The sequence below is a fragment of the Tenebrio molitor genome, chromosome 3 (assembly GCF_963966145.1).
Source record: "Tenebrio molitor chromosome 3, icTenMoli1.1, whole genome shotgun sequence".
In the NCBI taxonomy this organism is placed as follows: domain Eukaryota; kingdom Metazoa; phylum Arthropoda; class Insecta; order Coleoptera; family Tenebrionidae; genus Tenebrio; species Tenebrio molitor.
In genome coordinates this window covers 28,770,882-28,993,968 of record NC_091048.1, presented here as the reverse complement: position 1 = coordinate 28,993,968, position 223,087 = coordinate 28,770,882, and the positions used below count along the sequence as shown (strand labels likewise).

The 223,087-nt window shown below is 38.8% G+C and overlaps 14 protein-coding genes and 3 long non-coding RNA genes across 32 annotated transcripts; 5 read left to right on the top strand and 12 right to left on the bottom strand.

Moving 5' to 3' along the window:
* Positions 1–1,025: 1,025 nt before the first annotated feature.
* On the bottom strand, positions 1,026–6,696 carry LOC138125939 (protein peste-like). Of its 2 annotated transcripts, none has more exons than XM_069041509.1 (7): positions 6,539–6,696; positions 5,531–5,969; positions 2,309–2,506; positions 1,937–2,228; positions 1,685–1,884; positions 1,442–1,515; positions 1,026–1,391 (listed from the first exon to the last, which is right to left on the bottom strand). In XM_069041509.1, exons 1-7 carry the CDS (start codon positions 6,577–6,579, stop codon positions 1,121–1,123), a joined length of 1,515 nt encoding a protein of 504 aa, XP_068897610.1. In that variant the 5' UTR covers positions 6,580–6,696; the 3' UTR covers positions 1,026–1,120. The 2 variants fall into 2 exon arrangements, with proteins under 2 accessions (XP_068897610.1, XP_068897611.1); XM_069041510.1 differs by lacking the exon at positions 6,539–6,696 and adding an exon at positions 6,031–6,170.
* A 7,967-nt stretch (positions 6,697–14,663) lies between these two features.
* Positions 14,664–17,645, bottom strand: LOC138126402 (protein peste-like). 2 transcript variants are annotated; one of them, XM_069042183.1, is made up of 6 exons: positions 17,113–17,645; positions 15,817–16,032; positions 15,465–15,759; positions 15,211–15,413; positions 15,087–15,160; positions 14,664–14,941 (listed from the first exon to the last, which is right to left on the bottom strand). In XM_069042183.1, the coding sequence occupies exons 1-6, from the start codon at positions 17,530–17,532 to the stop codon at positions 14,686–14,688; spliced, it is 1,464 nt and encodes a 487-aa protein (XP_068898284.1). In that variant the 5' UTR covers positions 17,533–17,645; the 3' UTR covers positions 14,664–14,685. The 2 variants fall into 2 exon arrangements, with proteins under 2 accessions (XP_068898284.1, XP_068898285.1); XM_069042184.1 differs by having other exon boundaries at positions 14,835–15,038; positions 17,113–17,643.
* Positions 17,646–19,586: 1,941 nt separating this feature from the next.
* Positions 19,587–26,631, bottom strand: LOC138126400 (protein peste-like). The gene is made up of 6 exons (XM_069042181.1): positions 26,157–26,631; positions 20,680–20,895; positions 20,328–20,622; positions 20,071–20,273; positions 19,947–20,020; positions 19,587–19,892 (listed from the first exon to the last, which is right to left on the bottom strand). The coding sequence occupies exons 1-6, from the start codon at positions 26,574–26,576 to the stop codon at positions 19,631–19,633; spliced, it is 1,470 nt and encodes a 489-aa protein (XP_068898282.1). The 5' UTR covers positions 26,577–26,631; the 3' UTR covers positions 19,587–19,630.
* A 3,252-nt stretch (positions 26,632–29,883) lies between these two features.
* On the bottom strand, positions 29,884–33,839 carry LOC138126967 (protein peste-like). The gene is made up of 6 exons (XM_069042811.1): positions 33,379–33,839; positions 31,059–31,274; positions 30,702–30,996; positions 30,447–30,649; positions 30,322–30,395; positions 29,884–30,212 (listed from the first exon to the last, which is right to left on the bottom strand). The coding sequence occupies exons 1-6, from the start codon at positions 33,796–33,798 to the stop codon at positions 29,954–29,956; spliced, it is 1,467 nt and encodes a 488-aa protein (XP_068898912.1). The 5' UTR covers positions 33,799–33,839; the 3' UTR covers positions 29,884–29,953.
* A 2,770-nt stretch (positions 33,840–36,609) lies between these two features.
* Positions 36,610–37,411, bottom strand: LOC138126621 (uncharacterized). Its single transcript, XR_011157878.1, has 2 exons — positions 36,854–37,411; positions 36,610–36,795 (listed from the first exon to the last, which is right to left on the bottom strand). It is a non-coding gene; the product is annotated as an uncharacterized lncRNA (long non-coding RNA).
* Positions 37,412–38,420: 1,009 nt separating this feature from the next.
* LOC138126859 (protein peste-like) lies at positions 38,421–40,289 on the bottom strand. The gene is made up of 6 exons (XM_069042658.1): positions 39,844–40,289; positions 39,571–39,786; positions 39,230–39,524; positions 38,979–39,181; positions 38,855–38,928; positions 38,421–38,807 (listed from the first exon to the last, which is right to left on the bottom strand). Exons 1-6 carry the CDS (start codon positions 40,249–40,251, stop codon positions 38,525–38,527), a joined length of 1,479 nt encoding a protein of 492 aa, XP_068898759.1. The 5' UTR covers positions 40,252–40,289; the 3' UTR covers positions 38,421–38,524.
* A 3,730-nt stretch (positions 40,290–44,019) lies between these two features.
* LOC138127215 (uncharacterized) lies at positions 44,020–45,228 on the top strand. Its single transcript, XR_011158147.1, has 2 exons — positions 44,020–44,437; positions 44,508–45,228. It is a non-coding gene; the product is annotated as an uncharacterized lncRNA (long non-coding RNA).
* Positions 45,229–48,004: 2,776 nt separating this feature from the next.
* Positions 48,005–60,607, bottom strand: LOC138125762 (protein peste-like). Of its 2 annotated transcripts, XM_069041242.1 has the most exons (9): positions 60,461–60,607; positions 59,430–59,503; positions 58,911–59,354; positions 58,344–58,792; positions 49,367–49,579; positions 49,020–49,311; positions 48,574–48,776; positions 48,447–48,520; positions 48,005–48,384 (listed from the first exon to the last, which is right to left on the bottom strand). In XM_069041242.1, exons 4-9 carry the CDS (start codon positions 58,770–58,772, stop codon positions 48,096–48,098), a joined length of 1,500 nt encoding a protein of 499 aa, XP_068897343.1. In that variant the 5' UTR covers positions 58,773–58,792; positions 58,911–59,354; positions 59,430–59,503; positions 60,461–60,607; the 3' UTR covers positions 48,005–48,095. The 2 variants fall into 2 exon arrangements, with proteins under 2 accessions (XP_068897343.1, XP_068897344.1); XM_069041243.1 differs by lacking the exon at positions 58,911–59,354.
* Positions 60,608–62,578: 1,971 nt separating this feature from the next.
* LOC138125763 (uncharacterized) lies at positions 62,579–85,674 on the bottom strand. 7 transcript variants are annotated; one of them, XM_069041246.1, is made up of 6 exons: positions 85,513–85,671; positions 75,853–75,978; positions 71,353–71,484; positions 67,788–68,029; positions 64,911–65,133; positions 62,579–64,769 (listed from the first exon to the last, which is right to left on the bottom strand). In XM_069041246.1, exons 3-6 carry the CDS (start codon positions 71,447–71,449, stop codon positions 64,258–64,260), a joined length of 1,074 nt encoding a protein of 357 aa, XP_068897347.1. In that variant the 5' UTR covers positions 71,450–71,484; positions 75,853–75,978; positions 85,513–85,671; the 3' UTR covers positions 62,579–64,257. The 7 variants fall into 7 exon arrangements, with proteins under 7 accessions (XP_068897347.1, XP_068897352.1, XP_068897349.1 ...); XM_069041251.1 differs by lacking the exon at positions 71,353–71,484 and having other exon boundaries at positions 75,840–75,978; positions 85,513–85,674; XM_069041248.1 differs by lacking the exon at positions 75,853–75,978 and having other exon boundaries at positions 85,513–85,672.
* Positions 85,675–89,556: 3,882 nt separating this feature from the next.
* Positions 89,557–143,851, top strand: Frl (formin-like protein). Of its 3 annotated transcripts, XM_069041231.1 has the most exons (19): positions 89,557–89,858; positions 104,746–104,916; positions 107,832–107,970; positions 109,756–109,910; positions 110,201–110,343; positions 110,489–110,710; positions 130,348–130,431; positions 138,922–139,008; positions 139,384–139,463; positions 139,514–139,844; positions 139,899–140,147; positions 140,199–140,459; positions 140,510–140,762; positions 140,815–141,590; positions 141,651–141,930; positions 142,438–142,712; positions 142,765–142,881; positions 143,062–143,119; positions 143,241–143,382. In XM_069041231.1, exons 2-18 carry the CDS (start codon positions 104,868–104,870, stop codon positions 143,104–143,106), a joined length of 3,546 nt encoding a protein of 1,181 aa, XP_068897332.1. In that variant the 5' UTR covers positions 89,557–89,858; positions 104,746–104,867; the 3' UTR covers positions 143,107–143,119; positions 143,241–143,382. The 3 variants fall into 3 exon arrangements, with proteins under 3 accessions (XP_068897332.1, XP_068897331.1, XP_068897333.1); XM_069041230.1 differs by lacking the exon at positions 143,062–143,119 and having other exon boundaries at positions 89,559–89,858; positions 143,241–143,851; XM_069041232.1 differs by lacking the exons at positions 89,557–89,858; positions 104,746–104,916; positions 107,832–107,970; ... (2 more) ...; positions 110,489–110,710; positions 143,062–143,119 and adding an exon at positions 120,699–121,044 and having other exon boundaries at positions 143,241–143,851.
* A 251-nt stretch (positions 143,852–144,102) lies between these two features.
* Cdk12 (Cyclin-dependent kinase 12) lies at positions 144,103–151,003 on the top strand. 2 transcript variants are annotated; one of them, XM_069041234.1, is made up of 10 exons: positions 144,103–144,416; positions 144,778–145,161; positions 145,941–146,934; positions 146,990–147,657; positions 148,069–148,699; positions 148,760–148,964; positions 149,014–149,282; positions 149,332–149,499; positions 150,266–150,560; positions 150,608–151,003. In XM_069041234.1, the coding sequence occupies exons 2-10, from the start codon at positions 144,846–144,848 to the stop codon at positions 150,836–150,838; spliced, it is 3,777 nt and encodes a 1,258-aa protein (XP_068897335.1). In that variant the 5' UTR covers positions 144,103–144,416; positions 144,778–144,845; the 3' UTR covers positions 150,839–151,003. The 2 variants fall into 2 exon arrangements, with proteins under 2 accessions (XP_068897335.1, XP_068897334.1); XM_069041233.1 differs by lacking the exons at positions 150,266–150,560; positions 150,608–151,003 and having other exon boundaries at positions 144,108–144,416; positions 144,778–145,017; positions 149,332–150,176.
* Positions 150,028–151,247, bottom strand: LOC138125767 (uncharacterized). The gene is made up of 3 exons (XR_011157522.1): positions 151,129–151,247; positions 151,005–151,074; positions 150,028–150,475 (listed from the first exon to the last, which is right to left on the bottom strand). It is a non-coding gene; the product is annotated as an uncharacterized lncRNA (long non-coding RNA).
* On the top strand, positions 151,107–152,930 carry Tfb4 (transcription factor B4). Its single transcript, XM_069041253.1, has 7 exons — positions 151,107–151,495; positions 151,541–151,763; positions 151,808–152,023; positions 152,071–152,206; positions 152,309–152,345; positions 152,398–152,476; positions 152,542–152,930. Exons 1-6 carry the CDS (start codon positions 151,269–151,271, stop codon positions 152,459–152,461), a joined length of 903 nt encoding a protein of 300 aa, XP_068897354.1. The 5' UTR covers positions 151,107–151,268; the 3' UTR covers positions 152,462–152,476; positions 152,542–152,930.
* FipoQ (F-box/LRR-repeat protein FipoQ) lies at positions 152,411–162,915 on the top strand. Of its 3 annotated transcripts, none has more exons than XM_069041240.1 (7): positions 152,411–152,476; positions 160,741–160,876; positions 161,195–161,830; positions 161,881–161,986; positions 162,034–162,403; positions 162,451–162,654; positions 162,709–162,915. In XM_069041240.1, exons 2-7 carry the CDS (start codon positions 160,793–160,795, stop codon positions 162,842–162,844), a joined length of 1,536 nt encoding a protein of 511 aa, XP_068897341.1. In that variant the 5' UTR covers positions 152,411–152,476; positions 160,741–160,792; the 3' UTR covers positions 162,845–162,915. The 3 variants fall into 3 exon arrangements, with proteins under 3 accessions (XP_068897341.1, XP_068897340.1, XP_068897339.1); XM_069041239.1 differs by lacking the exon at positions 152,411–152,476 and adding an exon at positions 160,056–160,202; XM_069041238.1 differs by lacking the exons at positions 152,411–152,476; positions 160,741–160,876 and adding an exon at positions 160,938–161,143.
* On the bottom strand, positions 152,676–156,381 carry Zip99C (Zinc transporter Zip99C). Its single transcript, XM_069041252.1, has 5 exons — positions 155,948–156,381; positions 154,131–154,241; positions 153,566–153,747; positions 153,236–153,512; positions 152,676–153,183 (listed from the first exon to the last, which is right to left on the bottom strand). The coding sequence occupies exons 1-5, from the start codon at positions 156,159–156,161 to the stop codon at positions 153,008–153,010; spliced, it is 960 nt and encodes a 319-aa protein (XP_068897353.1). The 5' UTR covers positions 156,162–156,381; the 3' UTR covers positions 152,676–153,007.
* Trc8 (TRC8 ring finger protein) lies at positions 162,867–167,836 on the bottom strand. 2 transcript variants are annotated; one of them, XM_069041236.1, is made up of 2 exons: positions 167,259–167,836; positions 162,867–165,147 (listed from the first exon to the last, which is right to left on the bottom strand). In XM_069041236.1, the coding sequence occupies exons 1-2, from the start codon at positions 167,509–167,511 to the stop codon at positions 163,454–163,456; spliced, it is 1,947 nt and encodes a 648-aa protein (XP_068897337.1). In that variant the 5' UTR covers positions 167,512–167,836; the 3' UTR covers positions 162,867–163,453. The 2 variants fall into 2 exon arrangements, with proteins under 2 accessions (XP_068897337.1, XP_068897338.1); XM_069041237.1 differs by lacking the exon at positions 167,259–167,836 and adding an exon at positions 165,894–166,344.
* Positions 167,837–195,440: 27,604 nt separating this feature from the next.
* On the bottom strand, positions 195,441–197,922 carry LOC138126639 (homeobox protein MSH-D-like). Its single transcript, XM_069042423.1, has 2 exons — positions 197,442–197,922; positions 195,441–196,116 (listed from the first exon to the last, which is right to left on the bottom strand). The coding sequence occupies exons 1-2, from the start codon at positions 197,725–197,727 to the stop codon at positions 195,695–195,697; spliced, it is 708 nt and encodes a 235-aa protein (XP_068898524.1). The 5' UTR covers positions 197,728–197,922; the 3' UTR covers positions 195,441–195,694.
* Positions 197,923–223,087: the final 25,165 nt, after the last annotated feature.

Sequence of the window (223,087 nt, the reverse complement as noted above, 5' to 3'; positions counted from 1 at the left end):
ATTGCTATTTTTCGAATTTGAGAGAAACCAAAATTGGACACGTATATGTTGACAAATAAATGTGACGTTGCCGTTTATGTTTTGTTGCGGAAGCGGCATCTGTTGACAATTTCGGTTTCGAAAAATTAGTGTAAAGTTTACTTTAGTTGGTCTATTCGCGTTATTAAAGAGTGGTCGAAACGAATCGATTAAAAAAAAACAATGAAAAAGAGGAGGAAGAGATTCAATTAAGATTCCATACAAAGTGGATTACGACGATACAAAGGTAATGCTGAGAATGTAATTTATTAGGTGTTGATGCAATTTGTCCCTTTATTAAAGGGGTTGATTCTGGGATTATTTTAGGCACACCACTCGGCAGGAAAAGAGAGTAGGTTCATTAGCAATAATTGTTTGGGTTTTTTAATTAAATCTCTAACTAGTTTGTGATTCTAATTAATACTCTGCAACAGCGGTACTTTGTTTTGAGATATTAAGTGTGATATTTATTGGACAGAATATTAAAATTTCATTGGGAAATAGATAATGGCGTTTTTGTGTAACCGCAACCAATAATACACATTTAATGGAAAACTATTTGTTACGCCACGATTAGAATCAGACGCCAATCAATTTTTACGTTGTCGTGTTTAATCGATCCATCGGGTTAAAACTGTGATTTAAAAGGGGCACAACTGCATCGCAGGCTTTCGTTCAAGGTGGACAAGGGCTGTAAATGTTTACTTTAATTCGACGGTAATCACTGTCAACAAGCCCAGTGACGAATTTGACGTTGTCAGCTGTCAAATGCACGGAAGAGTAACGTCAAGTGTGTCAGGGACGTCGACGACAGTAATGTGGAACAGTAGTATCGGGGGGGCGCATCGAGATCCATCCCTGGAGGGTTGAGAATCGCGTTGCAGTTCATTTAAAGTGCCAATAACTCCCGACCGTAGAGTTTAACGATTACATTCTGAATGTTTTACGCAACGTTGTAATAATCGTTCGGTTTTCAGCGTTTAGCGTCGTAATAAATTTAACGTCAATTTGTTTTTAACGTCTTTAATATAAATAAAATTACAATAACAGTAATAATTATCGTGATGCACCGTAAAAGTGCACTAAACATAAAGGTCAGGTTTCAACAATGAAGCGGAATTTCTTCGACAATATTACTGTTCTGAGGTATTTTACATTCGGTTTGAATCCCCCTCCTCGACCAACAGTACATGTTGACGAAAATCCAGACGAATGAGGCTAACCCCAAAGTGACTAATATCAGCACGGCAATGTTGCTAACTTCGGGAAGACTTTGTATTCTAACTAGGAGCGATGCCAGCTCGTCGGTGGCGGGAAGATTTTGGTCGAAGTAAAACAGAGGGAAGAAAATTTTGGGGACGTCTTCGTACATCCTGAAACGTGTCCTTGTAAAATCGAGGGGAACGCTTTTCCGTGAACTTACGTAATGTATTCGATGGGCTGGAGCAGGACGTTGACTTGCATCTTGGCCCCGATGTCGATGACTATCCCCGATTTCTGCAAAATTAACCGACATTTCACAGCTGATGGAGTCGGAGCCGGGAGCACGGTGTCTCCCCGAATAAATTACGTTCGAGAACTTTCCAGATTAAAGAACTTGGAGCTTTTGTCCGAAAGTTTCTCGATCGTCGAAGTGAAAGTTGTCTGAATATTTTTGGCCACTCACCGGTTCCAGCGTGATGTAAAATTCGTGCTTGTCCTGGGGCGAGACCCCTTCGATCGCGTCGATATAATAAGGGTCGGCGTTGTAAAAATGAGGCATCGAGAGGAACGTCGGCGAGTCCAGCCTGCACGAGGACACGTTGAACACCCCCGACGGGTGACACTCGCCCACGCAGTAGCATTTGTTTTCGGGTCGGAGGGTTCCTGGTTAAATATGATAAGAGATTTGTCGCGTGCGTAGGCGGGGGGAGCTTACCGTTGTCGAAGATGTTTTTCCCGGTGTATTTGTAGCCGAGCACCCCTTTAATTTCCACGTCTTTTTCGTATTCGAGTTTGGCGAATTTGCACAATTCGGATGAGAAGAATTCGATGTGGTCGCGTTTCCGGTTGATGGGGTAGAATTCTCCGGCGGAACCCCGGACGGCGTTGCACTCGCCCTCGTAGTAGCTGGATTCGTTCTTGTAATTCCAAGTGATTATCTTGCCGAATTTGTCGTCGACGAGGGTCCACATGCTGAAGGTGCCGTCGGTACCTACGGAACCGTTTTTCTGAAAAGTTGCCAAAAAATTAGTTTTGTTTTCGGGCGGACTGGGTCGGTGAAGTTTCGCAACTTACTTTATCAACTCACCCCGTAAAAGAGTCCGAATTTGTCGGTGACTCCGGTCAGCGGGACGCTGCTCAGTATGCTCAGGATGCTCTCCTCGTAACCGTCGAAGAGGATCTGTCCGGCAGTTTTTGTCACGTATAAACTGGATAAAGTGGATAAAGAGTAAGATATTGTCCGTTTTGAGATGTAACCGAAATGGCGAGCTTTGTAAGCTATTGTCTGAAAAAGAAACGAGACTTTATTTTCTAACATCGTATCTTTTCAAATACGCGAAGGCAAAACCGATAAAGTTTCATCGTAGCACAATATTTTTTTCAAGAAGTTTACGTTAATTGTCACGTCGATTCTAAACAGGTTTGATATTGTTTTCAATCGAATCGAACGTGAAAGTTTTAAATTAGTTTAGCAAATTAAATGCAGAGTTAACCCCAAAGCAACAGGGTTGCACGTTAAGTTATTTCAAAATTTATTAGTCCCCTGGCAAAAATCAATCTTTGCCCTGTCTGAACAGAAGTTCGCCAAGTAGTTTGTGGCGGTTTTCGACCAAAGAATCTTAAATAAATTACTTCCGGTCGTTCGAAAATTGAAACGCTGTGCTGAACTTGACTGGCATTATTAAACTTTCGACTAATAGTTTTTCAGCTTGTCTGGTGCAAGTACAGGGTCATTATAAATGGTTGTCCCATCGCAGTAGGCGTTGGTGACGTAGTTGAATGTGCCGCAAGCCTCATAACATGAGTGAGACTAGTATTGCGGATAGGTGACGCTACCGGCGGTAGTGGAAATCTGTCTACTAAAGTGTGGTCAGTGAACAGATGGAGTAATAAAAAAAAGGGATGTGGCGTTAGTTGCGGAGAACGATATACGCCGAAGTCTGTTTCACATGAGGCAGGTTCTTTGCCATTTGTCATTCTCATGAGAATAGGATATAGTTGATAGATTGAGAAAAATGTTGCATTCATTGACATGCACATCTTCTCCAAACATGAATATGTGGTGAAACTGCCAAAGCGAGGTTAAAATTAATGAAATGCCGTCAAGTAATTTTTGTGGATGTACATCAGGTTTTCAAAAATATGCGCACGTTTTGAATAAGCCAATTGGAAGCTGCTGTTTAAAATACGCGGGCACTAGGGGGCGGTTTTATTACTCCATCTGTTCAGCGGCCACACTTTAGTTTGTGTAACGTTGCGAGGCGGGCGGCACATTCAAAATTTGTGTGGGTTTTCAACGCCAACTGCAATGGGACAATCATTTATTATTTTCGCCATTCTTTTATGGCTCGTCGCCACCAACAATAAAACTGAATGAGAAATTTAGAGAATCAAGTCGTCACTTGGCAGTGATTTTGATTATTATTGTTAATAGCGTTTTGTTGTTAAAATTAATAATTTTCGGATGTAGAGATGTTCGAGAAGAACGCCGTTTGTCTGTCAAATGACCGGAAAAGATCATCGCGTTGATGGTTGTGTCGTCGAGCGATAAAAATGGGAAAGAAAGATGAAATTTGCGGTGCTGAGTGTTAAATTATGATAAACCATCATCCGTTTCAATCGATTTTAATGTAATTAGGTCAGACCTTGTCCTCGCAAATTGTTAGGAACGACGAAGAATCAAGAAACATCTAGATAACGAGGATAAATTCTCCGGGAAGTAAATTAAGTTGGAGAGAGTTGAATTCCGCCGACTTTAACCAGAATTATCAATGGAACAGAATTGGGGTTGAAGTTTAATATTTTAATGGATTCGTTATCGGCTTACTCGCCATTGATGTTGTTCGCCGAGTTGTTCAATTCCAGATGAGTCCTTCAAAAGTGACCAGTGATGATTAAATCAGTCGCCCATAAGTAGGCTCTCTAATTCCGCCATCTAATTAGTTACAGATTTAACGTGGTTGTTTGATTAAAAAAAAAAGACGGAAAGCCGAGTAAAATCGGGAGAAACGATAAATAACCTCACGAGTCTGACAATTGTAAATCGCAATTCCTGTTGGAGGTTTTCGGCTTCGGGGGAATCGCGTCGGTTGATCGGATGATCTCGCAGCATCCGAATTGTGGCGTGGTAATTTTCTACATTTTATCCCGTCCGGAAAACGTAAACCGGAGCATTTTTTATTCCACCCCTAATTTATATGGTTCGATGTTATTTTTTATCGTCGAAACTTCCCCCCGAGCATCGATTTCTCTTGGTCGTTTAGTCCATCACGGTAAAGTTGTCAAACTTTATTTCCCATAACCATAATTACGGTTCCAGGTATATGGACGAGACGGTGACGTGAAAATAAATTACACTTTTTGAGGACACGATGAAACTTTGTAAATATGAAAATGGGGATGGAAGCGGTTTGAGTTCGTCTGGTTTTTGATTAAATTATTAAAAATTAAAATTAATAAGGCTGCATTAAGGAATGATGGTGATGGAGATGGTCTGGTTCATTTCTTCGCTGTCCTAGTTCTTAATTCGCGAGCGTTTATACACCCACGTTTAATTTGTTTCAAGTGTGCGAGATTTTCTTTTTTTTTTAGTCTAATGGAAAACATTTTTATGACGGAATTAGATCTGATTTGATCGATTAAATTTCGTAATCGTGTTGTTTATCCTCTCCATCAGCTCGTATGATTTTTGGGTGTCAATCAATGTGATACATACTGTAATTTTTAACAATTATAATCCCTGCCAGATTGAAAACTTTAATTATCCACATTGTTGTAATTGTGATTTTTTTTCGAGGCTTGAAATGCAGTTGTCGTTACGGACCATAAATTACGTCGGGATGCGCGCATCGTTAATTTAATGACATTAATCCTGATCTTGTTAATTTTGCAACTCGAACGCATAGAGACATCCGAAGCGGGCGACAAATCACCCTGGCAATTAGATTTCCACGAGAATAGACTGCAGTAATGGAAATGTCACATGTCTAAGAAAAACAAACGTGGAACTGTTTTCTGCATAAATGGATCCGTCAATATGGACACGGTTCCTAAATACACACCGGTCCAATCGGTCCAAACTGAAATATTTGTCTTTGTGTGGCGAACAAAATGAAAACGTGGAAGACGCCGAACTGTTGTTTTTCAGACAAAACAAATAGCAATTGAGTGGTGATTAATTTTAGAACTAATCAAAATTATGAGCCTTGATTTTTTTATCGTGTGCGGAAGGCCGAAACGGAACAACTGAAGATAACGGTCTTGAAAATAGAAGGTGTGAAGTGAGAAGGGACCAAAATTTTTGACTCACCAACGGCACCACGTTGATTGTCGTGATGACATCGCTCAGATTTCTAACACTATTTTCCGCATCGAAATAGTAGGATTTCTTGTGTCTGTAGCTGATGGTGTGGTTGTTGTCGTGCCACGTGATGTTGACCTTCTCTTTGACTTCCTTGAATTTGTAAGGGCCAATCTCTTCGAATCGCGGTTTGACCCCTTTAACCAGCAAGTCTTGAGGGTTCGTCCAGTTGAACAGGTATATGTCCATGACGAGGGGCGGATCGTTCACCCTCCACACTCTGAAGGGTTCCGTTTTGGGGGTGAACGTCATGGCACTGCTTATCACATAGTCGTAGAGAGCTTCGAAGTATACGAATATCGTCAGACCTAGACTGATTAGTGCTATTCCCAAAAGCAGGAGGCAGACGTTGCAGCAGGATCGACATCTCCTCTTCATTTTTTCATTCCTGCGGGTGAAAATCTGCTGTCAGTTTTCGAGCGTGGTGCATGAGTAAGGAACGTGAAGACCTTGTGCAATCGATCGATCGGGAAAGTTACTGGTTTTGCGAAACACGACCGACCTCATGAACCGTCATGGTTATTCGAACAACGAAAAACTCTTTATCAATGACTGGTTGTCAACAGATGTGAAATAGTGGAAGTTTACGTCGAGCTGTTTTACTCGCAGCGAGAGGGTTAAATGTCAGAAATTTTGATTCGGCGACAATTTTTTATCACGGGTCAGATAAAATTTCCGATTTGGATGTCGCAACAAAGTGTCAAATTTTTATTTAATCTTGGTCGTCTAGCCAAGCACCTGTCCGTACTTACGATTTTCTGAAGACGAGATAAAACAACCACGTGTCGCGCACATTCATATTGTTTTTTTTTCGAATCCGGTATGACAAATATAAAACGGCGCAGTCCGAATGTGTACGGGAAAAAACCAGGTTGACTTTTGACACGATTTGACGACCCCGAATAGCGTTTTTGTTTTGATAAATAATTAATAGAATGTGACAATAGGTGTACTTACTTGTGTATCACAGCATTGTTGTCCGTGCAGTCGAACGTCATGGACAGGACTCGTTGCTTTCATTAAGGAGCACAAAAGGTCTGCACACAGGAAATAGCACTAATAGTAGAATAATTTCATACAGTTATGTTTGAATAAGAGAATTTATCTATTGGACGAATAGACTTTAAGAGCCTTATCATTTATCGTATGACCTTTAGTGACTGCCTTGTACATATATACATAAGCAGCAATGTACGCGTAACATCTTAATTAAATGTTTGGCCACTTTAGAACTGCCATTGTGAAGAGGTGGCAACGATAATTTGCCGACTACAAAAAAAAAAACAAGTAGATGCTCTGTGCAGAAACTTATAATTTCACCACCAGTCAAAGGTGGTGTCAAAAAACGAGCTATTAGTAGAAATAGTTTTAGCAATCGCAAACAAAAAAATATAAACCTGAAGGAATTCGAAAAGTGACGATTTCGAGTCATTTTGTTATTGAAATTAAATTTTCATGAGCGACTGACAAGGAAAAAGCAGGTTTTTAAAGATTTCTTCGGTGCGATCGTTGCGGCGATTTGTAAAAGAAATACGATAAATAGGAAAGCTTTTAACATATTAAAAATGTAAGAGTAAATTTTACGACATTTTGTTATTTGATGTCGTACTTAAGCGACCTAAGAGTAGATAAAACACATCGACGTTGGTAAGAGCAAACAGGTGTTCTAATAAAAATTTCACGTTTCGGGAATTCGGCAAAAATATCCTGCAAGTAATATATTCAACACGGGTTGTAAATTTTTTAGCGCGCAAAGTCGACCCAGTTTGAATTTTTTTAAAAAATTCACGATGACTTTACATTATGTATGTGTTTTTGTTTTTTTGACGTAAAAATATTTGTTTCGAGCATATCATTTTATTAATATTTACAAATGGTTTATCATTCCGACTACTCGTAATCGTTGTATAAACAAAAATGTTTCGCCTCAGGTGGCTGATTGCAATTTAACGGCCATAAACAAAGAGAACAAACCGTAATCATTATTATAACGATTTCTTTATTCATTGCGTTGTTGACAAAAGTTGTCGACGAAATTCATCGACAGGGCTGCAAGCTGCGTGCACGCGTCATCTTTGAGATAAGGTAGTGCAAAATTTTCGTTTTCTGTCTATGGATCAGAAATTGTTGCTGAATGAGGCCTGGATGGAAAAAGAAAGTGAACTTCTTTTTTTGGTTTAGGTCAAAGTACTGTTCGTGAATCGACAGAAATTTCGTAATTCAGGAGTCAAAAGTTATCAGTGTCGTGACGTCAAATAAAAATTAAATTGTGCAAAAGCCACGAAATTTTCACAATAAAAATGAAAATTCATTCCGAGCGGTTCAACTGATATAGTAATTAACGTTATAAGTCCGGGAACTCATAGTTTACAGTACGAGTTAGACGTTTAAGGACGAGGCGACGAAGGAGCCGAGTCTTGAAACTCGAAACGAGTACTGTAAAAAGAGTTCACGGACGAATGTCGTTATGTATTTTATTTCATCCTGCCTCAAATTTCGTTTGAAAGAAACATTGAAAATTAATTTCAAAATAATTCAACAAAAGCTCCAAATCTAGTCACATTTTTGGAACATGATTAGCAACGGCTGTTTGGCAATTGTTTATTTTGTTGAAATAATTTTGTGCGTCAAAATGACTTCTAAAACAAATCCTCCAGAAATTGTAAGAAAATCTGCAGAAGCCTGTGCTGAATTAATACCTAGCCAGTCTGATGAAAGGTATGAAAAACAATTCAGCCATTTTTGTAAATGGAAATCAGAAAATAATGTGAAGAAAATTACGGAAGTGGTTATGCTGGCTGGCCTATTTTTTAGATTTGGTTTAAATGGTTGTATTATTTTATTTGTGAACTAACGTTTTTAGTCTGAGAAAGTAAGTGCATCTTCTTTGTGGCCCAAATACCTAGTTAAATTGTTAATTTGCATTTAGATGTAGTTTTGAATAAAACATTTCTTAAACCTGAATAATTGTTATTGCGATTGTTACTTTTGTGTTTCCAATAGCAACACTTAACCGGCGTCCGGCCGTTTTTTGCGTTTTCCCGGATTCAAACTGATGACGTAAAGTATTGAAATTTGACACAGGATGAAATAAAAAATTAAAAAAAAACAACGTGACTGATGGTTTTAAATCTTTACTTGTGACAGTCTTTCAAAACCGAAGTATGTAAGTCTTTATTGTGCAGATCGAACAGAAATAAATCAAGTTGAAAGCAAAGTCGGATGTTGACGGAGAATTTTCACTTGCAACTGAAAATTCGACGGAGTAATTTTTGTTATGGAAAGTTATGGAAATTATGAAAAAGTTCAATCTGCACGGACTCGGAGACGAGTTTTTGGGGTTAGCAAACTGAATCTCAACAAAGGCATTTCATCTGTGCCAAATGGGTGATGTCTTGCGATGAGACATAATAATGGGATTCTTCTTGCATCAGCAATTGACAATAAAGTTGGAATGAAAGTTCAAAAGGGACGAAAGCGGAAGATTCTTAACCAATTCCAAATGATTATTCGGTTTGTTTCGTTTAGGGCTTCAAAGCGAGTGTGTCGTGCTTATGCAGATCAGCAGCGTGTGCAGTGGTGCAGGATCAGATTTCCATCGAACAAAAGATGGGAATCATCGATGCAGTTTTGTTGATCGGTGGGAAGGTCATATTTTAACAACATCTGTCAAATGTAATTTGTCTGTAGCAGAGTGGGCTACAGTATTTTCTGTACGACACAGGAGAGGTGTGCTTGTTTTAATGATCTTATTTGCTGCTAACTTCATCTCTCATATTCTCTTAGATGTTCAATATTCTTAATGAAATTCCTTCTAACTTGATCTGCTTTGAGATGGCCTCATAACCGGCATTTACGTCGGAAAATAATATTATCCCGTCAAAATAAAGGACAAGAACAATCTTGATAGTAAATAACTTGATTTAAATTTGATAATTTAATTCATGTATAAAAAATCCCATAAGCCGCGATGCATTTGTCACTTTGACATCGGATAAAGTTAGCCCTAACTTTGCATCTGGATAAAATGTGCTTAAACTTCCATGGCAAACTTTTTCGAACCTGATTATTGTTTGTTGTTATGATAACGAACCAACAATCATAAAACATTGACACAGCTTGTAATAAATTGACGTGCAAAATGGCGAATTCAATTTTTCATAATTACCTACCTATCATTATTCATTAAATTATCTCATCGAATTACGCTCGAGGTTTTTTTCGTCCAGGATAAAATTTCATTTTTTAAACTCTAATTTGGTTTCTTTTTGGTAAATTGACTCCACAAACCACCAGATAAAAAAACTCGTCCTTCGGACTCGTTTTTTTATCGGGTGGTTTGTGTCGTCAATTTACCAAGCAACCAAATTATCGTAAAAAAATTCAATTTTATCCGGACAAAAAAAGACCTCTCGTGTAATTACAGTCGAAAAATGAAGTGTGGCATTTTTTTTTTCAATTATGAAGTTTGATTACTATTTATTTTTGTAATGTGGAATATTGACAATTAAAATATATGTCGGTTGTTCTTCAGGGAACATTTATCCAATACCATAAGCAACGTGTCCTGATCCTTTCATGCCATTAACTCTCCATAATTGAAATGGATATGCTGTCCTGCACATTATATCGATGTGTCACAACAAGGAATCGATCACGTTTTGCTTTCGTAATGAATATTGGTTATGTAAAATATTCAGTGGATGTTGAAAAAAACACATCAACTTGTCGTATATCGAACCTCCTTCGAGTTCTCGTCCCAAACAAGATTATTTTCTGTGAAGAAGGCTACTTTCGTCAGCCTTCACCGTCGAGTGTAACTATCAAAAGGATTTTGTACTAGTATCGGATGAACTCTCACCGAAGATTTGTGTATTTACTGCATTTATTACGTTTTTATCAATACAGACGTACGTGCGCGTGATAGTGATTTCTGATTTATGATGACAACCGTTATTGAGAAAGAGTTTTTGTGTTCTATAAATTTTTGATTTAAATCGGTAGAAATAACTTACGTCGTGTAAAAAATAATGGGGAACCGAGAGAGAGCGGATCTCCGCTTAATACCGCTAAAACTAGTACAATTGCGCTGATAAGACGAGAAGTAATTATTTTCGTAAGAATTAGTTTTGAGCGGTTTCTTGGAACAAACGTAACTAAATTTACAGTTTGCTTGGTACATCTGATAACCCTTCGCTTAACATTTGATAATAAAGGAGGAGTCAACAACCCGCCGGTTTCACGGACACAAATGGCAGAAAATCAAACGCCACTTATTTGTTGCTCATTTCATTTCGAAGATCTTGCCTCAACTTCATCTTTATTTTTGCCACAATTAATTGTGTAGCTTTTCCTGAAAGCAGCAAAGAAAAACGTATCTAAATCTACAAAAGTATACCGTACAGTTGGCTTCAAAAAAAAACGGGAAATGAAATTTGACCTAATGTGATGTGAAAATTTAATTTGTCAATTTATGTCAATTTGTGTCTGTTTGACAGTAGTATTTCTGACCCATAAGTGCAGTTTTTTAACCTAAATTCTAAAAGGCCGTTTCAAACTATAAAAATTTAATAAAATCTGACAGAACTTTTTCTGACAGTTCCCGTTTTTTTTGAAGCCAACCGTACAACCAACAACTATTTAGATCAAAGAAGGAACAACTATTAGATCAAAGAAGGCGTTGAAATCTTGGCTGGAACTCTGCGCGAACAAAATATTCCAGTGGCGTGGCAAAACCGGTCACAGCAGAGAACACTGTAACGGTTGTTTTTTTTTAATTTGGCGTCGAAGTAGGCGTTGAACTGTCGATTGTGAACGCACTATACAGGTTACTGATCACGGATTAGCTGTTTAAATCTTACGCTTTTACACGAGTGGTGCGATCTCAATCGACTCTCCAATACCTACTTCGACGCCAAATTTAAAAAAACACCCTTTATATACCGTTCATTATTGTTTCAAATTCGGACTATCTATGAAAATCTGACATTTTAGTTGGCAGTATTGTGATTTGTCATAATAAATCTATTTTAGGTTATAATTGAACCGAACATTGCTGCCAGTTTGCTACATTTTTTTAAATAAGTGAACGTATTAAGAACAATATTGTTAAACTTTCATTGAAATGAAACATCCATACATATTTGTAGCGCAGTTCTCGTTTAAGAACACCTAGGGTCAGTTTATAGAAGCGAAATTAAGTTGATCTTAATCAAATGCGCGATTAACTGAACACGTGATTAGATTGAACCAATCGAAGTTTCGGATTCATGGGTTAATCGCACATTAAAATTTAATTCGAATTAAATATTTAATTCTCTTTCTATAAACTGGCCCATAATGTATTAAAATGGGTAAATTATTAGGTACTACTAACTAAATTAATGACGGAATTGACAACAAGGCGAATATTTAAAAACGAAACGTCATATGACAGGACATGACGCCAATCCAACAAAAAAATATCTTGGCCTTCTGCGTGTTTAAAACAATCGTGAACGGCTAATATAAGTTGAAATTCCAATGATGGTAATTTATTTCAAACTATACGGAACAACGAAACTGGTTTAAAAAATATGAAAAAAAAAAGTTACCATCGGTAATATACTTTTGGCATACTTTTTTTGTCATTCAATAAAAACCTGTAAACTCCGTTTCTGTACCTATCTTTATCTAGTGAAAGGTAAATATTTTTTTTCATTGTTTGTCACTGGCGAATATATAAATAATTTTTTTCAAAATCTTGCGTCGGTTTTAAAACAAACAATCTTTGTAACACGATTTAATATGATGGAGATATTGTAATTAAGTAGTGCTATTTTGCGCATTAAAAATGATGTTTAAATCAATTAATTTAATTGAAAGAACTTATGTTTAAAGATAGATTTTTCGCGGAATAATAAATGACAGCATCTGTAAATGTCAATTCTACATTTTACAATTCTTCTGAATATAAAAATACAAGATGCTAAAAATGCAAAAACTTAGGGTTGGCTATGGATCATTCTTTGTTTTCCGTTGCACCTTAGACACTGACAAGTTTGACATTTCAATAAATGTTTTTCTCTTAATTTGGTTATGTTTCAATTGTACTGACTGACATTTGTCGTTCGTTCTTGCGTGTGTCTAAAGTAACAGAAAAAATAAAAACTCGTTCAAAGTCAACTCCAAGTGAAAATTTTAATAGTCACCCGTTATATTCACCACGGTGCCCTGGGGATTCAATCGTGGTGTTCGAACTGTAAAAATAATCTTCTCAACCTTGGTTAATAATACATTATTATTTAACAACCAGAAAGTTGTTTAGAAAATGACAATTACAAATTATATTTTGATCGCACAGTTTTAACTGACATTCACATTCAGCATAACAGACCAGACATTATTATTTTAAATAAACAACAAAAGCAAGCATATCTTTTAGATATAGCTGTTCCAAATTCACACAATATAACACAGACATATAATAATATTATTATTATTATTATTTGGTATGTTGGTTAACAGGTTGTACACCCAAACAAAAACCAACAGTAAACAGCGTTATACAATACAACAGCTCAAAAAGCGACTGTGTACCCGTTACGGGAAACGCTCAATTAAACCTCTGAAATGCAGGTAATCAATCTCTTAAATTGTCCAAGACTATAAAGAGGGGAACGATGCAGTATATTAGTAATTGCTCGCGGAACATAAAAAAAACGACCAGATCTAAGATTTGCCTGAGGCACATTGAAATAAATTTGGGATAACAAGAAGGGAGAATTAATAATGCCGTGTATGATCTTATATAGAAATATCAGAAAACTATCATTACGTCTCATATTGAGAGAACGCAGATTTGCCATATCATAAAGAACAGAATTAGGAGTACCTCTTGGAGGAAATTCAGCAATTAACTTGAACAGAAGATACTTGGCAAACTTCCTCTGAACCGACTCCAAAGCATCAACACCTCTTCGATAGATCGGTGACCATACAATTGAACAGTACTCCAATTTAGATCTGACCAAGGTAAAATAAAGTGCCCTTAAGCAACTCTTAGACCTGAATCGTTTGCACGATCGAAAGATGAAACCTAAAGTTTTGACTGATGATGCCACAATAATATCAACATGTTCGTTGAAGGTGAATTGAGCGTCAAATGTAACGCCTAAATCCTTGAAAGTGAAACACCTAGTCAATGAAGCATTCCCAATTCTATAATCGAACATAAGCGGCTTGGTCTTACGAGAGAACGAGAGAATGTAAGCATTTGTCACGATTCAAGGGGAGACCATTACTGCGACACCAACCATAAAGCACATCAACATTTGATTGCAAACGCATACAGTCAGAAATATCTCTAATAGTAGAATACAGCTTAACATCATCAGCAAGCAAAAGCACATTTAAACTAAATATTTCAACGATATCGTTAATAAACAAAAGGAAAAGCAAGGGACCTAAATTAGACCCTTGGGGAACACCTGAATTTACAACTAGCCGAGCAGAATAGAAACCTAAAACATTTACGTAACAAAAACGATCCGATAAATAAGACTCGAATAGATTTAAAAGAGAGTCACTGAACCCGAAGTGTCTGAGTTTATTTAATAAGATATTATGATCGATGCGATCAAATGCTTTTGAAAAGTCGGTGTAGATGACATCAACCTGAGTATTTTTATCCAACGCAGCTGAAATGAAATGCGTAATACAAAAATTAATAAATATTTAGAACTCTCCGTTGCTATGAGAAATCTTTGGTGTTTAGAAAAAATTTCGATTTTACCATTTATAATTTCAGCAACAGGAATAGTACCGCAAACTCTTTTTAAAAATTTAAAAATTTTGGACTTAGAGAACACATTGGTGGTTGAAATTCAAAAAGGTATATTATTATACTCATGTCACATCGTGAGGAAATTCCTTAACATTGACACAGAACATAAAACACAAAAAAGTCAAAATGTGGAGGCGAGACGCCGGTAATTATGTTGATAAGCACTGCACTATTACTTGATAGTATTATCCGTAATAGTGTATGTACTCCGGCAAAATTGCCGTGCCGCCGGGTGGAGGTGGGATACGAAAAATTTAACACAATGTGTGTTTATTAATTTTTATGATACAATTTTATTTTGATGAACAGTGTTCAAAGGAACATTTTCTTGGTGTAAATACTTATTCTTCTTGGATTTAACGATATAATAAATCGATGAAATTAGACCTACAATAATCATTAAAATTCCAATTGATGTGCACACGACTGGCACATTTAACAGCAGTTTCAGTTTTGAAACTTCGCTGTCCGGAATTTTGAAACGCTGATCAATCCACAGTGCTGGAACTAAAACCTCAGGGATATTTTCAAACAAACTGAAAAGTTGAAAATTAGTTTGTCGTTTGAATGCAACCTACAATGCAGCAGTATGTTGACACCAAAATGTCATTAGATCAGATCAATTGTGCATTACTGGAAAAAGCTATATAAAATTATAGATGAAAAATTTCCATTACTTACGATATATCCGGAATTGAATGCAGGTAGACATTGATTTGAGTGTTGATTCTTACTTCTAACGGTACGCCAGTGTTCTGTCGAAATATGGTTCAACATTTTGAGAAAATTTGATGTGCGAACTTACAGGTTCAAGAACAGCGTAAAATTCGTGCTTTTCCTTCTTCGGTTGCATACCCTCGATTGAATTAGTATAGTGAGGATCCGCTTTGTAAAAATGTGGTAATGAACCGAAACCTGGAATACCATATCGACAACTGGAAACATTAAAAACTCCACTTGGAAAACAGTCACCGTTACAGAAGCATTTATTTTCTGGATATTTCGTTCCTGGAAACATATCATATTTAAATAAGATTCTAAAATTTGTAAAAAAAGTACCATTGTCGATCATGTAATCGTCAAAGGAGTATTTATGTCCTATAATACCCTTCACTTTTTTCTTCCCTTCGTACTGAAGATATACCGGTCGACACATTTCTGGTGAAAACACTTTAATAGTCTTCTCAATCAGGTCTGGATCGAAAGCATCACCAACGAAGCCGTCGATTTTTCCACATTGTCCACTAAAATAGGGCGTTTGGGTCCAGTAATTCCAGGTGTTAAGTCTTCCAAATTCCGAATCGATTCCGGTTTTTATGTTGTACACACCATCAAAATCGGTGGAGCCGTTTCTCTGTACAGAGAAACCGAATGGGAAATGTGTCAAACATTTATTTATTTTTGAATATACCATGTAGAGCCAACCGAATCGATCCCATTGTGGAATATCGACGTTGACGAAAAAAGGGAAAGTTTTCGCTATCTTCATCAAAGTGTCTGGGTAACCTTTGAAGAGCAGTTCTTCAACGGTATGGGTAAAATGGACTGTGGAGGTGATGCCTCGCAGAGAAAGCGAGACGCCTTTGCGTACCATGTAGTTCCACGTGCGGGACACGTGAGATACTCCCTGAAATGGTAAAAGTCCAAGTGAACTTAAATTACTAGCGGGATACGAACTGATTTTTTTTTGTGTGAGAACAATCAAGAGAAGCTTTTTACATATTGTTGTTAAATGTTGTTGAAGGCCGTCTAGGACTTTCAGATGTTTTTAGAAGTGAGTTAACAAAATCCCAATAACCTGTATCAAATTCTAGTATTCTAGTAGTATCTAGGAATAATTATTAGTTTTACATTTTTAAAAAACATGCCCTTGAATTTAATTTATCAGATGACGCTGGAGAACTCAAACATTTTTTGTTTATACATACTGACAAGTTTGATTTGATGTGAAGTAAAATCATAAGAATAATAGTACTGAACTACTTTATTGAATTTTATTATGAGAGGATTGTTTGTTTAAACGGCGATAACAATTACTTAGGTAAGGGGTGGCTATGACTTTTAGTACTTTTACAGTGTGAGATTTTTCATATCTTTGCTAACTTCAGCTAAGAAACGTCAAACAACTGTCACTATTAACAAAATTTTAACGCAAAAATGCTTTTTACTTCAGAACATAAAAGATTCATTAATGAATCTTACTTTCGTAATGGTGTTTTCAGTAACGGAGAATGGACATGTCTGTTTGGCAGAGTTTCGGCAAAAATTTCCAAATTTAAATTGAAGCAGGTATATGCAACCAAAAATACGTCCATGCATTCCAGAGCATCTGAATATCTGAACCTCAGAAGATTTGGAGATACGTCCAAAATCTCAAGGCTTCTTTGATCTAAATAATTGTTGAGCGCACGGTTTTAATCTTAATTAACTGTTAAAATTAAACATCAGCAACGATACATAAACACCGTTCACGTTGTTTTGGTACAGTGGGAGGCCATGATTTATTTATTTTTAACACAGGACACACACTATTTGATTTCCGTCACAAAAGTATTCTTCTATTGCCAAAAATGCACTAGACATTGACGTTATTTATAACTTCAAATTGTATTGCTTTTAAAGATCAAAAAATGTAATTTTTATAGCCGGCGGAACAAGGTTTCAAATTTTTTTGAACCGATGATAATTTTTGAAAGTTGGAGCTCACCAAGGCGGTCAGATGCAAAGTAGTAACTTTATCATGCAAATCCCCTCCGGAATCTTCCCTGTTGTAGTACCAATATTTGAGCTGTCTAAACGTCACTGTACCATTGTCGTTCCACGTGATGTTACTTTTCCTCACGTCCATCGTAAATCGATAAGGTCCGACTTGTTGAAATCTGGGTTTGACACTCTTGTTGCGAATTTCTTCTGGATTCGTCCAATTAAACAAATACATGTCAGTGGGCACAGGGTCGGGAAAGTGTTCCCACACGTCGCACATATGGGTTCCAGGTTTCAGAACCAACATACTTCGAATAATGAATTTTAATAAGACAGGTGCCGAGAAAATTAATAGCGTCCCAGTAATAATCATTAACAACGATGCACTCAACACGCACAATCTTTTTTGTTTCACGTCAGACATGTCCACTTCGATTGGTGTTGTTTCTGGTAGGTCCTGAAATTTATACAATAAGAAACTGGTAACGGTCACGTGACAGTCGGGTTTTGTGTAAATCAACTTGCTATGAAATAAATCGAAACTTTTACACTTTGAAACACAGTCAGTATAAAACTCAAACGGGTTTCAGGAACATTTACTTAAATTTTTAATGTTGGCAGTGACTCACAGTGAGTAGTTGCTACTGCACTTCCCAAAACTTTAAATTCAAAACTTGCAATTGTTTGTCTAGTTACCGGCGTTATCAACCCTTATATTTGCCAAATATAATTTTCCTAGCATTATGTTTAGAACTTTTTTAAAATTAAAATTTAAAATAGGGGAAAATAGAAAAAATATTGTATTACACTCGTTTTATAAGCCATTTTTTCGCACTTGTTTGTTTATAGCATTATAGCCCATCTATAAAGATCTCGGAACTCTTGCTCCATTCTGTTATAATATAATTCACTTACTAACCTTATATCCCAACATATTATACTGGCAGTGAAATTCAAAATGGTTCGAGTTTTTCTTTTTCTTTATTGGATTTTCTTAGAAAAAAATGCATTATAAAAATGCACTATTCTGAAGAATACACAGTAACGCCATTAAGAATGTTATAATTACACGCATTAAAGACAAAAGTATTTGAAATTCGTGTAGTAAACATGAATATAGGTAGACAATACAAATGATACCTAGAGTTGTACTTTGCACTTGTTGGAACGTATTTTGTTCTTTGCTAACATTTTTTTAGCACTGTAAGAATTTACATACTCATTTATTTGGCAAAAATTTTGTAGTGATTGAGTGGTATGAATAAAAAAAAGCATTTGCTCTTACTTCGAGCAAAAGCTTCGAGAGTGGAGCAAGAGCAAATGCTTTTTTTATTCGTACCACCCATTGTATCCAGAGTTCAACTTAATAAAATATAATATATATTTTTTTATGTCGCCAACATTGTTAATCGATGCCAAGTAGTAAATGTGATTTAAATAACGAGATAAAACGAAAGGGTTTTTCTAAGTGCTATTGAAAACAAGTATTGGATATTTTTGAAATTGTATTCTTCAAAAATTTATAGTTTAATGAAACGTCAGGTTTCATCCAGCAATTTAAAAAATAAGAAACGTTCAGTACAAAGTCACATACACTTGCATTCGATCAACAACAATGAAGATATAATCACTGACACGTGAAATTACTGTTCATTGTTGTGGTTGTTATTTTCATTAAAACTACATAGTAACGACTACTAATGTTCAGTGTTCGTTTGATCCAGAACAGAGTAGTCCATCATGACGCCCATAGGAATCAGAGAGAGGTGCATTTATTGTTAAATCAAGTTGATTTAAATCATCCCTTTTTTTAGAAACTGCGCCACATTTGGTCCTTCGAGCCGGATACCAAATTGATTAGCGTTTTAACCCCACATTGACAATCAGATGTAGAAAGAACAGCAGCGAGTCTTCTCGATTGATGTGTTTAATAGTGGCATCTAAAGTTACGTAACTTGAATATTTTAATACAATTAATTTTCGTTGCCAAAAATTTGTTTTTGGGCAGTCGTTTACGCAGTACATATTTTTAAAATGTAATTAAACAAAGAAATTCCCTTTTGAGAGGATTTCCCTTGCCATTCAACGTGGAAACGCTGCAAGCATTCGGGGCACTTTTCCAGATTCCGCATTATTATCGGAAATTTTTGCATTGTAAATTTAAAATGTTATGTAATTATGTTATCAATACATTTAATTGATTCTTCTTTAATTACATTCTATTTTTTTTTTAAATCCACTTAAGTAATTTAAATATTATCACTACGGCAATTTTTTTTCTTTTTCAGTTCAATCACGACATAACTCGATTATAATTGTTCTTGATTAGACGATCGACAAATAAATCACTCAACAACGGTATAAATGTGACTGGTGATATTACTTAGAGAGCTGTGATCGATAGTTTAAGCACAATTCTAGTTGTTAAATTATGGTCGATTTATTTAAATGGTAAAAGAAAAAGACGACAACTTTCTTAAAATATTTTATTCGCTATTAATAATTAAATTATTCGTTAACATTCATTTTTTTAGTATAATTATATTTTGGTAATCAATATTGAGAGGCTCGTTTTCTTGGTGCAAATACTTGTTCTTCTTGAATTTAAGGAAATGATAAATTAATGAAGCTAAACCTGCGATAATCATTAAAATACCAATCGATGTGCATACAACTGGCACATTTAAAAGTAGTTTCAGTTTTGAAACTTCGCTGTCCGGAATTTTGATTTGCTGATCGACCCACAGTATTGGAAATAATACCTCAGGGATGTTTTCGTACAACCTAAAAAGTTAAAGTTGACGGTAAAGTTATGAATGAAAAGTTTACATGACTTACGATATATCCGGAATTGAATGCAGATACATGTTGAGCTGGGTACTAACTTTTACCTCCAAGGGTATGGCAGTGTTCTGTTGCAAGGTGTATAAAAATTTTGTGAAAATTGTATTTGGGTACTTACAGGTTCAAGAACAGCGTAAAATTCGTGTTTTTCCTTCGTTGGTCGCATACCCTCGATTAAGTTAATATAGTAAGGATCTGCTTTGTGAAAATGTGGCAAAGAACTGAAACCTGGCATTCCATATCGGCAACTGGAAACATTGAAAACTCCTCGTGGAAAACAGTCACCGTTACAGAAACATTTGTTTTGTGGATATTTTGTTCCTGGAAATTTTATCGTATTTAAATTCAGATTTTGATATGTAGCAAAAGTGGTACCGTTGTCGAGCATGTAATCGTCAAAAGAGTATTTATTTCCCATAATACCCTTCACTTTTTTCTTCCCATTGAACTGAAGAATTACCGGTCGACACATTTCTGGTGAAAACACTTTGACAATCTCCTCAATAGAGTCCGCATCTAGAGCGTCACCAAGGAAGCCGTCGATTTTTCCACAATTACCACTAAAGTATGGGGTTTGCGTGAAGTAGTTCCAGGTGTTGAGTTTTCCAAATCCCGAATTGATTCCAGTCTGTACGTTGTACACACCCTCAAAATCCGTAGAGCCGTTTCTCTGTAAATGCAAAGGGGAATGGTAAACGTGACAATATATATTTATTTTTGGGCTTACCATGTAAAACCAACCGAATCGTTCCCATGGCGGAATGTCGGCATCGACGAAGAAAGGAAAAGTTTTCGCTAACTTCATCAGAGTGTCTGGGAAACCTTTGAAGAGGAGTTCTTCAACGGTGCGGGTAACGTGGACAGTGGGGGTGATGCCCCTCAGGGAAAACGAAACGCCTTTGCGTACCATGTAGTTCCACGTTCGGGACACGTGAGATACTCCCTGAAACGTAAAATTTAAAAACGTTAATTTATTTTTTTAGAATAATTAGATTATTTGTCATTTTGTTATATTCTCGATATTGGTAATTTATGTACATATTTTGTTTCAGTTAACTAAGTATGTATGTAAATAGTAAAATTTCTAAATTCCCAAGAATTTAATTTTATGTTCACTTTCACTTTTTACGAGCATGTGTAAAAGATGAGATCAAAACAAATTAAATAAACTCGATTGCATGTCCTTTCTTAATTTTAATTTTGTTCTCTGTTATGAACAACTTCAGGAACATTTTTTCATTTGTTGAATGAATTAATTACGTGTTTCGTGATTCGGTTTTAATGGTCTGCCGGAAATCTGTGACGCAAACGTCGAACATTATTATTATTACTATTTATATTAAAAATGTCGCTGGTGTTGCCAGTCAGTTTGCAATCACATCAGAAAAAAATCATTGAGATATGTATGAACTAGTTTCTTATAAAAACATAAGAAATAGGAATACGTCAGAACTACGTAGGTACTACAAGAAATGAATAATGATGTCATTAAAATTACAATCGTTATTTAATCGACCTTCATATGCAGTAGCGGACAATTAATTGGTGCGAAAATGTTAAAAATAACCAAATAATTGTTAATGTTGACTTTGTCTAGTTGAAGTAAAAAGAATAAAATACCTTGAAAAGTATCAGGCTTCTTAAAGTAAAGTAACTATTTATTTATAACACGTGATAAAATATAATTCGCAGTGACATCAAACATTTTAAATTTGTTAGTCTTGGTCGGACAATTGATTTGCTCCAATACAATACACGTAGTCTCAGCAAGGGAGTAATTGAGTTAAATTTTGCGACTTATATTTTTTATCAACTGAGCATGTTGGTTGTAGGTATAACCATGATTACCATGATTACCATGATTACTACTTGTTTGAAGCTAACTATAATCGCACAAACATGAGTAGGTACAGAAACTGAACCTTTAATTCTACGCTTGTGTGTCGAAGAAGAGTGGATCGTGGAAAAAATCGTCCAACATGATTGTGTAAATGCATCGTCGTACTGTGTCAAAGATTATTCGGCGTTTATGAAATCCGCGAATTCTTAAAACGGGCGGTAAACCACAAGCAACTGAGAAATAGTTATTTACGAACCGAGTGCGAGAAGACATTTTTTTAGAATTTGCGTCTCTAATAGGTCTATTATTGTATTCAATTTGGACTCGTTTATGGCTATCTATTAAAGTACTCGTGGTTTAATAGATCTCTAAGAAAATGTTTATCAATATTTCAGTGTATTATTGTCATTTACACCAAAAAACTTCCAATATGAATGTTCAAACTCTATTTTTTAACATCCGTTACCTTGAATTACCAATTAATACAAAATTCCCTAGAATTTGAAAATTTAATTTTTTTATTTAAACATTAAAACAAGGGTGCAAATTCAAAATAACATAAAAAAAATCATTTTATAAGGGCATTGGCGCACTCGTCCCATAGAAAACTCCCCTACGGCTCGTTTTCTACACTTGGGACTCGTGCGCCAAATCAACCCTTATAACTCGTTCTTTAATATACTATTTCGCACATGAGCGCATTATTTGAGGCATAAGCGACGAAGGAGCGAGTGCTTCATTTGCGCGAATGTGCCGAATACGTCTTCGCGTATCAAGGTTTGGACAATATTTTCTGAAACAAACATTAGCATTTTAAAATTATTTCCAATAGTTTCCAATTTAGTAAATAGAAGGCGCTTGCCCAAGTGTCAATCGAATTAATAGCGACTTATTTTCATTCTTTCGAAATTTTCAACATCCAAATTGACGTTTTGTAAAACAGATTTTGTTATTATCAAGTCAAAAAGCACTAATGCGCGAAATCTACGTTCGCGGTTAACTGTTGCGTTTGCGAAATGTCATTTTGAAGTTAGTGAGTTCAAAAAGATAATTTTTGTAATTATTTACTTTGCGGTGGTTTCCGAACTGATAAACAAATGGTAAAGCCATCAAAAAAGAACTGTCGTGCTACAGTTCCTAAAATCTGCCAAAAACTAAACCTCCTTGACATTAGTTGTCGGACTATCGAGCGTTGCCTTACTAAAGCTGGCCTTCACGGAAGAAGACAAGTAAAAAAGCCCTTTACGTCTAAAAAACTCGTCTTTTGCGACTCCACTTTGCAAGAGAGCACCTTGCATGAACACTTGAAGAATGGAAAAGAATACTCTGATGAGAGTAAGTTCAACCTGTACTCTGATGACGGTAAAGGGTACAAAAAAAAAAATACGTACGGCGTTACAACAAACGGTACACAACAGCATCAGTCAAGTTTGAGAGTGACAATATTGTTGTGTGGGGGTGTTTTTCTTGGCATGGACTAGGTCCTTTACATCGTATTACATACTGATAAAATGGACCAGTTTAGAAATTTTAGAAACAGTAACATGGGCAAGAGAATCTTCCCGAAAAATGGCACCTATGGGGTAAAATTGAACGTGCTTTAAAAGGAAAAAAAATAAAAACTTTTTGAGGCCGTCCAAGAATTATGGGGTAACTTACCGAGGACTAAGATTGAAAATTTAATTAAATCAATGTCAAAGCGTTGTCAAACCGCATTAAATCCCAAAGGTTTGCTATAAAGTATTGAAAGTCTGTTTGGGGCCAATCAATTGTCCGGTAAAAATACGACCAAAAAATTTAAAACTTTTTTTGTCAATATGAATTATTATTTATGACATGTTGTAAATAGTTACTTTACAATAAAAAGCCTTCGTTTTTAGTCCAACTAGACGAAGTCAACATGAACAATTATTTACCCATTTTTAACATTTTGGGGCCAATCAATTGTCCGTAGGTGTATTTATGTACTTCATTATTTTGAAGTACATAGTTAGATTTGAACATGGTGTGAATTAAAATCAAAACAATGGTACTGAAATTTTTCATTAGAATTTGTTACTGTTTACTTAAAACTGCTTAAATTTAATGTAATTTTCTTTTAACCTGTTTTAGAACGAGAACGCAAAAAAATTGTCCTCTATTTACATATTTTGAATGATTTCAGCAACTACTACATCAAGAATTTTAATTGTTTATAATGAATTATGTACCAAAATACATTTTATTCGGAATCGTATTGTAATATGCACAGTCCTAACCTTATACGAGGGCGGAAAGTTAACCATTCCTTTTTATCTTTACTTCCCTCTCTTGGTCAGTAATAGGCCACTTTCCGCCCTGTTTTTCCAGTGGCGTACTTACTGAAAGTCGAAAAACAGTAAAAATGAAACTGCATCAAATTAATTGTTTATTTGCTAAAAATGTAATGATTCCGATGCCATTGGCATCTAGAACACCAGGCCAGACAGCGTGTGACGTCACGAGGAAGGCCAAACGTCAAAATTTGTTTAGATTTTCAGAAAGTATCAAATACGGTGTTTTAATCATTCTTTTGGAAGATTGAAAACTCTGAGATAAGCAAAAGCTTGGTGGCAAGTGTATATAATAATCTTAGTTGATACCAGGGAATTTACTGTTCATCGAACGTCGCAAAAGACGTTGAAACCTGGGAAGTATATACACATATAATTAAGGTTTAAGAAGCATTAATGTCATTTTACTCCACGTGGCAGTAATTGTAAAGCCTAAACACATCGTTCTACTAAAAAAAAGAGTGCTAACCAAAAATTTACTGTTTTTATTAAATTCTGGAGGTTTCGATGAAGGCTTTACTATGACGTCAGTGACGTCACGATCAAAATCAATTGCTGCCTTAAGGCTTTGTGTTCTAGATGGCAATGTGCATGCATGTTGTTGTCATGGACAACTGGTAAAAAAAGAAAATCATAATCCAATGAATAATTTTCGCAAACAATTCAGGATTTTATTTAGTGCTATTAAACAGCAAATCTTAGAATTGTCAGAACAGTCAACGGATAATTTATATTCGTTTTTTTTTTTTAATTTGAGAGCCGATAGTAGAATAGTTATTTTCATATGAGTAGCGCTGTCAGATTACTTTTCAGGTATAAGGCCGAAATTTGAAGCACGGGGCGGCAGCCGAGTGTTGCAAAACAGGCCGAATACGTGAAAAATAACAGCGCACGAATATTGAATAACATTTGTCGTGTTCGCTTGAGCAAAGTAATTGTAAATTTTAAGGTTATCTTGACAGATGTCAAGTTAGGTATATAAACTGAAAAGTTTACATATTTAGTTATATACCACTTTTCACGTTTATGTATCTCGAGAAACGAACACGAAATAGTATATTATACACCAAGGTGAAGAAGTTCATGATTATAGCCAGAGCGCCAAGATTAGAGCCCGAGGCGTGCCGAGGGTTCTAAGGCGCGAAGGCTATAAGGGACTTCTTCACCGTGGTTTATATACTATTTTTTCCACTACTAGATTAGATACGTTAAAACCCTTTCGGATAAAAATAATTATTAATAAAATTATTTTATCCGATGCGACGACCCGAGTTCTCATTTTTCAACGGTTGCTATGAAAATCGTCTACGTTAACCAATGAAATCAACGAAAATCTTTCGTTGCTAGGTGACGGCTGTTCATTATTCACTTAGGTTAATAATGAAAATTATTATTAACCTTAGGAGAGAAATTCTACTTCTGGGGTCGGTTCGAGAGTCAATAATGAAGCCTTCTGAGACTAGTAGTGGAAAAAATTATTGTATGCACTTCAGGACGTAGTGTTTTTTTTTACCTCGAATTGTTTTGTATGCTCCGTCTGCTGCTCGGTATACAAATACCATTTGCAGTACAAAAAATACATTGAGGTTCCTTCATGCATAATTGTTATTTAAGCCACAAGTCCTTTATAAGTTTTACCCCCAACGTTGAAGGAAGATTTTTAATAGGTTTAGGTGGAACCGATGCTTATCATTTCTTCTGAAATTGTTGAACAAAAAAGTAAACCTGAATTTGAAATTTGTAGCAAGTTGTGTCGGTTGCCAGGTCGGTTGTTACAACTTCTACGTGCTTACATTCCTAAGAAAATGATAATGATAATTTTCCTAGGAATGTAAGTATTAAGTTCCGTCGTCGAGGAAAATTTAATATACCTACAAATATTATAGGGAATTACGTTACACGTTGGATGTAAGTTTAATTTATGTATATTTTTTAACGAATTGATTACTCATTTTGAAAAATAAATAAAATCGCAAGCGTGCCTTTCGAGCATCCAAAAATTGACTTTTTCCAACTAATGATATTAAGTAGTTTCCGAAATTTGAGGCTCACCAAAGCGGTCGGATGCAATGTGGTAACCATATCTTGCAGATCTCCCTTGGAACCTTCTCTGGTGTAGTACCAATATTTCAGCTGTCTAAACGTTACAGTACCGTTGTCGTTCCATGTAATGTTGCTTTTCCCCATATCCATCATAAACCGATAAGGTCCGACCTGTTCAAATCTGGGTTTGACTCTTTTGTTGTGAATTTCTTCCGGATTCGTCCAATTGAATAAATAAATGTCCATGGGTACGAGTTCGGGAAAATGTTTCCATAAATTGTAGACGTGCGTTCCAGGTTCCAAAACTAACATTCTTCGAATAACAAATTTTAATAAAATGGATGAAGAGAAAATTAAAACTGTTCCACTAATAATGACCAGCAAAGACACACCGAACACGCACAAATTTGTTCGTTTTATCGTAGTCATGTTGGCTGCTATTTGTGTTGTTTCTGGTAACTCTTGAAATTTTGCAATGTAACAACTCTACAAATAGGTGAGTAGGTGCCAGTAATTGTCACGTGATAATCGAGTTTTAGAAATTACCTTTTTACTGAGTTAATCGTTCGAAACTAATATCTTTGGAAAAAAAAAAAGTCGATTCAATTTTATTAGCTAAACATTATTGCAGTACACTTAAACATTAGGAAGAAAGATAAGGCATAGAAATGACATAAAAAACACATATCTAATTAACAATAATTATTTTAAACCTTGTCTTTGTGCAACACTGGATAATTTATTTTGAGTGTTCTGCGTAATCACTTGAATTTTTTAAGCGAACCCGGTCTAGTACGTGGACAGACAGAATTTTTTTGCCTCCTAATTTGGACAATTATACAATCTTTTTTTTTAATTGACGTCAACGGTTTCAAATTATTAATAAATGAAAAGAGATCAAGGATATTATTTTATTAATTATAGTATAATTAATCAACTCAAGTACATAACATTTTTGGTTTACATTACAAAAATTTCCGATAATAATGCGGAATCTGGAAAATTGCCCCGAATGCTTGCAGCGTTTCCGCGTTGAATAGCAAGGGAAATCCTCTCGAAAAGGAATTTCTTTGATTTTGAATCGCCTGATTCTGCAATAAGTCGGTCTCCGATGACATTAATGAAATCTATAGCTTCTTTGCACCAAGGGCCTAAGGTTTCAAAAGCTAAACCTTTAAATATGTAATTTGACGAAATAATTTTAGTAATAACATGTAATTCCTTTCGTTGAAAATTTGTGACATGTACATACTTTGTTTCAATTTAAACATAATTATCTTGGATGAAATAGAATTTATTGTTTAAAAATCCTCGACCACTAATTTAGTAGAGTATTTTATTAGGAGTACTTATTAATTTATTAATGGTCGGAAGTTAAAACTATACTTTTTGAAAATTCATATACCTATGAAATTACAATTTCTTCTAACGTGTGCTCATCAGAAATATCTGTGGTCAAAGCGACTGCTGTTTGTTAGAACTAAGTAACAAAAGTTCTCCCGAGAGAGAGAAAGAAACGCACGGTCTGCTTGATCAGAAATTTTTTTGGACGCTCGTTATGTACAGGCAGGAACAAAACTGATGTCGCATTTAACGCAAAGTTGACATAAGCCAATTATCCGAATTTGAGGAGGTTGGAAGAGTAGGAGGAGAACCGAAAGCAGTTTACTGGGTGCCCCAAAATTCGCGGAGCAACTCAGTGAAAAATAATAAATAAATTCTATGGGCCGTATCGCGACACCCTTATTAAATTTAAAAATAAATAGTGACGAATTCATCTCTTTCTGGCAGGTTATAATTGCATAAATCTATATCGTTTTATGTTTACTTTAATCACGATATTAGTTAACTGCAAGTTTAATAACGGTGTCGTGTTACGGCCTTCTATCTTTTAGGTTTGAAGATATGGGGACTCAAAAGGTGCAGCTTTGATCTCGTTTATTTTAAATACATATTAAAAAGGATTTTGACTATTTGTTTTTTACTAACGAATGCAAGCTCGTCGTGCCCTAAACCCGTGCGTGCTATAGTAGACCCAGAAATATAGTGATTTTATGAGGGATAGAGTACATTAACTTGAGGTGGTCAGTTATGGTAGGGCAATAAGCTTTTGGCACCCGTCGCGCGACTGGGCTCTACCTACCTTTGTCTCCGATGGTCCATTTTCAGACGGCTCAAAAACATCTGTCATAGAAGATTTATAACTCTCTTCAAGTTGGTAAGAAAAGTCACCCCAAAATTCTAAAAGAAATTATCGGCCTAAGTCCATAAAATCACTATATTTCTGGGCCTACTATACAAAATGCTTCTTAATAAGTCTCATATCATAATATACTATTATGTATTTTGTTTGAACCAAACTCCAACCAAAACAGTTTGTTTTTGTTAAATAACATTATGTGAAGTGTGTTCGATCGCTTCATTTATATTATATAACTCTTACTGCGATGCGTCTCTCGGATAACTTGAACAAGCACAACGATTTTTTGTCACAAATGTTTGTTTTTTCCTGCAAACAATAATCTACGTGGGGAAAACGAGTGATCCCAATTTCCTAAACATATGGTAAAATGTTAATTTGGTAGACTACTGATTTTTTTTTAATGGCGAATGGCCAAACACGTGCATGCAGTAGCCATCAACTCGGTTTCACATGCCTCTCCCTACTCTCTTTTTCCCTCCTTGCCTGGATTGCTGCAACCAGAAGTACCCACATTTTGGCGGAAGAAATTCTCTGCAGTTATTACAAACAGCACATCACACATACGAGTACATTTGGTTGCAGCCTTCGGGCGGATCTTTCGAGAGGACAATAGACTCAACCCTGACTGTAGTAATTAATTTTGGGTTGCCTAATCGTTAGTTATGTTTAACTAAAGGTAAACTAAACTGTTATCTAAATGGTAAGACGTTTATTAACATTTTTATACTACGAGTATATCAATTGGGTAACTGTGAATTGTGTTTATAATTTGCTGATGATGGCAAGACACTTTCAACCTAGTGTCTGTACAGTGTACAGTCAACGTCGTAATGTATTAAACCTCGTTATTGGTCTTACGTTCCAAGGAGATAGAAGTAAGTAGGTATAATAGTGATGGGGTTGAAAAGTTACGTCCGCATTTTTATATCGGGCCTTCAAATAAATATATATTTAAAGTTGGCGTAGGCTACATTCTAATTCTGTTAACAGTGTAAAGTAATTTTTGTAGGTAACCAATTATTCTCTAGAGTTACACAGGTTACATAGTGAGCTTTTCCCAATTTCATATTGTCATATTCCGTGGAGGGGGAATAGGGAGAATGCACTAGAAAAATTAAAAATATTTTCTAACCTAATTTTATTTCGTTAAAATGTCAGACGTTTCTTGTGTCATTTTCTACGCTGAAAAAATGTTGCAAAGAATTGAATTTCCATAGGTTGCTATAAATATAAATTTATTTGAAGGCCCGTTAGTTATAATGTTTGTTATAAAGAGAATACGGTACCTAGGCCGGATTTATTTATCATTATGGAGATTTCTATCAAGTAGTGATTTAAAAGCACTAATTATTTAATTTTGTAGTATAGTGATCCCAGAACTCTAACGTTTTATGACAGGCAATACTAATAACGAGGAGATTAGTATTTGACACCTCTTAGTGAGAAGAGGAGAGGAGGAGTTAGATTATAAAATCGCGCTCAATTTATTTAAACGATGACGAAAGAGGAGGAATATTAGATAAGTAAATAATACACATTAATAATTATATTTATTAAAATTTACTATTTGTGGAATGTTTTCTATATTTTTATTTACCTAGAGTTATGTACTTACAATATTATTTTGGTGGTTACTATTTAAAGGAATATCTTCTTGATGTGAACACTTATCTTTTTTGGATTTAATGAAGTGATAAATTAATGAAGTTGAACCTGCAACAAGCATCAAAACGCCAATTGATATAAACATCATTGGTATATTTAAGAACAGTTTCAATTTTGAAATTTCGCTGTCAGGAATTTTGACTTGCTGTTGGGACCATACTGTTGGAAACAAAACGTCCGGGACGTTTTCAAATAATCTAAAAAGTTAAAAATAAAAGTTTAAGTAATCGTTTGTCGCACAATCACGATGAGGACTTGTGGAATACGATTACAAAAAAAATGAACTTGAAAAGTTGTATAACTTACGATATATCCGGAATTGAATGCAGGTGCATACTGAACTGAATGCTAATTTGTACCTCCAATACTATGCCAGTGTTCTATTGTATAGTAGTATAAAAATTTTGTGAAAACGTTATATTGAAACTTACGGGTTCGAGGACTATGTAAAATTCGTGTTTTTCCTTGGTCGGTCGCATACCCTCGATTGAGTTAGTATAGAGTGGATCAGCTTTGTAAAAGTGTGGCAAGGAGCTGAATCCTGGCATACCATATCGACAACTGGAAACGTTGAAAATTCCACTTGGAAAACAGTCACCGTTACAATAGCATTTATTTTCTGGATACTTTGTCCCTGAAAAGTTTTTATTATTAATTCAGTTTTTGGAATTTGAAAAAAGTAGTACCATTGTCGAGCATGTAATCGTCAAAAGAGTATTTGTTTCCCATAATACCCTTCACTTTTTTCTCTCCATCGTACTGAAGAATTATCGGTCTACACAGGTCCGGTGAAAACATTATAATAGTATCTCCAATCGAATCCGGATCAAAAAGATCACCAACGAAGCCGTCGACTTTTCTACAGTCTCCGCCAAAATAGGGAGTTTGGGTCCAGTAGTTCCAGGTGTTAATTCTTCCAAATTCTGAATTGATTCCAGTTTTAATGTTGAACACACCCTCAAAATCGGTGGAGCCGTTTCTCTGTACAGAATTGAATGAAGGAAATGGTATACCTCCTTGTCAACATTCATTTTTGGATTTACCATGTAAAACCAACCGAATCGTTCCCATTGTGGAATATCGGCATTAGCAAAGAAAGGAAAAGTTTTCGCTAACTTCATTAGCGTGTCAGGGTAACCTTTGAAGAGTAGATCTTCGGCTTTACGACTGATGTGGATAGTGGGGGTGATGCTTCGGAGGGAAATCGAGACCCCTTTTCGTATCACGTAGTTCCAAGTCCGGGACACGTGAGATACTCCCTGAAATGTGGGTGGTGTTGAAGTAAAGGCGAAGAATTAGTTTACAATAGATATTAAAACACAAATTTCATAAAATTTAAAATTAAGATACGAGTCAGATTTGCACCAGAACTGCCGCAGACCTGATTGCCTGTAAATGAAGAATGCTCTTAAGTTTTATAAAACGAATTTTTATGCTATTTTTTCTAATTTTCATGTTAAGTTCATGCTCATGACATTTGCACTGAATTGGTATCTAAGGTGATTTATTAACAACAGTTTTGCTCTAGTGCGAATTACACGAGAGGTCTTTTTTGTCCGGATAAAATTGAATTTATTTTACGATAATATACCAAAAAGAAACCAAATTAGAGTTTAAAAAATGAAATTTTATTCTGGACGAAAAAACCTGGAGCGTAATTCGATGAGATAATTTAATGAATAATAATAGGTAGGTAATTATGAAAAATTGAATTGGCCATTTTGCACTTCAATTTATTATACAAGCTGTGTCAATGTTTAAGATTGTTGGTTCGTTATCATAACAACAAACAATAATCAGGTTAGAAAAAGTTTGCTATGGAAGTTTAAGCGCATTTTATCCAGATGCAAAGTTAGGGGGCTAACTTTATCCGATGTCAAAGTGACAAATGCATCGCGGCTTGTGGGTTTTTTTATACATGAATTAAATTATCGAAGGTAAAATAACAATACCTAATTTCTGTATCGGATAAATTTTTCAATTTTACGAAAACTTTTTGCTTTGACAATTTTACGAGTTGAATTTGGGCATTTTTGTTCTGGGTAGACCCGAGAGCTTCAGCTCGAGGGTTTAACCTTTCAATAAAAATGTCCAAATTCAACGAGTAAAATTGTCTAAAGCAAAAATGTTTGAGTGAAAATTGGGAAATTTATCGACTGTAATTACACGAGAGGTTTTTTTTTGTCCGGATAAAATTGAATTTTTTTACGATAATTTGGTTGCTTGGTAAATTGACGACACAAACCACCCGATAAAAAAAACGAGTCCGAAGGACGAGTTTTTTTATTTGGTGGTTTGTGGAGTCAATTTACCAAAAAGAAACCAAATTAGAGCTTAAAAAATGAAATTTTATCCTGGACGAAAACAACCTCGAGCGTAATTCGATGAGATAATTTAATGAATAATAATAGGTAGGTAATTATGAAAAATTGAATTGGCCATTTTGCACTTCAATTTATTACAAACTGTGTCAATGTTTAAGATTGTTGGTTCGTTATCATAAGAACAAACAATAATCAGGTTCGAAAAAGTTTGCCATGGAAGTTTAAGCACATTTTATCCAGATGCAAAGTGACAAATGCATCGCGGCTTATGGGATTTTTTATACATGAATTATTTTTGGCAAGATTAATTCCATAATACAAACTTTAACGTTAATTATTTATTTATAATACTTACAGTTATTAAAAACACAATTATTAAAAACAATTTGAGAATCTGACAGGAGTAACATGAAATTTTATCCGCTTTTGACAAAAGACAGACTAGGAGGATGATTTATCCGCGATAATTTAATTCATACACTAAAAATCCCATAAGCAGCGATGTTTTTGTCACTATGACAGCGAAAAAAGTTTGCCCTAACTTTTCCAGTGACAAAACGGAACCTAACTTTTGAAAGCGTCTGATTCTAGTAGGTCTGCATCATCGTACTTTTCCGTATTCATTAAATTGTGTTACCGAATTACACTCAAGCTTTTTTTTTTGGGTCGAAGTAAACTTGACATTTATAATTCGAGTTTTGTTGCCTGCAATTAAACTCAAAAAACTGCCAGAAAAAATTACTCGTCCTACGGCAGTTTTTTTCGTTAAATTGCCAGGCAACAAAATTGTCATTGAAATGTCAAGTTTACTTCGACAAAAAAAAGCTCTCGTGTAATTATAAGTGATAAACATTTTTGATTGGATGAAAGCAACCACTCTGATTGTCTGAACACGCACGTTTGATGTATGTGGGAATTAATCGATTGGTAAAAAGTAAAATATTACAGCTTTTTGATTAGCTTAAATTTTTCGAAGGAAATAGTCACTATAATTTCTGGACTAACTTTCGTACTTCGTTTTTTAAAAATTGGAGCTTACCAAAGCGGTCGGATGTAAATTAGTAACCATATCTTGTAAATCCCCTTTAGAGTCGTCTCTGTTGTAGTACCAATATTTCAGGTGTTTGAACGTAACAGTGCCATTCTCGTTCCACGTGATGTTGCTTTTCCTCGCCTCCATCATAAATCGATAAGGTCCAACTTGTTGAAATTTCGGTTTGACACTCTTGTTGCGAATTTCTTCTGGATTTGTCCAATTAAACAGATAAACGTCCATAGGCACAAGTTCGGGAACATGTTTCCACACGTCGTACATGCGGGTTCCAGGTTTCAGAACCAATATTTTTCGAATGATGATCTTGAATAAGTCGGCTGATGTGAAAATTAACGCTAATCCAGCAAAAATGGTCAGCAGAGACAAACCAAGAACGCACACTCTTTTTTGGTTCCCGCTCGACATCTTTGTTTCGATTAGTGATCGTTCTGTTGGCTGTTATGTAGAATACTGTGTTAAACATTACAATTTGACCTCCATGTGATACGTCATTCAAAAACCGGTCAACGATCATGACAAAAAATATAAAAATTATTAAATTTTCACAAAATTTCCAAAATTGGCAATATCGGTATATTTTTTTAAAAATCAGTTTGGATTTTTTTTTCTGCGATTGGCGTCCATAACGAAGTACATATTTAGTTTTATTTTTTTTACAATTTGTAAAAATCTTTTACAGGTCATGCATTTCACGATTTATCTAGTACATACTAATTATTGAAAATGATATTTTTAATTGTAAATAATGATTAATAAATGATTATTTAGTTTCTCTCTCTTACGTAACCAGTTCGACGACAGTGCACTGAAAATTTATTAATGATAAAGTGGAATGTAGTCGCCAACATGAAAAGGGAACTTTCCTTTTCAGGCTTTAATTGATTTATGCTGTTGGTCGAAAATTGATGTTCCTCGAATTTTTTTTTGAGCAGTGTATTTTATTTTTGTTTACATTAGATTATTTCAATCACAATACGTACTTAAGGAATAGTACTTAAAAAAAACGGGTGATGAAGATCCATAACTTACGATATGTCCAAAACTGAATGCAGGTACATGCTGAACTGGACACTAGCTTTTACCTCCAGAGTACGCCAGTGTTCTGTTTTAATATGTTTAACAATTTTGTCATAATTTTATATTGGAACTTACAGGTTCAAGGATTAGAGGGAGTAACGTTGACATTAATTTTTTAATTTACCTCATAAAACCAACCCAATCTTTCCCATCGTGAAACTTTGACTTAGAATTATATGAAACAGGAATCTCAGATGAAATCATTTGTTGAGGCTTACGTTAACATTTATATTAAAAGATAAAATGCATTTTTGGGTTTTGATGGTGTTTTTACTGTTAACTGTTACAGTAGTGCCTTAACAGCAAATAAGTCACTCAAGAAAAATTAGCCCACTCGAGCAAGCTCTCGTGGATAATCATTTCTTTCGTGACTTATTTGCCTTATAAGACACTTGTATAATAAATAGCTATTATTTATCAAAATTAAAAAATCAAACAAAAAAAGTTTTAAAAACACATCACTGCTTATTTTTTCATTCTTGACCTCAAAAGCTTACCAAAGCGGTCGGATGTAAAGTAGTAACCACATCTTGTAAATCCCCTTTAGAGTCTTCCTTGTTGTAGTACCAATATTTTAGCAGTCTAAACAGTCACAGTACCGTTGTCGTTCCATGTAATGTTGCTTTTTATCATGTCCATCATAAACCGGTAAGGTCCGACCTGTTAAAATTTGGGTTTGACACTCTTGTAAATTTCTTTCGGATTTATCCAATTGAACAAATATATGTCCGCGGGCACGAGTTCGGGAATATGTTTCCACACGTCGGATATATAGGTTTCAGGACTAACGTTTTTCGAATGATGAATTTGAATAAATCGGCTGATGTGAAAATTAACACCAATCAAACAAAAATAATCAACAGAGACAAACCAAGAACACGCACTTTTTTTTGTTTCTCCTTCGACATATTTATTTATATTGATAATAATCGTTCTATTGACCGCTACGCAGAATAGCAAAATCTGACCTTCGTATAATTACACTGGTCTACAGTGAAAAAATATTCTGAATAATTTTAACTAATTTTTGCTTGTCTACCCATGCTGAATACGAGTTGATAAGTAAAAGTCATTTATTAGTTTAAGTTTTCACGATACCTGATACAAATGATATCTTCCAAATTTAACGATCCTAACTTCCTTGAGCTTGATAATACTGATATTTACTAGCTAGTTGGCATCAAATTTTGAAAATATTGTGTTTTAGTGCTCTGTTCTGTATTACTAAGTGATAAAAGTGTTAAAAGTAAATAAAAGAATCATATTTTATAGCAAAATGTCTCTTTTAACACTCTTATCACTTAGTAATACAGAACAGAGCACCAAAACGCAATATTTTCGACATTTGATGTCAACTAACTAAGTAAATATCAATATTATCAAGTTTAAGAAGGTTAGGATCGTTAAATTTGGAAGATATCAGGTATCGTGAAAACTTAAACTAATAAATGACTTTTACTTATCAACTCGTATTCAGCATGGGTAGACAAGCAAAAGTTAGTTAAAATTATTCCGAATATTTTTCCACTGTAGACGAGTATTATTGCTGGACTGTTTGTAGAGATGTTACAGAAGCAGAATACAATATATACAGAATAATGTATAGAAGAACAGTATGATTTCTGTTAATTTTTGCAAAAATCGTGTAATTTTTTTTTTCTAGAAAACGGAAACTAATTTTACGTATATATTATAAATTTTGTATTCAGCATATGAAGATTAATAAAAAAAGTACTTTACGCGAAGAATACTTTTTTAAAGTCAAAATTTGTAGACTAGTGTTATTAGACTCTGGTCAACGATCTCAAAAAAAAAAAAATAAAAATTAGCAATTTGTCATCTGACGAAAATTGAAAACAGTAAACAGAATTATTTAAAATGTTTGTTAAAACAATAATAAAAAACATTTATTTACAGAACCAGTTTGGATATTATTACATATTTTGTTTTGTGCGATTGGTGTTCATGTCTGAAAGTGAAAGACGTTTTTCTACTTTATTTTTCTAACACTAATATCTTATACTGTTTCCATGGTACATTTGAGCTCACACCTTATGTTTCCCATAAAATACGCTTTTCTCTATAAGACACGTCGTCAATAGCAACGTATCTTATAGAGTCATAAAATACGCTCATACATATTATTCAAGTAACATTTTATTCATCATTTTTACAGTAATTATCACAAAAGTGAAAAGTACAATTATTGAATTGGAACTGCCACATTAGCTTCGTGCTCTTGTTCCTAACATCTTCTTCTTTAACTTCTGCTGTTTCATCCAATGCAAGTGCCCGGCCATCGAAAACTGGCAATCTTTACATTTTCTTCAAATGATTCTTGCCGTAGTGTGAATTAACTTTTAATGAAGTTCTACACGCTTACCCCATATCAAGAAAAGCCAAAATGACATCTTCCGTTACCTCCGTGTTGCTTTTTTTTGTTCCGGCCTTGAAACGAAACATACACCTTTTCGTATGCACTTTTAGACTTCATTGGTAACAAATTGCCCCTTTTTTCTTATTTCTTCTGGAACGTTTTGGCACATTTCAACGATGAAAATTGTTTTTTTCCAAGTTTGTTGATATTATTACCATAGTACCCACGGCAACCTCCGCATTTTGTGTATTGTGACGCGCCTCGAATAATTTCTGAATTTATTAAAATTTCTGATAAGATGTTAGTGTTAGAAAAAATCTTGAAGACAACGCGTGTTTTATAGTTTAAAAATCTCGATCTATTAAATCCTCGCTCCCTGCGGTCGCTCTGATTTAAACTACGATCTCGATTTTTAAATCGTCTATAAAACACTTGTTGTCTTAATAGCTATATTGTAACTGTAGCACCGCCACATGTGAACTGAATTGCCTTGATTCCTTTAGGGAAGTAGTTTTATTTTTACATTTTCTGAAATTTTATAGTTTACCATTCATATACCGTGTTTCAAAAAATGTATGGTCAAAGAGGTATGTGAAAAACAAAAAATGTGAAATTTTGACTTAACTTGCATCATCCAGCATGAAATGTCATAAAGTAACTAATAGAGATTTTCACGTGTTGCAATATTTTCAGCAACACCAAAATTGATTTTAGTTAAGAAACGGTTCCTATATGAGTGAGTCACCGTTACTAATTTTTTTTCACCGTGTCGCTGTCTCGTAGCTTCTGTCGTCTATGCTTATGTTAATTATATTATAAATTTAATTATAATCACATATTTATTTTACCTCTTACGCAACCAATTCGACGAATATGAAATGAAAATTTTTCATACAACCGATACGAAAATTGAGCCTGCATTTTGAAAATATACTTCTACTACTTATCATGGAAAACACCCAGAAATAGCATACTTATTTTGATGAAACTTTGTACACTTCTGTTCACGGAAAAAGCATACACGTCTTGAGAGAGATTTTTGCAATTTTTTGCTGTGTAAATTTACTTGATATTTGTTTCCATGTTTACCCATAATAAGTTATCAGGTAAGAATTTACAAACGAATTTTGATTATACCAGACTTAAAAGAACCCACAATAAACCCTGAAAATAAAGAATAATACTTAATTGAGGAGGCATTACGTACACTTTTACTTCACCTGGAATCGAATTATTTCAATTATCTGCCACTGTTAATGACAGTGACACAAGTAAAATGTACGTGTATCCTTTTTCAGTGAACTGAAGTGTACAATAATTGGGCCATAACTAAGAAAAACGGTGAAAGTTTCAGTGACACTGGTCTTCAAACCAGGCACGACAACACCGTAACACAGTGGCCACATTTCGTCCCACACGATGAGCGATTGCCCTATAGGCCTATAGGAAAGACCTGCTTCTCGCATTCCGATAATGCGGCTTATTTCTGGGTGTTGCATTTTCCATGATAAGTAGTTAGTATACATCGTTTAATTAATTTCTGCTATTAGTCGAAAATTAAAATGCCTCTAATTTTTTTTTGAACAGTGTATTTTATTTATTTTATATACATAATTATATTTTACATTAATAATACCCTGGTAGCGCTCTTAGATTTTGTTTGCACATTTAACATCGTCATGTTACTTCGTTATTTAATTGGCGTTCTTTTAACGGAGCAAGCTGTTCCAAAGACAAGGAATCATTCGCTTTTTTACATTGTTTTTTATTCCAACATTTTTTGGAAATTATATAAAATGTCAAAGCAAAACTAGTCGCCACCATTAAACTTCCGATCGAAATACAAATGGTCGGTATGGCTAGGACAAGTTTCAACAAGAACGCTGTCGTCCCGGAGAGTTTGAAAGACTGCTGGACCCAAAGAATGGGCATAAATATTCTAGGGACTTGTTCGTATAGGCTGAAAAACTTACATTACACGAAAGCAAAACATAAAATAAAAGTTACCTTAAATAGCGAATCGGTTGCAGCAACAGGTTAGCCTGGACCCTGGCATTAACTTCCAACGGTATGCCAGTGCTCTAGACATGTTCACATTAGTCTGTATCGACGGTTATCGACAAATACTCACAGGTTCTATCGTGAAAGAAAATTCGTGTTTAGTGCCGTCCGGTTGTAGGCCCTCAACTGAATTAACGTAGTACGGATCTGCCCTGTAGAAATGGGGTAGCGAACCGAAAAGTGGTATCCCGAATTTCGTTAGCGACAAGTTTGCCACACCAGATGGAACACATTCTCCATTGCAGAAGCATTTGTTCTCGGGGTGGATGGTTCCTACAAGTTACGATCAGCGTTGCTAAACACTAAAATTTTAGTCGTTACCATTGTCGAGCATGTGATCTTCGCCGATGTACTTGTAACCGAAAATACCATTCACTGTTTCGTTTCCTGCATATTTGAGAAGTACCAGTCGGCGAGTTTCCACTGCGAACATTGTAATTGTGTCGCGTCCGAGATTTCGAGAGAAAAATTCTCCAAGAGATCCCTCGACCTTTCCGCATTCACCCTCGAAATAATCTGTAGTGTTGGCGTAATTCCAATTGTATATATTTCCAAAGAGGGAATTGGTGCCGGTGCCCATGTTGAAGACACCATCGAAATCTGAGGAACCGTTTCTCTAAAAGACAAATGATGTGATGATGTGCCAGATGGAAAAAACTCACTTGGTAAAACCATCCGAATCTGCCCCAGTCGGGAAAACCGAAACTGGCAAATAAAGGTGTGGAACGTGCTATCCTGATCAAGGGTTCCTTGTAACCGTCGAAGAGTAAGTCACCGACTGTGTGCGTGGCGTAGATATGCGAGGTCAGACCTGACACAGTGAAAGAGACTGCTTTGCGGTATAGGTAGTTCCAAGATCGTGACAGATACGCAGCCGTCTGGAAAAGATATTTTCCGTTGTGGGTTTTGGAGGGTGGTTCCAGAGGGAAACCTACCAGGGGTATGGTGTTCACTGTGGTGATGCTGTCTAGAAGACCGTTCTTTCTCACTGTCTCGTCGTAATACCAAAATCTCCTTTGAAGGAACGTGATCGTTCCGTTGTCGTTCCACGTGATGTTCTGTTTGTCTTCTTTCTGCCAAAACCGATACGGTCCAACTTCACGGAATTTGGGTTTCACTGATGTGTTGTAAATGTCTTGGGGGTTGGTCCAGTTGAAAAAAAACATGTCGACGGCTATGTCAAACGGGACGTCTTTCCATAATTTGTACACGATTGAATTTGGTGTCATGGATAGGGCAATTTTGAAAACGGTGGGATGTACAACGATGAGGATCGGTCCACACAGGAATAATGTCGCAGCAATTACGCAAGCACATCTTGACACTGAACGTTTGAGTACCATGCTTACACTAACTTTACATGAATATTGTCTTTACGATTTATATTTATGTAAATAACGGTGTGACGTCAGTTGAGAAGAGAATATGTATATGGTTTGGAAATGTTACCTGTGAGGTTGTCGGTAAAATAACGATTTCTTGAAAACGACTTCATCAAGGTAATTTGAATCACAAATGTCTTTTTTCAGTAATTTTCATTCGATTTCGATGTAACTTCTTCTCAAAAAGGTCTTGTTAACGTCAAACAAAATAGTGAAAAACTGGTCAGGTTATTATTAGAACGACACGATGCCATTCATCATATTCAGATGAGAATCGTAGGTGATTTATGGTGACCTCACTGTTGGTTTAGGTATATAAAAAGCAGAGAAAACAATGTTAGCATTGTTGTCGCTTCTAATCTCAGCTAATTTACAAAAATTCTAAAACTATTTGACGATATGAAATCAGACCAGTTGCTATAGTAAATCAATAGGATCAAGCTCTGCTAAAATATGGTCACGTATTTAATGGATATGGTAAAAATACGTATTTTCAGGATTGTATCCATAAGGAATTTCAACGAAAAAGGCATATCTGCAAAATTCCCTCACCGGCAGAAAAAGCGGAACACCATTATTATTTAAAAATCTATCGTCCCGGCGTGTGGTTGCTCTTTTTCGACCAGATTCAGGTCTTCTTGTGTACTGACCAGTCTCTTGAAACCTCTAACAGCTCTGTGACTACTAGCAAGAGGAGCCTCAATAGCATTAGCTGCATAATGGAAACAACAACAGTCTTCAACGAAAGCCAGTGCTCGGGCAATATTTACACCAGCTAGAGACATTTTTTTACGTTCTGCACTTAAATTAGAAGTTAACAACAATAAAAAATTACAAAAGTTATAAAAATCTAACCAGGTTGCTCGATTATTATAAAATTGGTAAATTTAAGAAAAGAAGATTTTTAAGCAAAAAATGTGTTTTTATGCGAAATTGCTAATAAAATAGCCTATGCTAATGCTCAAGGTTATCGCCTCCTGGTCAAAATACATCAAAATAGGTATAATGGGAATAAATTTGTTGTTGACTAATTAGTGTTCCGTTTTTTTGCCGGTGAGTGTAATAAAACAAAATTATAACTAAAAAAAAATAAGAAATTAGTTATTTGTATCACAAGGCTAGAAAATGCGATTTTGCAAGTGCAAGCACGGTTTGTGGGGCAGAGGGGCCAGCCGAGGCTCACAAGTGCGAGCACTTGCAAAACATTTTCTAGCCGTGTAATACAGGAAATTTTTTCGGCCGACAATTTATTTATTACAAAATATAATAATTTTTGTTAAAAAATTACCAAATAGGGAATTTATTTTTCTTCCATTGACAACATAAAGGATTCAAGAAGCGACTGTCACGACAAAAATCAACTAATTCCTCAAATATTCAAAACCGTCGTCGTCGTTTCTGTTATTCCTAACCCATCGCTTGATACCCCCCTCGGCTATACACAATGTACAGCTTGCGATAAAGAATACAAATTTGCCCGACATCAATATTTTACACTTAAAAAATTGTACAAAAATGCCACATGACACTGACATTTTGTGCTGCCAACCTAAACTCTTTCATTAAAAATTCTTGTGTCGATTTTCTTGCCTAGGCAGGGAAATGCTAGTTTCCAGAAAAAAATAATAATCAATGTAGTATGTATCGCGCGTTCAAATGAAATCCTGGGCTGGGAAAGCGTTGGAAACAGTCAATTGTTGTGCTTTTTTAAAGCGTAGATTAATTGAAGCATGTTGACAGCTAACCTAAAATTTAGAACCAAAAAAAAATATTTCCTTTTTTCTTTCTTTGCAATGTTTTACATTAAAAATAGAATATCTTAACGATTCCTATTCTCGAAGCAAATATCTAAGGGCACCCTTTGCTGAAAACAAACATGTTCAATTACTTCAATTATGTCCCGATTAAATATTAACAAATGTCATTAGTGTCAAACGGCGAGAAATTCAAACTTTACACTGTTCTAAACGGTTTAATTTTTCCAACGCCTACTCAGTCCAGGATTTCATTTGAACGCCCGATATATCAATAGTGCTTTTAGAAGAGCATAATGAATCATTATTTGATAGAAGGGCATAAGTGAAAAACAAAAAATGTGAAATTTTGACTTAACTTGGATCATCCAGCGTGAATACATTTTCGTACATAGTTGCCATACTTATCCACAATCATTTTGAATCACCCAATACTTTTTCTACGTAGAATTTAGTGATTTTTATGTCAACCAATTTCTCGCTGGACAAACTATACCTACCTGAACTCATTTCTTGTTTTTGATGTTTGTTGACGGCGTTTTGACCTCGTCATATTTTATAATCGTAATTTGCTTTTTATTACTATTTTATGTTTTATCTGTGATCATACATTGAAATAAGATATTGAACTGAACCTTCGCGAAGACTACTTGTGTCATGTGTCATGGACGATTTTGCGTGGTCTGTGGCGTAGTGAATAACCGTGATCATCTGTTTTATTAACTTGCTCTACGAGGAAAAACTGAAAAGAAACCTCTGCACAAAAGTGTTAGAAAACGCATTATTTGTAATCTTTGTAAATAATTTAAGATCAACGGTAGCGCTGCCTCTGTCCAGGTATATTCTGTGTATCTATCTATAAAAAAATACGTCATTTTTAACCTTTACTGTTCAGCGAAATCCATCTGCGTGAATCCCAGCTACATACTAATAAATAAATGTAGCTTGGATGCCGTGCCCCTCCTTGTTTTATAATAAATGTTAATTGTCTATACTGAAAAGTTTCAACAAAGGATAAGGAAAAAAATGGGAAATGATAAATAATTGTTGTATTTATTTTAGCACGAAACCTGATCAACAGGTTAAGACAGTTATACTATGAATATGTTATGTGATGTTATAAAATAAACTAATTAATAGTCATATTATGTGGACTTCTATAAATGGTACAAATTGTCCCTAATTCAGAGACAACTTTTTAAAAAATTTTGTTTCAAATAAGTTGAAGGGATTGGATATTTTCAAAATGGAATTGTTTTAGAGAAAATTGATTTGTTTCTTACTATATGAGCAGTGAGCTTTAAGATCTATTACCTTGTTTTTGTTGTTTAGCATTATCTAGAATGTAATTTTTTTTAAATCAAATTTTTTTATATTGTAGTTCAGAGAAAAGTTATATAAACAGAAACATTCAACGTGATTTTTTTTTTGTGATTAAGATTCCGATTGCTTAGTACGAAATTCCCACCAAAGCAAAAGTATTCACGAAATATTCAACAAGTGGAGACACCTTGCACACCACTGCAGAACATACAACGGTAACAAATACACCACAGGTGGACAATAGTTTTTTGATCATTGTTAAATGTCAGTTTCAATCGTTTTCATTCAAAATCAAAGCAACAAGATTGAAACAATTTGCTCAATACCAGGACAACCAGCTAATTCTGTTTGTAAACAACTGTTTTTAATTTTTCATAACTGACTGTTTATGTCTTATTGCGGCTCTCGGAAGTGAAGTGACTTCGAAAAATGTACATTGGGGTTACCCCGACGTCAAGTGAGAAAAGTACCATGACCTGGAACGGAAACGTGTGTGACTTTGTTTCGAGGAGGACCTGGAGTGCAACAGACGAGCGCCTCTGGAGACGTCACTGCAGTTTGTGTCGTTTTTCTAGTATGACGTGTATTACGAAGTGCCCAAAAGTGGTCTCTTGTGCGAGCAACAAAGAAGAGAATAGTAGGTGATATTATACAGAGTGATCAACAAGAATCCAAATCAGAGCAAGCGTTGCAAATTATCGGTCACGTCGTAGCAAAATCATATGCACATAATCGGTGAAAACATGGGCGTAGACAATTTATGGTCTCAAACGCTATTTAATAAAAAATGATACCTTATGAATTTTAGACGTTGGAATTATAATTGTGCATTTTATTATTATTATAAGATAAGGGAAACAATTTATAAGATTAACAAGAGCAACATTTTACATTTGTAAGAGTAAGTAAATTATCATCTTTATTGCCAAACGCGACGCCACTGGTACGGAGATGCTTCGTTGAAATGTCACATTTCAAAATTCAAGGTTGTTGTTGTTGACAATTTAAGTGATTTAACCTAGAAAACAAATCTTCGATTTCGGCAAAGTTTACAGACGTTTATTGAAGTTGTAAGCAATAATTATCCCAGAATAAGTTGTAAAATGGGTTTTACCATTAAAGAGAAGGCATTTTTATTAGATTATTTTCGAAAGAGGGTGAAACAAGAAAATGAAAACTGGCTTTACTTTGTACCCCCTTACACCGAAGAATTTCAAGCCAGATGTCTGAACCTGATGGTATTGGTTATCAACAAGTTTATCAATGTCTTAAAATTATAGTGCCTAATTTTAACACATCATAATCCATCATTAAGAAGAAGTCAGGTCAGTCCTTAGTTCAAATTTTAGAAACGGTGCAAAATGTTCGACAAATTATCAAGGAACATCCCTCAACTTTCGTAAGGCGTTTAAGACAGCAAGTTAAATTGTGTTATGGCACTTATCAGAAAATTTTTAAGAAGGATATTAATTTGTTTCCCTTTGTGTGTTGCAAGAAATAAAACCCACACATTACCTTAAACAAATTGACAGCTTCATAAGGGTTTTTGAAATTATGAGAGGCAAGTTTGATTCTGTCTGGACCACAATGGAGAACATTTTGAGCAGTTTTTGTGAAAACTTATTTTTTGACCTTGGAGTAATTTAAATGTTTTAAACACTGCTAGAAAAATACGAGTAAGTTCTCAATTACCCAAAAATTAGAGAATAATAACTTTTACACTTACAGAAAACAACAAAACAAAGAATTGTGAATAATAATTATTTTTAAAATTTTGTAACTCAAGATTGTGCCTTATGAAGGAATTTTGTGTAACTGTGTGTTTTTTCCTTAATCAATAATAAATAATAATTAATTATAACTTGCTTTTAAATCTATTATTCATGAATTACAAAAAATTTATAAAGGCAATTAATAATAGCTTTTTGAGAGGTAGGCAACCAACAAAACGAGTTGCACAGCAAGTAAATAAAAGCGGCTGATTCATGATGGAAATACGTTTCGATAAAACAAAAGATGAGGTAGCACTCTTGATTTGGTTTCTTGTTGATCACTCTGTATAGATCATTAAGAGTAGAAGTGAGTTTTTTTGTGCTAAGCCCAGAGATTGAAGACCGAGACGAATTCGATGTAGGCAACTGGGCGAACAAAATGCCAGAATTGTGTGATTAATATGTCTCTAGTCTAGTTCGCCCAGCGGTCTAAATTCGACCGTTATTCACGAAATTTTTAAGTTTCAACGTTACTGAGGTTTTTTTTAAATAAAAGAGTATTACGTCAGCTGCGAGCGTGTACAAATATGTCATTATGCGTTAATTTTCGAGTTATTTGGCTAAGCCAAGCCATATTTAAAAAACGATAACGCTTTTTTTTACATTTCCTTGGGTTTTTTATTGTTATACTGGCCAGGTTTTGTCAAGGCTACACAGTTGATTTGCCTCTCTTTTTCAAATTATATAAAATTTAAATAAAAAAATAATAGAATACGTGCTACGTATTTTTTATTGAAACAAAAAAACCGGACGGTTAAAAAAATAAATGTCCATTGAACTTAAAATATGTAGTTTGAAATATGTAGTATTTTACAGTAGATGTCCGTTAGGATAGCCTTTACGGCCGAGCCAGAGATTTTGTGAGACGAGCTCGCAGAGCGAGTCGAATAATACTGGCGAGTTAACTGACAGACAGACCTATCAAAATGATGACGAATAAATATAGGTTGCTATTTAAAAAAATTTAGAAAAATAGAGAAATTAAAAATCAACCTATTTTTGTTCTTTTTTCAAAACTCAACAGTTTATGATTTATCGAATTGTTGCGTTACTTTTGCCTCTCACTGTATAGATTTATAATACGTAGCTTTTCTTTTGTATTGTTCTTCAATTCCCTTTCAATAAATTCTGTCTGTTTGCTTGTAAATAAAAATGCGTTACGTAATGAAACTAGTGTGGTAATAATGAACTACAGGTCGACCAGAACAGCTTGGCCAGTGACGCAGTGGACTGAAATCCCTCCCACTAGCGGAGCGCACTTGTCTGTTGGGTCTGGAAATGTTTAGATCGTGTAGAAACGGGCGAAAATCAGCGCTTCAAGCTTCAAGTGAACAGCATGTCCGGGCTGTTTTGAGCAGATTTGCTTCATTGAGTGTACCGTACCTACAACCATAGCCATATCCTTGTCTTACAGAGACTCGATCGTTCCCTCTTGTGCGCATCTCATACGCCAAGCTATTCTGGTCAAGCTGTACATTACGTAACTCAAATTAGTGTAAATGAATATGGTTATAAGGTCTTATCCAAGCAGCCGTAGATAAAGCATTTAATTTAACATTTTATATACTAACGTGACATCAAACATTATTCTTCGAATAATTCCTGCTAGAAGGTAATATGTTAAATTTAAACCACAAAACAAATACAAATTTCCCATAAATATTATCAATTCTAATGATGTAAATACATATTGTAAAATTGTGGCCAAATAATCGCGCAGTACTTTAAAATACAAATATGTAGGTACAAATAAATATGTAGATCGAACTAATGAATTTTAACAAAATATCTTCTGTTTGGAACATTTTAAAACTTTCTTTGCGGCGAAACTTGAAAAGAATTTTTCCAGCAGGAGCATATGACAGACAGTCATAAACAAAGAGCAGTCTTGATATTTAATTTTCGAGAAAAGGTTACTTATATGGTTGATAACAATTTACGAAGACCTTGCTAAGTAGCATCCAGTTCAAGTGATCAAGTAATTCCAATTACTTCATAAAAAATAGATCAGGTGAGAGAGGACAACGCAACATGTCCAATTAAAAAACTCGTATTATTATAAAGTTGATTTTTTTTTTCTTTTCTGTCAAGGTTAGATATAATCAGCCGTATGTTGGAATGTGTGGTAAATACTTTTTTGGCCTCCTACGATGGAAACTTTGCAAATACACACTGTTCACGTCACATGAAACTTTGTTTTTACGGCGACTATGTGACGGTGAATTTTTCCCGCATAGTATGCGGCAAAGTAAAGAATCCTTGTTTTTAAACTTTAGAAACGTAGAAGAAGTACATAATTTTAAATTAATGAAGCTAAGTTTCAAGAGAACAATATGTATACCGTTTGAATTCAATTAGTTTTAGAAAATAAAACCTAAAAGAAATCAAAATGGCAGAGCCGTCTGTCGCCTCTACTTTACATTTGACAATTCTAGGGTGCCTTCCATTAAAATTCGCAAAATAGAAATTGTTTTTAACATTTTAAATTAAAAAAACGTCGGCCAAAAACCATTATACATAGCTTGTGTGTGAAACATTTTGCAACGCTCAGTTTATGAAACACTCCGCTGTCAAACTAAACTTCGCGCTGCAAAATGTAACTTCCCACACTCGATTGTAAATAGCTAATTTGATATGTATTATGAAAGATATCCGACCGTTTTTGCGACACTTTCGTGTAGCCAGATAAAAAATGAAATGTCTCGCGATGAAATTTTAAGTGTATTCATCATGCTGTGATCGATATTGATGGATACAATTTTACTATTTCTCAACGATCACATTTTTATCGAATTTTTTTGATAGAATTGATTTGGAACATTCTTGGTTGCATAATTTAAAAATAATATTTTAGGTAACAAAAACAAAGTTTAATATTATTTTATTAAAACAACAAATTACATAATAACTTCCTTACTATAAATAACAATTAAATTAATTTAGGCAATCTAAGGCTTTAAATTCGTTTCACTATTTCTACTGAACGTTCCCCCTTCAGCGGTATGTTTTGTTCGGGGTACAGATATTTATTTTCCTTCTTTCCGCATATATTCGTCGTACATATTTTATAAACGAGGCATGACGACACAATCAAGCCGATAAACATCAACAAAATTCCCAACGAGGTGCATATGATGCTTAAATTTAAAAGCATTTTTAATTTGAAAACCTCAGAATCTGGTATTTGGACTCTTTGTTCGAACCACAACATCGGAACAAAAACCCTGGGCACGTTTTCGTACAATCTGTAACAATTACGCAATTAAGTATATCGAGATCGATCAGGTCTGTCGGGGATTTTGATTACGTTATGCCGGCGATCGGTTGCATTAGCATATTGATCTGCAGTCTAGCCCCGACCTCCAGAGGTATACCGGTGGTCTGAAAAATTCGAACTCGTTTTAGTCTGCAACTCACACAGTAAGTCAACTAACTGGCTCCAAGGTCAGGAAAAATTGATGTTTTCGCTTGTCCGGTTTGAGACCCTCAACGGAGTCAAGGTAGTACGGATCTGCACTGTAAAAGTGAGGTAGAGAAGCGAAGGACGGAGACCCAAAACGGCAGCTGGAGACGTTGACGAGACCCGAAGGAACGCACTCGCCGTTGCAGAAGCATTTGTTTTCGGGATAAAGAGTGCCTGGAAATGGTCTGAAATTAAAAAAAATCCGAAAAGGCTAAAAGTGAGAATGGTTGCCAGTTTCATTTTCTTTAGAATTTCTGAGAGGTTTCAACGAATGTTCAGTTGAACGATCGATGAGCAAGGTCGGTGGTTGACCCGACGATAATTCGTGTTTGTTTTAATTTGGACTATGTATTTGTTATCGTGACCGAAGTGATTTCATCAACACCAATAAAATAACAAATCTAGCGGGGCTTGTACCATTGTCTAGCATGTGTTCGTCGATGACATATTTGTTCCCGAGTATGTTCTTGACGGTACTGGGTCCTGCATATTTCAGGGTTAACGTCCTGCACAAATCCGGCGAGAAAAAACTGATCGAGTCGTGATCAGGAGGTAAGAAGAATTCCCCGGCTGAACCGTTCACTTTTGCACAATTGCCCTCGTAGTAGGGGGTTTGCGTCCAGTGGTTCCAGCTGTACAGTCTGCCGAAAGTCGAATTTATTCCGGTGCCCATGTTGAAGATGCCCTCGTATGTGGTTGAGCCGTTTCTCTAAGTACAGAAGAAGGCTAAGAGACAAAGTCCATGTTGTTGAGGAGATTTGTACCGTATAGAACCATCCGAATCTATCCCAACCGGGTACGGAATTGCCCAGGAACGGTAGAGACCTTGCCATGTTGATCAGGGGGTCCTCGTAGCCTTCGAAGAGCATTTGGCTGACCGTGCGAGTGAGGTAAACGTTGGGTGCCATACTGGAGAGGGACACGGAAAGACCCTTGCGGAGAAAGTAGTTCCAGCTTCTGGTCGCATATACTGACGACTGCCAAACGATTTCAAAATAAGGTTTTTAGAATTTGCGTCTCTAATAGGTCTATTATTGTATTCAATTTGGAGTCGTTTATGGCATCTATTAAAGCACTTGTGGTTTAATAGATCTCTAAGAAAATTTTTATCAATATTTCAGTGTATTATTGTCATTTACACCAAAAAACTTCCAATATTAATGTTCAAACTGTACTTTTTAACATATGTTGCAGATGTAGTTGCATCCGTTACCTTGAATTACCAATTAATACAAAATTCCCTAGAATTTGAAAATTTAATTTTTTTTTTATTTAAAAATTAAAACAAGGGTGCAAATTCGAAAAAATAACATAAAAAACTCGTTTTATAAGGGCATTGGAACACTCGTCCCATACAAAACTCCCCTACGGCTCGTTTTCTACACTTGGGACTCGTGCCCCAAATCAACCCTTATAAAACTCGTTCTTTAATATACTATTTGAGTTTTTAACCGCACGTTTGAAATTTGGCTTAAAGTGTGATCGTTCGATGTGATTTGCAGTTTCAATTTAATTAACCAGGTGACTCGCGTCAATATAATTTGACGGGTTTCTAATTTAACGGCAACAACATAACAGGATTAGTCAGTTGCCTATCTAGTAGCACAAGTTTGTCCACAGAGTTTTATTTTATTTACTTCAATAATATTTTGATTGTACATATTTGCATCAGCTAGATCAAGAGTGAACGCTTCTTTAATATTTTAATTTAATTTAAAAAAATGTGGTAAATATTTATGTTTATTTAGCCGTTGGGTCGATATTATTGTGTGTTATTATCGAGGGTATTATTAATGCATCAACACCACAGGGCATTAAATTATAATGCAAAACTTGAAGACTGGAGTTTGTAGGTACAACATCTAAAACTAACTTGCTGATGTGCAGTTTAACAAAGACCCACGTAAACTTCCTAAGAATTGCTCATTGCTGATAAAGTTCATTTTCAACACGGTAATTTTCAAATGTGAAAGACTAACGAATTTTTTTCGTGTAACAAGAATAATTATTATAAAAAATTGAACGTATCGTAACTAATACGGAGTGCCCCAAAACTCGCGGAACAACTCAGTGGGGCAATGTTAGCAAATTATGAGAAAAATAATAAAAACATTCTATGTATATCTTTCAGATTTAAAAATATGGGGGCTCTAAAGGTGCAGCTTTGATCTCGTTTATTTTAAATATTAAAAAAGATTCTTTCTATTTTGGTATCATAATAAGTAGGTAAGTCTTTGTGAAACTAAAATTAATGTCACAAAGGAACTTTTTGTGAAACTGGTTTTGGTTTTTTTTATACGTATTACGTTGGTATTGCTGTAATAGCAGGCTGGCCGACGTCTGGCATCTCCAGCGAGCTCCTATTAACAATTAAAACATTATTTTCAGCATTTCCAAGAAATGATTTTATGTCGGTTTTACCTCAAATATCGTATAAATCTACTTAATCACTTAACGCTTGCATGTTAACACGATGTATGAAACAAGTTTAAATTTGAAAGAATAAACATTAGTTATTATTCGTGAATTAAAAGAAACAAAACAACCACTACGACTGAAAAACCCAAGGCTGTAGATTTTTAGTTCAATTCAAAATTTCAATTTCATTATAATTTGCTCAAATTTAATTAAATATATATAGGTGTCCCAAAATTGGCGTACAAACTACTTACTACCTTATCGAGGATGCTTAAATGTACATAAAAAAATGTTTCTGACAAAAAAATTAATCTGAACCCTCCACCATCCGGCGGCACGGCAATTTTGCCGGAGTTCATACACTATTACGGACTTAACCCTCCACCACCCGGTGGCACGGCAATTTTGCCGGAGTACATACACTCTTACGGATAATACTATCAAGTAATAGTGCAGTGCTTATCAACATAATTACCGGCGTCTCGCCTTCACATTTTGACTTTTTTGTGTTTTATGTTCTGTGTCAATGTTAAGGAATTTCCTCACGATATGACATGAGTATTCTTTAATAAATTGAATTTAACAGCTAAATTTATGTGTATAATTTTAGCGAACATATCATGACGTTTCTTATATTCGCTTTGAGCCAAAACGGTGCAAGAAGAAATGATGTGTTCAATTGTTTCCCTTCAGTTTCGCAAATCCTCCATTTATCAATTATCGATTGCAAACCGCATTATTATTATTATTATTAACGGTAATACAATGTAAACAAAGATATATTCGTACATCATTAGAGAGTTTTCGCGTTACGTTTTTCAGATAACCGTGTACGCTAACGCCGGTGTTGCTAGGCAATAGCGCAACCGATTCAATATTACAATAAGCGATTGCGGTAATTGCTCGCGAATAGCGTACCAGTTATTTTAACGGAACGTAACGCGAAAACTCTCTAATACCTTGCAATATTACCGTAGTGGATTTAAAATATTTTTTTCGATTTCCAAAGCTTCTAAATTCTCTATTATGCAGGACTAGATATTGGTAGCGAGTGATCTTGTACTTTGTGATAATATGTACGATTAGACGTAGCTGTCATGACAATTTCATACATATATTTCAAAATAATTGACCTGTTAAGTGCCACTTTCAAAGACCGCCAAATCAACAAATAAGTCCAATAGAATTTTTTAAACATTTTTTTGACGTTTACGGTAATCTCTTCTACACCGTAGTGCACCGTTAGTACGCCATTTTTGGGACATCTTGTATTTTTAATAGGTAATAAATAATAATTAACGTCATATAATATTAACCAATTACATTAACGAAACAACACGATGTACTCGTACATACATCAATATAAAAGTACAAACCATGTCTTACCAATCACCATTACACTGAAAAGGAAATCGCGAAACTTTTCTTACCGCAACGTGATTGTTTTTTTGTTACCAGTGAATAAAGTATTTTTTTCTACAACTGTCAAAAAAACGTGACATTTATGCATCGTTATCAAGTCGCAAAGTATGTCATTTTTGATAGTGAAAAAATATTTGTCAAAAAGTTTCCTTGGATGCTAAAATAGTTATATTTTAGCACCCAAGGAAACTTTTTGACGAATATTTTAGCATCCAAGGAAAATTTTACAAAAATTAAAAAATTCAAAAATTTTAAAATGCTGTTGTAGAAAAAATAGTGTTTGTATTTCGTGCGCAAGATGATTGTTTTGTTGGCGCATTCGAATGAGTTTGAAGTCTCGACCTGACGGTCTCGACCAAAAACTCATTCTCATGCCCCAACAAAAAACAATCACTTTGCGCACTTAATACAAAAATAACTATTTTTTATTGGTAACCAATTTTGCTCATTTAAAACACGCCTGAGCGTGTTTAAATCGAACTTTAAAAAACACTCTTTTCCATGGCAACATCGCGCGTTTTCTATGGAAACATCACCAAACCCGAGAGGACCGGAGAAACGTGAAGTCTAAATGTTAACTCATTTAACATTTAAAAAAAAATATCGTAAAGTATTCGTGGATAACTAACACGCAAGTGTTTTAAAGACCTTTTTCTAACACTAATATCTTATACTGTTTCCATGGTGCATTTGAGCTCACACCTTATGTTTCCCATAAAATACGCTTGTCTCTATAAGACACGTCGTCAATAGCAACGTATCTTATAGAGTCATAAAATACGCTCACACACATCATTCAAGTAACATTTTATTCATCATTTTTACAGTAATTATCACAAAAGTGAAAAGTACAATTATTGAATTGGAATTGCCATACTAGCTTCGTGCTCTTGTTCATAACATCTTCTTTAACTTCTGCTGTTTCATCCAATGCAAGTGCCCGGCCATCGAAAATGGCAATCTTTACATTTTCTTCAAATGATTGTTGCCGTAGTGTGAATTAACTTTTAATGAAGTTCTATACGCTTACCCCATATCAAGAAAAGCCAAAATGACATCTTCCGATACCTCCGTGATGCTTTTTTTTATTGTTCCGGCCTTGAAACGAAACATACACCTTTTCGTATGCACTTTTAGACTTCATTGGTAACAAATTGCCCCTTTTTTCTTATTTCTTCTGGAACGTTTTGGCACATTTCAACGATGAAAATTGTTTTTTTCCAAATTTGTTGATATTATTACCATAGTACCCACGGCAACCTCCGCATTTTGTGTATTGTGACGCGCCTCGAATAATTTCTGAATTTATTAAAATTTCTGATAAGATGTTAGTGTTAGAAAAAATCTTGAAGACAACGCGTGTTTTATAGTTTAAAAATCTCGATCTATTAAATCCTCGCTCCCTGCGGTCGCTCTGATTTAAACTACGATCTCGATTTTTAAATCGTCTATAAAACCCTTGTTGTCTTAATAGCTATAATATCCACTTATACTTTAATATACTATATACCGGGTGTAGAATTGGTTTACGAGACATAGGATTTTACATGTAAAAATAAGGAGATCCAATTATTGGCTCCCCTAATAGTTTTATGGCAAAATGGTTAAAATGAAAGTTAGAGAGAATTAAAACTACTGTCTAATTCCACTCTTTGTTTTTTTCTAATATCTTGTGGTACTGAAAGAAAAGCAAAAAAGGAGTTAAGACAAAAATACTAAAAAGCAGTACTAGCAATGAAATTTGACTTCTAAAATTATTTTTCTACTAGAGTTTGGAAAACTTCAACATTGTAATACTAATTTGAGTTAGGAAAAGTGAAAAATTTCCTACTATGGGCGGAAATAATATTTCAACACTAAAAGTTCAATTTTGGTCGTCTCCTGGGATACGTAACGTAAAAACTGGTATTTAATTGAGACAAAAGCTTAAACGCCTTCACAATTTTTCATTAATAAATTGTTTCTCTATGGTAACGAAAGCAGAACAATTTTGATTTCGCTTTTTAATTTAGAAATAATTAATAGTATATTAAAAATATCCAAATTTTATGTATTTTCCAAACTCCAGTAGAAAAAATCATGTGTGCAATTCGTAGGAAAAGTGTTTTTTCCGTACTCGACGCGTTTTTAATCTCGACTTCGTCTCGATTAAAAATCCCGCATCTCGTAAGGAAAAAAATCACTTTTCCTAACTTATTGCACAAATAGCTATTGTCGGGTGGTTTCACTATTATTTAATTTTCTTTTGATCTGCCCTTCAAATGAACTCGTACAGGACTACAGGACGAATCAAAAGGTATCTTCAATTAAATATTCAAACTTCTCTCTAATTCTTCGAATTGCTTCTATGGCTGAAATTGGTCGGTCTGGGAAATCTGAAGCAAATGTTGCTTGGAAGTTTCTTAAAGAAGATCCTCCATAATACGATTTAAAGAAAGAAATAAAATTTCATGCCTAGTAGTACTTTTTAGTATTTTTATGTTAACTCTTTTCTTGCCTTTCTTTCAGTACCACAAGATGTTAGAATAAAACTAAGATTGAAATTAGACAGTAATTTTAATTCTCTTTAACTTTCATTTTAACTATTTTGCCATAAAATTGTTAGGGGAGCCAATAATTGAAACTCTTTATTTTTACATGTAAAATCCTATGTCTCGTAAACCAATTCTACACCCGGTATATATAATAAATATTCGTTTAATTCTCCAAGGTAAGATTACTCAAGTTCAACTCTTGTCTGGCAAGATACAATTTTTTTATACTCTCATTAATTGTTGGAAGGCAGACTCGAACAAATTAAAAAAAAAAGTCATTCTTGTCGATTTGTTCTCGTTTTATTGTCAACCAATTAATGCCCGTATGTTTAAATTAAAATCTTCCCGACAAGAGTCGAGCCGTCGTGATCTTACTGTTGATTATTGTATTAATTTCACTTGAACCAATAATAATGTCTAAGCATTTTTTGATCAGCTTCTAATTACTCCGTCCTTTAAAGAAACATCGTAAATATTGTTTCGCCGCCGCATTCAAGGAAAAAAATTTAGAAAGATGAAAGAATTTATTGGATACATTTTATTTTGCTTTATGTGTGCAATAATTTTACCGAATCTATTTCGTGCTTTTATAACTATCGACCAATTTGACCTTGTTGCCTAATTCAATATGTATTTTGTTGTCTCGAAGTAAATATTCCAGTGACAGTGATTATTTTGAAGAAAAATCCTAGTTTCAGTGGGTTTTTTTCAAGTTGTTTCTGTCAGTTGCATCGTTACTAGACAACAAAACGTACCTACTTTACCAACATCGTCCAGTTGTTACCGATAATCACCAACACACTTAATACATATATTGTAAGTGATAGTTTCACTTCTACTAATGTCAACAAATAAAATAACACGATTTTGTCAATCGCATCATGATTTCAGTAGATAAAAAGGAATAAAACTTTTATGCAACCGGATCAATACCCGCTAATGTCTGTTACTTTTCTACGACGACTGTCAAATGATAGTAAACAAAGTAGCGAGATTCACTAAATAATTGTTTTTTGTTCGACACTATCAGAATTTGAGAATTTTCTGTGTGAACGGATTTTGATAAATGTCACAACTTGTCAAAACGAAACGTCAAGTAAATTTTAAAGATTTTAAGCGATTTGGAACCTTTAAGAAGGGGCTCGTCGAACAATAAAACGTTGTTTATTAAGTTTGTAAAAATAATTTTAATTCCCAAAGGAATAGTCAAATTTGCCAAAATAATTTTGTTACGACAAAAAATTTCCATTAAACGATGCTTCCAGTTTAAAAAGGACAGACCAGATTTAAGAGATCCGGCAACAATATACCTATTCAAAAAATATAACCTTAATCTGAAAACAACCTAACCATTGACAAAAAGTGTCAATTTCCTTTAGGGAATTTAGTTATCACCGAGGTACTGCCAACAAAATCACTAGATGGTCTCGGTTCCAAAAATGGGCGCACTCGAATTCCCGTCTGACTTATTTCTTGTCATAAAGTAATGCAAGAATTCCCGTCAGGTAATTATCAACTGATATAATCCATAACTCGAGTCCCCGTCAAGGGTAAAAGAGCGCTTCAATCCCTTACTTACCTACCTCTCTAGCCGTTGCCAGGTACCATTGTTGTTTACCATTACGTGGACCAAAAAAAATTTCTTTTTTAATTTTAAAAAGTTACAAATACCCTGTGATCAACAATGATTTACTTAGATAAGGGGCGGCTGTGACTTTGACAGTGTCAGATTTTTCGTATCTGTGCTAAGTCAGCTAATAAACATCAAACAACTGTCACTATTAACCAAATTTTAACGCAAAAATGGTTTTTACTTCAGAACATAGAAGATTCATCATTGAATCTTACTTTCGTAACAGTGCTTTCAATAACCAAGATTTTTTTCTGACGGGAATTCGAGTCTAGAATTTGTGGTGCATTTTTGCCTTGACGGGAATTCGTGTGCAGGATTAAAAGGCCTATGTCCAAGCCCAGGTATAAAATATTATGCTGACGGGAACTCGTGTGCACCGCCAAAAATATCGTGAATGCCTAATAGCTTAGATTTCGACATATCAACCGCAAAAGACATACGGATTCAAATCCATGGATGACAGATCGACATCGATTACAAATTAATTTGATCGCTCGATATTTTAATATAGTTGGTATGATTCTGTTTAAAATTTACCAATATTGCTATGTAACAATGTTGCACTTGCTATGATATGAAGCTGTTGATTGGTTTGATGTATGCAAAATCAATGCTGTTCAATAACAATATTGCTAAATTTTGAAACAGAATCGCACGAAATGTATTCATTTTCTAAACGCATGAGGGTTGGGCATGATTTTTGGCACATTTCACACAGTATAGTAAACTTGACAATATAAACTGTCATTAACTGTCAGGTGTCAAGTAAACATTTCTTCAACACGATGCCGAAAGATGTCTCAAGAACTACAAGAAACTAATTTGTGGCACAGTGGCGGCCATTAATTTGGAAACACCAAGATTTTTCTATTGTAAATTGTTTGTCCTTTTGATAATGTTATTAACATTTAATTTAATTTTTCTCTATTATATTATTTTCTAGGTTGTTTTTTTTTACCTTTTCTTTTCTCTTTTATTGTTATTTATGTATATGCCTATGAATATACATATACATTATTTATTATTTGTTGCCCTTTGTGGACAGTTTTGTTCTTGGGTTAATAAAAGCTATTATTATTATTATTATTATTATTATTATAACATATCAATTTCGGCTGCGACAGTCTGTTGAATGTGCTCAACGATGACATGAGTTCATGACATAACCCTTACACTATCAAATATGTATTAGAAATATCCAGTAAACTAGATTAGGCTGGTGTTTCCAAATTAATGGCCCCCAGTGTACGTTGTTTATTACAATTTTCTCACTAAATTGTACTAAAAATATTTTTATGTCGATTATTGTTTGCAATTTGAGTCACGTTTTTATCAGACAGTTCGTTTAGTCTAATTGCCAAATATATAATTAGGTTTTTGTGTAGAAAATGCAAAATATGACAGACCGGTCAGTTTCAAGGCTGACGGATTTTTTGATCGGACAATATTTAGGAACAGAAAAAAACTTGTTTTTGCAAACGCAAATATCGAGCTATCAGATTAATTTGTAATCGAATCATCTATGGATTTGAATCCGTATGTCTTTTGCGGTTGATATGTCGAGATCTAACCTGTGTTTCAAGCTGTGTTTATTGGAGTGTGGAGTTCAAGTAACGACATACGATTTCGGATTCATGGATAACCCGATTACAAATTAATTTGATCGCTCTTTACAACTAACTAACAGCTAACTAATCATTTTGGTGTTGTTTTCACTAGTCAACCGAAACTTACCAGAGCAACTGGATTTACGGTAGTAATCCTGTCTTGTATATCATTGATTCCTTTGTTTTCGTCAAAATACCAAAATTTGCGGTGTCTGAACGTCACTGTCCCGTTGCTGTTCCAAATGATATTGGCTTTTTCCTTCGTTTCGAAAAACCGATAGGGTCCCATCTCTTGGAACTTGGGTTTGACCGTCGCGTTGGTCACACTTTCGGGATTAGTCCAGTTGAAGAAATAGAAATCTATCGGGAAGGGTTCGGGAAATTTTTTCCACAGGTCGAAAGCGTACGATTTCGTGGTTAACACCATGAGGTTGTCGAGGATGAATTTCAACAGGACGGGCCATATTAGCGAAAGTACCAAACCGATTGCTATCAGGAACACAGAGGTGGCGAAAGTACACAAATACACTTGCAGGCTTCGTCTGGACGACTTCATGTCGCAAGTTCTCTTCTCCTCTGGAAATTAAGTAAGTTCTCGCTCGTAGTTTTAAACTTTGAATGGTGATAAAACTTGTCTGAATGTCCGGTAACCGTGCACACACCGTTCGACGGGAGGTGGTGGAAGGACACTTACCATACCATCGACACTGATCCAGTCTAGACGACGGAAGGGTAATTTATGAGGCGAACGTTGCCGTTCTTCATCGTCGAAGACAACAACTTAATTGATACACAAGCGACCGCTTATTGTTATTAACGCGGAGGTGAAGCACCATTTGACCCCTCATTATTAATTCACTTTACCCGCCCCGTTCGAAATCACGAACTAGCTTCATTTAGCGAACTTGACTTGATCACGAGTTAATTGGACGTCCGTCCATTTTTCTGGTACTTACGGGAATGCGTCGTCGTCAACAGTGAAGGTTGATGTAATCAAGTTACGGCGATGTTTACCTTATGTACCGGCTTAAATTGGATTAAATCTTGTAAGTTATCGGTGATCGGAGACGCGTCTTTTGCGGTTTAGTGGAGGAAATAAAGTAAAACGTGGCCGCACGACGTCGCACAACCCACCAACCTAGATTAATATTATAATAAGGGGATGACGTTACGTGGGCGTGCTCGTAGTTGATTGCAAAATTCGACTGCTTACCTCTGACTGTCTGCTTATACTACTTGAGAAACTAGTTCTTGTCGATGCGGAAGAACGGAAAGTTGTACCTACTGCTGCAAAACCAGAAAGAAATTATCATTTGTACTTTTTTCTAACGTATTATCTCCTTTTTAGTTTATTTTTGTCGTCGAAAATAATTCTGCCAAATTAAGATTTTATCGGTTAAAAATTATTATATTAGTGTCAAGGAAATTATTTATTCCATTGATACGCAAAGGTCAGGCCTATCTAAATTCAATTTGTATTTTTTTCCCACCCAGTTGTTGCTGTTTTTGTAGAACAACAAGCTGATGGCGAGTGCAGACGTTGATAAAACGTTAAAAGAGATGTTTTGCATCGAAAGGTTGTTGACTTATTATTGTTTTTTGTTTACTTGGTTGTTATCAAATTCTGCAACGTTAATTGAAATCAAATTTTTAATTAACTCAACTGATGTGCAATTAACTACGTCTTATACAATTATCGTTCTACTTTACATTGTATCTAGTAAGTAATATATTTTTTTTTAATTAGAATGTGTAAGTGCTATAAATTGGCACCTTAAAATGTTTTTATAATTCAGTACAGCATAATTATTGAAAAAAATCATAATTGCAAACACTTGACGCAAGTAGTTGCAACATTATGACTAATAAATGTGTAAACAGAGCAAATATCGGGTGTTCATTTCCTCAAAGCTGGGGTCGAAAAGTCGATTGTGAACGCACCACTCGTCAGTCAGCAGAGTAAAAACACAAACAGCGCAAAAAGTGAGGTTAGATTTAAACAGTTGATCTGCAATCCGGTGCGATCAGAACATCAACTCTTCAACGCCTACTTTGAGAATAAATGTAAATGAACACCTGATACAATAGATAATATCTGTTCACGTTGGAATGAACCTCAGTGGTGCAAATGACTGACCTGTTACTATGGAAAGTTAATGCCAAATGTGTGCGATTTGCACCACTGATGTTCATTCCAACGTGAACAGATTATACTCTTTTAATTAATATGTAATTATTAATTACCAAACGTTAGCGTAGTTTTCGTGAGTTGCTATATCGGTTCCTGCACAACACGAATTTGACACGTCGGAATCGAAATCAACAATGATTTGATCGATCATGCAGTGATGATAGACTAGTGACGTTAACAGAGATGAATTAAAAGCAGACTTAAGCACGTGCCAATGATGTTACAACTTTGTTTCGGAAATATCACGTGAGCTATATTTACGAGAGTGTATCTATTATTGTCGAATCGAAGAAGGCGTTCGGTTCGTGTGTTAACTTGGGAAGATTCTTTTTTTAATTAAAATTGACAGTAAAATAGTTATTTCTTTTTACTGCTCATTGTGTTTTAACGAGTGCATAAATCTCATTTATTGTAAATTAAAACTGCGACCTTCAGATTTGCGTTCACTATTTAAGTACCTACGTACTTAAATTATTATTTCTACAAAAAAAAATCAAACTGGTATTGTTATGTTAAATGTGTACATGAATTTTCCATAATGATCTATTAGACATGACATCAAAATACGAGTATGTCTTGTACGAATCTACGATATTTGAGCGCGCGATAAATGAGAGCCGCAATATGAGCGCGGCGACAAAAAAACGCGGCGACAAAAGAGCGCCACGACACAACAGCGTGAGACAAATAAACACTGTGACGAAACAGGCTTTCAAAAAGTTTTAGGACCTTATCGGTACCTACATCATGCGAGTAGACATAGGGCCAGTTTGCAGAAGCGAATCTAAGTTAATCGTAATCAAATCAGATTGACTGAACACGTGATCAGATTGAACCAATCGAAGATTCGGATTCATGGGTTAATCGCGCATTAAAATTTAATTCGAATTAAATATTTTTCCGGAAATAGTCTTGGAAACAACATTTATTCGGAATCGTATTGTAATATGCACATTCCTAACCTTACACGAGGGCGGAAAGTTAACCATTCCTTTTTATCTTTACTTCCCTCTCTTGGTCAGTAATAGGCCACTTTCCGCCCTGTTATGACGTTTTCCCAGTGGTGTACACGAATTGTCGAAAAACGGTAGAAATGAAATTGCATCAAATTAATTGTTTATTTGCTAAAAATGTAATGATTCCGAATAAAATAGTATACAAACCTCGGTGGGAAGGTGTTTCCTTCCTGTCTCGAGCATTAGTTCACCTCGGCTACGCCTTGGTAAACTATCTTTAGCTCTCGACAGGAATGAAACACTTTCCACCTCGGTATGTAATCTACTATTTCCTGCTTATTTACGGGCAGGAAAATTGAATTTTCCGGACTAGTACTGTAAAGACTTTACAAGAACCAAAATAAATTTTTTCGATGTTTTTTACTTTGTAACTATAGTTGCCAACAAAACTGACAAACTTGATTTTTGTGGAATTTGTAAAAAAAAATTCTAAAACTTGTAAATTTCGTCTTTTTACGATTTCCGGAAAAATTTAATACAAAATACGTCAGTAAAATCTCTTACTTGACTCGGAGCTTTAAAATGCTTTAAAGTGCCTCGTATTTCAATTTAGCTCCTCTTCAGTAATGTGAGATTTTCCTGACTTTAATGTAAATAACTTGTAATTTTCTTTCTATAAACTGGAGTTTTAACCTTATTTGCAAAATTATCTGATTTTGAATTATAGCATTTATTTTATTACTTACGTCACAGTAATAAATGCTGTATTAATCTTCGATAAAAATTTGTATTTTTCATTTCTTTAGAGATTAGAAAAAATATTAACAGATTTCCCTTATAATGCAATCGTTACGTTTTCACGCACGTATTGAGTTGAGGTTTTCCGAATATTTGACAAACAAAATAAAACGTTTTTTGGAAAATGAGATTTGGTGTTTAACTGGAATGAAGAAATTTTCTGGGGATCATACATAATTTTACACTGTGTTTTGACCGCAGCTGTTAAAATACGAATATATTACTGCACATTCGTGCGGTTGTGTTATGGTTATAATTAATCTTGTACTATTCTGTAACATTACAGACATCGGCCATTTGGCTTAATAATTCCGGTCCAAATTACTTGGGGTTTAATTCGGTCGGCGCGGCGTCTTCGACGCAATCAAGATTTATGATTTTAGGGGTGTTTGGGTCAGGTGGAAGAATCGAATCGTGTTTTTGTCAGCAGTTTATTAAGACGGTCGTAACTAATTTATTATAACAATGTAGTTCAGTACATTAATATAATAATGTTTATTAGTACATACAATATATAATCATGATGATAATAATAATTCAAATACGCACCTTAACGTCTCTACAATATTTTTGTAATAGTATTAATGTACAGAATATGTATCAGTTTGGTCTAAAATGTTAAAAAATCGCGACATTTCGTCGCAAGTTCCGGCGTTGTCTGTCGTTTGAATATTCATCACTTCTCGACAGTTCGTACGGCATCAAGATACCTCTCTCTCCGTTATTTCTGATAGGCATCAATATGTTTATTTACACATTTGTAATATCGAAATCGAACACTATCTAAAAATACAATCTACACTTAGGTCCCAGAATAAGTAGAGCTTTATGAAATTTTGATTATACGATCAATATTTCATTTCTAGTGCTTTTGTTAAAAACGGCCGCTTTGTCCCACGTCACAAAATGTGTACGTTCGCGTCGTCGGCATGCATCAGATTGTTGAAACGAGACTTAAAATTTTTCGATAGGTTGGGGATTTTTTTAATATCGCCGACGTTATGATAAATTTCGAAACGATTTCGCTTCTAAAATGAAAGCTCGAACAATGTCGGTACCGTGGCGCATTCCCGAGCCGACGCTGGAGGATTCAAATGCTCGTCGGCGGCACATGTTTGTCTTCTTAATCTTAATTGCGACTACTTCATTCGACCCTGTCGTGCAGATATGTCAAGTATTACGCCGAGCAAATGCGTAGATTCGATAAAAGGATAAATCAAAATGCCGTAAACAATGGTTGTCATATGAATAAATGGTCGCGGTTGTCGATAATTGCGGTAATTTTCAACATTTTTTTCTTTCTGCAAAGTACATGAAATGGGACAAAGCGACTTTGGTCCTACAAGCAATGTATAAATGTATCACAATATATAATAAAATACAATACACCCTAACACATCCCTATACATTGTGTTATTGTTGTACGAATCGGATGGAATTGTGCCAAAAATTATTTGCTTTGTCTCCAAACCACCGCGTTACAGTCGCGAAAACATGATATAATAATATTACATTACGATAAATATCTGAATGGAATAAGAGGATAAGTATCGTCAAAGAAATGATTATGTGTACAAGTATTTCGTAGAGATAGAGGTGTGAACATTTTGAAGAATAATGGCGTACGTTGTACAGTTTTAAAGCTTCGACGTTTATAATTGATCGAATAGTTTTAAGTAGAAAGGCATGCCTCTGTAAACGTTTAGCGTTCCATGGGTTTTGAGCAATTTTGTGTAGGCGCATCGAGCGGGCTAGGCTTTGCAAATGTTTGTCCTGCGAACGATTTCGTCCCAGTTTCCCATGTGTTGGTGTTTCGATTATTTTCCAAAACGTAGGACTGGAAACGTGACGTTTTTCAGTAGGACAAACACTTCTTCGCGAGTCCAGCCCACCTGGAGGTCCACTTTGTGCATAACAACAAACCAGTTTCCAAAATTGTTTCGATCGTTTTCTTCGTTTAAAAAATCCAAACCCATCGATCTCTTTTACATATAGAAAATATAATCTCTGAAGCACCAACTGAGTTAAAGCTACGTCGTCGATACAAAAATACATTTTGTGGTGTGTTCGGGTCCTTGTCGGTGTTTCCTCGACGATCAAACGTCCGAACTCTTGAGTCCCTCGAGCAGCGGAGCCGTTATCTTGGATTCGTCGAGACAGATGAAGACCGGCGACGATCTGTCCTCTTCGGGGATGCTGTAGCGTCTGTCGAAGCTGACCGAGCTGACGTCCAAGCTGGTGGCCATCCTCTCCGGCTTGGACCGTTCTCTCGGCGGCTGTTCGAAGCTGCGCGACACCTTGGGCAGTTTGGACGCTGTCATGTCCACCTTGACGGAGGCGGGTTCGACGTGGGCTTCGAAACTGATGATGGGCTGATGGTGGCTGCACGAAGGCTTCTCGATGCTTATCGACGTCTTGCGATCGCTGAAGGGGTGGTCGAAACTGATGAAGTTGCGGTGCTGGCGAGAAGGTCTCTCGACGAAGCAGGAGGAGCGGCGGTAACGTTGGGATGGGGGCCGTTCGACGACGGCGATGGACGGCCGATGGCGGGGGCGGTCTATCGTTATCGAGGGACGGCGGTCGCGGTTCAGGATGGGAATGACCGAGCCTGAAAGGGGCGAATTTGCGTCAGATTAATACGAACCGAGGCGTGCGGGACGAGAATGCGAACGTTTTTCGTTTGGGATAGTACGAATTCTCGCCCCTCGTCGTGAAGGGGGTGCGGTAATTGTGCCAGTGCGATATGTACCTTTTCTATTACCTGTGAGTGATGTGGGACTGTGCTCGTTCACCACCAAGTGTTGGATGTCGATGGCGGATTTGACGCGGCGCGGGGGTGGGTTCAGGATGGCCATCGTCGAGCTTCCTACGAACACCGAGTTTTGTCTCGGCCGTCGGATTATGGGCGACGGAAGGGCTGACAAAGGGTCAGTCATGGCGTTGACGTTGTATTTCGAAAAGGACATCCTTTGCTGCAAGTGAATCTCATACGGTGTAAATGAACGTTTCGGTGGAAAGTTGGTCCGCACAGTTTGCAAAAAAAAGATGGAAAATATTCACAACGTGCATTCATTATTTAATGATTTTTTGCTTGGTTCCTGTTAGCGCGGAAATTGAATCTTCAAAGGTAATCATTGTACAAACATTAATTAGTTTTGTCATTACCGGATAATGGAGTTGTTACGGTTTTTCCCCAATTCTGATGTAGGGAATGCCTGCTTAATTGTTTACTTTGTAGGATTATTAATATTAATAAATACGACCTTGAATTCAGAATGGTATTTTAGCAAATAATTATTTTTCGCTTCACCTTAATTATTAAACGTTGTTATGTTATAATATGTTATGCAAATGTAGGCCACCTAATAATTGTTTGATAAGTTTCCACTGCTGAAGCAACGGTATTGCAACATTAAGAACGATAATTGGTACGATTCTGATTCTGTTTTATAATTTACCAATATTGCTATAGAACAAGGTTGTAGTTGCTATGATATGAAGCTGTTGATTGGTTTGATCTATGCAAAATCAATGTTTTTACAATATTGCTAAATTTTGAAACAGAATCGCACTAATTGACATTGATTTTGAAATTCTTCCGTTTACGGTCTGGAGACCGGAATACATGAAATGTACAGGAGCACAGAAAGTTTGGAAGAATGGAGATATTTTCTTTCCCGCTGAGCTTTTCGAAAACTCATTTTTTTTTAAACAAACATTTTCCGATAGTTTTTATTTTTCTGCTCCGATCTGTCTCCGCGCAATTGTCGTTTTTTTAAATGCTCATGTGTCATGAATGACCTCTGGAGAAATTTCCTGAAAAATCGGTTTTTAAATATAAAAGGCTGAATTTCTACCAACAAAGTAATCCTAAATCAGTTAAGGATTAAGATAGATCAGATTTTTTTGGGTTTTTTTCCAAAAACAAAGAGTTTACTTCGACCGGTCAGCGACAATTAAACCAAAACAATTAGCGAGCTGCCAAGGAAAAAATGACAATCAGAAGAAGATTTTTTGTTGTTTTACTTTTTTCGTATCAAAATTCATTTGCTGACATTGAAATATCGAAATTCAGCCTTGTGAATACGTTTTTTTTTAAATGAAAGCAATTAATCTTGGTAAAAAAAATTGCAAAATTAAGAAAAAAATTTAAAACAAGCTCAATAAAGTTTTAAGTTATTTGATTATACCAACTCACGCATGCATGCAGTGTTGTTTCAAGATCGCTCGGTCTGAATGAATGCGTAAAGAATAAATTAAACCTGAAATAATCTATGATTAATAAGTTATTGGAATCAAGGTCGCGACCTTTTTGGGTAATTTCACCCATACCACGATGTTGAAGGTGTTCGCATTAAATTTGCATTGACGTCGCAAAAAAGATAAATCTTTACCCCCCGCAACGAAAAAAGAAGTCGTTAAAATGTTCTTTATGGCAACACCTTATGGTCGCCCATTTAGTTTGACGAAATTAAACCGAAAACAGCGAAGAGGCGTACATATTGGCTCTGTCGCTCTCCTTTCTCTCCGCTCGTTTATCTTTTCATCATAAAAGCAGAAAATACACTTTTACTTGGGCAAAGATTTCTGGGAAATCCATTTTGTCGACGGCATTATTGAATATAGGAGGCGGCGAGGTGACGGTTTTAAAAATGAAAAACCTGGAGTAAAAACTACAAAGGGTTTTGCTTTGTCCTTTTTCGTAGCGCTAATCCGTTGCAGTTGCATTTTTTTCTTCTCCGAACAGTCACATTCTCTCCCCGAACGTGGGAGGAGGACGTCGCGAAATAAAACAGGAGGATTAAAGAGGGCAACGTCGAGCTCCCGCCCCGACAGTTTTATGTCGGGATCTCGTTCCGAAATCCCGTTCGCATAAAACCAAAAATCGGATATATTCTAATCACATTTCGATCGGAAAATAAACACGATAAGCGGACGCTGTACTGGCTGGCTCGCTTGCAATTATGGTAAATTAAACGTGGTGCAGCTTATGCAAAAATGTCGACGCTAATGCGATTAAATCGCCTCGTGGGGGGTGGTCGGTTTAAAGGGAGCGTCGCGTTGTGGATATTTTCCATTTAAAGTGTGACGAGGGCGAGATAATCAGGACGAGGAATTGTTACAAACTAGGATGTTGTGCCAGTGGACGAGAAACGTACCGTTCTACACTTCTAGCGTGCGTTTTTAATTAAATCGGCTCGGTGTTCACGTTTATTTAATTAGAACGAGTGATGGCTTAAAGAAATGAAGGAAACATGAACTGAGTCGTTTACGTGACTATTATCAAAACGGCGAATTTGGCTAATCGGGGGATCGTATACGGTCGTTTGACCAGAATTTTTTCAAAAAAAAAAAACCTCTAAAAATACAACGGGTGCAGCTGAATACTTTATTGGTTGTTTTTTTTTTTTTTGTTTTGCCGGAACGAACACGCACAAAGGGCTTATTTGTGCGAAACCCGTTGGCAGGATGTAAACTGGTGTATCCTCGTGTAACACGTTACGTCGATTAAGCTGTCAATTTTCTGTAAGCCATCGAACGCTCCACCGGTTCCGATTTATCTATCTAACAAAACACTGTGGAGGTGCTCTAGTAATTAATTAATCTACGCATGACTAGAACGTACAGTTGTCGGTTTCTGCGCCCTGGGCAATGTGTTGCTCACTTGAGGGGCGATTCCGGGTGGACTAAGCGGGGCCAGCGGACAAGACGGTCGATGGGGTTGCTGGTGGAACTTGGGCTGGTAAGGTTCCAGCATGCGGATCTTGCCCCAGCGATTGAAGAAGAGCGCTATGGCCGCCACCCAGATCATCAGGACGAGGACCACGAGCAGCACCTCTTCGACACGGACTATCACCACTGGTCCGTCTAAAAGAAAAAGGATTTTCAAAAATTCGCTCTACGTCAGTGGTATTTTTTTCGTTTCTGGTAAATTAAATTTTAATTCACGGTGTTTAAACATTTGCGATCGATCGTTTCTCGAATGACGTGGTCCCACCATTCAAACAAACATCAATTATCAAAGGGACCGGCTAGGAATTTTTAAAACAAGAATCGTCTGAAAAATTCACGAAACGTTATGGCATTTTAGTTGTAATTTTGAATAATTCGTGACACGCGACTGCATGCCTCCCCACCATAAAATATTAAACGGTCGGGGTCGAAGTATGGGTTGAATAATTGAAGACATCGTCTTTTAACGTGATGGAAATAGAAGTGGTGGCAATGTTTGCAAGAGTGGCACACCAGATGCCGGAGAGGATGAACGGTTGCGTTTACCGCTACATTACGCTAAAAGCTTAAATGAAAACAAAATCTCCTCGAGAAGGACATTTTCCTTTAGCTCGAGTGGTAGACGGGACGCCTCGTCTGGAATCGTCCCGATTCGTTCGCGTCCAATCTGGGTAGTTTGTTGTTGATGGAAGCGGTGGGAAATTGCCCCTCGTTGGACTTTGACGGTGATTATTGGCGATGTGATAAGTTGAAGCTTGGGGAGCGACATCGACCAAAGACGGATTCATACTATGAGGGCTGACATTTTGTAACAGCCGGAGGAACGTCGGACGTCAGATTTGAAGAATGTCAAAAGGTGGAGCCTTTAGCTTAATTTTAATGTTTGATTTTATTGCTCGCATGAGGATTTTAAATACATGTCAACACAAAATATTGTGTTCCCACCGTTAAATGTATACATTAGGTTCTCATTAATTTTATGAAATGTGCAATTGACGTCAGAGGATACGTGCAATCTAACAATCTACGTAAATCGTAAAAAATCAAATTGTTTTGATAACAACTCCTAACGATGCACCCGTCATCATTGTGAAAATTCTTGAATTTATTAGGTATATCTGCAGAGATCTCTGATGAGTTTGGATAAAATGTTCGCTGTCACCGGCTGGCTGTCTGCAGCTTTTTTATTTTTATCCCTTTTTTTGGAAAGGGGGAAGGTTAGGTTTGTTATCTTAACTGTTCTCTTTGTTTCGAAATATTCTTCAAGACGCCGTTCCATGTTGGGTGATAATTCGGATACGTAATTATGTTAGATGAGAAAGCAGACAAGAGGAACGCCCTGGACCATAAGGTATTGTCTCTCGGGCCCTTCCCTACATGAAATGCGGAACAATTCGACGTATCTCTGGACAATCTTCGTCTCGACTTTCCTTTGATTTAAAACTATTCCAATAAAAGAATAAATCAGACTCAATTGTCCCGAGCTTTGTAATCCTGGAAGTAAACGTGATATTCGTGTCGGGGAGCGACGTTCTGCGCACCGGAGACGAGAAGTTTTTCAATTATTTGCCGGGACCTCAAAATGAGCAATAGTGAAGTATCGCTGTTTACTAGAGCCGTCAATCATTTTTAATGAATTTGCGCCGAATTTAATGACCGACGACAGAGACGGGGAGAATGATGAAAATCTAATAAGCTCGACGACTCCTGGGACTCGCGAAGGACGACAATGTGCCAGTAATAAGCTCAATAATTATTATGAGCTTTAAACTTTGCGCCATATTGCGTTGCTTACAATACGGGGATACATTTATGAAGTGCTTTTATCTTTGTTTTACGTTAACAGATAGGGCTCTTCCTGGGAGTTGCGTCGTTATTTATAGTGGAACTTCACCCGGAGCGTTGTAAATCGCGGCGTACGAACGAGGGGCAATTATACGAATGTTTTTTATGTTGACGGGAAGCAAATGTTTGTTCACAAAAAAAAAATAATTGGGACTAATTTCATATCTGTATCGATGCGACTAACATATGTCAACATTATATCGGTTTGATGAGTCGTCCTGCAGTTTCCGGCTCGGGAATGTGTCGTGGTACCCAGGACAAACGGAAAAGTTAACGCGGGAACAAAGTACTGCGGGACGGCTATTTAATTCCGATCCAATTAAATAAATTGTCAAAATGGCTAAATTGCCCGCAGCAACAATAAGAGTTTCTGGAGCGGAAACATTCAAAAAGCCTGTAATTTCTGTTTTTAATTGTGTTGTCATGATTTCGCATAAAATTCGTTTTGTTGAAATGCGTCGGATTAAACGCAATTTCGTCGCAGATCAATTCGATACGTCAGCTTGAACAAAATCTCCAAATCTCCCATCTGTGTATCAGTGTCAAGGTTAAGATTTAGCTGCAGGTGCATCTCCGATCTACGAGACACGCTAGATGTAATATGGACGCAAATGTGCAAACATTGCATTCTGGTGTTTTCAGCGGGGGGCGGCGGCAACGCGAGGGGATATTTGAGAAAGGGGTGAGCTAATACGAAATCGATTTTCGTGTTTGATTTACCGCACTATTATTACTAAGAAGGTCTTTGTGACTTCGTAATCTTGAGAAACGGTGGCTGGTTCGTTGTTGAATTTGAAACAAAAAGCTTTCCCGTGGTCAGAAATAGGTGCTTACTGCGTCGAATGTTGGGGAAACTCGATCGTGGACCCATTAGGGATTCTCAAAAAGCCACACTCTGAATGTTACAGGTCTGTGCTGTTCTCCCGGCTTGGTTATTGATTTATTGTAATAGCATTATTATACCTACGTGTCTTTGATTAATGGTTATTGCCGGTGGTGAATTTGTCGTTGCGAACTTGAAAAACCAGTCGGTGCCAAAGACACCGTTGTTTTTCGTTTTTGAATTGTTATTTCGTTTGTTTTTTTTTGGGATCGTTTGTATTCACAAATTAAAACTCCTTTGGGGCTTCACGTGCGAAGTTTATTTTACGAACACTCGCTGGGAATATTACAGTTTCAGAGAATTATGTACACTTTGCCCTTTGTTCAGACCAATTTTAAAAGATTATTCTGTAGCTACATAATATAGGTATACTTCATAAGTTGGCGCAAGTACTTAACGTCAGACTGAAACAGTGGGGATTTTTTTTTCTTAACGTTGCACAATTTCAGCGTTAAGACCGCTGCTTAAAATCGTGGTGCGAACTAAGCTCGAACTAATTAAACATTTTTCTCTATTTTCCGCTCGGGTGGTTGCAGAATCCGCGTCAGAGTGAACCCAATTTGTTAAAACGACCGGCAGCGGACAAACATTTACAATTCACCGATATTGACCCTTCCCGTTAGTAAAGGTTATTTTTAAGGCTCGCTTTGTCATCTGCAAATTGCCTTGTTTTTGTCTGCACCCACTTACGCGTCGGTTCAAGGTTAATAATTGCAAGATTTTTTTTTACCTGCCACGGGATAAGCAGGCGTGTTGTTGACCAGCAGCGCGGTGGAGTCTCCCGACCTGGTTCCAGGCGATGCCTCTTCGCGAACCTCCACCTCCATGTTCTGTGAGATGCCACCGTGGCCCACGTCCCACTCTGCAAAATCACACTCGATCATGAACAGTAATTAGACGACAGGGCACTTGGAAACGCTCCGTTTACGCGTGTCGCGTCCTCCCGATCAAAGGGTGTGCAGGATTTGCAAGGACGAACTCTCGGGATGGAGAGATAATCGAGAGACGTCAACGTCACGTCCCCTTTGTCGAGGTTCATTAGAGGAAATCGAGGACCATTTCTCTCGACTAAAACAAGTACACTTGCAAAAACTATCTGCTAAGCAGTAATTTGCGGTGAGTGATGAAGGTGCGAGATCGGAGACTAGTAAAAACGCCCCGCGATCGTAAAATATCGACGGCACGTTTTCGTGGGTTGGTTCCATTGTGAGTGAAGTTGTTATACGCACCGGTCGTTGGAAGTGATATATGGGGGTTTCATGGAAATTTCTGAGGGGGTGTGTGCGCGATGTGCAGATAGTGGTCTCGGTTCGCCAGCGGTCTGTCGCGGGGTGGATTCTGCATTTTGTACATTTTCTCGATTTAAATTAAAATGGAAATTGGACACATCCGACAAGTCTAATTTGAGAAAGGTTGCAACGAGTGGACTTGAAGGAAGAGAATTTCTTTCAAAGATTAACACAAATTTAACAATTTCTCCCTTAAATAGTTCTTTTGTCGAATTAGAATATTAGCCAGAACTTGATCGTCTCGAACATCGTATTTGTATTTAAATATCTGGACTGTACAAATGATCAAAAAGAAAACAAAGCACGAGTGCTACCTCATCTTTTGTTTTATCGAAACGTCTGTCTCAGATTTATCGTACGCATAATTATACTTGGTATGCACGGTTTCTTCAGTGGTATAAATATATAATATATTAAACCCATCTTACCACTTATCCTGGGATAATTGTGGGTTTGCTTATAATTACAGTAAACGTCTGTAAACTTGACCGAAAAGTTATTTTCTAGGTTAAAAACAGCACATCGTTGACGTTTCTTTGACATTTCAGCGAAAAATCTGCTTAGAGTGGCGTCGCGTTTGGCAAATTTGGTAAATTACACATTCTTACGAATGTAAAATGTTGCTCTTGTTTATTTTATAAATGTTCTTCATTATCAGATAATATTTAATAATAAAATGCGCCATAATAATTCCATCGTCTAAAATTCATGAGGTATAGTTTATTCTAAAGTAGCGTTTGAGACCACAAATTGTCTGCGCCCATGCATTGAAAGCTAATTGCATAGAATTCTGCTACGACATGACCGATAATTTGCAACTTCTGTTCTGATTTATTTTCTTTTTGAGCACTTTGTACAGTTATAAATATATAAATTAATTCATTCATACGGAAAAAGTGGAAACATTAAACTAACAATTAATAACTTTGACGTGTAATTATTAATTATAATTTTTAATCTACTGCTGATTTTTCTTGAAAAAAAAAATTAAAAAAAAAATTAATTTATCTCAAAATTTGACACTTTTTGTATTAAAAAGAAAATCTATACTCAATAGCGAGATAAATTTTTGTTGTTCTTAATGTTCTGGTACAAGACATCCTTTTTCATGAATATGTGTATCCCTTCATTTAATTATGCAATTTAATTAATTGGTAAGCGGGAGAGGCATCGGTTACGCGCAATTAAATAAAATTGTCGAAATTTTTCACTCTTACCTGGGTATTGGTAAGGTACATTTCATAATTTTTTGTTAATTTTTCACTTACAAAGCCAAAAAACAAGAAAAGCAAATTTCAACCAAAAAGTCAAATTCTGATTTTTACTCTGACTTACCTAGATTCACCTCCTATAATTATTTACGAAATCAGCGGAAAAAAAACACCAATTAGATTTTGAATTAAACGCAAATTTACATTTTAACTTTTTATTTATGACCTGCTACTTGTGGTGTCAATTTTATAGCAAAGCTGTAAATAAGAGGCTACAAAACTGGCGGCTACTAGTGAATGATCCTTTTGTTGGCAAATTATACCATTTTGCCATAAATCACGCGTCTGGTTTGCGTTTAAATAAAAAGCGAATTATTTAGCCAAGCAAGTCAAAATTTGTAATTGTGACACCAGGGTTTGATGCGCTAGCAGGTACAGATTCATTTAGTGTAAAATCTTTATAGGTAAATTAACAATATCAGAAAACTAACAAAACTGTTACGGCCTTATTTATTAACAAAAATGTTTTTAAAAATTCTAAAATATACCTTATCAATAATTAGTTAGGTATTTATATAAAATATCGCTAATTTTAATTAATTAAAAGTTGCGATTTCTTGCCTGCACGTAACCGATGCCCCACCCGGTATGTACCAAGTTTTTCCTTTAGAAACCGGTTAGCTAACAGTTTTGTTACATTTTGATTAATTACTGTTGCATAATGTTAAGTTCAATAATTCTTCATTTTAAATGAAAAAAAAAAAACACTAACTTGTTTCTCATTCCAATGTTTCGTAATATTGTCCAAATATTTCCGATTGTTTCTGTCTTTTTTGCGACGCGCCGTTGAAATAGCTTCTCCTATCCCACCTCCACCCGGCGGCACGGCAATTTTGCCGGAGTACATACACTATTACGGATAATACTATCAAGTAATAGTGCAGTGCTTATCAACATAATTACCGGCGTCTCGCCTCCGCATTTTGACTTTTTTGTGTTTTATGTTCTGTGTCAATGTTAAGGAATTTCCTCACGATGTGACATGAGTATAATAATATACCTTTTTGAATTTCAACCACCAATGTGTTCTCTAAGTCCAAAATTTTTAAATTTTTAAAAAGAGATTGGGGTACTATTCCTGTTGCTGAAATTATAAATGGTAAAATCGAAATTTTTTCTAAACACCAAAGATTTCTCATAGCAACGGAGAGTTCTAAATATTTATTAATTTTTGTATTATATGTCTGTGTTATATTGTGTGAATTTGGAACAGCTATTTCTAAAAGATATGCTTGCTTTTGTTGTTTATTTAAAATAATAATGTCTGGTCTGTTATGCTTAATGTGAATGTCAGTTAAAACTGTCCGATCAAAATATAATTTGTAATTGTCATTTTCTAAACAACTTTCTGGTTTATAAATGTAATGTGGTTGTGTATCCTTTAATAAATTGAATTTAACAGCTAAATTCATGTGTATAATTTTTGCGAATATATCATGACGTTTTTTATATTCGCTTTGAGCCAAAACGGTGCAAGAAGAAATGATATGTTCAATGGTTTCCCCTTCAGTTCCGCAAATCCTACATTTATCAATGATCGATTGTAAACCGCATATGTGTTTTTTATAATTTCTTGTATTTATAACACGATCTTGTATTGCAAATATAAAACCCTCAGTCTCAGGATGAATATTTGATTTTTTAAGCCATGCATGAGAAGCTTGAATATTAATTTCTGGCTGTTCTAGCTCTTTAAAATATCTCCCATGTAAAGACTTTTGTTTTATATTTGCTATAGTGTCAGGTATATTTGGCTCAACAATATCTGAAATTATATTATCACTTAAATTTAAAGGTGTGTAGCCTTTATCCGCTGAAACCAAAGCATTAAAAAAAGTATTATCACGAGCTCTATTAAGAAAATAATTTTTTAGTGAAGCAATTTGATTATGTTGTAGAATTTCTAGATTTGAAAAACCCCTGCCACCATTTTCGCGTGGTAAATTAAATCTTTCAATAGCAGATTTGGGGTGATGTTTACAAAACTTTGTATTGGTTATTATTTTCAATATACCTACAAATTATTTTTCATAAAATCGAATTTCAATTGTGCGTGAGCGAAAGAGAATGAGCGAAAGTGAAAACTTCACCTACTGGTAACCATGTATACAGATTCACTGTCTAGGGAGGTATCGAACAAAAAAAATTTTCATCGCAAGAGCACAGCACTTATTATTCAACTTGCACTGATTTTCTTGTACATACTATAAATTTTATCTTTTTCCGACCAGTTGCGGATCACATTCGAGCAACACTTTATTTTGATCTCTTTTCGGTTTGCTCGTTCGTTCAACAAATGATGAACCGAGCGCCTCTGGTTATCGCCTTTTTGACTCGCTCAGCGTTTGCGGCGTCATTTTTGTTCAACGATGAAATATTAAGCAGAGCCAACAGAACTGGCGCACATGCATAAAAAAGACGAACCTCACCCAAGTTTATTACCGAGGTAATGGCGATACTCTCGGCCGTATTAAAACCTTTATGAAAATCGTTCGCACCTACGCTGTCGGCTGAAATTGATATGTATGTGAGATTCCCGTGAAAATTTCAGCGTGGGGCTGAGTGCCCTCGATTTCGCACCCATCCATGGACAAATATGGGGATGAATGATTTCAGGCAAGCGGTCGTGTTATTATACAGTAATGTGCTTGATTTACATGAGCGGTATACCGGCGTGCACATGGCCGTCTGGTGTGGTGTCCAGGGACGGACGTTTGCTGGGCCTCGGGCGGCCCCGTCCGTCGGGTTTGCGTCGTCGAGAGGGCTCACCAACTTGTGGAACCCCCAGGGTGTGATCTGCAAAAGAAATATTCACATAAATCAACACACTACTTCCAGATCTCTTCCAGCTTTTCCCCTTTCATATGTTTAAATTACGGTTATTTTCGTTTAGGACAAGAATTGTGACGCAAGAAACTTAAAAATAAAAAAGACTTTATCGTTTTATTTTAAACGTGGAAGAAATTTGATCTCAAAATTCCGGTCGTTGAGTGAGTTTTTTTTATTGCTCCTCCGCTCGGTTCCTTGGTGCGCTGCATCTTCTAGTTTTATATAAATCACGCTTTTCGCATTTCGAGATGTCCGTCGGAAAATGCCCCAACATCTGTACGAGTAATTCAGAAGAATAAGTGCCGACGATACTGCACCGAGCGCAATCGACTTGGCATTTGCGCTTTTCTTCGTCGACGACACGCCCGTACGGGGATGACCGTCAAAGCACGAATTTCCGTTAGGTTTTTCACGAGCGACGTTAAACTTTTCCCCTTTACGAGGGAATCCCACGGGCAATTTCGTAAATGATGGTGTGCAAAAAGTGTCACCTTCATGACAATGACCCGCTCTGACCCGACAAATTCGTTTATGGGTCCCGCGAGTGACGTAGTTTAAGCATTTAACACGAAACTACGCGCTTTTCATGGTGATAAAAAGTTTTTGCCGGTCCCACATTCGTCATTAAGCAAGTGTCACCGTGGCGTTCTTTTTTCCCCGTTGTGGCGTCCTTCTTGTAAGCACGTTCGGTAAATGTCTTATTAGAGTAATTAAGTGTTCAGTAATGGGTTTGTGGTGTCAGGAGAACTTTTAAAGAGACTCGCCTGAAATCCGAAACGTCTTCGGAAAACAACCTTGAAAGTTAAATGGATCAAGTCGTTCGCTTTCACGTGGAAGCTTAATAATAATAATCGAGCTTAGTTTTGACATTTCAGGAATCAGTAAAAAATCTCGTAAGGCGACTTTGCGTTGTCCCACTAAATAAAGCGGCTCCGGGCGACATAAATCGGTTTAGCTGAAACGGAGGCTTTCGTCTGAAAACTGGAGCTTTACGAAAACTACCTAGTTATTAATATTAAATAAGTTGGAAATAACGTTTCACTTTTGAGCGTAATTAAAATTTCAAGTGTCTTTTGTAAGATTAAATGCCTAATGGCTTCCAGTTTGAAAGCCCTCATGAATTAATTTTTGCAGCGTTAATCGGGAATCGGTTGAGGGAAAACAAGTTTTTCGGGCACTTTTTGGGGAACTTGATTTATCGTTTTTCTCAAAAAAAAAAGTTTCGCTTCGTTTATGAAAAACGGACAAATAATTAAATACTTTCGTGGGGCGAAATGATTTTCGCAACCTTACAAAAAAGCGCCAGACAGATGAGCAGACGAGATTCAGGTCATGTGGAATAACAAATTATATTTTTACAGGCAAATTTATTTAAATTATGTTTAATCATGATTTCTACCTGACCTAGCACGGTCAACTAAGTAAAAACGGGTTTGTTTCTTGAAAGAAACACAAACATTTTTTTGGCGCATACATACAGTGTGCATCGTGTTTTTTTAAATTTCACCTCAAAGTGAAGAGGCGATTGTGAACGCACCACGGATTAGAGATCACGGATCAGCTGTTTAAAGCTAACTTTACTTTTTGCGTTTTTGTATTTTTACTGTGCAGATTGACGACGGGTGGTGCGTTCACAATCGACTCGTCCAAAAATGCGCTCATGCGGGAACATCGTCTTCCCGCACTTGGTTTGTTAATAACTATTTCCATTTCAGAATTCTAGTGTATTAATTTAAGTCTTCGTTTTGTCAAAATTATATCTGATTTTGATCGATTAAATCGAAAATTGATTTCTTTTAGAGATAAAACGTAAAGACGTAAATGATCAAAAATAATTGTTGCGTCTAACAGAATTGTGTATAAATGTCGTTCATACTTTACGAAACAAAATGATTATTATTAGTCATTACGGTGAATTACCGCATCATCAATAAATCGATAGAGAATGTTATAAAATATTTTGAAGCAGGCCAGGTGCATTACCTGGAACAGTAGCGAAAATTCCTCAGTACGAAATTATCACCTGCATCCATAAAAATAAAATACGATCGTTCCTCGGGGATTAATAAGTTGTCCCCAGGATCGGTATTTAATCTTGCAAATCGCGTCCGCAATTCCCTCTTTAATTAATCGCCCTCCCCACATGTATTTGAAAATTCTACGACCGGTTAAGGATTTAACATCGACAATCCGTAACGTTTAATTCGATATTTATGACATTCAAACGAAGATAAACGTTCCGCTGCCGCAAACATATTCCGGCACGGTCGCTTTCATTTTATTATCAACTCTTCTCCATTCCCCTGGCTTTCCGTCGGCTTGAAAAGCACAAAAATAACACACATCTGGTCGAGACTTCAACCCTTTTTCGACCGTTTTTCAAACCGGGGCAGTTCTGACAGGAATCCGACAGGCGAGAAGATTTCCCGCCTTTTATGTGCCAATCCGGTGGGAAAAAAATATTTGCATATCGACCGGATTATAAATCCATCGAACGTTAAATTTCCTTTGATGCGACTTTTTAGTGTCGCGTGCGTTTGCAACATTGTGTGCATTATTGCTCCGTAAAGTACCCGGAACGGCCAGTAAAGCGCCGGATGGCCTAAATTTAGTAAGCTGGTCTTTGCGACGGTTAAAAAGCTCGACGGCGGGTGCGGCGAGTCGAGACTCGAGAGTTGCTAGATGTCGCAAGACTAATCTCGGACTCTCGCATCTCGCAGAATCACCAAGAATAATAGAAAAACGTGAATCGGGTTGATATAGTGTGTCAGGGAAGGTTTAAGTGGATTGTCTTGCTCTAAAGCTCATTTTTTGTCGGGACAAGTAAAGCTCAGGTCTTACGCTGTTTCGTTTTTGGGGAAATGGAAGTGAAACGTTGCCAAATGTTTAATAACACGCGCAAAATGTTCTTGGCGTTGTTGTTTCTTTCGCGAGGAAAGTTTCTAGGACAGAAATAAATTACTTTTCCCCGTCCGCCAGTTAATTAATTGTATTATGAAGAGGAACCTAACGAAGGGGTTTCAGACATTTGCCTTTATCAAGATGTCTGCGAACGATTAATCAGTCGAGGAATTCAATGGAAAAGACTTGTAGCTACTCAGAGTCGGAAGGAAAAAAATTAAATGGGGGTTATCGTTTAAAGATGGAAGCTCATATAGTCGAGATAACGTTTCGGTTGGGTGAGTCAATAAGGTGCGGGACTTAGTTAAGCAGACTATCTACAAGATGGGGGTTTATTGATTCGGTAGTGTTTGTCGGCAATTATTTGTCTTCGAACGAGACAAATAAAATTTTTGTAGTGGAAAAATCGCCGAGAGAAGTCCTCTTTACTTTTCACTGCAAACAGCATATCTTACCGGGTCTCTGTGCACACAATCGGAGAAAAAGAATTTTCATCCTTGACACCAAGAGCTAAATTAGAAATCGGACCAATCGAAATATTTCACTTCGACTCGATCGATAAAATGTTACAGCCGTTGAAGTTTTAAATCATTCATATCAAACAAACCATAACTTGCGATGAATGGTTTATTGATTTATTTAAGTATTGGCGTACCGTTCGAAGACCAAGACCTGTTTCACGGCGCGTTATTAAGTTAAATATTATTATTTTCTATTATTGTTTTATGGTTTGGACAAGTTCCAGCTGTTCAATAATAATTGTCGTATTGATGCATTTCGCTCGGAGAACAGATTGGTTCAAAATGAAAACAATTCTCAGTTAGAATTCAATTGAAACGTTCCTGCTATTTTCGAACGAATTAATGAATAAACAGTTGGCCGAGAAACTAGATCGACAATAAAATCTTACAACTTTTAAATAGATTTTAAAAAAATATGTACTTGATAATCATTGCCACTTGGCAAACGATTCGAACAATGCGCTCGGTTGCGATTCATTCCGGTGGGTTTATTTTGATAGTTCTCATTAATCTTGCATGTTTATTAATTATTTAAAATCGTTTGTTTCAACGGAAACGACAAAGGCGAAATGTCAAAAAATATTGATAAACATGAAAGATTCAAAATGCAAAGACAAACGCATTATAAATAGAATCCGCTAAAATATTTATGCGATTGTTCGAGACCGAACATAAACAACCCTTGATCTTCTCTCCAACGCAAAACGCAACCGCTAAATTTCAACTTCATTTACTCCCGTGTGCGTTCGCTGAAAAATTGGATTGACGCAATTTCGGAAAAAAAGTTATCCGAATTTATTCGCGGCAACAACGGCAACGATTGATTGATCAAAAAACTTGTTCTCTTCGGTGAGAAACCGAAAGTGAAAACCTTGAATTTCAAATTAATTATTATTAAAATCTGCAAATTTAAAAAATTGTTTCGAATTTTTTTCTGAATGACACAAATAGCATCAGGTGATTCCGGGTGGGGCGTAGCCGGACATTGTACAAAACAAACTGTGTAAAAGGGGGGTGTCGTTTAGATCGCATGTGGATAAGTTATTAATGACGGAATTAATGTCGGCCCAAATTAGCTACCTGTACCTGTGACAATAATTCCACGAAGTAAATGAAATAGAATTGGTGCACGAGAGTGAATTATTTACGGCAGAAACGTCCCAACCGTAATGAGTTGATTAGGATCGTGTTTTTCACCTAAATCGAACTGATATTTTTCCATTGTCCTGGACGGAAAGCAATTATAAACGTCGTTCGTGGCGCGCTTTTCTCACAATTGCGCCATCTGCCAGAGATTTTTTTCCGGATCGGGTTTCCCCCGTTTCTCGATAATTTTCGACCCACTTTTCGATGTGGCAGTTTCGATGCGGTCGCATTTCCGCTGGCGTGCCACCGTCTTCCGTCGTGTACCGGTGCACTATTACTTCTTAAATAAATCAAACATTTTGCGGTAAGACTCAAATAACTTTGGAAAAGCGAAGTTTCACGTGCACTCGAATCGATAAGCTGCAACGAACGGCGTGACCGGTGGAATGTGTGTCATTAACCTGAACAGTCGTTATCAACGCACGGGGGTGGTGGTTGTTGAACTGATAAATCGAATATATTCCTTGGAATACGCGGAGGGGTCGGCGTGATCAATGCGACGATAAAATGGAAACGTCCAGTCCATTTTGTGGATCCGGAAATTCTCGAAACTGGACCATTGACGTTTCGATGAGTTTCGATTAATCAAAATGAAAGGCTCGATGCGATCGTTTCGATTTTGAAGGGGTGCGAACGAAGGGGGAAGATGTCGAGTTTTGGGTAATTTTCGACTCGTCGGTGAATTGATTGAAAAGAGAGTTGCGTGGAGTGTCTGTCGGTGTTTTGAAATGCGTCGGCGAGATTAGAATTGGGAGAGTGAGACCAGACAAAGTGGTAAAAATAACGTAAGAGTTTTACGGACGGAAATAACCACGAAAATAGCTGAATTAGTTTGATTGGGCTTTGTGATCGAAAAGTAGAGATGAGATCATTTTAAAATGAAAAGACATTATTTTAATGCTGGGGTAGAGTGGGGTCAGTTGTCACAAGGGGCAGTTGTAACGGGGTGAATGAATCGAAAAAATATTTTAATGTTATGGTAGAGTGGGGCCAATTGCACAAGGGGCAGTTGTAACGCGGTGAATTAATCGAAGATTATTGGCGGTAGTTCATTCGAATCGCCTTGCTACCCCCTTGATGGACGCCTGTGAGAGGTGCTATTGTGTTTCGTAAAGCAAAATCAATTAATTTTGACAATTCTCAAATATTTTTCTTTCTGTATACGATGTATGTAGACAATTGCTTGTAAACGTATTTAAGGTTAAATTTAAGTATTATTCGTTTAGTATTTACGTAACCCATTTTTGTCGTTGCATGCCATGGCATTCTAAAAAACAGTTTGGGGACAGGAACTATTTTCCTTGGGTTCATTTGTAACGCTACGACTGACCCCCCATGTATTATTTTTGAGATGATAAATTATGATTTTCTGTTGCCAGATGGCAACCATTCTCACAAAAAGCATTTTGTTTCTTTCTCCTTCTTGTTTACTTTATCTTCTGCGATTTTACAGCCGAAATATTGTTCCTTAAAGATTGTCAGCTGTAATAGTGGTTGCTTTTTTTTTGCGTTTTTTATTCAACAAATATATTAAAAGTACAAACTAATCCCACCCACTGTTATAATAACTGATCCGAGCCTGGAGCAAGCTGTAATATATTTCTGAACTTTTTCAATCGTTCCGTGCTAGATTCCCTTAGTACTTGGAATAATTCTGAAGATAAATAAGTAAATTTTGGGCTGTCCCCGATTTTCCTTACACAATTCCGTTCTGAATTAGTCAAAAATATTAAGCTTCCCTATCTGTTTCGGGAAAATTTTGTTGCAATAGAAGAATATATGAGGCTCATTCGAAAAATACCCCAACTACGTAATCATGACTTTACTTTAAATTACTTTTATTTTTCAACGTAATCTTTTTGGATTTGAAAACACTCTATCCCTCTCTAATAATGCTCCTCAAAATCGTCGTCAACTGCGAGCTTTAGCTCGTAATCCGAGGAAAATTGCTTGACATTTGGGGGAACAGATGGAAGTCAGACAACTAAATTAGGCGAATAAGGCGGATGTGAGAGCAAATCATGCCGTAAAATTCAGAGATTTTTGCCGTATGGGCACGTACATTATTCAAAGTTATTATTATGTCTTAATTCTTTGTTAAGTTCAATCTTTCGCCCTTTGGAAGGTCTTGCGTCAACAGCATCCCCTTTGCATCCAAGAATACCTACAAGTCGCAAAACGTAGCTAACTAACGATTCCTATTCTCGAAGCAAATATCTAAGGGCACCCTTTGCTAAAAACAAACATGTTCAATCATGTGGCGATTAAACGTAAACAAATGTCATTCGTGTCAAGCGGCGGGAAATTCAAACTTTACACTGTTCCAAATGGTTTACTTTTTTCAACGCCTACTCAGTCCAGGTTTTCATTTGAACGCGTGATACCTACAAGTTAAGCCACACTTTTATTCTTCACAGCCGTTCTTAATCATATATTTTTTTAAACATATACCTAGTACTACTGGTAAGTGGGTGTTAGTAAATGGATGGGAATAAATTTCGGGGTGAATTCCTTATGAAAAATGTGGCTTAAAACCTAAATAAAGTTTTTCGTTAAAATGAGTATTTTCTCAAAAAAATAAAAAAATAAAAATAAATGTATTCTGGCATATCCGTATTTTTTTTGAAATACTGCGAAATAATAATGGTTTAAAGAAAACAATTCAAAGTTTAAACTTTAATTTAAAAAAATATATATATTCAAAACTAATGCGATTTTAGGCAGACAAATGACCTAATTAGAGAAATTCTCCAACAGTGGACTACATTTTTTTTTTTTTGAGAAAACTACATACTCATTTTTACGAAAAATTATATTTAGGTTTTAAGCCACATTTTTCGTAAGGAATTCACCCTAAAATTTATAACCAATTAACACCCTGTATATTTGTTCCTACATTTTTCTTTTTCGTAAAAAGTATCTAACAATGTCTAGTTATAACTGCTACGTTAACAATGAAACGGGATTTTATTTGTAAGCGAAAAGCGAATCGGATAATACTCGTATTTACTGAGAATATATCAGACAATGTAAATTCTAATTTTAGTCGGGTATTTTGAATTTTGAAGACTTGTTGTTGGTTTAACACTGACACAACTCGATTAATTTCCGAATCGATGTAGCACTGTTATTATAGGTTATTGTTGTTTAATTCGAAGTTGGAAATGTCCGTAAGTACATGAATAACTGACAAAGTACTCGGTGAACTTTATTGTCCTATATTTTATTAGTAATGAAGTCTTTTAAGAAATGTTAAAATTTTATGGCATTTCATAAAAAAGTTTTCTTTTATTTCTTTTCCTCCTGAAATATCATTTGTTCATTTCTCTTGTGCCGTGGGATTTTACCAGTCTTACCGGTGTTAAAAATTACTCCGAAAGTAGTAAACCACCAGATGTCTGGGTAATATTCTGAAAAATGACTCCCCAGAACATTAATAAAACGTTTGACATGTACGGACCCCAAATGACCATGCATTAAAATCAAATTTGTACATAATTCGTCTAATCTACTCCCATCGTGTATTACCTTAATTCCGTGAAGGAGAACCGTCAAAAGTAAACGCAAACGAAATAACGATCGAATTCACACACGTGATTGTGATCAACTTACCACATTTCATTTGTGTCGTTTTCGTCGAGTTCGATACAAATAAGTGAATATGTAATTGGAAGTTTTCTGCACAGCGTTCGGCGAATCATCGGGAACTGAACGACGTCGATAAACTGACGGTTATCATAAATTACCGCTTCTGATTAATTTTTATCGATCGGCGGCGCTCGTAAAAAAATCATAAGTATACAAGAGTAAATGGCGAACAGATTGGAAGTGTCGCAGTGGACAAAAGGCAGGAGACATTTTCATTATTCTCGTAGTGCGACTTAGGAATTTGAGACTCACATTTTTACGTGAACGAGTCAAGTCTACTGAAGAAAATTTTCTCTCAAGAAAGAAATTATAATTAAGCTGGGCTCGCAACAGATATTTGGATGCAGTAGAAGCAAAAATTGCTTAAAATTAATACATTTATATTTTAGACATGGGTAGACAGTAAAAACTTTTGTTTTACTGGTATTATAAACAGCAGACTGCTACGCTGTTCCATTATTTCTTTTTTAATACAAATTTTTTATTACAAATTCATTCGCTTGCATTATCACGAGTACACGATTGAAAATTAGCTTTAATTAAGGATATTAATTAAGCAAAATGTTTGAGTGTTTAATTTGTCGCTTTGGTAATTGATTTTTTATTTTTATAAAATTTACCTAGTTTAATTAAACTAATGACGGTTTTTGACTCAATTAATGTAACGTTAATTAAGATACAGTAAAGTTAATTAAGCCGTGTAACAGTAAACCAACACTTCGGTGATATCATTGACATGTACACCGCAGTTTGTTTCTTTGTTGAACAAACCCAAAACACAGATTTAATTATAACGTTAAACAAACCAGAACTTTGATTTTACGAATGTTACAAAAAGAAACACATAAAATTTCCGAAGCGCTCTCTCTCTTCTTCGTGATAGCATTGTGGACCGTTTGTTTATTTATTTTTTTTCGAATTTACGAGTAGCTTCCATTTGAAAATGATTGGAGCGGGGCGAGGACGCGCCTTCAGGACTGGTGACAAGTCGACCTAAACTTTTGCGGCTGAAAACCGACCGGTCCGGGATCACCCGGAATTAAACCGGATCAAGTGCGGTTTAGCGTCCCCGACAATATAAACAACAAAAAATTGTTGTGTGTCAATCATTATGCATAATGGAATGGAATCGATAGAATGGAAATGCCACACCGGATATAGATAACCATCCGGTGGAAGCTAAAATAAAAATAAAATGTATCAAAAGTCGCCTAATTAATTGATTCCGGTAGGGTAAAAAAAAAGGATTTTTTTTCCCAGAAACGGGGCACTACTCGTGGCTCACCTTAATTCGTCCGGAACTTCAATAAAATCCGGCTGATGTGGTCATTGTGAATTTTTTATCACGAGTTCGAGTGGGAACGCGCGAAACACGTGACCGGTCCGGTCGGGCGTCGTATTTGGCGTCGCGACGCGTCACACACTGACTTGGAACTCGCGAGCAACTTTCCCTCCGAGAGTCGGCGTCTCGCGCAAACTCGGACACTTCTTCAGATTCGACACCCGTTCGAAAAGGGGGTGGGACGGAATCGCGCCCCTAATAAACGGACGGACCGCGGCGGCGGCGAGCGGATGTTGTTGTTATTTTGAATTTTTCAACCGGCCGAGATGATTCGAAACAGGCCAGCGGTCAAGTTTTCGAATTTATGAATTCAATTTTCTGGGAGCGGGTCGTTGCGGCGAGCCGTGTCTTTCGTGATAACGGAGGGCTTAAAGGCGGTATCGATTGTACGGTGCCGCAAAGATGATTGAATAATTGATGGTGATGTGACTGATCCGAGGCAATCACTTTACGGGCGATGCAAAAATAATTGGCGAGGATTGAAATTTTATAGGGGTTTTTTCGTCCCTGAATCCCCGAATTCATCAACGAAATGAATCGATGCAAATGCAACTTGCGGATCTCGGATTCGAAAGGGGTTGTTAGTCTCGTGCAGTTTGTCTTGATCTGGGATGTTTTTCTTCGACAGTTTCGGTAAAGTGTCGCAAAGATTCAAAATGTGAAAATGGGACCACCGCCGCTCCTGTCAATATTAGAGATTTGTATCTGCACAGAGTAAGTATAAAATCTGGGTTACGCGCTGAAAGCTGCCGACTTTTATTATATCCAGTTTCATAAAGGTTCGCTATCTACGGTCCGAACGTAATTTCCACATCGTAAAGAAATCGACGGCAATCGTGATGTCACATTAAGAGGAAAACACGACGATCTCTTCCGGCGAGGGTTCCAAATAAGCTCCAGTTTTTCACCCGTAACAAGCTTTCGTTTGTCCCTTCTCCACATAAATTAATAAAATCCGACGTCTCAAAGCTTAATCTTCCGACCTAAGACCATACGTCAAGCGTTAATTATTTGAATGCGCACGAGAATTTATGGTGGTATAAAGCGCGACCAACGATCATCAATTTTCATTTTTGTTTATTGGGAGAGGCTCGAGTAAGATGGAGGATTTTCGATGATTCGAAAACAACGAAAGACGTGTCCTTGTACGGAACATATCGATTCGATATATAAATTAGTAACGCGAGGTATACTCTCTGATCAATACTCGATGAATACACTTGCCACTTGGTTGTGGTGGTTCGGGAAAAAATCGTCAATATTTCAACGGGGTTTTGAGTGGCGACGGTCCCTTTGCGAAAGTCGGTAGGTCGGTCTAATATTTCAATTAATCCGAAACTCGACACAAATTGAGAATTTAGTTTAGGGGTGGGATTTTGCGGTGCGCCGCTTTATCGCGAAGTCGGCAGAACTGAAATTCAGCAGTTCTGCGGCCTTCGTAGTTTGTACAAACAATAGATGTCACGTGGAAGGTTAAAATTGTACAATAAATTCACAGCCGCCCCCGAAGGAAGCGCTTTGTTGTGATAAATCACGTGCTCGAGGGTGGCGGGAAGCGGCGCATGATTTTTACCTAATTACTGAATTGCCGATTTTTTAAAGTAGGAAGAATTGCGCTTTTTCAGGATTTTCTTTCGGCGCGCTTAAATTCTTACGCTTTGTCGTAAAACTGGTCTGATTTACTTTTTGGTTCCTGTTTATTGCGGAATTCTTCACATTTCTAAAGCTCCTACGATCTCCGTTTCTTTATAAACCTAGCCATACCGCGGTGGAGGTTTGGGATCGAATTTTTTTCCATTTTTATTGTTTCTCGTATGAAACGGGACGACTTTCGTCGTATTCTTGTCAAATTATAATTCCTCCACATCTGTCACCTTATCTGACTAACAAAAGATGCCCGAAATGTATGGTAATTCGTCTCTTCAGGATTAGTTTTCGAAACTTCACGGTATTATTAGAAATGTAAAGCGGCGGGCGGTGTCAGGACCGTAACGTCAAATTTAATGCAAACGAGCGTTTCCGTTTAGGAACGGTGGCGGTAATAGTCGACGATTGTTGGAGCGACGTATCGTAAATCAATCGGACGTTTTCCTCGAGAATAAACAGGAAGGACTGGAAAAAATCGCGCCAGATCACTTGGAATTGTTTTATCGATGTCTGTATTAGCGTTGGCATTAAAATGTCGTATTATTTAATTGCCGACGAGATCGATGGTTCCAGTCATAACTTGAGAGTTTGCTTTCACCGGGAGATTAACGAGAACTTTTACAATCAATTATGGCGGCGGTGACGGCGTCGTTGGAAAAATCGTCGACTTTACAGTTTACTCCGCCAGACGGGAAGGGTTGTTAGTTTGTCGGTGGCGGGAATGGGGGGAGAGAACTCGTAAAAAATAAGAAAGCCGGAGCGATATGTCGACGTAACTGCGGAATTTTCCCGTCGCGTAATCAACTTCGTCCTTTTATGGTGCCATTACGCGCAAATTCCACGTCTTCTCGTAGGTTTAGTTGTTAATTTTAACGGGAGCACGAGAGTTTAACCGTTATTCTAGTAGTAACGTTCAATTCTCCGCCGATTCGTTTGTTGTAAGTGCTGGATAATTAGAGGGAGAAAAATCGGAAGGACAAATTGGCGGGTCTGGATAAGGGTCCCAATTGTTTCGTACGGGAGCGTGTGTTGAATTAATTCGACGTTAAGGACAATTGAATGGGGGTGCTCGGGACCGGGACTCCACCTTTACGACGACGAGAAAGGAAACGGCAAATCTACAGTTTGTTTTGTAGAGAGGGACGAAACGGAGCTGATACGTTCTCCTCGAAAAGTTTAGGGTAATCGGGAAATTTTTATTGTTCCGGCGGAACGATGCGAGTTGTGATAATTCGCGAGGTTTTTTATGTTTTCCTTATTAAGCGAGTTTTCAAGAAAGTTAAACTCGGAGCCGGTTTATTTCGCTTTATTTTTAACTTTAAGTGAGTAGGTATCGACTCGGTACGACTTCATAAACTTTTTGTTTGTTTACGAGATGTTACTTTGCGTTGAAAGAATTGAGAAAATATGTATTTTCAAATTAAATTTTTATGTTGCAAAAAGTATCGAAAGCTTTTAAATATGTAATTCTCCGAGAGTAGATGGGATATTTTTTGAGTGGTGCGAAAATGGCTACGTTGAATCATTCAGTATAAAATCGTGATTACATAATTAAAATCTTTGTGGCATGTCCGCTAAAATTACATGTCATTACGGTGAGTTAATAGCTCCGAACAGGCTCATTACTTTTTCAAGCGCGTCCACCCACCACCACGAAAAATCTTTTGTTTTTCCGGACTCGAGAATCAACCCCGAGCTGTCGAACCGTTCATCCAGACGATCATTTATTTTGAAACGAACCGAACAACAAGTCCGAAGGAGACTTTGTAAAGTTGCGGCTTCCTGTAATATAATGTGCTATTGCGGCGAAAAACCGTCGGTTTCAGGGCGTCAACCTTTTGGCGCCTCCTGAAACCGTCAGATGGCTCCACCGTGAGCGCACCGGATTTCGCGTATGTTGACCCGAACTTTTTCGAGGTTCGCGGTCTGAACCCTGACCTAGAGCAAGTTTGTCCAGATGAAAATTTAATATTTCGATAAAGGAGGTGATTTCCCTCACGATTATTATTAGGCAAAGGCGCAGGCAGAGAGGGAGAGAGAGAGAGAAAAAATGTAACCGTGAGGGAATAATTGATGAGGCGCGTGTCGCTCACGGGGAAAAAATAACGGGGTGAAGTTTCGTCGAATTACTACCTTCGCCTTCGTCAATAATTCAGCCCGAATCGATTGCAATTGCCCCGACGGGGGGAGAGAAAATAAGTGACGGACGACGGTGCGGTGTGTTTGTCGCAGGGATTATTTTATTGATGCAGCCGGGGGGTTGGTACGCACGCACCGTGCGCCCACGACACCACCACCAAATAATAAGTACGTGGCAGGAGCGACCAAGTGCACAGAATTGGCTGCACGCGAGAGCAATAATGAAGAGTCGAGAGAGCAACGATGCATCCCCGTTTCGGCGTCGACGCCGTTGCTCCACGTACCTGTACGGGAGACCAGTTCCATCGCGACGCTCGCCATGAAGAGGTCATGTGACCCCCCGGAGCCGTCGATATCACAAATCAAATGGTGATGGATGTGTTGTGAGCGCCGATTGGAAAACTTTTTGCCGTCCGACGAGTACCGAAAGCTCGCCAAAAAGCTCGGACACGGTTTTTGTGTATCGGTGTGAAGTGATGGGACAGTGATCGTTGGTTTCGGTGGTGAGTCCGGGGTTGATTACGTTGGTGTCGTCATTTTTTTAATGTTTGTTTGATAACGCCGTATTGTGGGCGCCGTATTTTTACTCGACGAACACAATTACAATCGACTGGCTTATCTATTGATTTCTTTCGTCGGAATTCCGCTCGCAATCGATATTTTAATTTCGCTTAATTGACGTTAATCGTTGTCCGAAAGTTGACAATTTTTTTATCGTGGAGATTGTTTCGACGGGGAAGCCAAACCTGCACGGAAAGCCAACAAGCACGGCAATCGAGCGACTGTTAATTAAATTTTGCCGGAGTTTGTCCCGAGTACGAATCTAATTACGATATCGGGATGCGTTCGCGAGACGGGATAAGTACATATTATCCACAATGTCGGTATCGATCGGCATCCCGATAACAATAGGTGATTTATTAGGAATTAATAGTGAGGCTTACAATGGGAAAGTACGAATGTGGTGTGCACTGAAAATAAGTCGGACCTCCACCATTTATTGATCAAAAGTTCGGTTGGGAAAACTTCTTATTAAAGTTTTATAAATATTAACACGAACGACGAGGACGACTAATTACGGTGCAATCAGCTGATCTAATAAAAGAAGGAATTAATTAATCGCGTGTCAGCCAATTTCTGCTAGTTATTTGTATTTTTACAAAAACTTCAATCCATCTCCCGTCGGTAAATATTTGGCCGAACCCTCAATTAAACCGGTTCCATTAGACATTGTTAGCGATCTGTCCGTCAATCAGAGCTGGCAGCTTTTAAGAAAATATTTTGGAACAGTTCGTGCGAGAAAGATAAGGGAAAATTTTTTATCCTCCGGGCTCGCGTGCATTCAGCGGAACTTTCTAACTTTGTTTGCTCCGGGGAAGTTTCCACAATTTCTCAGAGACCGAGATATAATGAAGAAGACTGAGAAGTTTGTTGTGTTTTTTCTCTCGCGTCTGAATCTGTTAATAGTTGGTAAGGGATGACGACCGACCTACCTACCAGGGGGCGGATTTGAAACGTCCGTTTTCCCTTAAAAAACAAATTAATAAGAAATGGTGCAAGTTTCGCAAACTGAATTTCGTTAATTAAAATTACATTTTTCTACAGATTGGAATCCCTTTTTTTGGCATGCTCGCTGTCGGTTGATAATTATGGCTCATTTTCAGGAAATTATTTTGCAATTAGGCGAGTCTCCGCAAAATGTAGTTTCATTGACGACCACAAATGGAAACGTGAGGTCGCCATCTGTGGTCCCTTCAATTCCCAAATTTATCATTTAGTCAAAAACTGTTTTTTCTTCAAACGTTTGTAAAATATGACATTGCACTGCTGCATTGATAATGCTAAAGTGTCACTTCATTGTCATGGCATCTAACGAGCTGACCAGCGTCCGTGAAGTTATTATCTCCGCTGAGGGCGTCCGTGAAGTTATTATCTCCGCTGATGAGCGGCTGTAAAGTAAACTAGCTAAATCATTTGAAATTCCTACCTGGCTTCTTAACATGTCTTAAATAATTTGTTATGAAGGTTTGAAGAAAAAATAGTATGTTATTACTTTTGCAAATTTTGTGGTTTTCCCTAACATGGAACAGTAGGTACTCGGTTAATAAATACATTGGAGAAGGTGTGGATAAATTCTCAGCTTGATACAGAAAAAGTTGTTGTATTTCACGTCAAATTTTTATTTCATACTTTTTACGCTCATCAACTCACTTTTTGTCTATAAGAAACGTTCTAGGTCAAGTATGTAGATAGATATTCACACCTCCTCGTGGTATTGTCCCAGAGTAACAGAATTAGAATTGCTCTAAATTCAAAATTTAATAAATCCTAGAGAATTTTTGCGATAAAAAACTACGGCCCAGTCTTTGTGTTCTCCCATGATCATCTCCTCGTCTGCTTGAAAATAACTTGATCGAGTTTAAATTAAAAATCGAATCGTGGGTGTTGATCCTCATGAATGAATGACAGTTTCGTATTGATTGACGTATATGTATTTGTTTTCATTCGTGTGCATTTAATTTTCCGTTATTTAAATGTGCATCGAATACGTGTCGTTATTAAAAACGGACGATCGAACGAAAATATTTCCACCCCAACCGTGGTCGTACTCATGAGAGATCCACATTCGCATATGCATGAGTGTTTCCCTTCAATTTTCAAGTTACTCGTTTGGTCCGGACGCGATAGAGCTTTCGTTTGTTATCGTACGAAATACGGAGAGCTTTGTTTGGGAAATGATGAAACATAAAAAAGATGATTTCTCGTAGTTAACAGCAGCAGAAATGGAGCTTTGGAATTTATTTACTTTAATCAACGTCAACCCTGTTTGGTATTTTATGTTTGAGATAAAAGACTTTGTCTTGAATTACCGACACAAAGCGGGCCTAGGATTACAAAGTTTCCGAGAATCAAACCGGCGGTGAGATTCGGTTTCCGCGGTCGTTCTTCAACACCGAACGAGCAACATGATAAGTTATCGACTGTACATGTTTCGAGTAAACGCCGGAGAAAAATACACAAATGAAAAGCTATTTTCAGGAGTGATTGTAGGAAGCTTGTTGATTTTAGTGGAAAACGAGAAAACGAAGTTTGCACGAACCGCTGTATCGTGTTGTTCGTTTGAAATTTTGATGATCACCGTCGTGTTATTTTTAGAGGGATTGTTGTTATCCTTATGCTAACGGCTTTGCAGCAGTTTTAAGTAAAAAACGTTGGAAAATTCTGAAAATGCATGGATTATTTATCTGCGAAAGTCGTCGATCTGGCGGGGCTTACGCCCAAAATTGTCATGCAAATTGGCAGCATTCATCCTGTTGTTCTGCACCACCGTTTCGAAAATGAATTGTCTTTTCCGTTCGATATGAACCTCCACCGCGTCCACGTCGAGGGTGCGAATTTATTTCGCCCGCTTCTCCACTTAAAAATGTTAATGCGAGTTGGGCAAACTCCGTCGAGAGTACTTGCCAATTTAAAAATCTTTTGGCGGTCGTCGACTCTTCGGCATGAACAGCTGGACGTCCTTATTTATTCCGTCTCGGTGGAGTTGCTCCCCCGAACAAATGCCGATTTGATTAGATAAATCCGGAGGAGGTCCCCAAATTGGCAATTCAATTAGGAGGAACGCGAAAAGACGACCACTTAACGACACGGAAAGAAACCCTCGAATCGAACAAACCGAAACCGGAAAGTCAAATTCGCGGTGTAACGTCGGCTTTTCCTTCCTGCGGTAATAGCTCGAAGGGTAGGGAACGTCCCATCGCGTGCCGGAGGGTGCGTTTGTTTTCAACGAAAAAGCTCTGCGCGAGCTGACGAAGGAAATGCGAAGAAAACGGGACAAATGGAAACTTGTTTTTCATAATTAATTTACGAGGACTCTAAAACGGTCGGGGTAATTCGATTCGCTTTTTGCTTTATACGTTGCGTTTTGTTTATTTATCGCTTTAACGAATGCAAAGTGGAGTTTTCAGGGGACACCACCACCCAGGGCTGGGAAAATGTTCAAATCGGATTAGCAATCCGTCCCCGCAACGAATCCAGATAAGTTTTGTTGTTTTGTGGCTGCGAAAATAAATTCGTTATTATTTGCCAGTTTGCGGTCGTGAAAAGTGCGTGTCACGGGGGGAATGCTAATTTCTCCACCGGCAACACGCGATCATTTTGTATTTTTAATGGGCGTTTCGCATTTTACGCCTATTTCCGCGGGGTCGGTGTCGCAATGTTTCAATTGTTTACGTTGTGGAGCGGTTTATTATTAAATTTTGATCCGCCAGTTCCGGCTGAACCAACGCAACGTAATTAAATTAATGGTGACGTTTTGTAATGCGTCAATTAATGATGAACTCGATTGTGGCGTCGATTTTAATTTTATATCCTTTGTGAAATTGTCATTAATTTACGAATGCCGAAATCGGAGAAAAAAAAATGAACACGAAATGACAAATTCCGTTATCGAGCAAATATTTATGATGACCGGAGGGCGAGATTAATTATTAACGATCCGATCGTGTCGGCAACTTGTTAAATTAGAAATAAATCGGGTAGGGTGGATATCTGAAGTTGTCCAACAATACCCCAACATAATTGTTTGGAGTCCGGAACGATGCTCGGCAAGCGTTGTCCTGCTGAAGCGAATGATGATGAAAAAATACCAAAATGTAGCAGAGGGGGTGGATTGGAGTCGTGGAGCATTTAAAATTACGATGCTCTTCACGTAGACGCCTCACCCTCCCGTTGCCCTCAATACTGTACCGACAAAAATCATTATTTCCTTTGGTTTGTTCTCGTTATTAAAATGTCAAAAACAGTTAAATTAACCATGTTAGACAACTTCAACAAATAGCGTATCATCAAACGATGAAGCAAATAAAATAAATAAATACTTATTTATTAAATTGTATCCCATGAAAATGTTTCAACAAACTGTTCTAAAAAGAAATACATACGAAATGCCAGATGTATCGTACGTTCAAATAAAATCCTGGACTGGAAACCGTCAATTGTTGTGCTTTTTTAAAGCGTAGATTAATTGGAGCATGTTGACAGCTATAACCTAAAATTTAGCGCAAAGAATCTTTCTTTTTTTTTCTTTCTTTGCAAAGTTTTCCATTAAAAATAGAATAAGTTAACGATTCCTATTCTCGAAGCAAATATCTAAGAGCACCCTTTGCTGAAAACGAACTTGTTCAATTATGCCCCGATTAAACATAAACAAATGTCATTCGTGTCAAACGGTGGGAAATTCAAACTTTACACTGTTCTAAACGGTTTAATTTTTCCAATGCCTACTCAGCCCAGAATTTTATTTGAACGCGCGATACTAAACGCTGTTGAAAAATCAAAAAACCATTGTGGTGCAAGTGACTTATCTGTCACAGTGATACGTAATAGGAAATGTCATGAAAAATGTGTTATTTGCACCACAATGGATTTTTGATTTTTGAACAGCGTTTGGTCTTTGGATCTCGATAGCCATGGAATGTAAAACCCATCTATAAAATTATTTACTTCTAGTGCCCGTAGTTTTTAAAGTAGCGCTAATCTCTCAGGGAACTCATTTAAACATAAACGAAGCGAATAAACACAACTACCATTTTCACCACGATTTCCATTACTGTAGTATGATTTAATACATAATACAGGGTCATTATAAATGACTGTCCCATCGCAGTTGGCGTTGAAAACCCACACAAATTTGGGATGTGCCGCTAGCTTCGCAACGTTAGACAAACTAGTAGACAAATTTACACTACCGCCAGTAGCGCTACCTATCGGCGATGCTAGTCTCACTCATGTTATAAAGCTTGCGGCACATTCAACTACGTCACCAATGCCTACTGCGATGACACAATCATTTATAATGACCCCGTACAAATTTTATGTTCTCTTTGAAACATTTTGAGTTATAATAACCTGCTAACTTGAAAGTTGTAAAGAAATGTCAAAAACAATAGAAGTAAATCATTTCATAAATGGCTTGTTAATTCCACGGCAACCCTGATTCAAAGACTTTTTGATCATACGATAGATTCAATAGTGGCTCTGCCATGTATGGAAAATGTTAAGAACTACTGTTCTAGATGATATTAGAGCATTTGCGGGCAACATTCATTCAACTCTAGCACTACTGTCACATGTCGAGTAAGAAAGATAAATGACGTACAAAATGGTGAAAGAAAAATGTAAAAAAAAAATTTTTCAAAATTTTATTTCAGAATGTAAAGAAAGACTTTGTAATCCACGATTAGAATGTAGGTTTCGTGAACTTTAATTGTTCATCGTTATTTTTTGCTGAAATATTTTCCTTTAACTTCAACACCCTTATACAGTCGAAGCAACAACAGCAGTGGGTAATTTGGGGCGATTCAGGTCTCCGAGTGCAATCGGCAATTTCAAAAAATTATCGGGGACCTGCCATTGTCCAAGTTAGATTGGTTTTCGGGCGCACCGGAGCGTTCAAATTCGTGGGGAAACTTCCAACCAGAAGAGCCGATGAATCTAAATCGAGGAAGTCGGCGTTCCTGGTGCGGACCTCATTTATAAGGGCGGAAGCGAAGCCCGTCTTGCACGGAACGGCCAACACGTGGAACGTAATAATGCGTATTGTGTGGGGGGAAGTTATCAAATATTTAATTTGAACTGTTGTTTCTCGTTAGTATCGATCGACGTGGCACTTTTAACGGCATATTCCGTGTCGGACGACATCGATTGGGAACGGCCCGAACCCGGACTGAAAAAGACCGGAAACGGGGTGCGAAAGTCTTGGGTCGAAATTTGCGCAAAGTCGGTGAGGTTTTAAGGTCGACGGAAGGTTTGGCGGCACGACAACAGTACAAATCACGTCGTAAATAGGCAAGAACGTTGCGGTGTTGCGTGCCGAATGGCACTTTGTGCGCGCTGAAATCTGAAACAGCTGACCTAGCTGGGGGTTGGGGTCGTTGGCGAGACGCTCGTGAAACTTCCGACCTAAAAATGAAAGAAAAGCATTCGAGAAGATCCGGAGTTATTGGGGTCGGTGATGTGTGTTTCTCGAAATAGTCGAGTGAAAATCTCGGCCTCTTCAGATTTGTTCCAGAGTGGAACAACGTTCGTCGTGAACTTCGACCCGCCAAGGAAAGTCGCCGAATGTCGACCGGGGGTTTATAAACCTGTTCGGATTGTCGACTTCGATCATCTACTCCCGCGTCACTTCGTACAGCTCAATCTTTCAAATTGCTTTTGGGACGACGTGCACGAGCCCGGAATTATTTATTCGCGGATGCGTCGTTATCTCCGACAAAAGCGTTCTCGAACGTAACGTGCGAGAAAGTGCCGCCAGGATGTCGTCCCGATTGCGGAAACAGTTGGGGGCCTGAAAGCTTTTTGCGATTTCGAAAGGCTCCCACATCCCTTTATCCTCGATTTTTTTTTATTATTGTTATTTTGCCGCACGGCTAATTAAGAGCAAGCCCAACAAACACGGCTTAAATTTAGCACGCCCCAACTGCCATAAAGTAAACTTGTGCCGGCTTGATTATCTGCTACTTGATGGACTAAAGCGTCGTTCTATTAGTGCCCGTGATCTATCTTTAGATTTCTCGCATTCCGATTTTAATAACGAAAGTGGAAAGTGCAACGAATCCTCGATCCCGGTGAACAACCCCCCCGGAGGAAAAAAAAACGTATCGAGACGTAAATCTCGTTGTTGGGATGAATCAGCACGAGTCTATTTTTAGCCGGTCGGGTTTTGTCTTGGAAAAAGATCTGGATGCAGCTATGTCCAGGGGGAAGGATTTTCCAGGATTTGCGCGCTTGTTTGTTTCCGGTGCAGCAAGGGTCTCGCATTTCTTTGTTTCCTTTTGAAACGTACTTTCCTCCTGGAAAATGGAACGAAAGCTCGAGTTTAATTGGATAATTTCATGGAATTACATTTTCTACAAGATTTGTCGTCGTTGAATTTGATTAAAACTCTAATGATATTCAAAAAAATTAAAATAAAAAATTAGGTACGGTACAGTGGACTTCGATCTAGCATGGTTTTGATAATAATTATTTCCCTGAACTTGACATACATACGGTGAAGAATCGATACAAATAATGTTTATTGTGAAATGTTCTTCATTCAGGATTTACATTGTGATAACCCGTTGTGTAAGAACTGATTCAAAGGTGACGTCGGAGAACAAAGTACTGTCGAACAATTAATGAGCTTTCGAAGTAAATACACCCAACGCGAGACAATAATAATGTCTTTGTGAAAACCACTAAATATTTATAAGTAGACAATTACATTAATGTTGGTCATAATCACAATCAATTCTGATTCATTGTCAGATACACAAATCTTTACGTAGGTAGGTATTTCTGATTTCAGCGGTCCTCAAAATCTGATTCGAAGGAGACCTCAACATTTTTCAGCGCTTCCCGAAAGCTTTGTTCGAACAATTTTAACAGCGTACAGTTGCGGCCAAATAAAACTGGGCAGCAATTTTTTCTATTGTAAATCGGAATTAAATATTAAATCACCTGAAAAATCATCTCCTAGAGGATAACATAAAAATTTATTTTTCAAATTGACATCATCCGTCACTGTTATGTTGTGCCACAGGTATGGGTATCTGGTTACCAGAGAAACTTTCATTTTAAAAGCCTGTATTACCAAAATTTATAAAGATGACATAAAATGTCAATTTAGTGGTCGCTTTTATTTGGCCGCAACTGTACAAGTGTACATTTAGATTTATACAGGGTGTATCTAAAATGCCTGTGTTAATTTTAACAGGTAGCAGGGCTTGTTAAATGAAACGGTTTTTCTATTTGAATTTTTTTACGAAAAACAGTTACAAATTGATTTAAAATGTGGAATAAATTAATCATCAACATGTATACCCGCCTATGAGTAAGGGCGAAAATTGTCTGTTGTGATGGAAACGGAGCATTGTCAAAGAAGTTACGGTAATTGTTCACTTTAACTACTTCTGGAATTTTCGCGTTTTTTCTGGCTAGACACCCTCAGGGCGTCCTTCTAGATCATTTCCCACCATTCAAACCTTGTGCAAATGCTTTTTTTTCTCTCTTGTTGTCATTCAAGGTCGCGCCAATGCCTTAGTATAACTAAAGGGTAAGGAAAATTCATTTGCACAAGGTTTGAATGGTGGGAAACGATCTAGGAGGACGCCCTGAGGCTGTCTAGCCAGAAAAAACGCGAAAATTCCAGAAGTAGTTAAAGTGAACAATTACCGAAGTTACATTGTTATAGAAAAAATAAATTAAAATTAAAATTCTCATGGTTACAAAAAAATAAAAACTAGTCACACGAAACGACTCGTTTGGTAAAACTTGGGGGGCCAAAAAAAACTTGGAAAATGTATGCAATTTTGCAAAATGTTATAGAGAAAAGTTTCATGAATTGGCGAGTTCTTCCACTGGTTAAAATTGACACACGTATTTCAGATACACCCTGTATAGTCGGTAACAATGCAAAAATGTTAGTGACATTTGTCGCGCCAATTTGGGGATGCGTTTTTGACAAGGCAAAAATCTCGATATTTGGAGAAGTTCCCAGATCGACGCGGAAAATCGTACTATGTTTTATTGTCTTTCTCAATGGTGATGGTTTTTTAACGTCTGCAGAAAATTACAGTCAACAATGAACCACCGAGACAGCGCCACTCAGAAACGGACGTAAAATTAATGGCTATAACGAGTACAAGTGTCAGAAAACGGCGCTGTCGTAAATTACATCGCCTGACTTCCACACAAAGAAAATAACAGACACTTACCTAGTCAGTGGAATTATTAATTTAATAACGGCGTCATCATCGCGGAGCGATATTCGGACGCCGGAATCGATAACAACGGCGGACGTCGTTTCCACGAGGAAATGTTTCCGTTCGCGATCACAAGAAGTGGGAAAGTAAGAATGCCGAAACGGACAAAAAAAAAGCTTCGGCAAAACTTACTGACCTTCCCCTGCATGACGCCCCAGATCCGCCGGCTGCACACGATGCGGCGATGACGCTGCAAACACACAAAGAACGTGAGCTTCGCACGTGCACCCTCCCACGGAGAAAAACGTCCGACTGGACGGGCACAACCGCACCCCCCTAGACTTTTTACAGCCGGAGAAAAAAAATTAATTTACAACATTAAAGCCGAGCAATTTAATTTGAATTTACGACGTGTGTGCGTTTCGCGATTACAACTGCAAAGGGCAAACGGTCGTGTCGGATAAGGTGGGAGTCATTTGTCACCAGCGATAACGAAACGGTTTTAGTTTTAGTTGGAGGAATCTTATCGGTGATCGGGAGACGCGCTTCGAGGCGGCACGTTATTTTGACGGGAGGGATCGACCGACGACCTCGTTTGGGGGTGGTGAAAAATGGATTTGCGGCTCCGACGGCTCGCGACGAACGCGTTTCAATTTTCCGTCCTGCCACGCGATCCTTGCTTTTGATAATTCAATGATGGCGTAGGGGTTGGCAACCTGGAGCGCTGAAGGTGGCGGTTTGGCGGATCTTGCCAATCGAGCCCGGGCGATTTACGTATTTGCCGAAGGATCGTGGAGAATGCGCGTCTACGATTGGGTTTTTGTAGGTTTATTATGTCGACGCAAATCGCTAGTCCTGATTGCTGTCAGGATACGCGAACAAGAGGCAAGATGTTTACGAAGAACGAGGCTAAAATGCGAACCGATTCGGGGCAAAGGATCGTCATTAAATTACGAGTTGTCTCGCTATATCGGCATTAACCTGATTTTAGGACCCCTTTCCTTTCGGCTCGTTCTGATATTTGCATAATTCCCAGGAAAACAACGTCAATCTTAATTTATCAACTGAAAAGCCATCCCTTCTGCTGCTCTTCCAGTCTATAAATAGCGAGATGATTGATTTTTTTTGTCGGTTTGAATAAGCCCTGCAAATAATAATATACTCGAGAAAATTCAGTCGGGCGGTGAAAATTCCCAACAATAAAGATTACATCAGAAACCGTAAACTTACGTGAGATTAAAGAGAATTACCCGATTGTAAATCCCAGATTAGATCGATACGATTTAACACTGGTGTCGGAACGCAATCTGCATGCTAATGTAATAACGGAAGTTATTTTTGAAAAACTAATCATCGATTTTTAAGCGACTAAATTGATTTAAAAGCTCCGATCGCAATCGACGTGGAATTTTATCGAGGTGTTTGTTGGAATAAAATCAAAAAATTATCGAACAAAATCGGATTTTCAACGTTGACAATGTTCGAGAATACTCGCTTCATTTAACTGCATCCCTTAAGAGACAAAAATGTTCAATTACGGAACAAGAAAAAATGTAACAATTTAACAAGAAAAAAACATTTAAGCAATTTCGGTATTTAATCGCAAAGCCAGATGCATCGATGATACGATTTTTTACGGTATTTCGTGAGTATACACCAGCCGTTTTCGATAGGATTCAAATCGGGGTTTTGGTGCAAAGTTATATATTATAACATACAATGTGGAAACTACTTATGGAATAAATTCAGTAATTTCAAAACTAGTGACATTTGTGAAAAATTACATTAAATTTTTGAAATAAAATTTGTCATTTTCTCAAAAAAATTGTTATGTAAGGTACCATTTTTTTTCATTCGTTGTTTAGCTAGTAAGAAGGGCTATCAGAAAGGGAAGAAAAAAGTGGGGGTTGTCATTTCAAAAAATTGATGACGACGTTATAGCTCAAAAATGAATGACGTTATGAACAAATGAAGCAACTTAAAATGCACTATAAGAAATAAAAATTGACCTGTTTCAGCGTTTTCAACAAGTGTCATAGTTTCCACACTGTATACGCACATAGTTAGAATTTTTCTCTTCGATCTAAAAGAGAATTTACTTGAAAAATTTAATGAACGGGAGAAATGTGACCGATACGTTGATTCATATAATCCAATAATAGGTGCAATTACGGCAAATGACACGATTAAAATAAGTACATGGTCGACTGCAGAACGGGTTGTTTTAAGAATTATTGCAAAGTGGACGTCATTAACGAATCAGGACAAAAAAGAAAAATAACAAAGTATTTTAAATCTCGACCAATCAGGACCGAACAATGATCGATCGATCTATTTTGCACCGATACTTTTATTTATACCCCGCAACAGTTAACCTTTTGGTTAATCCATCTAATTTTAGCTTCCGCAGCGTCAGACTCGCGCCGAACCAAAACAACTGTAAAATTTATTGTTATTACCGGCTTAGCGCTAATTGAATTGCATAAAACCGAAAGCCGGCGGTAATATCTGAACCGGTCTGCGCGTGCCACTTGCAATAAAATTAACGCAAGAAATTGGAGAAAATCACAAATTTCGAACAAAAAGAAAGACACTCACGTTTGCACCTGCGGCGGTTTCCTTCGTCGGACGGGGATGCAAAGAGCCGATCGAGCAACGACGCTGATCATTAAAAAAGTGAAAAATCAAGCGGCGAAACTCGATCAGTTCATCGCACCCTCCAGACGTCGACGTCGAACGGCACTCGGGGGACGGTCTTGGTTACCGGAAAAGGGAGCGGAAAGAATGCCTGAACAGTTAAAATCGCATGTTCAGGCAGACTAACACTCCACCTTCTGGGCAATCAAAAATGAGATGCACACATTTTTCAAAAACTCCGACCACCACGGTCGTCTTGACCTAACTGAACGGCTACCGAAAGAAACGGCGGCGGCCGCTGACGTCGTCCTATTTCACGTGTGCCCTCCACTTTGCGATTCCCGGAAGGTCTCCATGCATTGGACAAAAAAAGAAAACAATAGCGATAAAGAATTAACGCTTGTGTCGGAACCGGGAGGAAGGAGGTGGTGAATCGATGTCGTTGGTCGATTTGAAGAGAGCGCTGTCGAGCCGACCGAGTGGTTCCCCGAAACGAGGCGGCATTGTGCGCTTTTTGACATAAACCGAACCCAAAATTATTCATCTCGATTAATTTGTTTGTTATGGTGTTGGAACTTTATGTTTCCTCTTCTCGTAAATCCGAGCCGATTTTGTTTGAAATTATGGTTCACGAAAAATCTTTGGAAATCGACGAAAAAAAGTGCCAATAAGAAGTAATCGACGAGATCGGCTCGGACGTCGTTGGAACACGAGAAGCACTTAAATCCGTAAAGTGCGAAAATCTTGCTTGATCGCCTTAAAATCGGAATTCATGATGATAACGGAGGACATTACGAGTCATAAAAATTTGATCGATTTCAATCAAACGACCGTCATTTTGAATGCCAGATTACTGTGCATTCGCCCTTTTAATTTAGAGAATGCAACCGAACGCAAACGTAAAACTACGTGCAGCGGTGCTTTTGATGTATTTCGAATTCCGTGCTGCGACATCGATTTGAAAGACGTTAAAGCAGTCTTTGAATAAAATATTTTCCGACGTATAAATTTTTAATGGATGCGTTTCAAATGTGTCTTGATGAAACACGACCACGACGCTTCGTGGTCGAGTGCAAGTTTTTTTTCGGCGTTGCGTAGGTGCTCCTCCGCATCAATCGGAAAACACAACGGGTCCTTCGTGAATGATTGATCCTGCGAGAAGGACCGTTAACTAGGACGCGCAACCCAAAATATTACACCGAACCGGTGTCGGGAATATCGGATAAAAATAAACGCGGGCCTTGAATTTCAAGTTTATTCATTATTAATCTTATTGACGTATCATTCAAGTGGAGAATTGGGTAAATACCACCTTTGTTTTTCTGTCACTCCGAAACAACAAAATCATCCCGATACGAGGAACAAAGAAAATGCTTGATTATTTTTTTATCTGTTCAGTGATTCACTTCGTGGAACATGCGGCCTATCGATAATGCGCGTGTTACGTTACGAATATTTCAGCCGGCAGGAATTGCATAATTATCATTACGGTGCCAACATTAATGAATCACCCGATAAGCCGGTACGTCTGACATTTAATCGCCGATTTAATTAACGACTCGTCAATGGAACTTCTCATCCGGATCGGGCCAACATCGCCAACCCATCTTTTCCGCGTTATCGGGAAAATTCAGTCGACCTCGGAAGATTCCCTCTCGAAAGGGAACAACATCAAAGGGCAAAACGAAAAAAAAAGACGAAACGAATTCGTCCGGGTCGCTTTAATTAGTTCTCCGATATTCCCGCTTTTCATTTTTGATATCTTTATGTCGTCGTTTTTGTGATTACGCCGTCCGTCGTACTCGTACATTTTTATTGCGCCTCAACTCAGTTTCAATTTTCAATCAGCCAGACACGGATCCGGACTGTTTGTTATTTACGAAAGCGTACGCCATTTCCAGGACTTTATTATTTCTGGGACGCGTTTCGCCAAATAAACAGATTTTTTTTTATTAAATGAAGGTCCGTTTTTACGATGTATCAACAAAAAGTGGACGGTAATTCGTGTTTCGACGGAGGGATTGAAAGTTGCCGGGGGCGCCATTTTCCTAATGAATCGGATCGCCGCCGGGGGGCCCCCGCGTTCGGCGGCAGCAGACGGATCGTCGGCTTCGATTAATGTTCCTTCGGAGGTTCGGGGGCAGCTTTTCAATCGATCAAATCGCCTTCCACGAAGGGCGCCTACGAAATGTTTCGCCTTTAAATATCACCAACCCTTTTCGAACGTGGGTCGGTGTTCAACGCTCGCCGAGCTGCAGCTTTACGAGTCGTGGGTGGGAAAATGTCGAGTTGTCTTTTAGCGTTTGTTTGTGGCAACAATGCTGACAACTGTATCGAATGGGTAATTAACGGAGTCGGTTTCGGATGGAAAATCAATTGGGGTCGGGGAAAAAGGTCGAGTAGGTAAACAAGTTGGTTCGCGTAGGTACGTACGCCGCGGCGGTTTCTTCTAAATGTTAATTCCGGGAGGGAAAGTTCAACCGGAATGACCCGTGAAGTTTCAGTGGAAAGCTCTGGAAACGATTCGCCCCGAAAGTGTGTCGTTCGGTCAGCGACTGGTCTAATAAAAAAAGAGATAGTGCAAAATCTCCAGCTATTAATTATCGTGTTGCTACCGAAAGGGAATTAATTGGTGGGAAAAATGCGAAACACGGACGACCTTGGTCCGCCCCTCGTCGGGCCCCGGAGCAGCTTTTAAGACGATCAAAAGCGTTTCAATTTCGCACTTGGCCAGGGGCTTGCGGTTCTAACTTACTCGTCGAGTACCTACATTGTCTGTCTTTCGGCTGTTTGTTGTTGCTAGCTTCGGCAGATGAAATTATCTAACCGTGCGTTAATTTGGCTACGTAATCCTTACACAAAATCAAATTATGCCGTAAGCTCGTTCGTCGATGGCGCGCCGTGCGGAATTACGCGAGGATGATCAGATTCTGATGGACGTTAATAGAGCGCGTCGCTCCGGATTGTTCCGGTTGACACTGACTGGTTTTCTCTTGTGCGATTCCAGGTCCGACGACAGGGGACGATGCGAAGACGGAAGAGTTGCAGTTTAGGATTCCTGAAGTGACCGACTCCGGGTAGCCAACGCCGCCATGTTAGGGGCAACACCGGATCCCACGTGCAGCTAATATGTTCTTATTGGCTGCCGTCTTACTGCTACTAAGTGCCGGATTAGCAGGTGAGTACTTCGACAACTGAGCTTCGTGTCGAAAAATTACTCGCCGGGGCAACAAAATCGTCGATCGATTTATCATTGTAGACAGGAGCGGCCGGCAAAGTAGATTTTTAAAATAAATTCCCTTCGGAACGCGAGGCTCGAGGGTGGATCGAGGAAAAATAGCCAAAGCGTCTTGGTAAATTTAGAACATTTTAATTAAACAGTGGAGAATTAAGTTTGCGCTTTCGTCCTAAATAATTCCGTGTTGAGCGGCCGAAGCGAGACTCGCAAAACAATGACGCATGAAAATTTTACGTTAAACCAAGGCTGCATAATGTGAAATACACATTAAACAAATTGGGCGCAATTAACGTCGCGTTCGCGCCGTCATCAAGGAAAACAGAAACGCCAACAAACGAGGCGAGTCTCTGCATTCGTAATTGTACAGCGATGGATTTAAATGAGGAGAAAAAAAACCTCTTGCCGGTTAATGTTGGAACAACCTCTGAACGAGCCACCGCCTCCGAATTTATCCGTTATGATCTGGATACAATTTTTCTTTCATCTGGGCCGGTGGCCGCACGATCAAAGAGATTCTCCCCTCATTTCGTAAATAATAAATCGAATTTCTCAACTTCCATTCTACGTTTTGCGTCCGATCCCTTGGAGAATCACGGTACGTATTTTTTCGAAGCTCGGCGAAACTAAGAAAAGCGACATTCCCAATTTGAATTAAATATGAACGGAAAAATGGATGCGAGAAATCTCATTTCGTCAATTTGAAGTCGCTTCGAAAGAAATTTACAGGTCGGTCGTAAAGTGTCAGCCTGGAAGCTCCCATGTTGTGCTTTCGCAGTAACGACTTGATAAGGAGAGGCGTTTTTTTTCGGCTTTTATTTTTTATCACGTCTGGGGTAAAATAAAGGATGAAATGGACGTGTTCTTTTATCGAAACGGAATAGATTCACGTGTGCGGTATATAACGAAAAGAACCGATAAATCAACCAATTTCCAGTTTAGGAAAGAAACGGTAAAGTTTGAATGGAGCCGAACGTTTCAGGAAACTACCCAGTTAAAGACGGTTCTAAAGTATTTCTCTTCCCCTGAAGATATTTCAGTCTCAATTGAAGGACTGAAATTTAGTAGTTGCGGGGAAATTGTTTGTTTATCGTTATTCTTTCTCTCGTCTTCAAAATATGTAAATAAATTACTCATCACAACTGAAGTAACCGTACGCATTGTGGATGCATTTTAGAAATGAAATTAGGTAACTCTGTTTCCACTCTCGTCTCAAAGTAGATATGTACAAGTATACAAGGTGATCAACAAGAAAATAAATCAAGAGTGCTACTTCATTTTTCGTTTTATCCAAACGTCTGTCTTAGCTTGATCGTACACGTATGTATATCTACTTGCTATACACAGTCATCTTATTGGTTGCCTACCTCACGAAAAATGTATTATCAGTATTAATTAATTAATTGTTAATAATAATTAATGCTTTATATTCAATGGTAAATTCCATGTTACCACTTATTCTGGGATAATTGTTGCTTACAAATACACGAAACGTCCGTAAAGATTGCCGAAATCGAAAACTTTTCAAGGTTAACGACAACACCGGTGCTTTAAAATTGACGTTTGTTTGACATTTCACCGAAAAATCTGCTTACCAGTGATATCCGTTTGGCAATAAAGTTGGTAAATTATCCATTCTTACGAATGTAAAATGTTGGTCTTGTTTGTTTTACAAATTTTCTCCATTATCAGATAATAATAATAAAATGCACAATTATAATCCCAACGTTTAATATTCATGAAGTATGATTTATTATAAAGTATCGTTTGAGACCATAAATTGTCTACGCCCATTGAACGTTTATTTGTATAGAATTCCGCTACGACATGACCGATACTAACTTGCAACGCCTACTCTGATTTATTTTCTTTTTGATCAGTTTGTTCTTTGTATGTATGTATTGCAGGAATACGGATAATTTAAAATTTTGAAACGTCCCAATTATTAGAAAAGCTGGTAAACTTATGAAAACATACTCGTACATATTTATTATGTGGACGATACCAGGTAGTTAAAAATTTCCTATATTATATATTTTTTGATTTGTTTATCTTAGCGTAATCTATCACACGGGAAAATTTAGGTCACGTCATAATATAGGAAAGCTCCGGGTTCAGGAGATTTAGAACAGTCTGGCGTCCGTCCGATTTATTATGTACAGCATTTTCTTTAAAAACGTATCGATTCACCGAGAGAGCTCATTCACTAAAATTGATTTGACATTTGGCTAATGACCACCTTCGAATAAGTCATCAAAAAAACAGCCTTTGTGATAAATAGATTCGTCACAAGTCACAAAACGGTGACGAAGAAAAGACGATCGAAATTAAATTGCTTTGTCGCTTTGTCTTGATTTTTTTCTTAATAATTCATAATTCACCCACATAAAACGTTTAAATAAAGCCACGAAGCGAAGCTAATGACTAAATTTAGTTTAACGCCGTCAATACCATCAATTGTTGTCACGAACACTAAATGTCACTTCTAGATCAGCGATAACAATCGCTGAATGTCATCTACGTGGCATTCAAGATGGACACAATGGAGTGAAGAAAATAAAACGAACTAGTTCGTACATGTGTGTACGTATTTTGTGTTCGGTGAGACTTGCAAAAGTAAATGTACAAAAGGAAAGACGGTCAAATTGCGCTTCGAGAATGTCAACGACGTTGCACAAATTGTGGTTCACGTCCTTTTCAGTTAGTCGAATCCCGCGAAGCTCGTGCCGTTGGACGGATCCTGCAGGATGGCGCTCGTCACGTTCCCAGGACGTTTTGCAGCCAAGAATCGAGTTTCCGTCCCGGACGAACTCGCCAATTGATTTATTCCCGTCACCGAATTGAATTGTCCGTTCCAGGTTCGATGCCCGGTGGTCCCGGGGTCCCAGAGAACATCACAGTGACTTTCCTCAATCCCACTTCCGTCAAAGTGTCGTGGTCCACCTCCGTCGAAAATGTGGACAAATACGACGTCACGTACAAACCGACCGACGCCAGGTATGGGTTGATCTGCCGAATTGACTTGTCCGTGGGGGCGAACGGTGGCGGTTAAAATTGGCTTCTTATCGGACGCGCGCCGCCGCCGCCGCCGGGTCGCCCGTCACACGTACACGTTAATTCGAACGATGTAAACAAACACCTCTGCTTAATTATCCGCTGGTAGCTTTGCATCTTTAAAGGATCAATCGATCGCTCGTCACACGCAACTTCCATTATTGAGGGGGCGATTTGCCAGTCGATAAGGGTGCAACGTGTGAGAGTTTCGTTCAGTTCGGATTGTCACTCGAGTGAGCGTGGAGCACGGCGATCGATCCCCGGAAAGAGTGTTCTTTTTTGTTAACAGTGCGTACCTATGCAGTCATCTTGTAAGTCCCTATAGAGTTGTGCAAATTTTGTCGTTAAATATTCATCTGTCCGTCGACTTTTGTGTGTACTTGGCTTATGAAAAATGTAACGATCAGTGTGGCCGTGTTATACGTTCCGCCGCTTTAATCCGTGGCAATACGACGAGGATTACCGTCGTGGAAATGTGTAATCCGGGTGTGCCCGAGGGGCCGATGGATTTAACGTAAACAATTTCGACGTTCCTCCTAACAAGCGGGATGCTGCTCGCGGGAAGGTAATGAGACCTCTCGGCACGACTCCCGCAGGAAAAAAATTCTTTTCAGTTGTCTCCCTAACAAAGGACGAGTGGCACTCGTCGGTCGTGAGGACGTCTTTGGAGTTGTTCGTGGTGGATTCACAAAAGCAATTGTTGGTTACATTTTGTTTGCCACGGACGAAGTTTATTTATTAAACACAATGCGAGCGGGAATCGGGACTTTATTAATCACGTTATAACTTTCGGGATGAATTACGACCGACAAAATTCCCTTAAAATCTCTTGGTTTATCATATTTTCGGGATTCGTCCGGGTAATTTCGGTCCTGACGGAGTTATGGAGATTAGATTTTGCATCTTGCTCCTCTCCGATTCTGTTCGTCGATTTTCAGCGTCGATTCTTTTGGAATATAATTTTTAACATTCTCGAGTCTCTTGATGAGGTGAAGTCTCTTGTCCGAGAATCGTTCGTTACGGAAACGCCACCGTAAGTAAACTCTTCTGTCGTCGTAAAAAATCGAAGAATTCCCAAGGACGGGATCTCGTATAAACTTAAACGAAGGCCAATACTCACGAGTGTCATTATTTATCTCACCTCACTTGCAGGTGTGTTATTTCGAAACTTTTTATCAAAACGGTACCTGGTGTTTTTTACTGAATTTTTCGTGCTTCGATAAATCTCTCGTGATTTCCGAAACGTGTTAACTACCCGCATTATATATACATATATATCTGTCCTTCGCGTACCGCAGTGAAGAAGCGGGAAAGCCTCTCGAGAACTTGCTCCCCCTAAATCTTATAAACTCATCTCGGAGCTTTAATACCCTTGACGCACTTCTTCTTCCTTTCTGCGCTTTCTCGTCTGGAGCTTTAGCGGCCGGCGTCTGCTCTTCGCAACAACGTCGACGGTTCGAGATTACTCAAAAATAGCTTTTCCGCGATTCATTTTAACCCGCGCGTACGTCGCAGCGGGTCTCGTTGCCTTCGCGCCGAGGAAAACCGGCGGCGGCGGCGGCGGCGGGGTCGTCCTCGTCGTCGGCGGTGGACGACAAACGGTAACGAAACGCTTTAATTTAAATTCCATTCCCGGAGGCACGTCGAGCGAGAGACGTTTTCTTCGTTGTCGCTTCTTGTTTAGAGCCGCCAGTGCCGCAGGTATAATTTCAATAAACAGGTTGTTAGTTACAGAGTGGTGGCGGTGGTTGCGGGAAATTCGGACGCCGTCACCTTGAGCGGCCTAAAAGCGGACACTCAGTACCAGCTGACGGTCGCCGCCGTTTGGGGCGGCAAGAAGTACAGAAGCAGGCCAATCGTCTTCCGCACACTGGGTAAGACAAGTAGGTATAGATTGGTAACGAAAAAAAAAATTCGAAAGAGAGAGGGAGAGTGAGAGAGGTGAGACAGAAGGGGGGAGGCGGCGGTTCGCTTCGTGTAATTCGCAAGTTCGGGAGTTGAGAAGTTGGAGATGGAAATGCGGCCATTAGCATAGTTTAGATTGGAATTAATCTGGAGGATGTCGAAAAATGAGAGATTCGCAGCCATCGGCGTCCTCCCCCTTTCCGTCCTTCGATGTTGGTTGTCGATGTAGACCGACGGGAGAGAAAGCACATTTGTGAACTGTGCGTAGAGCTTATGTGTGTTCCAGAGCCACCGAGGTCGTCCCCCCAGCAGGACCCCATGGCGACGCTTCCGACGGACTCCCCGGCGACGAGGGATGATTCAGAGTCCGTCGACCTACCGGATTACACTTATCCCCAAACGAGTTCCACAGTACGTGATCGTATATGCAGTGGCCGGCGGGGGGCGGCGGCGCCGCAATCGTGACGAATTTCGAAATTCGACGGTGATTCCGGCGCCCCGCTCCTCCCCTCGGACCCTCCGATTCGGCTCTCTCCTAATTCCGTCCGATCGTCAGGTGAGAGGGGTCGAGATAGGCATAGTGCTGCTGGTCCTCCTGGTCTGGGTGGCGGCGATAGTGCTGTTCTTCAACCGGTGGGGCAAAATCAGGATGCTGCTTCCGTATCAGCCGGACTACAAGCAGGAACAGCTCAAGGTGCCGGGGACGGCCGCCTGCGCGGCGGCGGTGGCGTCGGGCAACACCTGCACCCACCACTCCGGGGATCACCTCTGTCAGCAGGTGATTATCGCATCTCGCGTGCACAAGTTGTGGATTTTAGACGGACGATCGAGGCTCGATAGCAGAACGTCGCCGCCTCCGTCGGTTCGCGTTACGCAAATCGCAGGGGACGAGGGTGGAGCGAGAGTGGTCATCTCTCGTGAATTGACACGTCCAACGAAACTTTTGATCGAATTTGTAGGAATTTGGACGAAACGAATCAATGGCAAAGTGGAGATGATGATGCATCAATCATGAACTCGAGGACCCGTATATCTGTCCGATCAATAAATTAACGAAAGGCCGGTTCGATCGTGAACCGCAAATGAGGGTCCCGACGACGGTGACGAATCGATACGACGTTCTGTTATCGAAAATACCCGTTCTCTCGGACATTCATTCCTGGATCGGGGGCGGCGCGTCCGAGGGGATTCGCGGTAGCGAAGCGCGCGTCTGATCGCTCATCTAAATTCTGAATGCATAAGCGATGGTGTTACGAACGAAAGCACCCCCGACCTGACCGATTTGGGTTTTTTTCTTCGGCGCTGGATTAAAAAGCTTCCGACGTTGACTCGTCCGATCGATGCAAAAAAAAAATATCCCGTTGAGAAATCCATAACTTCGGCACAAGTCTTACTCGTAGTATCTACATGTGAAGACAATTTATACACCATTGGGGAATTTGACGAAATGATTGTCGTTACCGCGCGCCATCGCTCGACGATAAACCGGAAAATGTGCGTGTTGTGCACGTTTTCTTTTATTTTATCGTTCTCTCGGTGGGTCATGTTGCCGCATTTCGCACGACGTAAACTTTTTGATTTGCAATCATCGGAGGCGCAGTTGCTCTCCTTCACTCGATGATATCGAACAGATCAGATCCGAGCGGAGAGTTCGTCGACTTGCCAAATTAATAACTGACAGAATAACAAACAAGCACTGTTCCGACATCACGGATCGTGCAAGTTTCACCACGTTCGACTTGGCAACCGGAAAGTTTACGTAAATTGATAAATGCGGCGGCAACTTGACGCGTCGATCGTGAGCGATTTAAACCGGAGCCGATTACCGTCACCAGTGCAAGAAGAAGAGAAACCGCCAGAGGCTATTCTCTCGTCCGATTCGGCCAGTTTGCACCTGCGGAGCCATGGAAATGGGTTATCTGACCGACGTCGAATCGGACTGACGACGTCGACGGCGACCCAACGGAAATTCGCTTACGTAATTATCGAAAACAGCATTCAAGGCACATTCATTTTGGTCCAGTGACGTGTGCTTTACGTGACATCCAACAAACTTATCGTCTTTTATTGGATGTTTGTTTTGATTATTTTTTCCTTCCTGACTGTTGTACCATGTGTCGATTAAAAATCGGATGGTGGATGCACATTAGCAATTATGACTGTCGACAATTATTCACACACAGATGTAATTGATACACAGGAACGAACACACGAATCCATTATATAAAATATGTTGTACACGAGACGACAGTCGCCCGAGGACATTTGTTGAATGGAGTTTTGAGTTTTTGTTTTTGCAGTGCGAAGAAACGGAAGAGGCCGAAATGGCTTCGCTTCCTATTAACGACATCATTAACAATAACAAAGTAAGTGGAGTAGTTTCAGGAAAATGTGTGGACTGATTGCTTCATGATATTCGCTTCTATACAATGCAAATTGCTCGACATTTATAATTGCTAAGTTTGGTTCGTCGTAGTTTTAGACGATAGAAGACATCGACGGATTCAATTGTTCGAGTGTCAAGTACGGGTCGAAAACCAATTTGCAGAATGTTGATTTTAAACACACCACCTGTTTTACGACGTCGTCGTCGTCGTCGTTCTCTTCGGGTGAATTATGCAGAGTGAGGTTCTGTTGTCGGACGACGACGAGGGAGGAAGATCTTTACTTTAATTTGATCGCGTTTCCGACAACTCGATCGTTTATCGGAATAAAGTCGGAAAGTTTACGATTTGGTTTTTTTTGCACAAAATTAAATTTTCAAAATTGAGAACGGTTCCGGCACGGCAACAGTATTATTGATTCTGATCGAAAACGATTTTAGTGTGTTGCATTGCATGACGCTGTTCCAAATGAATGCTTAATTATTAGGATCGATGAGGCGATGGAACGGTGCGAAAAAGAAAATGACGTGATCGACACATAGTAAGAGCGGATCAGTTTGGTCACTTAGGTAGTGGCTCCAAAGTATTTGAAAAAAAAAAAGAGATGGTATTTCTCGTTGGAATTATTTTTCCGGTTGGCAACGTCGTCAACAAAAAAACAAGTAAAAATTCTATTCCTGAACTTGCTTAGTGGTGATGACTCGCCCGCGCCTACATGCTTTGACCGAAATGACTACAATAGTTATTTATGCAACAAGTGAGTAAAGTAATATTTTTTTTTACGAGAAGGAAAATTTGCCGCTCGAGCAAGCGAGTGCGCAAATCCGCCGAGTAAAAAAAAGATACTTTACTAACGAGTTGCATACAAAAATTTTTTGGCGCTCGTAAGTTTAGATAACAATTTTTTCGACATTCAAAATTTGAAAGTTTTGTCCTGTGGGAACCCGTGGACTTTTAAAACGCTCGTTTTACTCCGATTTAAATTGGCCCACTCATGCCAAAAAAAACCCAATTTACATACGAACTCGTTAAAAAAAGTACTAATTATGCATGAAAAATTTTATAATTGCGTTAAAAAATGACACGCTACGGCACTTTTTTTAACGCAAAATGCGTGCAAAAATGAACCGCTATGGCACTTTTTTTAACGCTTGACCGATTCAAAAATCACATATTTTATGAACGCAAACGAATGAAAAACTTGCACTTTTTTTGACGGACGTAAAAAAGTTAATATTTAAATTTTTATTTCAAGATTGAGGTATTTTTCGATAGAAGATACCTAGAAGAAGTGAGAAAAGTGCTCGTCTTCCGTGCTCGTGTAAAATTAATCCGCTCGCTCGGGTATGAAACATTTACGCTCGCTTCTTCTTTACTTCTTTAATCTACTATGTATTATCTTGTAGTCACTTTGGAGGAAGAAAAGATTCTTCTGTGGTAATTTGATGATGATACAGGGCGTAACAAAAAAAGTGCACTTATTTTAACTGGTAGTAGTACTCATCAATTACAACTTTTCTAAATAAAGTTTCTTGGAATTTGCAAAATTGAATTGCCATTTGTCCTCCCTTTATTTTGACGTGCCGTTCACGTTGAATGTAATTTTATGAATCTGAAAACTTTTTTAAACAGGAATCGTAAAAACTGTGTTTTTATTCCCGTCGTATTGCATTTAATGAATAAAATGGTTTCACTTTCGTTTGTTTTTTTTATTACTGCTTTGTTTTATTTCTTGATTAAATGTAGTTATAGTATTGCCGTCATAACTTTTTATCTGCTCCGCCCACATAAATTGACCAATGAGAATCAAAGCCAGATTCAATCTGTATAATTTTTTATCACATTTGCCACGTAAAAAACGTAAGGTTAGAATTTTGCTGTCAAGTCCACAATTATTGTTTTAGGTTTTAAAAAATAAAATGTTATTAAGACAATTCGAAGGTCAGAATTTTTTTTCTGTGTAAATCAGATCGTCTTAACAACCTATTTGATTGGTAACTAAGAAAATGTAATGGGCGGGGCAGATAAAATATTACGTTGTCCGGAGTATAGATTAAAATCATTCCATAGGCGGGTAAGCAAATATTTTGTAAATTTAGATTAAGTAATTTTTAAAAACCTTCAGAATTTGTTTTCGAAAAAAAAAAATTATTTAGAAAAGTTGTAATAACTGAGTTCTATTATCAGTTAAAATAAATGCACTTTTTTCTGTTACACCCTGTATACGTTTTATTAAAATTTAAAACGCCGTCCTTGCTTTCCGAAAGTACTAGGTACGTTACGTCTGTTTTGATAATATTTCGGTCGACTTTTTTTTATTAATAACAATGTCGTTCGTTTTGGACCGAGAAGAGTAAATTAGTTAACAGACGATTATTATTTGCGATCTTCTTGTTTTCCTGGCAGCACCAAATTTATTTTAAGACGGGAAATTAACTAGTTCAGTACCTAGTCTCGCGTGTTATTCGGCTTGAAGGAGCAGACCCAGCTCGGATAAATATTTAAATTTGGTTTTGTTATGCGAGAAAAACATAACTTGAAAAATAAAGTGAGCCAAACCATTAAATAGAAAATTGAATAAAACGTAAAAATGGGACGCCGCAATTTTTTCAGATACTTTAAGCCCACGGTGTAATTTAGGAAATGAGTTATTCGGATGTTTATCAAATATCCGACACGAGATGAAAAGTGGAATCACGCATGACGTGGAGAAATTGGGACACCACGGTCAATCCAAATAACTCCATCAGATTACTGTTTTGTTTTTTTGTCGATTAAATATGTATACAAAGTTGACACGTTTACTTTTTCGCATCGTTTTTAAAGTGCATCGCGATTCGTCAGTAACGATGGTGTGACATCTAAAATGCGCAACGCGTCGACGGCACGTTAAAAAGAAACAATTTAATCTTCCGGTGGTCCACTTCATCTTGGAGCACAATTAAAAACTTGCAGCACTTTAGATGGGGCACCCCGATCCCCACCCCGACCCCGACCCCGTCATGCATCCGCAACTTTACGCTTTGAAATAATTAAGTTTCTGGCGGGCAGGGCGGACGGACGAAGAGAGGAGCAAAAAAGAATTGTTAATTAAGACGGAGCGACGGAAATTTCTGTCGGATTATTTTTGTTTTTTCCACGCGAGAAAGGTAAGTGTCGCGGTGGTAGTGGTGGTTGTCGCGACGGTTCCCGTGGTGCTGTCTCGATATGAATTTTGATCCAGTGTGTTGGTATAGGGGTGCTGCATGTGGGATCAGTGTTTCGGCTACCCAAGACGAACGCGAGATTCGCGCGATTGTGGGTGCCAATTCGCACTCCTCCACCGCGTCGAGGGCACCTAGCAGCCAGTCGAACCCTCATCGTCGCTCCCGTCCGTAAGTCTGGCGAGCATCTCGCCCGGCGCCTCCACCATCGTTTACATCCGCGCGGACGCTCCCGGATCGCACCCGGTCCGGGGGTCGACGCGTTTGCATGGTTAGTCGCTGCTTTCTCTCACCTTACAGTCTCCCAATGTACAGGGTGGTGGAGATGATGGCAACAGACGCTTGTTGTAGGAATTGCAGCACCCTGTGCCACACCGCCGGTCGGAGGACCAGCCCACCACCGGCTGGTCCTTCGCGCTCGACACTTTTACTTTGGCACCGCTTTCTCCAGAACAAGCAGACACTATTTTTAATTGACACATGTAGAGAAGAGAGGTCCGTTAATAGACGATGGGGCGTCGCAAGTCAGCCGGTGGTTAGCGCGTGTTGTGGTGTTGTTTTTTCTCAATGTTAATGTTTTTGTTGCACCGTGTATATTTTTCTTTGTGGCAACACCAAAAACTTTTGTGCGTCTTCAAACACACTGTGACATTTTTTTCCACTACGTGTAATTAAATTGTGTACGTCGAAGCTCTCTGGTCCGTCCAGTACACTGCTATTGCATTAAGTTGATCATTTCGAATCGTTCGACGCTTTTTTCGGCTGTTGACGAAATTACCCAAGCGGAAAAAACGTTTTTAATTCGATCTCACCGACGCGAGTGGCCGGCACGAGTCAAAACGAATAACATCACTTGGCGAAGGAATAAGGTAGAGTAAAAAGGACACTGAAAAATATTTGGAAATAATTGGATAAGAGTGAAAACATAAGATGTCGTTCCTACTGTACCGAGCAACAAGTAATTGCTCTAAATAGGAAAAAATGTGTTGTATTAGTTTTCGTTTGATTGGTTTGAATTTGAAGAAATAAATGAAAATTTTATTTATCCGGCTCGAAGGACCAGACCGTTTGTTGCCAGTTTTTTACATTTTCCCGCACGTCGTGCGAATTTTTAACTCGTTCCGGCCGTTCGGTGATCAACCGACTTTATCGAACAGGTGTTTTGCCAACAGCCCGAAAAGCGTCACCGACAACCGAACGCGGTCGCGTTGCGACGTGTGCGGTTCTTAATTGCGACACCGGTATCGATTTTGGTTCGTTTTGGCGAACATCAAAAGCCGGATTTGAACGCGTGCAGTGTTTCACCCTTGGCAGTTTCCACTCTTTCCTTCAATTGAACGGAAACAGATGCCGGAAGAGGAGAGAAGCTGTAAATAAGTGGAAGCTGTCGAGGTAGGTGAGGCCGCAAACCGCGAACGTCGCAACTCGATCCCACTCCGTTGTAATTTTTGACGAGTTTCACGTTTTTCCCCTGCAGCCGTGCCCTCCGCAGCCGCCGCGCAAGCACCGTCCCCGCATAAATTCGGCGATATTCGTGTCGAACAGCGGCCCAGGTCTGGATCCGAAGGAGTTTTTCAGGCGTCACGGATCGGTGTCGCGTCTGTGCAGGAAGGCGCGGAGCGTCGATAACATCTCCCTGGAGGAGAACCACTTCGGGCTGCCGACGTTGTCGGTGTCGGGACCGTCCCCGCCGGAAGACGAGGACAGGGACGACATCGAGGAGGAGACCCAGAGGTTCCTGGAGTAACGCGGGGACGCGAGGACGACGAACGGCACTAAGACGGATTCTAGCACAAAGGGGGCCACAAAAAACCATCATCTTATTATGTTCATCACGACTCCATAGAGGATCATCGACGACGGGTGAAGAGCGAGGACTTTTCCGGTGTACATAACGGTCACGTTTTGGACGGCGATAAAAGGAAGGAGGCGGCGGCAGACAGAGACTTATTTTTTTGTAGACGTTCTCCGGACCGCCTCGCCACAGCATCTCATCATCAGTAACTTGTGTAACCAGAGTCTGTCTAACTTAGAACTTTGCCATAGTATAGGCGTCGATACTGTACTGACAACTGCGAGCTTTGTACGAACATTGGCCTTCGAACGGCGACTTAAATTACATATCGGAAACTAACCAACACAAAACAGATTTCGTTTCACAAAATAACAGGATGTTGTTTGTTGCTTTTGAATTTTTAACGAAACGGGACCAAAGTCGATAAACACGAGCTTTAACGATAACATACCCTACGATATTTAGAACGGAAGAGGTGGACGACGGATGTTGGAGGGGTGTTCGTACAACTTTTACATTTTTTCTATAGCTTTAACTATACTACTTATTCTAGGGGTTAGTCGAGAGGTCCAACTTGTTATCGTAGACACCGCTATTTTCAAGCCCTGACGATGTTCGGTAATTCGATGGATCAAACGACGTTCGATCGATCAATTACATAATTAAAAAAAACACACACACGTACACACACCAGAGAAAGAGAGTCAATATAAAACGAAACGTAACGAAACGGTCATCGAATTACCCTGCCTCCGACGTGAAAGTTTTTCTAAATTTACATAAATGGATGGCTTCATCGTGTAACTTTGAATTCTAACTGACTAACAACTGGCCACGATCAAATTGAATTTTTACCACTTGCCTGTATCAACGATCACTTGCTCAAAAGTCTAAATGTCACCACTAGAGGAATAACTATTTATTTTGACGATGATGATGATACGATGTAATTATCAAATTAAACTTTTATACGTAGGGTGTACTACTACTTCCTGGGCGACCATTTTAAATGTCAAATGTTTATTTGTTTCTCATCTGTTTACCGTCTAGTTTATAGTTTGTCAGTCGTTTCCATTGTTAGTCTATCTTTTCTACGAATTGTGTAAAAAAAATATTTCATCGTGTCGTATGTACTAACCAAAAAGTGTCATTTGTGTATATATATCAGTCATCCCTTAATTATTAATCGACAAAGGAATATCGATTGGCTTTGTAACGACGGGTCCAAACCGACCAAACCGTACCCAAACCTGTCTATTATTATTATTATTTGTTTCTATCATCACTGTGATTTTAATAATGCCTTCTACTTGTATGCGCGCCATCTGATTGGTTTATATTACTACACTATCGAGGTATAAAGGGTCTTGTAAAGTGCTGTATATAAATTTATCACTGATTTCTTTGTGTAACGCAATAAATTACTACATACCTATACATCCGGTGGTCCATTTATTTCCACCTTTTACGTTCGTTGCAAAAACGAACGACGAGACCGAGTGTCTATGTTTGCGAAAAAAAAACACCTTCAAGTTTTAATAAAGTCGCCTCCCCTTTATTAAATTTAAGAAATTCCACACGAAAAGTCGTCGGTTACGATATCCAGAGGAAATGACAAAGGGGTGGGTCTCGAGACTCCACCTGCAGCAGCCACTCCAACTCCGTAACGAGAAGTTTAATGGAATATTAAATTGCGGCCTCTTTTATCATTCTTGCGTTGTGTGTACATTTTCCAACTTCTTCGGGTTCGTATCGTAACCGCTCTCGTTGTTGTAATTGATGTGTCATCCATGTTTTACGGTTATCGCAGCATTTTTTGTGTCGAAGTTGGCCGGATGAAAAATGTTTTGTTGCGTTTCTCTCGGAAGTAACGGTGAGAGCAGGGCCGCGCAAAAAAATACTTTGCTGACAGACGACAAGAAAAAAAGCCAATTTTCGTTTATGGACGTGCAGTAAATAGAGACATGGTTAACTTTTAATTTCACTTTGAAGTTTGTTTTTGCCGCAAAAAGTTGAAAACGTTCAGCTCAAAAACCGGAAAATTATTTAGCTTTTGCCAGTGTAAATGTCAATTAACTGATGACACAATTTTACTTCGTAGCTTCGCAGTTTGTAGCGTGGGGAATTTAAGTGTTAAAAGGGTCTCATCAAATCATTCATTAATCATTTATCGTTGCCTCATTCCAATTTCATAAAAAATTGTTTTCTCTTATTAAATTCTGTTAGACAGGCCACACTCCAAACACGACTGTATAGTAGGTAGTCTACATACTGGCGCATTCACTATAATGATCAAGTCAACTTTTGTAACTAAATTTGTCGAGAGAGATCATGTTTTAAAGTTAATGACCGAGTGATTTTGAACATAATTTTTCGTGATAAATAGTTTTTCGGAAAAAAAACCTTTTATGTCTAATGGGAATTAGGTCTGACGAGAGTAGAACGAAATTTTATGACGCGCATGCGCGTACGAACCTAACCTCATCATATGTTTATAAACAGAACGTAATAAATAAAGAAATCGGGGGAAAACGCACGAAAAGTGTCTTTCTTCAGCAATAACGACAACAGTTGACGAAGCTCACGAACGACAAGATGGACAGATCGTGCCAGAACACCTCCAACAACTCGCCAGGTTTCGTTTATTTCAACACAAGTTTGAACCAAGAATGTCAGAACAAATCCGACACGGCCGATTTTCTCGCGTTCGGCGATTCACCGCAGGCATCCCCGCAGACGCAGAGGTTCAAACCGACGTATTACAGCAGTCCCCAGTCGAAATTTCACAGAGGAAGCCCCAGAAACTATCCGCAGAACAACAGAAGATACCACAGGTGGTCAGGGGGCAACCGCTCTGTAAATAGTTCGAATAATTCGTCTTTCAGCCAAAATTCATCTTATTGGGTATGGTGGGATCATGGAATTGTGACAGTCTGGAAATTTCAATTGTTTTAGGAAAATGACCACCAGCCTGACATATCAAAATTTGTGCATCCCTCATTTTTGGAAGACCCCTGGGCACAGTTGGAAGCCAGACTGAAAGAGAAGACAAAAAACAGGAGCACATTAGAAGAGTCAGGTCAAAAAGATGTGCACACGGACACTTGATGGAAGTTTAGTCTTAGAGTTTTGAGAAAATGTTCAAATCATAGTACAAATCGTACAAATTCGATTGGTTCTTCTTGTTTCGGATGATTTCGCCGTTTTGCTGTAGATTTAACGAAATTAAATATTTTAATAGCAGGTGTCGAGTTCAGTTGCGTCGCAGATCCCCACGTTACCGAGCGCTCTCGTCTCGCTATCGACTCCGAGATGGCGCCAGCTTCGGCGGTCGTAAAAAATTCCGGTACATGCGCACTCGCCGCCACCAAAACTCGCGTAAATAAAACTTTGTTTAGTTTTGCGAGTTTCGAGTTTGGTGCACGTTGTACGGTCGCGTCGCGTCAAACCTGTTGCGTTCATGCGAACCGAAATCGTGCGTGATGCGTGACCGGTGCCCCAGGAGAAAAAAGTGATAGTTCTTCGGCCGTCGTCTTTGCGTTCGTCGTCCACCATGGGCCTGGGAGTGTCGAAAGAGGGCCCCTGCCAGGAGCCCGAGCGGCCCGAGAGCGTGATCTCGTCGAAGCTGCACGGGAGGCAGGCCAGCATCAGGCAGAGCACCATCAGGGCCAAGTCGAAGCAGCCCATGCCCGACCCCAACGAGCTCGAGAGGAGATTCACCAAAGTGCTGGTGAGACCGGACTCGGCCTTCGATACCGATCACGTTTTACGGCCGCGCTTTATCAGTGTTTGTGTCGTTCGCATCTTGTTTTCGTACCAAAACAATGCAGGAATGTCGCACGCACCGGCGACTCGGTCTTCTGCTGCTTTTTGTCGCCCGGCTGCAGAAAACGCGAATTGCCAAACATCCCACTGTTAAAATTTAATTGGCCGCTCGCGTTATTACTCAATTTGCGTTCCAGCAGCGATTTACGATCGTAAACAACAGACGAGAGGTACCACCGGTCGCGGTGCTAAAAAATTTACGATAACCGCTTGGACTTTCGATTTTCGACATTTCTGCAATGATTCACGCGAAAGTTGCAGCTTTGGGACCGAATTAACATAAATATAGGTTAGGTGCCGTGATGCAAGCGCTGACTAACCGAAGGACCACATGCGTTAATTAATTCGAACGTTGGCACCCATGCCAACGGGTCAATTGGACGAAATCGGGCGGTCACGGCGCCGTCGTCGTCGAAATTTTTTGTTTCGTCGTTGCCCACCGGAGCGTCGACACCAGAATTGTTTGTTTGTTTTCGTTTTTGTACGAGCGTGCAGATTTTGTGGCGACCACCAGCAGCGCGAAGAATCCGAATCTCGAGTCGGAGAAGGAGTTTCCGACCGGACGACGATCAAGATCGTAATGCAAATTTTCGACCATCCTTGAGGAGGTAATAAGGACGAGACGGCTTTACCGTTCTCCGGTCGGAGGCATTTCATGAATTCCAAATAAAAAAGTCGTTGCTTGAGATCATCACTACATGCCGGTTGGTTCGCACATTCCTCCCCTTTCACGTCGATGCAGTCACCCGAAAGGGATGTCGTAAATTATTCCGACCGCACGTTACGAACTGGATCTACACGGTGTTCAGAAAAGAATGTGGGACCCCCTCGGGAGGGGCGAATTCCGATACGTTGACTCGCAACGAATATCGATTAGTATTGAAGGCTTTGACAGTTGTCATGTGAGCGAAGCGATCACGGCACCGTACTCTCAGATTCCGGTGTCACCCTTGTGGAATTCCACGAGTCACTTGAATCAGTGTTGTTCGAGTCGGCATCAAGTAAACAAAAATGACTTGGTGTTGTGGTTTGTTATTCTTAAAAAAAAAAAGTTTCACTTTTGTTGGTGTTTCACTGCGTGAGCAACGTAACTGTTTCAGTTGGCAATAAAAAATTTTACTTGAAATTGGAAAGACTTGTATAGTTATTTCTGTTTGTTTTATTGTCATTATTGACAGCTGACATACATTTCAAATTTAGACGTCTTGCTTTTTGTAATCTTTTTTTGATAAAACGATTTTCTCGTTGGGACATGACATAAAAGTCACCAGTTTTTTTGTCAACTCAAACGGTGTATTATAATTATAATTCAAAATGGTTGTCGATGCAGCAGGCCATGAGGATGGACACCGCCATTTTGATTCAGATACAAAAAAGTAACTAAGTATCAATTTCGATAGTTTGAGATTATGATCTAAAAGAAATGACAAGCAAAGTACATATAAAAGTGATTATTTCATTCAGCATCGTTTTCGACCAATCGTAAGGCTTTATTTTTTGGATTACAGCGATAATTTTGTTGTCCTTTTTCAAGTGTTTTTATTTTTAATTTTCAAGGCAACGGTGAATACTAGCGTCACATTTTTTATTTTTATATCAAATGTCAACACGAATCGTCAACTTCTGACGAGCAACTTGCAACCATTTTAAAGGACTTTAATTAAACAACTTTATTCATAAAATAATCTTACCGAATTACATTCGTGCTTCTGAAATTATCTGTTGTAGTACTCAAGTTGATTAAAACACTCGTGTCATTTTTTGACAAATTTTGACAAATTGAAACGTCAAAAAATGACAGTTCTTGGTTGCTAATTAACTTTCGTATTACAAATTGATAATTTCGAAGCACTCATGTACTGTCGCGAGCAAAAAAAACTGGTCGTCAAAATCATGTTTTGACGCAATAGAAAATACTCCATTGTAAAACGATCGTAAAATCATAACCTATCATCATGCTGTATGACATTAATTGACATTAACTAGTTAATTTTTTGACACTTTGTTGACGTGGGCATAATCAGGCAGGGAAAAAATTAAGAATTTTAGTTTGTCACTAACCAAATTTTGAAATGACATTGACGACCAGAATTTTTTGCTCGCGACAGTAATTACAAGTGAATAAATTTTAGTTTAAATTCTCATCAACGACAGACTGCCTCACGTTCTCCAACACTTAAAAACGACATTGTTCTTATTTTAAAACTTGAAAAATTTGAAAAAAGCCCGAAAATAGCAAACGATGACGATAACACTTGACGACCTTGTCTTTTTTTTTGACAATTGAAATGTAAACCAAGGAACTCTAAAATTACTATAAATGGCCGTACTGCCAACTTAAATTTGAATTTTCAGGGCCAACTGCTTTCGAAAACTAATATGTATATTTAATTTCAGTTTTTACACTTTTTTGTCCATTATCATGGACTCGATCGAACTTACGATATCAATTTATTATGAGATGTAAATAAATTAGGAAAAGTTTAAAATCTCTCGTTCTAAACAATAGGACGGCCAAGCTGTTAAAAAATTAATCGACCTATGAAACGATATTGCGGGATATTGATCTTGTGCCACTCGATAATGTTATTTATATGAAACTGATTGTCCTATCTAGATCAGAACCATAAAACAGTCAAAACCAAATAAACTGCGAGGACTCATCTATGGATGAGTCAGGATAATTAAAACTTATCTTTGCGAGGACAATCGTAAATACTGTTACAGATTAATTAGACATAAGTTCCTTTTTTTGTTTTGTTAGGACCGTGGTAGTTTTCACTTATGCGAAACGAGGGCAAATGTCCATTAGTCACACTTGTCGACAGATCTGAGACAGCCCTCTGCGTTTCCCATGGGTGTTAGAAACAGTTGACATGTTTTATGGTTAGTGTGTAAATTTGCTGGGACTGATATGACCGTTGTGGTCTTTTGCGGGTGCATGTGGTTTGTGTATTTGGTGTGGGCGTTGGGTGAGTGAGGTGATAGATGGATGCCAGATGTAAGAAAGGGGATGTATAAATGCGATTTTAGTTAGTTTTTAGACACTCTTGTTTTGACCTAAGATCTGGTAACTTGTACTGATTTGCAAGAGTCCTTAATATAGTGAATTATTAAGAGGTCTGAGTTTGTTTTTTGAATCCTGACAAATTGAGTGTTGATTATAACAATACATACATACTACATTTGATACAAGATTTTAAAAATGATACGGAGAGAAATTTAAACGATAAGAGATAGTCCTGCTGGCTCCTGCAGTTGTCTCTTGAACACAAATAAAATTATCAGTGTTGTCGGCCTTTTTATTTATTTATACATCTTATCTTCCCTATGTATTTTATGATAATTCCTCTGCGCGCAGCGTATATGTATTGCAGAACCCGAGACAGGTGCAACGCAATATTTTTCTCCAACCTTGAAGGAGATGCTTATTAATTTATTATTACTTGTTGCGGAAATTTTTTATCATATTTCAATCATTCCACTTATCTCGATAATAGAAACTTTACGATAGACAATTAAGCCCCGAGACTGATTTTTCGTCCAAAATGGCCCCCTCTCCCGTCTCCAAATCTTCCCATCTACCCCCCATCAATTTTTTTCTGGCGGTTCCGAACCCCCGTGAGCATTTGCTGTTCCTCCAAATGATTTTGCTCCTATCCGGAGCCTTCGCTAGTTTTCCTGCAGTTTCCCAACAGATAATCCAACACCCCGTGCAACATGTGTTACTACGTCCTGTCGCGTCCATTAAAGATGCAGAGTCCCACGCCAGAAGTTGCGGTTCGTGTGGGCAGCCCCGCAACGTTTGCGATCCGGTCGCCCCGGAAAAAAATCCAAATCGAAAGCGATCAAAGAGACGTTCACACCTGTTTCCATTCGGTCGTTTCCAGATGTTCCAAAATAAACTTTACTATCAGCGTAAAAAGCGATCGGTCTTTCCTGCAACAACGAGAGCATCTGTGCGTGCACGAGAGCCATTAGACGGGGGCGGGCGACGGCACGAACGGCGAGACAGGGTGGGGCACCGGGAGGAGGGTTTTTACCGACGAAATGGGTTGCGGCCGGTTATTGCCGCGGTGGTGGTGGTTGCGACAATGGTTTAATCGATAGCGTAAATTCAATTGATCCATCTCGTCGGGTGAAAGTGAGATACCTTTATTGGTGTGGGAAAGCTGCAGAAGAGGATGGGTTAACATCCATATGGGGTCGATTTGTTTTTGGCAAAACCAGGAGGTTTTGTTTTGGGTGGTTTGGAGGTTGAAGAGAACAAAAAGAGGATAAAAGAAGACAAGTAAAAGGGATTGTTATGTACGTTGAAACAGTTTTGGAAATTGTACGGTTGCACAAAAAGTTCTAAAATTTGAAAATTTCAAAATGAAAATACAAGAACAAGGAACAAGAATCCTATTAGAAAATAAAATTTGAGAGGGAACACATTTTTCAAATAGAAAGTTTCAAAATCGTAATTAAAAATTAAAAATCTGGTACATATGTAGGTATGTATATGCACAAGGTGTCCCTGAAATGCACGGTAAAATTTTAACCACGAGCTACTGGCTTCATGTACAACTCGGAAAAAATATTCAAAAAATGCTATGTTAAAAAATAAAATGACATTAAATTTTTAAGGTATAATTTTTTAAATTGTTTTTACATTACCCACATTACTACATTATCCCACAACCCCGTAGGTAAAATTTCGGCACATTTTAAAAATACACCCTTGTACATATATCATATTTTATAAAATGTACACCAATGCGGTTTCCTTGTTATACAAGATATACAAGAGTATATGTATTTTTAAAATGTGCCAAAATTTTACCTACGAGGTTGTGGGACAACGTAGAAGACTAAAGGCAATTTAAAAAAAAAAATGTACATACCTCAAAAATTAAATGTCATTTTATTTTTTGACATACAATTTTTTAAATATTTTTTCCGAGTTCTACATTAAGCCAGTAGATTGTGGTTAAAATTTTGGCGTGCATTTCAGAGACACCCTGTATATACATAATTATGACGATTTTGGAAAGATGGATGAGTTTCTGAATAGGCACGCAAAGAAAAGTGCCTCAGGCTTTAAAACACGAAAAAATATCGTAAATATGTATTGTAAATGGGGCCACTTTAGCCCCCGGAAGCCACTATCCCCTATCACGCCGCCCCTGACCGGAGACGCCGCCGAAATTCAATTTCCGAAAATAATCACTCCCTATTTATAACTCGGATATTACGTGTTTATTTTCGTTGTTGCGGCCAAACCTTCCTCAACGCATCTCGTCACGAGCCGTGTCAACGACTGAACGCTTTCAGGGTGTTCCCTCGGGCAAACAAAACCCACCCCTTCCGATAAAATTACTCTCGCTTCGCGAGCTGTCGACAAAACGACCCGTCCAGCTGCCACCGAGCAGGTGTAATCGCACGGAGGAATGCCGAAGTCCCCCGGGAGCGGTAATCCCGTCGCCATCGCGGTCCCCCGACCGGAACGCTTCACGCCGCGTGAAGACGGAAGGCCAAACTGACGCTGGCGGAGGGATCCTGCGACAACAATTAAGCCATTTGGGGTTGTAGCACGTAAACACCCCGCGAAGCGTGCCAACCCCCATCCTTCAATTGTTTCCAACCTTGTTGGTTTTCGTCGTGATTCATCTTAAATCGCGTGAAATTTTTTTTCAAGGGACTTTCACGGTTTCGCTCGTCGAGCGGAAGTGGCGGTGACTGTCGCAGGAAATGGGCTTGATAGATTAGTGAAGTGGCGAACCAGCGGCCAACTTCGACCATCGCGCACTTCAAATCTATTTTCGACGGCGAAGCCTTGGCGATAAAAGCAATTTTCCGATAGGCGAAAAAGCGAACCGCGATTAAAAATGTGCACGACGAGGAAGGCCGAATGAATATTTTACGATTTTTCCGCCGACGTCGGATGATTCACGGCTTGCGATCGATTTTTTCCTCGGTTTGTTTTCGGAACGGTGGCAAATTGGATTGATTGATTGATTGGTTGATTGGCGGGGATTGTCAAAGTTTTGTGTCGACCGGACGCGGTTGAGGACCCCGCACGAGAGACAAATCATATTTTACGCAGTAAAACAATAATCGCAGGAGGGCTTTGGCAAAGTGCTGGGTCGTGGCAAATTTGGGGAAATAAAATTATGCGGATACAATCATGGGGAAAATGCATTTTCTGTTTGTTAGCGTAAATACACCGAAAGATATTTTTGCGCAGTGAATAAATGAAGGCGTGATGTTGCTTTTGCGGGAAAGGCAATACAAATAGATAAAATAGAAGATGAAAGAACTTCACCCGGAAATTTCTGTGGAATCTCAGAAAACGAAATTAGGTTGTGATAAGGACTGATTTTCTTTGGAAAAATGTAATCATAGCGCGATATCAATTTTTTGGAGATTACATTTCCGAGTGACAAACGTAGATTTGCTTTTTCACTGGAACTCACATTATAAAAATTAAAAACAGTTGCTGGTTCGTCACTTTTAGTTATTTGGATCACTAGTCCAGAAAATGATATTTTGCGAGTGTGAGTGGTATTGCGTAGCCAAGGCGCCTAGCCGAGGTGGAACAACACGAGCACTCGCAAAACATTTTCTGGACGTGTAATCCACAAAAATTTTCATGTCGACAAATTTAAATCATTTTTAAAAAGTAAAAAATGATTATTAATTAATTCAACCAAAGTAACTTCTATGTCAATTGACATTTAAGAATCAATGCTGCCAACCCATTCTCTAGCAAATTTTTAACCAAGGTCACTTTTGTAAGTAGTAGGCCGGGAATTTAACGTTCCCGGTGGATTTTAAATGAAAAAGTTATTTGGAGGCAGTTTTATTTGGAGCTTCCTTTTAATTGTCAACGTAAATTTGAACTTTTGCAAATTATTTACTCGAATTAAAAAGTATACGTTTTGACAGTAATCGCTTATTTAATACTTGTGTGGCAAAAAATATCTTTTTGAAAAACTTTTGATTTAGTCCACACCCCGATAGAGGTCACGGAACACGCAAATGTGTTACGATAACCTAAATAATTTTATAACAGCTGCGAAAAACAAAAAGCTTCCCCGTTTCTCTAATTAAACTTAATGGACAATTAAACTAATTCCGTTGTATTTATTTAATGTATTTTGTATTGTGATTATTTTTGTTTGTTTTTTACTACCTCAGTCCCACGATACGTTGTATTGGATGTTTTATTCATACGGACGATTGTATGATTATACCGGGACCAAAAAATTTAATTGGAATGAATAAAAACAATGGGTAAACAGAAATTTTACGATAAAATTAATGGAACTGCTCGTACGAGAGTGATTGGGCATCTATTGTCCTTGACATAGAAGCAGAGACCGGGGAAATTTGAACAATTTTCGTTGCAGAATCTCCGAACCGGCGGTTCTCAAACTTTTTACAACAAGGGAGTCCTCGCACCGGAAAAGTACACGCTCGAGCCCTAATAATAGTGAGGAGGCAAAGCTTTCGTTCACGCGAACTGCATGCAATTCAAGTGAACGAAAGCGGCCTTACTCTCGAGTGCTGTATTTGGTTTCGTTCGATACCTCCTTAGAAATTGTATTCAACATTTTAAATAAAAAGAAATCACATTTTTTGACGGGTCTGTTGCTATGGAAAAAAATAAAATAGAAAATAAACAAAGTGCTGTAACGTCAATAAAGTGGTTGTGTGCACGTTGTGGAAATGGATGATGAAGAGTTAAATGTTCCTGATGATGTCCCGGAAGAGGCAAGTGCCACGAGGTACCAAATGTTGCCTAAAAAATCAAAATTATGTTATCAAAAAGAATCGCAAAAATATACGAGGGAATGAAAACCAGTGAGTGAAAGAGAGTGAGCGAAAGTGAATCCAACAGACTCCCTTTCTAGGGATGTATCGAACAAAAAATTTTACACCGATGTTATGAACGTTCAAGGATAGTTGAATTTTACGCAACATCTCTTGATTCATTCGTTTTCTGCAATTGGCAAAAAATCTGTTACGGCGCTCAAAACTCCTGAAATTTTGGAAATAAACAACAATCACTGGGAGTTAGGTCTGGCGATTAAGAAGGACGCTCCAATATTTTTTTGAATCGGTTTTGCACAGGCAACTACTAAAATGCAGCTAGAACTTAGAGCATTGTCCTGATGGACCAATGCACTCGGTATCAATTGTCCTTCTTTTTTCATCCATTGGAATACTTTGGAATTAATTTATGAATGTTATGTAGTTGATCAAAGGCGGCCCACGAAAAAAAAATGTAATAAAATGACAGATTAGAATAGGAAGATCCAACAATACGTGAATAAAATTGAACTTTTGTAAAGTTTCTCAAACGGAATGTGAAAATCAATAAGCTTATTATAAGAGCACAAACTTATTTAACTTCTATTATCGTTCGTTGGTCCGTCTAGTCATTCATCGATAATTGACTGCGCCTAATAGACTTAATCTTTCACTTAAATCTTTTACAAACAGTTTTGTAGAAAAAACGACTTAGCCAAATTAAAAAGGTACACTTTCACTTTGTGATTGCTTCATTTTAAACGTAAGTAAATCTGCATGCCCAGTTATGGAAGAACTACCGATTTGTCGAGTTTCAATTCTAATAAAACACATGACCGGTCGTCAATGAGTCAGATTAAAATGTCACGATGTCACCAGATTCAAGTACACTTGTTATCATTTTCTTACACCGCTGATGAAAATAAAATTTATAGTACGCTCATTCATTGTAGATTCTGAATTTCTTCGTGTCGAGCACCATGAAGTTTTCTCCAGAGGTTACAAACCCATCGCGACTGATTTTTCTGCAGTAACGCTGAAACTAGACAAAGACGACCGGTTTGTGACTTCATGGAAGATCAGAATAATTAACAAGCCGAATCGACTCGATCTGCTTCTTTGCTTTGTTGGTAAAACATCCAGACGGACAGTCACAAACTCGCCGATCACATTCTCGTCCGACCATCACCGACGCCACAACTTTCCGTTTCCGCAGTTCACAATTTCGTTTTTTATGAAAATGAAACGAACGCCTCGTTATCGTGTCATACCGACTCTTTCATGTCGGACGTTCTGCGCTCGCGTGCGTAATTTATGAAAATGTATTCCCACCTCGGTGATGATGGCGAAACCGGAAGTTAACGTCGATCTCGCGGATGCGACAAATAATATTGGTGTGTTTGTTTTGCAGGCGTCCATGGACTTGCCCCCCGACAAGGCGAAACTGCTCAAGAACTACGACTCGGAGAAGAAATGGGACATCATCTGCGATCAGGTAAGCGAACCGAGGAAGAAAAAGAAAGCGAGAACGTTGCGTAAGGTGGCGCGGTGACGCGAAGAAACGCTTTCTTCACGGGCCACCGTGATCAGTTGCATCAATGGGTTTATTGTCGACGTCCACCAATCAACGGCGATTACGCTAATCATTCAATCATAAGATCTTCCTTTCGACGGACCCGCACAACGTAGATACAAAGTGCTAACGGTTGTACTCTTGAAAGAAAAAAAATTAAAAAAGAAAATTGTTTTCAGCAGAAGAATTCGTTGTGTTGTTGAGAACGTAATGTCGTTGTTTGAGATGCGAATTTTTATTATACAGCGTGTTTCAAATCAGAAATCTAAGCTGTTGAAGGGTCCGAAAAGAGGTTCAGCAATTTTTAAACCTTTTTGCATACAATAATTATTATTGTTGCTAGGCAACTAACTTGTGTTATTAAAAATAGCTATTTTCAATACAAGTGAGCAAAGTAGTGCATTTAATCACGAGTACGGAACTTGGGCGTCTGAGCCGAAGGCGACGACCCAAACGTACAAGTGATTAAATGCACATTTGCTCCCGCGTGTTGAATCTGATTTTTTCCATGATCATAAAAAAGAGTCATGGAATTGAAATTTCGGGTATTTTTTTTTGTCACTTTTTTAATTTTGAGTTAATTGCAGTGAGTGTAATTAAATCATCGGTTTCACCTGTTGCCTACCCCTTATTATGAAGCAAATTACTGTTTTTTAATGTAAATAAATCAAAATTACAAAAACATGACAAGTGTAAAAAATGAGGTTATACAGGATGTCCCCAAAAAAGAAGACGACTCCATAGCTCCCTTATTTACCGGAGGATTTTAATTATCTATACACAAAATGAATAGGCTACAAGATGGCCTACTAAAAAACAGATTAAAAAAACTTTGAGTACAACCTATTTGGCGCCCTCTATCCACAAACTTTCAAAACATTCAATTTGCTCACTAGTGAGAAAATATTATTTCTTCACTAGTGATTCAATTGCCATCTTTGCTAACTATTTTCAGTGAGCAAAAACCACTAAAATCCAATGAAAATGTAAAAAAAAATTGTTGATGGCTTCTACTGTTTACCAGTTACTAATTTTTTGTACGTGTATTTCAAAAACGTCTTGTACGATTTTTTCAAATTATTCTGCGATCTCCAAGATTCGCTTGTGTTGAAAATGAACCAAGAAATTTTGTCTCCGAATGGGGTGAGCCAAAGATGAGAAAAGATGGGACAATTTTGCATGGTGGTAAAAATGGAAACAAGTCTTGTTGTGGCCATTCCAGCATGACGGTGACACCGTCAAACTCGCGAAAGAATTTTTTACGGACAAAGAAAGTAGAGACGTTAGATGGCTATCGTAGAATCCTGATCTCAATCCAATTGAGAGTTTATGGGACATGACAAAAAAAGACAAAAGTCCAAGTTGTGATTTAAAAAAAGAAGAAAAAAAAAAAGAAATTGCTACCAAGTATAAATGAAATTAGTTTGTCTGTGGTCGCTTTAGATTTTTTTAAAACTGTGTTCAATACATTGCAAAAATTATTTGCGTTTTTATCTGAACGTGCTGAATTATTCAAGTTGTTGCATCAACATGGAAGTAAAATGGGACACAAGGAAATACATATTATGAAAAATCGTTTTTTTCCTGGTCAGATTATACAACATTAAAATGTTTGAATAGATTTCATTTGAGACATTTTTTTCCTCGTAGAATCAGGTATAAGTCATTTTCTTGGTACGATTCCAATCTTTATGGTAGTGCCATATATGGACTTGCAAGGCAACTCCGTTTATAAATAATAAAAACAAAACAATACTCAATACATATGAGGTGGAAGATCGGTCTAGTGTAAAGAAAAGTTGTTTTTCTTCGTCGCCGTAATCGTAATCTCTAGCTTGCTCATCTTAAAAGCGGTGCTAAGGTAGAGTTAAATTTTAAATTTAATTTAAATAATAATAAGCTCAATAACAATGAAGAAGCTTAAGTTCTTAAGTACTCATTCTGTTTCAGTCACGTTCAAATTCAATTTAAAAACGTGGAGACCATTATACAGTGTGTCCAAAAAGTATGGAAACACTCAAATGAAAACGTAACGCATAATTAAAAAAAAAAATCTAAAGACAGGTCAATTAGTGTTTTGAAAAAGGTTTTTGCTGATAGTGTCTGTTCGGTCTTTTCGATGACCTTGAAAAAGTTTTTGCTGTAAAAAAAAATGCTGAAATAATAGAAAACGGCAAAAACGAATTTTATTATCGGTTAGGATAATGTCAAGATGTTCAAGGACAACATTTTGAACATTTGTTGTAAGAATTATAGTTGCCTTTCAAAATTCAAGTTTTCTTTATTTTCTAACCAATTAGGTTTTTTCAGGAAATTTCTTATGTAAATTGAAAATTTTTTGACCGTCGGGTAGACAATTAAAAGATCTATTAAAAACGGTAGTAAAAATGCGACGTTGCCATTTAAAAAAAACCTCTGATGACTAACTCTTTCAAGGTCATCAAAAACAGCAAACAGATACCATCAACAGAAAGCTTTTTGAAAACGCTAGTTCACCTGTTTTTGCGTTTTTCTCGTAAATCATTCGTTTCTATTTTGTTGAGGTGTTTCCAGACTTTTTGGACACGCTGTATGTATGTTGATGATCTGCTCAAAATTGACGGAAGCGCTGAAGCATTACAATAATTGCCAAACAATGGGACTGTACTTTTTTCTGGCACCCCATGAACTATACAAAAGTTATTCTGAAACTTAATACAGTTGAGTTTGAAATGGTGTAATAAACAAACTTCTTGTGCAAAAAAATTCAAAAAGTTTGTTCATAAAACTTGGGAACAGTGTCTTTCTAATTCGTACTGAAGTGTCAGTTTGCAAAGTTTGATAAGACATTTTATTTGATGCAACATTTGCATCCAAAGACAAATAATGCATACGATTTAAAAAAGTCACATGTTGATATTCTGTTTTTAAGGGTTAAAGTGTAACACTGTTTGATCGATTTAAAAGAATACAAAAATAGAATATGTACTAAGGTTCTATCTTCGTTCAGCTCAAAAAAATGAAATTTAAATTGAATATTATTATTTACATTAGAGTACTGTAGGATTATTTTACGAGGCGAAGCCGAGTGCTTGAGCAGTTGGAGCGCTGGAAAATACCTACCGTACGACATTTTGTATTAGACTTTTCGGCTTTTGCAGTTTTTTATGAAATGACAAATGTCAAACTGTTTGACATGCAGAGCCGCCAATCCGATAGGTGGTATTTTCCCTATTATGATTATTTATTAGTCAAAAAAAAAAAAACATTTATCGGAAAAATATGTAATTGTAAATATTTTAATCATAGCAAATTCTCAAGATTTCTATTTTTTTTTAAGTAAATTTACACGATTCTCTTGCACTTCCAAACATGTTTTTTTTTTATTATTTATTTAAACTTTGTGGTACACCAAAAATGTTTTTTTTCGCAAGTAAATTGTTTATCTCTGCACGGTGATAATTATAGTACCAAGAAAATAACAAAACGACCCACCAAAAATTATAACACACGTGAAAAGTTGTTGACCGATGATTTTTAAGGAAGTTCAGGGCCTTCTGGTTTCCAATAAAAGCCTGCAGGTTCACAGAATTAGTGGCCATCAAAATTTAATTATCTACGCAGTTTCAGATGTAAAAAAATGTCATATCGTTATTAAAAATTTGCCGAGACTAAACTGGAAATGTACAAATTGTTGCAAATGTCCCAGAAATAATTCTCGACGAAATATTTTCAAAAAAATTAAAATGTACTTTCGATATCGATACCGAGACCGGAGAAGGATCAAACGTTTATTTGAATCATTTTGTACGATCTTATCTTTTGATAAGTTAATTAACTAAATATCGAGTGTTTTTATAAATTTCACCTGGTAGTAGGCGTTGGAGAGTCGACTGTGAACGCACCACTCGTTTAAAACGTAAGATTTAAACAGCTGATCCGTGATCCGTAACCTGTATAGTGCGTTCACAATCGACTCTTCAACGCCTACTTTGAGGTGAAATTTTAAAAAAACACCCGATATTATCCACTACTCATTATCTACTTTTTTTTTTCTTTTTTTTACACAACTCATACGATTTCTCAAGAAGAAGAACATACTCGTTCAACAGTCACAGGCACAAACTGTTCCCCACTCTCCACACATCCATAAAATGTATTTCCTGTACGCACGGGTTGTTGGTACCCAAGTGGTTGGGGAGAATACTTCTTTATTCTGCCAGTGGCGTCCAAACCATCACAACCCTACCGCACCTTCCGTCACTCGTCCGAGATGAGCTCCTCATTTTTGCCAAATCAAAAACAGTTTTTCACGTTTTGCTCTCGATCCCCTCGACCGGTTCTCGCATTTTTCCAGTCACCGTGACTCACAATTACGTAAGTGGTGATGTCGTGGGTGGCCGGAATCGCACAACCGCGTACAAAGCAAATCCGAGAATATCGACGGCAACCCCGCACCCGACCGAAGAATACATATTTATTTGTCCGTGCTTCCTGCATATCGCGTTACTCCACTGGAAGAAACATTTTCGTCGACTTTCTTTCGGCGGCGAGCGCACCGGTCTGCATACAAAGAGCTCCATCATGACTAATAATTTGAACGGCAGAACCGCATTTGCTCCGTTCCTGCGAGTCCTTTGGAACGTTCCGGGCCAGTGTCCTCTCCTCCGGCCACCAATAAAAAACGGAGTCGCGACGCATATGGTAAACATTTGTGTTTGTTTGGTCTGAACGAGATAAGGGATCGACTATGGTTACACTTGCTTAATTATTTAGCTAATTTACTGTATTTTTCTTATTCTATTGATTCGTCGAGGCTTGTGTGCTGCCGCGGCCAACATCCGGTCGCCTCAGATAAGATTCTTATCTGCATTCTTGTTAGAAGCGAGTCCATTCATGAGGAGTCATAAATCCGAAGAATTATTACGAAAGCCGTTCCGCCGTAAAAACTCGTTGTGGTTTGATCGAGTGGTGTCAAAACAAACACCTTCCGAATCCACAGAACCAACTTGTCTGGCCGTTGTTACCCTAAAAAATAATATTTGTGTGTCGAGGCCTAAAAGTACACAAAACCGTGTCGGATCGAGAAAAGATTTCTCCGAACAGAAAAGTACAATTTGGAGACGATTGAACTGCGAAAGTCGACAAAAGGCTTCCGATGTTGCTTTCGAGAGGGATTCTGTTGCTTAATCATGATAATTTAGGGTCAAGTGTCATCTGATAGTGAGATTGCGACTGAAAGGAATCGAATGTGGAACAAAACCTTATGAAATGTAGATCGAACGGTTACAAATAGGTTTTTTCGCATTTTGTGTAGTAATGCGTAATGAACTATATTACAGTACTCAAAATCGTACAGTAATAAGTCACTTTACAGCATAGCAACCATTACGGTACGATTTTGAGTAATATTCAACTTTTTTACGAACAAATTTTAATATGTATTCTTAAAATGCGAAAGAATAAATAGTATACCTCGTCAGAAAAGTGATTTTACTGAACTCGTATGTCATTAAAATACTCGCTAACGCTCGTACGCCATACTCGTCTAGTAAACTTTCACTTTTCTGAACTCGTAACGTAATCTACTATGTATTTCCAAATTACAAAAAAAAAAACAATTCGAAATAAAATTTGAAGAATAGATCTCTGTGTAAACAATCCTGTTGAAAAAATGGACTGAATAAAAGACTGAACGCTTGAATAAGACATTTTCATTTCTTTGCGTAACGCGAATAGCATTTGCGATTTTGTCGTGTTCAATTTCATTATTGCTTTCGTCCCACAAAACGATTTTGATAAAAATCGATCACCGGCACCTTTTTATGGAGTTTTCTAACGAAACCTGTCATAAAAAAACAAGTGAACCTTTTTTTAAAGTGGAATTTTATTGTTCGGGTTGGTACTATTACGGACACGGAATCTTAGACGATTTGTCATTCGATTGCAACTAACCTCACTTTCGATTTTTGTAATTTTTATCATACTGACATGCCAAAAATAAACTTTCAAATGTCAAATAGTTTCAAACGTCAATCATAATGACAATAAAGCGTGACATGTTTTGAATTGACATAAATTTGACGTCAAAAATTCCGTGTCCGCAACTGTACAAATGAAAAAGCAGTTTATCGGATAATTTAGGTGTGAAAGTTGTGGGTGGCAAATGTGGGTTCGATTTTTGAGCGAATTCTACACCTGAAGAATTACCATTACGATATGTAACGGGCGATCGGATAAAAAGTGTGATACGACTACGAGGGTCATCCGGAACTTCCCGAGCCAATAAATTCGATGCTGCATTTTGCTTGTCGAAATTAATTTATTATATGGTCCAATACTCTTATCCCAGTCATTTTCTAACATTTTTTTTTTAATTTGGAAAAGTCAAATGTGGCTAAATCAGGCGAATAGGGAGATTATGGTAACAAATATGCTTCAATTCATCGATATTGCTTTGGAACGGATATTATCCTCGAGAAAAAAAATTCGCTAAATATGATTTTCCAAGTGAACAAACGGTTATTATACAGGGTGTATCCGAATTCGACCGATAAACTTTCAGGGCCGATTCTACGATCAAAAATAAGCATAAAACTCTTAATACATATGTGGTCAAAAATGCTTAGTTTGCGAGATAATCGACTAAAAAGTTCTACCAGCAACAAAAGGAATCGGGTGGAATTTTTTGATGAAACGTACAAAAATAAAAAGGAGCTATGTACAATTTACAAAAATTGTCAAAATTTCGCCCCCCTGTTCAATGCACAGATAACCCCATAAAATTCAAGGAATCAGATCGTAATTGTTTTTACGTTTTTGTTGATTATCTCGCAAACTACGCGTTTTTGACCCCATATGTATTAAGAGTTTTATGCTTATTTTTGATCGTAGAATCTGCTCTGAAAGTTTGTCGGTCGAATTCGGATACACCCTGTATAATATTTTTCCATAATGACAGAGTACTGTATAAAGGATTAAAATTTTGCAAATAACCCGCGTACATTGGAATCGCTGTTTGGATTGTTACTTATGTCTTTGATAGATTCAACCTAATATCTATTTTTTTTTTATCATTATTAGAAAAATGAATTTGTTATCGCGTTAACAGCATCATTAACTCCCATAAAAAATATATATTTCTTTATTTTGAAAGTTTACAACCGCAATAAGTATTTACAATTGGTTGACAACTCAGAAAAACTTTTTATGTTAGTTATAATGATCAAAAAGGGGTCAACAATTCAAAATCTTCTTTCCACCATAATTACTCTGTTGGATTAAGATCCGGAAAACTTCGAGCGTTTCTTGTACACTTTTTTCCACTTTATTTTTAGTGTACGTATTTTAACGAGAAATTAAATGAAACCGATTTTGACGCATTCCGGACGAAGTAAGAAACGACACACGTCCAACGCAACTCGCGGCCTACCGTACAACATTGCAATCAACACTCCGAACCCATCAAATTTCATTACTCCAACACCTAAAAATGATTACTTTTTTAACTGCGTCCGTACATTTTTCGGCGTAACAGCCTGGGCGTGAAAATTGCCAACGATAACCATTTGAAACATTTCCTCGACAAACACCCGTGGCGTCATACCTCGACCGAGTTATTGTCAAAATTCAATGAATCGTTAAGTCACATCCACACAAAGTAAATAATGGAATCCTCGGAACCGTCGGTTTTTCCACGATGTAAGAAGGACTGACACGACGTTTTGCGTGGAAAAAAAATTATCCACCCAAATTATGGAGCGCGCGACCCACGCTGCTCGCAATTAAAGATGATCCTCTTGATAGCCTCTCGTTACGATTAGTCATTCCGAATCGTGATTACGCAACGCCGAAAAACAACAAGACGTGACCGTTCACCACTTCACCGTCGTGGTAAAGTGGGCCTCACAGACGTCTGGCGTCGGATGTGAAGCGCGCTTCAGAAAAAATCACGAAAACCGTGAGCTATTATTAACGTCGCGTCATCGCGCACATGCAGTTGTTTTTGTAATTGTGTGTGCACAGAAATGTAGCCGCGAACTTCCGTTTCCGGCCGGTTCGACCTAGTCGGCACGACGTGAAACCCGAATCTGGAAATTTTTTCCAATTTTCGCGCACGTCCGCACAAATCGCGCGAACTCCTTCTTTCTTCCTTCGATCCGACGGTCGCGGTCGTGCGTGCAACAGCAGGATTTTTTTTGGGGCTCGGCCCCACCGATCACGTCGTCCTTCCCAGGTTATTAATTAAATCGAGAAAGGCCACGCGAACATTTCGACTAATCAAGTCGGGGTCAGAGTGCACGGTTCTGTTCAAAGAATTCCGAAGCTATCTGCATTAGTCATTAGCGATGAGGTCAGCGGTGACCTTCTCCTCGATTCTCTGTTTACCGACGATAACCGATCATTACTATTATTGTTATTATTATGTTTCAGGAAATGGTCCACGCGAAGGATCCACCCTCTTTCTATTTGAACAAACTGCGGACGTATCTCGACCCGAAGGCGTCGAGAAGCCACAGGGTGAGTTTTTACAGCCACCCTCCACGATCGAATCAAAGGGTTGTTACTTTCACCGCCAACAACGACCCCCCCCCATCAATTAAATTGTTTACCGAACTGTTGCACGATCAAACGTGTCACAAAGTGCACTTAATAACCCGGTGCCGGGATTGTGTACATCACACCCCAGTCAAATTTAAAATGTCACTGGTTATGCAACTTTTAATACACGCAAGAGTCTCCCTTATGCAACAACACATTATACAGTGTTGCAAAAAGGCAAATAAGAAAAATGTTTTTAATTGTATTGCCACATCAAACAGGTCTTCTTGATCACCTTGTATAAAAAAACAAAAGAAAAATCAATCTCAGACGAATCGTGCGCGTTTGTTCCAGAAGAGAAAAATGGTGGGCGAATCGACGTCGACGCAAGTCCTCCGAGACCTGGAGATCTCCCTGCGGACCAATCACATCGAGTCTGTATAAATGTTTCGTTGTCGTTTCGTCGACTGACGCCGCTTTTCAGATGGGTGAGGGAGTTCTTGAACGAGGACAACAGCGGCCTCGACGTGCTGATCGACTACCTGAGCTTCAGGCTGGGCATGATGAGGCACGAGCAGAGGATAGCCGAGTCGCGGACCGCCTCGGAGGAGCGCCTCGGCCCCGGCCAGACCACCCCGAGTCCGATCGCGATCACCGTGGACAAACAGAACGGATGCGTCAGGTCCCCCCTGGACATCCCCGACAGCCCCAGCATAAAGCGGCGGTCGAAGCACGTCGCCAAGCTGAACATGGGGGAGTCGAAGGACGACATCCACGTGTGCATCATGTGCATGAGGGCGATCATGAACAACAAGGTGAGGAGTTGTGTCGCGCCGACACCCCCAAACTAAAAGTATTCTTTCTTCCAGTACGGTTTCAACATGGTGATTCAGCACAGAGAAGCCATCAACTGCATCTCGTTGAGTCTCATCCACAAGAGCTTGCGGACCAAAGCTCTGGTGCTGGAGTTGTTGGCGGCGATCTGTTTGGTCAAAGGCGGCCACGAGATCATCCTCTCCGCGTTCGACAACTTCAAGGAGGTGTGCCCCGAGCCCCGCAGGTTTCAGACCCTGATGGACTACTTTCTCAACTACGAGGTCTTCCACATAGAGTTCATGGTGAGACGTCGATGTGGGGTCCGCCACGTGGAAAAACGATTTTTGTTGCAGGTGGCGTGCATGCAATTCGTCAACATCATAGTGCACTCCGTCGAAGACATGAACTTCAGGGTGCACCTCCAGTACGAGTTCACCGCTCTGGGCCTCGACAACTACCTGGAGAAGCTGAGGTTTACGGAGAGCGAGGAGCTGCAAGTCCAGATCTCCGCCTATCTGGACAACGTCTTCGACGTGGCGGCCCTCATGGAAGACAGCGAGACCAAAACGGCGGCGCTGGAGAAGGTCGGCGAGCTGGAGGACGAACTCGCACAAGTAGGTGGTCAGCGCAGTGGAGTCGAGGGTGATCGAATCGTTTGTTGCAGATGCACGAACGCATCCAAGACGTGGAGCACCAGGCCTTGGAGAAGATCGCCTTCCTCGAGACCGAGCTGGTCCAGCTGCGGCAAGAACGAGACGAGCTGGCCGAATTCAAGCGCCACGCCGACGAAGAAGTGAGCACTTTGAGACGCGTCGTCCAGCACCACGAGCAAGAATCGAAAAACAGACAGTCGATGTTCGAATCGAAAATCGCCGAATTGGAGAACGTCACCAAGAGCTTGCCGAAAGGCGCGTCGAGTACCGACTCCGCTCCGATCGTCGAATTCTTTCTAATCGCGATCGGTTTCAGCGCCTGCCTTGGCCGAGATCCTGACGAGCACCCCGCCGGACTCGACCGCCTCGAACCCCCCCACGTCGCCTGTGATACAGCCGCCGGCGCCGGCCGCCCCGCCGCCGCCCCCGTGCCCGCCCCCTCCACCGTCCAGAGTGCCTTCGGCGCCGGTGCCGCCTCCCCCCGCCGGCTTCATGCAAGCCCCCGACGGGGCCATGACAATCAAGCGTAAAGTGCAAACCAAGTACAAACTGCCGACGATCAACTGGATCGCCCTGAAGCCGAACCAGGTGCGCGGGACCATCTTCAACGAGTTGGACGACGACAAGCTGCACCGCCACATCGACTTCAACGACTTCGAGGAGCGGTTCAAGATCGGGAGCGCGGGAACGTTGGCCAACGGCAACAGCGAGATCGACGGGCTGTCCACGTTCCCGAGCAAGAGGTTCAAGAAGTCGGAGAACGTGACGCTGCTCGAGCACACCAGGTTGAGGAACATCGCCATTTCCAGGAGGAAATTGGAGATGTCCCCCGAGAAGGTGATCAACGCGATCAACATGCTCGACTTGAAGCAGCTGCCGCTGGAGAACGTCGAGCTGCTGCAGAGGATGGTGCCCACGGAGCAGGAGACCAAGGCGTACAAGGAGTACGTCGGCGAGAAGAAGAACGTCAACTTGCTCACCGAAGAAGACAAGTTTTTGCTTCAGCTGACCAAAGTCGAGAGGATATCGGCGAAGCTGTCGATAATGAGCTACATCGGCAACTTCTACGACAATCTGCACCTGATAGCGCCGGTAACAAAACGATCCGAATCTCGACGGTTCTTCGTCTAACGTGGTGGTGTCTTCTTTCAGCAAACTCACGCCATCATCTCCGGGTCCACCTCGGTGAAGAACTCGAAGAAGCTGCGATCGGTCCTCGAAATAATCCTGGCGTTCGGGAACTATCTCAACAGCAGCAAACGGGGCCCGGCATACGGGTTCAAGCTCCAGTCGTTGGACACCCTCCTCGACACCAAATCCACCGACAAGCGGATGTGCCTTCTTCACTACATCGTCGCCACGATCCGGCAGAAGTTCCCCGAACTCCTCAGCTTCGATTCGGACCTCCACTACATAGAGAAAGCCGCAGTTGGTGAGTGTTTTGCGTCGTTGCCGAACAAACGAAATCCACGGTCCCGGTGCAGTGCAACAAAACTCCGAAATCCCAAGATTTTTCTGCACGACGAAAGTGAGGTTATGTCGACTGTTCGCTTCCGTCCTCGGTTTTTTCTCGAACGATCGCGTCACCTCACCCCCATTTACGACCAGAGCCCCTCTCAGGGGTGATGCCGATGCGTAGCGCGATCTTTATCTCCTAAAAACTTCGAAAAACGCAAAAGATGATCATCAAAAAAACTTTATGGAAATTTCCAGAAGAGTCATTTCAGTCTGCACAAAAAGTGCTATTTCGTGACGTCGCAACATTCAAAAACGTTCGTGCAGCGCGTTTTATTCCCTTTTTCGATTTTATTGCCGATTTTTTGATTTTCAGGACGATAGAGGTTTGTTGCCAACTGTTAACTTAAAAAAGCACCAAGTCACATTGTAAAAAATAATTCGAAAAAAATTAATTACGTGCAATGATTATTATTGCTTGCAGTTTCTCTTGAAAACATCACCACCGATGTTCACGAATTAGAGAAAGGGATGGAAGCGGTCCGGAAGGAAGCCGAGATCCGGGGCAAGGGCGCCCACAGCCTCGTCGTGCGCGACTTCCTCGCCAACGCCGAAGAGAAACTGAGACGGCTGAAGAACGACGCCAAAGCGGCACAGGAAGCCTTCAGGGAGTGCGTCGAGTACTTCGCCGAGTCGCCGAGGACGACGGACGCCAACAACTTTTTCTCGCTCCTGGTCAGATTCGTGAAGGCCTTCAAGGTAAGAAAGTTCTTGGCGACGAGCACGAATTACGGTGCGACTTGTCCGACAGCAAACGGACCAGGAGAACGAGCAGAGGAGGCGGTTGGAGATCGCCGCCCAGAACGCCAACAACAAGACCAACGAGGACGTCGCCAAGAGGAACAAGATCAACCAGAAGAAGCAGCAGGTAATAGATTAGACTGACGCTCCCGCAGAGGGGTACGTAGCGTAGATGGGTAGTGTGTCAGTAGTGCATCACGTGACTTAACACTCACTAGCTTCTAGTTTTTTTTCTCTAACCGTATCTGTGCAAGTAGACGTGGCATGCGATTTTTTTCGATCGGCTCTCACCATCTCGTATTTTCAGCCACCGAAATTACCACATTTTCTGGTTAAAATACTGGAAGAATAATATTTCTAATTATGTAAGTCTTTGCACACTTCATCTACTAAATTGCAAGTGCGGGTGGACGCTCACCGACCGAATGATGCTTTATCGCAATTAATTCCATTGTTGTCGCCTTAAACGATCTCTGTTGCGGACAGGATGCCGTGATAAACGAGTTGAAACACAAAACGAGACTGGTGCAAGAGAAGAAACTCCTGCAGCAGGACGAAGTCTACAACGGCGCCCTGGAGGACATCCTTTTGGGACTCAAGAGCGAACCTTACCGGCGAGCAGACGCCGTCAGGCGGAGCCAGCGCCGGAGGATCGACAACAACAGGCTGTCCAAGACGATGGAAGAACTGGAAGTCTGAGCAAGTGCTCCGGCGACGGCGGTGACGACACGGTCGTCTGGATTTTACAAAACGTGACTCTTCTCGAATCGAATGTGCTCCAAAACATGATATTTTTTGTAAATATTTATTCTGTAAATTTCGATCGCTCTCTGCATTTTGTACGATATTAAATTTATTGTGATTGTTGATGTATTTAAATATTTTTGTAAATATTGGCAATTTTATAAAAAGTGCTACTAGTTTTAGAATATTTTTATAATGGTGTACACAAAAAACAAAAAAAAATAGGATCGATCACCGAGGCACACATTCCTTTTTATCGTTCTAGCAGATGGGGTGTTTTTTTAATCGATTTGTGATTGTACAGCAGCGTGTATCAAGAGCAAGCAATAAAGATGCATTATTATTGAATTGAACATGGCGCTTTTTATTTCGTCGAGGTAGGGGGCGCTGCGATCGTAGCGTCCTCTGTCGGTCGACTGGTCGAAATTCGATTGATATCGAATTTAATTTAGCATTGCATATTTTGTTGAATTTATCGGTACCGCTGGTCGCGGGTACGATATCGCACTTGTTTCCGATCGCGTTACTGCTGACGTGCATTTTTAATCGGTGCATGTTTACGAAACGGACACGTTTTCGCGTTAATTGTTGACAGTAGGAGTGGGGATTTTGACGCATGTCAGAACCATATTGCAATGAAAATGGCGTCCTGTTGTCAGGATCGGTTTCGACAAAATTTTAACTCTTGAAAAACTTTCATGACCTATGCCTCATCAAGTAATATGAATTAAAAAGAACCAATCTAAACAGTCTGTAGTATTAAAGATACCGAATATTTTCGCTGGAGGCCAGCCGAGGGCCGTAGAAAACCCGAGATAAAAAAGGGCTTCGAGGATGACCCGAAAATCTGTTTGGTGCTAGTGGTGTGCGAGTGTTTGTTCGTCAGCATCGTCCGAAATCGACCGCCGACAGTTTGGGGTGAGTGAATCGGCGCTTTTGTCCGTCTTTTGTTGGCTTCTTTGCCCGATTTACCGCGAGTGATCACTTTCCGACCCACCCAAAAACACACGGATCGCCATCATCACGTTCGCATTTCCCAAGGTCACGTACGTCATCGTCGTCGTCGTCGTGGTGTTTTCTCGGCGACTTTCCGCGACGAAGGGCGCTTTTCCGGCCCAATTTCCATTTGGAAATCTGGCCCCTCGGCCGTGGTAAAACGGGCGTCGAAGCGGCGGCCGTGACTCACGGATCCACGCATGCCAACATGTCAGTGGCGGCCAGTGTCAACATAACCAACAAAAGTCTCCGATGAATTTTTGAGTATGTGGTATTTTTGCAGAGGAAGATTGCCCGGAGGCACGACAGCACCATATAATATGTGCTGGACCGCAACCGTTGGTTCGTAAAATGGAAAAAAACCGGCATGGGCGACATAGCAGAGATAAATCGAAAAAATCGAAAAAACGCAAAAACAGAGAAGCAAACGGTTCGTCCTCGTCCGGCGGTCTGCTAACGTGTTCCAAGCCGTTGGTCGAGTACTCTGATGTTAGTTCCGAGGACCTGTCAGGACCAGAGGCCGGTGAGATACAGAGCGGCGAAGAGAGTCTCAGCTTGAGTGATGACGGCGAGATAATGCACAGGAGCGGCCGTCACAGATACGCGCGACTCGAAGAGGAATACTATCTCGCCCGATCCACACAGCTGGTCATCGGGCACTCTCCAGGTACCCCGAACCCCAAACACGCCCCCCCACGAAAAACACGATCCCACCACGTCATTCTCCCAACAAAAAACCGAAACCGTCCCCGAAATCCCAAGATTTTTCTGCACGACGAAAGTGAGGTTATGTCGACTATTCGCTTCCGTCCTCGGTTTTTTCTCGAACGATCGCGTCACCTCACCCCCATTTACGACCCGAACCCCTCTCAGGGGTGATATCGATGCGTAACGCGATCTTTATCTCCTAAAAAAACTTCGAAAAACACAAAAGATGATCATCAAAAAGACTTGATGGAAATTTCCAGAAGAGTCATTTCAGTTTGCACAAAAAGTGTTATTTCGTGACGTCGCAACATTCAAAAACGTTCGTGCAGCGCTTTTTATTCCCTTTTTCGAATTTATTGCCGATTTTTTTATTTTAGCACGATAGAAGTTTGTTGCCAACCGTTAAATTAAAAAAACACCAAGTGGTCACATCACATTGTAAAAAATAATTCGAAAAAAATAATTACGTGCAATGATTATTGCTTTTCTTGTTGAAATTACACAAAGACGACATCGCACATCAGATGCAACTGTTGGTGCACTGGAAATACGCGGAAATGAAAAACCACCAAGAATTAACTTTTTCTGTCAACATGTCGTCTGATTACAAACTATTTGCATTTGCACCTCCATGTTCTTTTTTTTTTGTTGCAAAACCACCGAAAACCACTTGTGTTCGACACGTTTCTCTTGAAACTGGTCCGATCGTCGACATTCTGACTTTACTTCTTGTTGTAGGGCGTCGACACCGGTTGGATCCGTCTATGATTCCTCGTTCCCCCTCTCCGACGCTGATGGTATCGCACCGCGAAAGAAAACCATCAGTATCGTCGAGATCATCCAGATCTAGCGAAGTGAGACACCGGAGGAAAACCGAAGGTTCCCCCTCAGACTACCGACCGGTGGTAGCTTCTCCCACATACACGGACGATTATGATTCACTAGATCGTAAAAAACGGAAAAAGAAGGAGAAGAAACACAAAAAAGAGAAGAAGAACAAGAAGAAGAAGAAGCGTTCGAAGCACCACTCGCGCAGCACCAGCCTCGACAGTCTAGAAAGCGAGTCGGAGGAGACGCCGCCCAAGCCCAAGAACGAAAGCGAGAGGGAGGTCCTGTCGGACTGGGAGGAAACCTCTTCGGTGAAGAATCCGGCGCCGATCGCCGACAAGATCGACACGAGCGCCTGCTCGCCGGTGTCGAACGACAGCCACATAGCCTCCCCCGAACCGCCGGAGGTGGAGCGTTCGCCGAGTCCGGTGGCGGTAACTCCCCCGCTGAGAAGCCACAAGGAGTATCTGCCCCCGAGGGAGTCGCCGCACACGCCTCCGCTAGCTCCGGCGAGGATAAACAATTCGGTCGACGACTACGACAGACACAAACCGTACAGCTGTTCGCCCATAGTGATCGATGATTACAACCAAAGTCATTCTGCGGTGAAGTCGCCTTATCGCAACCCGAGTCCCGACCTGGTCATGCACCATTCGCACAGTTCTTCGGTATCGACGAAAAGGAGACGGATGGAGAGGAGTTCGAGCCACAGGAAACACCGGAGAGAGAAGGAAAAGCTGAGGGACAAGAGACGCCTGTCGAGGAGCAGGAGTCCGCTGAGCCGGCGGAGGTCCAGGTCGCCCAGTTGGAGCAGGCGACATCACAGTCCTTCGCCCGGTCGCGGTAAACTCAAGAAGTACAAGTCGAGGAGTCCACGCAGAGAGCGGGAGAGGACGCCCTCCAGGTGAGATGTCGTGAAGATTTGAAATATTGAAGAGTTGTCGTTTTGTGTGTTGCAGAAACCGCGACAGGAACAGGAGTCCCAGTCCTCACTCGATCAAGTCGTCCCAGCTGAAGAACAAAATAACCGACACCAGCCTGTTCGCCGAGCTGGTCAAGGACAGGCACAAGCGCGAACTGGAACTGAAGAAATTGGAGAACTTCCTGGAACACAAGAACGACAAGGCGGAGGCCGAGAACGAAGCGAAGAAGGCGGCGGAAATGACGATGACGGCCTCGTCGACGGCGACCGACCAGGTGGACAGCACCGACAAGAACAACTCGAACGTCCCCGTGCCGATGGACATCGACGACATACCGATACCGTCGGACCAGAACCAGATCATGCTGAACGACATTGCGCTGCCGGACGCGGCACCCCTCCCCAACGACAAACCGGAACGACCGCCGACACCGCCGCTTCCAAACAGTCTGCCGCCGAAGGCAAACGCGGTCGATCACAAGGCGGTGCCGCCTCCACCACCCGCCGCACCGCCAAAAAAGAATTCGAACGAAGCGGTCAAGAAGCAGAAGATCACCAAGCTGCCGATGCCACCGGGGATCAACCAGAGCGAGCTGGAGATGATCGAGTCGCCGCCGAGCAGGTCGCCGACTCCGCCGCCGCCTCCGATCGCCAAGCCGAAGACGCCGCCCAAGAAGGGGATCATGAATCTGCCCATGCCGCCAGGTGAGCCCGTTCGCTCGCGCTTAAAATGTAGTCCAGTCAATGCAACAGATATTTTTTAACAGAAATTTGGAAGCCAATTTGGCCGTAAACAAACAAAATTGACTCGTAGCTTGATCCGTAAGAAATTCTACCAAACCTGTTACTGTCTAACAAAATTTGTTTGTTTTGGGGGGAAATCCAGTGGTTTCCAGTGCTTTTCGTTTGTTTTGATTTTGATAAGAATTTGGGTTGACTCAAACAACACATTAGATAATGGTGGAGTCGTTTTTATTGACGAGTTAATTACGACGGCACTTTTGTTTGTTTGTTTTTTTTTTGCAGACATCGGTGTTGTTCACTTTTTATTTTTTTAAGCAAATTGGCCGTCAGTCGTGTTGCGTCCGATCGGCATATTTTTAATTTCGCTTTCAGTGATTCCCGGAACGGAAGAACTGAGCGGCGACGACGACGTCACCAACACTCCGCCGCGCATCATCAACAACAAAGTCGGGGAAAAGTCGAAAGCGACGCCGAAGCCGCGCCTCAAGCGCCCCAAGATACTGAAACGTCGAGGTTCGCGCAACTTCCAAGCGGTCAGCGGCAAAGACTGGGGCGAGAGGTGCGTGGACATGTTCGAGGTGATTGCGCAGATCGGCGAAGGTACCTACGGTCAAGTGTACAAAGCCAAAGACGTCGATGCCGGCGAGCTGGTGGCCCTGAAGAAGGTGAGACTCGAGAACGAGAAAGAGGGCTTCCCCATCACCGCCGTCAGAGAGATAAAGATCCTGAGACAGCTCAACCACAAGAACATCGTCAACTTGAGGGAGATAGTGACGGACAAGCAAGACGCCGTCGATTTTCGAAAGGACAAGGGATCTTTCTATCTGGTGTTCGAGTACATGGACCACGACCTGATGGGACTGTTGGAGTCCGGAATGGTGGACTTCAACGAGGTGAACAACGCGTGCATCATGAAACAGCTCCTGGACGGGTTGAATTATTGTCACAAGAAGAATTTCTTGCACAGGGACATCAAGTGCAGCAACATCTTGATGAACAACAGGTGAGTCGCGAGAGGGTCGAATCGTGAATTTGTAATCATGCTTTTTGGGGGTGGGTGCAGAGGCGAGGTGAAGCTGGCTGACTTCGGTCTGGCCCGCTTGTACAACGCCGAAGACAGACAGAGGCCTTACACGAACAAAGTCATCACGCTGTGGTACCGCCCCCCGGAGCTGTTGCTAGGCGAAGAACGCTACGGTCCCGCGATTGACGTGTGGAGCTGCGGTTGCATCTTGGGCGAGCTCTTCCTCAAGAAACCGCTATTCCAGGTAAAACAAACACATTGTAAAACGCACCAATCACGATGAAACCACACAGGCGAACGCCGAAATGATGCAACTGGAGATGATCTCGAGGGTGTGCGGCACTCCGACCCCCGCGGTTTGGCCGTCGGTCATCAAGCTGCCCCTCTTCCACACTCTCAAGCCGAAGAAGCTGCACAGGAGGCGCCTCCGCGAAGACTTCATGTTCATGCCGAACTCGGCGCTCGACCTGTTGGACAAGATGCTGGATCTGGACCCGGAGAAGAGAATATCGGCGGAGGACGCGTTGAAGTCGCCCTGGTTGAAGAACATCAATCCGGAACAGTAAGTATGACAGCGTCGAGGTGTGACGTTTCGCTAAAGGTGTGTTCAGGATTTGCGCCCCGGAGCTGCCCACTTGGCAGGACTGTCACGAGTTGTGGAGCAAAAAGCGCAAGCGGCAGATGCGGGAGCAGCAAGAGTCGATGCAGAATCTGCCGCCCGGCAAGCCGCTGGTGATGGGTAGGGACAAAAAACCGGAAGACACGTCAGAAGTAGGGGGGTGAGTGGATGACGATAAGTGGTACTGTGTTCCCTTCTGAGTTGTTAGTATCAAAGACGGCAAAATTGATCCGAGTGTCGAGTGTTGGGACTTGCTAACAGCTCAGACGAATTTGTGCATCTTGGACTGAAAATATTTTATTAGATCGATTTCGTTAATAAACTTAGTCAATTTTTCGTTTGAATGTTAATTATAAATTATTTCCTGTAAGGGTTTTGTATGATAATTTTACATGGTACATATTATAATTTTTATCGATCTTGTCCCTTCCTCTTTGTGTTGCCAAAAATCCTCCTCCTCGCTACCCTTTTAATTTATTTTATTGTGATAAACATAATCATTTTAAAGGTGCTCCGACGGTCAGATACGATTTTGGGCAATACAAATAAACACATTATGTTCGCAGTATGTCTAGGTAACGAGTAAATTTCCTTATGTTTATGTTGTGTAGACAGATCATTTCGCTGTACATTAGTTATTTGGTTGCCTTTTAAAGTGCCTTCGTCTATAACTACCAATATCGAAATACATGTAAATTTCGTAAAGATGTACGAAATCAATCAATTCCTGTACATATAAGTTTAAGCTCTAATAGGTAGCAAACCAACTTGTTAATTATTATATTTGTACATATGTTTTATTTTTATTTCATTTAAAAATAAACGGGATTAATTTATTTTTCGTTTTTTTATTTGGTCATCCCGCATGCACACCCACCCCCACCCTTCGATCTATCTGCGCCGCCCTCTCACTCTTCTACTTCCAGTTCCTCCAAAGTGCTGAAAATGGAGGCGTACGACGCGGCCGTCCTCTCCTACGCCCTGGCGACGGCCGCCACCAAAATCAAACCCGGCTTGCTGGGCATTGCCCCCATCCTGCCCCCGAGAATACCCGAAGGCGAGTCGCTCACGCCCCCCGCCAGACGCGACGAACCCCCGGAAACGGACGAGAACAGGAGCTACCTGCACCAGCTGCTCTGCAACGTGGAACAACAGGTCGTCAACAAGACGGCGGTGCAGCTGCCGCAACTGATGGAGATCTGCGCGACCAAACAGGCTCAGGTTGCTAGCGCCGCCGCCGCCATCACGTTCTAACCGGCATTTTGCAGGCGGATCAGCAGATCATCGCGCACCTGGAGAGTCTCCAGACCGAGCTCAGGCAAATATGCAAGACCAATCCGACCGTGACGCACTTGCTACAGTTCAAAATCGACGACGACGATGAGGGTCAAGGAGTGTCCTTAAATACCGAAATTGTCTGCAAAAGCTTGACCGAGTTGATGAAACATTTCGGACTAGTTTTAGGCGCGAACGTTTTGAGGAAACTTTTAGCAAGCTAATTTGTGAGCCTTAATTTTGTATAAAATTTATATTTTGCGACGCGTTAATCTTGGGTTGACCGATTCATTTCTACTAAACCTCCAAATGTATGTGGCAAAGATATTACATATTTTAGCAGAATATTATCAAATTGTACATCTATTATTAAGTAAATACGAATATTACCTGGGGTTTTCTTCCAACGATGATTAGAATTTACCGGGTGACATAACCTCAAACACCACAACTGGACCCCCTGAAACAAAACAAAACGATCAGATTCACGTCGATATCGCCCAAATGTACAAACGTTTGTGCGAATGTAAAGCGAAAACAGTAAATTTGCAATTTATTTCTATTCAAAAATCAGAAGTTGTGAAATTACGTCCGCGGAAGTGGCTCCAGCCACGCGCGTACCCCATAACCTCACTTATCACCGCAACGTAAACAATGAATAATTTAGAAATTCCAACGGAGGCGAGCCCCGAATTCACCTCGACCAACGAGACAAGCCTGTTGGTGATGATCGTGGACAGCAACCCCAGCCAGAAGATGCTCAGGGACAACCCCCACGTCTTGACGCACTGCGTGGACTCCGTAATCGCCTTTGCGAACTCGCACTTGATGCAAAAGGCCCAGAATAAACTGGCAGTGATGGCTTGCCACTCCAAGACAAGGTACGAATCGGTCGCGTTCGATTTTTCCTAACCTGGCACTCGTAGCGAGTTCATTTACCCCGGCCCCAACAAACCCCTCGACATACGACAGATCGACGGTCAATACGAAGTGTTCACGGCCGTCGAAAAAACCATAAAACAAAACCTGGCCAAGTTGCTATCCGCCGAGAAATCGACGCTCGTGACGGAATCGTTGCTAGCTGGGGCGATCGCGATGGCGTTGTGCTACATCGCGCGAATCCAAAGGACCAAACCGGCAGGATGCAAGGTAATCCCCCCGACTGGTTGTCACTTGTGACCGGTGATTTTCAGCTGAACAATCGCATTTTGGTGGTGACAGGAAGCGGCGACTCAGCTTCCCAGTACATGAATTACATGAACGTATTTTTCACCGCCCAGAAACAGGGAATCGTCATAGATGTGTGCGCGCTCGATCAACATTTGAGCTTGCTGCAGCAAGGCTGTGATATCACGGGGGGACTCTACTTGAAGGTCCCCCAGTTGCAAGGGTTGCTACAGTACCTTCTGGTAAGTTTATGAAACGCGACAGGTCGCATTTGAAACGTGCGTTTCAGTGGGTCTTCCTCCCGGAGCCCCCAATAAGACAAAAATTAGTGTTACCCCCGCCAGTCAAGGTGGACTACCGGGCGGCTTGCTTCTGCCATCGAGAACTCATAGACATAGGTTATGTCTGCTCGGTTTGTCTGTCAAGTGAGTAAAGTTAGCCGCGTGTTGCTGGTGATGAACCAATCACAAGCCGGCACGCATGCGTCATTTGCACCTGACTTCGTTGATTTTGAATTTGTTTTTCAGTATTTTGCAAATTCAGTCCGATTTGCACGACTTGTCAGTAAGTTTTTTGAGGAATCGTGTTGTAAAATGTGTAATAATTTGTGTTTCAGTACCGTCTTCAAGATTCCAGGTCCTTTGGCCGTCAAGTCTAAGAAAAAGAAAATCAAGTTGTAATATTTATTTCACAAGGTAAACGCGTTTTTGATTGTGTTACATAAACTGTCGAAAATACATGAATATTTTAATTACGCAAGAGTTTTCACCCAAATGTGCCGTCCTTGATCGTCGTAGGTATGCGACAACGACGCACTGTTGTGTCGCTCACGAGGAGCTGTTTTGTTGTAGCATTGATTAAAGGTTAGGAAGGTCTGGTATAAATAGATTCTAGGTCGTTTCTTGCTCTTTATTTACAATATATCATCGTAGTCGTGTTTAGTTTGATATAAAATATATTAGAGCACTTTAAGTACTACGTAATAAAATATATTGTGTTGAAAAACGTTAATAATATCACAAAAATAGTTATTTATGTGTGACGAATGTCGTTCTAGAGTTAGTCAACACGAAACTGTTTAAGGCGGCGCCTCATCACAATCTGAAAATATTTTAATCTGCACTAAGGAACTAAAAAGAAAAAAACAAATTATAACTAATACTGTAAATATTATAATCTTAACAAAACTATCAACAAATTATGGCAACTGAATGGAATATCACTAATTACTCGAACACCGTCGTCACGATTGCCATCACCGATATGCCGACGATCAACGCAAGAATCTGCTTGAACGACTCCTTGGGGTCCTCCTCCTTGAGCAAATCCGGGAGGACCGTGACGAGGGCGATGTGGAGGAAAGTCCCTGCGGTGAATGGCAAGATCCACGACGTCCTCGCCTCTGCAATTCGACCCTTAACACAATTTTTGAAACAACACCGTCGGACGATTACCGATCGAGTTGGTGGCCCCGCTGAACATGATGGCCGCGAACGAGCCGACCAAGCCTCCGCCCGCCGTCAAGATCTGGCAGACGGCGGCGTCCCACCTGTTGAACCCCGACTTGAGCAAAATGGCGAAGTCTCCGACCTCGTGCGGGATCTCGTGCACCAAAATGGCAAAAGTGGTCAGCAGACCCAGCCGGAGCGACACCAAGAAGGCGCCCCCCAGCGACAAGCCGTGAGTGAAATTATCGATGATGTTGGCCAACAAATTCAGATAGCCGGTTATCTGCAAGCAAACAGATCAGACCAGGCGTCCCCTCCGGCACCCCGCCGACTTACGTGCTTCTTGTTCTCTTCGATATGTTTCAGGTTTCCGTTGTACCCCTTCACGTTGTTGTTCTCGGGGGCGGACAGGTGTCTTTCACCTAGTTTCTCTATCACAGTGAAGGATTTCTCGGCGATGACGAAGACGATCAGCCCTGACAGGATGAGAAGGCCGGTGGTGGTGGTCGGGTGGCCGTCTGCGGAACAGTTTCATCGTGAAGGTGAACCGATGATAAAGAAACAATCGACGAGATAAAAACGGCTTCCTCGTGATCTAAATCGAGAGCCTTGACATGGAAATTGCGCCGACGGGGGTCTACGGACTAAGAGGATAATTTCGGGACAATAAACGATCCAATTGGGACTGTTACGTCACCAGAGGTTTAATCGCAAATTACGTTACGGTGGGACAGCTGCTCTGATTTATTAAACGACGCAAACAAATGGGAAAATGACACTACGAATTCCATCTTTGTTGTGTCTGTTCGGACAGAACGTTGATAACACAGCCACGATTGCAACAAATGGAAATGATTCTGATAATGCACCAATTTTATCACCACTGCTAGAAAGCAATTACCATTTTTCGCAGCGTCGTTGGCCCAAATCTCCGGAAGCGAATGAAGGAAGACATCTCCCAAGAGACCTCCAACGGCGAAGCTCAGCAGCGTCTTCAGTTTGTTGGCACTGGCTGCAAAAAATTCAACCGTCAGAGATAGCAATTACGCAATTGCACCGCTGCATTTTTTCCGGTTTTTCCCAAGCGAATACCGTTTAAATCGGTACGACACAAAACAATGTTGTCGTGTTTACAAATGCATCGATCGGTATCTGGTCCCAACACTAATTTGCTTGTAGTCCGGCCTTATCGACGATGTAATTACACGTTAAAGACTCTTCAACGTTCGCTATTTCGCTACAACAAAGTAGAGATTCTGATACTGATTAATCTAATCGGAGTACGTGAGGAGATTGCGTTCGAGAGGGTTTTGAGGGCAGATCCCGAAGACACGCGTAGGGTCGTTACGTAAACGACGATTTTCCTCCGAGCGATAACAATTCCATCGATCAAATGGTTTCGGTGACGCAACTCGTGGTCACGACGGTGCCAAATCGGGCATAAAATGGCGCAAATTGGTTTTGGTCGGGGCCGATTGACAAGGCAAAACAAAACGACGAGGAAGCGCAAGCTGTAAGGCTGGAATCTTCTAGCGACCTTGAATTTTAAACAATATTTACATGCGAACAATAAAACCGCCAAGTAATTTACGATGCACGAAAGCAGGTGATCCGCGAACCAAATGCGTGCTCGCCCCCAAAACCAAGTTGGAGGCACTTCCGGCCGAACCCATCGTCGATATTTATTTTTGCTCTGCTCTGTGGACGCAGAGTGCAAGTCATTCGCATTTTTGGCACAGTTCTCGATTCGTTCTTGTGCGTTTTCACTCTCGATCTCGGAGGAATTTCGTTTACTGGAGCGTGAACAAAGACACCCGAAAAGTTACCAATCGGTGAACTGCAGTGTTGTAATTGTTTCCACATTTTTGGAACAATGGAAGAGACATTCTGTAACGTCAAAAGTTATTCGGTAATTATCACGGACGTGCAGATTTTATCTAATCAAATAGAACATGTTCCGTGATTTTATTATAATGGGCAAATGGTGAGACCATCTGGACTGTTGACAAATGAGAAATAAGCTACAAAACACTCAATTGATTTGGATTCGTGACACCGGAAAGTGATGTCTTGGATTGGTTCGTCGCCATCGAGCGACATTGCAATCAGAAATGGATCAAATTAAATACAACACGACTTCCGGTACAGCTAAAAGAACGACAAAATTAAATTAACTCCATTGATGGTCTGCATAAACGTAATAATTGCGCAATTAATAGTATTTTTTGTTAAATGCTTCAATAATGACAATGCTGCGAAGAAAGAGGGCGCCACTAGTGGACGAACAAAGAAAGCGAAAGAAAGAAGCGCTTTTCCCGCGAAATCGAGTGAGCTTAATGAATTAATACTAAAATCCAACGCAAATACAACTGTAATGCGTAAACACAGCGGTGGAACGTTCACCTTGCCGTTTATCTTACTTCACAGGTAAATATAGTCGAGGTCTAGACGCTTTCCTCGGGACAAAAGAAATTCCTCAAAAACTGGGAAGTATCGTACGATTTCTGGTTTAGAATCTGCCCCCTATCACGTCCTCCTCTCTTCTTCCAACGAAATGACGCGTCGAGTTGCATTCCGCGAATTGCTGCAGCGGTGGTAAATAACAGTCGCGTTTCAGATAACCGTCAAGGTCCGATACGCAAAAGAAGAGGAATCAGGCGGTCAGCGGAGCACGACCCGTGACATCCGTCCTCGTCCGAAAAAAACGATGAACCTAACCTCCTTGCTTGAGGTTGTCCGTTTGGTCGATGGGTATGACGAGGAGGGGTAGCACACCACTGAGTCCGACGAGGATGGAACCTATCATGGCCCACAGCCACGGAACGTAATCCATCGCGAAGAGCCACCCCGGGACGACGCCGCCCCCACTCAAGTCCAAGAAAGCACCGTTGGATCCCGTCAAGATCTCGAAGATGTTCGTTGTTGTTGCCATTGTTCCGCGTTGAACGTCGATGGCGTGACACTTGCTGCACTGGTTTGGGTTCGTTCGCGGTTTTGTCGACTAACCTACTCTGAGATTGAGCCGGACAAAAGACGAGGGTTTGCGAGAGACCGATTGAACTTAGAACGTTGAACACTGCATTGTTTTCACTTTTACTACACGTTGGAGCGACATTTCGCTTCTATTTACCGGATGACGAATGGAATCCCCTCCATACAGACGGCGCACATCTGTGTTGGGCGCCGACTGGGTTTTCCTCCACGGTCGCAAAAGGACTCGAGAATGCAACAAGTGGTATTATACAATTCGGTCGAATTTCTGGGACACTTTGCTCAACAAAAGCCGAGGTCACTTCCGGTGAACCCGCGCTCGAAGAAGACTCGTTGGAAGCGATTACAACACCCCAAACATTAAAACAATCCTGTCTAGGAATTTCGTACGATTCTCTCGAATCCTTGATCCTGCGAGATACTACGAATTCACAACAAATCACTGACTGCGCACCACTGTTAAACTTTTTTTACAATTCAGATTTCATAATCGACTCTTTGTTTCCTTCGTGGCGAAACGTTTTGCAACAGTGCATTTCTTCAATTGACACTATTTGACTACTTTCTATAGTTCAGTAATTATCAATGAAGTGGAACAATACTTACAACTCGTTCCAATAATATCGCTCGTATTTTTCAACAGCACGATGCGCACGCTCACATAACAGGAAAAATTACATATTACGTGAAGATGTAGAAGGAATGAATGAAACACGTAACATTTACTATTTGCGATAAAATTTCAAGATAAAAATGTTGTAAAACTCATCAGCTAAGCCACATTTTTCATTCAGATTTATACAAGAAAATATACTACACAATAACCAAGATATTTTTGTCTGCAAGAAATGCTTTTTTGCACATTAGTTCCAATTTAAAATATGTAAATAACTGTGACAAAATAATAATAATGGAATAAACTTCAGTGGTTCAATGGATTTATCATTTGTTGACCAGACCCGTTATCAAAAATATTGTTTCCAATTTAAAGCTTTTAAATCTCAGACTCGTATAAAGATTTGAATTTGTACTTGAATGTATCGCGCGTTGAAATAAAATCCTGGGCTGGGAAGGCGTTGGAAACCGTCAATTCTTATGCTTTTTTACAGCGTGGATTAATTGGAGCATGTTGACAGCTAACCTAAAATTAAAAAAATCTTTCTTTTTTCTTTCTTTGCAATGTTTTAAATTAAAAATAGAATAACTTAACGATTCCTATTCTCGAAGCAAAGGGCACTCTTTGCTGAAAACAATCATATTCAATTATGTCCAAATGCCATTCGTGTTAAACGGCGGGAAATTCAAACTTTACACTGTTCTAAACGGTTTACTTTTTCCAACGCCTACTCAGCCCAGGATTTCATTTGAACGCGCGATACATCTAGTAGACGACCGTGGTGGAATCGACCGGATTTGAGTCACACTCAATGCGCATGTTACGTCCTCTGCGCACTACCGTATTTTGACATATGACGTTATCACTTCTATTATGTTTTTTTTTTCATTGTTATTGTCTGCGATAAAAAATTCCAGTTGCAATATTCTGTAGAACTGTCGGTCAAAACTCCGGAAAAGAAAATGTACAGTTGCGCAATACAAACTGAAAATGATATCGAAATCAATTAAAGCACAAATAAAAAAAATACCTACGTTATTTTATTGTAAGATAATTAATGTTAAATTTGGAGAATAAATATTATGTACTGAGATCATCGATGAATATTTAAAAGCAATTCTAAATACATGATTTGTGTCAATTTGATCAAATGTAAAGATGTTGTAGAAAAATAATGTGCCAAAAAAGGCCCAATTTACACACGAACGAGTTGAATACAACGTTTTTTTGTTCGACGATCCCCTTAAATGCTCCAAATCGCTTAAAATCTTTAAAACTAGCTTGACGTTTCGTTTTGACAAGTTGTGACATTTATCACAATCCGTTCACGCAGGTGAAAATTCTCAAATTCTGACAGTGTCGAACAAAAAACATATTACTCGGAACGGAACTGATTTTCCCGTTCGTGGAAAGGTTAAATGCTTACCATGCTTTCGGAATTTCTTTGAAAATTGTTTAACTTGTTGGAATTGTCATCTGTATAGTAGTAGTAAATACATAATGAGACTAAAATAACACAAAGTGGCAAAACTGGTCGTGCCAAATGCGTCTCAGACATCGGCAAAACCGCAAATATGTAAATAATTTGATTTTTATCTTTTGTGTATTTGTGATATGCAACCCAACATGCACCCCCGTTATAAACGTCTAAAATCAAATTCTTGCATTCAAATTCTTAATCAACCGCTAACAACGACGAATCAATTCTATTTTAAACCTGACACGGCCGATTGCGTTTTATTTCGGTTTATAATTAATGCACGACCGAAAACCTTTGATGAAAACAATGTTGTTTTGAGATCACAATTTAAAACAAACACATAATGTAAAATTATTTCATGATAGACATTTATTTCTCATTGGTACAGTTAGGGACACGGAATTTCGGGCATCATTTTTCTGTCACTTCAAAAAACTGCGGTGTAAATCACTCTTTATTGTCAACGTGACATTCAAACGTCAAATTTTGAAATTTATTTTCTGTTCACATCAATCGCATGTAAATCATTGAGGTTAGTAATGTAAAGCCTATTTTACATTTTTTGACAGTATATTGACAGTGATGCCCGAAATTCCGAGTCTCTAACTGTACCTTACAAAATACTCAAAATAGTACCTATATTATGCAACAAAATTTATAAACGGCACTTTAGACACGAGTTTTATTAGGCACGAGCGGAGCGAGTGTTTAATAAACGAGTGTCTAGAGAAGCTACGACCAAATGAACAATGTATAACACGTAAGTTCTTTATTCGATAATAATATAACAAGACCTTGTTTTTTAATCGGATAAAAAATTTTATTTCACAAAAACTTTTTGGTGATCAATTTACTCATTGAATTGGACATTTTTCTTCAAAGATTAAAGCCTTTAATCTTTGAAGCAAAATGTCCAATTCAATGAGTAAATTTATCAAACACAAGAAGTTTGAGGATAAATTAAAAAATGTATCCGATCGAAAAAAACAAGGTCGAGTTATATTTGTTGAGATTATTTCCAGAACAAAAAAAAAAACAACAAACAACGACAATATCTTATTATTTATCGACGAAGAAGTCATTTTCATTAAATTATAAAATGAACTGTCAAATGTTACAAGAGGAAAGAAAAATTTTAATCACTGACAAGAGGAAGCGAATTTTTATCGGAGATTTTTTTATGTGGAGCAGGAGCGGCAACCATAAATTTTACATTCAGTTTTCACGCCTACTTCGACTACAATCATTTAGAATAACATTAGTAGTAAATACATAATGAAATTAAAATAACAAAGTGGCAAAACTGGTCGTGCCAAATACGTCTGAGACATTGACAAAACCGCAAATATGTAAATAATTTCGATTTTTATCTTTTGGGAATTTGTGATACGCAACCCAACACGCACGCCCGTTACAAACAGTACAAATCCAATTTCTTGCATTCAAAATCTGTTAATTGCAACCATTATAATGAGCCGCTAAAAAAACGAAACAATTCTATTTTCTATTTTAAACCTGACACGGCCGATTCCGTTTTATTTCGGTTTATAATTAATGCACAACCGAAAATGATCATTCCATTCGAATGATTTATATCTGTTGACTGGCCGAAATAAATGCCATCGAAAAATTTGGACGCCTTACAAAAACAAAAGAGGGTCGTCGTTCTGTAAGATTGTCACATAGAATGGATTCTCCCATCAAGGCTAAACGTGGCATCAAAAATGCTCCACCAAACTACTACAATGAGTTAAAAATAATTTTATATCTTCGTTGCCGATAGTCGGATGCAAACTTTACTCGCGTTAACTCAAAAAGCGTTAATCAAGCGACAGCGAAGTCTTTGTGGTGTTTGTAGTTCCGTCTGGTCCATCGGCAACTCCCAGGTTAGCGTGTTTCGTCTTGTTACACCTCGCGGTTGATAGTTTTTTTGATGCATTGTAGACTTGATCGGTAGCGATTTTTGAAAACAACAAAAGCGGAAAAATCAAAATTCTCGTGAAAGATATTCGATCGGGCCACTCTGGTCGCCATTTCCCCGCAATTAGTTCGATGTGCACCGGATTAAGTGCTCATTAAACTAAAAATAGTCACGTGGGGATTGGCTACAAGAGCCCGCTTGTTCGCAAATGGCCCCAATTAAGCGCAAACTGCAATAAAAAACAACTCCGACGCGTCTCGCCAAAACTTCCATTCTTCGAATTCTCAAACGGCTAGTCTGAATTTATCCGCGCCCAAATTAGTTCCGCTCCGTTAATAACAATCAGTTAATTAGTGATTTTTTCACAAAGACACTACCGTTGCCAATGGATATTTGTATTAAGATCGCACTTCGCTGGCAAACCCGGCTGAAGCAGCATACTATTTTCGTTCATTAAATTTTATCGTGAGACAATCACAATCACATACCACCCGTCTGTCCAGATAAAGCGTCTTCGCACCGTTTCTCCACCAGATCTGACAGCTCGCCGGCCAGATGGACGTGTGGGGCACCCTCGACTTGACCACCGCCATCGTCAGGGACGACCTCAACAGCAGCTTCCGGAGGTCCAAGAAGATCGTAAGTAATGAATCGATTAAGAAATTCCCGCCGAAATTTGTTTAACGTGGCCGTCGCGGGTTTTGAGTTATTTTAAGAATGCGACGCGACGGTCAGACATGGTGGAACGTTACGTAAATAGAATGTGCACGTAATTCGGTGCAAATTAATTGACTTTTGTGGTGAAAAATGGATGTGAGTCCGGATGTTTGGGGCCAGTTGGCCTTGGAAGCCTCCCAGGTCTATCTGACCGATGGGACGGCGGCAAAAAGCCCATTCGCCGGAACGGTAGGCAAACCTCCCCTCAACCCACTCCTTTCAACACTCTCTTGATTGCAGACCATCGAGAAACTCCCCGACAAGGTCCTCCTCCACATCTTCAGCTACTTGAGCCACAAGGAAATATGTCGCATGGCCAAGGTGTGCAAGAAGTGGCGACTCATCGCTTACGACACCAAACTGTGGAAGAACGTCTCTCTCAGGCCGGAAATCTCCGGATTGCACGTCGGTTCCTTGGAGTCTCTCCTGGCACTGATCAGTATCCGGTTCGGTCCTTCACTGCGCTACATAGAGCTTCCCATAGAGCTGATAACGCACACGGTCCTTCACGAACTGGCTAACAAATGTCCAAACTTGACCCACATGCTTCTGGATTTCTCCACCGCCATGCAACTCCACGACTTCAGCGAGCTGCAAGCCTTCCCCACCAAGCTCAGATACCTCTGCATCTGCCTCTCCGAAGTCATCTTCATGGAAGGTTTCATGCGAAAAATCTACAACTTCATCAACGGTCTGGAGATTCTCCACCTGATAGGGACCTACGAGAAGATCGAAGAAGAAGAGGAAGAAATCTACGAAGTTATCAACGTCCACAAGCTCAAGTCCGCGACTCCGAATCTTCGGGTCATCAACTTGTACGGCATCAATTTCGTCGACGACAGCCACATAGACGCGTTCAGCTCCAATTGCATCCAGGTATGTAAAGTACATGGTTTGGTCCGGCTGGATACGCAATCTGATCGTAGCTCGAGTGCCTGGCTGTGAACTACTGCGCCAAAGTCACCGGATCCACTCTCAAGACGCTCTTCCAGAGGAGCCGACGCCTCAAGTGTCTCTTGATGAACGGAACAAGTAAACCATTTGGTCACGATTTCCGGACGCTGATCGCTCATTTCCAGATTTGCAAAGCGACTACTTGATACAAGTCGAGTGGGAGAAGTGTTCGCTGCAAGAACTGGACATCACAGCCACCGACCTCTCCACCGAAGCTCTACAAGACATGCTGACGCGCCTCCCTGGATTGAGGTTCTTGAGCGCGGGACAACTCAACGGCTTCAACGACTCGGTCTTGAAAGTGTGGATGGAGGCCGGGAATCCTCGAAACCTGGTCGCTCTGGATCTGGACAGTTCGGACAACCTGAGCGAGGACGCCATCTACAAGTTCTTGTGCAAGCACGGGCACCAGCTGTGGGGTCTGGGACTGTCCGGCATGACCCACATCACCGACTCTCTTTGGCAGACGGTGCTGCCGATCCTCACCAACGCCAAGTAACCGTCACAACAATCGCGACACTCGAATAATGGAAGCGTTTCAGGATCGTAGTGATGGGCACGCAGGAGAGGCTCGGCGTGAACATCCTGGTCGACCAGTTGATGGACACCATCGCTCGAAGCTGTCCCATCGTCGAGAGGCTCGAGCTGAGATGGGACCCAGACAACTTGAGGTTCTCCGACAAGAGTCAAAAGGCGATCGACACCCTGCGAGTCAAATGTCTCAAACTGAAATGTCTCAGCTTGAGGTGGGTGACACTCCAGCACTTGTTTTTCGATTGTTCGTGACACTTCTGTTGCAGTGACGGTCGCTACTACGAGATCGTCAAGGCAAACTTCGAGAGAGCCGATCGCATGACTGTTGTCAGGACCTTGACCAACTGTCGCGTCTCTAACTACTACCTGTTGTCCAACTACAAGGACCTGGTCTTCAACTGAACAAAGTGAACAATCGAGATCGTAACTTAAAATAATTTTTATTCTTCTATAATAAATTATATAACAGTATAGTTCAGGAGTGCCTCGGTGACTTAAGTGTCTTATAAAATTTGCTAAATAGAAAAATAACAAACGAAATTCAATCGAATATAGGAAAGTTGACTTGATAACACTTATCTGATTTCTGTACAGTTGTTATTTACATTAAAAAAATTTATTTTGCACATAAATATACAATAGTAAGTACCCTTAAAAACTGAAATCGATCACTCGGCTGTCGTATAAATATGGGTCGAATAATCTAAGGGACACCTGCGGTAGCAACCCACATTGTAAGTTACGCACTGTACATTCCTTCAACGTGGAAATCACAGGAGTCGCGGTCGTGATTGACCACGAATTTTTGGTATACCGAAACAAAACAAAACAAACCTCGAACGACTCGATTAACTTAGAATGTGGGTGGAGCCAGCGTCGTTACCAAACCCGCTGTAAACCTATACAACTCGTCAAAGTCGTTATATTAAAATACTATATTAACGTATTCAGTACACTCTTCGTCCTCCGCAGTACACTTAAAAAATCCTAGATCACAATCGCTTAAAATTATCACCTATCGTAGTTGTTCTCTTCCTCCTGGTCGGTGGGCCTCGGCTGGTTCCCGCTCTGCTTTCTCTCCTCGCAGTCCATCCCGTGGAGGATCTCGTGACAGAGCGGACACCTGTCTTGGACGTACAACCACTTCCTCAGGCAGACCCCGTGGAAGAAGTGCTTGCACCTGGTGATCTTCGCAGACCTCATCTCTTGATAACAAATGGCACAGACGTCATCCAAGCGTCTTAACTGCTCTTCGTCCGCCTCCGGCAAGCTCTCGATCTTGTTGACCGCCGTCCTCCTCTTCATGAACACCGACCAACCGGCCTTGGCGTCGCACCAGATGTTGAAGTAGGCGTGGATGCACATCATCACAGCTCTGATGGCGCTGCCGCTTTCGAAGAGCAAAATCCATGCGCCGTTGAAGAAGAGGAAGATGCCGAAGCAGAACTCGACGGTGTTGCCGAAAGCTCGGATGTAGTAGATGTAGTCGTCGAGCTTCTCCCAGAAGGTTTCGCGCCGGGCATCGAGCAAAAACAGCGAATAGATGGCCAACGAGACGAACACCTTCACTATGACCTCGACGCTGAACGCAGACACCGCCAACAACCAGGTGGAGGTGTTTTGGGTCGACCAGAGATAGTACATGAGGAGCAGAGGCAGCACCACCAGGACCAGACAGACCAGGAGAGCGTGGAGGTGGCGCCTCAGCGACGGGTTGTGCGAAGCGCTGAGACTCATCAGCAGCGGGTTGACCACGTTGTGGACGAAGTGCAAAATGGCGGTGAACAAGAGACAGAAATTTCGGCACAGCCTGACGAATCTGATCTCGGGCTCCAGTCCCGTCAGACCGGTCTGCAAGGCAAGAATGTAGAAGACGATGGCGGAGACCGTCCCGAAGTTTTTGTCGTTCTCGTCGTCGCTCAGCAACAACCACTGGAAGAACTTCCCGATGTAGTTGCACACGTACGACACAATACTGGTGATGCCCAGCACCGCGGTCAAGGTGTCGCAACCCGTGACCAGCAGATACTTCATCAGTCTGAAGTAGGGGGTGTGACCGTCGTCCAACTCCCAATACCCCGAAGCGAAGAAAATCCCCGCGTGTTCCACCACCCGCAACAACCAGAAGGTGCGCAACACCTCGGGGACGTTCAGTCGCGTCCACTCCGTCTCCACCAAGGCGGACATCCCGAAATTCGAAACGAAAGTCCTCGCGTGGGTGTAGCCGTTGTACAAGGTCTGTATTATGGGCACCACCGACGACCACAGCACGAACTTAACGAGTGCCAACGGCAGGAGAGCTGAAAAGACCGGCATGTGGTTGAGGAGGGTCGAAGGCACCGGCAGCACGGTCAACATCGACGGGGCCAGGAAGGTCAGAGGCAGGATCTTCTGCAGAGTGGAATACCGCGGCCCCAGGTGGATGTTGACGAAGATGAAAGAGAGGAAACACTGAAGGACGTAGTTCTGGAATATCTGAAAGGTGACGCCACCGTTTTTCGACAGGTGCTCCACGTTCAGCGACAGGATGTTGTCCAAGATGCTGGAACCGTTCTTGAAGTCGTCCAACAGGATCGCCACGGACTTTATCGTGCTCGCGTTGCTCCAGTACGACACGAACACTACTCCGACGGACATTATGTACATGTAGGCCACCATCAGGTGCTTTATGTTTAGAATGAAGAGACACAGAGCGGCTGCGCATCCTGAAACGACACCACAATTAATATAAATCTTTTCGAATAATTCTAAACAAGCGGAAGGACGCAAGGAGAGAACGAGGCTTCAAATGGGATGGCAGGACAGTTTAGTATCGTCAGAAAACGTTGTAACTTCAATTTAAAGCGGACAATAAAATACTGGGTCCAAAAAAATCCTGCTGCACGCCCGGGAAGTGGAACAAAAAACAAGTGCAAACTGTAAACTGTGTCAAGTTACGTAAATTTATTTTCTTCTGAAAAATTGTGTTGGAAAGAAGATACGGAGCGATCGAATAAAAAAAAAATCAGAGTAGGCGAAAATGGTGGTTTGAACCAATCAAAGCATCAGAATAGCACAATCCAGGTACCTAACTCGATTTTTTTTTAATTGATCGCACGTTATTTGGCAACCGAAACTGTAATTACTGTCAGATTACACCATCTGCCCGATTTTGAATAGCTTTTCTTTCGATTTGTTAAAACTAATGAAAAAGTTAAATGAAAAAAAGAATGGTCAGTAAATAGAAACCTTCGTGATGTCTCCAAAAACATCATCGCATAAACAAAAACAATTAGCAAATGCACCTGCAACATTTTGCATATCGTTAAACCGCTGATCTTCCAGACAAAGCTTACCGAAACTCCTCCTTTTCTTTTTTTTTAACGCGCAACCAAAAATCCTCACAACGGCCTTGACCATCGAATGTATCAACGATTTCGAAAACCAAACAAAAGCGAACCCTCATCGACACCAGAATTAATCGAAAGGTTGAAACGTCCTGTTCGCTCGTTTCCATTTCGTAAAAATAGATTTATCGATTTCCTTCCCTCGACGTTTCGACACGGATGAGTTGGTCGAGGTGCCATTAAACAGATTTATTAAAATCGACTTCTTGCACGCGTCTCGTGTTTTAAAACGCACCTAAAAAAATGATCGCGCGGAGGTGCGAAACAAGTCTTGGCAGGGCCGACGCCGACCACGGCCAAAACTGATGCGCAAAAACATCTCGAAAACGAAAATAAATGACAGCAAAAGTTCGCGACAAACAAAAAGAAAGCAAAAGCGTTGTCGCGTTGCACGCAAGGCCGTATCGGTTCTTTGCCAATTATCGAATCCTCGCTAAACACTAGTTCACGATGACAATTCTCGTTTCTCTTTCGTTGAAACGATTTCTCTCGAGTTTCATCTAACGGGAACTGCAACTTTTGGACACGCTTCTCTCGATCCTGCACTTTTTCGATTGCTGAACAAATGTCTGCATTTAATTTCACAACGACCCAAAAGTGAAAGGTTTCGAGTATTTTTAAGGCGCCCGTCCGAATTCTTATTTCTCCGAGGGTCAACCGGCCGTTATCGTTACATTACGAGTCCCGTTCAATTTGAATACGTCTAATGACTAGACAAAACACAATAAGACATCTGATATAACTGCGTTATCAGATGAAAACTCAAGAATCACTCTTGAGGAGTTCACAGGCCAGAATGACGAATCTTGTTTTTATGCAAGTCGCTATCGTCAGACAATTGCGATAGGAACGACCGCGAGGTCACCAAACCGATAAAATTTGGCTATATTCGCAACGTTTTTCGCGCCTTTCTCCGTTTTCGCTACAACAATCGGGACTCCTGTGGGAACATGATCTGGCGCCACTCCAGAACGGGGGAGCGCACATTTAAAATTGATATCGCGTGCCACGCCAAGGCCGCCTCACGACCATTAATTGTAGATAAACTTTCCCAATTGTCTCAAAAGAAAACAATTCCATTCGATTACTGTACTTTTCATGATTGAGGGAAGAATTTACTCTAGATAAACACCAAAGTTCGTGACGAGTTAGGTCGCATCTACCCCCTTATGACTCAATCGAGCGGTCCCCACTCTGGCAGTTCTTGACATTGAAAAGCAAAGATGGGTACAGTTCTGTGACAACAATGAATCAGCACAATAACAACGACTAATCACAATAATAACATGGGAATTATGGATTTTGAACGACACGACAACCCCACGATCCGGTAAACAGTGCCCAATCTCAACGTGTCCTTGCCCATCTGTCAAAGTTCAACTTGGTACAGTTTACTGGACCTGTGGGATTGTGTCTCGAATCATACTAACCTAAAGTACTGAGCAGCAGCCTGAGAAACGACACGAAAACGAACTTATAGAATACAGGATCGTAGGCTATCGTGGTCGAGTTGCTGTGCAAGCTCTCTCCGAGTTTATCGTATCTCTCTTGGAAATTGGACAGATCATGTTCGGTCAGTTCTTCGAGACCTATTCCAAATTTAAGTATTTCATCGATGACGAACAGCGGCGGCACCCTTAACACTACTTCCACTAAGCCTAGTACTCTTGAACGGAGCGACATTTCATTGCAAGAAACGGTCTGGTCGGATCACAGCAACTTTATTTACTTTTTTACTTGTAAAACTTTGTGACAAGTGTCACTTACTTGACTTTATACTTTCATTTGTCGGTAAAGCAGTGCTCTGTACGCCGCTTCCAACAAAACAAACACAAACGTCAAAGTTCGCCACCGAAATTACACACAACACACACACGATCCACACGATTGACGCGAACTAACCAAAACTGGACACGACTCGATCCCTCAATCGTCAATCTTGACCCGATCAATTCCAATACAATCGATTCCGCAATTAACAAAAATTCACGTGTCGATCGAGCAGCGAGAGCTCTGTTTTGTTGACATTTTGTCGATGTCGGAGCGTCGCCCTCGACCGCCAGAGGCCGCACCGCTCGCTGTTTCAACTGTTTTGGCGGGCGATTCAATCCGCAGTTTAATTTTGAAAGTCATAAATCAGTTTGACTTGTTTATGCGAGGCGTTTTTTTTTGTGGCAGGCATGATGTGCAGCTTTTAGTATGAAAAATGGGTGGGTGTCGATAAAAAACGACACCTTTTAGGAGTGTATAAATGAGCGGTTTGTTGTACGACATGTCATCTAAAAATAGTTGTGGAGCACATGTGCGTCTCTAACATTTGAAAACACTAATATGCCAACGCTTCTCGGTCATTAGTGAGTCTTTAGCTAATAGCCTAACACCGCTTCATGTCAAAATAAACGTATTAATCAACGCGAGAACTATTCTCTTTAGAGTCTTGCTGCCATAAAGACGTTTTTTATTTTGGATGGATTTGGCGAAGAGCTTTATTAATGGTGGCGAGGGGGATGCACGTTTTTAAAAGGTTTCCCATAAAAAAAAGAGTTATGCCGCTTTTACCGTCGATGCATTCTGAACGACGCTCTTGGTTCTGGGTGAAGGTTCCGCCGCTAATTATTTCTGCAACTCCATGTTTGTTAATTATAAATCGATTTGCAACTAGATACCTGCGCCATAAATTTGTTAATGTTATGTTTTGATATGCTTACCTAATCTATCTAATTAGTTAAATTAAGCTGTCAATTAATATGTATTTATGGATTTTTTCTGTCATAATTAATTTTGCACAGTGTCTGGTCGAAATCGCTCGATGGCGTGTCTCTGCAATTATGTAACTGGTTTGTTGACGAAGGGTTGGGAAATTGAAAAAACCGTGTTAACAATGCCCGTAAGAATCCATCGATCATTGTAGGGCGGGGATTTTTATTCAGACTGAAATGTCGATTTGTTAAATAATAAATAATAGTTAAGGTGTGCCACCACAAGGAGTTATTGAAGCTAAATGAGCATTTTGCACACCCGTTTCTGGCTATGTACCTTGAAATCATGGCCACATGCAGATCAAATGGTATTACTGGGGCGCCTTAAAATTACCATTTTCTCACCAACGACGATCAGATCAATTTAAAGTTCAAAAATGACTTGTGTTTTGTATTTGTAGCAAATTTGATCACCACGCACCCAGTCCTGCCCGACCCGCGTCCACTTGACTTCCCCTGGTCAGCGTAAGATGACCCGTTAGACACGAACCAAAGACCGAACTCCCTTTCGGTAGCAATTCGTTGACGGAAGACATCTACAGCAGTGACCCATCTCCTCCAAATCCACCCGAAATCATTATCCAAATCGCTTCTGCTCAGCTGTCGTTGTTTAATCACTGCGACTCTTTGCGCGACAATCATTAATTACCACCGGAAACCGTTCGGTTTGTTCCTTTGTCCGTTACGTCACTCCTGTCTTCGCTCCTCTCATGCTCCAACTCTCGGTGTATCGCGTTACTCTTCGACTAGGAACGCCAAGAATTTGCATGGGGATGCTCTCGTCGAGCCCCAAACAGCGACATGTGTCCGTCTGTCTGCCACTGCTAATGACTAATTAATGGAGCGGTCGGATCGCGTTGGCTGCGACCGCGAAGCGAGAACTCTTCAAGCAAAGAGAAAGGAAGTGAGATATTATATGACTGTCTGTCTCGGGTCGTTTTTCTTTTGTTTTTTAAATGCGACCCATCATTTTTCTCCCGTTCGCTTTGTTTTGCCAGTTCTTAATTAGCTTGTAATTAGTTGGGCGGCGGTTTTTTTGGTCCTTCGCTCCCAGAGCCGGACCCGGGAGGAATCGCAAAACAAGCGCGAAACGCCCCAACCGAACCGGTTGGAAATGTAACGTGCCGTAGGAAAAAAAGCGCACCGAGTGGGCGTGTCTCAGTGACAGATGTCGCTACGTTTTCGATCAGCCTATACCCAAAACGTCAAAAATTGAATTGGACGTTTTTGGTGTCGTTGAGTATGTGGGGCGAGGACTTCATCCCGGTTGGCGTCGTTTTTTGCTGCGACAAAACAATCGAAAACAATGTGCACGTTGGAACAATGGCACCTGAGAATGGCGTCAAATCAGGCACACCAACCGAAGCGAGAAACAGTGCTGGCAACGGCAATTCCCCACCGCATGACATATAATGCCAGATAAGCTCTTTGTGTAATAGTTCTATTGCATAATAGTCGCGCTACGAGTTCTTATCAGAAAATGACTCATAACAACTGACAGACGCGAACAGGAAATTGGAATAAGAAATTTTGGGGCGTAAAATGAAAGATAGTAGTCCCGTAATTTCCTACCATCCTGGGGAGCATTTGTAGTTCGAAGTCGGGAGAGGCGTCGGGACGCGAGTGCGGTCGCTCGAACGGGGGAGACGACTGGAAAGTTGGCTGCGCCCTCGGGGGCTCGTCGGAACGATATTCTATTCACTACACGACCGCCCGCCCTTATTCCGAGGCGCTCCTGCCGCCCTACACCGTTCGCAGGAACGACCACTTTTATATCGACAACGATTTCCCGAATGCGAGTATAATCAGCAACGACCAACGATGTGGACAATGGGGCCCCATCGGACGACGTCTTCACCGTGAAAGGGTCGTTGGGTTATTAAGGGGGCGCCGCCAACGGGACAAGATGCGAAAAAGGACGGGACATGCTCGACGCACAAAAAATTATTCTCTCTGACCTTTGAAGCAGTCACTAAAAACATAGATAGATATTGTAATGTTTATTAGATGCAATAAGTTTGTAAAACTGTACGCCTATGTAACGAAGAAATGTTTCATGTTGAAAACCAAGGAATTTTTTTAATCGACGAAAGAATTACGAATCGATAAATACATTTTTTGTTCGATACCTCCCTAGAAAGTGAGTCTGTATCCATAGTTAGGTTTCTCTTTCGTTCACTTCGCTTTCGCTCACTGTCTTTCACTCACTGTTTTTCATTCGCTCGTAATTTTTTCCAATTCTTTCTGATAACGTAATTTTGATTTTTTAGGCAACATTTGATACTTTGCGGCATTAACCTCTCCTCATTAGGAATATAATTCTTCATCATCAATTTCCACAATTTCCACAACGTGCACACTTTGACGTGACTTTATTGACGTTACAGAACTTTGTTTAGCAACAGATCGTCCAAAAATGTGTTTTTTTTTTATTTAAAACTTTGAATACAAAGATTCACTTTCTATCTAATAAAACCAAATACAGCACTCGAGAGTAAGGTCGCTTTCGTTCACTTCAATTACATTACACGCAATTCGCGTGAACGAAAGCTTTGCCTTCCTCACTCTTGCTGTAAATAACTATTGCATAAAATTACCCGATACTTTGTCGTCCATTTTCGACACAAGTACAATACTGGAAAATTAAGTAAATCTCAAAATATTTGTAAAATAAGTCTTGATCGATAATTTTTGTCTTTTTGTGTCCTACCAAAATAACGAAGTAAAGCGTTTAAGTTATTTGAGAATTTATAATAAGTAATTTACCGTTTTTCTTTTTAAATCGTTTATAACATAATATAGCCTAAGGGAGTCCGTTTCGGCTCAGGGACGCGAGGGTCGCGGGTTCGATTCCGACCCAGGGCGAAATTTAAAATAATAAAAAAAAAAAAAGGCTATATTCTATCTCGTGATTCGGAAGTCACGTTAAGCCATTGGTCCCGGTCTACTGAGTTGGTCATCATGCCCCTCATAGATTTGTAAACCAGTCCTAGACTGTGTAACAACATTTTGTTGAAGACATCATTGCATTACATAATCTTATTTTAAGACTGCAAAAGGGTTTCTGGACTTTTCGGAAGCTGTTTTGGGACACTCTGCACATTATAACTTGACGGCCTAATACGTACATAAAGAAAGGAGTCAAAAACCAACCTAAATAAACAATTTTCCAAAATCTCCAAAAGATCAAATGGAACAAACACTTCTTATTTAAACATAGATACTCGGAGGAGTCCCAAAACCAACATCGTGGTTTGTTGAATGACAACAATTTAGCCATTATTTTTCATATCAGTGTAGATCATTTATGAATATAATGCAGTAATAATTATTTCCTAACAAATTTAATTTTAGAAATTTTATTAATTTGAAAATTATGTAAGTATGTATCTATATAAATAATAATAATAATAATAGTAATAGCAGCAATATTACTGAATAAAGTAAAAAGTGGTAATGTAAGATAAATGAGAATGCTCTCAAATGAATTAATTAATTAATAGAAATATCCGTAAAGATAAATAATAGTATATTGTTTGAGGCGCTAATAATGCCTATCATAATCCACGAGGGTGAAAGTTAAAAAACGAGCCGCAGGCGAGTTTTTTAATCACCAGAGTGGATTACAGGTATTATTCGCGAGTTAAATACGACGTTTTATCTACGACCTACGACTTTTTTTCATAAAACACTTACATTACAAAATTTTTAAGATCTGCGACTTATGATAAATCACAAGTGACTTATAATAAGTCACGGGTGTAATTTAGGACTGGCATAATGTATCTAAAGTTACGTAAATAATAAACGTATAAGATCTGTGACTTCTGATAAATCACAAGTGACTTATAATAAGTCACGGGTGTAATTTATGGCTAGCATAATGTATCGTTACGTAAATAATAAACGTATTATTTAATGGTCGTAGATAAAATTTAAAAAAACCGACCTCGATACCTTGTTCCCTTTTTTCTTTGAGATAAAAACATTTTACATAATATTTTTAATGTTGAAAATTATAAAATAATCTTCTTATTTAATAAAAAAATAGGACCATTCGTTTTTCTAAGTCTCCCTGTATATGAGCACTTCAACAAAAATGAAAACAATTTAATTGTTGGTTGCAAAAAAATAGGAAATGAAAATTTTCCTAATGTAAATTTGGTTTTGTCCATTTGTCAATTCATCGCCTACTTGACAATACCAATCAAATAATTTTTAAAAATGTCATTGAATTTTAACCATAATAATTCTAACCTATCTCTCGTGAGAAGGTTTCCCACTATGAAAAAATTGTAAAAATGTGTCAATTTTATTTTGACAGTTCCCGTTTTTTTGTAACCAACTGTACGTGATCTTTGAATTAATTTTTTTGACGGACCCATTCACGTGATGCACGGAATGTGACATTTACGTCGCAAACTGTCGATGACTTAAAATGAATTTATTGACAATTAAAATTTTACTATGTTCGCAACAAGTTAAAGGATTTTTTTGTCACCGAGGCAGATGAGCATTTCTCTCGCATTGGTGAACACTGCCAGACACAAAAAACAAGGACTTCTTCTATTTTAATCTTATAATTATTTAGCAGAGTTGGTGTTGTCAATTTTTAGAGCACTTTATTAGCCCTAAAATCCCCCAAGCAATTTATAATCCTTTCGTTCCACAATTTTAGAACCGAGATGATAATTTACGAGCTCGCGTAAACTGCCAACTGATAATTCTCCACATATGAAAATTTAAAAACTATTTATTAGCCGGTTTACAAGTTTAGTCGGGGCAATAAGCCAACTGACACTAATTATTATGTTAAGTCTTTCGAGTCTTCCGCGTGCGGTTATGCTGAAAACGGCACAAAAACGAACAGTCCTGTTTGAAACTGATCGACGTTTGGAGGTTAAAGCGACGGCAGCGCCACGTGCCCATCAGACAATTGATTCGAACGCGTCTGACGTTCTGTTTGGGGGAGAGTTTACATTTTAGCAGTGTAGATCAAAGGCGGCGCAGTTATTTCAAGGGAGAAGAGCTTTATCTGCTGTTATATCAGTGGCGGCTCGTGGGTTAATAACCAGGGGGGTCATTTTGGTTTTGGAATTTTAATTAATACGAAAAAGATATAAATACATGTGTACAAATCTTCAAAAATACGCGCCGTGCTGTATGTGATGATACACTGATAAAAATAAAAAAAATTATAATAAATTGATATATCATCAAAATAAAACATACCTTAAACGTGCTTATATTTCAAGTCAATTCTCCTCTCCTTCAGTTCTGCAAAATGATCTATGACCTTTTCGTTGAAGTTTGGAATGTTCTTCACAAGTGTTTTTTCGATGCTCAGCATAGACAAGGCACTAAGTCTAGATTGTCCCATTGTATTGCGTAAAAATGTTTTTACCCGTTTCAAAGTTGAAAAACATCTCTCACTTTCCACGGTCGTCATGGGTAGTGTACATAAGATATTTAATAATTTCACTGCTTCAGAAAATGTTTCAGACAAATTCATATTAATAAAAAGTTGAAGTATGGCGACTGCACCGGCACTGTTGCGAAAATCCTCACGACAATATATTACTTCAAGTTCTGATTTTAGTTTAGAAATATTTACTGTAGCATAATTAGCCTTCACCATATTTAAGATATTTTGGGGAAAATTGGTTGTGTATTCTTCAAATTTCTCCGCCTGGAATAACTGTGAAATCATCAGATGATCATTGAATCCGAATCTATGACCAATTTCAGACATAATAATGTCGCAAATTTCAAGTGAAATTAGTCGCTTAGAATCTTCTCCATTAGCTTTTCTCGTATTCGCTGATGATGTGCTTGGTTCTTCTGATTTTAAAATAGCACTTCTTACTTTTTGAATATTGCTGTTGAAAGACATTATGTAGTTTTTGACTAATATAACATCAATATTTCGCATTTGTAATTGTTTGAACAATATATCTACATGAGGCATTATTTTATGGAAAAAATTTAACCAAAATAAAAAAAGTTCATCTTCCAAATGTCTTTTTAAACCAGTTGCTTGATTTATATTGTTACCGTCTTCCTCCTCATCAATGATTTGCTCCAAACAACGTACTAAATCTTCTTTATAACTGTGTACAGTTTCAACACACTTTGTATTGAAAGCCCATCGAGTGGGTGCAGCTTTAGGTAATCTCACCTTAACCACCCTATCCAGTACCGCCGTACGTTTTGGGGATCGTCCGAAAAAAGACGAAAATGCATGTAAATTTGCAAAAAATATTTTTATCGGTTTGTGTTGACTCGCCGCTTTTTGGAGGATAAGATTAAGTTGGTGGGCATAACAGTGAATGAAGTGTGCATTTGGATATGTTTCTTTAATTTTTATTTGTACTCCTCCCAGCTTACCGCTCATAACTGATGCTCCATCGTAACTTTGACCAATCAATTTATGGGGTGCTTCATTAATTTTTAATAATTTGAGTTCTTCCTTTATTGCATCGGTTAAATGTTGTGCTGTGGTACCTGGAGGGTTGACAAACTTCCAAAACCTTTCATACACAATACCATGCAATGCATATCGAAAGATAAAAATCATTTGTGTTTTATTGGAGCTATCTGTGGTCTCATCCACTTGAATTGCCACAAAATTTGTCTGGTCAATTTCCTGTATTATATGTGTTTGTATAACGGCTAACATTGAATCTAAAATTTGGTTCTGAATTGTTTTCGATTTTCCTTTAAATACTGTACTTTTTTCCATATGCTCTTTAAATATTGAGTCTAGTTCAGAGACAAAATCAATAAGGCCTCTAAAAATCCCAGGATTATTGGACATGTCACTTTCGTCATGACCGCGTAATGCAAGTTCGAAGACTCCGCAAAATTTAACACAATCAATTATTTTGTTTAAAATATACCTATTTTTAGAAACCGATTCATTAAAGTCCTGCACTGATTTACGATACGCACTGTCAAGTTGCTGTCTTATGTCAACACGTCCTAAACAGGAGTAACTCATTGAACAATTTATATGCACAGCGGAAGACGCATGCTTTTTTATTTTGTCTTTTAAATGTTTAATATCGGTTACTCCATGTTTAGCCCATACGGGATCAGTTGAAAACAATAAACACGGATAGCAAAAAAACGCATTTTTCACACTACATCCGCAAATCCAGTTGCACAAATCGTACATCGATTCTTTAAAGTATCTGTGGATATCTTTACCCCTATCCTTTGTTGTTTGTTTCAAATCCATTTTTGGTTTTGGTCGCCCAATTTCCTTTTTTTCAAGTCGCCGTTCATAATTCAGTGTTCCAGCTGACTTCAGCGCAAATATCTCCTCAACAACACTCATTTTGTTTTGATAAAAGTAAAATTTCACAACATTCACAACTTGGACTGCAACTACACATAAACAATAAACACTCCAGTGACTTAACTCCGCAAGTCCTGAAGGCAATTATTATCACTGATCTCTATAATGCACATTGCACAATATTATGCACTGCTTTTTTTTACTCGCTGAACATACAATGTAAAATGGCAATGTTTTTTAAAGTCAACAATTCAAATCATTTGAGATAGGCAACCAAACTTACAGATGCATTATGCGTGTGTATCCCGATGCATAGATTCTATCCGAAAATTTGTTTGAGTGCATTGCTGTCAAAGTTATCAATCGATTGCTTTGTCAGCAATGCACCAAAATGGAATTTTCAGGATATGAATCTATGCAGAGTTATTTATATTCGTCAAGAAAATCGCATGAATACATTAACCATCAGTGAAGGACAAAAAGTATCTAAAGTTTTTTAAAAATACATATCGAAACTGTAGAATTTTAACTCCTCAACAAATTCAACTTTTATTTATAAAAATGTAGTAATTCGAATAAAAATGTTGCTATTTTTGTTATATTGGAAATATTTTTCTTTTCACCTAGAGTTGTCAAAATTCTTTCCGGAAATATTTTATGTATCCATGGTTATAACAATAAACGTAGCTTTCTTATTGGATAGTAGATTCATGAATGCAATTTTCAGTAAATTAAAAAACTCACGGCAGAGATCAGTGGCAGTTACGTATGCGCAGTTGAAACAAAACATTTATCGGGCCGTCGACCACATTAGCCGTATAGGAGTAAAAGGTGACTCTCACTTGCACTCAAGAAATTCGGTATCTGCTGTCACTGTTCTTCTTTACATGCATTTCTCCATAAGCCACTAGAGCTGTGTAGGGTCAATCTGAGTAACGGCCCGGCTTGCGGGCGGGCGCGCATTGCATTACTAGTTCTGAATGTAGATTGCTGAGGATTTTAAATTTGAGACTGTTAGACAAAAAATATTTGTATTAAAATTATGTGATTTTGATTAGAATATTTTAGGAGGGTCATTGACCAATTGACCCTAAGGAAAAGCCGCCATTGTGTTATATTATTACATTATAACAAGTGGCTCGAGAACGGAAATTACACAAACTATTTTCAAATAGAGTCCCAGTCAGTGTTTTAGTACGGCGTGTTACAGATAACAGCGCCATTTCCGTTCGTTTTACACCGCGTTTTAGGTACAACATCCACACACACGCCACTTAAACCGCCGCCGCCCTCCACCCCCAAGAAACATCTCCACCTCTCATTAATTCCATTAGGCAAGTGCGCGCGTCCAATCGTCCCGTTCCGACGTCGGCACGCGTATTGTCTCGGCGTCGCGACGTCCAGGCCCACCTTAAGTTGTTCGACCGGCAACAAATGAAGATTAATGGTAGCGTGGGTTCCCATGGGGCCTAAAGGGCCGTACAAAGGGCGATTTATTTCGATTTTTGACGTTTTTTCGCGTCCACGCTGGGTCTTTGTGCCGGCGGGTAAATGGACAACGGGACGAATGAATGAGGCGATATTATGACGGCTCTATTTGGTCGAAAGTGCGAGTTCATATGATGGCATTGTGGGGCAGTTTGAGGTCGCAAATCGCAACATAAATTATGTTTTGTTCGTGTTTTCTACGGAATTTTATTGTCGAGTGTCGAGACGTTGTCCGGGCGAGATTTATTCGGCCGCAAAGTGTCATAATGATGTTAAATAGTGCCCCACTTAATGGACACGGCACGGTCAATGGAGACGACACCTACAATGGACTCTAAAATATTATTTAAACGACTGACTTTATTATGTTCGATGGAATTTTCAAAAGTCACTCGGCGATATTGTGCTTGAGAATTTTTCGACACAGAAAAGAATCGCTCGAGTCCAAAAGAACGAACAATATTTTTAATTCGGAAGATTGAAATATAAAGAGCTTCGAATACAATAATCCTCTTTCATCAAAATTACTTTTGATGCAGTGAGGCCTTTTGTAATAAGTAATAGGTACACATATCTTTTAAATTTGTTTCTTAAACGGTCCCCTACAATTTCAACATCCAATTTTTACTGATAATAACGATTTTCAATACAAGAGAGCAACGTACGGTTGAGAGCCTCGCTTTCGGCTCAGACGCCCAATTTTGGGCACCTTATTTTTTTGTCACTTTTTGAATTTTGAGTTAATTGCAGTATTGCAGTGAATGTAATTAAATTATCGCTTTCACCTGCTGCCTACCCTTATTGTGCCGCAAATCACTATTTAAAACAATAACTTCTACAAAATTAGCGCAACAGGGAATTCACGAAAACAGTTTTTCACAACAAAACGTGGATCAACAAAATTCTAAACAAAAGAGGTTATGTTGTTAGGCGTTGCATGTTTGTGATTGGTTTACTGATTTTAGTTTAATCAGTGATACCAACACACCGTGCATTTAGCATGAATTTTTCCAGAAGTTTACCCCAAGCAATTTCACGTTTTTTTCGACATTTGACATCTAAATAACGGGTTACAAATTTAAATAAGTGAAAAATAAGACAATCTTTAGTTACTAATACATATTCAGAAAGTATTTTAAAAACAGATCAGTACAACATATTTGGCGCCCTCTATCCAAAAACTCTCAAAACGTTCACTTTGCTCACTAGTGAGAAAATATTATTTCCTCACTAGTGATTAAACTCCCATCTTTGCTAACTATTTTCAATGAGCAAAAACTACTAAAATCCAATGAATATGGAAAAAATTTGTTGATGGGTTCTACTGCTTACCAGTTACTAATTTTTCTGTACGTGTATTTTAAAAACGTCTTGTACGATTTTTACAAATTACTCTGCGATCTCCAAGATTCGCTTGTGTTGAAAATGAACCAAGAAATTTTGTTCTCCGAATGGGGTAAGCCAAAGATGAGAAAAGTTGGGACAATTTTGCATGGTGGTAAAAATGGAAACAAGTCTTTTTTAACAGTTATAAAGATTTAAATCATGTTTTAATAATTACGGAAGTTTTAATCCTTATTTGCTGCCAAAAATATTGTGTTTATAAGAAACGTAAATATGCAAACCTAAATGAGAACCTAAAGTACTGAATGGAATGAAAATTTAGTATTTAAGAATAATAATTCAATTGTTAAGTGTACTGTGGAGCTTTGTAACGTCGGCTTTCTTTAAAAACCGTGTATGTCTAATTAGCAAAATTTTTCAGTAGACACATAAAACTGTTTCAAATTCTATTTTTTTGGCGCTTATTCTTACACAGTTTTTAAATTCAACGACAGAGGCGACATTGCCGACATACGAGATTTTAATAGCAGTTGAAAATCACAGTTTAACTTTAAAAAACGTTAAAAACAAAAAATAAGAGATATTTAATTTTCTCGAGATAGATCCAAGCATCATAAATATCATTTTGAAAGCTACATTCTTCGAAGTTCCGCAATTCTGCGAGTACCAGTAAAAATCTACAAAACGGTTCTTTCTTATTCACTGTTTCATTTTCATTTAACACTTTCTTTCCGGCAGTCTCATTCTGTGAATTAGTAAATATCAATTTATCAATTAGCACTATAAAAAATACACGTCTTTGGTACCAGACGAAAATTGAATAATTTAAGAATAAATGTATTTTTTTATATAAGTCGTAGCACGTGATCCTGTAATATTCACTTCACCTTAAGTTTTCTTTTTTTTGACTGAATTGACCTCTAATAAAATGTAGTTTTTTCATGAACAAGACAGCCATAAAATTTCTTTGTACAGTTATTTCCTTGTCTTGAGTACTTCAGGCCTCAGCTACTAAATGAAAATTTAAATAACAAATTTAACTTATTTTGGCTCTAAAGAATTTTATTTTTCTTGTTAGGTCTCAACACTACACAATTATTATCTGACGAGTGATACCATCCAGTTTCTACAGTTGCAAAAGTATTGGTATTCTTTTTTAGCGCATCAAACCCTGGTGGCACAATTACAAATTTTGTCTTGGTTAGCTTAATAATTCGCTTTTTTACTTAAACGCAAACCAGACTCGTGATTTATGGTCCAAATGGTATAATTTGCCAACAAAAGGACCATTCAGTACTAGCCGACCGTTTTGAACCTCTTATTTACAGCTTTGCCATAAAATTGTACTGCATCGTAGTCACCGAAAACGAAGATCTGTCGCTAGTACTAATTGAGTTTTGAGCGAATTAAGTAATTTCTTCTTGCTGTAAATACTCAGCACACCCTTCCAAAAGATCATAAGTTATGCAAGTAACATGCTACCATTTTACAATGCCGTCCAGAAGACGTTATATTCTTCGTTTGGAGCACCAAAGGAAGACTCAACATTGAAAACGAGCAAATCTAACTTCCGGCACAACTCTAAAAATCAAATTGACCTCTTCACCTTTTCCTTCTGGTTGCAATTTCGCCTTTCCCGATCTGTCTAAAATCATTTGTACGGCTCAGTTTTCCTTTCCTGTCGACCCAGAAATTAAGTCGGACTTATCGTGTGCACCTCTCCCCGTCTTCCAGACCGCATTTCATAGCGTCAATTCCCCCTTCGCGCTTCCCGCCTCTCGGTCCGCATTTATTACATCATTATTTATGGTGTAATGCAATAATTATTAACAGATTTTATTTTCGTTTACCTCGGTATGTTCGTTGCAACCGAGAAGTTGTGGTCTATTGACTTTAGTAGGTTTTAAATATGCATGGAACACTTAAGGCACGTTTAAAGGTCTCGTATTTAATTATTTTCCGAGAGCTTCGTCGTCGGATCGCTTCCACGCACCCGAAAAAAAAATACACACACACGCAACAAGAGGAGAAACAAAAGTGTCGGCGGACGGACGCCGTCCCTTATCTGTGCAAAGGTGTGAACGAGATTCCCAGAAGCGTTTAGGCCATTTAATAAATAGCTATCGGTGCGGTGCCTCGGGGTGAGAGTATCGTCCGAGTCGCCGCTAATGGTTCATTCTAACCAATTGGTCTTCTGCTTCTGGAGATAACGGCTGTCTTCGGCTGGAATTTATTACCGAGGCTACTGTGCTGCTCCCAGGAAATTAATTTAAAACGACGTGATCGCCGCCACCGATTTAATTGCATTGTTTGTCTTCGTCATGTATCGGGGGTGGCTCGCGCCCGAGGGTGTAACGGGAAATGTACGGATTAATTAATAAGGAGCAGGCGGCCGAGCCGAGAGGTGAGGCGCGGGATTTAATGCCCGCTCGGATTGATTGCGATAAATTATTTATGGACGGGGGATTCCATTAGTCTTCCTGTTTCGAATCAATGAGCTTTATTTACGGCCGAAGCGGTTGTTCTCCATTTTATTGGCCGTTTAATCTCGAAAATTTCAATTTTCAATTATTGAAAAGCAACTGACAGGTATATCCAGTTTGTTTACGGCCGACTCGTCGTGCCATTGTCTTTAATGGCCTCCCGGAGAACTTGCTCACCATTATCTAGATCCCCGAGAGCTGTTGACAGATAACGACGTGTGAATATCGCAGCACCCAACCAGATCCAGAACTTTCCAGTCGAATCCTGGAAAATACGATACTGGTCTCTTGGAGCCAGATCGGGCGGTCCAGAGGGTTGTCAAAAATTTTGGGAACGCGTTGTTGCGAACGAGCGACGAGCGTTCCGATGAAGATTTATTCTGCAGCAGCGTTCTTCCTCCTTGGTTCGCATTTCTGGAATCCGCGCTGTTAATTAACCCGTAGAAGACTTGTGGGAAAGCGGATCGGTCGGGACAAAAACCAGCACATGTATAATTCGTCGCTAATTGATACCTAAACGGCAAAAATAATGACTTCATTTTCGTTGAATTTCCTTAGAAATCAGCGTCGTTGGAGGTGTAGTATGTAAAGACGCGGCTCCACCGGCCGTTAGAAGAAAGACCACTTACCAGACCAGGTGTACTGTAAACTAAAGCTGGTAGCGCGGACTGAGGTATCTTGATTTATTTCCTAATTAGTCCGGACAGGTATATAGGACAGGTACGGCAAGAAGGTTTGAGGATAAAACGGAACGCGATATTACGCTCGCGATCCCAGAAGTCGTTATAATTGGACTGTTGGTCGACGGCTTCCCATTTGTACCCTTCTGGAAGGAATCGAGAGGACGTGTCGTGATGGGAAATCGATGGGGTTGAGGTGCGCTGGTACGCTGTTAGGCGGATGGAAGACGTAAACATACGACATGACGGAGCGTTGGCATGTCAACGACAAATCTATTGTTTCCATTCCTTAAGCAAACCGATAAATAACGAAATCCCTATTTAAATTGACGGCCGAGCTGAAGAGGACAGGATTTGCGAGTGCAGTTCTAGCAGGCGGCAGTGGCGTATGCTGGGTCCTGGTGAAACAAAGTGCTGGGCCAAGGGGATGCTAAACCACCCCTAGATCACTCCAACTATTATCTATTCACTTTGATTGTGAGCGTAACGAAAAAAATAGTAGGCGCTGTTTAGCTGTGTGCTGCATACGTTTTCCACTAAATTTTTGTAATGTCAAAATTGTCAAACCTTGACAACGGTGGCAAAGCAAAGATCTCAATGTATTTATCAATATTAATAACGGAAACTAATATTTATAGTAGGAGAAACTAGAAATGTCTGTCTGATTCTGTGATCACGTCTGTTGAAAAGTGAGGTTATGTCCAGGCAGATCATTCAATGTCAAAACCTCAAAATAGTCAAAATCAGTTCATATAAATGAAGAATGAATGAAATGCTCATTTGACAGTAAGAAAACCGCGAAAAATACCTGGGGATTACTACAGGTATATTTTCAAATAAAAACTAATCAGACAGAAAGAAACATGAAGTTCAGAAAAATGTTTTATGAAGGATGAAAAGGTAGAAGGCATCAAACTACAACACTAGCCAAAATGTACAACAAAATAGCACACATAGAGTTACCTTTATTGGTGATGTTCGTCTTCGTGAGTTGTTTTCCGTTGGCTTCAATAAATATGTCTCAAAACAAGTCAATATTGACCGTTTGGTCTCAACTTTGAAAAGACGGCGTAGCATTTTCTTTTAGAATTCCGAAATTTCGTACCAAAACTCAATTTTATAGATATGCGGACACTCTGCACGTCGAAAATCTTTGCGAAAATCGTTCTGTCAGCGAGACAGCGAGACGTTTCTACCAAAATGGCGCCTGCGAGAGTTGCCAACTGCGACAGGATTTAGTGTTATCTAAAATTTCCTATCAATAACCCAGCAACTTTAAAGTTACTAGGGACTGGTCACAATCAAAATAAATAAAGTCCATTCAAAAATCAAAAAACCACCAACGTCGCATTTTCCTCGATAATTACTATCGGCAACGCTGTTTAGTGTAAAATTTGGTGAGAATTGTAATTTTGAGGTTAAGTGTTTATAAAATGTCTTGTTTTTCTGGGCATGTTTAAGTAAAAATAATAAGAATCAATAAATAAATGAAACGTGCTGCTAATAAAACAATATGAACAAAATTCAGAGCAACTGAATTTTATTTTGAATCAAATAAATGTCATAATTTATAGTTACCAACATAGTGTGAAAAAATATCTACCTAGGGTTTTTTAAATTTTACCAACCTAAAGCAACAGGTGCTGGTTTTTGATTTTTGAATGAACTTTATTCTGTTTTTTAATCAAAGAACCACAACACCGCAATTTACACCCAAAATAGACCTGGCAACATTATACACTTTTGACGTAGGATAAAAATCTCATCATATAAAAATTGAGGTTATTACAGATATTAGTAGGACAGTATTTTAATAAAGTTAATAACAACTAATTTGAGAGTTTAATAAATGTCTCACTTTGCGAGGCATTTTTAATAACACGTTCAAATTTTAAATGCGAATTTGCGTAGGTACTTTCAAAGACATTAAAAATGACAGGCGTTGGCTGGTGTAGATATCATCAAATTCCCTACATTTAGTAAAATTATATTTTTGCAAACCTAAATCAACAGGTCGTGGTTTTTTGATTAAAAAACAGACTATAGTTGGCAATTACTATTCAAACAATCTTGAAATAAGACACAGATGTGTCTTACCTCTTATTGTCTTATGGAATATTTGTAAATTTTGGATCTAAACACCGTTCACATTGTTTTGGCATAATGGGAGGCCATGATTTATTTTTTACCGTTGGACACACTGTTTGATTTCCGTCACTAAAGTTCCTGATATGAGGACCTGTCAAAATAAACGTATGTAACATGTTGCTGAATTTCCGGCGATGTCTGAGTATTCTTCTATTACAAACTAGTAAAACTGACAACAATGCACTAGACATTGACGCTATTTATAACCTCAAACTTATAAAAACAACCTAATTCAACAGCTTTACTACCAAATTAAATGCAAAATTTCCATGGCCTGTCATTACATCAAAACATGTATGCATTTTATTTTGGTAAATCTTAAAAATCTTACATTAAATTTTCAAAATGGAATAGAATGAGGTAATTTTGGCCCCTTTTTGGTTACTCATAAACTATAAAATTATCAATTTTATTTCCTGATGCTGACGAAAGCGACTAGAATGTTTAAAAAATGTCCAAAATGTTACCATAAACTTGTAAAAAAAATCAAAATTCTCGTGAACCCACACCGGAGGCACAGCCTCTCTATACCTCGCTATGCAACAATGCGCGGTTCACGTGCACCTTTCGCCCGCTCTAAGTCATGCCTTCCTGCACCGCCCTGAGGAAGCAATAAAGCTTGTCGAAACGTCGCCGTAATTGTTTTCCAATAACGATTCCTACATTTAGAGACATAGTTGCTTGTTAATCGATAATAATTATCAAACAATGGTGGTATTATTTCCACAGTCCGAGATTTACATAATGTATATACATAATAACGATTACGGTTTTGTTTTCGATGTAAATTCGAGCAATATCAAATGAAGATCAATGAAAGTTCTTGACCCTGCTTGATTATCAAAAATTAATCGCACCTTCACACCTATTATGGTAGAAAGATTTATAACATTCAAGGATTGTCGACGAATTATGCTGAATTAAATGTAGCGGCAGGCTTCAAAGGTTGAGGATAATGAGCGCGCGGTAAGGATCTATTCAACGGGGTGGCCTTCGACGGCGAATTTTTTGACATCTAGACAGCTGCTTTTTCCATTTTCTCCTATTCTATTTTTATTCAAAACAACTAGCGCATAATACATATATCAAATATATTTTTTTTGTAGAACAAGAGACACAGATTACTGTCGAGGATATGTGTTTCATGTTAAAAAATATGACCGACGATAAATCTTGTCAATTGCGACAGTTTCACAGTTGCTACACATAAATAGTAGCACAAATTAATTGAAAATGATCATTTTATAATTGTCGTTGTTGTATCTCAAGTGAGCGTCTACTCTTAGGAAAAAATATCGATGGTGCACAGATCCGCGGATAAAACGGTCCATTTTTTTTATCGCCACAAGAGGAATAACAAAAAACTGGCTGAAAAAATGTCTCAGATGTTAATAAAAATTTCACGGTGGTGTCGGCTCGAGTCGGCCTAAAGGTCGGCGCCCATGACTCGGCGACCCACAAAAAAGTTCAGCAATAAAAGAGAATTATATTTTCTGAATCGTTGCATGCAAATCTCGAATATCAAACGGCAAAAGCGCCGTATTAGCTACGGCTAAACAAATTTGCTCCTTTACAAAGAAGCAGCGACACTCTCCGGTATCCTGTACGAGCCGAATTTATTGCGGAGGTCCAGCCGCCGGGGCAATTAATTACAATCAAAAAAACAATTTTTTTACAAGAAACGGGCAGCTGGCGGACGATATGAACACACTGTCGAAAAATTTACAATTCCGACTTAATCAAAATCAGTGTACGGCGAACACCTGCATATTTTACGTCGCGTTCTGAATACAATGGCCGTAAAAAATTCAAATTTAACTTAGATAATTATGTCTGTTTATCGAGTCATTTCCTCTTGGACAAACAGCGAAATATCGTCCGTAATTGATTTATAATTTCCAACGTTGCGGACGAAATTTGACCCGCGAGGTTAACCGTCCCTCTTGAATTATTAATTGCGGGATTTTTTCCCAAACTACTTCCTTTTCACGTAATGACACAACAGCCGCTTAATAAATTCACATGTAATTGTACACGATCGACATGACACGCCGAAATTCCACAGTTACACTTTCGTGCCAACTTTTATGGGGCATAAACCCGGGTTTTAATGGAAATAGACCGGACCCAATGGTCAGATAATCGTGATTTTATCTGGCGTTGTCTCGAATTTCGAGGTATTACGTTTCATGTTTTGTGGCGGAAAAGTCCGGTTATCTCCGGCGAAAGGGACCACTTCAAAATCAAAACGCCTAATGGGAGCCAAATCTGGACGGTCTTGTCACCGCAAAATCTAAAGACTCCAACAGAAGAATCCCAGATTTTACAATACATATTTTATTTCGTCCAACGAGATAAGCTGCGAGCTCGTGCGACGAATAGATACCAAAAAAAATAAAAAAAAAAAAGAAATCACCGCCTGGAGTTTTTTCTTAACTAGCTAGTGAAAGACATAAATGAAAATTGAAGTGGAAATTTCACATGTTTTGTGGCGGAAAAGTCCGGTTACCTCCGGCGAAACGGAGCAATGGGAGCCAAATCTGGACGGTCTTGACACCGCAAAATCTAAAGAGTCCACCAGAAGAATCTGAGAATTTATAATATTTTATTTCGTCCAACGAGATAATCTGCGAGCTCGTGCGACGAATACCAAAAAAAAAAAACATTAAAAAAAAGAAGAAATCACCGCTTGGAGTTTTTTTCTTAACTAGCTAGTGAAAGACATACCTAAATGAAAATCGAAGTGGAAACTTCACAATGAATTAACGACCAATTATCTAATTTAATGCCGCAAGTCGAGTGAAAGTGGCACAGAGTCGTTAGTCAACAGCAGCCTCCGTACCCGGTAAACTCTTCCCCTTCCGCCCCCCGTAGCACCCCCGTCCCCAAAACCAACTCTCCATTGTCACATGTTAAATAATTTAAAACGTCCCCTCGTAAAATTTTAATTCCGTGAATTTAACAGCCGCCTAATCTGAAACGAGCCCTAAAAAACCCATAAAACTCGTCCCGAAAACTGAAAAATGCACAATAATTAAACCGACCGATTTAATTTGTATACACACGAACTCACTTAATTAGGCAAAGCGAGACGGCCCCGAATTGAAATTCAAACCTAAAGGATTAAGTCCTTAATTCTCCGGGCCGCGTTAATTTGTGTTTGAAAACGAGCCAACGTGGAGCAAAATAATCAAGGTACGGCGGCCGAGTTCGGGAAAAAAAAGAGACGAAAATCGGGGGCCTCCACCGAACAACCATCGAGATCGAACAGATATCGAGGACCGCTCGAACGTCCACTGTTGGCGTTTCTCTTCAGCGCGCCGAAGAAGAGGCCAGGACGGATGCTAACGAGGAGCCGGAGAGGACCATTGCTTTTCCAAAACACGTATCTTCACGATTTGGCTAATTGGAACAATAAATTGTTGGTACGGTGTCCAGTTTTAATAGGCTGATTGTCTTTCGTCCCATGGCATCTGTTTGGGGAACCAGCGGACCGGATGAGTGGTCGACGGGTTTTTTTTTCGGGGGGGTTTTGCGATTAATTTGACGAGTGCCCCGATATACGGCTGACCCGCAAATGAATAACACCTTCACCGGTCGCCAGAAATTATAATGCATTTAAACGGGAACTGAACCATCAGATTAAGTCCCTCCAATCGTCAGGCACCAATGAATATTTTCCTGAATAATTTGTACGAAAAGAATTGTGTACCCCAAGGCGGTAAACTCGAACCAGTCTTATTTACATGTTATTTAAATGAAACCAGGAAATGTGATTCTGGTAATTGTGATCATTGCCTACATCTAACTTGAAGCTAGATGTAAATACTTAACCAATTAATTAATCCACTTTATATAATACATATGTATATTCATTTCTAAATGCATGAGGGTTGGCCATGACTTTATTAACTCAGTATAAAAGTATAAAATGACATTTGGGAGTAAAAACGTCAGTATGAAAGCACAAACAACAAAATAGATTCGAACTTCATAAAATAATACATAGTTATTTACAGTAAGAGTGAGGAAGGCATTTCAAGTGAACGAAAGCGGCCTTACTCTCGAGTGTTGTATTTGGTTTTGTTCGATACCTTCTTGGAAAATGAATCTGTGACTTTATACCTATTCAAAATTTTAAATAAAAATATGTAAATCACTTTTTTGGACGAATCTGTTGCTATGGAAAAAAAATAAAATACAAAATAAACAAAGTTCTGTAACGTCAATAAAGACACGTCAAAGTGTGCACGTTGTGGAAATTGTGGAAATGGATGATGAAGAGTTATGTTTCTGATGATGTCCTGGAAGAGCCTGTCCTGGAGTGCCGCGAGGTACCAAATGTTGCCTAAACAATTAAAATTACGTTATCAGAAATAATTGGAAAAATTTACCAGTAAATGAAAACCAGTGAGTGAAAGACAGTGAGCGAAAAACTATGAGTGAAAGTGAACTCAACGAAAGAGAAACCTACACCCACTGGTAACTATGGATACAGACTCACTTCCTAGGGAGCTATCGAACAAAATGTTTTCATTTTCTGAAGAATCATGTATAAAATTCGTAAATTACAATCACAAATAAGTCTTACTTCTCTTTGATTTTAGAAGCATTATTTTAAACTAAACTTAGACTTGATCTTCCTCCATCATTTCACTATCAGAGTCGAATTTTCCATCATATGAATCAGATTCTGCTAATGAAATGATGAAAAGACATACGAGTATGCCCCATTTCGCGTTCCCATTCTTTCCTGACTAATGTTTCGCAATGCATAGAAAAGGTTTGTCACATTTCTTGAATACAACAAAGACAAAGACTCAAAAGACGTCCACACTTGAACGGCGCATCCCTTTGTGTTTGTCAGAAAAGAGCGAAGCGGCACCATTGGGGGTGCAATTGTAAACAATAAATTTGTAAAATGTTTCTTGAAACATTTTGTTAAATTACTGGCGGCATGGCTTTCAAAGAAATGAACCGAAATTTGTCAGCCTCTCAATAAATTTTTAAAATAGGGTAACCCAACTAAGGTAGTTGGGTAGAAAACAAGGGGGCAATAAATGGAATAGACGCTGCAATAAAACACGTGTACGACAAATTTTGATTTTTGGCTGGTTTTTCATTGAAATGAACAAAATTATGTGCTCGTATCTATAAAATAAAATTTAAGAAAAAGGTCACATTTTCGCCCATTTAATTTAATCAATTTCATTTTGATATTTGTAAAGCTTGTTCTGTATTGATTATTAATCTATACCAAACGCGATATACCAATTTTAGCACAGATAACGTTAATTAAATTAGACGAATTACTTGCAAGTTGAGTTGTTCTTTTGTCTAAAAAAATATATTTAAGAAAAATTGTTATTACTAAAGTTTAGCTGTAAAAAATGATTAAGAAATAGTATATTAAAACATTAGTTTTATAAAACTTATATTAAGACACGAGTCAGATTTGCAGTACGACTGCCGCAGGCAGGAGTACCTATCTGTAAATGACAAGTGCTCTTATGTTTTATAAAACGAGTTTTTTTTATGCTAATTCATCTAATTTTGCATATTAAATACATGTTTTTTACATGTTGGTAATTTAGGGACACATTTATTTCATGGTTAACATTTAAAGTAAAATTCTAAATTTGAATCTAGACTAAACATACCCAATTGTCATTTCTCGCAAGTGCAATTCCAATTAAAGATGAATTGGGATGTGTTAATAACTTATTAACGCATTCAAAACGAATGCGTTAAGAGCTTTGTTAAAACAGCAAATTAGAAAAATAGTTATTTACGCGACGAATGCGGTAACAGATATTTTTCATGAGTGACGATTTTGCACTCGTACGGTTGGGATCCTCGCCTTCGGCTCAGACACCCAACTTCCGTACTCGTGATTAAATGCACTACTTTGCTCACTTGTATTGAAAATAGCTATTTTATCAACCTCATGTAATGCTTAAGGCAAGCGTCCAGTAGATCGAATCGTACGCTCAAATTGATTCCATAGATTTCATTTATAGACCACTTTGATACTTTTTATTTTTCATACTATTTCTTTCACTTCGGATGCGATTACGAACCATCGAAAAATAATGTGAGAATTATTGTTATCATTAAACTGTAACAGATATAATAATCTCAACTATCTGTCGGTTTCCTCACTATCACTACTGTTTTTTTAATTGTCACCGTCAAGCTGTCAAATGAGACATTAGACCACGCTGTATGTGCGTCTTTCGGTAGCTAGACCCGGTAGGTGTGCTGGTTCGAAAAATCATCTGGTCCTCTCTATCGGCTACCGTATCGGACTATTTACATTCCAAACAACATCCAGTTTGTTATATCAAATTTAATTATACGAAGTTTAGAATTCGGCCTGTTACGAGCATCTTCTCTTTATCTCCGCGGGTTCCATTCATAAATTCCTTTTTATTGACTCGTTCTTAAATTGGTCAACTACCGTTTGTCGCTTCGGTGTTCTCCTCGCGATTCGCTCCGCCGAAATTAACATTCTAATTAGACCTGGAGGAGAATTTCCCCCTGGGAGTGTACGAGACGCATCTCCTCCGAGCGAGAGGGAAAATCGTCCGAGATAACAACCAATTAAAAGACGTGTTGTATATTGAATAATAATTACATGCAGCTACTACCCCGTTCCATCCGTGCCAAGTTAGTTAGGCGTTACGTCGCCTCGGTCGGGTGCGCTCCAGAAGGAGACCGAACCGAGACGGAGGAGTCGGCAGCGATTTACGTAAATTAAAGAAGTCGACGGCAATTTGTGAAATTATTTCTTGGAATTGCGCCGTTTTCGCTTGGTTTGTGTCGCACGGTGTCGCAGGTTCCGCGCTCGGGATGGGACAGAGTCGGACTGTTCGGTGTTTCACTCTGTAGCAGCCATTGTTCCTGATCGAATAAAAATAGACGAAACACTTCTCAGAATTTAATTAATTAGCTTTATCGCGCTTTGAAATTATTTAGAGCACACTGCAGCTAAGAGGTGCAATAAAGTGTCGACACTGATATTCGATCGGTGTTTATGCATGAGGGGAGCCCCGGGTGGATGGGCGTGGACGATCTCGAGGAATTGACCATGTCAGATACCTACAAGAAGTTAAGTGTTGTGTCCACTCTCGCTTCTGGATTGATTGCAAATTTTCAAAAAATTCACAATTTTTGGCAACAATTTTTGACAACTGATAGAAAAAACATATTTTGAAAATGCAATTGAAATACATTAGGGAGCTTTCAGGTCAATAAATTGTATTCACAGTATTTTTAAAATAATAATCATAACAATAAAAATAAAAATAACAGCAGAACTACAACGTAAGTCCCTGTTCCACAATAGTAGATTATATCATTAAGAGTAGAAGCGAGTCTTTTTGTACTAAGCCCAGAGATTGAACTGCGCGAAGCACAAAAAAAAATCGGACATGAAGTGATTTATTTTCTTTTGCTGCTAAGACTTTCAAACCTAAAATCTCGGTTATTTACCAACGGATTTTTATGAAATTTAAATACTGATATTTTAGACGGTGAAGATTCAGTTAGTAATAATAAAATTACCTCAAGAAAAAAAATGCAATTTTAACACATGTTTCCTTAATTGAAAATTTAGCGCAATTATTAGGATAAGATTGTTAAACATTAAAAAATAGGTGTCTGCACAAACAATTAACTAAATCACTCTTCTGACTCAACGAAAAGATTAGATTTTGTTGTTAAAAAATTAATATAAATTTTGAAGATATTTGAGCAGTGACCTTTTGAAACAATTGATGAAAATTTGCCAAGCAACATTTTGTACACCCCTTAAAATCTGTCAAAAGTGAGCGCACTTTATTAGAAAAGTCAAATTGTGTAAATTTATTGAAAATATGTACTCTAAAAATACACTGCAATGGCATAAATTTCAATATTGTTGAAAAAGGAAACAATTTTTGCCTATGGAGAGTGTCCTAAGAACTTCAATGACACAGTTCTTTTTCACGTGGAACACTATCCAAATTTAAGGTTAAGAGAGCCGGCAATTTATTTGAAGACACAGGAGGTGTACGTGAACTAAATTACCTTGCTAAAATATCCCGATCGTGTTTTAGTCTTTTATGGAAGAATTAAAGCATCCAGTATAATAAATTACGTCCAAATATTGTCTTTAACTTTGTTTGTAAGGTTAGAAAGATAAACGTCAAATATGTCACCTGCGTTTGTGCGAAGAGGGGTGACCAAAATTCTGCAAAATTGTGCGCTTGTTTCATACGCGTCTACGTTTTTGCATTTGCAGCCACGTTTAACACAGTTTTTGCTTTTTTCTTGCAAACCAGACGTCTTTCAAGGACGAGTTTCTTCTTACAGCATTTTTTATTGACGATCAATTTTTTAATATAAATCTTAAGTGATTCAACATTTTAAAAAGGCATGTAAAAATTAAGTTTTTAAGACTTGGGTTATTGCATTAATGGGATTTTACTCTTCACCGTCTAAAATATCTGCATTTTAAATTTCACAAAAATCCGTCGGAAAATAACCGAGATATTAGGCTCGAAAGTCTTAGCTGAGACACCTGTATGTACAGGGTCATTATAAATGATTGTCCCATCGCAGTTGGTGTTGAAAACCCACACAAATTTTGGATGTGCCGCCCAGCCTCGCAAGGGGCGACTCATGTTACACCACAGCGGCACCGGTGAAATATTGGTTGATAATTCCGTTATTTCGCTTTTTTTAGAGGCTTCTCTTTAATAGAGATAATTTAATGATTAAATATGTATTTCCTTTAATTATTATTATTGATAAATACACTGACCGGCACAAAAAACGACTCAGCTTGCGACTCACTTTGAATTTTAAGTAATTCATTGTCTTAGAATTTTTTTTTGGTATCATGTTGTATTGGTAGGTGCTATTTAAGTTATTCTTTGCCAAAGAATAACCGACAAACAAAACATTAAACACAGGAAATAAGATTTTAATGAAAAATGATAAAAGTTATTTTTTAGAAAAAAAATGTATGTTATAAAAAATTGTCAAAATTTTAACAGTATATTGAATTAGTATCTCGTATTGTCAAATTAAAAATTTTAAAACGTAAAACAACCGACAAAAACACAACATGGAAGTAGCGCTAAACTTTTCAATATCACTCCCGATCTTTGAAAATATCCCAATTTAACTACATATTATAAAAAAAATAAGCACAAATATAATTTCAAGATTATTTATTAAAGAAATCATAATGAGTCGCTTTTTGTGCCGGTGAGTGTAACTCGTGAGAAAAGCTTCAAATGACCTTACATTTGACTCGGTCGAGCCGCCTGTGGACAGTTCAACTCCTAGGATGTGAAGGTTTCAACGCCGGTTACAAAAAACTCACTTTAATCGCTTCTATGAAGATACACAAAGGCGCGATTTTCGACCGCTTGAAGATAAAAAGCTTTCTGAAGCAAGTCTTTTGACTGAATTAAATAGAATTGAAGCAAATGAAAGGAAAAGTTTTAAGTTTTTGCATTTTTTTTTAACTAAATAAAACATGAACCTACTTCTTTTTATGAATCTTTTATTATATTATAAAAGTTTAAAAAAATCGAAGTAATAATAAAATTATCGCTACAAAGAAGTTCTAAAAGAAGATTTAACAAAAATAGCATCCTTAGAACAACAAAGAAATTTAAAAGTTAAAAAAAGTGAACGTAGGTTCTTTAATTCTTTGTTTCTTTTATTTTTCTTCAGGTGAAGATTTATTGTGTGTTTACTAATCGGGACTCAATGAAATACCTAAGCTTGAAGATGTGAAGAAGCCTTCACAACATAGAAGATAAAAACGAAAAATAAACGTATTACTGGAAAAAATCCTTTTGTTTTTTAATTGGAATGTTAGAAGTTTCCAAAAAGTAGTCACCGGACAATTTTGTTTACAGGATAGGTGATTTTACAAATATTTCTTCTTCGTTCGTTCTTTCGTGTTTAATTCTGTCGTTGTAGAAAATAAAAACTCAGAACGTGCTATACAGGGTGCTTAAAAAGTGGCGAAACAACGCCATTGTGCACTATTCAGAGACACCCTCTGAGCATGGGAAAAATATTTAAAAAAATCTATCTCGTCTCGTGATTCTTTAAAGATATGGAGGCTATAAAATCGGTATCTAAAATTGTTGTTATGTATTAATCAATTCTTAATATTTCAACAACTTTTGTAGTGAAAGGCATACGTAGGTATTTAAAATGATGTTCAACAGTAATTTTTGTTTAAAATCAATAAATAGTACCTACAGTTGACAATTTTTTTAAAAACATTTTTCTGGTACTCTGGGGATGTCCCTGAATCCTCTGGTATAGCGTTGTTTCGTCATTTTTTAAGCACCCTGTATTTGATATACTTCATACACACACTTCACATACTTCATACATACTACATACTTCACGTTTAAATATTTAAAACCTTAATCTCTCATCAAATACCTATGTGGTGACATTAATTTTGAATTTTCAAAAACGTGGATACAAAGAAACAAATACATACTTCTAGGTACATATTAAAAACAACAGAGAGTTAAAAGAAGTTTCTTAAGAATTAGGTTTGTCACATTCTCACATTTCCATCGTATTTTCTATTTTTTTTTTGAAATATGTAGTGTTGAAACCCAATTTTCTAGATGAAGAATGTCTCTTTTTCCTTTTATCGCATTTTAATTTTAAGAGAAGAAAATAGCGTCCAAGATGTTGCACTACTTAAATTCCTGAATTTTAAATATGTAGTCAAAAATTTGCCAGTTCCGTTTTCAAAAAAACAATTTCCTAATGTCTCTAAAAATGTTTAATTGCCAATTTTACACAAGTTCTAAAATTTGTTTGTTTGGAAAATCGGTAAAGAATTTTGGGTCATTTTAGTCGAAATTCTCCGGTTTGCATCCCGAGCCGCAACCTTCACGAGTTTTTAATTTTTTTTTGTTTTTTTTTTCGGGTCCTGCCTACCTCGACCCGCGTTACGTGTTGAGGCAGTTCGCACCTCTGCTTAAATCCATAAATAAAAATTTCGAAAGAGGATTTATAGCGAAGTAATTAGTTTTCGAAACGGCAGCACCGCGGCCGTTGTAAAATAACAAGATCAACTCCCGACCGTAATTTATTACCGGTAAGAATGCGGACTATTAATAATTTAAATGTTAATTTGTTAATTAATGATACAAATTGCTTTCTGAAATGTGTTTTATGATTTCCCAATAAGGCCTCTCCGCTTTAATTACCAGTCTCGTTGTTTCTTGGACTGATCTAGATCAAAGTAACTTTAATGATCGACGCCGATTGGCTTGAATTTAAAATCGCTTATTTACGGCGCAAATTTTTACGGTAATTGGCTTTTATGGCCTCCGAGAAACCATTTTGTTCGAGGCGGTGAAAAATTGACGACGCATTTTTTTTAAAAACAAACATTTAATATTCATATTCTCCTATGTACATTATAATACAACAAAATTAAATAAACCTTTGTACATCAAACAAAAAAAAAATGACACATTTATACAAAAAACAGAATCGTAAAAAAAACATTACTAATCAGTCTTATTATAATAGATGCGAAATCTATTAAGAATTGCACGCTTGCGAACAAAGGGCTCATCTCACTTAAAGCTCACTGGTAAGAACGGTTCAATCACTAGTCTGTTGTCATTGCGGAATATTAAGGATGTGGGTGGGCGCCCCCGGAAACGCGAAATGTGGCGGCCTGTGGGCCATCGCCGCCAAGAACGGTGACACCAGCGGTGGCCCTCCCCCAGGAAACAACCCGAAACTCGGCGGCAGCAACGGCCGCGCCGACAACCTCAACTTCTCCAACTCTGCCTCCTGCAGTCTCTTCGCCTTGGCCCTTCGGTTCTGGAACCAGATCTTCACCTGGGTCTCGGTCAGCCTCAGCGAACTCGAGAACTCCGCCCTCTCGGCGATGCTCAAGTACTGCTTGTCCCGGAACTTCTTCTCTAGGGCCAGGAGTTGCTGGGTGGTGAAGGGCGTTCGAGGCTTCCGGTTGGGTTTGTGCTTGCGGAGGGCGCACCGGACGATCGGGGGCCCGCCGGGGTTGCTGCCCATGCTGGCTGAAATTAACAGTTGCGCCGTCAGGCTATTTCCAGAGAGAAACCGCAGTCTGCGGCGGTCAACAAAATGAAAAAAAAACGTCTACAGGTGGCCAAAGAATTTCAAAATTTTGGTTGTCACAACACAAGATTTTCTTGAGTTTTTGAGCTTTTGTGAAAAAATGAGAAGTGCTGAATGAGAGATGGATTCATTGAAAATTAAAAAAAATCGAAATGTGCACAATACAGTCGCGGACAAAAAAAAGTAAGACAAGTCTTATTAAGAAATTTAGCCAAAATTGAGTTGAGTAAACCGGGGTTACGATTACTAGAATAAATAAATAAATATTTTCATAGTAACCATAGAAAGGAAAAGCAAATTTACATTAGCGAAAAAACATTGTCCTAAATTTTTTTGTCCGCGACTGTACATAGGTAAATCTAGATTACCAGATTTTTTACTTTTATATTTATACACAGAAAAAAATGTAAAGCTTTTGTACCTGCTGTACTGTATTTGCATTATTCTAGTATAATTTGCTTTTTAAGGATTTAAAGTTATTGTAATTAAATTAGAATTGTATGCAAATTTGTAATTCCAGAGAAAGACCAATAGAAAGAAAAATTGCTTGTTGTGACACGTATATTTAAATAAAAACTTGTCGCAAAGCAACGATTTCCTTTTCGAATAAAATTCAAAAAGGTCAAAGCGCCTTCCTTGCATTCATACATTGTAACAACTTAATTATGTTAATTATTGAAGTTTTGACGAAAAAGAATAAATTAATTTAAAGTTTCAAGACTTTTCTTCGACCTTGCCTCGGTTCTTCACTTCTTGTCGCAGATCCGGTATGCTCCGCGGTGTTATATTTTTATTACTGGACAACAGAGGTCCTAAAGTGAATCCGTGCGTGTCATCCAGCAAGCTCGTTTTCTGTGTCAGCACGCATAAATAACATCGAAATAAAATTCTAGGTGTGATAAACCTCGACTCTCGAAAAATCTAATTTCCTTAAAAATGACAAGTCAATTACCAAACCCATTGTAATAAATTAAAAGACAATTTCCTGTTGTCATCGTTGAAGGCTCAGATTTTTCGAATTGACGGGCAACTGTTTTAATTAAAAACAAAAACCCAGCGAGAAAAAAGAGAATCGATGGCCACCGTGGACAAGTTGTCGAATAAATCCGACATGCATCGAGTCGATATCCCGTAATAATCGTTTCCAATTAGATTTAATTAATATCGGTGCAGCGCTCGACCGCAGATAAAAATGCATTATTTATGCGAATAAATCAATAAATCTGGTTGGCGCGGCAATAAATCGGTCTGCGACTGTACTCACTCTGTGGCGAGGCGGATCGCATGAGGGAGCCCCAGGCGAAGGGCCACTGGGGGTGCCCCAGCCTCGGCACCGACGGGTGTAGCGGCTGGGGGATGATCACTGTGTGCGCCGAGTTCGGGCTGAGACTCTCCCTGCCGTCGGTGTCGTCGTCGTCGACGGTGATGTTCTCGTCGTCGTCGTCGAGGTGGTCGCTGGAGGCGACGTCGTCCTCGTCGTCCTTCTTCGAGAGGAGCGACTCGACGCTGAACGAGATCTTCGACTTGATTTCTGTTTTCGTTTCTTCCATCTTTGGCACTCACACATCAAAAACTCGGCACTCTGGAGCGTGGTGTTGCTTCTCGTGGCCGCTATGCGAGACTGAAGTCGGGACACTCGTGGTGAGGGACCATGCATTTGGGGGCGTGGAGAGACCGTGCGGGGCTCCTCCCCCTGTTTATTACCCAAATCGAGCTCGGAATTGATGACCCGAGCTTCGGGGACCAGCTTTGACTGACGCTGCCGTGATTTTCGCATATTATATTATTTGTCGGCTCCGTTTGTCGTATTAATTTAAATTGATTGAGGAGCGCTACACGGAGATGGCGTCCACGCGCGACACCCAACCGACTCAACTCCGAGCCAAAAATTCATCCACTCCACGACCGAATTAATTAAGCATAATTAATCGCCTCGGTAATGACGCTCTGCGGACATGGCGTCCACGCCCCAGGTCCGGACGTTTTATCATCCCAACATTCTCGATTTTAAAAATAAAAAATCGTCAGCTTTCCGAAAGCTGATAATTTCACTGCGAGAAAAATTACACCCTGTATATTAATTATGAAATGAGTTGAAGCCGAGCCAGATATGCTGAACACGTGTGGGAGTAAATCTAACTCCTCATCAGTTAAAATTAATTTTCTTGCAGTAAACATTTTAATCATCATTAAATATTATCTTTCTAAATTTATCTACGGGACGTTTTTGGAAAATAAAAAAATGTATAATTTGTGCATTTATTTTGGCAAAATCTAAATTTTAGATCAACAATGTCTAGTTTTTTTTTAAATTTCTATTAACAGTCACTTCAACCAATCAAATTTAACAAGAAATTTCTTGTAGAAATCGAGAAAATAAAAGTCCACTATTTTTTATCTTTTAATTTTTTCTTTTGTTCTCAACTTATTTCATTATCGTCCCATTTAACTGAGTGACATATGGGGTAGTGCCACTTAGCCCCCGACTCTCACTTTAATGGCGTTACAAAACTGGTGAATAAAATTATCACGCTCGTGATACCTTTTCCCTCCATTTTCGTTGGTAAAAAGAGGCAGTTATATTTCGCTATGTAAGTGGCGACATCATAAAGAGCGTAAAAAATTAGGGTATATCTAATTACGAGACCATTTACGAAGTGGCGAGAAGCGGGTCGTAAATAAAATTCTATTATAAAATGTGCAGGGAGTGGAGGAAAAGCAGAGGGATGTCGGACCCCTCCGTCCTATCAGCAATTTCAAATTTTTCGCACACACCTACCGTGACTCATCCCCGTCGTTTCTACACAAAAAAACATTATCTCGAATTAATAACTGGTCCTTCCCTTATTTTCCACCCTTCATTTTGGATTTTTCGCCGGCAGCGATTTCTGGAAGATCACGACTGTTGCCTGTGCTGTCTTCATTTCGCAATACGGCTTAATCAAAACAAATTTAACGGTTTAGAAAGTGGCAAGTCATGTTGTCTTGATCGCTCGATCAATTTATCGTAATTGAAATATCAACGGATTTTTCAGACGGCGGATCAATGGAGTAATAAGACGCGATGTGTGTACGTTGCTTGTCACAATAGGAAGCACTGTCAGTAATAATCTAGGTGAAGTGGCTCGCAAATTGCATTCACACCATCTAGTAGGTATGGAGAAATACTCGATGATTACAAATACATAAGCATAATATAGGGACTTTTAAATGACTGAAGAGGTTAAAAACAAAACATTTCAGTTTAAAATTAATATAATTAATCGTATGATCATTATTTTGACACTCAACAATTTTGTAGTAACAGTACAATGACCTGAGCTTAAATAAATCGCTTTGTATTTTCGAAATATGTAATGTCCGGCTCGAAGGATCATTATTCTCCTATGATTGTTTCTGTGTGGTGCAAGCATTGGCTTTCCAGGTATAGTCCTTAGAAATAAATCTGCTTTAAATTTATGTTTAGAAATCACTAACAGATTGTAGCATGAAAAAATGCCTGAAATACGCAATTGCTGTATTTCATTTTCAATCATTTATCAGACCTGGTTTATTGAGAGTTGTAGTGAGTCAAAAATAGATTGTTGCTTCTTTTTTTCTCTTTTGAAATTACCAAATTCAAAAAATTGATGGATTGATGATTCTTTGAAATATCTTTCTTACATTAACGAAAATTTCATTTTTTTTTAGTTTTCTTTTATCACACACTTGTATTAATTTTGAGTTTTCCCGCCTATACCTATCATTAATTAGGTCATCTTATTTTCATTTAGGATGAGATTAAACCATTAAAGCTAAATATCATTCATTATTTTATTTTAAAAATACTACTTTCGAATAATTTATTTATCTTGTATCTTCACGATTTTATCCGGCTCGAACGGCCATGTTAACTAAATAAAATAAGATTTATTTATAAAAGATTTGGAGATAAACAAAAAAAGACTGATTAGTTTAAAATCATAACCATTGATCAAGCTCTCTAAGCTTCATTTCTCATTTTTTTTTCTGCGGATTATTTTTCTGGAAGCTCTTGATAAAATAAACGTTTATGTCGGCATCAAAGTCAGTTATTTTCAATAAATTTGAATCGAATCTGATCATACAATATGTGATCCGGTCCGAAGGACCATAATCTTCTTTCCACTTACTGTTCTCGTGCAAGTAAGTACCTACCTATTTCTCTTTAATGAATGGGTAGTTGTAAATAAAGATAAATCTGGAGTCACGTTCACGTTCCATAAGGAAAACTACTTTGTAACGTCAGCCCAGAATTAAACAAACGTCAAGAGCTGTTAGCTTCATTCGGGATTAGAATTTTCTTTTGTAACCTCAGCACCAACTGGCTTAATTTTAGCAACTTTCCCATGACAACAAATCATTTGAAATCTTCCGTGTTACGTGTTACGTTTCAACCAATTATGTATGTTGAATTTTTCTCGGATATCCGGCTCGAAGGACCGCTCTTCCTTGTTCTCGTTCTAATTGGTGAGATCGTCCGAAGTTCGAGTTCCGAGTAGTCCACGTCTGTTGGAAATTGAAACGTCATCGAGCCGTCGAGGGCACACGACGCAAAAAATATATACGTATTAACTTCGTGCCCGGCGAAATTGATTCGTTTTTCTGTCATTTATTACGATATCAAAACCGGACGACATAAACGTAAATTATGTCATTTTCTCATTATTTACATTTCTGTTCGGCTCATATGGAAAACATTTATTCGCTTTTTCCAGAGCGGCCAACAAAACGGCATCATACAGAAACGTAGGTATACGTGGGTACATATGTCACGCATGAATAACTCCGCGATGTAAAAACCCCACCGTTGATTCGTCCGTCTCTCTCTCGACGGCGTCACGTCAACTCGACCCGTTTCATGCTCAACTTAAACAAGTGAACGATAGCATTAAATTGATTTTATTGCCCCCTCTTCACGCTGCCAGCCAATGGGGAGGGAGGAGACAGTCGTTACAAAGGCGGGGAGAAACTCTTTCGACTGCCAATCACGCGACGAGGGGAGGAGGGCGACGTGTGCCCCCTTATTAAATTATCCCCTACTACTGTTGTTGCCTTGTACTCAATTATTCTTGTTCAACATAATTAATTTGTTCCTGGGCTTAATTAATTTCGTGCACGTACAGAGCTGATCGAGCGGACGCAGCTCAGGTGCGTTCGGTGGACGTCACCGCCACCACGTCCTCGCAAATACGCGTGCATTTTTTTTCGAATTCCATTAACGAGATAACGACCACCCCGGCGATGTTGTTATCTCCCCAGTCGGCTGACATTGTTCGACTTAAACGATGTTGAAGGGTTTTAAAGAGGATTAAGCGATGATTGACGTCGGAGATGTGTATTCCCCGGATGAGAATTGTTTGACAGATGACAGCCACGTGGAAAACAAAACGTCGGGGTGGGATCGATACACGAGGGATTGTCAAGTCAATCTCGGGGGGATAATGGGATTATTAGGGTGGAACCTGGACACGTATTTGGACCAAAGTAAATACCAAAAATTTGTCTTGTGTGCACTCGAACACGTACTACCAATAAACAAAAACACAATAATTTAACACTTGTAAGCAAGTCGTTCAAAGACGTTTGATAACGAGAGACGTCATTTAATGGATGTCGTACAATCAAAATATGACACCATCACACATGTGTAATTGGTTTATGTTGATAAATAACGTTAAGCAACTGGAGCTGATAAAAATTGTAAATGAAAATGTTTTGTAATAATAATTAATTTAATATCTAACATTTGACCCCAATATTCGACAATTTTCTACACAACCCTCAGCTGCGAAGGTCAAGCTTAATCGCTGACACACTGCAGAGTACGGATTTGGAGAGGACCTTCGAACCTCTACTCTCTATTTTCGTTTTTGGCCCAATTCTGACCCAACCGGATGGAGTCGAACAATTAGATCATGTTCAGTTTCAGTCGATTTTGTTGGAATTTAACGTTTCCAATCACGCTAGAGTCAAGAGTATTTTATTAAGAACTGTTGCGTCAGAATTTTTATCATTAATAAATTTCTTTTTTTTTTTTTGTTTACGTGTACACAAGTCATAAAAAATTAATTGGTTAATTCATTTTACAGCGTAATCAAAGTTGAAAATTCTGTTTAATTATATCTGCTAATCTTTCAATGAATAAAATTGTATCAGCAACAAGTAATTTATTGTTGAACATTTATTTGTGTAATGACACGTCGTATTCAATTAATGCGACCAGATAAAATTAATAAATTAAAATGACATTTGTTGTCATTGGTATACCAGGTGATTTTATGAACATTACAATTAGTTTATCTTCTGCCCAAAAAATTCTTTTCAAATTTTATGTTTCAAAATGTTCTTATGATGAAAACATTTTTTCTTTTATAAAATATATACATAATAGGATAACAGCCAATGTCAAAACATTTCAGAAAGTTGCAATAAGTAGGTCGATTGTTGGTGCATTCATTTTTTTTATCAAATCAAAATAAACTGTTTTTGTTTTGGTTTTCCTTTTTGTCAATTGTACCTACCTATTTCACTATTTCTCAAAACTATTTCATATTTACGTCACTTTGACATTTAATAGAGATAGGAAATAGTTTTGAGAAATACTGAAATACAATTGACAAAAGAGGAAAGCCAAAAGAAAAACACTGGAATGATTAATAACTTGGATATTTTCTTTCCGATGAGTGTTTTTTTGTACGAGTGCATCTCCTACATCACATTTTATCAATAATATAACGAGCTTATCTTCATTAATGTTTGTCGCTGAACATAAAGAAAAATAATGTGCAATAAAAAATTGGATTTATCAATACTCGTCGACAACACAAGTGATACTATTTGTACACATGTATACCTAATAAAAAACATCACGTTGAGTTGAAAGTATTCTTATCTAAGCCTTAATCATAATAGAATCTCATTTATATTTAATTTAGACTTAAATAGGTAATTTATATTTCAATAATTTACATGTCAATGACAGTCTAAATTCAGAATACTTAGTTTTTGTTGTATTCTCTAAAAACATATTATACGAGTAGGTAGGTACATTTTCTAAAAGCCAAAGTGATGTTCCTTTTAATTTTAACACGCTAGAGTAAATAAATATTTTACAATAAATGAGATAACTATCCTTATTTTCAGACTTTTTTGAAAAAAATATTAAATTTGAACTTTTTTGAAAAGAAGAAAGAAACTGTTATTTTAATTTATAATTTGGTGTCCTATTTAATTGTTTATCTTCTATAAACAAATTACTCTCAAATATATGACTAAAAAATAAGTTTGAAGATTTTTTTAAATAAAAACCTAAATTAAACAGCATACTGTTAATTTGAAAAAAAAAATGTGGTACAGTGTCCCTGCCAAGACTTTCGAGGCTAATATCTCGGTTATTTTCCAGCGGATTTTTTTGAAATTTAAAATGCAGATATTTTAGACGGTGAAGAGTAAAATCCCATTAATGCAATCACCCAAGACTTAAAAACGTAATTTTTACATGCCTTTTTAAAATGTTGAATCAATTAAGATTTAGGTACATAAAAAATTGATCGTCAATAAAAAATGCTGTAGGGAAAAATTCGTCCTTGAAAGACGTCTGGTTTGCAAGAAAAAAACAAAAAACTGTGTTAAACGTGGCTGCAAATGCAAAAACGGAGACGCGTATGAAACAAACGCGCAGTTTTGCAGAATTTTGCTCATCCCTTTTCGCAGAAGCGCAGGTGACATATTTGACGTTTATCTTGCTAACCTTACAAACACTTACAAAGTTAAAGACAACATTTGGACGTAATTTATTATACTGGATGCTTTAATTCCTCCATAAAGGATGATTAATAAAACACGATCGGGATATTTTAGCAAGGTAATTTAGTTCACCTACGCTTCCTGTGTCTTTAAATAAATTGATGACTCTCTTAACCTTAAATTTTGTAAAGTCTACATTTGGATAGTGTTCCACGAGAAAACGAACTGTGTCATTGAAGTTCTTACGACACTCCATAGAGAAAAATTGTTTCCTCTTTCAACAATATTGAAATTTCTGACATTGTAGTCTATTGTTAGAGTATTTAGAGGAGTGTACAAAATGTTGCTTGGGAACTTTTCGTCAATTGTTTCAAAAGGTGACTGCTCAAATACCTTCAAAATTTAGATCAAATTTTTAACAACAAAATCTTTTCGTTGAATCAGACGAGTGATTTAGTTAATTGTTTGTGTAGACACCTATTTTTTAATGTTTAACAATCTAATAATAATTGCGCTTAATTTTCAATAAAGGAAACGTGTGTTAAGTTTACATTTTTTAACTTGAGGTAATTTTATTATTACTAATTGAACCTTCACCGTCTAAAATATCTGTATTTTAAGTTTCATAAAAATTCGTTAGCAAAAAACCGAGATATTATAGGCTCGAAAGTCTTAACGGAGACACTGTACCTATATGTACGTTGATAATCCAAAGAAGCAAGTGATTGTAGCTACCGCTACTCAATACAACTTTGTGAAAAAAGAACAATATGAAAATTCGATTGATGAAATAAAGTAACCTCAGGGGCAGTCAATGTTTGGATGGGGGACCGCTAGAGAAACTGCGTTCCGTTTTAGCTTCATTACTTAATTTTAGTAACTATCTGTAATCCGTAATGTCCTATGAATAAACTCCAACGTTGATGAATGAATGAATGAATGGATGAAAAAGTAAACATGTGAGAAAAAGGAGAAGGAACAAAACAAGACAAAACATCAATCTCAAAACAAAAATAGGTGTATTACTTTAATGAATTAAGCCATCACTGACTTGAAAAAAGTGTTGTCCTATCTTACATCGAAAACTATTTACGGGTATGCTTATTACTCTTGAATGGACTAGACGGATTGTACAATTTGATAACATTGTAAGTGGACGATCTCTTCAACAGAGATATTCCAAAGTGCGATAACTCAAGTACATAACGTGAAACATGATAGATTTTGGATATTTTGATGTTCGTTTTCAAATTCCTTATCTAAATAAGTAACATAAAGTAAAATCGTTATAGATGTGAATTGTCAAAATGACGTTTGGTTGGTATCAGTTAAAATTACTAGGCGCGCTTCCCGGGATTTTTGAATTTAAGTTTTTGTTCTGGCGCCAATCGTCGTAGATTTATACAAGTTATAAATTCGAACATTTTATTGAAAGAAAAATGAGTTCACAAAAGAAACGAACATTGCTTTCCGCAAAAGAAAAAGTGTGGGTGGTTAACTACTACAATGAATTGCAATTTAATAATTATTGTAATCTTTTAACAAGGTTTTCCATTTTCTGGAGTATAACCTCACTCTTAGCATTTGACATACGTACAGTCTCAGCAAAAACAGTAAATATTTTTTTACATTTTTAGCGGTACAGTCACTGAATTTTTAAAAACTTTGACACTGACACTTCACATCTATACCGATTTTACTATAAAAATATAACATATCGGCCGTTCAAATGAAATCCTGCGCTGGGAAGGCGTTGGAAACCGTCTATTGTTTTGCTTTTTTAAAGTGTAAATTGACAGTTGTAACTAGGTACTATCGATTAGCAAAAAAAACGGGTACAGTATGTTAGTATAGACACTTCCAAAACTCACATTTTGTTATTGAGTTTTGGAAGTGTCTGAAGCAACACCATTTTATAAATAATTTTATAAATCGTGTACTCTAAAGATTGCAATTTTAAATAAAATCTAGCGAAGAAAATGTATTTTTCTACTTAAACATTAAGTGCTGTAAAGTGCTGTTTCCAAAATTCTGCAAAAAATATTGTTTAATCTTTATGAAAGCAAAATTTTCTGTGATGTTCTTGATGGGTTTGGCAAGAGAGATACCGAATACAAGAACGAGAAAAGTTTTAATTTTGTGTCACATTAGTTGAACATAAAAATTGAGCGCAGATTGTCAAAAATCCTTTGTCACTTTTTTCCCAAGCATGATGGCGTGCGTGACTCTTGATTTAGTACACCACCACGAATAAAGCGGGTCCCATTAGCGAAATTATTCGAATATTTCTGGGAGGAGGGGTTGTTCGCCTCTTTATTGGTGGTTTGATATTCCTTGTCGTGCGACTTACCTGCTGGCCGAACAAATGCCGTGTAAATAATTACAAAGTGGCACCGGTAAGTCGAGATCTCCTTTAGACGTCGACAATTAAGCGTATTAAAAATTACAAACGAGGCGCCCTAAAAGGTCTTTTTTGCTGGTAGCTCTTTCGAGTTAATCATCTCCTTAACAATGGTCCCAACCGGTCGTACCCTCTTGACGTGTATAAATTATCCGTTTCACGCTACCAAATAATATAGTGGGACTCGAGTATATTTAGCAAACGTTTACGAGTCATTATTAGGGGAGATGGTCTCAATGAGACCGGCAGATGGTTGCGATTTCGATTGTTAACCGGCCGTCATGGTCCACGGCCGAGCACAACCGTGCCGTATCGTTCCACTATTGGAAAGCTCCCGGTCGATTAGGAGAACCGAACGGCATTCGCTGCAACCATTTCGTGTTACGTTTAATGTCAAATTAGGCCATTGGAGCGGCCATCCGCCAATCGTCGATTTCGTCCCGGAGGATGTATAAAAGTATTAGTGGCGGTCGATTTGCTCCCGGATTAATTCGTGAAGTAACCCTTGTTCGGTTTTACGGCCGATAAATCGGCGCGTTTGCACGTCTTCGAACGGCAATTTGCGGCGACAAAGATAAAATAATGTCTGAATTAGAATTTGAAAAAGGCGATAACGCTAAACGTCGCCGTTAAAACGACGATAAGCCCGGGGCACAGTTATTACACTTCTATATTGCATCGTTTGAATGTGGCGCATACGATTGCCACCAACGGGAGACCGCCACCCTCGACGCCGTCCCCGTCTCCGCCACACGTAAAACTGTGCACTCGAAAAGCCCTAATTCCTATGAAATTTTTTAATTAAACTTTTTCGACGACGTAACGCCCGTCTGCTCCATTAATTCCTTTAATTTTGCTAAAGTTGTTTTTTTTAATGCCCCTTGCGCCATTTAACTTAAGCGTTAAGTGTCTTGGATTATATTAAATGTGCAATAATGAAGTGTAGATATACGCAGCACAGTCTTATCTAAATGTCGGCGATGTCTTATTGCCTGAAAACACGAACTTGCAGGTGTCCTCGTGGACGGTTCGATTTTTCACCAAGAAATGTTCATACGGTTTTCGTTCCGTTCGGATTGAATTGTACGGGGAGGCATGTGAACTCGACGAATTAAGAAAATCGTGTGTGCGAGTGGTATGTGACGGGAATATTTCGCGATGGCTGATTGGGTGGCTGACATGTTGAACGTTCAATCATCACCAGGTTTGGAAAGTCCACCACACGAAGACGAACCAGCACAATTACCTCGAGCTCTCACTTCTTGTCAAAATTCTCCACGTCAAAAATAATTGCTAATTTGGAAAAGAACTTGGACGAAATCTTAATCAAGGAGGAATGCCGATTGATGTTGGTTTCACGACAAATATTTTTTATCAATTCGTTTTCTGAAAAAAAAAAAAACAAAAGACGAAAGCTCTAAATACTCGTATGAACTAGTTAGAAAATAAAAATGAATCTTTTTTAATGTAAAATTTTCTTATTGGAACAATTTTAGAGAAAGTTTTTATAAGACGAACATTGACACTGACTGAAATTCCATTCTAGTAGAGCTCGTTAAATAATAGCTATTTTCAATACAAGTGAGCAAAATAGTGCATTTAATCACGAGGACGGAAGTTGGGCGTCCGAGCCGTAGGCGAGGGTGTGAATCTGATTTTTTCCATAATCATAAAATAAAGTCGCGGAATTGAAATTTCGGGCAGAATTTTTTTGTCTCTTTTTGAATTTTTCATAACTGTTAAAATCACTGAAACAATAACTTCTACAAAATTAGCCCAACAGGGAACTCACGAAAACAGTTTTTCACAACAAAACGTGGATCAACAAAATTCCAAACAAAAGAGGTTATGTTGTTAGGCTTTGCGTGTTTGTGATTGGTTTACTGATTTTAGTTTAATCAGTGATACCAACACATAATTAGCATGAATTTTTCCAGAAGTTTATCCCAAGCAATTTCACGTTTTCTCAAGTAAAAAATTTAAATAAGTCAAAAATAAGACAAACTTTAGTTATTAATATTCAGAAAGTATTTTAAAAACAGATTAAAAAAAATTCAGTACAACATATTTGGCGCCCTCTATTGACAAACTCGCAAAACATTCACTTTGCTCCCTAGTGTGAAAATATTTTTTCCTCACTAGTGAATCAATTGCCATCTTTGCTCACTATTTTCATGGAAAAAACGTTTTTTCTATTTAATTTTTTTACGAAACACCGTTACAAATTGATTTAAAATAAATGAGCCATGAAGAGCCAAAAAAATTTTTTTTTAGAAATTTGCAAATTGTAAGATCATATTATGGTCTCAAAAGTGTTCTTTAAAATGGTTCTTTTAATGAATAGGTACTGGATTTACATAGGAATAATTAATTTCTTATAGATAGTCCATTAGTGAATAGCAAATATTTTGGAAATGTTTAAAATTTTTTAAAAGAGAAATGGCATTTTTTCATGATTTATGTAGTTCAAGTGGCATAATAAAAAATCTAACCCCCATTGAATAAACTCGTATAATTTTGCTAATGGTCCTGGTTCCATTTCGACCCACTAAATCACGCGTCACGCACATTAATTTCAAATCATTCATCCAAAAATTGACAAAAGTCCTGACACACAATGCCTCTCTCACAAACTCATCAGAAAAAAGTTTCGATAAACGTCTGGTACCGGACTTTATCCCTTTTCAAAAACCCCGTCGCACTATCTTGCAAATAATTTCAAGCAACGTGACAGTGGCCGAAGGGGTTGTTGTGCCAATTCGGGGTGTTTGACGTTATCGATACTGCTTTCCACCGCCTCTTACGCACAATCGTGTCGTCGAATTAATGTTTTGTTACGCAGTTGTCACGTTTACACAAAAACCATCGCGTTTCAATGGGACTTTTCGCTTCTGATGTTATTTACACCCTCGATTTCGCCATTGTTGGAGCACATTTGGGTCTGACACGTCGGGGACGACTCTATAAAAATTTTATTAGTTTCGTATTTAGGCGGCCTTTTTGTGGACGATTTTATTATTTGATACAAATTTTTATGCTCGTTTTATTCGAGCTGCACTTTTTTCCGCTCTTTGTCAACCAGAACATTCTTCACACCGATTATCCCATTTCTTCCAGTGAAAAGAGTCAAAAGCTATAACCCTGGCAGGTTAAGAAAATGAAACAAAAATTCCTTTCAACCATTATGACGTTTGACACTTGATTGTGACAAAATACATAAAAGAGAAAATAAATACCTAATCACTCCGATCTGTATTAGTTTGTAAACACCGTATCGACCATTATACCCGCGTACAGTCCTGACGTCGACATTAGTTCTTTGAGTCGCTGCACTTTCCCATCGACACCTGTATATTTTAAAACGTCTACTTTTTTTTAACATCAATTAATAAGCCGAGAGCCGGAAGTGTGGCCCAAAATAATAATTTTGAGCACTTAATCGCCGAGTAAAAAACCAAACAACTTCATTGCTTTATAAATTAGATTTAAAGTTACGACATTTACTAAAAAATAACGTGATGGTTGTTCCAAACCGAGGAGCAGAAAAAAAACTAATTAGAACACGATTTCAGCCGATTACGTTTAAGCTGAATCAGAAGATGCGGCGGGGATGGTCCCGGCGACGGAGGAATTAATTAAAAAACAAATCATTATCTAATCTCGGTTAATTTGCATCGTTCCCCATTAAGATTTTTCTTAATTAGTACGAATCGAGAAACTGATCCGACACGAAATTGTTAATTTATTCAACAATTGCCGGTGATCAGGAGAAATTGTCGGTCACATCGCGAGAGCAGCAGAGAATTTAACAGCTCGTTAATGCCATTACACAATTAGTATTTTTCTTTTAATCGCGTCTCTCGATTAAGAATAATTGCGATTAATTAATTTGTAATTTATGACACGGGCGCGATAATGTTGACCGACAAAACAAAAACACTGCCACACAAATTACAAATATTACTCGTGTAATGGGTGGATCATTAATTAAAACAGAAAAAAGGTACGAAAACGGCTCCGGGGTCACTCCGGAGAAAACGAGCACGGAGTGAATCAAAAGCGGCGCCCTCGGGTCATGGATTTTTAATCGAAACAATTAAAAAACCGTTTCCGAGGGGCAAATTAACCATCAGGACAAAGAGAAAGGAAAGTGCTGTTCACTAATTAATAAAACATTTTAATTAACATATTGATTAGAGAGCGGTCCAGACGGTTCTTCGATCTATCGGCATCGACTCCTCCGGCCGATAATGGCGTAATTCAATTAATTTTTTAATTAAAAAACGAAGATAATTCCGACGACAAAAGAACGCCATTTGTCCCGGCGCGACACGATCTCTTAGGGCCGTGTAAACAAGCGAAGGGACCCTAATTAAGTGCTGTTTTAACAAGAGCTGGTCATTAGTCGGAAGGACCGCAAAGCGCCCATGTTTTGTCGGTTTCGACCCGGAGGACCCGAGGCCTCCTCCAAGGACGCAATTTGCATCGCTTTTTGTCCAACGAGACCTGCACGATTTTTTTTGCCTGCATCCAATAAATTGTTGTGTAAATAAGCCGCCGAGATTTTTTTCCGCTCGAAACGTTTTGACCCACAAAGATTTGGTAATTTATAACGTCCAATTTAATTAAAATTATCATTTTAATTATTGTTATCGAAATTCCAACAGTTTAATTTTTTTTATCGAAGGAGTCAAGGCGTCGCTCCATCAATAAAATTATTCCTGACTGATCGAGGGGGTCAAGATGGTGAATATTTCCGTCATGGTATGGCGAAAATATTTCCTCGTGTTTATCTAAATCGCTCAATGACAACGGTCCGTCGAGATTTTGTCTCAAGCGCAATTTTGGTAATTCTAGGTTGGAGTCGAATTAATCATCGTAACGGCGACAATAACGACGGTCCTAGGAGCACACCTTGAAGTGCCCCTCCCGCAGCCGACCCTCCCGTTAGGCCGAATTTATAAAATTAAACCATTTTCTCCCTCCGAAGGCGTTAATTACCCTGTCCCGCCGGAAACTGCTGAGAAACCAATTTATTTTTATTACGGCCAAAATTACAAGAAACCATATCTGTTAACGAGCCCGAATGGAAGGTATTTAGAAAAAAAAAATTAAAATTTCACGCCGATTCGGATACGTTTCACGGTTTCATTTCAACCCCGTCCCGTTTGTCCTTGTTTCAACCCAAATGTCGGCGCGTTCAAAAGATGGGTCCATCCGCAGAGTGTCTCATATTGCGGGGTGGAGCACTGGGGCGCCAGGCCCGGGCTCTTCACGGTCTGGGTCTTGAGAGTGGCAGATAATGATTGGGACGGTGTGCCCGCCCAGGGGGCAATTAGACGGACGGCGGCGAAATTTTTCGGTTATTAAGAGGAAACAGCATGTGGAGGAGAGCTAATCTTATCGGCGGGGGTCGGGCGGTGCTCGGCTATAATTAAATATTATTAATTGACTCTGACTAATTTGTGTACGAGAAACGCTCCGTTCCTATCTCGACCATTTAAATTGATTTTATTCCCATTACGATCGAAAATAACAAGCCTCCGACGTATAATTGGGGCATTTCCTTGATGATTTCCCGAATCGGGGGCACCGGCTATGAGAAATGTCATCTTCTGGGAGCGACACGCTTGTTAACAGTTTTACAAATGACCAGTTTACCTAAAAAAGGTAGCATTTTTTAGATTTTTCGTGGAGATAATTGGCCCCGGCTCGCCATAAATCCCGGCTAATTATCGACAAGACTCGACGATAAATCACTCACGGATTCGTTACAACCGAAAATCAATTAACCGAAATGATTTTCAGTGATTGGTTGCAACGTTGCAACACGTCCCTCAAAAATTTTCAATAATGACCGTCTAATCTATCGCACAAGGGTTTATCGGTGTAATTACGACCACCCAACGCATCTGTTTACACTCTCTTCAACACAACTATTACTCGATGTAAATACTATTTGAAATATTTTTAAATTGGTGTCCCGGAGGTCAACTCAATTTCAGATAAACGTGATTTATTGCGATTACGCTCCTATTCTTCATTACCGATAAGATTCCTCTAATTGTGTCAAGACGGCTATCAACATTGTATTTTATTAGGCCCCAACGCCACCGTAAATCAATCATACACAAATCCGACAAAAGAGAGGTGACGAACCAATTTCGATTCCGATCGGCCCAACACTCGGCGTGTCAAGAGTCACTTGAAAATTTCCCGTTTTTATCATTTCCCAACGCCACTTGGCACCCACTCGATTAGACAACGATGGACCCATAGATGAGCCTGGGGGCGCGCATTTCACGCTCACCCTCGTAAATCAATCGCACCCAAATCAGTCAGACCGAGGCGACAAAACCAATTTACGCACACAATCGCCTTCCCGGAAAGTAAATTATACAGGTAAGTACTGACTTAGCGGCATAATCTCGTTGAGATGTTTTGAAAATAAACAGTGTGGTGGGACGCACGTGCCTTTCGATCGTAATCTGTTCAGGTGTCGAAATCTCTCGGGGTTTCTGCAAGGTGTGTGTTCCCGTGAAGGGATTAAGGTTGTGGTTTGACGTGTCCTTTGGTCCGCACTGTTTGACGTTAATTAAATTTTTAAAATTAGTCCGTTCACGAGTTTCGAAGATGTTGCACGCTCGACAACATCCTGACAAAGGACCGTTAGCAACGGATTAATCACCATATTAATTAGCTATTTTATTTTCATAATTTGTTAGTTGTCGCCTCGATGTTAATTGACCGAGCCTGATCGGTTCTTCTGAGTGACTGCCGTAAAAGGCGTCGATCCTTATACGTCCAATAACAATTTTAATAATACGAGACCTCCTTGCTTTGCCGACGTAACTGTCAGCACAGAAAACAAAAAAACGTTCCAGTTCGGACAGCAAAAGAAACAAGAGAAAAAAGAAGAAAATTGTGACGGAAATTGATGAAAAGAGAAAATTCGTGCAGTTTCCGCTGACTTAATTGAAAAATACGAAGAATGTCGCTCTGATAAGTGATATACAGGGTGTAATCGAAATACACGGAATAATTTTAACCACGAACTACTGGCTTTGTGTAGAACTCGGAAAAAATATTTAAAAAAATCTGTCAAAAAATAAATTAACATTTAATTTATGTATTTTAAAAATGTGCTGAAATTTTCAAAGAAGTCTCAGTTGCCTAAGCATATATGGTTCAGCAACTTTTTCCAAAAAACTAATTTTTTTGGGATCTCAAAATTGTATTCCAACACTTGGAGCACCTCAAGGTTCCAATCCAGGTCCGGTACAGTTCCTGAAAACCATACTGTAAATATTAATTTTTTCTTCACAGCTGTACCTATAACTCTTCCATCTCACACAGAATGAGTTCTAGAACTTGCACATTACATTAGACTTGAGATTTCTGAAGAGTTTAACGGAAATTAAGAGTTTGAAGGTTTAAGATTTTAAAAATTCACATTCAAGTTTTATTATCTGTCGGGTCGGAAGTGGTCGTTACTTTCGGCGGTCGAATGAGACGTTTCGACGGAAACGACATCGGCTTAGAGTGTCTTCGATTAATTCCCCCAAAGGAATAAGTTCTAATTAAAGTAACAGCCCTGGGCAAAGGTGTTTTTTGTTCCATCGACCGCAAGTAATTATGTCGTCGCTAATGATAATCGATCGCGTCGATTAAACGGGGTGTTCGGTCTTGCACCTGCCCTCGGTCTTGACCCTTCGGGGGTCGAATCGTGCGCGGAAAGTGTACCAACAAATTTCCGAGATTGAAAAATGAATATGATGTCTAAAGTTCAGTGAATGGAGAGAGAGGCCGTAAATCAGCGTTCCTCAAACCCGTATAACATCCGATAGTGATCTCATTTATTAAGTGATTAATTCCTTTGGCAAGTCGTATAGATAATAAGTAAATTGTTAATCATATCTGGCGTCAATTTGTGGCCCGGGTTCGTGACTGTCGGCGTGAACTCGCCGATGTTAATGACTTTATATTACGTGATCTAATTTAGAAATTACACCGCGGAGAGGTCTTATTTTGGGCTGCTGCTCACACCTTGTAATTTGCGCAGAAACGCATCGCAAATTGCCTCCTCGTGTACGAGTAATCGCCCCGCTGATTAGTTATTTGCGAACGGATCGCTAAATTGAGTGGTAAAACGTATTGCTCGGAAATTTATTGCCAATTTGGCTTTCTTTTAAATATGGTCCGCTCGTCAGGTTTATTTTCTCATTAGCTTACGGATTTATGCGGACATCGTTAAAGTGCCCTAATTAAACTGCACGATCGCCTTTTTACCTACGATGCTTCTTTTATTTTATTTTTCGAAATTAATAATTAGCCACGATTTGCACCGAAAATTAATTAACAGGAATGCAACCGATGAGAAAGAGGATGACGCGCCCAATTTGTATTAATTATGGGACGGGGACCAAAGCCGAAATATTTTAATTGGGACTGGAACTGAAACAGAAGCTGTTCGGCGAGGTGGTCCGCGATTTTGATCATTGTACTTCGATTTTTACCATTTTTTTTTTGGCCAGTCAAGGACACACCTCGATTTTTTTTTCCGGAGGTGACCGGGAATCCGGAGAATTTTAATTCTGGCATGATTATCGAATTGCTGAAACTGCCAGTCATACGCCAAGCCCAACGACCATTTGCATACGGGCGCACAGTACATTTAGTACAATTAATATCACGTATAAAAAGTGTGCAGTTTATTTCACAATAAACTGGACTCCGCATTCAAAAAATGTTATAGAAACTCGTCTATTTTTTGCATTTATTAAAATATATATCTTGTCACAACTCGTAGATAGCATTCCCAGTTAATTGCGGCACGTATTAATCCGGCAAAAAGAACGCGGAAGTAGATACGCCTGGTGTATACATCAACAAATTACAAATCGGTGGCATCTGCTGGCATTACGACTATCTCGACAAGTACAATAAGTAATAAAGCGCGAACATAGTTAAGACGCTGTACATATAAATAATAACCGACCGCCCGTTTCACACCAACGCAAACAACACCATAACTTAACCCTCACGATAAATAATCCCAACGCACGTAACCTCACTAATTTTCTGCCTATAAATTCACATTTCCACACAAAACACCGTGTACGCTTCGGGGAGAGAGAACGGAGACGACTTGACGGGGGGGTACTTTTTTTATTTTGGGAAAGGAGCCCCCACAGGTCCCCTCTCGACTCCCAATCAATTAAACGACCTCGCGATCCGACCGCGCAAGAGTCCCATTCATCACACCACACAAATCTTTTTAATCCGATATTTATTCCGTCATTATAAATAAATTATTCACTCGGTATAAGTGTCGCTCTGTGCGGCTATTAGGGCCTTATTCGAACACAATTAGAGATGTGTCCGGCCACACGGGCACCAATGGATCCTAATGAACTATAAATATGTCCCGCACAATGCCCGGTATCACTTATTTATGTGTAGGTATTATATATTAATATGCGCTCTTATAGAGAGACCAGCGGACATCAAAATGTTACCACCGTACCCCACATTATGCTTTGAAGTTTTATAATTGCACATTTGAAAATAAATACTCAATAGGAATAATGTCACATCGCTTATATCGGCCGTTCATTTGAACTGAAGAGTCGATTGTGAACGCACCACGGATTACAGATCAGCTGTTCATATCTAACTTTTTGCGTTGTTTGTATTTTTAATATACAGACTTACGAGTGGTGTGTTCACAATCGACTCTTCAACTTTGAGGAGAAATTTAAATGAACACCCGATATTTAATGCTTGACCTTGAATGTTTTCAAAAGTTTACAGTCATTCTTTCAATCTGACATTTTTTGAAATCTGCTACAAAATAAAAACATTTGGGATTTGATTTCAAATTACTTCTGAAGTTCCTCAAGGGTCAGTGCTAGGATGCATAATTTAATTCTACTGCATCTTTTCTAATTATATATCTACTTATTTTGCTGCACATAAGATTGATTTCTTATCTTTGTTGACAACACCCAATTACTGAATATATTAATCTAAAGATCACACTGTAGATAGAAATAAAAAACAAGCTTTTATCTACAACGAGTCCAACATCTCATTAATAAATATGTACTTCCTTATGTTTCTTCTTAAAGAAATAAAAGTTATTTTATTTCTAGTTTTATCTTCATAATTTTGTTTTTTTGTCGAATATTCTTAAAGAAAATATTTTTGTTGTCACATCTTGCGCGTGCGTCCCTTTTGACGGTCACTGGTCTAGCACTTACACACATCAAGAGCTCGTAATAAATGAATTTAAACATACAATTCAAACCAAATTATAGAGATCCAAGCATCATCGCCGCTATGCTCGCTTGATATGGTCAAGTGTACCTCTCTACTCGATCCCGGTGTGTATTCTTCCATAGTTATGCAAGTGTGGGCCGATGCAACACTTTAACAATCAGTGGCGTCTTCCTCTACCTTTCGTTCCTTCAGTCTTCGCCACCTCGTAGTACCGATAGCGCTGCTCGAATTAAACGTGTCGCATTTTCGGTAAACTGGATCGAATCCGGCCGGTACGGTGGTCGTCCACGCTCCCGTTTTCGATTCGCCTCAACGTAGACGCGCTATACTAACCTGGATAGACCAGGTGCGTGAATGAAGCCGCTAATGAATGACGGTATTGTCCGGTGCCGTGAAATGATCCCTAATTGCCCAACAATCGCATTGCTGTTCAAATCGGGAATATTTTCACTTTTGAATGGTCGCCTGATTGGTGCGGCGATCTGGAGGTTTTGTCAGCGCCGGATTTATGGTCCTGTTGCGGTTTTCGTAGGTACAGGTGGGGTCCTCGGCACTCACACGAATATCACCAATGAGTTATTCGATTATGGAGGCGCTATCCCAAATATTTTAATTAATTTCGTCGAGTAATTAATTCGGTGGGATTCCACGAAGCGGGCATTCGAAAAATGTCGATTTTTGACGGGTCGATCCGATTTTCTCGTCCGCATCGTCGGGTGTTTTGTACTTTTCATCCCTCGCCACAAACCAAATCGGTTTTTAATGGACAGGGCATGTGCTCGAATTGTACCTACCACAGTTTCCTGAATTGTGTACACACAATAGTTCGAAATGCACAAAAGAAGAACGTCTTCAATATCTGTTTAGATACGCCACTATTTGCTCTTTGTCAGCGTGAATGGGAGTCGAGTCACGGGTGGCAATTTCCAGAATCCATGCCGATTGTTGTTCGAGTGCCTTTTTGGCTCGGTGGCATAATAAACTGCAATGTTAGTGTTTTTCTGGCTGGACACCGGAGCAAATTTCCTAATTTCGTTTTTATTGTTAGCATTGTCGAGGTCTTGTGGACGGACAGCTGGGCCAAGACAGAGGTCGCTCTTTTACAACAATAGACCTCTAATCCATCAAATTACATCATTTCGCACATTCGACTCCGATGACCGGAACGTATGTCATAAATAAATTCGAATAACACCATCTTAAAAATTCCAAAAATCCGTCTGGAGCTGCACATTTTTTAATCGTCCAAATATATCAATTAATTTTTTTTCTTTTAAATTAGTTGTGCCGTCGGATTTACAAATTCATCGACTTCACCTTTTTTTATTTTTTTTTAGGTTATGGTGCAAAAAATGATACTAATTTTCAATAGATCTACAATACTTATTTCTTAACATGTATTTGGTACTCATTTAAATTTATTCTCAAAATTGGCGTTGAAGAGTCGATTGTGAACGCACCCCGGATTACAGATCACGGATAAGCTGTCTAAATCTAACCTCACTTTTTATATTGTTTGTGTTTTTACTCTGCAGACCGGCGTGTGGTGCGTTCACAATCGTTATCAAAAAATTATCTTGTCGTCAATTAATTATTATCATCGGGTTCTCGTCCTTTTAAAGTCTACTGATTATTTTTCAGAAAATAAAATCTTCAGTTTATTTCTTTGTTCTAGTTTTTGGTAGAAAAACATCACACAAATATTTTTTTTTCAAAACAACTGCAGAGCCATAATTCTTACTGGAATTGTCAAATTCGGCAAAGTAGACCACTTTTGGTACGAATTGATTAAAAAATTTGCAATTTTCGAACTGTCCTAGTCAATTCCAGTTTGCACACGATCTCTGATGTTGATTATTGGAGCTACGATGATTTTGGATTCGTTGGATTTGTCCTCCTGATAAATTTGGTCCAAATAAGTTGAAAATTAGTATTGGCTGGTTTAGTTGACGTAAGTTGTAGACATTGACATATCAATTTTGTACGGGTATGTGGAATCCCTCAAGGCTCTCACTCAGATTCATTGTTACTTATACACCATATAATGTGGACATGAATGAAGGATACTCCATAGTGCTTGTTACAATCTTCATTCAACAGATAAGTACAACATTATGTTTTCATTTTTAAAATCATTTAAGATGATTATACAGGGTCGGGCGTCGGATACGCGCACGTGAGACATTGCGGCTTCTAATTAAATAAAATTGTCGAAATTTTTTACACTTACCTGGGTAAGATATATTTCATAATTTTTTGATAATTTTTCACTTACAAACAAAGCCAAAAAAAAAATAAAAAGTAAATTTTACCAAAAAGTCAAATTCTGATTTTTATACTGTCCTACCCAGATTTACTTCCTATAATTATTAATCAGCGGAAAAATACACCAATTACATTTTGAATTAAACGAAATTTTACATTTTTTTGAAAATCATTTTTATTTATGACCTGGTAGGTACTTGTGCTGTTGTAAATTTAGGTAACAATGAGAATTGTCAATTTTATGGCAAAGCTGTAAATAAGAGGCTCAAAACGGTCGGCTAGTAGTGAATGATCCTTTTGTTGGCAAATTATACCATTTGGGCCATAAATCAGGCGTCTGGTTTGCGTTTAAATAAAATACAGATTCATTTAGTGCAAAAACTTTATAGGTGAATTAACAGTTAATATCAGAAAACTAACAAAACCTTATTTATTAACAACAAAAAATTTAAAAAATTCTCAAATATACCTTATCAATAATTAGTTAGGTATATAACATTTCGACTCTGTATAACTCAATTTTGATTTTAATAATACATAATAACTTTGTAGATGGTGTCTTACACATTACGAAGATCTCGAGACTAATTAATGAAACAAAATTGAAACGTCGTTACATTATCACTGACGCTTTAATTAGGTCATCTATTTATAATTAGAAAATTAATAAAGCGTTTTTAATTAAATTTTATTCACTTAAATCACTGTACTTAATAATAATTATTATTATCGCTGTTATTTTTATAAAAAAATTTGAACCAATTTCCTGCGACCTTCCTACGGTTCGATTGGCGTCACTTCCAGCCTTCGCCCGGAAAAATGCGGGTTTCCCTTGGAAACTAGCTCGTTAAATTTTTTCCCCCGTCCCGTCGAAAATCCATCTAACAAGCTCGCAAAAGACCTCAACGGTTTTAATATTCATTATTTCGAAACGGCTTACATTTGCATGTGTGATCGCGCCGGCCCGATTTGACGCGAATCCGGCCCTTAAGCGCCCTTTGTTTGCGTGTTCGGTTCGCGTTCGACCGTCGATCTCTCTAACGAGAATAGCACAATGGCTTTAAAGATTTATCCCATTAAAAATATCCGCGAATAACTGAGCCAATTTACCTAACAGATCATTATCTTATGTTTACCGAACGATCCGCGCCGTCACGCCGCGCTCCCGCCGCACGTCCGTCGCTCTCTCTCCTCGTCGGTTCGATGGGACGCGGATCGGGACGACGTGGCGCCGTCTAATTGTTGCGGCGATACGTCTCCCGTATTTTAATTCCGGTGATTAATTTTAATTTGTGTAAAAACAAATGAATTAATTAAAATGATCAAACGGACCGAGTTATTCCATCGCGCTCGATGGTCAATGGAGATTTCGTCCGACCAGAGATGCTATCGAGGGGACGGACTCGGACAAATTCGAGCCCCAAAATAATCCTTACAAACTGCACATTTAACATTTTCGTATAAATTTGATTTGATTTGACGTTTCCAATTTTTCTTCTTTTTTTTGGCAGCGAGAGCAACCGAAAGTCGCGGCATCTCACGCGAACTGGTTAAATTTAAATTACAAAGAGATGAAGTCTGCGTTATTTTAAATGGCAATTAAGATGCTACCGTGCATGTCGCGTCCAAAAAAAGCAAAACTGGTCGAAAGCATCTCTCGCGGAGACGTCTCGCGTCCCCGAAACCATAACGGCCTTAATTAATCGTGCGGTGCACATGACCCGGTCCTAAACCGATTATTCTCTTGTTTTAACAGCGAAAACGGCCGTAAAAATTCATCGATTGTCCAGACATAAATACCATCGAGTTGCCGAAATATATACGGTAAGTGAAGCATTTTAATTTCAGCTACCACGAAGCTTAAAAATGTTGATTGGACCATAAATCGCTCGATGGGCCGGTCTTAACTGATCCGGCGATGTTTTACAAGAGGACAGCGACACATCCTGAAGAAGTCGACGAGGGCGAGATTTTCTCCAAAGATAGCCGCCACACTCGGGAAGGAAATCCGACACAGTTTTTGTGACTAGCAAATTTCATCTGGATTTTTCCCGGTGGACCACACACGGTGAACATTTAAAAAATATTTATACATGATTCTTCCACCCTGTATATCTCTTTCCAAGCACAACCTAGTGTGTCACACTGTATAGGTATATAATTACCAGTGGGTCGTTCACTTCTCTTTCGCTCATCGCTTTTCGCTCACTGTCTTTCACTCACTGGTTTTCATTCACTCGTAAATTTTTCCAATTCTTTCTGATAACGTAATTTTCATTTTTTAGACAATATTTGGTACCTACCGACATTTTCCTCTTCCAGGACATCATCAGGAACATATAACTGACTCTTCAACATCCATTTCCACAATTTGCACAACGTGCACACAACCACTTTCTTGACGTTACAGAACTTTGTTTCTTTTGTATTTTATTTTTTCCGCTTTCGTTCACTTGAATTGCATCCATCGTCCATGAAGCGGAGCAATTCGCGTGAACGAAAGCTTTGCCTTCCTCACTCTTTCGTTTCGTTTTCGTCGGCCCACCCTGTATACGATTAAGGTTCAGTTAATCTAACTACAAAACGGTGTAAGATTGCACCCCTTGGCGACAGTGACAAGCTAAATAGGGTGAAGTCGAGTGGTAAGCGCACCCGCCACAATGCAGAATTGCCCATGTCCAGATCTCGACTCCCACCGACCGACGTGCGAACATACGTTCGTCTGGGGTGAACGCGCAAAGGGTGGATCCGTCCCCCCGTTCAGTCGTCTCGGGGTGCATTATCAGTGTTCGCGTCATTAAATGCGGAAAAATTAAGAGATCCGTATCGTGGTCGATTTGTCGGTGAACGCGTCGACATTTTGACGATTCGCTCTCGACCGACGTGGAATGTCGACGTCGTTACACGAAGCGACAACTAAACACCCCCTAATTAAGGCACGTTTTAATTACAGCCAAAAACATGATTAATATTACCGAAACACATGTCAGTTTAGCGCTGCATACCTCCTAATGAGGCAGCTAGCGCGCCTCGAATTCCTCCTGCCCGAGCGCATTAAAGTTGATGCCCATATCCGGACCATCAGATCGGGAATATATAGTCGAGTGGGTTTTTCTCTCCGGCTATCCCAATTATCGCCCTCCGTGCTTTTTGTACGGGGAACGGCTCCGCAAAAGTGAAATTGCGACCATTAAATGGCGTTCGAGGAGGTGGGCAAAAACGGGAGATGGGTGCAACGCTCCAGGGACCCTTATGACTTTTTTCTCTTCATTTATTACCACAAACACCAATTATTGCTCGGTATTAAAATTTTACTTAACTCGTTGATTACCTTGCTTAATGACTCAATTTCATTATGTTGGTAATTAGTTTGGTCAAGACCACCCATTTAACTACCCTCATCGCTGATATATCTTTTCCCCGTATTATTATCTAATTACCTCGTTGATTATTATTATTAAGTATTATTAGTATTTTTATTATTATTATTATTACGAGATTTGTCCGCCCAAATGGTGTACCTAACATATAACAGGTGTTCAATTGAAAAGTTCATCGAATTGGCTTTGACTTTATTTTTAAAGAGACAACAACATCATAAATTAAGTTGATTAGACAAAGATAGCGACAAAGATCAAAGCCAATTCGATGAACTTTTCAATTGAACACATGTTATTTACTTTCAGGATTATGAACTCAAACTTTTACACGAGTTTCCTGGAAGAAAATCAGGTTGAAGCGTTTCTAGAATCGACCCAAACCACTATTTACAATTTGCTATATCTGACTCGGTCACATCGAAAGTTATAGATTCTACAATTATTATCAAACTGTTTCCGGAACACGAAATACGATTTAAATTGTCAATTTTTTTCGTTAAACGGTGAATTTAGACAAGATACGCTTATTGACAGAAACAGAAAAAACAAATCTTGATCAAACATGTTTTTCCAAATGTTCGAAAAAATATACAAGGTGGATGTGAAATAGGTGTGTTAATTTTAACAAGTGGAAGATCTGACCAATTTATGAAACTTTTTTCGATGTGATTTTGTAAAATTCGTAAAAGTTTCCCAAGATTTTTTGACCTCCAGTTTTTATTTTTACCAAACGAGTCGTTTTGTGTGATTAACTACATAGTCTCTATTTTTATGTAACCATGAAAATTTTAAATTTAGTTAGGTAATTGAATTTTT

What these genes read in the sequence shown, in the direction of transcription:
- LOC138126639 (XM_069042423.1), bottom strand. Translation starts at nt 197,727, where the DNA reads ATGGAAGAAACGAAAACAGAAATCAAGTCGAAGATCTCGTTCAGCGTC. An exon ending in GCGATCCGCCTCGCCACAGA is followed by an intron (nt 196,117 to 197,441) that starts GTGAGTACAGTC and finishes TGTTAATTTCAG; the next exon opens with CCAGCATGGGCAGCAACCCC.
- LOC138126967 (XM_069042811.1), bottom strand. Translation starts at nt 33,798, where the DNA reads ATGTCGAGCGGGAACCAAAAAAGAGTGTGCGTTCTTGGTTTGTCTCTG. An exon ending in TTTACATAGTCCTCGAACCC is followed by an intron (nt 30,396 to 30,446) that starts GTAAGTTTCAAT and finishes ACTATACAATAG; the next exon opens with AACACTGGCATAGTATTGGA. An exon ending in CATTCAATTCCGGATATATC is followed by an intron (nt 30,213 to 30,321) that starts GTAAGTTATACA and finishes TTAACTTTTTAG; the next exon opens with ATTATTTGAAAACGTCCCGG.
- LOC138126402 (XM_069042183.1), bottom strand. Translation starts at nt 17,532, where the DNA reads ATGTCTGACGTGAAACAAAAAAGATTGTGCGTGTTGAGTGCATCGTTG. An exon ending in TTTACGCTGTTCTTGAACCT is followed by an intron (nt 15,161 to 15,210) that starts GTAAGTTCGCAC and finishes ATATTTCGACAG; the next exon opens with AACACTGGCGTACCGTTAGA. An exon ending in CATTCAATTCCGGATATATC is followed by an intron (nt 14,942 to 15,086) that starts GTAAGTAATGGA and finishes TCAACTTTTCAG; the next exon opens with TTTGTTTGAAAATATCCCTG.
- LOC138126859 (XM_069042658.1), bottom strand. Translation starts at nt 40,251, where the DNA reads ATGGTACTCAAACGTTCAGTGTCAAGATGTGCTTGCGTAATTGCTGCG. An exon ending in TTTCTTTCACGATAGAACCT is followed by an intron (nt 38,929 to 38,978) that starts GTGAGTATTTGT and finishes GAACATGTCTAG; the next exon opens with AGCACTGGCATACCGTTGGA. An exon ending in CAACCGATTCGCTATTTAAG is followed by an intron (nt 38,808 to 38,854) that starts GTAACTTTTATT and finishes TAAGTTTTTCAG; the next exon opens with CCTATACGAACAAGTCCCTA.
- LOC138125939 (XM_069041509.1), bottom strand. Translation starts at nt 6,579, where the DNA reads ATGACGTTCGACTGCACGGACAACAATGCTGTGATACACAA. An exon ending in GAAAAACATCTTCGACAACG is followed by an intron (nt 1,885 to 1,936) that starts GTAAGCTCCCCC and finishes ATATTTAACCAG; the next exon opens with GAACCCTCCGACCCGAAAAC. An exon ending in TTTACATCACGCTGGAACCG is followed by an intron (nt 1,516 to 1,684) that starts GTGAGTGGCCAA and finishes TTAATTTTGCAG; the next exon opens with AAATCGGGGATAGTCATCGA.
- Frl (XM_069041230.1), top strand. Translation starts at nt 104,868, where the DNA reads ATGTTCTTATTGGCTGCCGTCTTACTGCTACTAAGTGCCGGATTAGCA. An exon ending in CTTGCCGAAAGGCGCGTCGA is followed by an intron (nt 140,763 to 140,814) that starts GTACCGACTCCG and finishes GATCGGTTTCAG; the next exon opens with CGCCTGCCTTGGCCGAGATC. An exon ending in TCAACCAGAAGAAGCAGCAG is followed by an intron (nt 142,882 to 143,240) that starts GTAATAGATTAG and finishes TGTTGCGGACAG; the next exon opens with GATGCCGTGATAAACGAGTT.
- Zip99C (XM_069041252.1), bottom strand. Translation starts at nt 156,161, where the DNA reads ATGGCAACAACAACGAACATCTTCGAGATCTTGACGGGATCCAACGGT. An exon ending in GGACAACCTCAAGCAAGGAG is followed by an intron (nt 154,242 to 155,947) that starts GTTAGGTTCATC and finishes AATTTTTTGCAG; the next exon opens with CCAGTGCCAACAAACTGAAG. An exon ending in TCGAAGAGAACAAGAAGCAC is followed by an intron (nt 153,513 to 153,565) that starts GTAAGTCGGCGG and finishes GTTTGCTTGCAG; the next exon opens with ATAACCGGCTATCTGAATTT.
- Tfb4 (XM_069041253.1), top strand. Translation starts at nt 151,269, where the DNA reads ATGAATAATTTAGAAATTCCAACGGAGGCGAGCCCCGAATTCACCTCG. An exon ending in GCTTGCCACTCCAAGACAAG is followed by an intron (nt 151,496 to 151,540) that starts GTACGAATCGGT and finishes TGGCACTCGTAG; the next exon opens with CGAGTTCATTTACCCCGGCC. An exon ending in CTGCTCGGTTTGTCTGTCAA is followed by an intron (nt 152,207 to 152,308) that starts GTGAGTAAAGTT and finishes TTTGTTTTTCAG; the next exon opens with TATTTTGCAAATTCAGTCCG.
- LOC138126400 (XM_069042181.1), bottom strand. Translation starts at nt 26,576, where the DNA reads ATGACTACGATAAAACGAACAAATTTGTGCGTGTTCGGTGTGTCTTTG. An exon ending in CATTGCATCCGACCGCTTTG is followed by an intron (nt 20,896 to 26,156) that starts GTGAGCCTCAAA and finishes TTTACGTTTCAG; the next exon opens with GGAGTATCTCACGTGTCCCG. An exon ending in CGATTACATGCTCGACAACG is followed by an intron (nt 20,274 to 20,327) that starts GTACCACTTTTG and finishes TAAAATTTCCAG; the next exon opens with GAACAAAATATCCACAAAAC.
- Trc8 (XM_069041236.1), bottom strand. Translation starts at nt 167,511, where the DNA reads ATGTCGCTCCGTTCAAGAGTACTAGGCTTAGTGGAAGTAGTGTTAAGG. An exon ending in GCTGCTGCTCAGTACTTTAG is followed by an intron (nt 165,148 to 167,258) that starts GTTAGTATGATT and finishes GTGTCGTTTCAG; the next exon opens with GATGCGCAGCCGCTCTGTGT.
- LOC138125763 (XM_069041248.1), bottom strand. Translation starts at nt 71,449, where the DNA reads ATGGAGGTGGAGGTTCGCGAAGAGGCATCGCCTGGAACCAGGTCGGGA. An exon ending in GCCTGCTTATCCCGTGGCAG is followed by an intron (nt 68,030 to 71,352) that starts GTAAAAAAAAAT and finishes TTTTTCTTTTAG; the next exon opens with ACGGACCAGTGGTGATAGTC. An exon ending in ACTCACAGGTAATAGAAAAG is followed by an intron (nt 64,770 to 64,910) that starts GTACATATCGCA and finishes CGCCCCTTTCAG; the next exon opens with GCTCGGTCATTCCCATCCTG.
- FipoQ (XM_069041238.1), top strand. Translation starts at nt 161,045, where the DNA reads ATGGATGTGAGTCCGGATGTTTGGGGCCAGTTGGCCTTGGAAGCCTCC. An exon ending in CCGATCCTCACCAACGCCAA is followed by an intron (nt 162,404 to 162,450) that starts GTAACCGTCACA and finishes GAAGCGTTTCAG; the next exon opens with GATCGTAGTGATGGGCACGC. An exon ending in CTGAAATGTCTCAGCTTGAG is followed by an intron (nt 162,655 to 162,708) that starts GTGGGTGACACT and finishes CTTCTGTTGCAG; the next exon opens with TGACGGTCGCTACTACGAGA.
- LOC138125762 (XM_069041242.1), bottom strand. Translation starts at nt 58,772, where the DNA reads ATGAAGTCGTCCAGACGAAGCCTGCAAGTGTATTTGTGTACTTTCGCC. An exon ending in CGAACACATGCTAGACAATG is followed by an intron (nt 48,777 to 49,019) that starts GTACAAGCCCCG and finishes GACCATTTCCAG; the next exon opens with GCACTCTTTATCCCGAAAAC. An exon ending in CAACCGATCGCCGGCATAAC is followed by an intron (nt 48,385 to 48,446) that starts GTAATCAAAATC and finishes TAATTGTTACAG; the next exon opens with ATTGTACGAAAACGTGCCCA.
- Cdk12 (XM_069041234.1), top strand. Translation starts at nt 144,846, where the DNA reads ATGGAAAAAAACCGGCATGGGCGACATAGCAGAGATAAATCGAAAAAA. An exon ending in CGGGAGAGGACGCCCTCCAG is followed by an intron (nt 146,935 to 146,989) that starts GTGAGATGTCGT and finishes TGTGTGTTGCAG; the next exon opens with AAACCGCGACAGGAACAGGA. An exon ending in GAATCTGCCCATGCCGCCAG is followed by an intron (nt 147,658 to 148,068) that starts GTGAGCCCGTTC and finishes TTTCGCTTTCAG; the next exon opens with TGATTCCCGGAACGGAAGAA.